The sequence below is a fragment of the Pholcus phalangioides genome, unplaced genomic scaffold, assembly GCF_987345545.1.
Source record: "Pholcus phalangioides strain wild (caught in Gottingen) unplaced genomic scaffold, Ppha-v1.0 ptg000009l_1, whole genome shotgun sequence".
Lineage (NCBI taxonomy): Eukaryota > Metazoa > Arthropoda > Arachnida > Araneae > Pholcidae > Pholcus > Pholcus phalangioides.
This window is the reverse complement of record NW_028301602.1, coordinates 2,291,223-2,560,265: the sequence shown is the minus strand read 5'-3', so window position 1 is coordinate 2,560,265 and position 269,043 is coordinate 2,291,223. Positions and strand designations below refer to the sequence as shown.

At 38.5% G+C, this 269,043-nt stretch overlaps 1 protein-coding gene across 2 annotated transcripts; it reads left to right on the top strand.

Annotated features, from left to right (window-relative positions):
• The first annotated feature begins 162,140 nt into the window (after positions 1 to 162,140).
• On the top strand, positions 162,141 to 249,777 carry LOC149081623 (uncharacterized). 2 transcript variants are annotated; one of them, XM_089237037.1, is made up of 11 exons: positions 162,141 to 162,325; positions 175,047 to 175,080; positions 177,079 to 177,155; positions 183,556 to 183,682; positions 187,532 to 187,591; positions 209,939 to 210,082; positions 225,910 to 226,020; positions 226,747 to 226,848; positions 235,973 to 236,135; positions 236,378 to 236,551; positions 249,381 to 249,776. In XM_089237037.1, exons 1-11 carry the CDS (start codon positions 162,246 to 162,248, stop codon positions 249,533 to 249,535), a joined length of 1,227 nt encoding a protein of 408 aa, XP_089093163.1. In that variant the 5' UTR covers positions 162,141 to 162,245; the 3' UTR covers positions 249,536 to 249,776. The 2 variants fall into 2 exon arrangements, with proteins under 2 accessions (XP_089093163.1, XP_089093164.1); XM_089237038.1 differs by lacking the exon at positions 226,747 to 226,848 and having other exon boundaries at positions 249,381 to 249,777.
• The last annotated feature ends 19,266 nt before the right edge of the window (positions 249,778 to 269,043 follow it).

The following is a 269,043-nucleotide window of genomic DNA, read 5'->3' as shown; positions in this document are numbered from 1 at the left end:
GCAGCTTAGAATATTTCATATCTTCGAAAAGGGGTGGTTGATGACGTAAGCAACCTTCAAACCCCCCCTCCCCCCTTTCATCAAAAGTCAGCAAATCCGAAACCCCCCCCCCCCGATGCTGACGTAATACTTGAATGACCCCACATCAATGGTCAATCACACATCAATCCCACATCAATCCATTCGTCAGGCATACTCATTTATTTGGAAGTCATCCGGACCAATGTTTCTCAACCGCCGGGCTTTAACATCAGTCAAACCGGGCCGTGAGTGATTCACTGTTTAATTTTTCTCCATTTCTTCGTGATTAGTCGTGTGCATGACCGGGCCTTCTCCTAATAAAAAAAGAATCAATCGGGGGGGGGGGGCGCTGTATTCCATTTGTTGAGAACCGCTGATCTAGATTATTCGTTATCGTTCATGAATAGAAAATGCATACTTATTGCGCTTTCAAACAGACAAACATGATTTTTTCAGATCTAGTTCCCGTCTCGCCAACCAGTAATGCTGAAACTCTCAAAAATATGGGGGGGGTCTCTTAGGCCATTTAGCCATTACCCTCAACAACTATGTGTTAGATTCACAATCCATAAATTCTGACACTTTAACCCAAGATTTTACGGATTTTTTTTTTCAAAACATCATTTGGTGGTGGTTTCCGTACAGAAATTTCAAAAGCAAATCATCATAATCTGAATTATTCTATTCGCTTGTATAAATAGATGAATATTATAATTTTGTAAATTACTTCAGATATTCATAATTAAATCACGGTAAGAGTCAGAGCTGCCCTTAGAGGCGTATGAAAAGGTGCGGTTGCCCTAAGCCCAGAGTTTATGTGAGGGCTTCGTACTCGTGGTGCTAAGAATGGGGGAATTTGAATTGTGAAATTAAATGGTTTTTGTGATAATAAAACAAGGTGTGAGAGGTGGGCTTCAATTATAAACATGTTCATGCAAATCTACATTCTACATAATATGAGGAATCAAAGAAAATTTTTTACAGTAAAGAGGCTTTTTTTTATGGTCTGATTCAGACGAGGGGGAATGGAGCTTTTTAATAAGCAGGAATTAATGGTCTCTTGAGACCTGGAGTCAAGGTCTTGATTGGTCGGTCGATATGCATTGTTGAAATTTTGGAGGCCTTCAAAATTAAGAAGCCTTGGGCAAATGCCCCATTTGTCCACGTGGAAATTGGAACTCGCCCCATTTATTTTTTCCCTCTAAGCTCACGTCTGGAGATGACAGACTTGGTATGGTTCCATTACAAGAAGGAACACCTAACCTCATGGCGATCACTAAAAGTTTTATTCGATATAGTGATATGGATACATAAAATATGATAAACAATTTTTTATACTCACATAACATTTATCAACACTTTACCTCAAATTTGTTGTTTAAGTAATCATAATTAATTTTTTTTTCTATCATATATACGAGTACATGTAAACAAATATGCATAAGAAAGTAATTATATAGCAATTTAAGAAATTGAATATTCCCAAAAAAATTGGCAGAAGTGGAAAAAATTTCACAAAATGATAAAAAACAATGCATTAAGAATATTATATTACGGAAGGAAAAAGGAAAATATTTCCAAAGCTATTGATCGTTTCTCTACTGAGAAAAAAAAAATCCTGTCCAAGAAGAAGTAACACATGGATCCGAAATACATTCTATTTGAAAAAGAAGAGGGAAAGGCTTTTATGATTATTTCATTGCAATCGTTCCAATTTTTTCTCCAACTTTTAAACGAAACAGAAAAAAAAAGATCAACTAAAAAAAAGCAGTTTTCTTTTTTCCCCTCGATTTTTATCCATTTCCTTTTTAGGTTCTTCAAAATCGTCATGTTCAAAATGTTTAAATTCAATTTTGATGGAGTCTTGAAAATACCTGCCCGTCTTTCTGATACATATCTCTTTCTTTTTTTTATTCCATCGAACACTTTGTAAGAAATGGAAATGATTTCAGAGACTCGAGAAAGTAAAAAAGCACGTATTTATGCTAGAGAGAGATATTTATAGCCATTTCTTTTTTGAGTGCTCCATACGAAATGATAATCTCATTTCTGTGATTGATTATGAATTTTTCAGGAATGAGAAACGTGATTCGATGCGCAGTATCTGTTGCTGTGATTTCTAAATTTGCATCATGAGTATGAAGTGCACAAAACCGATAGGTGTGTTCTGGATATTTATGCAGAAAATAATAAATACAAATCGTAATATATATAGATATGAGAGCTATTCCCTCGGTCTCGGATGTAATTTATCGGGTTTTTTTCCCGAGCTCCGAGTTCTGATACTAATGATGTTCACGTCCTATCAAGTTCTATATTTGTATTCGGCAGAATTCGTTTCGAATAATCAAACCAGCATTTTTTCTGATTTTTATGTATTTTCAAAATATATTTGAACTTCGGCCGTGGTTTCTAAATTGCATTTTTTCTTCGAATGGCATGAGTATATTCCCGTATATTACTGGCTTGTATAAATGAACCAGCTGGCAAATTGTCGATTAAATATTTTTAAACTATTTTCATTTCCTCTATCACAGCATGGTCACTTTATGCATTCGGATGAGTTGTATAAAAAATTCAGTTTCAAGCTGCTGCAGATTGAATTTATTGAATCATCTAACCACAAACTTGATTCACATACAGACCAGTTAATCTTAACATTAATGCGTAATTGCACTGCTACCATACAAACCACTTATAAAGGAATGTGTTGCATCATTCACCACATGTCTTCTTCAATATAATCTTTTCAAATTTATTGTTTCAGATCATACCGTGAAACTTCAGCCTCAAAGAACACCTATTGTGAATTTAGGAAGATCAAACTGTCCTTTAAAAAAACTGATCTTTTCCATCAACCGAGAGAAAACATGTATTATTGCATATTCTTATGCATATAAATCTTTATAAAAACTAAATCGGCTCTTTTATGAAATTACTAGTATAATAGAATCCATAGAGCATCACAAAATGCTTATTTTTCGACATGTAGATTAGTGACAGGTGCAATTTATATATTCGAATATATAGTAGGTAGATATCAATTATACACTATATTATAAAGCGATCGGTTATGTTATACCAAAAGATATATATATATATTAAAAAAACATTCTTCAGACTAGAGTTTTAACATTGAGTAATCGGAAACAATGATATCTTAATCGGAATTATGTGGGTTAGGATATTCTAAAATTAGTTACGAGCCCGTAAAAAGTGCAACGAAAAAATTCCCCAGCTCTTTAACTAAGCATTTTTGGAAGCTGGAACAGGCAGATGGATAACTTGAAGTTCAGGGGGGGGGGGGGTTATCGAAATACCTAGCGCCTCTTAAAAAAAGAAATATATATATTCATTTCTACGTTTCTGTAAATCTAGATTTGTTCATTTCATGAATCGCGCAGGAAGTCGCCATATTGGTTAACTTGGACACGGTTTGTATGTCCCTCAAGAAAAAAAGAGGAAGATATCACGTGTCCAAAAAAGCCTCATTGAAGAAAACCCGGGCAGCGCCGGGTATTATAGCTAGTACACTATATTATAAAGCGATCGGTTATGTTATACCAAAAGATATATATATATATATATATATATATTAGGAAACATTCTTCAGACTATAGTTTTAACATTGAGTAATCGGAAACAATGATATTTAATCGGAAGTCTTTTGAGAAAATGCTAATAAGTCTCCCATACTTTCTGTAACGCTAAAGGGTCATTATACTAAACAACGGCACAAAATGTATGTGAAGTCAGTGATATTGATAACATTTGATTCTACTACCGTATATCAGTTTGTCACCCGTTATATATGATTCATGACAAGAACTATTCATATTTTTCGTCAGTTGGAATTCCGCAGCTTTCTCTAAAATTTCAAGCCCCAAAACATTCAGTATTCATTTCAGAACAAAAGATAAATTTACAATCTTCTCAATTAAAAGAAAAATGTTTTCCATTTCGTTATTATTATTATTAGCGAAATTGTCCCGAATTATAATGAACTGTGTCATTTCATAAAAGGTAGTGATGGAAAACGTAAAAACCTAATGTAAGTCCGAGAGCATCTTCCTTCTTATTGAGTCCCCCTGAGTGATTGAATCCCCCCCCTTTGATAAATACTTTAATGAAATCCTTTTTAAAATATACATACTGTTATATTCGATTTCATTATTTTATTTTGAGTTTTTTTAATACTTGCATGACATTTTGACGGGATGACGTGACTTTTCCTCGGGCAATAAGAAAAAAAAAACCTTACAAAGAATGTTAAATTAGAAGAAAAAAAACAAGTAAATCGTTTCCATTTCTTTCCTCAAAAACATTCTGGTAATGGTTATCGATGATGGAGATTTTTTTTTTTTCAATAAAAGCTCATTCGGAATGCAGATGGATTCTCTCATAACGTAGATGAATGACTAAATATTGACTTAGCAGACGGAGAATTTTAACTTTTAGTCTGGAAAATATTTACATATAGAAATATAAGAAAGTTTCTATTTCTTCTGAGAAATATATTAAATATTTTTTTAGGAAAATATATTTTCAAAAATGTTAAGATTTTTATAAATTATTAAATAAAATTATATTAGAGTACTATTTCTTCGAGTTTAAAGTCAAAAACGTATCAGAAGAGATTATGATTAAATAAGAATCATTAAAAGAGAGATCATTCTATTCACTTTCTAATAAAATGTATGTTTTTTTTTATTATTATAACTATTAAATACTATACATATAATGTAAGGGCTTTACGTGCGTTAATGTGTGGTAAAAATTTGGTAAAGACCATAGAAACATGTTACCAACGATATGATGAAGAACTTAGAAATTGAAAAAATCAAATTCAAACGATACCCTTAATTTGGACATTCTATCTTAAGCATTTCAAAAACTACTCTCGTAAATTTCTCGGATGTTCTAATTTTTTGAAAAGGACGTGTATACATATTGGTGTATTGTTTTGAAGAAAGAATTATGTATTCGTGTTGTTTTTTTTCTGTGCATTTGTTTTGTTTTCTATATACACGGTTGTCTTGAAAAATATATTATATTAAATGTGCGATTACACAAAATGCCGTAGTCAATCCAGATATTTTATCGTCAAATTCATTTTCAGCACACCGAATTACATAAGAAATGACTAGTTTTGTTTCGAACGCAGGAACTTTGTCAAAATTTGTTGTTAGTGTTATTATTACCGTATATACAGGAAGTTCTGAGACTAATGAAGCAAACTTATGGAAGTGATAGAACACACCCAAATATGCAGTTTTTGGTCATAGATGAATGCAAATAAAAATACATGGCCACAACAGACAAAATGTTCAACGAGGTGGCTGAGGAAAAGATGCCCATAACAACTAGGGATCACATAAATTTCTAAAATACAGCAATCCAATTAAAAATGCTATAACTCAATAAAAACTGAAAACTATATATACGTCATAAAATACAATGCCCATAAAAATATCTATCGTTTTCATATTCTAAAAAGTATGAATAGCTTCCCGATTCATCCCAACATGTTTATCGCATTTCTTTTTAAACGTGTTAATTGTGCTAGAAATCACGACCCCTCAAGGGTAAGCTATTCCATTTATTAACAACACTATTGGAGAGAAATTCCATGCGACACCACCACAACCTTGAATTTCCCCCTTACCAATCGATACTGGTGTTCCCCTTGTAAAAGCAATCGATTGAAGACATATTCATGATCCATACTACCCATCCCGTTGAAAATTTTGAACACTTCGATCACATCCCCCTAACATTTCTCTCTCTCTCTCCCTCCACAACTCAAACCCCGTGCGCCAAAAAAGACAATACGAATCGTTAAGTAGCAATAACAAACACAGTAGAGGGAATAATTTGTGGCGGTGTCTCCAACAGGAGTCAGTTTTTAGATAGTCATATAAAAAAAAAGAAATCGGAGCAGGACAGATTGTGGGGTATGGTCCCCTGGTATATAGCCTTTTATATCATAAATGTCATTTTCATGCCATTTTGCATTTTAGGGAAAAGATGGATAGATTTTGAAACCACACACGTCAGGTTTCCCAATTTATTTCGAATTTTCGTGGACACATGCTGCAGCTTATCTATCAACGAAAATTTGGTAATTCGTTCTCTCCCTCTACTGTGACCCGACCACAAACATACATTTTATGGCAAAAAATGTCTTTTGGGTGCGTTTTTATATGTCTTAAAATTTGTTACGTTAGTTTTGAACTGTCATATCATTTGTTTACCAATAATCCTATAACAGAAATGTTTTGTGCACTTCATATAGCCGACTTTTTCTGTTACTGAAAAGAAAATATATTAAATTTTTAATGGGATTCCTACCGATGTGCACTTGAATTTGTTTTAAAGTCCACTAGAGACAAAAAAAAAAACAGTAATAATTATTTCAAATATTTTTTAACCGATTTAAATGAAGTTTACATTTTTTCCAGATCACTTTTTCTATATTATCGACATTTCAAATCAGTTTTTTGTGTCAAAACATATGAACATTCAGTTTGATGAAGAAACTTTCCACGTTTTGAAATTTGGGTTTTGTTTTGAAAAGGAATAAGGAATTCTCAAGGTGTATGAATTATGTTTTCAACATTTTGTAAATGAGGAGGAAAGAACTTTACATCCTTTCCCCTTGTTTCAAAAAAATTTATTACCAGCTTTAAAAGAAAGAACTGAAGTTTCAGGGAATGCGTGCTTCAAACACGCATGGTTCTGATTTCAGATGCGAATGGAATCTTTCTACGGATCCAATGGAATGAAAAATGTGCTGAATATCATCAAAGGGAACGCATCAAGAATGTTCTTCAATTTACGTCAATACTTTCAAGGAAGTTTTTTTTACCTCGTATCTGTGAATCGGAATTCTATGTTCATTTAAAATAGTAATAATAATAACAATTATTATTATTATTATTATTATTATTACTGTTATTCGGCAGTTATCGCAAAAAATTGATTTACCGATTAAGAAAATGAGAGTAGCCATAAAAATGAAATTAAACTACCATAATTTCCAAAAAATTTGTTCTATAATACAAGTACAAATTCAACGCCGCAACAGGCGAAATGCCCAATGAGGTGGCTGATAAAAAGATGCCCATAAAGATATGGATGTCATATGTTTCAAAAATACAGCAACCCAATTAAAAATGCAATTAACACAAATTATAAACAATATATACACATGATAAAATATTATACAATGCCCATAAAGAATACTCATGGTTGTCTTATTCTAAGAATGTATAGCTTCTCGATTTACCCCAACATGTTTATCGTATTTCTTTTTAAACGTGTCAATTGTGCTACAATTTACTAGCCTTGATTGTCCCTCACCAATCGATACTGGTGTCCCCTTGTAAAAGCAGTCCATTGGCGGTGTACTAAAAGTTCATGGTCCATCCTATCCATCCCATTGAATATTTTGAAGACTTCGATCATATCTCCTCGACACCTGCGTTCATCTTATGTAAACATATTCAAAAAATGAAGTCTCTCTTCATAACTCAAGCCCCGTGTGCCAATAAGGACACGCCGCGTAGCTCTTCTCTGCACCCCTTCAACCAAGTCTATGTCCCTCTGTAGGTATGGTCTCCGAAACCTTACAGCATACTCCAATCCAGGACGAACTAAGCGTCGAAAAAGCGGAAGAATGACTTTAGGAGAACGCGAAGAGACTTTTTTGAAAATGAGACCAAGCATTCTATTCGATTTTTTGACCACCGCTGAACAATGTTCAGAAAACCTAAGCCGCTCGTCAATGAGAATTCCCAAATCGGTGACCCTAGTTGCATCCGGGATAGTGACACCATTCAACTCGTAAGAGAACCGTGGGTTGTTCGAACCAAAATGAGCGACCATGCACTTATCAACGCTAAACGTAATGCTCCATTTATTTGCCGATGCTGCAATCCTGTTTAGACTGTTCTGGAGCGACTCCCTATCGCTTTGATTCCCGATTACCCCCATTAACTTCACATCATCTGCGAATTTGCTAGTAATCCCATCGATACCCTGATCGAGTTTATCGATAAAAACTGAAAAACGTATGGGGCCAAGGACACTTCCCTGAGGAACTCCACTTGTGACGTCTGTCCAACCAGAGAATTCCCCGTTCACCATAACTCGTTGCGACCTATCTCTTAACCACGACGCTATCAAATTCAGCAAGTTGCCCCCTATTCCAATCTCGTGTGAAGGATTCAAGAGTTTACCATGTTGGACCCGACCGAATGTCTTCTGGAAATCAAGGTAAATAACATCTACATTTTCGCTCTTACCCAAAGCCTTAGTCACGTGATCATAGAAGCAAAGGAGGTTAGTTACACATGACTTCCCCTTCCTGAACCCATGCTGATTATCCGACAATACATTATTCTCGTCTATCCAGTAATCTATCCTAATACAAGCCACAACCTTAAAAATTATCTATGAAAAAATATACAGGGGTGATTACTTAATTCCTCTTTGCTGCATTTTTATTGGTGAACCGTTGATCCTAGAGACATACTCTCAGTTAGAAAAATTATCTAAATAAAGTGTAGAACTCGGATACATCGTTCATGTTGCATGGGGTTGTATAGTTATTTAAATAAAAAACTTTTTTAACGGACACTCTGTCCTCAAAAACCTAATTAAAAAGAGGTTGCCCAGGGCGTCTCTGAGGCCAACAGAAAAACTTCCGCGTTTCTAAGTGCAATATTCGCTGAAATATTTGAATTCAAAAATCGGAGGAAGGGAAAGAACAGCTTAAATAAGGGAAAAAGCGTTGTTCGTTAGTTTATGCTGTTCTTTCCCATATTTTTTCGGATTTAAATTCAAATATCTCAGTGAATATTGAATTTGGAAACGTGGAAGTTTGTGTTACCCTCGGGAAAGACAGGGCAAGAACTTTCTCATTTGTTTTTTGGGGACAGCGTGTCCATATAAATGGTTAGTTTTTTTTTTTTCATTTCAACAACTATACAATTCCTTGCAACATGAATGATGTATCTGAGTTCTCCACGTTATTTAGAGATAATTTTTCTAATTGGAAGTATGCCTCTAAGACAGGATCTTAAGCCCGTTGTTTGAAGCACTCAGAGTGCTCGATGCTTGTGTCCAATTTCGTGCTCGCGAGCACTTGATCACCGTTTCAATTAAAAACACGTACAAATTTACATTCAATGATTAAAATCATCACAATTTTATGCAGACGTATGTGAAACTTGCATTAAGGGTGTTCTTTCTTTGATAATGGATGCAGGCAGTGCTCGAGTGCTCGCGTCTAGAAAAAGGTTGAAGACTTATGCTCTAAGACATAGGCGGAGATAGTTATGATTATCTGAAGGAGGCACACAGTAATGAAAGCTGAAAAGAATGATGACGGTGGTGACGATGATTCATATATACATATACCGGCTTCATCATTGATTCATTGACCCTGGGGGTGGCATTGCCTTCCATTTGCATTCCATGTGACACCCCCCCCCCGTATCTCTAGGATCATCTTCTAGGATCAACGGTTCTCCAGTAAAATGCGGCAAGAAGAATTAAGTAGTTACCCTGTGTATTAAGGGAACGATTTCTAAACTTTTGTCAATTAAATTGTCAATGAAAGAACTTAAACACTAACTCTGCTGAAGAAATCACAAATATTTCCATCTGATGTGAATGCTATGTATAACTGGAATGGTATTTCATAATTTTTACAAGTAGAAAATGTAATATCTGAACACATATTAATTTGGTGATTTAGTTGGTGTTTTTTTTTTTTTTATTTCATATATTACATAATTTTTTTTTTAATTAATACTTTTTAAGCATAAAATCTACCATGTTTATGCACTTTTCGTCAAATATGTGTGTGATGAAATATAACCTTGATTGTGGTGATATTTACGCATTTATTTGTTTACTTAAAAACCAAGACTTGATAATGATACAAAAATTTGAATTTTTTTAATACAAAAAAATTTTTACATTTGCATTTGAAAATGAATCAAAACAGCCATGCACAATAAAAACATAAATACATAAAATGGAAATTTTCGAATAAAAAATTCGATAGAAGGAAGACAATGAGAAACAACTAAATTCACTTTTTTTCACTCATTTTTATTCAAAATATATAATAAACTATGTTTTTTCTAGTTTGTCTCCATAAAAGAATTCAAAATTTTTAAGAATGAAATCGTATTTTTTTTCCAACTCATCTTTATACACCATCTCCGTAATATGGCAGTGTTATTCGTAATTAAGATGAGTAGTCTTCTCTGTTAGAAAAAAAAACCACGAAAAGACTTCACCAAGGATATTCATGTAAATGGTAAATTCTAAACAGAAAGTTTTAAAATCTCAAGAAAAATAAACATTTGAATTTAAAGAAATTTGGAGAAACAAAGGATATAACAAAACATAGCGCCATCATGGTAGCTATTATCATCGCCAAAACCCTCTTTCCCATCAGGCGTGATTTATATTCCGTCGGATATTATCCGAGCGGCTCTAAGGAATTTACTTTTCTTGGGATGTGTCGAGACAATCTCTTCCCGCAATGAGTTTTAGGAACACGAGCAGCACTCTAACGAGCCAAAAGTTGAAAAAAAAAAAAACTTCCGAAAACCAGGTCAAGAAAAACGCAAAACTACCAACAGCTGTGGAAAATGTAGCGGACCATCAGTAACTTTGTATGTGTATTTCCTTAATACAAAATATACTGCAACATCCACGGAAGCATCCATCGGGTTTTATTTTCATTGTGTAAAGGTATAATGCGATTCATAAAACGTATACCATGTTGCGTTAAGGCTGTTGATTTGCTGAAACCCTAGAATTTTCTGCGCAATATTTTATGAACAGAATTCTCGAAAGTTTTCTACGTTATCAACATTATCACGTTCAGTTTGCTTTCGAACACTGAAAAGCCAACTTTGCGATTTGCTTAATCTGTTCTCAGACAATTCTAACACAAGCATGTCAGTCATGTGCACAATTCCTCGAATATTTTGGAAGAAATAATAAAACCACAATATGTCCTTTGTATTTTTTTTCCCCCAGTTGAGAAATTTTCATGAAAGCCTGTTACTACCCAGGGCTATATGGTAAGGGCTGTCTCATCCCGTTAAAGTTACTCTTGCCTTCTTGGCTTGGTGAGCGTGGCCTCGGATCAGTTGCTTGACGTCATTGCTCTAATATTTTTTTAACTATGCGCGACCTTGAAATACCAGCCAATAACAATTAACCGATTCTGTCAGGGCGATGATGTCAGCTGGTACCGACTCGAGAGTTCCATGTGGAGAAACAGCCCTTTATACTACCCCCTTCCCTACCCCTACAAGGAGCACGGTGGTTCTCAACTGAAATTGTTTGTCGCAAATGGCCAGATTCGTTAAAATATATAGTGAGCAGCTTATATAACTATAACATTCAAACTATTAAAATGAAGTCAGTCACTGAAAGTTTTCAATTCTGTTTTGAAGTTAAATGACAGCACATATATATGAACACATAACATACGTGACACTTACATATATGTTATCTGTTAGATTCCCCAAAAACAATGTTCCGGCACGACCATCTCTTTTAAATTAAAAATATACAGTCGAATCCCGTTATAACAAAAGCCAAGAGACCGGAGGAATCACTTCGTTAAAACGAAATTTCGTTATAAAGGAATTCCAGGTTACCTAGCACTGTTCCTATGTAAACTTATTTGGGGAATTAGAAAAGTGTTCGTTAAAACGAGATTTTTGCTATAACGGTATTCGTTAAAACGAAATTTTTGCTATAACGGTATTCGTTAAAACGCGATTCGACTATAGTAATAGTTTTTTTTTTCTTTTACAGTACATGGTAGTTTTACCTTCTACATGTGGATCGGGGTCTTCAACGTATGGTCCGCGTGCCACATTGGACCCTCGGAGCTTCTTGTCGTGGCCCACGGATCATTTTCGGAAAGTAGTTGAAAACAACATTGAAAAATGATTAATTCTATAATTAATGAACGAAATAATTTGCGAGTTGATGAGAGAAATAATTCCTGAAATGAAAGAAATCCAGAATTACTGAAACAAATGATTTTAGAATTTTTGAAACAAATAATTTCAGAATTAGTGAAAAAATTGACATAAATCAATGAGAGAAATAGTTTCGAAATTTCTGATAGATATTATTTCATAATCCATAAAACAATAAATGCACAATAATTGAAAGAAATGATTTCAAGATACATTGAAAAGGAAGATGATTTCAGAATTACTGAAATAAGTAAAGAATCATTTAAAGTTATTTCATTTTCAAAAAAAGAGTTAATTAATTTAATCAGTAATTATGAAGAAAAATTTCAGAATTGGTGAAAAAGGTTATTTCAAAATTTATTAAAAATCGATAATTAATAAAAAATAATAACTTGAGAATAAGTAATGAGAAAAAGTATTCAGTTACTTTTTCTCTGTTTATCTAGGGGCCCCATATTGGCCCCCTTTCAATTAAGATGTGATTGAATTATTATATGAGTTGGTGGCCCGCAGACTTCGTGAGAAGTTTCAATTTGGCCCGCCGGGCCTGAAGGTTGAAGATCCCTGCTGTAGATCAGTTTCCCAACCTTTTTCGTCCAATCGCCCCCTTCTTCAGAAATTGTTTTCTCCCATCCCCCCCCCAACGTAATCTATCCCATAGGATCCTATGTTATACCCGTAGCTTCTACCGCCCCCCCCCCTGGAATTTTCCATCGCCCCCAAGGGGGTGTTAACGCCCACGTTGGGAATCACTGCTGTAGATAGAGATCATCTCTTTTTATTTCTGTTTCTTGAACGTAAAATGGTGGTTTCTATTCAGCACCGATATTTTAACCAAAAACACACCGTCAAAATTTACGCATATAATCTTCCAAAATTAGTATCAACAACATTTTATTCAACGTTGATTTTTATTCATTCTCTAAATAATAATTTATGAATTATTCAAAAGATCACATTTAAAAAATAATTCTTAATTTTCTATATTTTATTTTGAAGTCTTGCGAACTGAAAATGTGAAGGAAGAAAAACTTGCAACGAAAAATCAGTTTTGGTATAAAAAGAAAAACACTTCTTTGATGAAAATTGCAAATTGATAAGATTTAGAGATTTTTTGTTTCATATTTTGGAAAAGATTTTTCAAAAAGAAATGATTTATAAGTTTTTAATCTTTGATGTGAAATTCATAGTAGATTATTTTGTAGTACAAGTACCTTTAAAAAAATTGGAATTGTTTTTAGATGACGCTGATTTAATTGGTACGTTTTGCAAATATCCAAATACTTTAATACAGTTCGTGAATAAATATGGAGTAAATTTATCGGTGGCGTCTCATTCGCAGTAAATCGCAGTAAATGCGTGTGCGATGGCGTTTGCTGTAATTACAAACTCTCAGCCATTATCAACCAGAAGTAACGTAAAAATAATAATATTTCGCAATCATATTAATGCTTCGTATCTTGTGATCTGATTAGCCCTTTAATACATAGGAAAACTGCTGTATTTCAAAATTATTAAAAATGACCATCTAGTAAATAATTAGTTATTAGATGGTCATTTTTCTTAACCCATTAAGTGTTTTTTTTTTTAATTTTTTTTTAATTTATAACCACCAGAGTGGAAATCACTCTACCTTCTTGAAATTGCCACCCATTTCTAAGTTTACGGAAAATTCACTGCCAACAATTCATCGACGGAAAATTCACTGCCAACAATTCATCGACGGAAAACTCACGGACAACAGTTCGACGTGAAACAGTCAGCCAGTAAATGAGCGAGGAATGACCGGGTGAGTTAGTCAGTAAATGATAGTTACTGAGTGAATGGAAAAGTGGTTGGTATTGATGAGAGAGAGCAAACCAGAGAGTAATCGAGTTGCATAGTGAGCGATATTGTGAATTAGTGCCCTGGTGAGCAAATGAGTAACCCAGTTAGTGAGCGATAGAATGAGCTACCTAGAATTTATCAAAAAATAATTCTGGTGAAAATCAAAAAAAAAATTAAGAATTTAGGAAAGAAATAATAAGACGTAATTCCAAAATTTATGCAAAAACTTATTTCCAAAATTTATGAAAGAAATAATTCCAGAATTTATAAAAATATATATTACATTTCCATAAAATTATTTATCAAAAAAATTCCAGAATTTATCCAAAAATAATTCCAGAATTTATCCAAAAATAATTCCAGAATTTATCCAAAAATAATTCCAGAATTTATCCAAAAATAATTCCAGAATTTATCCAAAAATAATTCCAGAATTTATCCAAAAATAATTCCAGAATTTATCCAAAAATAATTCCAGAATTTATCCAAAAATAATTCCAGAATTTATCCAAAAATAATTCCAGAATTTATCCAAAAATAATTCCAGAATTTATCCAAAAATAATTCCAGAATTTATCCAAAAATAATTCCAGAATTTATCCAAAAATAATTCCAGAATTAATGAAAGAAATAATTTCAGAAAAAGCGAAAACTCCAATGATTTTGGGCCCCCCGCCCGTTTGATTAAAAGCTCTCAGCCCTCTTGGCCCAACTATGAAAACGTCATGGACCTGTTTCACTAATTTCAAAAACTCTCTAATCGTTTTGTTAATCAGAAATGTTTAATAAGAACTTTTAAATTAAAGATCGAAAGGCGGGTCGTGAAGTTGATCATGCTGCTTGATTTTGGAAAACGGCTAAAAAAAAGATTAAGGAAAACCCTATAAAAAACTACGAATTATTCTGTCTAACGATAAAATACTTGACGTATGTGCCAAATTCGGAATAAGAAAATGTAGACCTTGTGATTTGCGTCCTTATAATTTTATCTCATTCATTCATTCCAACTTTTTTGAGATCGTAAAGAAAGGACTAATTTTAATGAAAGGTCTTCAGTGGCTTCATGGGCATTTTGCCTGTTGTGGCGTTGTATTTGTATTTGTATTATAGAGAAAACTTTGATCAAGAAAAAATGAAGAGAAAAATGCCTTTTTTCAAAGCAAGATGAAGAGTAAAAAATATCACTCATTTTCCCATTCAAGACCACTCATTTTCCGTTCCATCTTTTTATTTACTTTTATTAACTTCTTGCCTTAAAAAACACATACAGTATTAAGATACTTTATTGTCTCCTGTGTCATTTGTTTCTTGTTATTTATATGCATTTAGGTTTTTTCCGTGATTTTCAGCGTGAATAGAAAAAAAAAAAAAACTTCCTTTTTTTCCTTTTTATGAAAAGATCATTTCCACGTCAATTTGAAATTCGGCTGTTTGGATTTATGTACTTATCTCAGGAGAAATAAATTTCCTATATTTCTGACGTACACAAAAAAGCATTAATGTCTTTTAGGTACTGTATATGGAATAAAATGTTATTTGGTGGGATCAGTTATATCCAATATAACTGAATGGATCCAATTTCATTAGGTGAAATTGGAATTCAACAACTTCAGTAAGACTATGGTTATTATATGCTAATACCTCCTAAAAAATTAATTAAATTATTTTTTTAATTGCTTTTTTATTAATTTGGGTTGCTATATCTTTGAAGTATACGACATCCATATATTGTTAGGGGAAACTTTTTGTCAGCCCAATTCGTTGGGCATTTTGTCTGTTGTGGTGTTGCATTTGTAATTAGAATTACGAAATATCTGTCTGCAAACATTGGATGTTTCACAAACAGTGTCAGGAAGAAATAAAAATTTGTGACGGTGGGTGTGATGTATACGAAGCGGAGAACATGGAACATTCCTTTATTCTACATTAATGCAGAACAACTATACGTTAACATGCGAAACTGACAATCCTCCGTCATGAAGGTTAAAATTGAACTCATCGAGAATGTCTTCGTCTCTCGATACAACTTAAATCTCGCGTGTCTCGTGAGTAAAAGTATTACTGTACATCCTTCTCAACAGCTTGCCTGTTACAAATTCTGTTAATTCTGAAATTATAGTAAAATATGGAAACATATCAGCATGTCGAGGGGAAACCTCATGTCATAGTAGCATCTCCGTACAATAATGATTAGGGAGAAAATAAAATAAATGAAGTTTTCGCACTACATCCAACCAAAAAAACTTAAATTTGTACCTCACTTTCTATTGTGCTGAAAAAAATGTATCCCTCTATATTTTGGATATAAATCCACCGAGATATCACTGATTAAAATTTTTTATTTTTCAATGATAAATTAATAGTTCTCAACTCTTAGAAAAGAAATGAAATGTGGCAAAAATCAAGAACTTCAATCATCGATGTCTCGACGAATCCATATCCAAAACATCGAGGAGTAAATTTCTTTCAGAAGAGGATTGACTTCTACTGGTTGAGATTCTTTTGAGGGGCATATAGAACTTATAACTTTTTCTCGATCGTAATTTTACACAAGTGATTCATCTCACAGATGAATTACCCTTGCTTTTCTTCATATTTTTCTTTAATTTTAGCAATAATCGTATAATTTTATCCCTTTTGGACACTCTTCGAGGAAACACCCGGTAAAGATAATTAAAATTAATTTTTGTACGTTATTAAATACAAGGTGCCTACGCTTGTCGTTATCCAATGGCTATTTCCTGAAACGTTCGTTTTAAAGACAACTTTCAATTAGAAACAAATGTTTCAAATTATGGAGACTCTCCAAAATGTACTGACTTTCTTGAGGCCGACAAAAATAATTCCGTGTTTCTAAGCGCAACATTCACTGAGATATTTTTGAATTTAAAAAATAGTATAAAAAGAGGAAAGAGTAGGATAAATGCAGGAAAAGAACATTGTTTGTCAGTTTATGCTGTTCTTTCTCCTATTTTTTCTGCTATTGAATTAAGATATCTTAGCGAATATTGCACTTAGAAACACGGAAACTTTCTTGTTGGCGTCAGGAGAGACAGAGCAACAAGTTTTTAATTGAAAGTTTGAGGACGGGAAGGGGGACATATAAAATTTAAATTTTGTAAAAATTCCTTTTTAATATTTTTATTACAATTCAACGATATTTAAGAGGATGGATGACGTCATTAGAAACATTTTTTTCTAACTGAAAGTTGTCTCTAAAACAAACGGTTCAGGTAATAGCCATTGGACAACGATAAGATTAAACACCCTGTATCTCACTTGCTTGTTACAATTTTTTATTGCGTTAAAATCTTTTTTTGAATATTTCTCGTATAATTTTTGGCGTGTTTTCTTCTTTTTGGAATTTTTTTTTAGGATTCTAACGTTTATATGAGAGATGTTAAATAACCAAAATCAGTTATATTTTCAAGTGACAAATATTTCGCTTGAAAGTGAAAAACTAAATTAATTTTTTTATAACTTTTGAGTATCGTCTATATTGACCTTTTTCTATCAAAATAGAGCAGGGGGCAAAAACTCAACAAGTTAAATAGGGCTATTTGAATAAGTTCGTATATGGACTGTCATCTGCAGGTCACAATTATAGTGAGAATTTTTGTGGCGTGTGATGTGGTCTCAGGTGCTATTGACTATAGAGGTTTTTCGAAGCTGACTCGGCTGAATTGCATCCCAAGAAACTGATCTTAGCAAAAAAAACATTTTTTCCTAAGGAATATTTCCAAACTAGAGCACTATTAGACCAATCACTTCCCCAAGAGTCATTAAAGTCGGACTCTAAATGTAATTATAAAATTTGATCTTTGTTTCCAATAGCATTGTTTGCTATCTCATCATAAATCTCTTACCTCGTTAGCTTCCTCATTGATATAATCTTAAAAAAACAAGATGTTTTCAATGTTTCAGATGTTTTCAAACAAATATTCTTCAAGGAGCAATAAATATGTTTTCTTTTACAAGAAATTAACTCCACTTATATTTAAAAAAAATTTATGTTGCCTCAAACCCATTTTAAAATCACCGCCATTTACGACACCAAGTCTCTTGAATGCCTCAGATTAAACTGAATAAATAATGACTCTTGAACTAGCCTTTTCTTGGAAAAATACTTCATACACATAAAATTAGAAGTTACTCATTTACATTACTTGGAAAAAATACAAAAAGAAATTTATTGGATTTTTTTTTCGTGACTACTGGAATTGGGGCTGCGGAAAGGAAATGAGAAGCTATTACTCCACACAAATTTGATTAATTGAGAACATTGAATTCCAGGCACGAAAAATTCCATTAGTACCTCACAAAAGATTCTCAAATTCCTTTGAACATAAATTAGAGGCTTCGAAAAAGGAGATTTTTTTTAGTTAAAAGGAGATTTGAAGGTGTTTGAATTTAAATGTACATTATAAAAAAGGAATTGATGAAGCCTTTTCTCAATCTGAAATATCTGAATAGAAACGTAAAATTGTTTGGTAATTCCCTATTTCTTCTCTTTTGAAACCTTCTTTTAATGATGGATTTTCAAAGCGATTCTCTCTTTTATCTTTCCTTATTTATGTGGATTTTCTCATTTCTTTTTCCTCAGTTTTAACAAGTTTGGAGGAAAAACAAATTATTTTTCTTCCTTCGAATGTTTCGACTCAAACACTTTATCTCAAGTATCAAAGAAATTTATTTCAAGTAGTTATTTGTCAGAGAAAAACTACTTTTCTTTTTCAGATTATACCAGTTTTTCTGATTAATAACTTGATAAGAAAGTCGTAAATTACTTCGGCTTGGTAATTTAATTATGCGTAAAAAATATTGAAAAGTATATTAAGGAGTTATTATATGGAAATTTTTCCAAGTTATTATACTTGTAGTATCTCAGACTAGATCATTATGCATCAGATACTAGATGTAGTATCTCATTTTTATGTTGATCGAGAGAAAGTTCTAAGTGCTTCACCTTTTTAGAATATGCAATGAACTCACACCTATTTATTGCCTTATGTTATGAAAAATCTCAATTTTAAGTTTATCATTAAATAAAATTACTAATTCACATTTATCAGTGATTTAAAAGATCTAAATTAGCGTTTACTTTGTTAATCTCTTCAACCTTTACTAAATTTTTTTATAAATTTATTTTTTTAACTTTATTAATCTCTTCTTAACTACGCAAAATAAAAAAAACTTTTCAGACATTTAGGTTTAGTATACTATAAAATGAATTCAATTCCATTAAATATCTCTGACTCCCGTTAAAATCAAAATATTATCGTTATGTTGTGAAGCTTTAAATATAATCTTATATATATATATATCCATGTCTATGTATCGTAGTTACGTGCTTGATTAATTACGATCGTTTCTGTTTATGTTTTGGAGATTGAAAAGTGGTTTTGCTTCCAAGGTGAATATAGTGAAAAGATTTTTCTTCAAAGTCATTCTCTCTCTCTCTCTCTCTTTCTCTCTCGAATGAAATTCAAGTCCATGTTTCTACATCGGATGTCATTATGATCGAATTTAAGAAAAGAAAATTATTTCTTGAGATGTTCATGTCAGTTTCAAACCCTCATGTCTATCCCAAACTGCTTCTTAAGTAAAAATAATAAAAATTATCTTTACTTATAAATGTTTCGACATCATACCTAAATATATTTTTGTTGTCCGCTTTTCTCTGATGTAGTATGATTTTCATTTCGAAATACATGTGTACCTAAGCAACTATTTTTGAGAAATATTATTTGCCCCGATCTTCTTCAAACTTCTGTGAATAGTGCTATCCATAAAACTACGAATAAAAGCTTAATCGAGTTTATAATCATTGGAAATAATTTCACAATTGATGCTGCTATTTCTATTTAACGATATTATTAATTAAACCCATCTACAAATACGTTATATAGCGATAAGTTAGTGTTCATTTTGGAGTTTAGATATTTTTATAAAATGACATTTTCAGACAACCCTATCGATTGACGGCGTATTAATAATTCATGGTCCATTCATCCATCCCATTGAAAATCTTGAATACTTCAATCATAGTCCCCGACACCTGCGTTCTTCCAATGTAAACACCTTCAGAAAATGAAGTCTCTCTTCATAACTCAAGACCCGTGCATAGCTCTTCTCTGCACCTTTTCAACCAAGTCTATGTCCCTCTGTAGGTATTGTCCCCAAATCCTTACAGCATACTCCAGACCAAGAAGAACTAAGACTCTGAAAAATGAAAGAATGACGTTAGGAGAACGCGAAGAGACCTTTTTGAAAATGAAACCAAGCATTCTACTCCAATTTTTTGACCACCGATGAGCAATGTTCAGAAAACCTAAGCCGCTCGTCAATGAGAATTCCCAAATCGGCGACCCTAGTTGCATCCGGGATAGTAACACCATTCAACTCGTAAGAGAAACGTGGGGTTCTTCGATTCAAAATGAGCGACAGTGCACTTGACAACGCTAAACGTCATGCTCAATTCATTTTCCAATGCACCAATCCTGTTTTAGTTGGTATGGAGCAACTCCCTAACACTTCGATTACTGACTAAACACATTAGCTTCACGTCATTTGCGAATTTGCTTGCTTCTTTTTTTTACCAACCTTACCTGTTGAAAATTTACAGAGGAAACAAATTTTACAGAAACAAACTTCAGGTTCACGTTCGGTTCACAACACATACACGAACATTCCGACATGTACCTATTCATTAGAGGTTCGCACATGGACGAGATGCATGTGCGGTTTAGTAGTAGAGATTTTATCGAATTTCAGAGAAATTTGTACGAACCGTTCTGTAATTTCTCATAAACATGTGATACGTGAACTCACACTTTCCAGTAAAGAGTGTTTTTAGGGGAGTGACAGATAATTAAATAGGATCAAATGTGTTATTGATCACACCGTGTCATAAAAAAGCTGCAAAGAATTGTGTAATTTTCATAAAATGATTTTCTTGTTTTGTGCCATATTTTTTAGTATTTTTCGTGAAAATAGCACGCATATTCACGTAGATGTGGAAATTTTTTATAAATATCTTAATTTCCTTCGCGTATATTTTTCTAAAAACATGCAGAATTTCCACCCACATCTCACGAACCTCTCAGAAAACTTGGCAACTTATATGGCACACACCATGGTGGAATTTGAAATGAAACAAAATATTCGATGAGATGTGAGAATTTAAAAAAAATGGTTTTGCACTTTTTTTTCAAGTACGCATGCTCATAAAGACGTTTTTTATCGCCGAAAGTTGCCCTGTGGTGGGAACAAATCAGGTAGGAGCGAATATTAGTGTCTCTGTCAGAGTACCGGGATTTACTATTATCCGCTGGGGGAAGGGGGGGGGGGGTTCAGATGTGGCAGTGATTCCAGTGCTGCCAAGGGGTAGTAGGGGTATAGGAATAGGATCCACCAATTCAATACAGACCTGAAGAACATTTGCTCCTCGCTTGGGGTCACGTTCTTGGAGCTTCCCGCATTTACCGATAGGTGGCTTCGTTCGGATGGGATCCATCTAAATAAGAGGGGGGGTCTGGGAGGTTTACGATAGTCTTAGGTCAGGTTTTTTACTCCCAGACCACGTAGTCGGGAATACGGGTTAGTTAATGATAATCACAACGGTACTGACGGGGAATTACCCACCTCTGACATGGATGGCTTCTCGATTGACACTAAATCACGGGGCAAATTAAAATGTGTGATAATAAGTGCCAGGAGCTTGGGTAATAAGAAAGATTTTTTGGAAGCTGTGATAGTTGTGGAGGGCTTGGGTCTTATAGCCATTACAGAATCTTGGGTAAACGATGGGGATGAATCTTTCTTACACATCTCACGATACGATACTTTTTTCAGAAATAGATCTGATAGGAAAGGGGGTGGAGTGTTAATATACGTGAAATCCTGTTTGAAGGCTAGAGAGTGTAACGTGCAGAGAAGTTATATTGAAACCATATGGGTTGAACTTGAGAACAAAAGACGTCATAAACTTATTGTTGGGGTTTGTTACAATCCACCGAATAGGGATCAAAACTACATCGCCAAATTGCATGATGAAATTTCCTACATGAGTAAGCGTAAGAGGGTTCTCATACTAGGGGATTTCAATTACCCAGGTATTGATTGGGAGAACCTTTCATCTGGAAATCAGTATGAAAGAGACTTTCTTAAGTTGGTGCTCGAAAATTTTTTTGTATCAGCATGTATCAGAAGCCACTATGGGTACTGCTATTTTGGATTTAGTTCTTACTAGTTCTGAGGATCTAGTTGAACATGTTTCGGTGGGGGAAGAGTTTTCTTCCAGTGATCATCGTATCGTCAGATTTCAATGTAACTTTTCCTCGGGTAAGGTTGATAACAAAAGACTGGTTCCTTGTTTTCGGAGAACTAACTTTGATGTTTTAAGAAGAAGGTTAGCAGAAGTTTTCAAAGACCGATTGGAATCAGTAGGGGAAGAATTTAGTACGAAGCTGTCCTCTGTTTTGCAAGACGTCATACCTTTGTTCGAAAAAAGCGTGTTTGTACATCGCACCCTCTATGGTTTACGGATAGCGTGCGGAACCTTTATCTTGAAAAGACAAGAGCATTCAGAGAGCATAAAAGTGGACGAGGTGACCTATCATTGTTTACTGATAAAAGAAGACTGTTGAAGAAAGCGATAAGGGATAGTAAAAAGGAAGTTGAATCTAGGTTGGCAGATAAAATTGGCTCTGACCCAAAATCATTTTTTCGATACGTCAATAATGGATGTAAGGGGACAGTTGGCCCCCTCTCGATAGGAGGCTCTAGGGTAGAGAGTAATGTAGGCATGTGTAGCGCTTTCAATGACTTTTTCGCGTCGGTTTTTAGTGGAGATAATGATATTCGATGTACGAATGTTGCATGGGGTAATAAAACCTTCAACGATATTCAAGTAGAAGACGTGGAGGTCTTAAATCTTCTAAGAAATGTATGTGCAAGCAAAGCACCAGGACCAGATGATATCTATCCCAGGGTCCTCAGGGAATGTGCTAATGAATTGTTGGGGCCAGTCGCACAGATATACAGGAGTAGTGTTGCTGAGGGTATCGTCGAAAGAGATTGGAAACTTGCTAACGTTGTTCCGATATTTAAGAAGGGTAGTAGAGAAACGGTGTCAAATTATCGGCCAGTGAGTTTGACGAGCTCCCTCTCGAAAATTTTGGAAATTATCATCAAAAGGCAGTTTGTGAAGTGGATAGACGAGAATAATGTATTGTCGGATACTCAGCATGGGTTCAGGAAGGGAAAGTCATGTGTAACTAACCTCCTTTGCTTCTATGATCACGTGACTAACGCTTTGGGTAAGAGCAAAAATGTCGACGTTGTTTTCCTTGATTTCCAGAAGGCATTCGATCGGGTCCAACATGGCAAACTCTTGAAGCGTTTACACGAGATTGGAATTGGGGGCAACTTGCTGAATTGGATAGAATCGTGGTTAAGAGATAGGTCGCAACGAGTTATGGTGAACGGGGAATTCTCTGGTTGGACAGACGTCACAAGTGGAGTTCCTCAGGGAAGTGTCCTTGGCCCCATACTTTTTTCACTTTTTATAGATAAACTCAATCACGGTATCGATGGGATTACTAGCAAATTCGCAGATGATGTGAAGCTAATGGGGGTAATCGGGAATGAAAGCGATAGGGAGTTGCTCCAGACAAACTTAAACAGGATTGCAGCATGGGCAAATGAATGGAGCATGACGTTTAGCGTTGATAAGTGCATGGTCGCTCATTTTGGTTCGAACAACCCACGGTTCTCTTACGAGTTGAATGGTGTCACTATCCCGGATGCAACTAGGGTCACCGATTTGGGAATTCTCATTGACGAGCGACTTAGGTTTTCTGAACATTGTTCAGCGGTGGTCAAAAAATCGAATAGAATGCTTGGTCTCATTTTCAAAAAGGTCTCTTCGCGTTCTCCTAAAGTCATTCTTTCGCTTTTCCGAGGCTTAGTTCGTCCTGGACTGGACTATGCTCTGGAGGTATGGTTTTACAGAGGGATATAGACTTGGTTGACGGGGTGCAGAGAAGAGCTACGCGTGTCCTTAGTGGCACACAGGGCTTGATTTATGAAGAGAGACTTCACTTTCTGAATATGTTTACATTAGATGAACGCAGGTGTCGAGGAGATATGATTGAAGTGTTCAAAATTTTCAATGGGATGGATAGGATGGACCATGAACAATGACACCAGTATCGATTGGTGAGGGACAATGCAAGGTTATGGTGTCGCAGGGAATTTTTCTCTAATAGGGTTGTTAATAAATGGAATAGCTTACCCCCGGAGGTAGTAAATTGTAACACAATTGACACGTTTAAAAAGAAATACGATAAACATGTTGGGGTAAATCGAGAAGCTATCCATTCTTAGAATAAGACAACCATAAGTATTCTTTATGGGCGTTGTATAATATTTTATCACGTGTATATATTGTTTATAATTTGTGTTAATTGCATTTTTAATTGGGTTGCTGTATTTTTGAAATATATGACAACCATATTCTTATGGGCGTTGTATAATATTTTATCACGTGTATATATTGTTTATAATTTGTGTTAATTGCATTTTTAATTGGGTTGCTGTATTTTTGAAATATATGACAACCATATTCTTATGGGCATCTTTTTATCAGTCACCTCGTTGGGCATTTTGCCTGTTGTGGGGTTGTATTTGTATTTGTATTTGTATAGAATATAAACTTCATTTTTTTCATAATTTGATCGTCAAATATATAGATCAACTTATAGGAATATTTCAGTCTCGGAAGTTGTCAAAATTCAGAAATATTTTGTGATAAGTTGTTAAATTAAATTTATGTTTTTATTAATATTAAGTTGATTTTCAGTGTGGAAGATGCTTAATATCTTACTGGCAATGTAGGAAAATCCCTTCGTATGTTTTGTTTTGTTAAGTTTTAGCACTTAATAAACTCAATTATACCTTATATAGTATTTCAGGACAATACGTGCAGTAAGTTTCTAGAATTTCGGATTCCTGAAAGAACACTTACTTCTGGCTATATAGTACATGAAAAAACCAGATCTTTGAGATTTAATTAAAAATGATTATTAGTTAGATGCTCCGTTCGCTATCAAATACTGAGCTTTGAAAATAAAAGAGAAATCAGCCATACTGTCTGTTTGCTTGCTGTTCAATTTTTCCTTTTAATTTCATCGCTCAAGTGAAACTTTCCTGTTCTCGTTTTTATTTTATTTTTTCCTATCGACCTTACTGGTTTCTTTTGGAAGGAGAAAAAACAATGAATTTTACGGTTGAAAAGATTTAATTTCACAAGAAACTCGTCAACCGAACCACAGGAAAACTCATAAAGACCAATCAACATCAAAATGAGGAAAGCGACCAAAATAAGACAAGTTGTTCTTTTCAAATTTTTACTTCTTTCTCTTTTTTTTTAATTTTCTTTTCTCTCGTTTGATTGATTTTAGTTTATCTGAATAGTTTGCGTCTAAGAAATCTCCCATTTCTTGGAATACCACGGGTGAATAATTTTCCCAATTTCCGAAAATTCTTCTCGTTTTTTTCTTTTCTAACGTCATTTTCTTTTGCAAGGGAATAAAAGTTCTTTTTTTTTTTCCTATCAAATATTTTTTTGTGCCTGTGTGTGAGAAGCATGCAAATCTCGTCTCGTTAAGATGTTTGCAATCGTTAAACAGGCAAAATAAAAAATTTTCAATTTGGTAAAAATTTCATTCCGAAAATAATTATTGAATAACGAAATTTATGATGAGTTTATGTTTCGGATAAAACATTTAATTAAAAGCATCAAACAAGGTAATTAGTTAGCAATTCAAAATTCCAGAATACCACGTGTCACGCGTTTAGATAAAACCAATAAAAACAATCGTAGAATGGCATCTGTGTGGCATGAAGCCTAATTTTTGATCATGTAAATTAGTGCATAAGCAAGGTATTGGGCGAATGCTTTAAGAAATATTATGCATGAACAGTTGATACCGATGTTTCAGTTATTGTGTACGGCAGACGTCTTCAACCGTTTTCTAGTCGCGAGTACTGCCGGCACACATCATGAAAAGAAAAGCACCTTTTCGGCAAATTTTACATACTGAATGCGCACAGATACACACGCGCGCGCGTGAAATCTGGATGATTTTAATCTTTTAATGCAATTTGCATAGTCCTTTTAATCGGGACGTTGATCAAGTGCTCGCGAGAACGAAATCAGACACGGGTATCGAATACTATGAATGCTACATGGAGCACCGTGTTGCTCGCGAGCATCAGGTTGAAGATGGCTGGTGTACGGGTGTGATAGTATAGTGCAGAGTGGACCTGAAAATAGATCAAGAGCCTGTCTGAAATTGATAGCAGGTTGCAAGTCGTAAAAGAAGCTTTTAAGAATTAAACGTCGTGATTCAGGTGCCTCGGTCAGCGGATTTTCCTAAAGTAATCTTCACGTTCACGTGCTACGATACTGTAATCGAATAACTACACACGTGCAGAAAGTATGCAATATAGGAACCACATGGCCCCCACAAGTGTGGGACTGACAGGGCTCCAGCTCTAAGGTCCGGGACAATTACCATCATTTTTTTGTTTCTAGCGCAAATTCACAATGAAAGAGCCCATGAAAAGTCCGGTTTGGGGTCCCACGAAAGATCATAGTCTAGTGACCCTGCTCGAGGGGGGGGGGCGCGCATGGTACCACCTAAAGTTTTGGTCTACATTTTATTTGACCCTTATCACTTGATAAAGTAAATAAAACATCTAGGAAATTATAAGCTGAAACTGCCTATATATCTGAGCTGAGATAAGCTTAATTCCATATCCCACTTGGAAAGTGCCTTTAAATTACTGTAACCAAGAGATTTTCTTCGATTAGACAAGTGAAAAACAAACAATAATGGATATAAATAAACAATCAAAATCACGAAAATTCTAATTACATTAGGATAATAGCAAGATTAATTTTCCAAAAGCAGTAATATGATCCCAAAAAATGGCATACCGAATGTTGAATGAAAAGTACAAGAAAGGAATGGAAGTGCTAAACTTCATTTTCAATCTGATATAATACATGAAAAAATATCAGCAAAATGGGTAAAATTCACCTGTGATAGTATCATTTTTCCTTAAAGTAATTATTAGAAGAAATATACGTCAACACACAAAATTATTAAAAATGTCAATTAGCAAAATTTTCTGTTTTCTTGAGCTTTAAATTCACCTAGTAATATTCAATGCGTATTTACCGTGTAACATTCGGATGAAAATTAGAAAAAATATTGGTTCGAAAATTCTTGACTTTTGTCAGTTTTTTACATGCCGAAGTAACAAAATCGAAAAATCCGAAAAGACGCAAAACAGTAGCGAAAAACAAGGGTTTCAATCATCAATATCTCGGCAGTTTCTTTAGTACAATTAGAAAAAACGAAAATTTTAGTAATTAGCACTTTTTTCGAGTGGAGGCTGTGTAAAAATATTTTTTCTTCTTTCGGACATTCTTCGTGGAACCGCCCGTATTTAATAGAAATTTGTTGTCCAAATTTTACTACTCCTTATATTTGATTAATTTTTTACATAGTTTCAAAATACTATTCAACAATTTTAACTACTTCTCAACGGCACATACATATTCAACACATACTGCACATACATTCAACTGCACATAACATATTCAAAAAATGAAGAGAGACTTCATTTTTTGAATATGTTTACATTGGATGAACGCAGGTGTCGAGGAGATATGATTGAAGTGTTCAAAATTTTCAATGGGATGGATAGGATGGACCATGAACAATGACACCAATATCGATTGGTGAGGGACCTTGTGTGGCGGAACTTTTAACGGGAAGATCAAAATAACTTATTTTTCAACTCAAGTCCAGCTGGTGCATACTCGAGGGAAATTGCAAAACACTCTTGTCTAGTTCTTCCATTCAAACAGCAATACTCTTAACATAAAAGAAAACTGTAAAATGAACAAAAACTTCACAAATAAAATAGACGCAATGAATCCAAATAACTCTTGATCCACAAAAACGGAAATTTCTTAATTATTTCACGGAGAGAACTGAATTATGTAACCTCGTGAATACGAGGATTATTTTATGAGCCCTTGTGTTTAAAAATCCCCGTCATTTCCACGGATGTTACTGTGTAGAATGTTATTGAATATGTAATTTTCTCACTTGTAACGAGCGTAGTTTATTGTCTAATTACACAATACATTAATGCAACGACTGTTAAATCAGATTGTTCTATTACAGAAAATGTATGGCTTCTGCTCCTATAATCCTAAAAAGTTACTAGAAATAAATGTTCGTTTTCGATTTTTTTTATTTTTTAAAGTTCATTAGAAAACGTAAAAACTACCACAGGGTACTCAGACTAATTACTATAAACGGCTCAGAAACAAAAGAAAAATGCAATATAACTGAGAAAGAAATGTTTGTGCCTTAGTTTGTCTTACTTTAATTGCATCGAAGTTTTGACCTAGTTTCCAATTGTTTTTTTTTTTTTGTTTCTTTTTTGTTTTAAAACTTGATTACAAGTCCAGCATCCTAAATAGTACGTGGTTTTGAGAATCTCTTACAAACAACTAAATCGTTTTCCATTTCTTCAAAGTTCCTATCTAAAAAATAAACATAAATAGTAACAATGTTTCTTTACGGAATCCTAAATGTCAACCAGCGATTTTCAAATACGCACTTTTCGAAAATAATTACGTAGAATTCATTTTGGATCTCTGATCTAGAAAAATAAGAATTTTAACGAAAAAGTGTTTGTTTTTCTATTAAATTTTAATTTTTATGTAGAAATAGGACACATTTAGTTAGAATTTTTCAAGTCCTGTTTAATTAAATCAAGGATAAATCTGTGATCATTGGCACTAAAAGAAAATTGTTTCTACTAAATCGAATAATCTATTATTTTCAACTGTTTTTTAATCACCGTAATTCTAAAATTGAGTGTAGCTTGCTTAAAATAATGAGAAAAAAAAACCTCATAAAATCAAACTTAAAACATGAAATATCAGCCCAAGCTTTTCGTAAATTTATGGATACATGAATCGAATAAATTTACACAAAGGGAAAAGTATAGTATTTTTATACATCAGTTAACTTTGAACGCGTTCACCACAGAAGGACGCTTTATATAGGAAAAAATATTCAAGTATGCAGATCTTAGATATTTTATTGATTTTTCAAGGGGCTGTATAGGTAATTTTTTTTTTAAATTATGTTTTCATAAGGTCACCTATGACCTACAATTTACATTAAGAAACTTTGCCTTGCATGTAATATGCCGAACATGAGAAATTCTGACAAAGATTGTTTGTTCGGGTTCGAAGACCGTCGTCCGTTTGAGTTAGTTCTCAACGTTTCCCTAACACTAGTGGTTGGCATCATCATCAGGGGAATTGATAAAGCTGGATCAAAAGTCATGTTTTATCAATTCTCCTGATGATGCCGACCACTGGTGTTGGGGGAAACGTTGAGAACTAACTGAAACGGACGACGGTCTTCGAACCCGAACAAAAACTTTTCATCAAATGATGGCCACCAAAACCTTATCAACTATGGGAAATTCTGTTTCTAAATGCAATATCCGTGTGAAATATCCCTCATGGCATTATTCAACATGCTTTAAAGGAGCGTCGCAGAAGTGAGAAGAATTTTATGCTTTGTTTTTACTGTATCCACGCACCCCATTTATAACTGTATGTTATACAGGGTGATTACTGAATTTCCCTTGCCGCATTTTACTGATGAAAAGTGGATTTCAGAGGCATACTTCTAAATAGAACAAGTATCCAAATAACGTGTAGAACTCAGATACGTCATCCATGTTGCAAACGGTTGCATATTTATTGAAATACAAAACTTAATTTCTTATGTGGACACCCAGTCCTCTAACTTCCAATCAAAAAGTAGTTGCCCTGTCTCTCTCGAGGCCACACAAAAATAACCACTTTTTTAAGTGCAATATTCAATGAGATATTTGAAGAAACGCTGTCCGTTAAATCATGCTCTTCTTTCCCAACTTTCCTCCGATTTTTGAATTCGAATATCTCGATGAATATTGCACTTGGAAACGTAGAATTGTCTTTTTTTTGTGGACTCGGGAGAGACAGGGCAACAACTTTTAATTGGAAGTTAGAGGACAGGGTGTCAGCACAAAAAGTTAATTTTATAACTAGCATTCTTCCGAGTCGGCTGGTGTCACTAGTCACTATCCCAGATGCAACTAGGGTAACCGATTTGGGAATTCTCACTGACGAGCGACTTAGGTTGTCTTTAAAAGTTTCGCAGAGGAAATATGGACGAGGTGCATGTGTGGTTTAGTAATAATGGCTTAGGTTTTCTGAACATTGTTCAGCGGTGGTCAAAAAATCGAATATAATGCTCGGTTTTATTCTCAAAAATGTGTCTTCGCGTTCTCCTAAAGTCATTCTTCCGCTTCGCCGAGGCTTAGTTCGTCCTGGACTGGAGTATGCTGTAAGGTTTTGGAGACCATACCTACAGAGGGACATAGACTTGGTTGAAGGGGTGCGGAGAAGAACTACGGGTGTCTTTGTTGGCACACGGGTTTGGAGTTATGCAAACACCAAACATGGCCCCCCGCTCTGTCCCTTGTGGGATATAAGCAGGTCACCTTACGGCTGGGCCATGCTGGAGGTCTTGAGTTATGAAGAGAGACGTCATTTTTTTCAATGCGTTCACATTGCAAAAACGCAAGTGTGTCGGGTGGATGCGATTGAAATGCTCAAAATTTTAAACGGGATTTATAGGGTGAACCATGAATTATGGGGCGCGGTAGCCCAGGTCGATAAGATACTCGCCTGAAGTACCAAAGGATATTTAGAGGTGTCGCGAGTTTGAAACCCGGTTCGTCCTTGTCAGAAAACTTTCCTGACACACAGGTACAATACAGTGACCGCAGAAGATGGAACGTTTTTTCTTTTCTTTTTTTCACTCATTGAATAAGGACGAAAAACTATCAGATAGTTGTTGGGGTGAGAGGAGAGAGACCCTAAACAGTATATTTGCACTTTACGGTCATGGCTTTCTTTATACAAATATAAACGTAAGAGCTACTAAAGTATTTCGTAGGTCAATTTTTTTCTCTTTCGAATTTATAAATTGTTTTTTGTGATTTATTATTGTTTTGGGAATAGCAATAAATGAAAAAAATATTTTTTATTCAATATATTGGACTCATATAATGACAAGCCCACACTCTTATAGCGCGATATGCACTTTCCAATGGGTACCCATTACTGACCACTCTTTAAATTCATGACCAAACTGCAGAGGTTTTTTATACGTGATAACTGGTTACTTATAATCTTTAAGAATTTTTACTTACATAATTTGAAAAGTTTAAAAAAAATTGGATATTAATTTATCGTGTTTTTCTTTGTAATTAATGCAAATTATGTTTCTGTTCCTTTGCTTATTTCGTCGGTTTCCAAAATTTGGCCCCCGACACATTTCGTCGGAAATGTCACCCCTGACAATTCGTCTGGACATTCCACCGCTGACATTTTAAACTGGGCATTTCGCTCGCCCTGACCGTGTGAATGACAAAATGGCCGGTGAATGACGAGTGCGTAATTCATCATACGAATGACCACACTCATTTGGTCACTAACTTGATCACTCACACGGTCCCTTCATTGGTCATTCATACGGTCACTTACTTGGTCTCTCATGCGGTCACTTACTTGGTCACTGATATAGTCACTTACATTGTCACTCATACGGATACGCACTTTATCACTCATAGTCACTAACTTGATAACTAATACGGCCACTCATACTGTCACTAACTTGATCACTAATACGGTCACTAACTTGATCACTAATACGGTCACTAACTTGATCACTAATACGGTCACTAACTTGATCACTAATACGGTCACTAACTTGATCACTAATACGGTCACTAACTTGATCACTAATACGGTCACTAACTTGATCACTAATACGGTCACTAACTTGATCACTAATACGGTCACTAACTTGATCACTAATACGGTCACTAACTTGATCACTAATACGGTCACTAACTTGATCACTAATACGGTGACGAGCTTTATCACTAATATGGTCAGTCATACAGTCACTCACATGATTATTCATATGGTCATTCACGCAACCATACAGTCACTCAACCTCACTCATATGGTCATTCACTCAGCCATACAGTCACTCAACCTCACTCATATGGTCATTCACTCAGCCATACAGTCACTCAAACTCACTTACTCACGTGGTCATTCACTCAACCATACATTTACTCAAACTCACTCATATGCTCATTCACTCAACCATACATTTACTCAAACTCACTCATATGCTCATTCACTCAACCATACATTTACTCAAACTCACTCATATGCTCATTCACTCAACCATACATTTACTCAAACTCACTCATATGCTCATTCACTCAACCATACATTTACTCAAACTCAATTACTTATATGGTCACTCACTCAGCCATACACCGACACGCAAACTCAATTACTTATATGGTCACTTACTTTGTCGTTCACTTGATCACTCATATAGACACTCGGTCACTTGATCACTCATATAGACACTCGGTCACTTATACAGTCACTCAGACACTCACTTGGTCACTCATACCGTCATTCAATCATTTACACGGTCACTCGCACACTCACTCATACCGTCATTCAATCATTTACACGGTCACTCACACACTCACTCATATAGACACTCAATCATTTACACGGTCACTCACACACTCATTCAATCATTTACACGGTCACTCACTCATACAGTCACTCACCCACTCATACGGTCACTGAATCCCTTATATGGTTATTCATACTGTCACTCACCAGATACTTCGTGACTCATACATTCAGTCACTCACTCGGTCACTCACAGACAAAAAGTCAGGAGCGAAATGCCCAGGATCAAATGTACAGGAGACGAAACTTACCAGGGGTGAAATATCGGGGACAAAACGTCGGAGGCGAAATTTACGGATCCCATTTCGTCGCCGTCAAGCTATTCATTCCGTAAAATGCAAATTTTTCAAACGTCACCGTAGTAATTGATCGCCCTGTACACGCGAAAGTATACAGATATTTTTGTCACAGCCCCGAAACAAACATCTGCTACAGGGGATTGTCATTGGATTTCCTACTAAAGCTTGGAATCGAAGAATTTTCGAGCAAGTAAAGCTTTATTCCTGGCTCGTTACTTGACGTTGAAAACGTTGCAAAAGGTGGGGGAAAAAAAGAACAGGCCGATGCATCTTTTTCGGTGGTCTTTGAAATTCCACACCCGTCTTCGAGTCATTCAACGGAGCATAAAGAGACCACCTCTTTTTTAGATTTATTTATTTTGTGAGTTTTCGTGAGAAAGAGACTCGATATCGATCGCCTGTCCGAAAAGAATTTTGACCGTCTTTCGATGGGAAAAGAAATAGTTCTTATAACCTCAGGGGGGGAATTCAATAAACTAACAAAAATATCGCATCCTCCCCCCCCCCCTCCGAAAACAGCCTTTCCAAAAAATAAGAAAAAAATTCACAAAAAAAAAATTTTTATTTTTTTATTTTCCAATTTTTCCTGGATTTATGCTTCTGAAGGATCGCGCCGTGGAATGTTTTCGTTAAAAGGCACTAAAAATCTTATTTTTACGATTTTTTTTTTACTCCCTCAAGAGGAAATGGGTTTCCTAAATTTCCATATCTTTTGTTAATGTGCCGCATGTTAGAAAAATATCTTGTTGAAAATTCGTTGCGTTTAACAGGAGAGTTTTCTGGTAAATTGATTTATTTAATGTTATTCAATTTTTTTTCGGTTGTCTTATAATTATTGCGTGAGTTGTGATTCATTTATTGTAATCAAAAATTTTTAACTACCGTAACTGATTGCTAATTCATTACTAACTAAAGCATCTCTTTTTGTGCAAAAAATATATATTGGTAATTTTCTTAAATTTTGCTGTGTTCATGTTTATCTATCTACCGTTCAAATCTCACTTAGCGATGAGCAGTTCATTTATCAACGTGACATATGTCGCGTATATATTTACTGTTCTTAGTGATTAAATTTTGGCGGTGATTTGCTTCGATTGTCTAACATGGAATCCTCAAACTATGCTCGTGCGAAGGTCACCTCAATAATTGCATCGATTTTATTTCAATACTTACAATAACATATCAAGCTTGCAATTTCGAAAGCTTTGTATGAATTCTTGAAGAACTTTTTTGATGTTTCATATCATGATATTCATTGTTTGAAAAATCGCAGTTTATTTACATTCACACACAAACACATATTATAATATAACATATACAAAACTTACGAAAACAAAAGCACAATACATATGAAGTAAAAACACAAAATACGAGTACATATTACCATTCACGCATTTACTTTAGGGCATATTATTATATGTAAACATGGGGATTTTGACAAGCGCTTACTAGAGATAGAAGGCCTCTGCACTGTTTGCCATAAACGTCATTCACACTACCTAGCAAGTTTGCCACATTTTGAAACACAGCATCCTATTTCGCTTCTTCTTATTTTGTCGTAGAATCTTTCTGATTGACTCACAAATACCGCATAGTGATTGAATGTGAGGCATAGAAATCTCCAATTCTGAGCCCGATCATTTCTTTTTCTCACAACAATGATACTGGCACGAGCAGTGAATTTTTTTCTGAATATTTCTGAGGGAAAATGGACTACTTACTGACGTCACAACCTGAGTGCGGAGACCTTCTATCTCTAGGAGGTGCTGTTTTGACACCATGCCAATAATTAGTGATATTCAGTCCTCATTGCATTCGTGAAAAAAAATTAATCAAAAAACCTCTTATTCTGATTTTTGTTGATTAGTAGTTTTTTTTAAATTTGCGTAAAGATTTTTTCTGATTTTATTTCATCATTCCATTTATTATATTCCTTAGGTGCTATGGATATAAACTGTTTTTGTATGGTTTTCTTTGGTTTAAATATGTCTCGTATTAAACTCCACGTTTTCTAGTTTGTCGCTGTTGACGTTCGGTAATTTCGGTGCAGTTACATTGATAACGTGAGCAGCCTCCTTCATGGTATTTATCCATTCTATTTTTCTGTTACTGTATTATTTGAAATGCATGAATTGCATTTTATTCAGGTTGAAAGAGTTTATTCTTTTTTTAACCAGTGTGAGATTACAATCATATCATTTTCAACTTACTCCTTGAGATTTAAATAACCATTATCTGAGAAGTAAAGTGCTGCATGTCGTTTACATAAATCAGAGAGAGTATTTTGCTTCAATCACCAATCTCTGTGAGACACCGCCTACTTGAAAGATCTAGTTTTATTTTTAAGTTTAATTTCATTGTCTCTGTTCGTCAAGTAACTTTTGAGCCAATTCGGAATTTTTCGTCTGAAACCTGCTTCATGAATTTTTTCCAGTAGTATTTATGATTTACACTGTCAAAAGCTTTACATAAATCCGAAAAAAAAAATCGTTTTTTTTTGTTTGGTTGTTGTTTTTACATTCTTATAAATATATTCAGATTGTAAAATTGACCATTTTGTAAAAAATTAATTTTTAGCTTTAGAGGTTGATTGATAGCAGTGGCACATCTAATAAATTTGTTTTCCCGACGTTCTCACTTGAAGTGGGTTCAGATAAAGTTTATGAGCATTTTTTTATATACACTTAAAAAGAATTAAATTTTCACTTCAGGATAATGCCGGTTGTTTAATCAGTGATAATATGAAAATATTTTGAAGGAAAACAAGATAACTATATCAAGCGTTGAGCGTTCAATTTTTTCTTCTAACTTCCGCGTTTTATTTATTTTCTTCAGTTCTGGAACTGAAACTACATGCGGCATAAAAGAAGCTGCAGTGTTTCTAAGAAAGCTTTTTTCCCGGCAATTTTTGTCTCTTTACGGATTTTTTATATGAAACTGAAGTACTTTGATAAAATTGATTTGTTTGAAACTTTGATTAGTAAAGTATCGATATTTATATTTTTGTGCAGAGTTATAAATATAATAATATTTTCATTTATAGAGTTCAATATAATTATTTTTATATTTTGTAGTCGTAAATGTGCAAGTTTTCACCCGATTTGATTTTCATGTGAGGAAAGCATAAAAATTTTACAGCCGGCCCGAATAAATAAGGTCGGAGCATACCAGCATATACTTTAATATCGGTATTATCAATTTTTGTTTGTTAATCTCACTATCGCACGCATTCATCAGTTGTGAAGCTTATTACGATATTGCTATTTATGCGTTCTTTCTAACTCGATTTCCACGCTGTATATTTTAAGATAATTAGATGTTACATGATTTATTTCTGAACGTATGTGCGTATATACGTACGAAATTGATGAATAAATGCGTAATTTATTCATTTTTTTCTCACTTTTTAACGAGAAACTGAGTATTTCTGAAACTTAGAGATTGTAAAGCGATATAAAGAACATTTAAATTTTAGGAACTGGAGAAATAAATGAAATCAAATTCAATTAGATTTGACTAAACAAATATAAGTTCTCTTTATTTGAAATCACTTTAATCTTCTGCTGTTTGTAGTTCACCCTGGAAAGTCTTTATATTCTCAACATCAACTTCGTATTCGAAGTATATCAGTCGTATTTGGAACCTGATATCTAAGCCCATCATAGAGAAAACAAGGCCAATGAATTCCGCCCTTTCCGTGTACCGAAATTAGGAATCTCCTTTTACAGGGCTTCGAATAATTCGTGTCTTCATTTATTCTTGTCGGCAAACCTACTTCTTTTATATCTCAACTTCCTTCGGCATCATGCAGGAACATTATGTTGTAAATATCAAACTATACTCACATTTATGACAAGAATGTCGCTCTCCACTTGTTAATACAAGATATACAGAAGACTGGATGTTGTAAAGATATTTATTATTTGAGATGTTAATTTTTTAAGGAAGGAAAAAACTAATCTCTGCCTCTACCGGGAGTCGAACCCGGGTCCCTCGATTGCCGGACGAGTGCTCTGTAGCTTAGTGTTCAGAGCACTCGTCCGGCAATCGAGGGACCCGGGTTCGACTCCCGGTAGAGGCAAAGATGAGTTTTTTCCTTCCTTAAAAAATTAACATCTCAAATAATAAATATCTTCACAACATCCAGTCTTCTGTATATCTTGTATACTCACATTCATGAACCTTTATCATGACTCGTGGTTAACAATGTATCAAAAAAGTAACGTGTATGACTGAGTTTGATCTCTATCTGAATACAATGAATATATTTATCCGTATAATTGAAAAGTCAAGTTATATGTCTGTAATTTGTAATGTGTGAATTCTCTACAAGATTGTACTTATTATAAAGAAACAAAAGTTTGGTCATATGATTATCTCGCTTATATCTCTCTTTTTTTTTCTTTTTTTGGAATTTTCAAGGTGTTTTTTGCATTTTGACACAAAAAATGCATTAGCAAAATAAATATCAGTAAATCTATATTTTTTTGAAATTTTTATTTTATTTTTTGTGAAGAATTAGTTCAAATATTTTCATCCAAGATGATGCAGGGTGTATTCATTTTTACATACAATTATTTCCGTAATTGTATTACTGAATTTTATGTAATAAATCACACTTTTCCCGGAGGCACTTTCTCCTGGAAGCGATCCTAAAAACCACCTGAAAGTTCAACTTCAAGTGCTGCCCTCTGATGGAAATCCCAAAAGTTCATATCCACCATATTTCTAACTCAAGACTTGCACAATCCTTTAAGTCAGGACGAAACTCCCTAAGGTTAAAAAAAAAACCAGGGTCTGAAACGGATATAGCGTAAAAGGTTAATTAAATACTAGATTACATTTAGTGCTAATGAAAAAAATATATATCAGAAATATTTGAACCTTAAAATTGTATTTATTATTATTATTATTAAGTGTATTATTATTAAATATATTATATAGTATTTATTATGAAGCAACATATCTTTCTCTGACATTATATTCCTTCATAATAAATGCAATTGCAGTTCATAAACAATTTAATCATGTTTATGAGCTACAAAATGTGTGTTCACAGCAATGTTGTACTTATTGCAAAGAAACAAACTATCAGGAACATGTAAGATTGTGTTTCTTGCACAGAAGCAAAAAAATGTAAGAGGCATACGTTTGTCACGCTTGTGTAGCACAAAAATGCTGATTCACTGCAAAATTGTATTCGATGCATGGAAAAAAATACCAAGAGTGAATGAATCGGAAAGTATTGTATTTATTATATACGAGCAAACAGAACACCATGAAGATATGAATATGGCACCGCCATGATATGCAAAATCTTTTCCCACTACAAGATTGTATTTGTCGCAAAGAAACGAAATGTAAATATCATATGAGCGTTCATGGTTCCCGGAGGGGAGTTGCAATCCCTTCCGAGACATTCTCTATAGGGTTAAGGTCTGGCTGGCCAATCCATCCGGCGAATATCCTCACTCTCTAGAAAATCGTCGAGCAGAAGAGCTCTATGTGACCTCGCGTTATCGTCCATTAAAATGAACTCAGGGTCAACTGCACCCCTGAAAATGCGAACATAGGACTCCAAGACCTCATCCCTATACCTCACACCAGTCACAGTGCCTCTTTCAAAGACATGAAGAGGTGTGTGGCCATCCAACATGATGCCTGCCCAGACCATTAAACCTCCTCCGCCATAATGGTCGATTTCGCGGACATTGGAGGGTAGGTAGCGGGTCCCTGGTTCTCTCCAAATGAACGTACGGCAAGAATCGGTGCTTAGGCCGAACCGGGACTCATCAGTGAAGAGAACGGTCGCCCATTGATCCAATTTCTATGCTCTCTGCACCATGATAAACGGATTCTCCTGTCCGTAGAAGTGAGCGGGACGCAAACAGCAGGTTTCTTGCAAACAACCCTCTCTCATGAAGTCTTTTGGAAACAGTCACCCTTGATACACGGGTTCCTGTGGCTGCTTACAAGTCACAATAGAGAGCTGAGAAGCTGTAGCACTCCTGTTACGCCTCGCTATAATCGACAGATGGTGATCTTCTCTGGCCGTCGTGGCTCTTGGATGGCTTTCTCTCGATGGATCCGGTATCCTGGAGCTGTTTCCATAAGTTACACACGACGCTGCGCGTTAAATTGAACTCTCTACAAATCTGGACTTGTGATTGGCCTGCTTCTAGCCTCCCCACAATTCACCACCTCATTCCATTATCTATACGTTGGTGGTTACTCGTTTTTACTGTTACAATTTGAAATTAACCGATTGCTACAAAATAACACCAATAAATTCGCCGAGGTGTGCTAGCGAACGAAATGCGTCTTAACTTACGCGCACTTATAAAGCCTGTTTCTCTACTGGCTCCGCCTACACACACGTGTACGCCTACGTATTTGACGTACAAGATTTGCATTTTTGTCTAGAAGCAGTGGTTTTACATTCAGTTCAGTTCTTTTCATGAAATTCGATAAAATATGCAAATTCTCTTAATTTATTTCACCAGTGTAGAAAGAGTCTCGCTCCTATATGAGGGGAGCGGCGGGATAGGACAAGGGCATGGTTCGAAAATATGGTCCGGAGGAAGCCCTGGGTTAACAAAGAAGCGAGATTCATTGTACTAAACCACGAGATCTTTTCTGTAAGTAAAAAAATTTGCAACTGTAGATCATACCTAAGAAATTTACGGTACGGTATAACATCCAATTTCAGTTGCAGAGATCAACGATAAAAATCGTATTTTCTCGCTCATGTCTACATGTCCTTATATAAAACGAATCATGTCCTATTGCATTCTGGGGGTATAAAAGGACAAACTCCTCCGAATCTCGTTTCAATAAGTGGATTCCAGGGTTTTTTTTTATTTACCGTCTTTTATCTCTTTTTTCTTAAATAGACGTGAAAGTAATCCAATGCTCTCCAAAAAAAATGTTCTTTTTTTTGTCTTCACTATACCATTACGTGTCAGCCAAGGCTTACAAAACGCGACACCAAGATTGCTACGTTCACTTTAATCCCGCCCCGGAGAAAAAAACCTCCTCACCCTGTCAAAATGTCAGGTAATGGTGAATTCGGAAACCCGATAGAAAAAAGAAAAACATTTAAAAAAAAAGAAATATGATGCAGTTTTTTCACGGAATCTGACACCACAAGCATTCATCCGTTTTAGTTCAATGCTGAATTAAAGCAAACATTGTTTTCTTTTACATATTTTTGTTATACAGTCAAACTTTGCTAAGGGGTCACTCTTGTGAGAAACAAAACATGGCTCCCGTAAGCGGAGTGACCCGATAAATGGAGTAAGCCAGGACCTTAACTATTTCTTCCCCCATTTATGCACTCATATTCATCAAAACTACCTTTCCGTAACTCAAATCAGTTCAATCTTGAATATTTATTAATTTAAGTTAATTACATTAATTAATAGTATTTACTTTAGTTTTCCCTTCCGTCCTTAGATAGTGGAGTTCAGCAAAAGCTCAATATAGGACAATTTTTACTGCAGTAGGTTTTCTATAGTTTTATGCTAAAAACCATTCCAGTAATAATAATAATAATAATTTTCGAGATCAACAAAATTTATCGAAAATAATAAAAAATAACATTTATTGCGCCTTTAAATGCTTGCCGGGCTGGTCTTAACGCATGCGACTACCTGAATATGTCCTGGAGGTCCGAGGTGCATGTACAGGCCTCGTAATAATGAGACCAAAATTGAAAAAAAAATCAATAGTTTAATTTTATAACAGCGTGGAAGTTTCTAAATTATTAGTCACTACTCGGCAACTACAGTTTCGACGGGTCTATTTCTTTTGATTTCTTATCAACTAGTACTGAACATAAAAAAATTACGTGAGAATCTCGCGCGATAATATAGAAGAACTTCTAGGTTTGGTATCACTGGACTCACGAATTTTCGAAAATTTGTAATTGTTATAAATATGCCAATGTAATATATATAATTTATGTCAAATTAAGTTTAAAAATGCATCAAAAACAGCTTGCAAGCATGATAAAATAACCCGACATCAATGCAAGTGAATAAAAAAGTTGGGTTTCGAAGAAAAAGGAAACGTTTCATTTTTTGTGATGAATTTCTTTTCCGTCACAGAAATTCACACTTATGTCACTTTCACTGCTATGTCGATAAAGAAGTTTCACTTCAAAAAAATATGCGAAATAAAATCATAAAATACAAAAAAGTTATCTGGGATTATTCAATAAAAATATTCCATGCAAAATTTATTCATATTATTCATTCTTCTATCTTACTTACCATTACATATCGCGAAATTCCTGAAAAGATACGGCACCCTTCTGCTAAGATCACAGTGGCACTTCACAAGTACTGCACATGGTAATTGATCAGTAGGACTCCTCTTTTTGGTGCACCAGAAAGCACATTTACACTTTACTGATACGGGGATGTTACGTCTTGTCTTTTTCTTCAGAAAAAAAAAAAAGGAAGGACGCCAACCTCTCAAAAAGTACATAATTCAGACTCTCCCTTCCCCATGCAACTATATCATATTATATATCCTACCAAAAAGAAAATATCAGGCATCTAAACTCTAAAAGTAGGTGTGGGTTTATCCATCACTTGAAAACTTAAAAAAAGATATATAGAAATGACTCATACTTTTTCTCGGTTTTATGATTTTAACAAATAAGAGTGTATGTAGCTGAAAAATTTATAAATTCTGTTCAGGTGATCGCGTGTTTTTGAAAATTTCTTTTTTTAGATCAAATGACAAAGACCACAACTTTTTTTCATCTTATAGTTAAAGTTTTTTCACATATAAGTCAATAAAAAAAATTTAAATAATTTTGTGCTGCCATCTAATGGCTTAGGTTGAATCTTAGAAACCATATTTTTTTCCAATTCAGCCACCCCTAAACCACCACTCGACTAAGGAAAAAAAATTAAGAGTTGGTTTTGCAGCGAAACCACCTCCCCGCAAAGGGTTAACTAGGGAGTGAAGACACATTATCAGGACTTTAATATCAGAAGAACGCCATAAAAGACAATCGGGGTTCCAAAAAAGCGATCCGGTAAGTGGATTGACGTGTTTTCCGAGTGACCAGCTTACAATGTCTGATTGTATTTTCAGCAGATAGCCTTAATAAACGTGCTCATCGATGACTATTCCAACCAACGTCTTCAAGTCTAATATCTGGACTGGAATTTTCCATCGCATGTTGTGAAAATTTCTCAATATTCTTCCGAGAGAATGAAAAAAAGAAAATTTTTCCGGTTAAAATGAAGATTTTATATCAAAAGGGGGAAGAGATGCGCTATCTTCTCTCTCTGAGAGCCGAAGTTCCTTCATCATCGGCCTTAATTAAAGATCTTGGTGCGTTAATTGCACCGCTAAGTTCGGCACAATTTCCTCTCGACCACCCATCCGAGCGGAAAATTGGAATTTGGATTTTTCTCTCTGGCATTTAATGAATTCGATGGAAGTTGTGAGGGTAAGAGACAATTTTGTGTCAAATGCACGTCGACGTCAAACCCTGTCTTCGTTCGAGAATTTCCTGCTCTTGATTCGATTTTTTTCCCTTCTATGTCTTTTTTTAAATAACTTATTTTATAATTATCACAGAATAGATTATTACTTTTTGTATAGAAAAAAATTCAATTTTTTTTCGATAAAAAAAATGAATGGAATCGCAATTTTTAATTTATGTCATGAATCGCGGCACTTTTTTTGTTTGAATTCTAAACTAATTGAAAATCAATAACTAAAAACCAAATTTTAATCAATTGGGCCGCCGTTTTTAATGGTGAGGTCTCATGGTATATAATCACATTCCATTGAATACTAATGGGAATATTATTTTTCATCAAAATATGGTTTCATTACGTTATCGGAAAATATCATTCAGTTAAAAATTCGATGGATATGAGAAGTGATCAAATGAAAGTGTGACGATAAAATCAGCGGTGTCTCAAAAATTCCCCAAATAGTTTAAGAATTCACAAAAATTGAGGGCAACGGTGTCAATGAAATTTGCCCCCTTTTCATAAAAAAAATTTATTTATGAAAAGGGGGAGGAAGTTCTGATAGTAGAAAAAAATCACTTCGAATTTTTATCGATAGAGGGCGCTACACGAAATGAAACCAGGATAGATAGGAACTATAAATCTCTTCCTTCAATCTCTTCCGTGCCCAAAACATTCGTAAAGCTTCAGCCGGTCATTCGTGGCTGAGGTAAAACAACTTCACCAATAGTGCTTTATCTATCAATGTCATAATGAAAGCCTTATATAAGCGTTGGTAACAGGAAAATTCAGGAACGAGCTGTTAATTATACACCCTCCATTTTATAGGTTTCTCGCTTGCATATTTCCAGGGATTTGCTTTTTTTTCAGTGCCCTTTATCGACAAAAATTTGAATTACTTTTTTTATCCACAGAAAGAAGAAAACCTCCCGTCGTGACAATAAATTTTTTTTGTAAATCGCATTCGAATACACCAATTACTTCAATTTTATGAATTTTTAAACTATTTACGAATTTATGGGACACCCTGTATATGTACCACGAAGGCTTTGAAAGTGCTTTATACCTATATCAAAGATCTTGTGTCGTGGAATTAACTGACCTTTCACAGTGTCCTCCACCTCTGAGTCCAAGACTAACTTTCTAGAAGCTTCATGAGGAGGGCGAGGCAGGCGTGTTATGCGTGGGCGTGTCCAGACTCGAGAAAGGTCGCTCCAATATTTCTAAAGTAAAATTTCTCGACAATACTACATGTCTGCTGAGACATGCGTGGTTGGGTATGAAAACGGTAGTAAAACCACAACACACACAACCCGCATTCAACGTTCCGGAGCGTTTATTCTTCATCACAAGTTGCCTTACGTTGAACATTGAAGGACCGGACACATCCCGCTTCCCATCTGAGAGAGATATCGACGCGTTCCCGGAGGATGGGGGGTGTATCCGAAAATTTATTAATTTGTGTTAAAAAAACAAACAATAATATTTCATACATGATATCGACAATAAATAATCTGGAATAGTTAATCAGTCCGTAATAGTGCAATGTTCTTATATAAATAATCGCACAATAATCTTAAATACGGAATTTAATTTATTATTTATATTTTATTTAGAACATACCAATCTAATTGATTTTCAGTATGAACAATCACGCCGGAATAAGGTATAAGTTGTCGTATATATGGCCGGTGCCTCCATTTCATTCACACCCGCCATAAGTGGATGAAACAGTTTACGCTTGTCTTCTTAGGCGTAAATTAGACTTTTTAATAGGTATCCACAGAGCAGATTTAACGGCGGGCGCACCGAGAGCGCGACCGGAGCCCCCACTTCTATGGGGTCCCGAAAAATCGAAACTTCACACTTTTTTTAATTTGAAGGGCCCAACATTTTTTTTTTTTTTTTTTTTTTTTTTTTTTTTTTTTTTTTTGCGCCCGGGGACTCGACCGACATCAATCCGCCACTTTGGGTATCCATACTAATATAAATACAACGCCACAACAGGCGAAATGCCAACGAGGTGGCTGAGAAAAAGATGCCCATAACAAATATGGATGTCATATATTTAAAAAATACAGAAACCCAATCAAAAACACAATCATGTGAGAGTTATGGCGTATTTTGAGGAGAAGTGCGGTCCATAATGGAAGTGAAAGTGACAGATATAAAAAACCGTTCAGGGGATAAGGGACGAAGAGCCGGACCCACTGTGGAGAACTCTTCCTTAAAACGCCTGTAAATGTTCATTCAAAAAATGCATCTCCACATTGTATTCAGTTCTTCAACACCGAACGAAAGCGGCGGATGCCTGAATTATTTTGTTTTCTTTAAACATCTTGTTAAAGATCTGTCTGTACTCCTGAATCCTGACTGCTACTACTTGACTGTATATGCTCCTCGTGAGCAGAAATTCCCTGGGAAATTCCTAGCGAATTGGTACATACCGGAATGTGTGTTCTGAGTGTACGTATAGTCCTAACATATTTATGTTGTCAGGGCTATAATACTTACGTGTAGTAGTGGTTTTGTTGCCATCTGACTTCCATATTTTGAAGTGAGAATGGCAGATGCCTGAATTTTTTTCCCCTTAACTTGAAGAAAACTTCAAGTTAAATAATTTTAACACAAAAATAAGGAATAAGTTCTGGGGCCGAGTGATTAATCGACTCATCGTGAATTTACTGTATTATATCGAATTCAATACGTACGTGATTAAGCTGATCATTTACACACAGTTTTTACACAATGTATTTAAAAAAAAACACGCTGTATTCATGCGTAAAAAAATTATGTTGCCACGAATATATTGCGTTCCATGACTTGGATAAGAATAACATCAGGAAAAAAAACATACGCATAAGGTGTGTAGGAAAAATGTTTTTCTTTTCTTGTGCTTCGCCAGCGACATAAACCTTAGACGGCAATTTCCGTTTTCTTTACGCACCTTTTAAGCCTGACACAATGAAGCGCTCACACGGTAGGTGAGAAGGTAAACAGCTGACACACAAAACACGACGTGTTCTCCCATCTCGGCCTTATCTATTCCTTTCTTCATCTTAGGGTCACTACACTGCCAGAATCCCAATGAGATACCCTATAGAAAAGCAGACACATACGTGGCCGAAGTATTCCGAAGGGAAAAAATACTGTATATATTTTTTGGAAATCTTTAGGTGTGAAGTGAGGCACATACGAGAAAGACCCTAACTCGTTTGTATCAAAGTGCTCTTTTCTTAACTTACTAGATTATTATTTTTTTCATGAATATAACGTTTTATGGTGACATGGTTACCATAAAACATACCACTTGAGTTGTTGTTAGAAAAAGATCGCCCATGCATCATTGAGTCATTCTTTCAACACGAGGGTTCTTGATCGTTTCAGGCAGCTACGCAAAATAAGCAACCACTATCATACGAAGTACGAAAGACTGGACAACCAAGTGGAGATCGAGATGTTGTTCGGAAAGAAAAATTCACATTCCTCCGTGGGGAATCGAACCACCGATCTCTCACTGTCCGGGCGAGTATTCTAAAAACAACACTCAACTAAAGTTCTTAGAGAACACTCGCCCGGACAGTGAGAGATTGTTGGTTCGATTCCCCACAGAGGAATGTGAATTTTTCTTTCCGAACAGCATCTCGATCTCCACTTGGTTATCCAAGCTTTCGTACTTCGTATGAACAACGGAGAGTGGCATCGTTTCTCTCTACACCCACTATCAATTTGCGACCCATGGATCTATTTCGAATTTGATAACGCTCATTAAATATTCCTAAATGACAAAATGTTAGGTTTCTAAAATTTGTGAAACCAGTCAGTGGGGTGTCTTGATAGGTTGGCCAACGGATCCTGAGCCCGTCGCTGTAGTGGTCGAGTGGTCATAGTGACAGACTCGTATCGCGAGAACACGCGCTCAAACTCAACCGTCCCTACAGTGGTGGTCGGCTGAAGTTGGTTTTCTGTGGTTCCACTTCGAGGGGCGAATGCGAGCCAATCTCCCCGTTAAAAGGTTTCGCCGCAGAGAGCAACAGGCCTACAACGACACACTCATTCAATCATCACACTTCAGTCATAGTTAGAAGAGGAAACAAACTTCACGTGAGGTTCGCTGCACGTGCACGCACATTCCAACATGTACCAATTCTTTAGAATTTCGTTCCGAATATAAAAATAAATATTAATTATTCACTGTTTGTGTTATGCCGAGTTTTTCGCTTTACGCCTACTACTATTACTACTACTTCTTAACTATGCATATCGTAAAAAACAGAATTTTTAACGAATCGGTACATGCCGGAATGTATGTGTACGCGTTCTCTACCTAACGTAAAGTTCGTTTTTTGTGTAACGCATGTTGTGTGTAGTTCAAATACAAATACAATGCCACAACAGGCAAAATGTCCAACCAGGTGGCTGAGAAAAAGATGCCCATAACAAATATGGATGTCATATAATACAAAAATATAGCAACTAAATAATTAACTAACAAATTCAAAAATATTGCAATTAAAAATGCAATTAACAAAAATTATAAACAATATATACACGTGATAAAATATTATACAATGTCCATAAAGAATACTTATGGTTGTCTTATTCCAAGTATGGATAGCTTCTCGATTTACCCCAACATATTTATCGTATTTCTTCTTAAACGTGTAAATTGCGTTACAATTTACTACCTCCGGGGGTAAGCTATTCCATTTATTAACATCCTCCATTCATTTGCCCATGTTCCAATACTGTTCAATTGGGTGTGAAGCAACTCCCTATCGTTTTGATTCCCGATTTACCCTATTAGCTTCACGTCATCTGCGAATTTTCTAGCAATACCATCGATACCCTGATCGAGTTTATCGACAAAAAGTGAAAAAAGCATGGGGCTAAGGACACTTCCTTGAGGAACTCCACTTGTGACGTCTGTCTAACCAGAGAATTCCCCGTTCGCCATAACACTCGTTGCGATCTATCTCTTAACCACGATTCTGTCCAATTCAGCAAGTTGCCCCCAATTCCAATCTCGTGTAAACGCTTCAAGTGTTTACCATGTTGGACCCGATCTGACATCGAATTTTTTTCGTTTTATAATGCCAGCTGTAAGTAAAATTTGAACATTGTCAATTCTACAAAAAATACTCTTTTCATCCACCATGTTGGGCAATTTGCTATCTGTGGTCATTGTGTTTGTATTTGTGAAGGCTATGATAAGTATTCAAGTGCAAACCTTAACTTTTTATTTCATTTGGTTGATTTGTTAATCATTTTCAAAATGTCTCCAGGACTGTTCGTCCTCCGAGTATTTCAAAAATCACTAACTCTTCTATCAAGAATTTTTGTCAACATAAATTTGAGTAATATTTACATAAAAATGTATGAGCATTCGGAGCAAAAAGGGTAAACATGTTCATGACAAGAGAGCATTTCAATTCGCTTCTCATCTTTTCCATACTGTTTGCACGAGTTCTTCGAATCCAAAAAAAAATCCCTTTTTTTCTATTATTATTTTATTTTGAAACATTTTCTTTTTTGGGGGCTGTGTAGGGGAGCTCCATTTTGAAATACGTGCGAAATCTGCTCGAGAGCAAGACGAATACGAAATCGTGCCACGTCTTATACCAGCCCAGAGGCTCTCTTTCTCCCACATACACACAAAATGTACGATCATCTGTCTTCGACTCACAAAATTTGCACTTCCACGTCTTGAAATTCAACCGGATATTCCATTGCTCTCTGCGTCTCTCTATACACACACACACTATTCCCTTACCTCTATCTACAAACAATAGTTCGAAGAACGTGCACTACATTCAAATTCTTTCCAACATTATAGTATTTCTTTTTCCCACTGATAATGGAGGAATAGGAGCAAAAAACATCTTTCTTTAGGGAGTGAAATAAAAACCAGAAATCGCATCATTTCGTATGAGAATGATGTTGCCCTTTCCCACGAAACAAGATATAGCCTGGGTTTTTATGTGACTTGAATTCGATTCATTGTAACATTATATTTCGTTGGTTACTAAAAAAAAATGAAACACAGACAAATCGTTTTAAAGTAATTTGATTTTTTTTTTGCTGTTTTTTAAGCGCCCATTGTATCACGATATGAATTTATCATTTCATGGAATATTCCGGAAATAAAATATTTTGCTTCGTTTTTATTTTAGAGTGAGTTACGACAGTGGTTGAAGGCTTTTTTAAACTTTTTATTTAAAAAATTCTGTATCGGAAAATCTGAATAATTAGTTTCGTGACAGGATCGTTACGTGTTTGCGTTTCTTTCTTTATGTGGGTCTCTTTTCACGTTTGGCGTTGATGAATTATTATTCAGCCCATCGCTCTAAATAAACGTTTTCGTCTTCAGTCCATGTTTTGCCATTTATATGGCCTTGAAACTTTAATCAAATGATTCCCGAAGGAGGTGTCGCGATGTTCTCGGGTGCCGTGAGAGCAGTCAAGGATGTCACGAGCTGCTGCAAGGATAAAATTATATATAATGGCTATAGAAATAGGGCTATATATTATGACCCTTTAGGGGTGTAAATGAAGAACCTCCAGATCGGAAAAGTAGCTCCGTTAGCTATTTCAATTATTTCTTTTTCACTTCCTTCCTCGAGCGTTCTGCGAACATTAGAATTTTAAATATTTAAGAAAATTAATGGTTTGATGATTAAAATCATCCAACCTGCACGAAATTTGAGTAAACATTGTAATTTTTGTCATAAAACTACGTATATGTTATCGAATTACTAATTTTTGTCTTGTTAAAAAAGCGATTCTATCCTTTTTAACAACTTCCAATGAATGCAAGCTAGTGAGTGGTGAAAGCACCGTTTTTAGCCATACTGGTGTATTAAAAGTATAATGATGTCATTAAATCTCTCTCATCTCTTTGCATGCGGGTGTCTCGTATTGAAAACTATTTTTTTCAATTTATTTAATTTTATTTAGCCACAGCCGACCAATGTAGTACAATAGCCTGTTTTAGCGTGATATTTTCGAATAGGCGACTGTGTGGTCGTGTGTGCATCGTGCTGGTCTCTCATCGTGAGGATCCAGGTTCGAATTCGGTTTCCTACGGTTTACCAACTTCATAAGGCGCAAATGGGAGCATGTCTCTCATTTGAAAACGTCCCTTCACAGAGAGGCAGACCTTCAACATGATACTTACATAATATCATAACATGAAAATTCAAGCACTCACCATCTTCACTTCAAAATATGGACGGCAAGAAAACGAAACAAGCACAACTCTAACATAAATACGTTGTGGCCATATATATACTCACTCGCACACAACTTGATCCGACATGTACCGATTCGTTAGAAATTCCGCCGAGGGAATGCGTACAAAATGCATGTGCGGTTAACTAGTAATACAATTAATACAATTTCAACATCCATATCTATTATGGGCATCTTTTTCTCAGCCACCTCATTGGGCATTTTGCCTGTTGTGCCATTGTATTTGTATTATAATACAATTGAAAGCCGACGTAGTTGAACCAAAAATTGCAAAACCACGGCTATACACGTTTCGGAACTATATGAAATTCCTTCATCAGTAACAGAAACAAAGAAGAAAAACTCCTTATTGTGGGAGTTACTCGCTGTTGTAGACGAAAGAGTCGAATTCAAAATGAACCGCCAACAAAAGAGTAGGGGAGGAGGATGGAAAAAGAAAATGGCGGAGCCAACCGCAAACGAGCGCATGATAGTGATGCTGATGGAAAAGAATAATTATTGTAGAAACTGTTGCGAGATTTTTGAGAAGGGTGGTGTGCTAGATAGGTCGTTGACCAACTGGTTTGTGTTTTTGTTGATGTGGAATGATTCGAAGAAATCAAAGTCAGACGGTGAGGGGCATTTTTGGATGATTTTGGCAGATGAGAAGTCAAATTTAGGTCAAAGGACCAGAAGTGTAGGGCTATGGATGAGCGGTTAAAGTCTTAGTTATGCTTAGTCTATAGTAGTCTCAAGTCAACTAGTAGTGTTTGTAAAACGTAGATACTGTGGTTATAATAATATTAGTAAAGATAAAGTAAAAATGAGCATCTGGAGTTTTTTTTTCGTTTTATACTTTTGAGATCAACTAGAAATCTAACGGAATAGTGGATTACTAATTTATATTTAATCCTCTATCACTAGTTTCGATGTACTGTACTTCTCTGCCAATCCGCCGCGACATTTATCTTTTAAAAATATAGTTTTGGAAGCTTGCGTTACTTGTGGTATCGATGCAGCCTATGGATTAATTTTTCTTACGAAAAATATTATTCACTCCCCGAAAAAAAAATTGGCTTTGAACATCATCGTACAATATCCAAATTTCAATTTCCTCTTTATCTACTGGCGGTACTTTAAAGTACCACGTCAGATAATTTGTTTTCAGTGAAAAACTAGATTTGTTATTTTTTTTATCTCTAATTAAAACTCAAAAATGACCTACTAAATAGTTCACATGATAATTATTTATTGTTAGCGTTATATTTCTGCTTCTTTATTACCATTTTCTGCTTATTCTCTACTATTTTCTAGTATTTCTTACATTTCTATTTTCTTCTTATTCTACTCATTCATAATCTGGTAGATAATAAAATCTGTTTAACCTGTTCAAAATCAATTCTAAGTACTCAAAAGGAACTTTCTGACAAGTTTGTGAAGTGAAAGTAAACAGTATATAAATTTTATTTTGGGCAATTTAGAAGTAGTGAAGTATTGGTTGATATCATGTGGGCACGTTCTGAATGTTGTTATTTAATATAATTTAATAGAATACATATTCCAGAGAGAGAGAATATATTTCAAGTTCCGTAAAGTGCATACAATAATAGTAATTTTAATTTAATAATTTTTCATTCATCATCGAAGTCGAGTTCATTATATTAACACATATCGGGCAAACAAACAGCTTTCTCTAAATGTGAAGATCTAGGAAGCGGGTGTCGTAAGTGAATTGTCTCCAGTAACCAACACCCCATCGAACAAAATGAAACTCTTTGGTCCTATTTCATGTGGACTTTTTTTTAACTCGTACTGCGGATAGCGGAATGAGAGACGTCAGCGAAAAACTCTGTGTGCCGAAACGGAAATGATTCGTAATAAGCCATCTCCCATCTCATCGAAAAATATCCATTAAAAGAGAACCAAACCATCATCGAAAACACTCATCGACTTCCACAATGGGAACCAAAACTCTTTTCTTCCCGATTCCAATTCCGAAAGGAAATGAAAGAATTATTTCTTTCGGTCATGAAAAATGAGTATAAAGAAGGAGGAAGAGCCACTTTAAAAGCGATTGATAGCTTCATCACGTTGCTCCGTCTGTTCTCTTCATATTGTGGTGATGGCTATGATCAATGGGCATTTCTTTTTAGCCGATGACTGTCAGACAAATCATATCATAAATGTCGATTGGTATTATATCGATATGTCTTTCTGTCTTTTCTTCCAGTATTATCAATGTTCGACTGAATAGCGGTCACTCCCAGTCTTTTTAAGAAGTACAAAAGGACTTGAGGCATTATTTTTTTTTATGTATAGCCACACCCTCACTATTTGATCTGGAATTGTTAGAATGCGATTTTCTTCTCTTTCATGGTGTACCTATGCTTAATTTATCGATTATGTCATGCATATGTCATTTATGCATAACATTCAGCATTGGAATCTATAATCGAGATAATGTACTCTTTACGAAGATAAAGATTTCATATTTCATGGATCACTTCAACGTAATGTTACAGTCTGTTTAGCTAGAAAAATTTTCATGCGTGCAAAACATTTATGTCCATCCAACGCTGATTTTGTCTTTATTTTGGTAAGATATTAAAATTAAGTATTCAAAAAATTTATAATAAATTTCTCAGGAAAAACTTCATTAAGTTTGATATTACCGAAAGGCTAGAATACCTTTTTGCTCGAAACTATAGAAGGCTAGAAATATTGACAACGTGACGAAGACAAATAACTACTTACAAAACGCCGACATATGTTTTGGTACTGATGGGTGCCGTTATCAAGTTGGAAAACAAAGACGTTCTGTTCCGAGACAAAAAGTGATCAGAATGTGGGAAGCGTCTGTGATGGTAAAATTTGTTTCCTTCACTTCAGTATTTTTATTCGCAGTTTTGACGTCATAGTTGTTAACTATGTTGTTAACATCTTAATCTTTCATTTCCGGAAACAGTACAAATAAACTTTATGACAAGACAACCAATGAATCTCTGTGTAATATAAGGTAGTCCCTGGAAATTATTCTCCCAGTCTTGAAGAAATTGCGATAGTAAGCGCTGCTTGAGGGCTCTGAATGATATGCAGTTCGAAGTGTTGGTCACGGGTCCCAACAACGCTGTTGCTTATTTCCAACTCTTTGCAACAAAGGGCCTGCTAATAAATGACGCAATGGAGAGATTGTAGTTTAAGATTAAATTTCTTCAAATTTTGCTGTTAAGTCTTGAACCAAAATTTAAATTTTTGTCAGAGAGCCATTGCTGACATACCACTCACTTTCTCACTGCTACGAGTCTGTTCATAGGAGGTTGATATTTTCCTCAAATGCATAATATGATACAGTTTGCTACGATGCCATAAGTATCTTCCCTTTTCGGGAATAGAAAAGATTTCTCTAAAAATTATTCAGTGATGTTCATATTAGTCAAAAAAACCAGTCATTCGAGCCTCGTCCACAAACACCTGAAATTTCGTCGATCGCTATTCAAAAGCGATGTACATTTGAGGATATTACTTCTGACTGGTCACGCAAATTATCAGCTATTCCTGTTATTCTTTCGACCTCAATGTGTCTCGATACAAAAATGTCATATATATATATATATATATATATATTATGAAAAGGCGAAAGATGAGAAGTTATTGAAAAATTGTAAAAAGGAAAAATATGGATCAATGAGGAGGTCGTTCTCAGGGGGGAACCCCCCCCCCCCATTGCTCCAAACTGCAAAAATGTTTCTAATGATGGTAATCCCCCGACATTTTCGCTATAAACAAGCTTTGGAGGTCAAACAGTGTGTGTGTGTGTGTATTTCCTGCAGCATTTATCATTCATCCCTCAACCCAGGAACAGTCGCTAAAAGCTTAGAATGTTTCGAGATTATGTAGCTGATTTCATATTTGTGGAGGTTCTCATTCTCGTTTTCTGAGATGAATTCTTCACACTTTTTAATAAAAAACTTTATCAGTTTGTTTTTTTTATTTAAAAAAACAGTACATTTTGAATCTTGTTTGGCTGTCACGGTCCACCAAGATCAGATGCCAATCCTTAGCTTTCGATGTAAACTATTGACGAGTAACCAGGATTGTGTGTTGTCTTGTCAATAAAATAACAGGACATTCCACTAAACGTCTCTTCATGCCTTAAATTATTTTCTTTACTTTCTAGATTTTTTTTATACTGTACAGAATTTCCTTGAATTTGAGGTTATTGATAATTCCATCAGACAGTTGACCTTAATCCTTGTTGAAACATTGATCTTTAATCGCTGTCTATCCAAAAGGTTACGTGATGGGTGCGGAGCGTGTTGCAAGCGAGCGGTGAAACTGAAAACGTGTTCCCGGCAGGTACACACCTGCTGAGATTTTAATCCCTGTTGTCAAATTCGTGAGAAAACTTGTCCATTATATCCTAAAGGTGTGTATGACAACACAAATATCAGCTAATTTTAGATTAGTTCACATTAAGGGATCGACCGAAAACTAGTACATGACGAAAATTCAGAATTTTTCAATCATTTGGAATTGCGAGCGGTCAGGGAGGATGTGTACTAACAATAATCCTGAACAAATCACTTTCGGAAAAATGTAAATATTGCGTCATTTATTATTTGTTTAATTTATCTAACTTACCGATTCCGATACCATCACATACTATAGTTTGAAGTGCAGTTTTGTTCCATTAACTAGATGTTTGTAAAAATATAAATCAATATGTCCCTCAGATTCTGTAATACTCTCTCAGAAACAATTCAAGAATAATCTGTTATAATCGGGAATCCATCTCCTGTGAAATCTTGATATCACGATTTTCTGCAGGCCAAGAAAAAAAAATATTGTCGTAGAGGGATTATAATTATATATATACCGAGAGGCAACATTATCAACACACGCCACCAAATTTACGATTTTGGTGGCATCTCTTTTTCACCGGCGTTAGTACCATTAGGCAGTGTTCGGTGTCCGTTTATAAAGTATTTTGTTTCCACACAAAATTAAAGTTGATTAGTTGATTAATAAAATTTAGTTTTTTATGTTTTTAAATGATTTATGGCCATAACAATTCTGTATATTAAAGTAGCAACATTTCATCGTTCTCATCAAATTTTCATAGCGACTTTCATCAACATTTTCGATGATCATGTCATACAAAGTGTCAATGTTATTAGACGTCACCTAGAAGAACGAAAACAAGCGGCGGAGTTCAAATTATATCTGAAACAATTTTGAACAAAATATAAAAATATATATGTATCGTTTTAGCGGCTCCAAAATCTCTTAAAAATATCGTTATAAAGGGATTCATCGTAGTAAAGCATATCGTTGTATGTATCGAGAGAAGATTATTACTTGTTTAGTAATAATATTAGATTATTATTACCAGGGCTAGGATTTTTATGCTCTAAAAACTTCTAAAAAAGCTGTATAAAATATGCATTCATGATCTTAAAAACTGTAAATATGTGCCCCCTATAAAACAAAAAATATGTCCTAAATTTTTTTTATCTCAAATAACATTAGTTTTAGCAAAATGATATGATAATGAGAAGTGCTGGTGTTGTCTGAACTACTTTGAACCATTACTTATTGTATGAACAGAAATTTTTCGTTCGTATTAACTAATCTCATCGAGCCAAAATTTCCCCCTTTTTTTTAGCATGTTTTTCTCTACAAATTAAGGATTAATTCTCAAATTAAGGAAAATATGCTCTATGACGTAAAAATAGCGAAATATGCAAAGACAGAAATCTGAGCCTTAATTATTACTAAAGAAGATTTGAAAAAAAATATCATTGTAGAAGGATTTATCGTTACATTGAATATCGTTGTAGTGAGGTTTCACTGCTATTACCGAGATTGGAATGTACGTTTCCATTTTATTTTCTCTGCGTCGCAACGAAATGATTGTTGCTGAACCATTTTGACGCAGAAGCTTTTTATTGCCATACTTTTTAATAGCACGTTGGTTCTATCTTCAAATGTCTTGTGTTTGGTGGTCCAGAAACTTTATTCTATTGAGGGTAATATTTCTTTCACTTTCAGAAATATAGAATGGATATACGTCGAGATATTTTCTAAAAGTTTCATACCAGTTTCTCAAACAAAAGCATCGCACTGCACATAAAGCAAACATCACAAAGAATATGTAGGTCACGCCATCGTGAAAATTCCTTATGAATAAATAAAATTTTTCGTTACATTAATGTTCGTAGCATTCATCGTTCGTAAGTATATGTTATACGACGAAAAACATATATTGTCTTTTGTAAAAGTGTTCGTATTTCTATATTACATAGCCAGAAACGTAATGTACAATAGCATGTATGCAATATGATATAAAAATATAGCAACAGACTATTTTGAAAACACGGAATAGAATTTCACAAAAAACAGGGGGGGGATGAGAAAACTTAGAATGCGCAATCTAAAAATAGAAACGCGTTCTGATGAAAAGGTGAAATAAACAAGTCAACTCTAGTCGAAGATAAGAATAAGAAAAAATATATATAAAAGATTTTTCTGTCTCAGCGGATCGTGGAAAAATTGAAGAAAACCAATAAAGTTTTCGGAAGTTTTGTCACATGTAATCTACCTACTCACGAACAGAACGTCACTGGATACAAAGAATAGTTCGCCTGGGAAAAAAAAATATAAGTTTTTTTTTCTTTTCTTACGTTTTCTTTTAAAAGAACTTCATAAGATGAAAATCCAATGTCATGAAGTTTCAATAAATTCTTTTCCTTGAATAAAAAGTATTTTACTTTATTTCCGATCTCTGGAGAAATTTTGTGCGTTTGAGTTTTCTTAGTTTCAAAGGGAAGCGGGAAAATTGCATACGTTTAATATCTAGAAATATTTTTCGTAATTTTTTTTCGTACGTAAAAATAAAAAAGGGATTCTTTTCTATAACACTTTTTATGTTAAATCTTTCGTATAAGATAAAGAAATTAATATGGAATCTCTATCTGAATTTTTATATCGTTTCGATTTGCAAGAACGAAAATATTTCAAAATAGAGGGTTGAAGTATTTTTTTTCTGATTTTAATAATGAATTTGAGTTTTTATACGAGTTTCAGACTGAACTTTTTCGCAAATTATTAAACAAAATATGTATATTTTGATGATTAAAATGAGGTTATAAATATGTTATCAAATTAACTGGAAAAGTTTTTAGCTTTATTTGATTCAGAAATGCACGAATAACTGATTTCATACTTAGCTTGTTCCTATTTTGATTATACTTGATACTTTGATGATATATTCTATTTGACTTCGTTCCTATTTTAATTTAATAAACGTAATGATATATCTTTATAACGAAATAATTGTTCTTCTTCAATAATATCAGTTCACCTGCAATAGTGATTCAGTAGGCAGATCTAGATACGATTTCATGATAATTAGGCTTTTAATATATAAGCCTAATTTCATGCAATTTATTTTCACCTACCCAGTGAAATCGATTTTTAAGCATTGCAACACTATTTATAGAATTTCACTCCAGTTCTCCATGTATATTGTTAATGAATTTAAGTTATATAAAGGACTGGAAGAGCAAATTTTGTTCGTTGCAAGTTACTAAGATTCAATTTTAATTTTTTCTGTCATATAAATTCTTCTTTTTATAAATTTATTTTTTTCGTCATATTTTGCCATGGATACAAGAAATAGTTCTTTTGGGGAAGAAGAACAGTTTCTCTTTTCTTACTTTTTCTTTTAAAAGAACTTCATAAGATGAAAATTGAAAGTCATGAAATTTCAATAAATTCTTTCCTTGGATAAAAGTATTTTATTTTGGATCTCTTGAAAAATTTTGTGTTTGAATTTTCTTAGTTTGAAAAAGCAGTGAGAAAGTTTCATACGTTTAATGTCTAGATTTTTTTTTTCTGAAATCATTTTCTTAAGTAAAAAGAAAAAAAAAATTCCTGTTATACGTTTTTGTTAAATCTTCCGTATTTTGAACAATTTTGTATAAGACGGAAAAATTAATATGAAATTTCTTCGTGACTCCTATATCGATTCGTTTAAGTAAAGTTTTATAAGAATGAAAATATTTCAAAACAAAGGATTGGAATATTTTTATTTTATTTGTTTTTTAATAGTGCATTTGAATTTTCTGAGTGAACATTGTTGCAAGTTAGAAACCAAAATACGTATAGTTTGATGATTGAAATGATCGTATAAATATGTTATTCACTAAGTATAACATTTAAGTTTTATTTATTCAAAAATACACGAATAACTGATTCCATGTGTAATTTGTTCATATTGCAATTAAAATTACCGGTATTCGAATTTTTTTTTTATGAGAATAATGATACATCTGAACAATGGCATACAAAATATTTTTTTTCCCACATAATATAAGCTTTTCGGCACAAATAGTGATTCAGTGGTTTACAAGATCTTCTTCCAGCTGAGTGCAAACAGGTAAGCTAAATGCCCATGTCTTCAAAGTTTCTGGCTTCAAAGTTATCCAAGTAATATCTTTACCTTTGAGACCGCGGCCAAAAAGGATGAATGTGATTTCAATATATCCGCATGTCATTCCGAATTCCATTTCAAAGGCGAGGCATGTATCGCATAAACTGATCTTCATTCAGAAAGTTCTTCATCACACTGAGACAGGCATTTCCTTCATTTCCGTTAAATAAAACAGATCATACCACGCATAGTTTTTTTTTTTTCACTTGGTGCAAAAAAAAGTAGAGAGTAACATTTGATACGAACATCTTCAATACGAAGTGGCCAATTTCCTTCGCGTTCGTAAAATTAAAGGACAGTAGATTTTCTTCGAATCTTTAAAGGTTGTTTTTCAACTTATACTCGTCACTGCATAAGAGGATACACGGAGAAGGCGAAGGGTGTGATCGCAACCCCCCCCCCCCCACGCGTTCATTGAGAAAATTCTATTATTGGCATAGGCAGGATGACGCATGTGGTCAGTCGTCCCTCTCCCCTTTACTATACACACACCCTCGGTGATTTCCCCCTCCCGTAAGAGTAGTATGTTTTCTTTTATATGAATCACTGCCTCGTATTCATTTCTCAAATTTCGCTAATTTATTTTTATTTGTATACCTAGAAACACAAGATTTAGACAGTTTAACTTAACGTTCTTAATTCTTATCAATCTTTTAAGTTCGTGTTTCAACGTTATAGATCGTTATAGATCTCACTGCATAAAATGATAGTTTGTATTCGCACTGCTCGCCTGTTCGATAAGTTTTTTAGATTTTTTTTTTTTTTTTTTTTTCGCTACAATGATACTCTCGTTGAAAAAAAGAAGTCTGATTCCACCATATTTCCTATTTTTTTCGTATTACTGGACTTCAATTTTCAAAACCAAAAAATAACAATAATAGCAATTCTGGCTTATAGATCACGAAATATTGAAAGATTACGAATTCCAATATGGCGGAAGACGCCATCTTTATTTAACAAAGCGAGTTGTTCAAATTTACCAAAGAGGTACACTATATTCCTCGACTCGTAACTTGAACAAACAATTTCGAAGATAAAATAAAAAATCTTAATAAAAACAAAACCAGGTTCGGCTCATGGCTGCCAGACGATACTTGCCTTTTCACTTACTGAAAATCGAAAGAAATTCTTCCTCATTAAAAAGATTTGGGTTTTTCGAAAGGAAGAGAAAGTCAATATTACGTTAGAAATCCAACATCCACCTGAAAATAATCGTAAAATACTCTCTTTGTGGTACAAACATTTCTCCTCTAAAATATTACACGAACTTTTTTTGAAGGAGCCGGTTCAGAACACGCATATATATATACTCAAGTGCAAAATAATAAAAATCGGAGAAGAAAATTGGTAAAAATAAAAATTGAAGTGAGTTGCATTGGCGCCTGTGAGCTCAGCGATATCTCATCGTCTTGCCGACATTGCGCCTCTGTTGCATTTCTTGTCTCTCTCTCTGTTCTCGCCGGACCCTCATGAAAGTAAAATGAGATTTGAAACTGCTTTCCTAAGCACAAAGCTTATTTAGAAAGAAATACAAAGAACTCCCTCTAGCTAAAAAGGGGAAAAAAAATAAAATTCGTGGGAACTGGGGACCATAATATCAAGAAAGAAAGGAACGTCTTCCCGATGCAACGTAAGAAATTGTACCGGCACATATATGACTCGTAAAACTGCTTATTGAATGGTTCGCGGTGTATATATGCGCACAGTCCGTATGAGAGCACGCATCTATCTCCCAGAGCTGAATCTCAGTTGGAGATGGGAGAAAAGATATATGCATGTAGATATACAGTTGTGTATATGGGACATAAAAGAAACCCGACTCGTAATATTTGAGGATAAACAAACTCCCATGTTGCTTCTATAATATATTTCTCTTTTGCAAAAAAAATGGTTTCTTTCTTCTTTTTTTTTAGCTATAAAATATGGGAAGGGTGATAATCAGCGTTTATTGTTTACAACGTTGATGTATGTATTTTCTCTCACTAAAATGCCAGATACTCTTTCAATATATGCTTGTTTCCTCTTCCTAATATCCACCGTTCTGATCTCAAATCGGTGGTTATAGAAAAATCTGAGACTCCCACAATATTTTTCAACAAAGATTCTTTAGATTCCTTGGACTTACGTTTTTACACGTGCGTATGATTTTATGCGAAGTTTTTTATGAAGTGAAATGTAATAGTTACCCACACACACACACACACACACACGTTTGATTATCACGATAATTATTTTTATAAAATTTTTACTGTCTTTTATATTTAAATGTTTCTGATATCCTACTTTCTTCGCCCGTTCTTCTTCAACTAGTACACTGTCGTGAATATTAAAAATTCAGATTGAATTGATAGAGGTTTGTTGCAAAGAATAATACAGTAAGACCTTTCTTTTGCGCTTCGTCCGTAAAAGAGGGGCGACCGTTTTTCCGGGGTTTAAAATGCATACTTTTATTATACAAGGAGAAATTATTATTTGGCCGTAAACGAGGAGTGACTAACCACATCTTAGAGGATGTCCGTTAAGAGGAGTTTTACTCTACCACGCTTATTGATTTCCAGAACCATAAGAAAAGTAACGAAAGGGAAGTTCATGTGTTGCAAGAAACGAAGCAAGACTTAAAAGGTTTCATGACCTTTAAAAAAAGTCACAAAGCCTTAAAAAATATGATCCAAGAAATATAGTTAAAAATATTTTACCTCTGATTTATTTCAAATTTGCTATGCGTATTTTTGATTGTATATGATTCAATGATACATGATCACAATTATTTATAAATAATAGTGCTTGTTTGTTTGAAAATTTTCGAACATTAAGAAAAATTTACGTATTATTCAATATTTACAGCATTCGTGACAAAATAGTATGACATGAATGTGTAATAGAATGAAAATTGATTCAAAGTAAGAAACATGTCCATTTCATGAAATGGGGTCAAAATATTGAAATTTCATTTCCTCAATTTTTATTTTTAATTAAATTTAAAATTGAAATTTTAGATCTCAACGGTTTGATGAACTGAATAAGTTTTACTTATTTTTCATCCAATTGTATTGAAATCATGCTATTTCATCATGTGCGTGCGTATTGATGTAATATTGAACAATACATTTCTTCCTAATGTTTCAAAAATTAAAAAAAAACAACAACAAAATACTGAAGAGAGAGAAAGAGAGAGATAAACAATTTTAATGATGTAGTATATACACATTTGAAAATACGTGTAGTCAACGTGAAATACATCAGTGGTTGAATAACATTTTTATGCATATTTGAACCGGATAATAGTTTTTGAGGCTTTTTGACCATGTTCAAAGGTACGAGACTCCTAAAGACATAGATACGACTACATAAAAATTAATTCAAAACAAAGCATATGCATTGAAAATATCTGTACTAAATTTGAAATAAGTCAATTATTATGATATTTGTACTAGACCATAGTTTCAGGACTTTTAACCATTTTTAAAGGTACATAAGATCCCCCTTAAAACATTTCCACGTTATAAATACTCCAAAAAATCTTCATCAAAAAGTATTTTTGTCAAAATTCATCATCATTGAAAAAAAAATAAAACACCGATTGATTATATAGGAAAGAAGTACAAAAGAGAAAGGCGGTCACTTCAATGTCACCTGGTGTTGGAGGTTTAAATTAACGTGGTGAATTAGACAAGACAAAACAACGCAAAACCAAACAAGACAAAAACAAACACTATTTAACCCAAAGGGATGATCCTTTAATCCTTTATTAAGTAGTCATAAAGAGTAACTTACAAGCTCCATGGCAATATCCAAGCATGCAAAAATAAGCAGTAATAACTAATAATGAATTTATAACACATAATTTTTTTCAAAAAACTACAGAAATGTTAACCCCCTCCCCATTGTTTATATACGATGATATCCAACCAACATTTATTTTCAAACAACATCTGAGAATTTTCTGAATGTACTTTGTATTATGAGAATAATGTTTGTTGACCTTATCAATCGATTACATTTTCTTGAATCAATTCAAGCTCAAGTTATATCTGTGAATTTGTAATTTATGTAAATATAAATATGATTTACCTTCTGTTTTTATCCCTCTCCTACTTATTCTTCAGAATTCGCATACCACAGTTAGAAGGCATAAATAATAAAACAATAGCGATGCACGTGGAAATGTTTGCTGAAGCTGATGTTGCGAGGCTCGTCACGTAGCCTCTGAACGGCTAAGAGCCGCTTTATAGGCGAGCATTTACAGCCTTTAAAAGATAGAAAACAAACTACGAACTACTAGTAATAGTAGTAGTAGTAGTTCCAAGGCGGTATAACTCGAATTTGGCTCGTTTTATTTTTTTTTAGCTTTACTACCCTTTTCAACGGTCGAAACGTCATTTCTTAACTTCCGCGGAGTTTCTCCCACTTTTTGAGCAGTTCTTTGTGATACTCCTGGCATTGTGTAGTGTTCTGAATACAAATTGCTCGAAGCATAAAAATGAGAACTATTCTTGTTCGTCGTTATATACATTGTACATGGTTTCTCGTTGTGAAGATTTTCTCGTTTCACTTGGATTTTCAGTTCAAGTTGAATCTTTTAGAAAAATCTTAAATTTTATCGCTCGTTAGAAGAATGAAAAGGCTTCTTTTAAATCTTCACTTAAATCGTCTGTATTGATCCCATGCTTTGAATTTTATTTGTTTATTTTCACTTTTTTCCCCCCACCGTTGAAAATTTTCATTTTTGAATTCTTAACTTTCATCCAAAGGAAATAATCTTTCATGCAAAAATCATTCGAGTGTCGCAACAATTTCTGTATTTAGAAAATGGATAAAGACTCTTTTTTCACACAAGCTTTTTACCATAAATAATAGACCAACTATAACAGACAGCAGGCTGTTAAACTTAAGGAAAAAAATAATCTCGCAAATTTCAGGAAGTCAAAAAAGGCCTACCACAAGGATATGTTCCAGGACCATTATTGTTTACAATTAGCATCAATGATTTTTGTAAATTGAAGCTAAATGGTAAGTTGATACCTTTCGATGACGATATTGTGCTACACATTGGAGATATTGATATGCAAAGTTAGCGAAGAAAGGTAACAGAGGACTTAATCGAAATCAATCTATGGCTATTTTGTTAAATATCAGCCATGGCTAATCAATTTATCAAATAACAACCCAGTGTAACTATCAGGAAATAATTATAGTATCTGAATATGATTATTTGGGCATAATAATACAAGAGGGTTTGAAATGGACGTTGCAGTGTGAGAAAGTAATTCAAAAAATAAAAATTGTTACAACCGTTTTGTCTGAGCTTCGCTATATTGTCGATAACAATTCCTTTCAAAGATGTATTTTATGCATGGAAATATATTCAATTGTGAATTATGGAATTTGCACTTGGGGGGGGGCATACGATTGCAACATACACAATATGCGATTTAATTTTCGGATGTATATGGTTGTGATTGTGCATATAAGTATAGATAGATACATGTTTATGTATGATGTTTAATGTGCTAACACTGATACTCATAATAAGTAATTTAATTATACAACCGTGATTATGACTCCCAAAATGAGAAATCTAACATTTTAACGTGTATCGTAATCGTAAATATATAAATAGAAATACAATATGACATGTCTAATCTTTACGAAAGCTGTTGTCTGAAACATATGATTATAACCCCCATTAGACCTGCTGGAAGGACTTACTAAGTCCCTTGGGGTCACAAAGTGTTTGTATTTATGTTTGTACCTATGTTAGTATTTGTATAGGGCTATATGCCTGTGTTTTGTGATTTGTTTGTTAAAAAAAAAATTAATAAATACTTCTAACAGAAATGTAATCGAATTTCATGTATATATATATATATATACACTTAGATAAAATTATATATAACATTATTAAATGACATTTGGCTGATGAAAGACCAAAATAGAAACTCAGCTAGACATATAAAAATAGATCATGTCCCCCCCATAAACAAATAAAACTAGTAAAAAAAAACTACTCCTGTACAGCTACAAAAATATTTAACTAATTGCATAGCATTAAGAACACAATTGATGTTACAAATTTCCCAAAAGACATTCTGTCAATTATAGAAACTTAAATTATGCAGATATAATACAGCGATTTATTTATCCTTAAATAACAAACAATTCACTAGTACAGAGATAATGTATGGTAATCGTAGAAAAGAAAAATGACTTCTTATAATATGCGTAGTTGTTATTCGCAGGCAAGCGCCGCAACTAGGGGGGAGCAGACGGGTCTCGTGCTCCGGGAGCTGGACCAGAGGGGGCGCAAATTTTATTCTCATACTTCAACATTACAAGGGGACGCCAAAATGCGCACTTGCCACGAGTGATCAAAAAGCAAATACATTTGCTTTTTTAAAAAATATCTTAATTTTATCAAAAAAATCAAAAATCTATACTGTACTGTGATCTGTCAAGATTTAGGCCTGAATATTGCGGATAGGATTAACGAGCGCAACACTATAACAACTAATTAAAACACCACAGCAACCAACGCTGTTGCATCAAATTGTGTATCTCATCTAGACCTGATGGAAGTATTGCAAAATCCTTACAGGTCACAAAATCGCTAATAGGGCTGTTAATAAATGGTTATAGTTTAAATAACTTTTATGGCTGTAATTATGGCTGTAAATAAAAATATGCATCCAAATATATTTGTCATGATATCTATAAGTATGTCTTACTTAAACTACATTTCGATTCATTGCGATTTCCAGCAATTCTTTATTACCCCTAATCGACAATTTTTAAGCAATAATTGGTGATCTTTCCTTCGTATAGCAATGCTTTTGGTGAAAATTGCCAATGTTCCGTATTTTGCCGAATTTAAGCTCCCGATTTCTTCTACTTTTCTGAATAAAATATGGTCACCCAAGTCATGATGAAATAAGTTCTATTGACATAAATTCGTTTTCATTTCCATTTGCAACAGCTTTTATTTCTCCGTCCTTCAGAGATTTTAGCAATGATTGGCAAAATCGTCGAAAATTGAATTTTTTTTAATACAATTTAAATCCTGTATTTAATATCACTATTTTCCCATGCTTTTCCTGTTGAGATATGGTTACCCTAAGAACGAGAATATTCATTACTGTACTTATATCAATTACAACATCATTTTCTCGGTCAGTTACAATGAAATTACCAAGTCCGCCAGTGGACCACTCATGGTCCACGGACCTGTAGATTGAGAAACGCTGCCGTAACATATATGTTTTATAGTTTTTGTAATTGCATTTTTAATTGGGTTTTTTTTTTGTTTTTTAACCGAGCACAACTCAGGTCTATCGCCATAGGCAATTTTCTACCAAGTGAGTTGTGCCGGAAGTGTAATTGTGTGTACCTAACAGTCTGAGTGCGTATCTAGTGTTGTGTATGATTTTTCAGTGCTGCCATCTATATCTCAGAAGTGAAGTGAGTGATGTGTCGTGACTGAATATTTGTACTGTTTGTAGGTCTGTTGCTCTCTGTGTGCGAGACTTTTCAACGGGGAGATCGGCTCGCATTTGCTCCTCGAAGTTGGGAACCACAGAAAACCAATTTTAATTGGGTTGCTGTATTTTAGAAATGTATGACAGCCATATTTGTTATGGCCACCTTTTTCCTCAGCCACCTCGTTGGCCATTTTGCCTGTTGTGGCCTTGTATTTGTATTTATTAAAATAAGTACATATATATTTCTCGACGGTGAATAATACTTCAAGTTTATCTTTTGTTTGGAATAGAGAACAAATCTTGTTGACCATTAAAACCGTCTCGTAAAACTCAATTCTCTCTATAAAATAAGTTAATGGACTTGAACTGAAAAGCTCCTCCCCCAAAAAATGAGCGTGTAATAAAAATGCCAGGACAGAAAACGTGAAATATATCAAAGTTGCCAAAAAAGTTTTTCCAATTTAGTCTGAAAAATGAAACAAAAATGTGTGGAGGAAGAAAGGGTAAAAAAGAAATAATAATACATATAAATCCATTAGTTATAATGAAAATCGAGCTCCACGATTTCCAGTCACGTCATCCACTTGTTCGTCTTCCGAAAATTGCGGCCGCTATTTCTCTGTGGAGAGATAGAAAGAGAAGCGAAAAAAAACACCATGCAGAATATTATTATTCTTTCTGGGATAGGAAATCTAGTTATCACCTCATCAACTTAATGAACTTAAACTCGCGAGGGAAAAACTGCCCAGGAATGAAGAGAGCAATTGAAAATGATCGGTCACGCTCGATTCCATGCAGACATTCACGAAACTTTCAAATCACTTTAATGGCATGATATGCATTCGCTCTTAAAAAAACGATAAAAAAAACCAGATAATAACCCCCATGAATTTCTATCATGCATTTATTTCGCCGAATTTATTCATTCCCTTCCTTCGAAGCTGTAATTTAAGCTATTACAAGATATGCGTATGCATATTCCAAAACGCGAACGTGTCGGTATCACTCAAAATACTTTCGAGTTGCCTTGGAATGGCCGATCTTATTATTTCAATAATAAGGACGGTGATTTAATTTTTTTTCATAGATGAAGTTCGATTATATTTTACGGCTTATTGTTATGTATATTTGACTCTGTATGCAATTACAAGGCCGCGGGTTTTGAACTGTTATTATGTGAATATAGGACCCCTCCCCCACATTCTGTAGCCAAGTACCCCGGCTACTATTTTTCCATCGGCTCTCATATGTTACATTCATTGCATGAAACAAATTACATTCATCCAGGACCCCTGGACTGGGTCCTACTCATCCGTTCCTATACGGGGCCGTCATTATATGTGTGAAACGAACCTCCTTTTAAATATTCTCTGCCTTTCTTTCTTTCAAACCGAGCACTAATCAGTTCTATCGCCATTAGCTATTTATTACCTAGTGAGTTGTGCCGGAAAGTGTGTGTACCTAACAGTCGGAGTGCGTATGTATTTGATTTTTCAGTGCTGCCCTCTATATTTCAGACGTGAAGTGATTGTAATTGCGGAATATTTTGTACTATTGTAGACCTGTTACTCTCTGTTACGAGACTTTTTAACGAGGAGATCATCTCGCATGCGCGCCTCGAAGTTTGGACGTCGCGATGAGAGTCCGTAACTATGACCACTCGACCACCACAGTGGCCTGTGGTCATGTCGTCGTTTCTGATCTATTCCCGCTTCAGGAAGGTTTCTGACACGGATGAATCCCTGGTATCTAACTCACGACCCCTCTAAACATCCTTTGGTACTTTAGGCGGGTATCTTATGGACATGGGCTACCGCGCCCACTGCCGATTCTAAGAAATGGCTGCGTCTGCATCATGGTGACCACTGAGTACATGCGATGGATTGATACGTCGTCTTTTATTATAAGTAGAGAATCGAGATAAAACTAATAGAAGGGAACTAGATCTTCTCACGCAGTAATTTAGGTCATGCCCGTGCGGTGATGAACGTCCATTTCGAAGTCTATCGGAGTAATAGTACTCCTCCGCGCTGAATGGCGATCGCACCATAAATCACAGAATCCCTCTTCGTTACCTTTTCTTATTTTCTCGGATCGTTTTTCCCTCCAAACATTCGTCTCTTATCTTTCTTTCCTCCTTCTTCTTTTTCTTATTGCTAATGTCTGTCCCTTGATAAAAAGCTTCTTTTATTCTTTTCTGAGTAATTGCCAGAATATCGAGACAAATATTTTGGCACAGAGGAAAACCGAATACTGTTGAGAACGTGAAGAACAAATGATGAATGAGATCAATATTTGAACAAAATTGTACATTAATTCAAATGCGCTGTAGTTTCTTTTTTTAAAACTGTATCTTTATAAAATCACTAGACAATAAACTCAAAACTTGACAATATTCATCACTTGCAGTTTGGAAGATGGATAAATACACTGAAAACTATAGAAACTGGAGAAACCATGAGACACCTATTCTTTGTCGCGAGAAACAACGTAAGCACTTTGGCCCCCAACGGGGGACGAGAGCATCTCCGGCAAAGGCAGAATTTCTTGATACGTCACAGATTACATATAGAGCATCGTAATCAAACTTGTGTAAATCGAAAAATAAAATGAATCAAGTGAAAGACAAAGAGAGCAACGGGCACCGGTAATAAACAATTATAGAGAGTTGTATAAAATCATACGTAGTATCGCAAAACGAGCGATCAGAAGTTTGATTGATCGAGGATTGTATGACAAATTGCGGAGCACAATATTCCGCTCGGACAGTTCAATCTACGCAGTCTAATTCCCTCTTGAGCGATGTTGAAGATCTTGAAAAAAAATTTGGGGGCTTCATTAGCTTACGAATTCATCCTGATCCTCGCTTGCAACCAGTGCCACCAGCGTGCCGTGGCGGGCCTACCTCTTTATTGGGGGCGCTGCACATACATTCCAACATGTACCAATTCTTTAGAAGATGTAAGAGATAGAAGTAAAATGAATGCATATAACACGCATAATCCCAAATATATTCTTATGCGGTTAGCAACACCATTTCAATACCATTCTGTATATTTCATTACTCTTTTTAGAACACCCCTAGGGATGCAAAATGGAAAAAAAATTACGTGTTGACTGATTATTCAGAAAAATACAAATGATGATGAAAATCATCGATTTTTCAATAATCGTTATCCAAAAAATATGATTCGTACCGATATTAAGTGTGACACACAGAAATGTGTCACGTAAAAATTGCGTTGCAAAAGTTTTTTTCTTTTTCGAAATGCGATCGAATTTTTTCCCCATTTCAATTGAGAAAAATACCATTAGCAACTGAAATACTTCGCGGATTGTTTATATTTTCGCCTCGTGCTATTAGCATGTTGCGCTTAGATTTGCTACGATGTCGTGTGCATACGACTCGAAAAACTACAAAAAATTTAATCAAGTGCAAAACAAACACTAATATAATGTTGTTACGGCTGGAATCAGCAGGTGAAGAACTGTAGAGAAACATGTCCTCTCCACTTATTCATACACGATTCCTCGAAAAACACTGGTTATATATTAAGATGATGACTGACTTCCTAAAATGAGCCATTAGTTGATTGCTGCCACCATTCTTGCAAGTAGCCATTCAACATGCATATACGCTCCAAGGAAGGAAAATTCTGTTTCCATAGCTTAGGGGTAGAGCACTCGTCCGGCAAACGAGAAACCGGTGTTCGAGTTCCCGTTTAAGTCGAGTTGAATTTTCTTCCTAACGTCATCATCTCTCTCCACATGTAAAAAGCCTTTCGAGGAACCTTGTATGAAGGGGAAAAACTATTTTCATTGAATCACTTTTTCAAGTTTCGAAAAATGTTAAAAAATAGCAATAACTTCTTTTTAATTTAGTTTTTAAATTAGTTTTCAAAAAAAAGCCAAAATCAAATATTAACCATAGCTGACAAGTAGAATTTGATAATAAGTGGATGTGTTGAAGAGAAATTCATTAATGAATAACTACTCTTTAGTTAATTGATAATTATGTTTTCAATTAACTAACTCAGTTGCAATTAATTGCGAAAAAAACTGAATTTTCTAACAGATAGAAAACGGATTATCCAAGGGATTGTGGGGGAGATAAGTCGTATTGCACTGGGGGTACGGTATTGAAAAAAGATTATGAATTAATATTTTAGAGGTTCCACGGAGGAATTTCTAGGAAGAGCATTTTCAGTTATAGTAACAATCATTGATTAACATATTTGCATCGGTGAGTGGAATAATCCGTAGATAGTGAGTGCTCCTGACCATCATAGATAGTGAGTGCTCTTGTGCTCCTGACCATCATATATAGTGAGTGCTCTTGTGCTCCTGACCATCGTAGATAGTGAGTGTTCCTAACCACCGAAGAATCCGTTTGTATAATAAGCATAAAACTGTGTTTTCTTATATATGGCGTGGTAACACGAGACAGTGCGTTTCAGAGATGCTGCAAATAAATTGCTGAAAATTTCCAAAAAAAAAGTTTTATAATTTTTTAATGGAAGTGAAATATAATCCAATTATAATCATTATCAAAAATCATGATTATGAGTCATGATGTTAGTCGTAGTCATTACCTAAGAGCCTTTCTTATTGTAATGGTCATATTTGTGATTCATAGATTCATATTCATAATCATGGTCATAGTCTTGATCAATACGATATTCATGAGTCATGGACAAGTTCCCTCTAATTTATATTTTGTTGCCTGAACAAATCTGTTTTTTTCTGCGAAGTTGGAAAAACATGGTAAAATGAAACGAAATACACTAATAGTAGAGTAACCTGTTTATTATAATTCTGTGTACGCAAGAACACTTGCACCCAGTACGAACACGCACGAAAAGAACTTGAAGGGAACATCAATCAAAGCCACAATCATATATCATAAATCATGATCGTAGTCATAGTCATTCATAACCATAGTAATAATTCATAGCCATTTACCCTTTAACCATCATGGCAGAAATCGCTGAATTTCCACCCCCACTTATAAAATATCATATTTTTTTATGAAGTAAGCTGTCTTCTTGTTCTCAACTGATGCAAACGAAGGGGGTAGGGAAAGAAAATGTGTTCCATCGAGAAATCAACTTTACAAAATAGTTTCGCTTGTCATTGCTTGAATAAAAAGCTTTAAAGGCGAGTTATCTCGTCAATGTCGGTTGAGAGGGTTAATAATGTGCGAACGTATATCTTGCTTAATTCTCTTCTCATTTTGAATGAAATTCATAATTTTAAATTTTTGCAAAGCTACTAAATATACTATTCATTTTAGTTTATAATCGTAAGAATTTTCTATCTTCGTTTCCCCCAACATTTGTAAAAATTTAAAAACTCTCCACTCACTCGGTTTCTCGGAGTTCATTTATCGATTAAATTTCAAAAATCCATTGAAGAAGCTCATTTTCCAACACACACGTGATGGGAATCAATAGGAACTCAAATATCACGTCTCCATAACAGGCTGCCTTTTCTGATACAAGGTAAAATAGAAAACGAATCATCGCTGCTTTTCAACTCTAATTATCAGAAATAAAAACGTTTTAGATCTTCTTTTTCCTCCGCATAAAGTTTCTTTGGCGCTCGTTAGTAATCGCTGCGGGGCGTATAAAAGAGATATTTGCGAAAAGCATCTCCGCGTATCAGCGTCGTTGAATGCGGTCTCTATTGTCTAAAGAAATGAAAAATAACCCGCAGCCAGTCCATTGAGCTTTTTAATTAATCTCCGCCAACTAATCTCTGGGAAAACATTCATTTAAGCGGAAACGATTCCGCTGCTGCAGGCAACAGAGAGATTCACTCTCTCGCATCATAGATAGTAAACAAAGGTATATATAAAATACTACATTAAACGTCTCCGGCAATTAAAAGCTTTCTCAAAAAATTGTATAAAACGTTTTAATTGATGAATTTATCATTCTGCTTTGGGTATGGATGCAGAGGTTTTTTTGTGTGGATTCTAATTTCCAGAAAAATAGGTTTTTATTATTACCTGATTCAAAACTCATCTGTCTAAACAAAGTACTTTGGTGCTTCTCATATAATTTGCAGCTATAAATACACAAATCAACGAGCCTAAGAAATCTTATCCCCAATAAGTAATTGCTAAAAAAGTTGGCTGGGGAAATGAAGTAAAATAATAAATTTCACAAAAGCATATCAAAATAAAAATGTCCATAATAAATATGGATGTCCATAGAACTTGAATAAAGCGAGGTTTTATTCAAGGCGCATCACACACCATATGCATCATAATAATTATTGAATATTTATATTAATGGAAGAAAGTAATAAGATGTCTTATAAATTGCACAATTTTGTTTTTTCTTTTTTGCAGACATATACTGTAAATCACACTCGAGTAGGACAATAACGTTTTATTGTATAGGTTGTAAAAATACAGGGTGATTATAAAAAAACTATCCCGACATATGGGCCCCTAACTATCATACCATTCACAGAAACTGAATGAAATTTTGGCATAAGGTATTTTGATGTATGCGCTCAAGAATGATATGGAAAACAAGTGTCACTCTAACAGTTACGGTTACAGTGAGAAAATTTCGAAAATATCAAATGGCAACACCAAGTTTTTTGTATTGGAATGTGATCTCCATTGTGAAAAGCCCTAAATAGCGTTCGAACGGCAACTGTAGCATGAAAATCACCGGCGGTAGATAGGCTAAAAGTGAGGACAACCAATAAGGACAGAGAAGCAGCATAAAATAAAGCATTTTATTGTGTTTCACAAATTTTCCACATGACCTCCTTCACACACGATGACACTTTGCATGCGGCAGATGGTGGATAGCACTGCAGCACGTACCATGGCAATAGGAATCTCTTGAATCGCAGTTCTGATGGCATCTTTCAAATCAGATGCAGTTTGCGGACGAAACTGATACACTTTGGATTTCAGATATCACCACAGGTGTGAGATCAGGAGACCTTGGTAGCCACGGAAACGGGAAATGACGGGAGATAACTCTGTTGACTTAAGACACGTTTGACTGAAGACCCTACATGTGGAGGAGCGCCATCTTGCATCCACACAACTTCAGATAGAGCATTTTGCCGTTGCAATGCGGGAATCGCGTAACGAGTTAACATGTCCAGATAGCCAGCACTCGTTACTGTACATGTTTGCAGATCACCGGCAGTAACCTCTTCAAAAAAGCCGAGGATGGACGTACTCGTTATACCACACCACACAGTCACTTTTTCCTCGTGTAATGGACGTGCAAGCACATCATGTGGATTGTTGTCTGCCCAGTGCACACAATTTTTCGAATTCACGTTACCAGTTAACGAGAAATGCGCCTCATCTGTCCACAGAATGCGTAAAGGCCAGCTGCTATCTTCATCGTACCGGATAAGGAATTGATTCGCAAAATCCAGCCGTAATTGATAGTTTCCCGCTTCCAACATCTGGACACGCTGGAATCGATTCGGAAACATGTTTAGAACAGAGCGAAGAATCTTGCGGACAGTTGAATTCGTCAGATTCAAAACACGTGAAACACCGCGTGCACTTGCGGGACGAACTGTGCTTATCGTCTGATGAACTTCTGCAACAGCTTCCACGGGAATGGAAGGTCGTCCAGACCGAGGTCGATCGCATGTGCAACCAGTTTCTTCAAATTTATGAATCAAGTCCCGTACAGCTTTGACAGTGCACGGGCCTCGCCGTAATCCATGGTTTCTGCGGTAAACACGCAATGTCTCTGCGGCATTTTGTCCATTCAGGTAATAAATATTTACGATTTCCCCACGTTCTTTCCCTGAAAGCGGCATCTTGTTCGGAATGGCAGAAAGCAACATACGTGGCTCGCATTTCGCGGTGCCTTTTCTTTCACCTAGCGTGACGACGTCAGTCATGACTGTGTCTTACGTAGAACACGAAATTTGCATTTCTTGGTTTCTTCTTCTCGTTTTGTGGAGGACTAATCAGGCTGGGATCTCAGCCGAAGAAACGGTGTGACGAATGAAACGAACATTAATGCTCTGGTGCACGGCAAAGTCCTTTTTACTTTTTCCTTGCCTAGTTCCGGTGATTTTCGTGCTACAGGTGCCATTCCAACGCTATTTAGTGTTTTTCAGTATGGAGATCGCATTCCAATACAAAAAACTTGGTGTTGCCATTTGATATTTTCGAAATTTTCTCACTGTAACCGTAACTGTTAGAGTGACACTGTTGCTTTCCATATCATTCTTGAGCGCATACCTCAAAATACCTTATGCCAAAACTTCATTCAGTTTCTGTGAATGGTATGATAGTTAGGGGCCCATATGTCGGGATAGTTTTTTTATAATCACCCCGTATATATTTCTTATATTTCATCACAAAAACCTATGCTTCTTTGAAGTGAATGAGAAAAGAAAAAAAAAACTATGGCTTTTTTACTAGAACTCTTCTAAGTGTTCGTTCTCTATTCGTTTCCATACTATTCTGGCTGTTATGCCGTGCTCCAGGCTTTTCAGAAGTAGACGTTTCGTCCAGTTCTGCGGTGACATCATCAGGTGGTGGCAAGCACGGAGACGAAACGACCTACTTGCAAGACCGAAATTTACTAACTAAATGCGAAGATGTAAACTCGTCGTTGTGACGTGTCGATATTTGTGTGGCGTGGCAGCTTCTGATTGGACGGGTGGGGAATTTGAATAAGGGATCGAATTGGAAATCGTTAGTTTCTTAACCGTCCAAGTCAAGACAGAGCCAAGCCAAGAAGAACCATGATCAAGACGGTTAAAAAACTAACGCTTTCGCATTCCTATCCCTCATTTGAATCTGAAGACACCGATCCCCCACCCATCTAATAATAAGTTGCTACGTCACACCAACATCGACACGTTACTTGTAAGGCGACTAGATAAGGACTCTTATTCTAGTGGCTATAGTTACTTGTTCCACGTCACAATGACGAATTTGATTCTCCCGTGTCTCCTGCCGAAGCGTCTGTAAATCACGGTCTTCCAAGGGAGTCGTTTCGTGTCCTTGTTTGCCGGCACCTGCACTTATGATGTCACCGCAGCAATGGACAAAACGTCTGCTTTTACAAAGCCTGGAACACGGCATTTTAGTAGTTTTATTGTTGGAAACTTTTGCTATAGAGATACACCGTTGATTGTAAGTTCAAGCTTCTGGTAAGTAATTTTTCCAAAATCCGTTCCAGTTAAATTCAGCAGGTTTCGATACTAAAATGTTTAATAAGGCTTTTAAGGATACGAACAAAGCAGATGATTTTCCACGGAAAAAATTTTAATGAGTGTCCATGATGGACGTGATGAAATATTCATCATCAATTTCATGATTTACTGAGGTAAATCATGAAATTCACTTTGAGTGACAAAAAAAAAGGCAATGAGTTTCGAAAATTTGCTTTATTTTTTTCGTTTTAGAAACATCTCTTGCACTGAATATGGTACCACACATTTTTTCTTCGATTAGTTTCAGAAAATATTTGTGAGCATTTCTTTAGGGACGTTCGCAATCTGAAAATATGCAAAATTTTCCAAACACATGCATGGTGTAGGGGACACCAGTATTGATTGGTGAGGGACAATGCAAGGTTATGGTGTCGCAGGGAATTTTTCTCTAATAGGGTTGTTAATAAATGGAATAGCTTACCCCCGGAGGTAGTAAATTGTAACACAATTGACACGTTTAAAAAAAAATACGATAAACATGTTTGAGTAAATCGAGAAGCTATTCATTCTTAGAATAAGACAACCATAAGTATTCTTTATGGGCAGTGTATAATATTTTATCATGTGTATATATTGTTTACAATTTTTTGTCAATTACATTTTAAATTGGGTTGCTGTTTTTTTTTTTGAAATATATGACAACCATATTTTTATGGGCATCTTTTTATCAGCCACCTCGTTGGGCATTTTGCCTGTTGTGGCGTTGTATTTGGTGCATATACATGTATTAAAGAATCAAAATATGAGACGTGTTGCGTTCAAAGTTCGTCAGGTTATAATCCATTAAAAAAAGTAGAGCCATTGTTTTAAAAGCTTTACTGAACTTTGATATTTCAATCTCTAGATTGGCTCTAAAAACTTTCTGATCTACAGAATAGCGGAAGGACACCGTCTCGTTGATGTCCACTCCGCTTTTGTTTATTTCACTCTGGGTGGGCCTCAAACCTACTTTCTCAGCACTATCAACAAGCGAATGAGGTGTATATTCCGGTGGACGAAAATCCTGAACTAAAGAAACTATTGACATAAAAGAGAAACTATAAAAGGCACGCCACGAGTATCAGATCATCAATCATAAAGAGAACGAGAGTATGACGCCTTTCCACGTCATAACGGAAAGAAAGAAAGGAATACATAAACTGAATAAAAAAAGAGGGTAGCATAGAATGCTTTTCCAATTGACTAGCTCTTCACCAAGTATAACATCATCATCGCAGTGTTGATACGCGAAAGCAAATCTATCAATATCTAGTCAGTGTACTTACGCGGAGACTTAAAAGCTTTTACACACGCGGAGACCTGTTTAATGGTGCGATGCCAACAAGAAAAGACTTTGTAAGACAACGGGAGTGTGATTCCGGCTCCCTAAACGCGTTGCCATTTTGCAACAACCAAAAAGAATACAAGGAAAAAAGAAACGAGACGGGATATTTTCCAGGAAATCACTTCATGAGAATCATCCATCTTCCGAGTTGAGCTGCTGCTGCCGCCTGTTACTTTTTATTTTCTTGGTTTTTTTTATTTTATTTTGCTCAATGTTTTCGAATCATGCTGGCTAAGACTTTTAAAAGATTGTTCCGATAATCTCTGTGACATGATGTTAGTTCACTGAGATCATGAGATTTCAAGAGGGTATAAAAACACCGATTTAAAGAAAGCCTTCGATTCTGTATTGTTTTACTCTTTCTACGGCACATCTTGATCAAGTAAGTGACTGAGAAAAGAGTATAAGTGTTTTCCTGTAATAAAAGCAATGACTCATTTGGTGTGAAAAGTAAATTTTTGGTATTTGAGGCAAATGCAAAGTCGCGACATATTCTATTTCTATCATATTAGTCTAGTTTTTATAATTGCATTTTCGACTGGAGTTTGCTGCATTTTAGACACATATGGCGTCCATATTTGTTATAGGCATCTTTTTCTCAGCCACCTCGTTGGCCATTTTGCCTGTTGTGGCCTTGTATTTGTATTCGTGTATTCACGTCTTTTTTATGCTTTCCTCAAAATGTTTCGTTACCATGAGCGGAGATACGGAGGGGGGGCGTGGGGGGGGGGGCATTGCCCCCAGCGTCAAAGGTGAAGTTGACTGATCTAATGTATATATGCATATATGAACTGACATCATCATCATCGTGCCCCCCCCCCCCAGAAATAATGACTATGCCACCCCCAGACTTCCAAGTCTATCTCCGCCTATGTTCGTTCCTCTGCTGGTAAATTCTACCGAGTACTGAAAAAAAACAGAATAATGTTATCAGCCAACAGATATAGCCTCTTCGAACATGTTTAACTTATAATCACATAGAGGAAAGCGATGCAGCTCGGCAGGGCATGGATTCTGGCTCTGAAGTGCATCGCACCTTCTCTGTTCCGTGAACACCAACGAACCAGCGAGACAACCAAGTGGATTGCTCGGTGCCTCTTCTCCAACCACATCTGACTAGTGAATGTTTCCCTGAGTGGGTAATGTAGTTCCGGGAGGAGCGATGGAATAGTCCAGAGGGGCTGTGGAAGCTACGAGAACAACATAGGATCCTATTTGTTGGCTTGTGTTGAGGAGCGGTGTAAAAAAAAGTATTGGAGAAGGGCTGAAAGAACAAAAGATTTGGGAGACTGTTTTACACCTTGGGGGTTTATAGAAATACAAAACTTTCTTCGTTCCTATTTTCTTTTTTGTGTTTCCCACTTTCTTTCAGGTAATTCTTAAACAAGAGTGCATGTGCCCGTTACTTGGAGAGGTTTCAGAGGAGGAGGTCTATGAGCTTGAATTCTAAAACAGTTAACCTATTGTTTTATTGTTATATACTGAATATTGTTCTACAAACAAATTTGTGCATTTGTGGCCTACATCATATTGACGAAGGGGATCCCTAGCTTGCGTCTTATTGAAAAAAAGGCGCCGTGGAACTTGGAAGGTCAAGAACCTCTAGTTTAGACGTACGGATAACATTCATGAGACATCAATCGGAATTCCCAACGACAAATCATAACGAAGTAGCACCTGACAAGCTGGAAAACCATAAGCACATTATTCAATCATTGGTTAGTCAGTGGTTGAAAAGTCTTGGACCTGTAGCTAAAAATAAATAATGAAATTGAGTAACCAGAGTTTTCTTGGCAGACGTACAAATGATAAAACTCATTGATACAATCCTGACCCACTGCGGAGGGTATACAGGACAATTAGTAAACCGGACGCTGCCATCCTACTCAGTACAGATTTGACTGGGTGAAACGGAAATAAATCCCGAGTCAAGAGCCAGGTTCGAGGGGTGGTGCCAATCCTCTTAATGTCCGTCTTGTGTTTTCTGCAAAAGCTACAGAGCTATAACCTTCGACCGCAGGGCGTAGCGCTACGCAACGGCAGCGCCAAGCTGAAACCCTTCCCTACAAACACAAGGGTGAAATACCCAACAGTAGGGTAAAACTAATCTCTCACAACGGTCAAATGATAAGACAGAATGGTTCTAGTTTATATCAAATGCTTGCAATAAAACTCGCTACGAGGAGAAAAAATTATGATCCCAAAAGATGGAGGCGACTGCAAACCGCAGGAAATGAAAAATGGGACGAAAACCATTAAAAAAAATGTTAAGAAATCAAAGTACGGGAATAACACGGAAGCCCCATTACGTCATGGCTATCAAAAGTACACGTCTATCTCTTTCACTGGATCCTAGAGGGCGCAAGCTAAACTAACTAATCTACACACAAGTTATGGCTTCGTGTACATTTTCGCCTGTAGATAGAGCAGCTAGATGTAGCTAGATGTATGTATTGCAAAAACTGCATTGTAGGATCTCAGAAAAAACCAAAGCTGCATTAATAGTAAACTTTCAAGTGGCTTTGGAAAAAACCAAGGATGGTTCAAGATTCAAGTGTCTAGTACGCCCGATGATATCTATTACTAGTTTTGGGAAACCGTTGAGAATATGATTTCATACCAACGTCGTCATTTATCCCTCCTCTAAAACCTCTCTTATAGCTCTTCTTTGTAAAAATGATTTCACAATCATCATCGTTTCACCATCTCTCGACATGTATAAGTAGCAGACCAGAACCTCCTAGAGATAGAAGGCCTCCGCACTCAGCTTGTGACGTCAATAAGCAGTCCATTTTCCCTCAGAATATTCAAGGGAAAAAAATTCCCTGCTCGTACCAGTATCATCGTTGTGAGAAAAATAAATGATGGGGTTCTGAATTAGCGATTTCTATGCCCCACATCCAATCACTACGCGGTATTTGTGAGCCAATCAGGAAGATTCTACGCCAAAATAAGAGAAAACGAAATAGGATGTTGTGTTTCAAAATGTGGCAAACTTGCTAGGTAGTCTGAATGACGTTTAGGGCAAACAGTGCAGAGGCCTTCCATCTCTAGGAGGTGATGAGCAGACACGATGAATAGGAAATCAAAAAATTGAGATTCAAAAGTTCAGTGGAAAAATGAGAATTTTTCTCTATAAGCTTGTGTGATATGATTTTAGAATTTCAATTATTTTACTGTGCTTGAATCGTGATTGAAGGTTTTCCTATTCGTTGATTTATTCCCCCCCCCCCCATAATAACGTATGTAAACCCAGTTACAATTTTTTTTCCCACGTGAAGACTTGTTGTAAAGAAAACAGCGGCGTTTCCAACGAATATGATTTTCCATCTTCCTCTCTGAGGCGTTTCTAGCTGTACATTTTCACTAGCCCAGAACATGGACTTCTCTAGAATATTAGCAACTTCTATGACTTGAGGGTGATGGTAATGTGCTGAGTAATCAGGTCTTGCTCGGCACATAAGAAATTTTGAAAATGATTTGTCAAACAAAAAATATTCCCGCAAACAAATGAACAACCAATTATAAATAAACCATAGAGATTTTTTTTAAGTTTGATGAAAGGAAAGAAGCCCGAATTTTGAGAGCTTCAACTAAAAAATGTCTTTTGGATCTTCTTTCGCAAAATTATGTATGACCTATAGGAAGCCGTGAAATTCTTACGAAAACATATTTACTCCGATCATTTTTGTAGTTTTTTTACCGGAAATTACTGATTATAAAGTAATGATAACATAGGTATCACATAACAGCTAACATAAAGTATATTTGAATAGGTTTCCCGAAATATTTGAGATTTACACGCATCACGGATACTCAAACATCCCAATATATTAAACGGCTTTAAATTTGGTAATCACATTTCTCCCGGTTGAACTAACTTCTGGATCCCTTTCCATTAAGCAGCAACGAAGGGAATTGAATTTATTCCCTCTGGTTACATGTTTGGTGAATTTCGTGCTTAATTGCAACGATTGTCGGACATTCCGTCTGAAGTATTACAATTGCAGCCGCTCTCGTTTAAATGGCTCGAAAACAATTGGAATCTTGGTGAGAGTGAATGAGCCCTGGAGTATTAAACTTACAGTCCGCAGAGGAACTATTAATTACAGTAAATTTCTGGAGAAAACCAATTAACCCTCTTCGTTTGAATCCAAAGGAGAATCGGATTTTCCTTTCATTTCATTATTCTAGACCTATATTGGGTATTGTGAATGTTCCCGTTTCCTTGAAGCGGTTGAATCCATGGCACATCCGCATTGACGGTGCACCAAGCGACACCAAGACGAAACTCAGTGAACTGATTATGTAAATTGAATCATCTCTTACGAGTCTAATAAATTGATAACTACCTAATCTAGAGCACTCTATCCCTTGATATTTACGCATAAATCGATTTGATTACATCTAAAAAAAATTAATTTATGAGTTAACATGTTTCTCTGTAACCATCAAATATTCTATAAATAATATTTTATACTCTTTTAAAGATCTTGAATTTTTGGGAATGTCCCCCCCCCCCCCATAAATTCCTGAACATTTCGGAGACCCATATCTTTTCTTTTTTCTGATTTCGGAACGTGGAAAAAAAATCCTCAAAAAGTTCTCCACCGAGATCAGGGGCTTACCCACAGCTCAAGAAACAATCACAAAAAAATACAAACATCCGACACTGATGCTTCTAAATTTGGAAGATAGCAGCACACACACACAGCTCACTGTATATATTTTTTTCAATTATACATGTGGGAATACGTATACAATAGACTCTCGCTAATTCGGCACATACCAGATCAGGGTGAGCCGGATCCGTCTACCTTTCTTAACACTTGTCTACAGGGTACATGGGTAACAGGGCGTATGGCGTTTTCGTAGATCCTAGAGGCATAGGTCCAGTTAGAAAAAGTATCAAAATAACGTGTAGTACTCAGATATTTTGATGCCTCTTTCTCATCCCAGTCCAGTTTTCTGAATACTTCTTCTAAAACAGCGGTAAAGAGTTTCCGCGAGATACTATAGTATCACCCTGCCCAACTCTTTTTTCCAAGTGTAATCTTTGCTTTTCCTTTATAAACGAATAATTGCAGTTGTTTTGAATTAGGAAGTCATATATTTTTTCTTAATGATATTGATATGTCTTGATTACCCCAATTACATCTAGTGCTTCAACAACAGCAGATGTGAAGACAGAGTCAAACACTTTCTGAAAATCTATGAAGGCCACACACAATGGTAATTCCAAAACCTTGTGTTTCTACGAGCTCCCTGACGGTTTGGATGTGATTCATTCTACTAAATTCACTTCGAAAACCTGCTTCTTCTTTTGGTTGAGCTGTGTCCAATGTGGATTCAAGACGACATTGTCAGCAGGTAATCCAGATTAACTAGAAGAAATGTTACCAGAACTGGCAAAGGTAAGTATTCAGGTGGGTTTGAAAATGAATGGGTCTAGGTCAATTTGTCGCGCCCAACTTGTCACAGGACAATTCGTCGCATTCAATTTGTCGCAGCGTCAATTCGTCGTGCTACAAACTCGTCGCGGTACAAATTTGTCGCAGACTCATTTCGTCACTGTATTGTCAATTCGTCGCGACAAATTTGAATTGCTTTAAAATTCAAATGTTTGTTGTGATCTTATAAATAGGGTAGTTGCTTTAGGCGTAAAAAATGAAACTAATTTTTTTTCTCATTAATTGGAAATGTTTCCCCTTCCCATCTGTTTTAATTTTTAACAAACGAAGGAAAGTATTCATTGAAGTCATCGAGGGACATTGGAACGTACACCAAGAGTAGATAATAAACTGGGATACAATAAATTTAATTTTTACCATATAAGCCGCATTTCTGTCGGGATTTCCATTTCTCGCTGTGAGGGGCGTTGGGGAGCTCACCCAAATAATAAATTGGGATCAAATAAATTTTGAAAATTTAGTTTCCATCGTATAGGCCGCGCTTTCCGCAGGGATTTCCATTTCTTGCAGCAAGGGACGCTGGGGGAGCAATGTGGTCCCCCAGCATGATTTCCGTAATTCACTATTAAATGTATCCATGCAGAGAATATATCTTTAAGGAATTTTCTATGACAAAGTTTTATGTGTAACAGCAGCGAAAAGTCTTATTTTCAAATTATTATTTTTGCAATGGAATGCAATGCACATTTCAAATCACTTTGTATTATCTCACCGAAATAATATTCAAACACTCCGACTATAGGCACCAGAAACTGTGGGCTGATGCCATTTGAGCCCGCCCCCCCCCCCAACTCCAATAACTCATTTCGCCTCCTGAGTACGGGTTTGAGTCCCTTATAACTTATAAACGGAATGAATGGCGATTTTCAGTTCCCCCCCCCCCCAATGTTTCCTTCATGTCGGCGCTTTTGACTGGCCAAGGATGCCGGAAGTTTTGGAACTTGTGGGTTCTTGTCTTGATCTTGAAGTAGGAAATTTTGATTTCTGAATCATTTCTTTGGGTGCTCATACCCATCCATAAAGTACCCTGGGCACCGATTTTTCATTGTTTTTTTTTTCAACTCTAAACTAACAACTCTCAAGTAAAAAGAATGAAATCAGAGTTTTAATCAGCCCATTGTATGTAACTTCATGTGCATGACACTGATACGGCTCCAGCCAACGATTAGTAAAAATTTCTTCTTGCAACACAAGTGAATTAACATTAACAGACAATATAGGATTATATTCAGAGGTATATTTCCTGGGTGGGGAGGGGGTATGCGGGCTTTATCCCAATATGACAAGTTCAAGGGGTAATCAAAATTGAGTACTAATTGGTGATCAAGAACATGAATTAGAAAGTGAGGAGGGAGGCAAGGTTTGAATAGCCCACAGGTGGGAAAACTATAAATCCGCCTCTGATTATAGCCTACATTTATTAGGTTAATTTTAATTTTAAAAACAATTCGTATCGTACATATAAACACTCCACAATATCTAAACTTTTATTTATTTTCAGTGCTTTGAGTATCATTTTATTTAAACACTTATATAACCTGAATATCGCAGTAAAAACCCGATGATGATTTATAGAATGGATGGAATGAATGGAATTACTGATGGTATTTTGAACTACCATAATTTTTTTCTTTTGTTTTAACGATACGTAAGAGAAGATTTCAATTTATTGCAATTTAAATTGAATTCAAACAATTTAATTTTAAGAAGCACTACATTATTTTTTGTCATCCGTATAATCTGTATCTCTACTTTAAGATACAACAAAAAACTCAAATAAAGAAAATTAATAATAGGTTAATTCATTCAATTGCATTAAAAGTTTTTCTAATTTCGGAACATGAATTATGGGAGAAAAACTTTTAAACACACATGTAAACCAACATATTTCCACGTTCGGTTTTGCAATATTCCATGTTTTTGCCAACAGAAAGATGTAGATCAAGCACACCAACCTTGTACCAAAAGCTCGAAGAGAGGGGGAGAAACTCTCGAGCCCATGGGACAGATAGAAATTTACAGTTAAAGATAGGATCACTGTAATTTGGGGAATATCATACAAACCGAAATTTTTCCACATGATATTGAAATTTTATCACAACAAAAATCAATTATTTAACACATTTCAAATTTTTATAACTGAATTTTCAAATATTATTAAACTTTTATATGCAGTTAAATTCTTAAATGTAATTGATATTGTAATTTTAATTTCGATGGCCTTTCCGCATTGACAAAAAATAATTATTTTCAGTTAACTGCGTATACACTTTTGTTCATGTTTCTTATTTCACGTATAAGACAAAAACCTACATACAAGCTCGCGTGGAACATGTACAGTGAAGAATCGACGGTTCGACGAATTGATTCTGCGCTGTAATATATAAATTGACGTCACGACGAATTGACACGGTGGCAAACTTGTACAGCTACGAATTGGAGCTGCGACGAATTAGAGCTGCGACAAATTTGTACCGTGACGAATTAGAGCTGCGACAAATTTGTACCGCGACGAATTGACACTGCGAAAAATTTGTACCGTGACGAATTGGCACTGCGACGAATTTGTACCGTGACGAATTAGAGCTGCGACAAATTTGTACCGCGACGAATTGATACTGCGACAAACTTGTACCGCGACGAATTGACACTGCGACAAACTTGTACCGCGACGAATTGACACTGCGACAAACTTGTACCGTGACGAATTGAGGCGCGACGAGTTGAGCGCGACAAGTTGAGTGCGACAAATTGACCGGCTACGAAAATGAATCTACATAACACCAAAGTTATGTTCAGCTCTTATGCTTTGAAGAAAAAGATCCTGCCCAACAATACAGAGATTGAGGAAGTAGAAAGCTATGTATATCAGGGACAAGAAATTACCATGGACAATGAAATTATTAGTGATCACTTCTTGTGTTGATTAATTTGTTGAGAACACTAGAGTCTTGGATGATATGCTTCTTATTAGATAGGATGTAGTTAGTCGATCTCACTTGTTGTTCTAGTTGGACTTCTCCAGGTCCACTTTCTTTGGGGATTTCTTCTTAAAGAACGAATTCATGATGCATAACTGTTCGCTCTCTGCAAATTCGACGAATCGGTTTTCTCTGTCGTTTCGTACACCGTAACCATGTGACTTCCAACTCAGAGCTTTCGCCATTTCTTCTCTCTCCAATTCTGGCATTGAGGTATTGGGTATCACTGTGAGATAGATGACTTTCTTCTCAGCCCGAGATATCAAGGGAAACAGTTATTTTCCGGATATTATGCTGAGGCGAACTCGGAAAGAAAAGTCATCTGAAGTAGAGGCTACTTTTTCTAAGAGAGGTTAACTTCTTTCCTGAAGTTAAGAGAGGCTACTAATGCCTCTACTTCAGCGCCTCACGCCACAGGGCGTGAAATAAGGAAGGCAGGGTCATGTCTCCAGTGGTGTAGATGGTAGCATGCTTCCCCGGTATGCAAGAGGGCCTGGGTTCGAGTCCCGGCGGAAACGTGATGACTTTTCTTTCCGAGTTCACCTCAGCATAATATCCGGAAAATAACTGTTTCCTTGTCACCCATTACTATTTTCATATGATGGTTTCCTTTACTATGCAGCTCGTCCAATTCTTCATAAGTCTTTTTCCTCAGAATAGCTTGTTGTTGGTGCATAGACTTGTATAGTCTGTATCTGCTTGATATTTGCATAACCAACTTTACAACTGTATCAGATGTACTATCTAACTCAACGATGTGATTTTTCCACTTTTTTTGAATGAGAAATCCTACTCCACTGTTTCTTCCATCATCTGTTCCTCTGTAGTAAAATACGTGTCCACTGGCAAGTTCGATTTTCTCCCCTTCCCTTTTCTTCTTACTTCACGAATGCCTAAGATGTCCCAGTTTATTCTTTCCAGTTCTTTTCTTCACACTCCTTTCTCTAATTATACGTATTTAATTACAATGGAATTTCAAATCTCTTCCAAATTGCTTGACTAAAGTTTAAGTGTTAAAGACTTCCTCGTGTTTGTGCGCATGTTTTTTTTTTAATTTAAAAGAGCGAAAACTATGGGGAGGGGGGTAGGTATTGTCCCCCCATAAACTCGTAAATAGCCTTAAATTGAAGGAATTCGTATATTTCAATGCAGTTTGCGGAAAATGTTTCCTCACGAAAGGGGATTTTTCTTGGAACAAGAAAAGCATTTACTTCAAATTTTTGTCGATAAAGGGCTAGGGAAACCAGTCCGGCATGAGTGATTGGAACCGAAACTTTTTCAATCTCTTCTGTGGCAGAAGCTTCAGCTGGTTCATGAAGCTGGCGACTCGTGGCAGAGGTAAAACAACTTCACCAATAGTGCTTTATACACTAATTAAATAATAATCCATCACAATGAAAACCTCATGTAAACGCCAGAACCAGGAAAATTCAGAAATGAGCTCTTAATCATTCACCCTCCACTTTATAGGACTCTGATTTGCTTTCGTGCAGAGTCGTATAATATCGACAAAAATTTGAACAAATTTTTTATACCAGGAAAAAAAATCCTCTTTCGTGAGAATGACCTTTATCGCACCACATTCAAGTATAAGAAATCCTTCAATTCTTATGAATTTTTAAACTACTTATAAATTTATGGTACAGCGGGTATTTTCACGTAAATGCATCATATTAGCTCGAACAAGGTGCTTTCGTGCTCACTTGACAACGTAAAATACCCGTTAAGGTACTGTATGTCCAACTTCAGAATTAAATTATAATATCAATTTTATTTATTTATTTATTTACAATAACCCCAGAAGGCATGAAATGCACTTATACTGGAAGAAAAAAAAAATAATAGTCAGTACGGGAAGCACTTCGCATACGGAGCCAGGTCGAAATCCCCAATAGTGGAAGCAAATCTTGCGTAGGAGGCACATACAAGTTCTGATGGAAGACTGTTCCATATTCTTGCCACACGGCATCTATATCCGTGGAAAAAGCAATCTCTTCTAGCCATTGGTATAGACAAACATCAACATTTTATGTTGATGATATACTCTAATACACTTTTGAAGAACACCACTCACTTGGGTTCCGGGTAACCACGGTTGTGGTCTCAGCATCTCGTAATGGAGTCAACTTCCTTTGGAATCGGTACTGCTTTACGGGATTCAAGACGAGTTCTTGTTTTCTCCCGTTTAGATAATCTTCAGCTTCCTGAGTAGATTCAATGTCTTCGATGATCTTATCCAAAACATCATCCCCACGTTGGGACTCTCGGAAAGTCTTTGAATTCTTCTCCACTACAATCAAGTTCAACAGCTCACACCGCTGGGCTCTTTTACGAATCGAGCGGAAGAGCTTTCAGCGTGGCTGCTGAAACAGATGCTGGCAATATGACCACGATTTTTTCACTGGTCTGATCCCCACTATCTGACCCAAACATCGTCAGGCAACGTATCCACGTTGACCGCAGTTATAGAAACCAATGCCTTCCTCGCAAGGTCGAGCGAGAAAATGATTCACGACACTTTTCGTAGCCTTCTCCAGTCTCCAGGGCCACCTCTACAGCGGTATACCCTGACATTACCACTCATGTTGATCTAGCGCTCGAGAAAAGGTCTTCCTTCTCTTGACTTGGAGCATCCATGGAATTCTTCTGAGAAGGAATAAAGTTCTCGCTGCTTGATGAAAGGTTACGAGCCTCCCCCTGGCTTGAATCATCGCTTGAACTCCGCCGGGAAGGAATCAAGTTCTCGTTGCTGGGAAGTGAAGTGAGTACCTTCATCTTCTCGAAGTCGGCACGATGATGACTCAGCAGGCAGTGCCAGGAGGGCACTGCTTTCAGATGCGCTTTCGACGAACGGATGTCGTTTCTTAGGAGCTTCAGAGAAGTACCACTTTCCTTGCTGAACATCTAGGACGATTCCAGCATTTCTGAGAAAGTCGTTACCGAGAAGGGTTCGGTTTTCTCTGGCCTGTGGTCGCACCATCATCTCGGTTGGAATCACTTTACCTTGGACGTTAATATCCACGGTCGTAGTTAGTACTTCGGATCTACGAGCATATCCATCGGCTAGTCTCATAACGATAGTCTTGCGGGAAAAGGGAAACCATGTTCTTGTAGGAGATGGTATGACCTCTCCCTAGCTACCGAATGTGTGGCACCCGTGTCAGCACACACTGCTCCCCGCCTGTGACATATCATACTTCGATAGCATTTGTTTACTGTCTCTCGGTGGAGAAACTGCAAAAGTCCAAGGCGTCGACACTAACTTCTGGGATATTCGTAGCAGGATTGCATATTCTACATTGGAACTTGACGACACCAGGTTCCCCGCAGTCGTAACATCTTAGGACAAGACTGCTTCTAGCATCTTCCGATTCCGTATTAGGATGGATTAATAAATTGTATAAGTTTAAAGCGTTGCCACTGCGTCCTGGTCTATCCGTTGCAGGACTATACGTTCGGCATCGGGACTTGGGAACACCAGGTTCCCCACAACCATAACATCTTAAGACAGGATGACGTCCTGCATCTTCCGATTCCGGATTCGCACATTGATTAGAATGAAATCTCTTCGTCGGACTGGGGACGTAGGGGGTTCATGTTTCTTGGACTGCAACTTCTTCCTCTCCCATTGGATCTCACTCTTTTTGTTTCGAAGGTTATCATACAAATACAAATACAACGCCACAACAGGCAAATTGCCCAACGAGGTGGCTGACTTAAGAACATCATGGATCCCCGAGCCATTTTTTGGAGGCCCCACCTACTACTGCTACACCACACATGCACCCCCCCTCCCCCGCGGAACCCCCCAACGAATCCGTACCTGCATGAATGTGCGTGTACGTGTAGTGCAACCTGACGTAAAGTTTGTTTCTGTGTAATGCTTCTTATGTGTAGTGCTGTCATCTGCCCCCAGTTTTTCTAACTATGAGTGAAGTATGACATGAATGTCGCTCTCCACTTGTTAATACAAGATATTTTTAACGGGGAGATCGGCTCGCATTTGCGCCTTGAAGTTGGGAACCACAGAGAACCAACTTCAGCCGACCACCACTGTGGGGTTCGAACCCGGATCCTCGCATCACGAGTCCGGCACTATAACCACTCGACCACCACAGCGGCATCATAAGCATCAAGCTTCTCTACGATATCTACAGGGGTAGTGCACTCACTCCAAACATCTAGAATATGTTCTTTAACTTCAAGTGGGAGCCTCTTCTTCATCTGATCCGAAATCATCAGATCTTTCGGCTCGTTAAAGTTTTCAATGTTCAGTTCGGACAGTCAGCCTTTGAAGTAACATTGGATTTCAAAGTGGTAGTCCTTCCAGATGCTTTTCTGTGAGTAGAGAAGAGCTGCCGGAACCTTTCCGCACTCAGCTTGAAACGGTGTAAGAGCACCTCCCGAACGTGGTTGTAATCATGGGACTTATCCTCAGGTTCTCCAGCAATGAGCTTAGTGACTTTATTAGGCAAAACTCCCAGCAGATACGCAACCCAGTTCACCACCTCCACTTTCAAGAATTTTAGCTGTCTTTTAAACAACTTTAGGAATAACGACATGTCATCTTCACTCGGATTGAAATTCGGGATCAACCTCTTCACGGCGAACTTGGGCTGATCGATGAGAGCGACGGATGACTCTTCTGCCGATTGTGAGAGTCGTTGAAACTCAAGCTGCAATCCTATCTTTTTAAGTTCGAAAGAAAGTTCTAGGGCGACTCATTCTCGTTTCTTTTCTTCTTCGATTGTAGAGCGATTTTCCTCTCTCTCTCTCTCTTTCTTCAGCTATTCTAGCTCGTTGCTCTTCTCCCTCTCTTTCTCCGATAACAGTAGCCAGCAGGGCTTTCACGAATTCTTCCTCATAACCGGAGGACTTTGTTATTATATGCTTTTCAGATCTACTACACGCGAATCATTCGGAACTTCCTCTCCTATTTCTAGAGCGAGTAGGATCAAATCACGTTTCTTACCTTTGGCCAGGTAGCCACTTCGATTCTAGGCGCTATCAGGAACCTCACAACCGAGATCGAATGTCCGCTTCGTATCACCTTGCGTTCGAGCCACGACGTTGGGCGCCAATTTTCTAAACGATGTCAGGTGGTGGTGCGTCTCTTTTCCGTGAGGTGGCGGAATATTCCTAGACACTTGATATTGGAGGGGTTTCCAATTAATGTACGAAACTGCGGAACTAGAAGATAATGACTTTATTTCAAAGCACACTCAAAACCTTCCAGGATGGAAGCCACATTCCAACTCACGCTCTCTTCTCTTGGAAGATAGATTTTCTCTTCTCGCCTTCTTTTAACAACGTATAAACAAACAAAAGCACATTGTGTGGTATAAGGCCACAAACCGTTAGTAAAAATATCCATACTGAAAAAATAGATTCGTTACAATATCAATTTTATGTTGATGATATACTCTAATACAATATTAGACTTGAAAAAAAAGTCATATATAGACCAATAAAACCATACTGATCTACGTAGCTGGATAAATTGTCCTTGAGTAACATTTATAGTGGTTTCAAAAATATTGATTGTTCAATAAATTCAAGAACTTGTGAATTTAGAGAAGAAATATGTGATGAAAGGAGTTGGAAAAAACAATCGCAGTTTCATTAAACATCTAATGAGAGAATAACCAGCTGCTGCGATACCGGAAGAAAAGTAAGTAGATATCTCCAGGTCAATGAATAACTTAGCAGAGGTCTCGATGCATTGATTAATAATATATTAAGTAAACATATTATTTGATAAATGGACCGCGAAAACGAAAACGATGAGATGACGATAATCGGGCGTTTGCCACCATCGAACAAACGCCAAAGAAAAGATCATCCGTCACGAATTAAAACACTAAATGATAAATTGAGCGCAAACTATATCTTAATGACATCTTTTTCGAGTTAGTCGAGAAAAGAATCCCCTAGGGGGGGTTTGAGATGATGGATTGGCTAATTAATGGCCGAACAAATAAGCACTTTAAAATCACGTCCGTAGTAATAGCACCTGCTCGCTCATAGCCGCTAATTACTTCCTTAATTGGGGGGTTTTCCTCGAATATCATTGGCCAATGATAATTTTTTTGGGCCTTCCCAAAGAAGGGACATTCACCCGAAAAAAAACCCATTTTATTTAGACATTTTGGAATTTGTTTCAAAACTATCCACATAAATATAGTTTAAATGTTGTTACACGAGAGAAAAACATTTCTTTTCCGTCAAACTATTGGAGTTTTTTAGAGGAGTAAAAACAGTTGTCAGACACACACTAAACATTTTTGAGATGCAAAAAACAAAAATTTCTCAAAAAATATTTGTGTAATGCATCTGCCAGAAATGCTATAATGTATTATGTTTTTGCATCTGCACCATTAACTCTGTCAAGATAACGGAAGAGAAACGATACGTTTGGAAAAAAAAAAAAGAGAGCAAATTTTGCATAAATAATTGCGTTTTTACGACTCGCATGATATACGTATTGAAAAGAAAAAATATAAAGATGCTATTTGTGATGGAAAAGTTGGCAACATTTCTCCGAAAAATCAAATCTGACGGGTATACATAGTGCGTAGACACAACATTCGGCAAGTAATAGCACAAAAAAATTCTCGGTTGAAATCTTCAGACAATTTGGCCTCGTTTACTCGTGTCTTTAAAAAAATGCGAATTTCAGTTCGCTTTAAGTTTTAAATCAAGGGTGCACAACTTTTCGGACAGAGCGATTCACTTCACTGGTTTTACAAACATGTCGCAGACCATTTATGTGATCTGTAAATCTGCTGCGGGTCGCTTAAGTCATCTGTACGTGTGTCGCAGCGATCTGTGAGCGTGACGCGAATCCCTTATGCGATCTGAAATGTGCCGAATGTCACTTAAGCGATCTGTGAGTATATCGTGGATAATTTGAGTGATCTGAGAATAAGCCGCGGGTTTCTTACGTGATCTGTTAATGAGCCGGGGGCACTTTGAGTAAACACGTATCATCTAGATAATTTTTTTTATAAAATTATATCTATAGGTGTGAAGTCACATACGACATATGATGACTCCGAGGTACGCATTTGGCCTCGGCACACAGTCATGGGTTGAGCATGTTTCCGTTAAACATTTTCCTAAATTATTCCGATACGAACTGTTTAGCACAGAAAAAAAATACACAAGTTAAAAATGCAAAATGCTGTATATATTACTAAAAAATTAACGCGTTGAAATATTTTTTGTACCTTGATGAATCAACATGAAGTAGCTGAGATATAATACATAATAATTTTTACATTTCACGCGGTTTGAAAATAATTCTCCATTTCTGGTTGGAATTCTAGAATTTTCTGTTTGTATTTCCTGGGGATGACGTCTGGATGGAAATGGTACATGACACGCTGCCTGTCATCGTAATCGTATAAATAATCGATGAAGCACAGAGGCACGAAGTCATCCTCGGTTAGATGTTTCAGGTGCTCGTCCAAACAGTCGATTTCTTCTTTGTGTAAAACACTCGAAAAATAGGCGAAAGGGATTTCTAAGAATTTTCCGGCCCCGATTTCATACCGCCATAGATTGGCTTGCGATTCGTTTATTTCTCCATCCCCGGATCCTGAAAATATAGTGACATTAGTTTGTATTTGAATTCCGGGAATGCGAAAAATTACCTAAATGCATTTCATTTGTAATCAAAGCCAAACGAAAATACCTTCTCCACCATCAATACTTTGCAATGATGTCTTTTCACAACATTTGACTTCGAAATTAGACTTCTTTGGACTGCTTTGAGACGCGTGTTGCCCAAGTTTCTGAAAGATAGGAAAATTTCAAACGGTTTACTGTACACACCAATTAGGCAGACTAGCACAGTCAAATTCGGTTATAGCAACAACGAAGATTCCACGAAATTTTGTCGTTATAATTGAAGCTGACGCTTTCAAGACCTATTTTTTTAACAAAAGATATATACGTATATATATATATATATATAATTATAGGCAATCGTATTCTTCGCATGAAGTTTTTATTTCATTATGATTAGAGGTTACCAACTTTATCGAGAAAAATTGGGATAATTAATACGGGATTTGCCGTATTACATCGCCGATTTGCCCAAATGTCGAAAAAATTATCACACACAAATAATATTTATAAGTAATCCTTGCGAGAAAAATAAATGCTGCAACAGGTCTGCTTAAACGTATTTCTCGTGGAAAAAAATGAAAACTTCGTAAATATGTAAGATGAATATTTACACATTCATTATAACAGTCATGCTAATTACGCGTACTTTCACTTCTGATTCTAGTAAAGATTGGGAATTAAAGCAAGCTTCGTTGAAGAAACGGGACATTTTTATGAGAAAAAGTCGGGAAGGTCAAAATACGGAAATGTTTTGTATAGTGGTCATGTCAAAATGACCAAGTCGGAGCATCAAACGTGTAACAAATATTTAGGTATAAACAAAACTACAGACACAAACATTCCCCGAGTCTGATCAGCTCCAATCTTAGGAATTTCTCGGGAAAACATCATTGAAACAGAAACAGAAGCGACGAAAAAATTGGACGTTATATCCGATGTGGTTGCTTTTCATCGACGTTATGAGCAAGATTTATTGACATTCTCTACGGGACTCGGTTCGGACCTCCAATTATTCACATTATAGCCAGGGTGTCGTTAAAATCTAAGGTTGTTATGAGCGAGTTTAACTGTTATAGCACTCGTTTTGTGATGTGACCAACTTCTTGACATTTGTTGTTATACGATAATACGTTTTTTTTTAGAACTATTATATTACTAGCTATAATACCCGGCGCTGCCCGGGTTTTCTTCAATGAGGCTTTTTTGGATCACGTGATATCTCCCTCTCTTTTTCTTGAGGGACATACAAACCGTGTCCAAGTTAACCAATATGGCGACCTGTGCGATTCATGAAATAAACAAATCTAGATTTACACAGAAACGTAGAAATGAATATATATTTTTCTTTTTTTTAAGGGGCGCTAGGTATTTCGATCCCCCCCCCCTTGAACTTCAAGTTATCCATCTGTTTGTTCCAGCTTCCAAAAATCCTTAGTTAAAGCTGTGGAATTTTTCCGATGCCCTTATCACGGGCTCATAACTAATTTTAAAATATCCTAACCCACATGAATTTATGCAAATAAATATCAAAAGAGACAATATGGAGACATTAATTTTCATACTTGAGAATGATATTGCTCGAATATCCAACTCAAAAGTATAGGTTTGGCTAATTACTTCGTATTTAATCTCCTGGGCTTCGTATATCTCTAAGCGAACTGAATATTTAAAAAATCGAGAATTCAATACAATTTTTAAAATTATTGATGGGGCGGAAAATCCCACTAATTTCCGCATTTCTACAGTAAAATCGACAATTTTAGCACTGATTTCTATGAGGATCACCCTTTTCCTGACTCTCAAAGCGATGCAGATGATGATTATGACGTCTATTCAAAAAGCCTCATTACTGAGAGTATATTGAAAATGTGGCAAACCATTATAAAGGCATAAACTATTATACATATACTAACAGGATTAAAGAAGTGACAAACCATTGTAAAGGCATATACACGTCTGAAACGCATTGCTAGGGAACCACGGTAACCAAAGTAAACGTTCGGAAAGTGATTGTTGAGGCCCAAAAACCATTGTTGCCGGACAGTTTTTTGCCCATTTGGGGCATTTGCCCTGGTCTGACGAAATTTTAAAGTAGCCTATCGTTCAAGTCGGGTCCCATTTGGTATATATGCAAAATTTGGTGACGATCGATCTAAAATTGTAGATTTGTATAGAGAACATACACACACACAGACACACAGACACACAGAAAATCAATTTTATATATATAGACTAGCTATAATACCCGGCGTTGCCCGGGTTTTCTTCAATGAGGCTTTTTTGGATCACGTGATATCTCCCTCTTTCTTTGAGGGACATGCAAACCGTGTTTAAGTAAACCAATATGGCGACGTCCTGCGCGACTCATAAAAGAAATAAATCTAAATTTAAAGAAACGTAGAAATGAATAGTCCCCCCCCCCCTTCTTTTTATGGGTGTAAGGTATTTCGATTCCCTCCCCCTGAACTTCAAGTTATCTATTTCTGCCTGTTTGAGCTTCCAAAAATGCTTAATTAAAGCTGTGGAATTTTTTCATTGCACTTTACGGGGCCCAAAACTAATTTTAAAAACATCCTAAACTATATGAATTTATGCAAATAAATATCAAAAGACAATACGGAGACATTAATTTTCATGCTTGAGAAGATATAAATAAAAAGTTGAAATCAATGTTATTACATGGATATCCAACTCAAAAGTAGATCCGGCAAATTATTCGTATTTTTAATTTTCTGGGCTTCGTATCTCCAAGTGAATTCAATATTTCAAAAATCGAGAATTCAATTTAATTTTTAAAATTATTGATGTGGCAGGAAACCCCCCCCCCCCACTAAATTTCCGTATTTATGCAGCAGTTAAATCGGCAATTTTAACAGTGATTTCTATGGGGATCACCCTTTTCCTGACCCTCAAAGCGATACTGATGATGATTATGACGTCTATTCAAAAAGCCTCATTACTGAGAGCATATTGAAAATGTGGCAAACCATTATAAAGGCATAAACTATCATACATATACTAACAGGATTAAAGAAGTGACAAACCGTTGTAAAGGCATATACACATCTGAAACGCATTGCTAGGGAACCACGGTAACCAAAGTAAACGTTCGGAAAGTGATTGTTGAGGCCCAAAAACCATTGTTGCCGGACAGTTTTTTGCCCATTTGGAGCATTTGCCCTGGTCTGACGAAATTTTAAAGTAGCCTATCGTTCAAGTCGGGTCCCATTTGGTATATATGCAAAATTTGGCGACGATCGGTCTAAAATTGTAGATTTGTATAGAGAACATACACACACACAGACACACAGACACACAGAAAATCAATTTTATATATATAAGATTAATTAATTAATTAATATAACATGAACAGGTGCGTGCAGATTTTGAGAGTTTCAGAGAGGCGAGTGTAGCGTTTGGTTGCTCAGGGGATGCACGCACAGATTTTTGTCTCAGCTACGGCGGATCAGTTGGAATAACAATGTATAGGCAACATTAAGTTGGTTTCTTTGTATAAATGATGTGTACAAAAGCTTTAGTTACAGGAAGTACACGTATACAGAGTCAAACTCGGTTATATAAACATCGAAGATTTGCCGTTATGACCGAGGTTGACGTTTTCAAGACCACATTTTTTGAGGAGAAATTTGATCAGATACTATCAAATGCTGTGCGTGGAGTTATTTTATTATTATTTGAATGACCATATTTGATGTATACAATTACGAAACATCAATTTGCGCAATAACTTTTGCGCATTTTCGATGAATTTGCCAAATATTGCATATAAATAAGTCTTGAAGCGAAATACAGAGCTACAGAAAGCTTGCAGCTATCTAAAATGTAAGTCGCGGGGAGGAAAAAGCAAATATGTGTGATAACATTTATTGTCATCATTATTGTACAGATAATTTTATTCAATAATGAAAATTATTTTCATTCCCCAATACTAATGACGATTATGAATTAAATTTTCGCTTCATTGAAATAACGGGAATGTCCGATACACGGGTCATGTCAGTAAGCAAATCTCAGCGGCGGAAAAGCAATAAATATTTTTTTAAACTTTATGCATCAATAGGTCAACAGAAGAACATTACCTCAATCTAATGTGTTCTAATTTTTCTAATAACTTTTCGAGAAAAACACCATAAAAACCGGAGGGAAAATGATGAAGAACATGTCGCGTTATGCCCAAGATTTTTGAATTTATAACGACGTTGTAACCAAGGTTCATTAACATTTGCAAAGAAAGACGTCCTCTCCACTTGTTAATGCAATATATACGAAAAACTGGCTGCATGAAGAGATATTGATGTTTAGGGAAGGAAAATCCATCTCTGCTTTCACGGGGACTTGAAACCCGGTCTCTCTCGTTTGCCGGACGAGTGTTCTACCACTTAGCTATGAAAGCAAACGGAATAGTCCTTCCCTGGATCGTACATACATGCTGAATGTGGGCTCTTTGAAAGGCTTCGTACGATGGTCGGCGGCAAAATTCTGCCAATAGTTCGCAAATGAAAACAAGTCCACCAGATGGCAACGTATGTAAAGAGAAAGACGTCCTCTCCACTTGTGAATACATCATATACGGAAAACTGGCTGTAATAGAAGACGGAAATTAATGACAATATATGTTGTCATTAATATTATTCTCTGTAAAAATCAGCCTGGATCATCAATTAACGACGTTAAAGCAGAAGTCTCTTTAAAACCGAGGTTGTTATAAACGAGTTCTGTGCAGAAAACCGTGGTGTGACAAAAATGATCAAATGATTATAAACGAGTTCAATTGTAATAAGGTTCATTGCTTCAGAATATGCTTTACATTCATAACACGAGATTGTCCAATCAAATGACGAGTTAATTCAGAATGTTTTGTGAAAAATGTCAGAAAAGTAATTATCGGACACATCAAAAATTTCGATGGATTTTAAAATGAATCGTGGAAAACTAGCAAATCGACGTACCTGGTAGCGGTTTGTGCCATTGTCAAACCGTCGGGCATTTTTCGGTACAAGGAAAATATTTCAGTTGGAATTCCCGCCGATATAATCTTATATATAAATGTGAAAGTATGTATGTATGTATGTATGCTCTTTATACAAATCCACAGTTTTAGACCGATCGTCGCCAGATTTTGCATATATACCAAACAGGACCGGGATTGAACCGTAGGCTACTTTAAAAGTTCGTCAGAGCTGGGCAAATGCCCGAAATGGACGAAAAACTGTGTGGCAACAATGGTTTTGGGGCCTCAACAATCACTTTCGGAATGTTTACTTTGGTTACCGTGGTTCCCAACAATGCGTTTCAGACGTGTATATATGCCTTTACAATGGGGTTTGTCACACCTTCAATTCTGTTATTATAACAGTTTATGCCTTTATAACGGTTTGTCACTTTTCCAATCCTCCCAGTAATTGAAGAAAATCCGGGAAGCGCCGGGTATTTCAGCTAGCCTATATACAGGGTGGCCTGTAAGTGATAATGCAGCCGTTATCTTATCAACCACCCATCGTATAGGTATAGTTTCAATTTAAAAAACTCTGGCACAAAGTTAACACTCTGGTACGAAGTTAAAAAGTTATCATTATCCACCAACATGTGAGTTCAACTGCAAAATGACTCAGCACTGCCATCATTTTCACATCAGTTGATCAAACTTGGGAATGGAAGAATTCCCGTAGACCCAAGCGCTTGACTGATTACGTTCCCAAATGAATCTTGCCAGTTGTTAAATTCAGTTCAAGAACTTGCAGACAAAGTCTTCCCAAACATTCAACAAAATCACCGAAACCATGAATGGCTTTGTGAGAGAACGATTCTGGCACCGAAAAATGACAGTGTGAACAAGATCAACGAAAAAATCCTAAAAATTATTCCGGGAGACTCCACATCTTACAAATCGGTTGACACTGTCACAGACACGGCGCAGACAGTTCTGCATCCTGCAGAATTTCTAAACTCTTTGTATATTCCGGGTGTGCCACCACACAACTTGACCCTCAAAGTCGGAGCACCTATAATGCTTTTAAGAAATTTGGAGACACCGATACTCTGCAATGGCAACAGACTCTGCGTGAAGAAATTGCACACTCACATCATTGAAGCAACGATTCTAACTGGATGTTCCGGAGGAGAAGACACGTTCACATTCTACGTATCCCAATTATCACTGAAGAAATGAAATTCACTTTCCAGCGATTACAGTTCCCGATTCATTTAACTTTTGTCATGACAATCAACAAAGCGCAAAGCCAGTTGTTAGCAGTGGCAGGTATCAACCTACTTGAGCCCTGTTTTTCACACGGACAGCTTTTCGTCGCCTGTTCGCGTGTCGGTAATCCTAAAAATTTGTGCATCTACACACCAGATGGACAAACAAAAATATTGTGTAGCCACAAGCAATTGTCTGAAGTTTTTAATTAAAATGTTTAAAAATGAAAGTAATTTTTTCTTACTTAATGCAGAAATATTTTGATTAAGAAATAATTAATAAGCTATACATATATAAATTTTTTTACGGGGCGGGCAACGCATCGCCGGGTATCAGCTAGTTATATTATAAGAGTACATGAAAACATCTGAAAACAAACAGCCATTTGTTTTCACTTCAGAATGTTTATCAAATGTGCATTTTCTGTAGGTGGCGCACGCGGGATCGACTTTTGGAGAGGGCGCAAAATACTTTGTGGGATGGGGAACCGCAAAACATTTTCTTTCCTAGAAATTTTGAGTTACTACCCTCCAAAAAGCGGTTTACGGAAAATTCACCGACAACAATTCACCGCCATGCAATTCACCGCTAGGAAAATTCACCGACCAACAATTCACCGCCATGCTATTCACCGCTAGGAAAATTCACCGACCAACAATTCACCGCCATGCAATTCACCACTAGGAAAATTCACCGACCAACAGTTCACCGCCATGCAATTCACCGCTAGGAAAATTCACCGACCAACAATTCACCGATATGCAATTCACCGACGACAGTTCGATGCGAGTCAGTTAGCGAGGGAATGAGCGATTGAGTTACTGAGTGAGTGAGTGACCCAGTGAGTGACTGAGTGACCGAGTGAGTAAGTGATTCAGTGAGCGAGTAAGTCAGTCCGTGAGTGAGTGAGCGAGCTGCTAAGTGAGTGAGTGATCTAGTGAGTGAGTGATCTATTGAATGAGTAAGTGCCATATCCTAAAGATATGGCGGAAAGTTTAAATAATGACTTTATGAGAAGAAATTCAGATGATACGGATTCGGGTTGCTGTATTTTTGAAATATATGACATCCATATTTATTGTGGGCATCTTTTTCTCAGCCACCTCGCTGGGCATTTTGCCTGTTGTGGCCTTGTATTTGTATAAATTACAAATTGCTGTTGCCCAATACAAGATAGTATATTCAACAAAATTCCATTAACTCTGTTTTACTCAGAACCTTCTAATGAAATGTTAAAAGGGATAATAACAGAATTAAAAGATAATAAAGTAAGTGGATACGCGATGAATTAACTTCCTAAAAATGCTTAAAATCATCTCCTGTTATCACTTTGATATTATAAAAAACATCGCTGATCATCAGTAACCAATGGGTTTTTTTTATGATGAACTAGCTGTTACCCGCGATTTCACTTGATGAACTTTCAGGAATCCCGCCTTAGTGCGTATCTAGTATATGTACTCTATATTTACTATATACGTACATATATACTTCCTATGCAACGGAAATTAGTGACGATTTTTTTATTACGGGAGTCGGTGACGTTTTTTGAGTGATGGAAATCTGTTACGTTTTTGTGTTACGGAAGTCGGTTACGATTTTGGGGTCAAGTTTTCATTTAACTCTTGCATATATCGGAACCCATTTGACACATCGGGACCAAGTAATGTGCATGTACCCAGAGTTTCCCACATCCTACATCAGGTCCCCTAAGCTGAAATAGATGGCGGGCCCCCAAACCAGCTTTTTCACGGGCCCCTCTGTGCTTAATTTATAGTGTGAAAATATCAAAAGGCGATAAGAAACGTTCCGGCCCCTGTCAGCCCTGCCCTCGTGGGGGTCATGCCGAGAGGTATGTATACGTAAAATATACATATGTCACCAGTGCTCCCAACATACAGGGTCGGGGTACCCGGAGGATTGCACATATACCTTCATGGGGAAGTTAAAAGGTTTCATTTCCAGGGGTCCTTGCGATAGTGGAAGCCCAAGGTATATCCAGTCTGGGACCCCATAAAATTTGCGAATTCAGTCAAGGGTAATTGCGTGGGGGGCTGAATTTTATTCGTTGGTAAAATGAATATTTGCAGTGGCCCTCACAGGGGGATGCCCGATTGGCTTCCGAGTCAGGGGTCTCGTTTCATTTTGGGGGCACTGGATGAATCTCATTCTTTTCTGTCGTTTAACATTGTAGAATTTTCAACAGCGGAAGCCCGAGATAAATCCAGTGTCTGGGTGCCCCACTAAATATCTGCATATTGGGTCCCCGTTACTGGATGTGGGCCCTGGATTTATTCGTTTTAAAATTGATAAAAATTAAAAATTTTCGTGGCCACTCACAGGGGGTATGTCCGACAAGCCTTCAGGTCGGGGCCCCATGGGAAAAGTTGACAGGTTTCATTTCGGGTGTCTCTGGATGAATCTCATTGATTTTTGTTGTTTAACATTGTAAAATTTGCAACACATCGGTAGCCCGAGATAAATCCAGTCAGGGCCCCCACTAAAATTCAACGAATTGGAGTTTGGGGAGCCCCATGGGGAAGTTTTCTGGGGTTACTTGATGAATCACATTTGTTTTTTTGTTGCTTTATTATTATCAAATTCGCTTCTTCTGTAAGCTGGTGCTTTCACGTGTCCCTTTCCATAGCACGCTGATGAAGTGAAACGAAATAAACAAGATATGTTATGAAGAGAAAAGGGGGGGGGGGGGGTTGGCCGCCAAAGGTGGTAGGGGGGCAGAGCCCCCTAGTACTGTATATAAAATACCATGTCCTGACTGATTCATCATCACCGAGCCAAAACCGCTGAAGCTGTAAATATCAAATTTTGTGAATAGTTTTTTTTCACGACGTAAAGACTCACTACTCACTAAGAAATGGTTTTTCCATATTCGACAACCTAAGGGCGTCATAAGAGGGGAGGGGGGGTCAACGTTGAAATCATGCCGAGCCGAAACAGCTGAAGCTATAAATATGACATTAGATCAATATTGTAATATAGACTCATTGAGAAGGGATTTTTCCAAATTCAACCCCCTAGGGGGGGGGGGGGGTTCAAAAGTTATATGGAGCAATCAGCACTGAGCCGAAGTCGCTTAAGCCATAAATATGAAATTTAGTTAGTATTATATTTTATAATGTACATACACACTAAGACAGGATTTCTGAAAGTTCATCACCCATGGGGGTTATGAGGTGAGAGTAATTTTGAGATTGCAAAATCCACGCGAGCGAAGCCGTGGATAACAACTGGTAATAAAATATAATGCTTACTAAATTTTATATTTATGTCTTCAGGGATTTCGGCTCAGTGATGATTACTCCATATTACCTTTGAACCCCCCCCCCCTCTTTATTAGGGGGGATTGAATTTTGACATTTGACTTACAGTCTTAGACTTAAAACGAACATTCGATTATGTTGATTTAAATATTCTAACAAATAAAAACACTTCTCAGCAGGCAAATGAGGTAATGTACTATATTGGTTTAAAACATATTACTACAATAGGAAACAAGCTGCCATAATAAATGGTAAAATCAGCACATTTGAAATATAATGAAAAGAGTCCCACAAGGATCGGCCCTTGGGTCATAATCATTTCTAGTTTATATTAATGATTTATGTAAAATTAAGTAGAACGGTAAAATAATTTCATTCGCAGATGACACAAGCCTATATGTTGAAGACGGGGGTGGATTTAGAGCTCGCTATTGGTAGGGGTGATTTTACAAATCTTTAAAAATCTAGTCTAAGCATCGGTGACCACATGTCCTGCATTTTGTCTCGTATTTTCCGTGACAGTTCGGTTTTTCTGTTTTTTCTTCACCATCCAGACTTTTTGAAAAATGCCACGGTTTTACTCGTTTATAGTCGAAGTTTTCTTGAATTTGTTGTTTAATTTTTTGTTGCAATATTACCGTATAGAAGTTCCGAAAATTTCATAAAATATCGCATTTCGTTTGAGGGGAAATCTAAGGAGAGCACCTACATCCAGCAGTGGATTGAAATTGGTTGTTGATGATGATGCCACACCTATTAAAACCAGTATTTTAAATACAGTTAAACTCGGTTATAACGACATCGAAGATTTCGCGGGATTTCGGCGTTATAACCGAGTCTGGCTGTATTGCTTTCACTTTTAGAACATTGTTCTAGAGCTCTTTTAGTTATTTTCTAACATTTACCGGTGATTATGTATGATCCCCACCTCATATTAGTTCACTACGACGCAGTTCGTTTTGTAGAGGCTATATAATTATGTCCTACTACTGATGCTGGAAAACAAATTAATGAAATGAAGTGAATATAAAGATAAGTTTAATTTTCTCAATCAGCAAAACTGGTAAAAGAAAGCCATAGCCTCATATTGTTTAAAATTATATGCGTGAGTTCAAAAATCGTATGAAATTATCTCGTTTTAAACATCCAATTCTTGGACATAAAACCTCTTGGGTGAGAAATAACATTTTCGAAAACTGAAACTCACGGAACCACAGCTTCAAAAAACGATATAAAAAATGACATTCTTTTTGGGCAATGTTAGAGGAGTATTTTAGAAGGATAATTTTCACACAGTTTTCATTACATACATATTTAATTGGTAATTTTCAATCAAAACCTACAATATTTAATTAGTAATATCTGACAAAATTTTCATTCAAAACATACAGTATTTATTTAACAATTTTCGACACGATTTTCTTCCTTACATATTTATAATTAAAGGGTTCTAGTCTACTAATCTAGAAAAACAGATAACACGCAAATGTAAGGAAAAACGGGAGAAAAATATTCATTTCTCACAAATATTGATATCATAATTAAAATGATACATTATGAGCTATACCTATATCTGCGCAGAGTCCCGGTATTTCTTTTTCCTAATCAATGTGATGGTTTTGTCCACTTACAATTTGCTCCATCCGAACTTCATTCAAACTCTGTTCTTTTTTTGAACTTCCAAATATCTGGGTGGTGAGCAGATAATTGCTGTTGGAACGCTCGATGCCATCCTTCTATAGAATTGTTGGTATTAGGGAAATCGTTACGCGTTCCTTGAAAGCAGTTCCAAATGTCAAAGCGCGGCTGACGACGACCACCACGACGAAGAGGACGCCCGATCCAAGTGTCTTCAAATCTACACTTCATCATAAATACGTTTTCGGAACAATCGGATTTTTTAATCATTTGTGACACTACTAGGTTAAAAACTAACTAACTAACCAATTCACTCACTCCCTCACTCACTTACTGACCATTCACTCACTCCCTCACTTACCAATTCACTCACTCCCTCACTCACTAACCAATTTACTCGCTCGCTCAATCACTGACTCGATCAACCACTTACTCACTCGGTCACTCAGTCACTACTGGGTCACTCACTCACCCGCTCAATCACTTACTCACTCGGTCACTCAGTCACTTACTTACTCGTCACTCAGTCACTCACTGGGTCACTCACTCACTCGGTCACTCAATCACTTACTTACTCTGTCACTCAGTCACTCACTGGGTCACTCACTCACCCGCTCAATCACTTTCTCACTCGGTCACTCAGTCATTACTGGGTCACTCACTCACCCGCTCAATCACTTACTCACTCTGTCACTCAGTCACTCACTGGGTCACTCACTCACCCGCTCAATCACTTTCTCACTCGGTCACTCAGTCACTCACTGGGTCACTCACTCGGTCACTCACTGGGTCACTCAATCACTTACTTACTCGGTCACTCAGTCACTCACTGGGTCACTCAATCACTTACTTACTCGGTCACTCAGTCACTCACTGGGTCACTCAGTCACTCACTGGGTCACTCAATCACTTACTCTGTCACTCACTCAATCACTTACTCGGTCACTCACTCAATCACTCGGTCACTCAATCACTTACTTACTCGGTCACTCAATCACTTACTTACTCGGTCACTCAGTCACTCACTCACTCGGTCACTCAATCACTGACTCGGTCACTGGATCAATCACTCGGCCACTCAATCACTTACTCACTCGGTCGCTCAATCACTTACTCACTCGGTCGCTCAATCACTGACTCAGTCACTCAATCACTGACTCGGTCACTCAGTCACTTACTTACTCTGTCACTCAGTCACTTACTTACTCTGTCACTCAGTCACTCACTGGGTCACTCACTCACTCGGTCACTCAATCACTTACTCACTCGGTCGCTCAATCACTGACTCAGTCACTCAATCACTGACTCAGTCACTCAATCACTGACTCAGTCACTCAATCACTGACTCACTCGGTCACTCAGTCACTCACTGGGTCACTCACTCACTCAGTAACTCAATCGCTCACTCCCTCGCATTGAACTGTTGTCGGTGAATTGCCAGTCGGTGAATTTTCCTAGTGGTGAATTGCATGGCGGTGAATTGTCGGTCGGTGAATTTTCCTAGCGGTGAATTGCATGGCGGTGAATTTTCCTAGCGGTGAATTGTTGGTCGGTGAATTTTCCGGCGGTGAATTGTTGTCGGTAAATTGCTGGCGGTGAATTTTGCGGACACGCCAAAAAGCATTTAAATTAACAGAAATTGGTTAGAACAACACATAAAAGGTATTTTCTTTCGATATTTCATTCTTTTGAAACCGAAAATCTCGTTTTAACGAACAATTCTCTAATCCTCCCAGATAAGTTTACATAGGAACAATTCAAAAACCTGGAATTCCTTTATAACCAGGTGATTTCTGCAGTCTTTTGAAGTTCGTTATAACGGGATTCCACTGTATTATCTAAGAAGATTCTTTTCATAAGGTAGTTGTTGATCCCCATCGTATTTTACGGGGATTAAATTTCCATAATTATCAGAAAACATAACCGTACATGCACTTACTACAAAATCCTCTGTGGAATTTCTAACCAATCGGTATATGCCGGAGCGTGTTGTGTGTGTAGTTTCTGCATGGGCCTAACGTATTTATATTGTTAGAGAGTTGTGCTTGCTTCATATTCTTGCTAGTGCCGCCATCTGTGCTTCATATTCTAAAGTAAAGATTGTAAATGCGTGAACTTTCATGTTATGTAAGTACCTTGTTGTGGGTCTGCTTGCTTTCTGCTGAGAGAGACTTTCTCAAATTCGGACCCGAAGTTGGAAAACCGCAGAAAGCCAACTTCAGCAGACCAGCAACGTGCATCGACGGTGTTCAAACATAGATCTTTACGATGATTACACATGACCACAGAACGGCTCAAATGTAGCCACGTGACAAAAGGGAAAAAAATGTTGTGCAGCATTTTTGGCGAGAATTTTAATCAATATTTTGTTTTCAACAGAAAAAAATCCGACTCGGGCAAGTCGAAGGGCGCAAATCGCATCCCACTACATCAATTTGTTGGATTTTTAACGATTTTTTCTTTTTTAACCATCCAAATTTATGAGACGGACAACCTGTATACACATTTACATTAATGAAGCAGCTCGAACACCTAACATATAAGACTCAATTTATTTAAATGTGCACATCAAAAGAGACTTGACACAATCACAGAGTCAGTTTGATATGCACACGCATCAACAACGTGGTGAAATAAAATTGTCAAATTCAATGCGATTCCGTAGATTTCGCTTCTTAATTATGAAACGACAAAAAAAAAAAAATCTATGTTTTGGAATAAGTTTTTCTTTTTCTCCCTAGAAATTCCGAGGTTTAAAGGGAATAATTATTCCGACGGAATTCACTTTTCCGAAGTTTTGCATATCATTAATATAAGCATTCCTCTGGAGAGAATTCCTCATTTATTTTTTGCTCTCTGTATGATTTCTTTTCAACGAGCGAATATTAGGCTGATTATTTCAATTTACAAACACTTCAAACAAGTTTGACAAGAATTTAACGAACTGTGCGAAACGTCAATTATTTTTAATTGAAAAGATTATCATTTATTATTATTTTTTCCGTACCATTGTATTCGATTCTTTTCCATTCGTGAGACATTTCGGAACAAACTTCAAACATTCCGATGTTTCCATGGAAACCTACGGTCGACTATTGAAATGGTAATCGGAAATCTCCAACGATTTTCTCTTGAAATTTGCGGATTTAATCAAATTAAATTATATAAAGGGAATCAACCAGATATATATTACATATATTATAATGTTCACAGGGCGTGTCTCAACACCAGGTTTTAAAACACCAGGGTGCACCAGACGACTCGGAGTCCCATGCAATGCAGGGTCAGAATGGCTTTCCTGACGCGTTAGATGGTGGTTCCAGGCGTTTTTGGTGCATTGACCTGCTCGATCTACCACATGCCTTGATTACTTTTTCCGTAGTTCAGAGACTGTAGGCATATCAAAACATTGGTGTATGACAACCCTGTTGACAGCACTGAGGAGTTTGTTGCCTACATTGCAGGGAAGTCCTGGGCATTCCGCGAATCTCTTCCAGAATGTTCGAAATTCAATGCGCTTGAGATGTGAGACCTGCATTACAGCTCTGTCAGACCAGACAAGATCCGGGCTCTGTCCCTTCCGGGATATGTGATATAACCCGTGTGGGTTGGACTGCATTACAGCTCATGAATGACACATTAATAATTACAACGCGTGTTCACTTATGTGGTGTCCATTCACTTCTGGTGTTTTCTGTGTACCGCATAGCATTTCCAACCGCGCATTGCTATGTGATTCCGGGTCATCTAGGCATACTTTACACCTCCTGGGAGTTCCGTTACTGGTGGTTCCAGTAAACCTGGTGCTGAGACATCCTGTATACACATGATGGCATGAATATAAATTCACGTAAATAACTGAAATCAATATTGAACTTACCAGTTGAGAATTGACATTGATATTGTCAAGGGAATTAGTTTCTTCCGCGATCGATGCTTCAGATAGACTTTGATCTCTTTCTTGCGATTCCAAATCATTTACGAGAAATATTCTACAAGAAAAAAAAAAGATCAGTAAAAATATTGATAATATTTACCCACGTATCGCGTCATATTTAATGGATCTTTTTTCAAATTTTATTAATATGTACATTAAATGCTAAACACAAAATAGTTTATTTAATGATCCCAAAATCGATGAAGGAGCCATAATTGTAGTGATTCTGTGCTCGTGTGATAAACTTCAGTGAAACACGGGGCTACTGAAGAGATGATAAAGGCGGACCCAAGCAATTGCTGTTCGTCAAAAAATACATCTGTACATGCAGAACTGAAATATGAAGGTACCAGACTGTAAAAAAAATGTATAGCAATTTCAGACCCGAGCATTCATTTTTTGGAATTTTCAAAATGCTCTTTTTTTTGCATTTTTGATACTCAAAAAATACATTTAAAACATTAAATATCAGCAAATCTTTATTTTTTAAAAATTATTGTTGTAAAGAAAATAATTCCTTATCGTTTAATTTTTTTCAGCTACGATAGTGCAGGCCATTTCCATATTCACACACGAAATTTTCCGGAATTTTATTGCTAAATTTTATATAATACATCGCAGTTTTCTCGGAGACACTTTCTCTTGGAAGCAATCCTAAAATTTCTCTGACAATTCAAATCTAAGTGCTGCCCTTTGATGAAAGCCCCCCTCCTCCCCCAAAGTTCATATTCACCATGTCTCTAACTTGAAGCACCCACAATCACTCAAGTCAGGGCTTAACTCCATGAAGCCAAAAGAAAACATTCTACAGTGGATTCGAACTCCAGTGGTGGTCGCCTGAAGTTGGTTTTCTGTAGTTCCCGTTGGTTTCCGTGATGGAGAAATCACGCCGAGGTGAAACCGCTGAAGCTTTAAATATGAAATTCGGTCAGTATTTTTTTAACAGAGAGCTATTGTAATATAGAGACTCACTGAGAAGAGATTTTGCAAAATTCAACCCCCCTGGGGGTTTCAAGGGATATTGAATAAACAATTAAAGCGCCCGATATAAAGCAATCATCACAGAGCCGAAATCGCTGAAACCATAATTATGAAATTTAGTGAATATAATATATTTTATAAAGTAGATACCACCACCAAAACCAGAACGTGGCTCCCACTCTGTCCCAAAAAGGGATATGTAAAGTAGATACCCGCTGAGAGACGGTATTTCTGAAAATCCATCCCCCAATGTGGGGGGGGGGGGGGGTCATGAGGAGTTAAAATGTTACATGGGAGTATAATCATCACCGAATAATTCTCAGATTGCCAAATCCACGCGAGCGAAGCCGCGGGTACCAGCTAGTTCCATATAAAAAATTGACGTTGTATCTTTTGAAGATTTGAGTAGTCAATTATTTACATAAATATGAAATAATTTTCGAGATAGAGAATTGTGCGAAAGCAGCTCCACTTGTAGAAAATCATTTTCCCACCTAATGAAAAATGCATAAATTTTTCGATATAAAATACAGAAAATATCGGAAGCGGAAACGGAAATCAGGATCCGAAGCCAAAATATACACAAAAACAGAAAGAGAAAATGTCTCAAATGTTCTTGAAAATTCATAAATACGCCCCCCCCCCCAGAATTTCATGATTTGGATTCTTGCCATACGCTTCTTTTTGAACGGCAGAAATAATCATAAATTAATAGGCCCTCGCGTTTTCTATGCATACGTAATAAGTTCGGAATAGATTCTATGTGAATTTTATACTCGAAGTCTCTCTGAGAATTTTTGTTTTCATGAAAGTGAATAAGAAATTGTATTTTTCTGGATCTAAAAACTTTTTGTTTCCAATATACAGGGTGTCCTGTAAGTGCTAATGTGACCTTTATCTCAGCAACCGCCTGTCGTAGAGGTACGATTCCAGTTTAAAAAATGCTCAAAATCGGTTCAAAAACCTCTCTGTACTAGTTTTAAGAGTGAGAATACGGTGTGTCATAAAATAAAATTAAAATTAAAATTTTAAAACGGTCTTGTCTTCTAATTTCTAATTAGAAATTTGTTGCTCCGCCTCCGACAGGGTTTGACACATGTTTTTGATTGCAATACTCACTGAGATATTTTAATTCTGGAGCAGAGTTCGGAAGTAACAGCAAAAAACTAACAGACGACGCTCTCATTTATGTCGTCCTTTTCCAACTTTTATCCGGTTTTTAAATTTGAATACCTCTGCAGTTAAAAACGTGGACTAAACGTGCAGTTAAAAGACAGGGCAACAACTTTGTAATTGAAAGTTAGAGGACAGAGGGACCGTTAAAATTTTTTTTTTTTTGTATTGTGACACACGGTGTTTTCACAATGAAAATTAATACAGAGTAATTTTTGGACACATTTTGAGCATTTTTTAAATTGAAACAATACCTCTACGACAAACGGTAGATGAGATAAAGGCCGTATTAGCACTATATGTCCTGTATTAGTATACAGGACACCCTCTATAGCGATTTTTCCTCACTGATTTCCAAGACCGACAGAAATCAAATTAATACTAGCTCAGCCGAACATCAGTGATCGGTGATTCTTAACCTTTTTTCCCCACCCTGCATCCCCCCCAATGCAATATGATTAACCTTCCTACACTCCCCTGGATAACGTGTTTCTTATTTCTCAGAAAATTCAGCTTTTTATAATTAATTATATTAAAACTATTCATTATTTAATTTTTATAAATTCTTTTACGCGTTATTAAATTAACCTTTTGGCTACGGTTGATTGGCAGTTTTGGCTTCTTTTTTAAATTAATTCAGAAAATTTTCACAAAATTTGAGATATAAAAAGATCTAATGAACTTGTTGTTCGCTTATTGAATCCAACCGAACAACGACATTGGATTGGTCGAAACTTGATTAAATGTTTTGACGCTCTTCCTAAGGCATGCTCACGATGGAATAAAATCCAAGTGCAACATGATAATACAAAGACGTAACTAGGATTTTTGTGCGGGGGGGGGGGGGAACCTGATTTTGCCCCCCCCCCCACACTAGTACTACTACTACTAAATCACACATATGCACGTCACCCATATTCCTCTGCGGAACTTCTAACGAATTGGTACATGTTGGAATATACGTGTAGGGTGTAGTGAACCTGAGGTAAAGTTTGTTTTTGTGTAATGTGTAGGGTTCGTTTTCAATGAATAATTGCCACACACAATCATAAGCACTCTCTGCCACTTTTATATATATTACTTGGTTTATTCATAATTTCTCACAATGACATATTACACGTCCTCCTCGCTTACAGCGAGCCTTTTACTACCTCCTGAGTCCACAGGAGCCACTCTCTAACTAACCGAAAACACACCAAGCTTCTTTTCTCTTCGTCGAGGGCCTTTCTCCCCCACCCACGCTTTCTACTCCCATCATGCTCCTTCCCAATGGGGGAAAACCTTACATTACCCCCTTCCTAAGCGTGAAATATGCATAACATATTTTGCAAGTCAATCTGATTACATGCATTGATACTGATAATAGAAACTAGGATATGATCAAATAACACGATACTGATAGCAATAAATATTTACATAATTTGCAATAAAACGCAAGTAAACATTAATGTTCATTATTTCAGTTCACACAATTCATTCTGTTCATAAACGTGATATCACGTCTGCGCTTACGTTGTCTGTCCCTGGCGTGTCCGCTTCCAGGTGTTGTGATGATGGTCGGACAGTATGAGTTTTTGTTCTGCCCCTACTGATGGAGTAATTGAAGCTCTGTCTGAGACTTCGTTCTTTCCTCTCAACTGGCAAGCCTCACATGCACACACAAAATTCCTTCGTATCCTTGACAATCCCCTCCCAATAAAATGAGTACTAGATTCTGTCATTTGTTTCCTAGCACTCTTGTACATGTCCCTCAAAAGAAGTTTTATGGGCCCTTCCCAAAAAAAAACCGTTTTTTCTTCTTTTGGTAAAACCAACCCCCCAACCCCTTTGTTGAAGGGCACAGCCCGCCGTATCCTCACTTACCCTTCGCTGCTGACTCCCATTCAGCAACCAGTGGGTCGCTTCTTCGAAATTCTTCTTGTGGGGTGAGGGTGTGCTCTGTTTATGTTTTTTCCTCTCATCCACTCCATCTCTCCCACCCTGCTTTGCCTGCATTTCGTTGTTCGTTATATGCTTCTTGTTCACAGCTGCGATCTTTTGGGCATTCACTTCCCCTTTGAGTAAGTTGATAATTTGTGGATGTAATATGGCCTCCTCACTTATGTGGGGTGTAATAGCGCACAAGATGGCTCTGTGGTGGACTACACTTGTTTTGTCCGTTACGGGAATGGCCAGATTGATGTGTCTCAAACCTGCCAAAATAGGCTTTCCGAATGCAGGTTTCAAATATGTCTTTGCTTTAGACTCTGTCTTGTGGCGAGGGACCAAATCTTCTCTTAAGACAGAAATTTGGCAACCTGAATCAATCAATGCATTCACAATTTTTCCCTCAATGCTAACTTTCATTCTCTGCAATGCTGTGATAGATTGGATATATCCGGAATCCTGTCTGATATCGTCACTGATACCGATTCCTGTTACTGAAAACGCTTCTGTATCTTGTGGTACGCTTTCCGTTTCTATCTGGTTGACTCTAGTATCCAAATTACCTGCTCTTCTATTACTCATGCTGACTCTGTTCTTATTTTCAGGACAGTTTCTTTTTACATGGAATCTTGACGAACAAATGAAACAACCTTCCTCTCGAAGTGGCTTCTGATCAGAATATTTCTTTCCATGGTCACGAAAATATCTATTCTGTTGGTTATCATAGCATCCCATGTCAGAAAAATTTTCTGAATGTGAACCGCTATTATTTGTCGCACTCGTGTAATTATCTACTTCTTTCGCGAGTTTGACTGCATCTAACCAACCGTCTGTTTCTTTCAACTGTATATAGGTTCTGATGTTTGGGGACAGGCTTTCTTTAATTTTATCAACGATGACCAATTGTTTCAAATCCTCAAATGTGCTAACTTCCCTCGACTTGAGGTATAAATCTACCGCTGTTTCCACCCTGACCGCATATTGACTACACGTTTCCTTCGTTTTCCTTTTCATTGTATCTAGATTCTTTTTATGTTCAATGGGAGTGATTTGAAATTCCTTCAAAATCATCTCTTTGATTCTGTTGTAATCATCAAAATCGGGTTCTGCCAGCCTCATACTTATGCATCCAGCCTTCCCCTTCAAAATGCATAGTATAATTTTCCCATGGTATTCCTCCGGGACCTCATACAACTTGAATATAGTCTCTGCTTGATGAAAGAAAAAAGGCCAATCCTCTATGTTTTCCGTCACCTCTGGCATTACACCTTTCATTAAATTCAAATACCCAATAAAATCATTATTGCAACGTGTTCCAGGTCTCTCATTATGTTTTATTCTCTCTACCTCTAATTCGTGGTTTCTTGCTTCTCGCTCTGTTCTTTCATCGATAATACTATTTAGTAATTCTTTCACAAATTCTGGTTCATAATGAGGGCTTTTCACAATTAGCTCTTTCAAATCCACAACCTTTGCGTCTTTGGGGACTTCCACCCGTAACTCGTCTGCTAAAACCAGCAGGTCCTCTTTTCGTCCCCTGGCAAAGACGGCCATTTTTAATTTTTTTTTTCTTTTTGAAATCAGTATCGAATGATATTGCGGTACGAAAATAGTTTGGTTTCGCCTAACAAACAAAAAAAAATGTGACCGCTCACCTCAGTATAGGCGAAAGTCTTGATGCTCGTTCGTTTCTGCCGATGGTCGAGCTTTCACATAAATACTCCGATGTCTTGAGACACTGGTGACCACCCAATGTGTGATCAGTCCTGATCCTTCTATTTTGTCAACCGCTTAACGATGATTTATTCCTGCGATCACCTTCGCACAAAATAGTCAGTTTCCATTCAGTATAGTTCTACTGACCGCACTGCTGACACCACTATGTAGGGTTCGTTTTCAATGAATAATTGCCACACACAATCATAAGCACTCTCTGCCACTTTTATATATATTACTTGGTTTATTCATAATTTCTCACAATGACATATTACACGTCCTCCTCGCTTACAGCGAGCCTTTTACTACCTCCTGAGTCCACAGGAGCCACTCTCTAACTAACCGAAAACACACCAAGCTTCTTTTCTCTTCGTCGAGGGCCTTTCTCCCCCACCCACGCTTTCTACTCCCATCATGCTCCTTCCCAATGGGGGAAAACCTTACATAATGCTTGTTACGTGTAGTGTGTGCTGCCATCTGCTATCGTTTTTTTTTTTCAACTATCAGTGAATCGTAGTGATTGAATAATTGTATCGTTGCTGGCCTGTTGCTCTCTGTGACGAGACATTTTAGCGGAGAGATCGGCTTTCGTTCGCGCCTCGATGTTGGGAACCACAGGAAACCAACTTCAGCCGGTTCAATTTTGACCCCTTCGATGATTTTATAACGGTAACTTTACTCTTTCGTGAAACTTACCGCCCAGGGTAACTCCCTTCCCCCTTCGTTCCCTACCCTTGTTCCGGTCCTATGCTAATAACACGAGGTACGAATGTAAACAAACCGTGAAATATTATGTACATTAATGATATTCAAGGATGACGTCACTCTCCGCTACCATACGAAGGATTTAAGAACTGGCTGTTGCGAAGATATATTTTGGAAAGACAGAAAACTCAGCTTTCCCTGCGAGGAATCGAACCCACGTCCTTTCACTTTCCGGGTGAACGCCCTAGACCACTAGACTACAGAGGCACCGAATCTCTCAATCTTTCCTTGGAGCTCGTGTACACTGAAAGGGACCGTACATGGACGGCCGGGCCAGACTCAGGCCAAGCTCACAACTGCTGACGCTGCCACCAGATGGCGACTTATGCAAGGACATCCTTGGACATGGTCTAGGACGTTCACCCGGAAAGTGAAAGGACATGGGTTCGATTCCCCACAGGGGCAGTTGAATTTTCTCTCTTTCCAAAATATATCTTCGCAACAGCCAGTTGTTAAATCCTTCGTATTAATGATATTTTTCGTCAATCGAAATGAAAAACAAATACAACCGAAAAAGAAACTTTTTGTGGCTTGATTCAAATTTTGTTAAACAATTGAAAAATTCAATTTTTCTCATAATCTCAATTTTCCTGAGCAATCAGTCAACATGTCATAATGTTTTTCCCATCTCGCCGCCCCCCCCCCAAATACGTTGTCGCTCCCCCAAGGATACGGGCTTCCCCAGCTAAGAACCACTGCATTAGACGAACTAATCGTTTGCATTAAAAGCCTATACAGGTTGATTATACTAAACCAAGTCCCCTTGCCGCATTTTACTGGCGAATCGATAATGCTAGAGGCATACTTCCAGTTAGCAAAATTATCCAAATAAACGTGTATATATAGAAATCACTTACGCCGTTCATGCTGAAAGGGGTTGTATAGTTCATAAAATGAAAGAAATTAGCGCTATACGGACACCCTGTACTCAAAAATCGGAGGGAAAATGGGAAAGAGCAGCAAAATCTCAGGGACAACGCCTCTTTCCCATTGTGAATGCTGTTCTTTCAAAACTTTTCCCCCGGTTTTTGAATTTTAATATCTCCGCGAATAGAAACATGGGATTATTTTTATTAGCCTCGGGAGAAACAGGGCAAGAATATTCTAATTGGGTTTTTGAGCACAGGGTGTCCGTATGAAAAGTTAATTTTTATATTTTGATAATTATACAACCCCTTGAAATATGAATGACGTATCTGAGGATTCAAAATGAAAAGAATTGTTTCCAAGTGTTTGATGTTGAAAAATTCTGAGTGTAACTCACTGATGTGTTGACGGTTGACTTTCGCTGTGCATAGACGGAGTGTACGATACAAAGTCGCCGATGTCAAATCCACTTGCACGCGGGAATTTCCGTCGCATACCACCAAAGAGGCTCTGGAAAGTATAGAATTCCGTATATGCATTCAAAAAACGGTTGGTACCGTAAATATGGTACCGCATTAATAACAAAGGTATTGTTATATAGGGTGGGCAAAAAGTAAAAGTCCGTAGAAACTTTCAAAATGAATAAAAATCGGAAAATAATCAAAATCAAAAACGGTTTGCAGGGTTAGCATCGCTAGATCACGGCATTTTTTTAAGACAGGAAAAAAACTAAAAAACAGCCGATAGGTAGCACTGTCCGACCTCGGTGGAAATATACAAATGAGACGGTTATAAGAACTTGCGCTGTTAATCCACATCCAGTTCACCGTTGTAAACTGTGGATGTGGACCTGCTCTGCCGTTGCTGGATTTGTGACTCGCCTGCAATGTGTTAATCCTTGTGGTGGTGGTCACGTGGAACAGATACTGCTGCAATGATAAACGATTTGGAGGCATTCTGTTCGTTATTTGCGCCTTTTCTTTGACTTGTGTACGTCAGTGCCACCTATCGGCTGGTTTTTGGGTTATTTTTTTCAAAATAATTTTCGTGCCCTAACGATGCTAACCAACCCTGCAAACCGTTTTTTATTTGGGTAATTTTTCCGGTTTTTATGAATTTTTAAAGTTTCTACGGGCTTTTTTCCCACCATGTAGAAACAGCCCATACTAGGAAGTTACAGTTACGCGTATATGACAGATATAAACACACTGTGACGCATATAAAAACAGGATATTTTTTTCTGCAGCAATATCGTGACCCTTAATCCGAATATAATTTTGGCAACAAAACGAATTTCTTTCGAATACTGCTAAGAACTGAATGAGGTTGAAGGATCGGATTCTAGTTATTGCCCAGGAAATGGCACATTTTCTGACATTTAAGAAATTTGCGATACTAGTCTAAACCAATGAAATTTTGGTTGGTAGTAATAATGACGAGCAATGTCCGCAGTGTGTGGTAAAAAATATACATCATCGATCTATAAAATTTAAATTATTTAATTTTCATCGAGGCATGATTATCGGGAATTTCATTCGCTCTGAAAATATCTATCATAAATTATTTTCCCTGATAGAGTGTTGAATTTGATTGCAAATTTTTTTGTTGTTAATATCAAAGTGAAGTGTGGACTGAAATTGATTATCATTACACACACACAAGAGCATACGAATTACAATAACACCAAATTTATTCACCTGTGTGTCGATATCCCCGTTCGTTTCAGCACACCAATTCCCGATGATGGAGCTCGTTGATGTAGGACCCGATGAGTAATCAATAGATGGACAGCGCGGATCTTCCAACTTAATTGGTGACATCACTGGAGAAACTGATACGTTCTTGTGTCGTAACTCATTCCCACTAGAAAATATATTCATTTGTATTTATCATAATTAATTGTAACTTTCACTCTTCAGAATAGCAAAGGATTAACGATAAAACATCGACCTTGTCTACATTTTAAGCGAGTCAATCCGATTCAAATATTCACGCTGAACAAATCTTGTGCCAAACTGGAATCATTCGATAAACATTATTGAAACGAATGTATACAGGATCCTATATAAAATAGAGGGTGGTCCAGAAATTTTGACTTCTTTTGAAAAAAAATATATTTAAAGAAAGCTATACAAGAAAACGCGGTTGAAGCATTCGAATGAAAAAGTTTCAATTTTTTTTTACTTACTACGGTATTTCTACATGAGCACCTTTAGGGACGTGGAGGATGTCAAGTCTATATAGCATATCTTGCCATGCTATTTGTGTCGTGGATGTTGATTACAAAGAATGGAAAGAAAAACAAAAGGGGGAGTTTTATAATTTAATAATTTTATTTCTGTTGGGGCTGTTGCCACTAAACTTTTTAATTGAATATATTTGTGTTTTTATTTTATTTTTATCTCTACTTGAATAAAGTAATTCTGGGTGGTCCAGAAGTCTCTTAACCTGTTTTGAAAAAAGTAATACGTATTTTAAAAAAAATGAAGGTCTTAAATGATAGAGAAAAGCTTTAAACATTTTCTAAAAAGCTTAAAAAATTTAAAAGAAAAAGTTTTTAAACTGTTTTCCTTTTATATATATATTTCCATCCGTTTTACTTCAATCCTTACTTCCATTATTTGTAAAATCCATGTTGCAAATAACATGGCAAGAAGTGCTATATAGACTTTTCATCCTAAACGTCACTGAAGGTGCGCATGTAGATATTTCGTTTTAAGTAAAAAAAATCAAGCTTTAAAATCTTTTCTTTCGAATGCTTTACGCCTGTTTGTCTCTATTTTCAATTTTTTTTTTTTTTCAAAGGGTCCCGGGACTACCACTATCAACCTTGTACCACATTTGAAAGTATGCACCACGTACATTTTCCGATCGCCATCTCCTCGATTTTTCGCCTCGAGTTGGTTATTCTCTCGATTCATCATCGAATTTCTACACGACTCCATTCCCGGCCGATTTTGTCGATCCTTCCACTTCTGCCAAAAGATATGGTTCCAAAGAAAAACAAGATTTTATTAGATCAAAAGCCTTGATGAGGTCATGAATGAGGGTAATAAGAAGAAACAACGATTATTTTTATTATTATAATTATTCTTTAGGAGCCGTTCAAGTACTATGTCATTATCGATGGGGGGGGGGGGGGGGCTTTCCGATTTGCTGACTTTTGCTGACAAGGGAGAGGGTGGGTTTGGATAGTCCTTACGTAATACTTGAACGGCCCCTTATTATTATTATTAAACAATTTTTACTTATTAGATTTCATTTTAATTTGAATACATAAAAAATAATATTGTTATATAAATGACAAATATGCATAATAATTACAAACTTTGAAATGTGTTTTATTTCAAGGGGGCGCACTATCTTTTCGGGAACGAGTCATTAACCTATTTCAAGTACGTATTAGTAACGAACATAAACTGCATCTTACCGTAAATGGGTCAAACTTGTACCAAAATAAGCGGTTCAATTTCTTTGAAAAAGGAAATACTTTATGAAATTGCGCGGAATTTAGATCGTTTTTTAATATTAGTTAATTCACATTAAGACGACAACTCACCGATGTTACTTGATTCGTCTCAAGAGACATCCTCTGGTCGAATTCAAATGACAATCTTCTTCTGTAGAAAGATTTTGTAACGGAAAAAGAATCACTGAAGGTATCTTGACAAACAAGATTAACGTCTAAAATCAACGACGGCGTCATACTTCGCCCATTTCGTGCACTTTAACGCTCTTAAACAAATTATTATTTTAAATTTGTGAGGATGCAATTAACAGATAATTTTCTTGAATATTCAAACCTTTAGGAGAGCACTGGCCATTTCATTGATGTGAAAACGGGCCACGGGCCACTTGATTGAATGATCTGCAACAGTGCCGTGGTTCACTAAAGTGTGTATATCTATGTATCTATATGTACCGTGATCTGGGAATGTACCATGGGCCACTTGAGTCATCTGTAAATGTGTCGCGTTACGTTTAAGTGATCTGAGACATACCCTAAGGTCATTTTAGTGATATGCAAATGGGATCTTCTTGAGTTTTGGGGAAATGTGCCTCGGGCCGCCGCAGGTCAATTAAGTGATCTGTAAATGTGCCGCGGGATGCTTAAGAGCTCTAGAACTAGAATCACTAAGCGTTCTGTAAGTATGTTGCCGTCACTTGAAGAAACCTTAGAATAATATGCCGCGGGACACTCAAGTGATGTGTAGTCCGATTGACACACACTCTTTGTGTTTGTCGGCCGAGGCAAGTACGCATTTTGGTGCCCCGCGTAATCTGGAAGGAGCACTTAGAGGGGTGCTCCCTCTGGTCCAGCAACATTTGACCCGTGTGTTGAGCGTGTATGATTGAGAAAATACACACAATTATAAAATTTCTCTATTTATACATTTGAGTGATTTTACATACAAGTATACATACGAGTGATTTTTATATTTCTTTAGTTATCATTTTAACACGTCAATACTCAAGAATCTTCCATCTCCTTCCTTTATCTTCTCTGTGTCATGTGAACTCGCCAAACAAATTTTTCTCTATATTTTCAGATTTGGAAGTTAGAAAGAAGAGAAAAAAAATCATTGAGATTGTGATGAAAATTTCTTTCCAAACACGGTCTGTGGTTGCAAACGCATGGAAGTTAATATGTGATTCTTCCAGATATCTCGAGACAAAATACATGGCCTATACGAGGGAAGTGATTAACAACTTAATTTTGTTTTCTTCAACGATATTTCTTATCCCATTTTGAAATGTTTGTTTTGGAACTTTGTGAAATGTTGACATAATGATTGATGTGCAAGAACAGTTATTTCCACTTCAATAAAAGTTAAATTCATTAATTTTATCATTTTTTCTAAAAATTCGGACTAATTGCCGCGTATATTATGTATGTGTGAAGACGCACCTCAATTTCTCGAGTTTCTTGGTCACAGACATACTTTGAATCAACACCTCGTTCAATTCTTCCCGAAGAAAAACTCGATAATCACCACACCGTCCCGCATCGTTCACTCGAATATCTTGGACGTGGGACCGACTTTTGTCGAAGGTTTCGCTCCGACTTTTTGAAGAACGACACCCACACATAGAGGACAGTACCGATGACCTGAGTTTGCAAGCTGCATATAAGTAAATAACACGTGAACACGAATTTAAAATGGAAAAATATCAAAACAATGTCGAAAGTAAACATTATGGTCATGCATATGACTGACGAACAAACTGTGTATTGAGAGAAAAATACCTTTCCTTATTCCAGATAAAGTTTTCTTGAATCTCGACCCAAGATCCTGTGAGTCGAACATTTTCTCTTCTTACGCAAAATAAAATTGCTTAGGAATCAATATAATGTAAAAAAGCCTCGTTTATTACCGTATTGCAAAATCGTATCCGATTCGCTTCTTTTTATTCACGATAGAAATGATCAAAATATGACCTGAGACTTTTAAACGGATGTAGAAATTTTCAAATACATCCCTTGCCATTGCTTTTCTATTCGGGAATTTCCTGGGAACTTAATTACAACGAGTCCAGTTTCCATGATATTGGATGAGTTCAACGACGGAGTACTTAGGTTGAATAAATGTTATAATTTTTAAGTCTTGCTGAAACGTTACAAAGACATCAGTCACATGGGTCGACGCAAACGCTTTGAGCGTTTTTATTTTCCATCAAAAGTTTAAACTATTTTCCAGGTATATTTTTGAAATTCTATCTTTGGTTTAGGAGGCAAAAACTTTTATTTCTACGTGACTTATGACACCATATACATCAGTGATTGATTTTCTATATAAAGAATTTCGAAGGGAGCGAAATAAATAACAGAGTGATATGGTGCAATGTGTAGTCAGTATGATGAATGCGATGAAACAAACTTGTCCCGTGGAATTCGTTTTAGGTGGCCCAAGGAAAATAGGGTATAAAAATAGTCCCCCCCCCCCGTTTTGCTCCGTTTCAGAAGCATGTCACATACATAACATCAATTCTTATTTAGTTTCTTCTGACTTACATCACGGAAAATTTGTAACCTGAACGTTTTTAGGATCTCTGCCAAGTTTCGAATGGTCAGATTTTGTGTTTTCTTTTTCCTGTCTTTATGATATCAACATCCATTGCAACAGGTCATTCATATTCAACATCATTTTTTTATACAGCAATTCTGAGGCTTGAAACTTCTCGGAACTATCGCAGTGTTGATTAACTTAAATAATCATGGACTTGATGCATTATTGTACAAGTTTTGAACTACACGCGTTTACCCTCATTTTGTTTTAAAAATATTTAATCAAGTGCCTTAAATACAATACTTGACTGTCTGTTTTGGACAACTTGTAAAAACATGCGAATCAGTGTTTCCCAAAGTGAGCCATATCGACCCCCGGGGGGGGGGGGGTGATATTAGGATATATAGGCAATATTCCGCCCCCGTGAACTATTCCAAGGTACAGTAGAAGCTATGGATTTGGTATAGAATCCTATGGGTTGGCTCTTGAGTTGAGGGGGGGGGGGGGAGGCAATGAGAACAAAAGTGTTTTAAAGAAAGGGGCGATGGAACAAAAAGTTTGGGAAACTATGACTTAACTATCTCTTTGCTCAACTCATGACCAGCCGGCAAAATGTGGCTCTGGGAGTCATCTGATGTGTCCCGTGACCTCAAACCTAATTTTTTTAAAAACAAACCAAGCACCACATTTCCGGACCACTTGCGTGAACTGCGGCACAGTTCCAGATCACTCGAGTGGCCATAGAATATTTGCAGATCACTTGAGTGACCCTCGGCTTATTTACACATCACCTGAGTACAACTATACTCAATAGGAGTCAGAGGAAATATGCTTAAATGGTTCAAGTCATTCTATAACAAAAGACAACAAGCAGTTGTGATTCAGAAAGAAATTAGTTCCTTTCGAGAGGTGAAGAAAGGAGTACCTCAAGGATTTGTACTGGGCCCAATACTATTTTTGATATATATATATATATATATATATATATAAATGATTTATGCAACCTGAAATTGAATGGAAAGTTGATAACCTTTGCCGATGACACAGTGCTTTACGTAGAAGATACAAATACATTAGATTTAATAAAAAAAGTAGAAGATGACATAACAAATATTAACATGTGGCTAATAAAACATAAACTATAACTTAACATTCAAAAAACAAAATACATCTATATGAAAACAAGAAACATGAATATCAATGAAAGCATACACCTAAAAATACATAATCATTGTCACTGCCAAGGTAATAGTGATTGCTATTGCCAAGAAATAGAAAAAGTTCACGAGTACAATTATCTGGGTATAGCAATACAACATGACCTTAAATGGAACTCGCACTGGGATATTTTAATAAAAAAAAATCAGAAAATATGCAATAATCATATATCAAATGAAAAACTTAATTGATGAAAAATTTTTGAAAGACTTATTTTATGCATGGATTTATTCAATCATTAATTATGCAATTTGTGTTTGGGGTGGAGCATACTATAAAAATATCCGGAAATTAAGTAGCATGTATGACAGAGTAAGATCTCAAATAATAACAAATAGTGCGAAAATACAGTGCCCCACTACATGTATATCTCTAAGGCAAAACTACATATATAGAATGATAAAATTTTCACAAGTAAATGAAAAATATCTAACAAAAAATCGAAATAGAACCGCAGGTAGATACAATAGAGTATATTAGGTACCGAAGCCTAATAAAACACTATATAAAAAGAGCTTTTCTTACATATTCCTAAAGTTATAAACTTATTTTATACTGAAAATCAAATTAGCAATAGAAAAAACATAAATCGCATAGTATTAGACTTTGTTAAAAATAATGATTATGAAATGATTTTAACAAATACGCTATAATCAGATACTATAAAAACAGTTTTGTGCACTGTGTACGAAAAGAGAAACAAATTGTAAAATGATGAACGGATGTATATGGTTGTTATTGTGCATATAAGTATAGATAAAGTATATGCATGGTGTTACATGTAATGTACTAACTGATATTTATAATACGTAATTTCATAATATAACCGAGATTATGACTCTCAAAATGAGAAATCTAACATCCTAACGTATACCGTATTCGTAAATACAACGTATAAAAATAAAAATACAATATAACATGTCTAATCTTTATAAAAGCTGTTGTCTGAAACATATGTGATTATAACCCCCTTTAGACCTGCTGGAAGGACTTTTGAGTCCCTTGGGGTCACAAAGTGTTTGTATTCATGTGCTTTTATGTTTGTACCTATGTGTATGTTTTTATTTCTATATATGTCTGTGTTTCTGTGATTTGTTTATTAAAAAAAAAACCGCATTTATATATCACTCGCGTGACCCGCCGTGTACAATTCCAGGGCATTTAAGCGGCCGGCGGAACATTTCCAGATCAATTAAGTTAACCGCGGCACTCTCACAGTTCACTCAAGTAGCCTGCGGTGCTGTTGAAGATCACTCAAGTGGCCCGTGACATCTTTTCAAACTAATGAAGTGGTCCGCACTCTCCTAAAGGTTGAGCACACTTGATTTAAACTAGATTACGAAAGGAACCAGACACATTTACAGGAATAGCGCCAGGGCCGCAACTAGGGGGGAGCAGACGGGTCTCGTGCCAAGAGCGTTAGACCCGTGGGGGGGGGGGCACAAATTTCATTCTGAAACCTCGCCTTCAACATCACAAGGGGGCGTCAAAATGCGCGCTTAGTTGCTGCCCTGGATAGTACTATATATATGTATATATATATAAAACACATGCACTTTTCAAAAATGTTTGGACGCATTATGCGTAGATATTTTAAATTATAAATTTGAAGGAATTTCAAGTGACTCGACGTTGGTTTGTTGTGATTACTTAACACTTCGCAATCAGACAACTAATAATACATGCAACCGTTGTTGATACACGGTTACCGTCTCATTATTAATGGAATTACTTTTGCTACTTCGTACTCGGAGATTCTTTCCATCGCGCAAAATATGTAGCGACACTCCTCTCAATACACTCTTAACGAACACAAAATACTACCGCTGGAACCAAATAAAATCGCACGACACGTATTTGTGTCGAGATATAAAGTGATAAAAAGCGGTATATACACACTACGGGGCAAATGAACGCGGACAAGAAAAGGCATCACTTCGTCGCTTGTAATTCGGTTAGTTACGAGTCTCTTGGTGCCAAATCAAATAGAGACGCCCCGTAAATAGATGATGCTTCGGCTCTCAACTGCGAATTCAGCTCCGGGCTATCGACGCAGTGCATAACTCAACCTGTATATGTGTGTGTGTCTCTCCTCTCTGTACTCAGCTCTTATTTTACTTTGCACGAAAGATTTCGATTAATATTTAACACGTGATTTTTAATGGAAAAGGAGCTGAAAAATTTATCCTAATCACAGAGTGGCCGAAATTACTGTAACGTGATCTCTGTTGAGAATTCATTCACTGGAATGGATTTGTATCATTTACATACAAGATTATTTTTAAAAAATCCACTTGGCATAAAATTTTGCACTGCTATTTGCCTCTTTCTCATTTGACTATCAAAGTGCTCTCCCGTCATCCACAGATAATGGGTGTAGTAGCCTGCTCGTGCTCAATCATCCTGTGATGATTTAAAACTCATCTTTTTAGGTGAAATAATTAAGATAACGTATAGACGGTGTACACATGTTCCTTTTGTTTTTCTCTTTAATTATTTCTCTATTCTCTGAAAGGTTTGTACTGTGTGGGGTGAGTGTAAATTCTTGGGGTAGTGGTATAAAGTGTCTGCTACCAGCCTTTAGTATCCCGGTAACATTGGGTTTGAACTTCACTATTTTTCTAACTTATTGTAATGAATTTGCAACGTCCGAGTTTGATTGCCATCTATGCTTCACAAAAGAGAACTGAAAAAAAGGATTTTTTTTTTTTTTTTTTTTGCTCTCGCAGTGAGAGAAGCATTTCTACGACTTTTTCTGTAGCCAAAGGATTAAGTTGCTAATATCGAACTTCTTGTACTTGCTAACTTGCTTGATCAACACCACCTATAAAAGAAGGTCTCCGCACGAAACTTGTGACGTCACTGAAGAAGGCCATTTCAGCTATTGCCATTGGATATAACAAGCCGACGCATTCGATGCGATATCTTTACATTTTTTTGCCGTATATCCAGCGGCTATAGGTGAAATGACCTTATTCAGTGACGTTACAAGCTTCTTGGGGAGGCCTTGCTCTATAAGATGGTGTTTGCTCGATTCGTATAAAGATGATAGGTAGATAAGGTAGGGAGTAGAAATAAATATTAGATGTACGATTTGGATATAGTTAAATGCAGTATATTTCACGGGATACTAATACCATGACAGCCGCTGCGCGGACGTGAAGTCATCGTGCTTGACTCGCGTTGCGAGGATCCTGGTTCGAAATCCAGTGGCGGCACATTGACGGTTCAAATTTGCTTATTGCGGTTTACAAACTTCAAGGCTCAAATACGAGTCATGTGCTTTCTTGTCCCCATCCTTTTCCTGTATCCATGAGACTGCGGAGAAAGAGACTGCGCATAGAGCAGGCAGACCTTGAACACGTTACTTGCGCAACAGGAAAATTCAAGTAGCTGTTATTTTCACTTCAAAGTACGGAAGGCAGATGGCATCACTACCACTTGAACACGAAACATGCATAATTCTGACGAACTCAGGGCCACACATACACTCAGAAACGCGTTCAGTTATGTACCAATTCGTTAGGAATTCCCCAGAGGAGTGTTTATACCAGTTTCATGCATGTTTGAGTTGTAGTAGTGTCATAACAATGATAATACGTTTGTGGCAGGAAGTTATGATGTATTTAAAATATCTTCAGAAACTAAGAAACATACCTCGTTATTAACTGAACTGTTAAAACATCAACGTTAAATTAAATTCGTGTTATATCTCATCAAATTCAATTCCCGATATAAAAACTTTCATTAATGATTTCAGCCAAATATTGAATGGCTAGTTGCGTCAGAGTATTTAAACGGGGGAAATAGTACATGTGCACTGTATCCAGTATTGTGTACGGTAAGTGTCTGAAGTTGTTGCCATCTAAACTAAAGGAAGAGAATTCGTAGTGAATGGCTTATGTCTGTCAAAGTTACATGGGATTTTTATGAATGGGATTCGCCCTCATCGAATTTGCAATTCAAGGTTGGAAACTATATCTAATGAATTTCAGTCGCTTACAATCGACGGGATTGAATGAATGAATATAAAGCCATTCAGAATCTATTTTAAGCTTAGGTCTTGGTCTACCCGCCCTATAAAGTCACATGCAATGACCGTGTTGCGTCAAAATGAAACTGAATGGAAATCAAATGACAGCTTTCTCCAGTGCTGGTTGGCGGTTGAAAGAAAGGCCATCTTTTGTTAGATCCACGTCTCGTCGCTATCATCATCTTCTTTGGAACAAATGATTTTCTGCTGTTTCCTGATGAGTCGATACCCCCCCCCCCCCCCAGCATCCAGTTTAATGATATTTCTCTGGACATTATTCTGGTGAGAAAGCGATGGAAAATAAGAAAAAAAAATCCCAAAGAGAAGAGCGAGAATAAGTTTAAGCATTCCGTTCACCTTCAGTGCGCAGTTGGAAGTCTCGGGGAGCAATTTGCATAAAGTTTGCGTTTGCTTTCTTCGGCTTTTCGCCGAAATCGATGTTTCTTTGGTGCTTTCCTCCTTTTCAGGAATGTTCCGGTCGCATATCATTAAGGAAACACAAATCCGTTAGTGCCATTTTGAGGTTGCGTGCGTGTGCGGATCCTTTCTTCCCTCAACGGCAGATGTGACGCGTCTCTTTATAGTGATTCAATGATTTATTAGTTCCCAGGCATTTTACCCCAAGAATCACGCACGCACCTACGTGCTTCCTTTACTTATTCTTATCATTATTTCATATTGGAACACGGATTGTCGAATATTTTAGGGGAAGGGCTTTCTCTTCATCAATAGCGAAAGCAGCTTTTACCAAGTTCTTAGATGGCGATAAAAGCCTTTGCCTATCTATCGCGTTGCTTTGTGAAGGTTTTCATATCAGACTGCTTTTGAACTGCACATTCACCTCGTTAACATTCCTCTGAGAAAACTTCTAACGACGGTACATGTGCCGGAAAACGTTGAACAGTAGACTATCGATAGTACGGCCCGTCCAGTAATCCGGTGGTTTAAGGGCTTTCTTTAAGTATAGAAGAGAAAAATATGTCAAAAACACATGTCTGCGGGCCGATGTTTATATTATTTATGGTATCCGACTACGTTTAAAACGTCTATATTTTGAAAGAGAATATAGATTTTTTTAATATTTTTTATGAAAACCTCGGTGATGCGTTTTTACATCAAGTAGTCTATGAATAGAAACTTTAAGCAAGTTTTACGAAGAAGGTTCGCTATTTTTGACAATTTACTTGAGTTTGAAACATGATTTCTGTAAATCTGTTCATTGTATCATTACGAAATTTTAATATGCTAATTTGTCATATATCGCTAAGAACCAAAGTCTGAAGTCTACCGCATAGATGTGTCTAATTACACTGTTTTATACCCGTCATGCTAAATAAAATGTCAAAACATTCACACGTACAAATACAAATACAAGGCCACAACAGGGGATGACAACTATGGATACGCTGCGAGAAGATGCCCATAATAACAAATAGGGATGTGATGTTTCTAAAAATACAGCTACCCCCCCCCCCCAATTAAAGTGCAATTATAAAAACGAAATACTATATATACATGATAAAATGTAAATATACTGCCCATAAAAAGTTAAAGTTGTCTCATCTAAGTCTGAATGGCTTCTCGATTATCCCAATATGTTTATCGTATTTTTAAATCGTACATCAACAGATTTGAGTGTAATTTATGAGCATACCGCGCAATTAATTCAATTTTAGTTCATAACCCCCACCATTATTATTTGAAGGTTTTGCGAAAATAACAGAACATTCCGTTCATAAAATCTTTTGCAATCGTGTTTCGAATATTACATAAATTGTGATTAATAGCTTAAAAATGACATTTTCATAGAAAATAGCATAAGTAGTCCAAAATTCCTTATCGGTTGCACCATTTTGAGACACACCTTTAATAACAGATTTTGACACAATCAAAGTTTGTTATCAAAGTTCACTTCAGTACCATTTTATACAGGGTGCATGGCATTTTCCTGGCGAACTCTTGATCCTAGAGGCATTCTTCCAATTAGAAAAAGTATCCAAATAGCGTGTGAACGTCTGATAAATCATTATTATTGCAAGCCGTTGTATAGTTATTAAAATGAAAATGTTAACTTTTATTCGGACACCCGGTTCCCAGAAAAATTAGAAAGTTGTTTGCCCTGTGTCTTCTGAAGACAACTAGAAAAATTCCACGTTTCTAAGTGCAATATTCACAGAGATATTCGAAATCGAGAAATGGAGGAAAGTTGGGGAAAAACAGCTTTAAATGCGGATAAAACGGTTTTCCCACATTCACTGCTGGTTTTTTCAAAAAAAAAGTGGAATTTTTTCTAATTGTCATCAGAAGACACAGGGCAAACAACTTTCTAATTTTTTTGGGAACCGGGTGTCCGAATAAAAAGTTAACATTTTCATTTTAATAACTATACAACCCCTTGCAACATGAATGACATATCTGAGTCGTCGTCATAATCACCATCAACAACAGCAACAACTATTTTCATTCCACTAATGGATGAAGGTCTCTCTAAATGTTTTCATTTTACTCTATCTGATGCTTTTATCATCTAGTTGACTACGGATTGTTTGACTCTAGTTGACTTGATAGTTGACTCTAGTTGTTTTCGGATCTCGTCGATTCATCTTGTTTAGAAGACGTCTTCTCTGACGTTTTACACTGCGGAGGTACCAACCCAGAATACTTGTGGTCCACATGTTGTCCTGTCTTCTGGCAATATGTCCAGCCCATTTCCATTTTAAACGTTTAATTCTTTCCATGATATCGTATACCTTTGTGTGGCTTCTTATCCAAGGGATTTGTTTTCTGCCTCTCCTTGTGATGTCTAAGCATCTTTCCATGTTCCTTTGTGTTGTCTGTGGCCTTTGTGTCGTCTTGTTTGTGAATGCCTATGTTTTATCTCTGTACGTCAGTGCAGGTAGCACAGACTGGTTAAACACTTTTCTTGCGAAACTTATCATAAATACAAAAACTGTCATCGATATGGTAAAGCTTCAAGAGCATTGATATAAATTCCAGTTAGAGCTGAAGAACCGATTTGATTTGCTATATAACACCACTGAGGATGATATAACACAACATCTTGTGTTACCATGATGAACAAAACTTTAACCACTACCATAAAAGAAATAGCAAAAGAAGTCGCTGGAGAAAAAGAAATCAAACCGGTGAAGAAAATAACAGACGAAACAAAGAAACTTATGAAAAACCGAAGAAAATTTCAGATTAAGGAGAATGACCCTAAATGAAAAGTGGAATATGCAGAACTTTGCAAGACAGTACGAAAGCGGATTACAGGAGATGTCAGGAAGTCTAATTGCGATATTGTAAAGAAAGCATTGGAAAATAATAGGAGCTTAAAATCAGTAGAACGAAAGCTGTGCGTTGGGCGAAAGGAAATTTTTGCACTAAAAAGGAAAGATGGAAATGAAATCATTAGTATTGTTGAGGAATTTTACAATACTCTATACAAACATGAAGAACAGGATCGGGACAGAGAAAAGAGAGAAATAAGAAAAGAAAATGGAGCAGAATTTGTACAAGTAGCAGCTGAAAGAAGAAGTCTACAAGGCTATATGAAAAAAGGGAAATGCCCTGGTGAAGATGGGATTTCAATAGACATTATTAACGAAGCAGGAGAAGAATTTGCCAGTATGCTAGCTGCTTTGTTCACAAATTGTCTCACAAAATCGGATGTGCCTGAAGATTGGATTGATGCAATGCTGGTTCGTCTTTACAAAAAGGTGAAGAAAGAGTATATCAAGAATTATTGACCAATCACTCTCCTATCAGTAATTTTTAAAATCCTCACCAAAGTGCTGACATATAGGCTTGAATCCAAATTAGACGAAGCGCAAACAAAAGAACAAACAGGATTTCGAAGTGGATTCAGTACAATGGATCACATCCAAACTATCAGGGAACTTATAGAGAGACACAGAGAATACAAATTACCATTGTGTATGGCCTTCATTGATTTTGAGAAAGCGTTTGACTCTGTCTTCACATCTGCTGTTGTTACAGCTCCAGATGTAATTGGCGTAGAAAAGACTTACATCAATATCATCAAGAAAATATATGACAAAGCAACTGCAACGATTCGTTTGGATAAAGAAAAAGCAAAGATTAAACTCGGAAAAGGAGTCAGACATTGTTATACTATCTCAACCAAAACTCTTTACCGCTGTTTTAGAAGAAGTATTCAGAAAACTGGATTAGGATGAGAAAGGAATTATATAAAATAAATTGAAAATTTCTCAACCATTTGCGTTTTGCAGACGGCATTGTTGTTATCAGCAGTAATCCAGACGAACTAGAAGAAATGATACAAGAATTGGCAAAGGCAAGTATTCAGGTGGGCTTGAAAATGAATCTGCAAAAGACTAAAGTTATGTTCAACCCCTTTGCGTTGAAGAGGACAATCTTGCTTAACAACACAGAGATAGAAGAAGTAGAAAGCTATGTATACCTGGGACAAGAAATTACCATGGACAACGGAATCATTAATGAAATAAACAGAAGACTCAGTATTGTATGGAGCACTTTTGGCAAAAACTGTGTAATTCTGAAGAGTCTCATGCCATTATGTATGAAAAGAAAAGTTTTAACCAGTGTGTGCTACCAGCACTGGCTTATAGAGCTAAAAAACATGGACACTCACAAGCAAGACGATACATAGGCTACAGACAACACAAAGTAGAATGGAAAAATGTATGCTAGGCATCACAAGGGAAGAGACAGAAAACGAATCACTTGCATAAGGAACCACACAAAGGTGTATGATATCATGGAAAGAATTAAACGTTTAAAATGGAAATGGGCTGAACATATTGCAAGAAAACGGGACAACAGATGGACCACAAGTATTCTAGATTGGTGCCCCCGTGGTGTTAAACGTCCGAGAAGGCGTTCCCACGCAAGATGGATCGACGAGATCAGGAAAGTGGCTGGAGTCAACTGGATGACTATCAGACAGAGCAGAATGGAAAAATTTAGAGGAGACCTTCATCCAGCAGTGGATTGGAAATGGATGATGATGATGACGACGACGACGACGATGATGATGATTATTATTATTATTATTATTATTGTTAAAAAGATCAAATTATTCTTAGCAATATAGCTCTTCGTAATGGAGGGATGGTGATCTTGATACTTGGTCGGTGATTCTTATCATATTCTATGTTCAGGTAAACGCTTATTCACATTCTTTCCAGCAAACCTTTTGCTTGAAAAAAGGTTGATGAAGACACATTCGTGAAGTTTGTTCACGAATGGCTTCAATATTTGATTGTATCTGCCTTGACTTGAAGGAACGACAGTCTAAAGATATTTGAGTGGTCCCCCTTGAAAGCTTCTCTGTTGGCACATTCGTGTGTTGGTGCTTGGTGTTGAGCTGTGAGAGCCAGCCAATAGTGCGTACCGGCCGCAGGCTCGACGGAATTTCCTAATGGTACAAATGTGTTATACAAATACAAATACAACGCCACAACAGGCAAATTGCCCAACGAGATGGCTGACCTAAGAACATCATGGATCCCCGAGCCATTTTTTGGAGGCCCGCGGAACCCCCCAACGAACCCCCAACGAATCGGTACATGCGGGAATGTGCGTGTACGTGTAGTGCAACCTGACGTAAAGTTTGTTTCTGTGTAATGCTTGTCATGTGCAGTGCTGCCATCTGCTACCACTTTTTTCTAACTATGAGTGAAGTGTTATGGTTGAATGATTTACCGTTGTAGGACTGTTGCTCTCTGTGGCGATACTTTTTAACGGGGAGATCGGCTCGCATTTGCGCCTTGAAGTTGGGAACCACAGAAAACCAACTTCAGCCGACCACCACTGTGGGGTTCGAACCCGGATCCTCGCATCACGAGTCCGGCACTATAACCACTCGACCACCACAGCGGTTAAACCATGGTGTTATTCCATGGAGATGTTCCACTCGATGATCCTTTCTCAAGGATAGAAATGAGTCACCATTCTCTGATAAAGAGGCAACAAAAAGCACCACTAAAGCCTTTCAAGTTAAGTCTAAAGATATTTGACGGACTCGCATTGCGAGAATCCGGGTTCAAACCCCCACCGTCGCGGCCGTAGTGGTCGGCTGCAGTTGGTTTTCTGCGGTTCCCAACTTCGAGGTTAAAAAGCCTCGCCGCAGAGTGCAACAGGCCTACAACGGTAGAATTATTTATTCATTACACTTCTTTCACTATGAGTTGCGAAAAAACTCATAGTTTAAAAAAATTGATTGCAGATAGCAGCACTACAAATAACAAGCATAAAATAGAAACAAACTTGACGGAAGGTCCACTGTACACGCATTCTAACATGTACCAATTCGTTAGAAGTTCCGCAGTGAAATGTGGACGAGATGCATGTCTATTTTAGTACAGTAGTAGTAGTCTAAAGATATTGGATGAAATGTGAACACTTTTCTTCCATCGATCGGGTAGAGGTAGTTGCAGATTTAGTCAAATCATGAGATGTCATTGGCAATACCCTCTCAAATAATCTAATAGATTCATCTACACAAATTGCTTTCAATAACTCCGCATGTTATCTTGTGAAGGTTTTAATTACTCAGTGTGCATGAGATAAACAATCAAGGGTCGGTCTCATAACATTCACCTATGCAGTATTGATTGCTGGTTCTTGGTTTGAAACTCAATAGCATCGCAGTTTGACAACTAATTCGAACCACGCGTGTTCGAATGCAACGCTAACAAGTTGGAATTCGTATCGACAATTCCGCGGCTGTTTACGTCACAGCTCGAAGCTGACGGCTGAGTATTTAGTAGACAACGGGAGCTGTAATTACACTTCATTAACTGCGATTTGCATAGGTGTTGCTGTAGCGAAGGGGTTGGGGTTACATAGAGGAGAGATTCATTTGATTGGGCGTTCGTTAGAGACCTATGCTCGCTCGGAGTAGTGTTAAACAAACTCGAGGAATAGTTAAAGCGGCACGCGCCGAACGCAATAAGGAAATTCACACAAAGCTTCGAGCTCATGAATAAATAATTATTATCCAGACACTCGGTTCTGTTCAATGTTAACTTCCCTGTAAAACTAACGTTTCAAAATCGACGCTCGTTTTCGCGTGCTAATGTCCAGTCTACGAATATACCACATAGCTCAACTTTACAGGGCGAAGTGTATTCAGATTTCAAGCTATCGAGTGTCTAGTGTCCGAAAACGCCTTTAGGATATTAAGTATCGGATACTGGTGAAATTTCGGATGAGTTAGTGGGTGTCGCGAGTTTGTAAATGCGTATTTACTCCTCCTCAATCACGAATTCTTGATGAAAGTGGATCACACTTCGATACAAATACAAATACAACGCCACAACAGGCAAAATGCCCAACGAGGTGGCTGATAAAAAGATGCCCATAAAAATATGGATGTCATATGTTTCAAAAATACAGCAACCCCATTAAAAATGCAATTAACACAAATTATAAACAATATATACACATGATAAAATATTATACAATGCCCATAAAGAATACTTATGGTTGTCTTATTCTAAGAATGGATAGCTTCTCGATTTACCCCAACATGTTTATCGTATTTCTTTTTAAACGTGTCAATTGTGTTACAATTTACTACCTCCGGGGGTAAGCTATTCCATTTATTAACAACCCTATTAGAGAAAAATTCCCTGCGACACCATAACCTTGCATTGTCCCTCACCAATCGATACTGGTGTCCCCTTGTAAAAGCACTCGATTGCCGGTGTACTAAAAGTTCATGGTCCATCCTATCCATCCCATTGAAAATTTTGAACACTTCGATCATATCTCCTCGACACCTGCGTTCATCCAATGTAAACATATTCAAAAAATGAAGTCTCTCTTCATAACTCAAGCCCTGTGTGCCAATAAGGACACGCGTAGCTCTTCTCTGCACCCCTTCAATCAAGTCTATGTCCCTCTGTAGGTATGGTCTCCAAAACCTTACAGCATACTCCAGTCCAGGACGAACTAAACCTCGAAAAAGCGGAAGAATGACTTTAGGAGAACGCGAAGAGACCTTTTTGAAAATGAGACCAAGCATTCTATTCGCTTTTTTGACAACCGCTGAACAATGTTCAGAAAACTTAAGTCGCTCGTCAATGAGAATTCCCAAATCGGTGACTCTAGTTGCATCCGGGATAGTGACACCATTCAACTCGTAAGATAACCATGGGTTGTTCGAACCAAAATGAGCGACCATGCACTTATCTACGCTAAACGTCATGCCCCATTCATTTGCCCATGCTGCAATCTTGTTTAAGTTGGTCTGGAGCAACTCCCTATCGCTTTCATTCCCGATTACCCCCATTAGCTTCACATCATCTGCGAATTTGCTAGTAATTCCATCGATACCCTGATCGAGTTTGTCGATAAAAAGTGAAAAAAGTATGGGCCAAGGACACTTCCCTGAGGAACTCCACTTGTGACGTCTGTCCAACCAGAGAATTCCCCGTTCACCATAACTCGTTGCGACCTATCTCTTAACCACGATTCTATCCAATTCAGCAAGTTGCCCCCTATTCCAATCTCCTAAACGCTTCAAGAGTTTGCCATGTTGGACCCGATCAAATGCCTTCTGGAAATCAAGGTAAATAACATCTACATTTTTGCTCTTACCCAAAGGCTTTGTTACGTGATCATAGAAGCAAAGGAGGTTAGTAACACATGACTTCCCCTTCCTGAACCCATGCTGATTATCGGACAATACATTATTCTCGTCTATCCACTTCACAAACTGCCTTTTCATGATAATTTCCAAAATGTTCAAGAGGGAGCTCGTCAAACTCACTGGACGATAATTGGACACCGCTTCTCTACTACCCTTCTTAAATATCGGAACAACATTAGCAAGTTTCCAATCCCTTAGGACGATACCCTCAGCAATAGTACTCCTGTATATCTGTGCGACTGGCCCCAACATCGATCCAGTTTGTTGAGCGCCAATTGATTCGATGGGTGTTTTCAATATTTCACATTAGTTTCTAAATAATTTCGCAGTTTTTGGTATTACAAACATATGTCATATAGATGACTAATGAGCCGCTGTGGTGGTCGAGTGGTCATAGTGACGGACTCGCATCGCGGGGACCCGAAACCGACCATGGCCCCCGCTCTGTCCCCATAGGGGATATAAGCTGGTCACCCAGAGGGTTTTGGCCATGGTGGAAGAGCGATGCAATATCCGGAGCACTAAGCACCCAAAGACCACCAGCGGATAAGAAGACAAAAAGTTGAGGTTACATGGGCAGGTGCATACGCACGTCGCCAGCAGGCCACGAAGGGGGCCCACAAATAACTATAGACACACATATATAAGATACATAAACATATATATACAAGCATATAAACACTCATATATATATATAATATATACAAGACAGGCGACATTGTCCATTGACAGCAACGGGAATCAGGGAACTTCATTGTCTATCAGAAGTCGCGCACAAAGACACCGTGAGACAATCCCAAAATATCGCATTTCATGCCAGAGGATCATAGTCTGAGTCTGATGAAGGGTTGTTATCAGCTTGTGAGGGAGCTGAAACATTCGTACTTTGGCACTGTTTCGTGACTGTTAATTTGTCTTCGTTTGAAATGACGTATCTAATAAGGCGCTTAATTCTTTCGATTCTGGAGTGTTTTCTCAGTAACTGTTTCTTCCAAGTGGTGTAATTCTGTGGCGTAGTAGAGCCAAAATGAAAGTCCTTGGTATACTCGCATGCCGTAGCATAGTGAAAGACGGTTCCCTCCCCTCCACATTTACACATGCTTGAAAACCTACTCTTATGAAAACGATGAAGATAGGAGGGGAAGGGGCCATGCTCTGAAAAAAATAAAATAGCCTCTCTAGACCAGCCATAACTAGAGCATTTAACTTGTGGGAGAACTTCATATATCTTACGACCTGTTTTCGTGTCATTTGACCATCGCGATTGCCATTTCTGTAACAGATCATTTTGCAACTTCTTCATCGCCCACGACTTTGGAAGAAGGATGGAGAAATCTGTTTCTGGTCTTTCGGTTGCTCTTTTGGCTAACCGATCAGCTGCTTCATTCCCAGTATTTTCACTATGCGCTTTGATCCACGAGATATAGATATGTCTATTTGGCAGTAACAGGTCTCTAATTTTCCGAGCCATCATGTGGCGTGATAGGGGGGTCTAGAACCGCATATAATGAAGAAAGTGAATCAGAAAGAATGTGTGTTTCTTTCTTGCTAGCGCTTGCCTGTTGCGTAGCTGTGAGCAGCGCAAACAGCTCCGCCTGAAATACCGTATTTAGATCATTGAGTTTATTGCTCCAGTTACTTATCTCCAAGTCATCCTGAAAGGTAACCGTGGCCGAAGCCACTCCATGCTCAGTCTTGGAGCCATCAGTGTATATCTTATATTCAGCCTGTGGGTGTATTTCTCCTTTTAGGTCAATGCGGCATTCCTCCACAGATTGTGAAGGATGCTGGGACCATCCTGTGATTTTCCTTTCCATCTGGACGTAGGAAAGTGTCTCGCCATTCCCCAGCGTAACAGGAGTTTTCAGACGGGTCAAGAGGCTAAATTTGGCTTCACATTCTACCAGGAGACTGAGTGGGGGCAATCCCAGTATGACTTGTAGTGATAGTGATAGGAACCGAGAGACACCCAGGCTCTGTCACACTCAGTGATATAAGCACATTGTCCCTGGGGACTCGGGTGCCTCCGGGGAAACCTAACCATTTATTGATCTTGAGAAAGACATATTACATACATGGGCAGGTGCCATTACGCACCTCGCCAGTAAACAAGTATAAAATTTGTAATCGAAAAATGGTGATTCATGTAAATAAATCACAATTGTAAATCACAGGTTATAAATCTCATAATAATCGTCATAATCGGGAATAGTTCTTGATAAAATTTGATCTGCTTCTCTTCAGGGATTTCCATTGGATCAGTAACTATCACATCAATGAAAGCTGTCAATCTACTGCTGCGTTGATCTAATCGCTGCACCGTGTGGTTTGATTTGGTCAAAAGACATTCGTCAGTAATTGCTGCCTGTATCCAGCTTTTCGATAAGCCAGCGTGGATCAAACTATTCTCGACTACTCAGGCTCCTCTTCTTCTTCCTCTTCTCTAAACAGATGTACGAGATCGCTGTCTGGGTGTAGTTGACGTCGTAGTCTAGTGGATCTCCTAACTGGCATAGGTGGCTCTCTATCTGGTTCTGGCTCCGGGACTGTAGTTCTGATATCCTCAGGGTGCTGCTCTAGAAAGCGGACCAGTTTACGTATTTTACTTTTCGAATCTTCCCGCTTCAGGATGCACTCAAGCCAAGGTATTCGCAGATGTTCAGCTGGCTCTCTGAAGTGGAAAGCCGTTGTCTTGGGGCATAGAGTTGCGTAGTGAAGAGGCGTGCCTATGGCCAAACATGAGCATTTATCACTGGGGATTGATTTGAACCTATGAAGGTTAGCCGGAAATGGACCATGGCCCGTTACGAACATAATCATCTCACGTGACCATTTATGGTTCCGAGGCATTACATGTCGCAGGATCCTATGAGTTGATCGACCGGGCTCTGCGTTGTCATCCCACCTCTGTTGCCATTTATTCATTAGATCCTTCCATAGGATTGCTTTGGCGTGTGATGCGGGAAGCAGCAGATCACCTGTAATGATTTCGCATTCGGTAGCTTCCTTCGCCGTGGTATCCGCCAATTCATTACCCCATTGGCCTATATGTGCTTTTACCCAAGAGAGGCTTATTCTGGTGTGATTGCTGAGAAGCTGTCTTATTGTCCTAGCCATTTCATGACTAGACTGAGGATTAGAGACCGCCAGTATGCTAGAGCGACTGTCAGATCTAATTAGGGCAGCTTTTCGATGTAAAGAAGCATCTAAGACTGCGTTGTAGATGGCGAAAAGCTCAGCCTGAAACACTGAGTTATCATCCTTTAGCTTGACCGACCATCGGGCTATTACTTGTTTACCTTTAGTCTTAACGTATGCTGCTCCAGTCCCTTTTTCCGACTTTGATCCATCCGTGTAGTATATAAGTGTGGATGACTGAAGCAGCTCACCTTCGTTTTCTGGTTCGTCAAAACGTATTTGGCTGTTCCGCAGCCCGACTGACGGGTGGGATGACCAACCCTTTATTTTTCGTTCATATGCCTGAGGATCCAATGTATTTTCCGTCGTTGAGACTGTCTTGCGGAGCTGGAGTAGGCGAGCCGACTTAGCTAGAAACTCCATTTTAAGGCTCAACGGAGGGAGGCCCAAGATAGTCTGGAGAGCATTTGTCGGGGTTGTACTATAAGCTCCTGAGGTGTACAACAGGTATCCTCTCTGAATTGAGTTCAGTCTGTTTGAAAGCTGTACCTGAGGCGATGCACACCAGATTGACGCACCGTAAGCCATAGTTCGCTCTGCCACCGTCAAATAGAGGATTCTGCGCATTTCTTGATTAATGCCCCACTTTGCTCCGGCCATAAGTCGCATCTTCTGCAGGGTAGCAGCAACTTTATCCTTCATTTTCTGGATATGGGACTCCCATTTGAGATCTTGGCTAATGGAAACTCCTAGATACTGCAATACCGTAGTTCTTTTTATTGTCTTTCCCATCATCCAAATCGATGGGGGGCGCTTCTTTGAGATCCAGAGAAATCTCGTTTTGCTCGCCGACAGGCAAAGGCTATGGGATAATAACCAATTTGTGATGGATTGGAGCGCCTTTTCCGCTAGCTCTGCAGTTCCTTTGATCGTCTGGTGAGACGCAATAACAAGTATATCATCGGCAAAGGCCTGGACACGGATATTGGCTGGCCACTCCATTTTCAACAGCTCGTCGAGAACTAGATTCCATAAAAGAGGACCCGAGCACGACCCTTGTGGTGCTCCCTTTTGCAGATATTTAGTAGTCGATCCCGCGTCAGTCACAATCGCAGCTTGTCGATCGTGAAGAATGTCGCACAAAATTGCCTTCAGCTGTGGAGGGACAGGCATTTCCACGATTCGGCGAAGGATAGATTCGTACCTTATGTTATCAAAGGCACTTTCAATGTCTAAAGATATGACGGCTACATCGTTTCCTTTGTCTCGCTGAGACTTAATTTCTACCATCATATCTTCCAAAGCCATCTCAGCTGATTTGCCTTGTCGGAACCCATACTGATGAATGTGCCACCAGTCAACCCTTTCCGTGTAATACATGATGCGCTGAACTATAATTCGCTCCAATATTTTACCAACAGAGGAGAGTAAAGATATTGGCCTATATGACCTCAAGTCATTGGGGTTACGGCCTCTTTTAAGAAATAAGAGGAGCTTTCCGATTTTAAAATGACTTGGGAAACATTCGATCGAGTAGCACTTGTTGAATAAGGTGTGTAGTAGATCTGGAAAGGATCTGTTGATTGCCTTGGTCATTCGATTATTCACTCTATCCAATCCAGGCGCCTTGTTATTGTCTAAATTGTCTATAATCCTTCTTATCTCTGATTTGGAAATTGGTCTATCACGATATCTAGGAGAGTCAGGATGTGCTGCTACCTTATGAGAATCTTGTGTGGATTGGGTTGAAGAGACTGGGACATCTGGATATATTGTTTGAAGTTGTCGGGTGGCCGCTTCTAGGATTGTCTCGTTACCTGTCTTCCCCATCATGACTTGGGGAAAAGATTTACTTTTCATTGTTGCTCGATAGTTGGTGCCGTAAACCGCCGTTGCATCTTCACATGACTTTTTCCAAGACGCAATCTTAGTTTTACGTACCATTTTTGTATACATCGCCCGGTGTTTACAAAACATCGCCCGCAACCTGGGTTTGTCCTCTTCTGATGCCTTCTGGAAACGCCTCTTCAAGGCTCTTGAATGTTTCCTTTCGATTTCTAACTCTCTGTTCCACCACTTCGACTGATTCTTTTTGTCATTGACTCTGTCATTGGTCTCGGCTGCAAGAAGTGTCCGGTCACTCGCCGTCGTCAGTACTTGGAACAAGGATTTCGTCGCTTTCTCCAGGTCTTGTGAAGTATAACACCTCTTAATATTAGCTATTTGGTCTGGAATGCAATTTTTAAGATATCCTGTAAAGTTTTGGAGCCTTCTTTGTGTGGTGCGATAGCTTCTTCTTGTCGTAGTCATGGTAGTCGTTTTTATGGACATATGGATATAAGAATGACTACTCTGTGTCGTCTCCTCCCCTACGTACCACTCTATATTTTGTGCCAGCACTGGAGAGTTGGTCAGGGTTAAGTCGGGCCATCCATAGCTTCCTGTGTGGCCATATGTGGGTGTCTTATTATCGGCGTTCAACAAAATTAAATCTTTCGCCAGAATGAGATCTAGTATCATTTGACCTCTTTCATTATTATCATCATAACCCCATAGACTATTATGGCCGTTCCAATCAGAAGATATAATGATTCTATGTTTTGAGTTCTTCGTGATCATTTCCTCCATTTCTTGTATGACCTCGTATAAGTTCTTGTAAGGGGACGAGTAAGAACTTATTAGGACAAGTTCTTCTCCATCCACATGTAATTGAATTGCCACTGAATTTTCCTTGGTTTCCAAAGAAGCCCCATGGATACAGGTATTCCTAATGACAATTGCAGCCTTACCGTTTTGCGATAACCACCGCGGCCAGCTTATCGGAAGACCCTTTAGCTCATAGCCATGCTCCGTGCGCCAAACCCATGGTTCTTGTATCATCATAATATCGATATTTTGACCATTTGCTGTTACTTCGAGTAAGTAGCTGGCCGCCTTGGCTCGATCAAGATTTATTTGAATGATATTGATGTCCATTAGAAGCATCAAAAGTGTTTCACTTGGTATTATAAGTCTTGTGAGAGACACTGTTTTTCACATTTAGCAACTCCGACTCCCGGCCACTAGGCCACGCCGGCCACACACTAACAGGTGTGAGGAGCATTTTAGGCCCATTACCTTATGATTGATGTCCATTGCCGTCTGATGTGCCATGTTCATCATCCAACAGTTGATACACCGCCGTGCCTTGCATCCCGTCTGCCCATATTCAGTGGAAATATATGGGTTGGAATGACGCCACTGGTTTTCTTGGCACCGCCAGTGCGCCTCTCTCTGAATGCGGCTGAATCCAGTCTGCACCGACCTACGATCCGGCATTACATTGGTAGACCCACAAAAATTATAATAACGGTATCGATGATTCTTTGATGGCTTTGTTTTTGCCATAGTCCTATTAGCATGGTGACTCTCACTTCGAAGTTTGGTGGATAATGACCTTCTACTACTGGTGAGAGTATCATTCAACCTAGTGAATGATTTGTCGTTGTACACTACTTTGTCGTTAAATGTTACTTGTTTGCGGCGCCATTCTTCTACGATAGAATATTCATCACCATGACTAGGGAACCAAGTTTTACTTTGTTCACTGCAAGGACTTGGGTTCTGTTCCTCCTCCTCGCTATACATTACTTTGTCACTAGATGTTGCTTGCTTGCGGCGCCATTCGTCCACGATAATGTATTGATCATGCAGTCCAGGGAACCAAAAGTTTGTTTGTTTATTGCTTGAACTTGAGTCCCACTGTTCCCGTTCGTGAGCCGTAGTTTCCAGAGGTTCGTGTGATTGGGGAAGAACAGTTTCTGCTCGCTGCTTTGGAGAGGTGCTCTGAGAATAATCATCGATGCCCATACCAGTGACCTCAGCAGTTGTACAAGCTGTTCTCACATTTCCGTCTCTCTGTAGGGAGCAATGAAAATATGTGTTATTTTTTGATGTCCCAGGTAGTACTGGCCAAGGCTCAGCTGTTACATTGTCATTCCGCACTGGCGGATCCTCGTCGCATTTCTCAGTACTGCTGTCCCGTATTTTCTTTGCATGACTGTCGTCTTTCCTCAGGACGACAGGTGTTTCTTTTCGCGGCCTGGAGTCATCTGTTATATACGGTACATCATTCGTCTTTCGGGAGGAAGAGTGATCATCTTGACATATGGTATTCAAGTCTAATATCACTCTCTTACCCAAGAGCACTATTGGATTCAGTGCTATTTGCTTATTACGAGTCGTCGGTGTAAGATGCTTTGGTGTTTCTGTCTGTGTGGTTAGTGACGAAGCTTTGTCCTCACAATTAACCGTAGTGGTAGCTGAAAAGTCGCTGGCACCGTCACTCACTTGCACTATCTCTGCTGTGACGTCCTCATTGGTTTTCTGCGGAAGGCTGGTATAACTCCTTGTTTTGTAATCATCTTTGGCGATTTCGCTCACAAGAGCAGACAAAAGTTTCTGTAACTTCTTCTGCACACCCAATGGCACACGGTTACCAATCTTGCCATTACCATTCTCTACCGACTTAACGATCGTGGACCAGAGATCTCCAGTGGCATCTATGAAAGAAACTAATTGGTCTTGCAGGGTTTTTTGTTCATTCTGCGGTATTCGTGGTCGATCTTTTCCATTCCTGTCCGTACGGAGGTCAGTAAGTGTCGTCCATATTTCCTTGGCAGCATCAAAGGCATAATTACCGTGTTGCGGTTCTTCCACAGAATGTGTAGCGGAATCATTTTTTTCTTCGATAGTGACTATCGCCTTCTTTTCTTGAAGGTTTGCTGCCATTTTCCTGATGTTTTCGCCCGTTGTGCTATTAATAGCTTTTTTCAGCAAACGAAATTTCATCCTGATCCCATTTATCTTCAGATGTGGAGAGTTCGAGTTCGTTAAGTGCGGAAAATTTAGGCTTAAGTAGTAGCCTTGAAAACAAGGCAATTCCGAGTATAAAAAGTATAATAATTCATTAAAATCTACGATTGAACATAAGTAAATAAATTTTTCCCATCATTTTTTTCCGCAGCGACCAATTGCGAATCAGTCTAGGTATCAACCAGGCTTGACTTTCAATTTAGGCTCTCGCCTCTCCGCGAAACACGTTGAAAGAAACATGGCGGCGTAAGAACTCATTATCATCACACAACGCATCGTTCACCAGCTAGCACCATAATAGTTTTCTTTGTACCCACTGGGGTTAGCTGGCCAAAATTGATGTCGTTCGAATCAGGGATTGAAGATCTACATCGATATTACATAATCTTAAATAAACAACACGACAAATATTTTGTATGACTTGTAGTGCATTTGTGGGCGTAGTTGAGTAGGCCTTAGAGATATATAGCAGATATCCCCTCTGAATTGAGTTAAGGCGCTTCTGTAGGGATACGGTAGCATTGGCTCCCCATATGGCGGCTCCATACACCAGAATACGTTGTGCGACCGTGATGTAAAGAGTCCTGCGCATCCTAGTGTTGATTCCCCAATTCCTGCCTGCTATGCAGTGAAGCCTCGTGAGTAGTTGATTGGATCTTGTGTTCAGCTCTGTGATATGGTCTTTCCAGTCCAATTTGTCGTTAAAATGGATACCTAGAATTTTAATTTTGCGGAGTCTCTTGATGAAGTTGTTTGACGAACGAATTTGTGGCGGACGTTTCCCTTTGGGGGAGACCCATAGGAAGTTTGTTTTGTTGGTGGCTAATTTAAGGCCGTTCTCAGTTAGCCAGTTGCTGATATCAGCCAGGACGCTGGAGGCGTTTTTACCAACTCCCTCCACCGTGGGGCCCGAGACCAATACGATAATGTCATCCGCATAGGCCTGGACCAGCACGTTATTTGGCCACTTGAGCTGGAAGATGTTGTTAAGTACCAGATTCCAATATAGTGGGCCAGAGCAGGACCCCTGTGGGCAACCTTGAGTTAATTGTTTCGACACTGCTCCACTGCCAGTAACTATTGAAACTGTACGGTTAGAAAGGATGTCTTCGGCTATTTTCTTTAGCTGGGAGGAAATTGGAGCCTCATTTAATCTGCTGCGGATAACTGGATATTTAACAGAGTCGAAAGCCCCTTGAACGTCAAGAGTTATGATTGAAATGTCGTGCTTTTTCTTTTTCTGTGTATTAATTTCATCGCGGGGACCCGAAACCGACCATGGCCCCCGCTCTGTCCCCATAGGGGATATAAGCTGGTCACCCAGAGGGTTTGGGCCATGGTGGAAGAGCGATGCAATATCCGGAGCACTAAGCACCCAAAGCATCGCGGGGACCCGGGTTCGAGCCCCACCGTCGCCACAGTGGTGGTCGGCTGAAGTTGGTTTTCTGTGGTTCTCAACTTCGAGGCGCAAATGCGAGCCGATCTCTACGTTAAAAAGTCTCGCCACAGAGAACAACAGTCCTACAAACAGTACAAATATTCAGTCACTACACATCACTCACTTCACTTCTGAGATAAGGATGGCAGCACTGAAAAATCATACACAACACTGGATACGCACTCAGACTGTTAGGTACACACACTTACACTTCCGGCACAACTCACTAGGTAGTAAATTGCCCATGGTGATAGACCTGAGTTGTGCTCGGCTTGAAAAAGAAAAAAAAAGATGACCAATGAACCACTGTTTCGATTGATTACATTAGCAGAATTTTTTTTATAATAAAAAGTTTAAACGCAATATGTACGAGTATGTGTAAGTTATTGGTTAAATGTGTGTGTGCGCGCGCGCGCGCGAGGTGTGTTCGAAAGTCACGTTACAATGGCTCTAGTACCCATCTTCTTACTTCAGTTTTTTCCACTGAAGAAGAGGCCACATTAGCTTCAAAACAGCTGCAGGGTCTTCTATCCTATATATTTTGTGTGTATATCAACGTTGTATGATGCATCTTCTATCTGCTCAAAAAAGGAGAATTTTCCTCTCTTACTTTTATAGCCTATACGCGGTAAATCTTTGTGTCCGCACGGACTACGAACATACTATGATCGGACTTCAGAACAAAAAATCAATTCTTGCTGTTTGACCGAAATCGTTCTCTCGTTTTTCATCAGAGTCAGCCTAAATCTGAGTACCATAATTTTCTGCCTATAATCCACTCCGCGAATTCCGCTAATCAGAGATTAAAAAAATCCCTTGTAATCCGTGGGTATTTAGTAGGCTTATAATCCACTTCTACACAATTCAGTAAATATAAAAATCATCTAAGACGAAAGTAGTGAATATTCCGTTTGATGAACGTAAAATGTGCGAGATAAAACATTACCTATTAATTTTTCAACTTTGGACGTAAATTACTGTTTATGTCAATCAACTGCTTCAACACGGGGATACCAGTATCGTTTAGTAAGGAACAATTCCAGGTTGTGGTTTCGCAGGGGTTTCCTTTAATAGGTTTATTAATAAGTCGAGTAGTTTACTTCAAGGGGGTCATGAATTCTAACACAATGGACACGTTTAAAAAGAAGTACGATAAACATGGGGGATAAATCAAGAAACTCTCCATACTTTGATAAGACAACTACAATTTTTTTTTATGGACAGTGTATTTATATGCATGTTATTAGTTGTTTTTTGTTTTTGATTTTTTCGTGATATATATATATATATATATATAATTATAATTCCCAAATCGGTGATAATAGTTACATCCGGGATAGTAACACCATCCAACTTATAAGAGAAACGTGAAATGTTCGGACCAAAATGAACGACCATGCACTTGTTAACGTTAAACGTCATGCTCCATTCATTTGCCCATGCTGAAATCCTGTTCAAGTTGCTCTGAAACAACTCTCTATTTCTTTGATTTCCTACTACCCACATTAGCTTCACGTCATCTGCGAATTCGCTAACAATCCCATCGATACCGTGGTGATCCAATTTACTGATAAGAAGTGAAAAAAGTATGCGTCCAAGGACAATTCCTTGAGGAACTCTACTTGTGACGGCTGTCCAATTAGAGAACCATAACTCGTTGTGGAAATCAGAAATAATCAAAATTCTATCCAATTCAGCAAGTTGCCCCCAATCCCAATGTCATGTAGAGAGAGACGCCTCAAGTGTTTTCCATGTTGGACCCGATCGAATGTCTTCTCGAAATCAAGGTAAACAACACCCGTATATTGAATATCATTTTATTTATTAAAAACCGACGCGAAAAAGTCATTGAAAGCACTACACATGCCTACATTGCTCTCTACCCTAGATCCTCCTATCGAGAGGGGGCCAACTGTCCCCTTACATCTATTATTGACGTATCTAAAAATAATTTTGGGTCAGAGCCAATGTTATCGGCCAACCTCGATTCAATTTCCTTTTTACTATCCCTTATCGCTTTCTTCAACGCCCTTCTTTTATCATTTAACAATGGCAGGTCACCTAGTCTACTTTTATACTCTTTAAATGATCTATGCTCTTTTCTTTTAAAGATAAAGGTTACGCACGCTATATCCGTGAACCATAGGGGCGCGATGTACAAATACGCTTTTTTCGAACAAAGGGTATGACGTCGTACAAAACCGAACAGCTTCGCACTAAATTCTTCCCATTGACTTACCACCCCGACTGATTCCAGCCGGTCTTTGAAAACTTCCGCTAACTTTTCTCTAAAAACATCAAACAAAATAAAACAAAATGTTCAGCAAAAAAAATCTGAAAATTAAATGGCATTTAATAAAATCTTTGAATGAGGTTAGCACAGTATCAGAATTAGTTTAACGAGTTATCTGGTCATCATGGTAACAAGGAAGATGATTTGCCAAATGACTACACATCACCATAGGCGTACGCAGAATTTTCTCGAGGGGGTGTCAGATTTTTTTCCTTATGGGGGAAGGGTTTACTTTTTTCCCTTGCAAAATAAAACTATAATGTTTGCTCGGGGGGGGGGGGGGTTAGAACCCCAAAAACTCCCTTTGCGTTCGTCAATGCACATCACAATGGAAGAATTTTGAAATAAAAATAATACATTATAAACAAAACATGGGGACAATCTTTGCAGATCTTGGTGTTTGTATTCTGATACTGATCTGCATGCCCTACTGATGAAATCTTAAGGAATAAGTGGAATTTAAAAAAGTATTGATCCTACTACTTATTCCTGTTAAGTTCTGCTAGAGACAGGATTTTAAATTACGGTTTCTGTCAAAAAATACAAGTGACTCGACGATTAGTGGTCGGACAACATTTACGAGAAGAATAGGAAAAAATTCAAAAAATTAGTTAAACAAGGTGCATAGCTAACTCCTCGAACCGAAAACTGCTGGCAAACCGTTGGTCCTAAAAGCATACTTCCAATAAGAAAAAGTATCCAAATAACGTGTGGGTTTCAAGTATGTCATTCATATTGCAAAGGGTTGTATATAGTTATTAAAATAAAATAATTAGATTTTTATACGGATACCCTGTGCTCAAAAAAATGAGAAATTTGTTGCCCTGGCGCTTTTGACTAACACGAAATGATTTTTCCTCTCATTTTATGCTGATTTCTCGCAATTTTCCCCCATTTTTATCAATTTGAATACCACAGCAAATATTGCACTTAGAAATACAAATACAATACAAAAACAACGCCACAACAGGCAAAATGCCCAACGAGGTGGCTGATAAAAAGATGCCCATAAAAATATGGATGTCATATATTTCAAAAATACAGCAACCCAATTGAAAATGCAATTAACGAAAATTGTAAACAATATATACACATGATAAAATATTATACAATGCCCATAAAGAATACTTATGATTGTCTTATTCTAAGTATGGATAGAGCTTCTCGATTTACCCCAACATGTTTATCGTATTTCTTTTTAAACGTGTCAATTATGTTACAATTTACTACCTCCGGGGGTAAGCTATTCCATTTATTAACAACCCTATTGGAGAAAAATTCCCTGCGACACCATAACCTTGGATTGTCCCTCACCAATCGATACTGGTGTCCCCTTGTAAAAGCAGTCGATTGGCGGTGTACTAAAAGTTCATGGTCCATCCTGTCCATGCCATTGAAAATTTTGAACACTTCGATCATATCTCCTCGACACCTGCGTTCATCCAATGTAAACATACTCAAAAAAACAAGTCTCTCTTCATAACTCAAGCCCCGTGTGCCAACAAGGACACGCGTAGCTGTTCTCTGCACCCCTTCAACCAATTATATGTCCCTCTGCTGGTATGGTCTCAAAAACCTTACAGCATACTCCAGTCCAGGACGAACTAAGCCTCGAAAAAGCGAAAGAATGACTTTAGGAGAACGCGAAGAGACCTTTTTGAAAATGAGACCAAGTATTCTATTCGATTTTTTGACCACCGCTGAACAATGTTGAGAAAACCTAAGCCGCTCATCAATGAGAATTCCCAAATCGGTGACCCTAGTTGCACCGGTGCCCTATCCGGGATAGTGACACCATTCAACTCGTAAGAGAACCGTGGGTTGTTCGAACCAAAATAAGCAACCATGCACTTATCAACGCTAAATGTCATGCTCCATTCATTTGCCCATGCTGCAATCCTGTTAAAGTTGGTCTTGAGCAACTCCCTATCGCTTTCATTCCCGATTACCCGCATTAGCTTCACATCATCTGCGAATTTGCTAGTAATCCCATCTATACCCTGATCGAGTTTATCGATAAAAAGTGGAAAAAGTATGGGGCCAAGGACACTTCCCTGAGGAACTCCACTTGTGACGTCTGTCCAACCAGAGAATTCCCCGTTCACCATAACTCGTTGCGATCTATCTCTTAACCACGATTCTATCCAATTCAGCAAGTTGCCCCCAATTCCAATCTCGTGTACACGCTTCAAGAGTTTGTCATGTTGGACCCGATCGAATGCCTTCTGGAATGCCTTCTGGGGGTAAACAACGTCGACGTTCTTGCTCTTACCCAAAGCCTTAGTCACGTGATCATAGAAGCAAAGGAGGTTAGTTACACATGACTTCCCCTTCCTGAACCCATGCTGATTATCCGACAATACATTATTCTCGTCTATCCACTTCACAAACTGCCTTTTGATGATAATTTCCAAAATTTTCGAGAGGAGCTCGTCAAACTCACTGACCGATAATTTGACACCGTTTCTCTACTACCCTTCTTAAATATCGGAACAACGTTAGCAAGTTTCTAATCTCTTGGGACGATACCCTCAGCAACACTACTCCTGTATATCTGTGCGAATGGCCCCAACAATTCATTAGCACATTCCCTGAGGACCCTGGGATAGATATCATCTGGTCCTGGTGATTTGCTTGCACATCCATTTCTTAGAAGATTTAGGACCTCCACGTCTTCTACTTGAATATCGTTGAGGTGTTTTATTACCCCATGCAACACCCATATATCGAATATCATTATCTCCATTAAAAACCGACGCGAAAAAGTCATTGAAAGCACTACACATGCCTACATTGCTCTCTACCCTAGAGCCTCCTATCGAGAGGGGGCCAACTGTCCCCTTACATCTATTATTGACGTATCGAAAAAATGATTTTGGGTCAGAGCCAATGTTATCTGCCAACCTAGATTCAACTTCCTTTTTACTATCCCTTATCGCTTTCTTCAACAGTCTTCTTTTATCAGTAAACAATGATAGGTCACCACGTCCACTTTTATACTCTCTGAATGCTATTTTCTTTTCAAGATAAAGGTTCCGCACGCTATCCGTGAACCATAGAGGGTGCGATGTACAAACACGCTTTTTTCGAACAAAGGGTATGACGTCGTGCAAAACAGAGGACAGCTTCGTACTAAATTCTTCCCATTGACTTACCACCCCTACTGATTCCAACCGGTCTTTGAAAACTTCCGCTACCTTCTTCTCAAAACATCAAAGTTAGTTCTCCGAAAACAAGGAACCAGTTTACCCGAGGAAAAGTTACAGTGAAATCTGACGATACGATGATCACTGGAAGAAAACTCTTCCCCCACCGAAACATGTTCAACTAGATCCTCAAAACTAGTAAGAACTAAATCCAAAATAGCAGTACCCCTAGTGGCTTCTGATACATGCTGATACAAAAAATTTTCGAGCACCAACTTAAGAAAGGCTCTTTCATACTGATTTCCAGATGAAAGGTTCTCGCAATCAATACCTGGGTAATTGAAATCCCCTAGTATGAGAACCCTCTTACGCTTACATATGTAGGAAATTTCATCATGCAATTTGGCGATGTAGTTTTGATCCCTATTCGGTGGATTGTAACAAACCCCAACAATAAATTTATGACGTCTTTTGTTCTCAAGTTCAACCCATATGGTTTCAATATCACTTCTCTGCACGTTACACTCTCTAGCCTTCAAACAGGATCTCACGTATATCAACACTCCACCCCCTTTCCTATCAGATCTATTTCTCAAAAAAGTATCGTATCGTGAGATGTGTAAGAAAGATTCATCCCCATCGTTTGCCCAAGATTCTGTAATGGCTATAAGATCCAAGCCCTCCACAACTATCATAGTTTCTAAAAAATCTTTCTTATTACCCAAGCTCCTGGCATTTATTAACACACATTTTAATTTGCCCCGTGATTTAGTGTCGATCGAGAAGCCATCCAAGTCAGAGGTGGGTAATTCCTCGTCAGTACTGTTGTGATTATCATTAACTAACCCGCATTCCCGACTACGTGGTCTGGGAGTAAAAAACCTGACCTAAGACTATCGTAAACCTCCCAGACCCTCCTCTTATTTAGATGGATCACATCCGAACGAAGCCACCTATTGGTAAATGCGGGAAGCACCAAGAACGTGACCCCAAGTGAGGAGCAAATGTCCTTCAGGCCTATATTGAATTGGTGGATCCTATTCCTATACCCCCTACTACCCCTTGGCAGCACTGGAATCACTGCCACATCTTAACCCCCCCCCCCTCCCTAGCGGATAATAGTAAATCCCGGTACTCTGACAGAGACTCACTAATATTCGCTCCTACCTGATTTGTTCCCACCCACAGAATCACCCGCAAGGGCAACTTTCGGCGATGAAAAACGTCTCGAACGTTGCCAATCTTCCCCCCAGGAAGACAACAGCGCTCGAAACCCCGAAAATCCCTACACACTCGGTTCCCAAGTTCCCTAACCATAGAATCGCCGATGATTAAACCCCTATCACTATCCCCCTCTACCTCATCCACGACCACCCATTCGCCCTCTAAACTGTCGTTGTTCATGGAGATTGCTTCTTCATCAACAGGTGGCTCGACGACCAGAGGCTCCGTTATAACCGGGCCCTCTAGCACCCTAACTTTTTCCCGTAAAGCATCGACCTCGAGTTCCAGCCTTTTTCCTATCCAAGCACCCTTTACAATTGAAACTATCAGCTACAATACCCCTAGACCAGGGAAACCTCCCGTCGCAAGCTCTACACAACACTAGTCGAGGTCGAGGCATACTAACACTATTGCTAAAGCTGGATAATAATAATTATTAAAAATAGGAAAATGAAAAACGTTTATAGGAAATTAAAATAATGTAAAATACATTACTATGCGAAATATACGTAAGAGATTGTACGAAAAAATTACGTACAATAGAATGTACGAAAAAATTATGAGAATGCTCAACACTAAATCACGAAGAATAAAATAAATATGTATATAAAGAATAGAACACACGGATTAGAAACGTGGAATTCCTTTTGTTTGCTTCGGGACAGACATAGTAACGATCTTGTATTTAGATGTTAGAGAACAGGGGCCGTATAAAAAGTTACATATTTTTTATTTTAAATAACTATACAACCCCGCCCAATATGAATGACATACCTGAAATCCACACGTTATTTGGATATTTTTTTTCTATTTAGAAGTATGCCCCCAAGATCAACGGTTCGCCAGTAATTTGCGGTTCGAGGAGTTATTTATGGACCCTGTCAAAGCTTTCTAGAGTAGTATCTAGGAGGCTTTGACCCTGTACATTCGATAAATATTCGATATAAAACAATATTCGTGACGACAATCACGATCAGATAAAGATCAAAAAGGCACAATATCTACCAATTCATAGTCAATAAGGCCAAAAAAAAATGAGGATAACGGGAAAAAGTTCTATTTTTAGAAATAAGGAATCGATACTGAAAGAAATAAAAAAACATCTATTTTTAGGAAAATTGATATCCACGGGGCCGATGTTTGCAGTAGCAAAGAGTTTTTTCCCTTCCGGTCGAGTTGATATTATTTATGGCATCCACCGCTCAATTTAATGCCTCTCACCAATTCCTTCTTCGTTGTTACTTCACTTTCCCCGGTTTTCTTCCTTTTCAAAATTTTCTTCTCACGAGAGATTGGCTTATTTAAAAGCTCTCTCTAGAATTTGCGAAAGAAAGTGCTTCAAAATTTTCCAATTGCGTTAATAGTTTCCTTTTCCTTCTTTCCCTTTTCTTATCTCGCTATGAGAAAAAAAAATGCGAATTTCACATTCGAATTCACGTTCCGATTGCAAAACCACAAATACCATCGTGTAAATAAATTCTTGGTTTTCTCGTCTGAAGAGATTTATTTCTCCAATAACAGGCAAAGAAATTAATCTAAAAATTACTTGGATTGGTTGAATATATTAGGGAATGTTGAGGTAAAAACTGTTTCTTTCGACCGGATACTTTTATCCAATCTCCTTTATGTAGATATGATTACAGTATATTTTATGTCACTCGTGACAATTGTCGATCCAGTTTCAATCCAATAGGATAAAGAAAAAAATATCGAATTCTATTTTTTTTTCAAATCTTTTCTTTCCTGACGAAATAAATTATGGTAAAAATGCATATTAATCCTTTGCCCAAAGTGTTGTCATTTGGAAAAGAAAATAGAGACGTTCATTTGGTCTCAGTAGAAGCACAATACATGTATCATATGTATCACATGTTAACGATGAAAAAAAAATTGGATTTCACTCCAACCGGACCGTCATACATCGAACTAGGGGTGAAGTACTAAAAAGGTTAAGGGTCTTAAGGCGGCATGGGTCTGGAATGGTCTTGCGAATTGGCTGACCAAAGCAAGAATCGTTTTTGAAAATCGGTTCTGGCCAAAGTTCCTGGCCAGTTCGCGAAGGGGCCGGTCACTTTGCGGCGAATTGGCCGCACTTCGTAATTATTGGGCGGTCGATAGTTACCGCCCTGTCTATAGGTATGTATCACATGTTGTTAGCGATGAAAAAGAAAATGGATGTCACGTCCCCCCCCCTCCGGATCGTTTCAAATTAGCACATCGAACTTTGGGTAATTAAAAGGTGAAGGGGTATCAAGGCGGCAGGGATCTCCGTCCACTACGTGAATTGACTGGCCAAAGCAAGAATCATTTTTGAAAACCGGACTTTGGCCAAAATTCCTGGCCCATTCGCGAAGTGGCAGGTCATTTTGCGGTGAATTGGCCGCACGTGGGGCATGGCCAGTAGCATAATACATACTTTTTATGTACCTGGCTTGTTCTCCGAAGGGTATATGGTCACATCGGTATTTGGCACCAATTGTTTTCCGAAAGTGTTAAGGAAGGTCTCGATGTTGCCGTTTTCTGTGTAGACTACAAAGGGCTGAATGTGATAAAATCATTCATAATATATACCCCCTATAGTGATGCATCTCTTCTACTGAATTAAATTAAGTTACTTATTAATTACAATTTGGTACGGTCCATGGATGGTACTAGGGAACTTCAGAAAGATGTCGGAGCTCTGAGTTTAGATGAGAAAAATTAATTTTATATTTCGTTTCTTTCTTTCAAACCGAGCACAACTCCGGTCTATCGCTATGGACAATTTAATACCGAGTGAGTTGCGCCGGGAGTGGGAGTGTGCATACCTAACAGTCTGAGTGCGTGTACAGGGTGAGTCAGAAAAGATGGGAAGAACTTTAAGAGAAAACAGTACACACCAATGCAAATTGTCATCAAAGAATGCATCATCTAACACGAAATGTTCGAAACGGCCGCTCCACAAACTTTAAAACGGCATTCCTGTTGAAATTTATCGGGAGAAGAACACCATGCATGTGCAAATGTAACCGGGGGAAAAAGAAGAAACCGTATGCAAATCTGCGCCGCACTGAATAAAAGGCACAGACGCCAGCCCTGTGAAGTTATTCCAGCGTGCAACCGTTCTAACAGTTGTAACGTACGGGATGTGGGTACTACCAGCTCTTAAACTTTCCCCATCTTTTCTGAATCACCCGTACATTCGTGTTGCCTCTGTGGTACTTCCGTTTGCAGCTCCGTAAATAAAATGCATGTCTGCTTTTCAGTATTACTAAAGTGCGCCATTATCCCGTACGTTACAACTGTTAACGGTCTGAACGGTTGCACGCTGCTGGAATAACTTCACAGGGTTGGAGTCCGCGCCTTTTATTCACTGTGACGTAGATTTGCATACGGTTTCTTCTTCTTTCTCAGGTTGCATTTGCATGCATGCATGCATGGTGGTCTTTTTCTCCCGATAAATTTCAAAGGAATGGTTTTAACGTTTACGGAGCGGCCGTTTCGGAACGCAGTAGAGCGTTTGCGTTTCATGTCAGACCATGTATTCTTTGATGACAATTATTTGTATTGATGTGTACTATGACCTCTTAAAGTTTTCCCCTTCTTTTCTGAATCACGCTGTATAGTGTTGCGTTTGATTTTTCAGTGGAACCTTTCAGAAGTGAAGTGAGTGTAATGATTGAATATTTTGTGCCATTGTAGGCCTGTTACTCTCTGTGGCGACACTTTTTAACGAGGAGATAAGCTCGCATTCGCGCATCGAAGGTTGGAACCACAGAAAACCAACTCTAGCCGAGCACTATTCTGGCGACGGTGGAGTTCGAACCCGATGTGGTCCGTCATTACGATCATTTTTATATTGTCAAAAATAGCCCATGACCCCTCCGCAGAGTGGGGTCCGGAAAGCACGAGAGTGTAAGAACCTCTGCTTTAGAGATTTAAATTTTTCACGCCGAGGAAATTTTCTCACGTCCAAGGAAAAAATTCAAAAAGGGTGACTTCAGGTGAATTTCTCCTGGGGCTCAATTAATTACATTCAATCAAATAGCGAGGAAGTGTAAATAGAACAATTAAAACGTTTGAAATAAACTCCTCACACCTGGTGAACGGCCATCTCTTGCAATCCAGACTCAAATCCATACCATGCAATGCCCAAAAGAAATCCAACGACCTGAGAAATTTGATACATCGGCAAATATTTTCTGCCAGTTTTGTGTTATTTGTGTTCAGACCCTACATATAATCAGAGATAATGATTCCGTAACACAAAGGAACCGATGACACAAAATCGTAATCTGATTTACTTGAATCGATCTTCGTAAACAGCAGCGAATACTCAATTTAATATAACCGTGGCTTCGGAATTGATTCCATAACTTGCGTCTGTCTCGCCGGTTCGAGAGTGCAGCCCACTGTTGTCAAAGTCCTAGAATTGTCTTGTTATCGCTGTCCCTCACAGGAAGTCATTAAAAATGATTAACAACCTCGAGTGACCTTGTCACTGACCCGAGCTATTATTAAAACTTTATCAGTGGAAGATATTTAAATGCTTGTTCGACTCTATTTCGAGGCTATGCCGGAAGCCAGTCCCCGACAGAAATTCACCCAGAGACGAAATTCCGTTAGAATTTATTGCTTCGCAATTATCAGGAGAAACATTTCGACCCAATCTACGTTTTCAAACTAAAATCCTGTTTTGAGTCACGATTTTCGTTTCTAAATTGACGAGATCAATATTTCCGATGCTTCGGGGGGAGTGTAGGGAAAGTGTTTGTATTGCCCCTCTCTCTCTCACGCGCCTAATTTTTATTTAAAAAAATAGGCGATTCATGCCGATATACATGGCCGTTTTGTCGTACTGCAGTCATTTTATTCAGACGCCGAAAAACAGGGATAACGAGTTCGACCCCAGCATACGCAGACCAGACCAGACCAGAATTAATGTTTCAACCGATTCCTAGCCCAGTAGAGCCAACTGTCGGCATAAAGACTAGCCAGGAAGGCCTATGACCCAGCATACACACCATCGTTGGTCGGGTGAAGTTGGTTTACTGCGGCTCCCACTTCAAAGAGCAAATGCGAGCTGAATCATTGAACTTAACTCTCGATTTGAAATTACAGATGGCAGCACTAACCTGATGAGCAACGCTAGATACGCACGCTGATACATACATGGGGTAGGTTACAGTAGGTTCTGGCCTTCCGGCGCAACTCACTCACCACTGAATCGGGGGGAAATTGATAGCAAATAGCAATGATAGCAATGATAGCAAAATTGATAGCGATGACCTTTTAGATCCGATTGTGTCAGGTTTAGAATTGGTTATTTTATACTACTACTGTGTGTGTGTGTGTACACATCGTTGTGGGTTTGCGTCGCAAAATCCCTACTTTCTATCTGCACCGCCTGAGTTCGCTGTAACTGATACTATCTCCCATTTTGAAAAGGCCTCAGAGAACAGCACACAAAAAAATTCAGACGTCCATTATTTTAGATTCGAAAGATGGAAGGCAACAATTCTAGAGCATAACATGCACGCCACAGATGTTATTGACACTCACCAACGTATAAACACTCTACGATTTCCGATATGCACCATTTAGAAGAGAATTTAGTTTCAGTCAACAGCAAGGCGGTTGCTCGAAAATATCAATTGAAGTAAAAATAGATGTTCAATTACACAGTGTTTGGGTTCCATCAAAGGCTTTTCTTGTATACGCTCGATTTATAAATATACTCCATTTCTTGTACACTCTACGGAGATTCTCATATCTTCTTCCAAAACAATCGCATCCGCTAAATAAATGCGGTTTAATACGGTTTCTATCTTAGGTTAGATTTTCGATCTACTGTATGATATAAAATCATAGACTCGAAATATGCCTGTTTCTATGCAACGGAAATTGGTTACGATTTCGGTTCAAGTTTTCATTCGATTCCTGAATATATCGGGAACTGTTTGACCCACCGGGACCAAGTTATGTGTTTGTACCGAGAGGTATGTATATATCACCAGTGCTCTCCCAACACACAGAGTTCGTGTACCCAGAGTGTGTGTGGGGCATTTAACAGTACCTTCACAGGGAGGTTGACAGTTTCATCTCGAGGAGCCCTTGACGAATCTCATTGTTTTCTTGTTGCTTTAACATTGAAAAATTTACAATATCAAATTTACAATTCACAAACCCGAGAGAAATTCAGTCTGGGGACTCGTTAAAAATTTCCTATTTGGGTCCCGGGTCCTTTGTTGGAGAGCCATGTATTTTATTCGTTGTTAAAATTGATATAAATGAAAATATTTCGTGGCCCTCATAGGAGACGGAGGTATGTCGAACAAAAGTCTACAGATCGGTCAATCCCCCCCCCCCCCACTATAGGGAAGTCGGCAGGTTTCTTTTCGAGAGGCGGTGAATCTCTTTGTTTTTTTTTTTACATTGTAAAATTTGCAACAGTGGATGCCCAAGATAGATACAGTCTGGGGGGCCCCCTAAAATTCTGCGAATTGGGTCCCGAGTCCTTTTCGTAGCCCTCATGAGTGGGAAGTGTGACAGGTGCCTAGCTTGAAGCCCCCCCCCCCCCCCACCCATGGAAAAGTTGGCAGGTTTCATCTCGGCGGCTTCTTGATGGATCTCATCGGATTTATTCTTGTTGCTTTAGCAGTAAAAAGTTTGCTATAGCAAAGCGGAAGCCCACTATAAATAAATTTACGGGACCCAAAAAAATTTGCATATTGGCTCCCCGCATCCTTGGTTGGGAGCCCTTGCATTTTAATCGCTAGTAAAATTGAATACAAATGAAATTTTTTCACGCCCCCCCCCCCGGGGGAAGGGGTAGTGCAACAGGGTTCTAGGCTGAGGATCCCTATAGGGGAATTGACTCATTTCGGGGTATCCTTGATGAATCTCATTGCTTTTTTGTTGCTTTAATATTGTAGAATTCGTCAGTAAGCTGGTGCTTTCATGTCACTTTTTATAGCGTTCTGACGAAGTGGGACGAAATAAGCAAGATATGGTGTGAAGAGACAGGGGGGGGGGGAGTTGGCCGCCGAAGGGGGCAGGGGGAGCTTTTCCCCCTTCTCCCAGTTGTTCATAAAGTCCCTTATTAAAAATAATCAATTTTCATTTCAATTACCGAATCGATTCCATTTTCCCGAAAACTTTTCTATTTCATCAATAGATGGCAGCATTAATCATACTTACGGTTCCGATGTCAAATTCAAAAGGGAATTCAAAAGCTTGATTTTTATTTTTCTTAAAAATTCTAAATATGAAAGAAGAAAAATAAATTATTTAAAAAAAATTAAACTCTACCAAGAGAGAGTAGATTTCAAAAATCTATAATTTATTTAATTTATTTTCGTTTATCGAAACTTCAAAGTCGATATTAAGTGTTAAAAATTGTGATTATGAAACGATAATGAATTGATACTTCGGAATGCTAATCAAAATTAATTTGTCTCAAATTTTATCTTTTAAAAATTTTATAGAATTCTTTCATATTTAGAATTTTTAATTCTAAAATGTTTTTAAAAGATGAAATTCCAGACAAATTAAATTTGATTAGCATTCCGAAGTATCAATTCATTATCGTTTCATAATCACAATTTTTAACACTTCTTAATATCGACTTCGATAAACGAAAATAAATTAAATAAATTATAGATTTTTGAAATCTACTCTCTCTTGGTAGAGTTTAATTTTTTTTTTTTTTTGGGGGGGAGTAACTGCTAGGGCAAAGCAAGTATCAAAGAGCTCCAAAGACGGGTGACTTGTAACAAAATTGCTCAAAAAATATTTATACTTTTTGGCCATCTTTTGAGAGGGTACAGAGCGCGAGTCCCCTATGTTCCCTATCTGTGAAAAACACAAGTCCCCGGTCCAGTGCCATCAGAAGGGTTTTAGACCTGTGAGTGATAGTGATAAGAACCGAGAGAGACTCAGGCTCTGACTGGCTTATGATATTACCATTGAAATTCTACTTTCACTTCATCCCAAAAACTAGAGCCGATCTGATAAAGCCAATGTCAGATTCGGAATCAGTGCCCCCAAAATCACCGAATTTTTCTTTTAGAGCAAAATCAGTATTGAGTAGTGTAATCAATAGAAAAAATCCGAAACCACGAAACCAAAAATTATTTTGAATAGGTCAATTCGTAAAATAATAAGTTTGATTAAGAGTTTCCGATTGAATCGTTGTTGTTATGTTTCACTGTTTTCACCACTCACACATTCATCAAGCTATAGTTTTTACATCCTTCATTGAAGCCTTTCACGCGTAACAGTTTCGATGAAAATTCAAAAATACCTAAAGAAAAATTGCCGTTTTATTGATCGACATGTAATTTGATTAAAAACGACAACGTACAATAACGATCGCTCAAAAAACACGTACGCACCTTCCCTCAAAAAAACTTGACTTGATGGTGAAGGTAAAGTTGCCGCATTTTGGCAAAGAAGTGTTGATTTGGCAAAAAAAAAAATTCAAACAGATGTGTCATTTCGCTAACACTTTACAAATCTGGTGATAAATTTACCAACATGGGGACGAAGCTAACACGTAATTTATACGTAATAACAAGGTTATGGGGCGTTCAAGTATTACGTCAGCAAAATTTTAGCCATTTTTCATCCCCATCCACCCTTGTCAGCCAAATTTCGTGCAGCACTGCCCCCCCCCCTACCACCTAGCGCATATTGGTGGGATCAAAAACGTACGCGGCGGGGGGGGGGGAAGCATGGGGGGCTCGTATGCCTCCCCCCCCCCAGACGAAAAAAATTATTTTTTTAATGCAAAAAATTTTTATTATATGTTATTATAATCAGTTTCTGCTAATTTCAATGCTATTCGAAGGGTAAGAACTCAAAATTTATCTTTCAGAAATTCATTGCGATCCACCCTTTAAGCCATATAATGGTAAACCCTTAACCCGCGGACCAAATGTGGCCCCGAAGGTTACCTGATGTGGTTTGCCCCCCTCAAACCTAATTTTGTAAAAATGAACTAAGCGGCGCTTTGAGAAATCGCTTAAATGGCCCGTGGCACAATTCCATAGCATTTAAGTGGCTCGTCGCACATTTTCAGATCACTGAAGTAGACCTCAAAGATCACTTTGACATTCAAAGATCATTCAAGTTACCCGCGGAACATTCGCAGATCACTTAAGTGATCCGTGGCATAATTACGGATCACTTGAGTGATATGTGGCACAGTTTTAGAGCACTTAAGCGGCTCCCAGTGCGGTTCTACATCATTCAAGTTACCCGCGGAGCATTCGCAGATTACTTAAGTGATCCGTGGCATAATTACGGATCACTTGAGTGATATGTGGCACAGTTCCAGAGCATTTAACGGCACGGGCACATTTCCAGAGCACTTAAGCGGCACGGACACATTTCCAGAGCACTTAAAAAATCCGTGAAACCTTTAGAGATCACTAAAGTGGCTCTGTAGGGGACTTATCAATATCTTTCGAAATCAATGTTAGTTCAGGTGCCTAATAACTATCGAAAGGTTTTTTTCCGTTTTTGGCGCACTGAATAAGATGTCATCAAGAATATTTCATATCTTCATAAAGGGTGGTTGATGACGTAAGCATCATGCTAACCCCCCCCCCCCTCTCCCCCTTGTCATCAAAAGTCAGCAAAGCGAAAACCCCTCTCCCCCCCCCCCCATCGATGCTGACGTAATACTTGAATGATCCCTATAATATCACACTACATGGAGAGAAAAAACGCCAATCCTGAAGGAAGAAGGTAGAACTTGGCTTCTAATGGGATTGAATATTGCAGTTCATTTTCAAGAAGTGACAACCCGCTGCTGGCGGAGAAATGTACTTTTGTTCATAGTTTGGCACATAACTGACCGTTAGAAAGATATGTCACAAAATTTCAAAACCTTCTAACTCACTTAATATTCGTCCGATCCAAACACAGAAAACACCTTCCAATATTAGTTTTTTTACGGGTAATCACGTTTGTAATTATTAGGCGGTCGATAGTTACCGCCCTGTCTATAGGTATGTATCACATGTTAGCGATGAAAAAGAAAATGGATGTCAGGCGCCCCCCCCCCACCTCCAGACCGTTTTAAATTAGCAGATCGAACTTTACGTAATTAAAAGGTGTAGGGGTATCAAGGCGACAGGGATCTCCGTCCACTACGTCAATTGACTGGCCAAAGGAAGAATCATCTTTGAGAATCGGACTTTAGCCAAAATTCCTGGCCCATTCGCGAAGTGGCCGGTCATTTTGCGGTGAATTGGCCGCACGTGGGGCATGGCCAGTAACATAAATATTTAGGACTTCATTTCCCACCAATGGCAATTTTTCCATGATTTTAGCAATAATTGGCAACATTGCCGTATTCGGCAAATGATGCCAAAAATTATCCCGATTTCCCGTAGTATTATTTTGAGGGAATATCGTCAGCTCTGGTATGCCAAACTTCGCTGCTGCGGGGGTCGAGTGGTCAAAGTGACGGACTCGCAACACGAGAACCCGAGTTCAAACCCCACCGGTGCCGTAGTGGTGGTCGGCTGAAGGTGGTTTTCCGTGGTTCCCAACTTGGAGGCACGAAAGCGAGCCGATCGCTGCGTTAAAAAGATTCTCCACAGAGAGCAACATGCTTGCAACGATTACAATTATTCAACCATTACACTTCACTTATAGTTAAAAAAAGTTGATGGCAAAGGTACCACATTACCCAGAAACAAAGTTCACATTATGTTCGCAAGAATTACACACGCATTTGCCAGCATGGCCCAGGTCATCTTCAGCCACCTGCTTATATCTCTTCATTCAGACAGAGCAGATTGCCATTTTCCGGTAATGGGGAGGAGACATGCCGAACCACATCCGACTCAACACGAGGCCAACAACTGGCCCCACTGGGGCGATTCTCATCGTTTTTTGTTTTTCACATTCCAAATTCACTATAAACAGACCTGGTCTTGGGGCCCTTCTCTAGGATGCGGGGGCCATTACCAACGAAGCTAGGGATCAGGTGACTTTATCCGTTCGACCTAGGGAAAATATATATTTCATTAAATTAAATATATTTCCCCCCGTTCATCCCCCAGTGCGTCAACCGGAATATGTCACGTGACCATGCCCATCGAGTCAGCCGTGCCTGAGGTTCGGACGTACGAAGTCAAGCGACCTCCAGTTTCGTTGGCCGTGGTCGAACCCACACGGCCGTGCCCGTGCCTTAGCTGCTTTAACCAAATGTCCGGAATTTATCTAAACAAAATTATGGTCACGGAGTCAATAAAAGTAAACAATACAGTACAAGAGTTATTATACGGGGCTTTCGGCTACTATGAACATCCCCTAAAGTAGAATAAAACCTTGAATAATAACGTCAAGTCAAGTCAACTTACTTGTATATAAGTCACGTCTGATGAGTTTCCTGCGCTTGAACCGTTTTTGTTTTTTCAACCGCCCTTCGGTCACTCGCAATAATATAGTTCCTGTATTTTGTTAGGAATCGCCTGGTTTGAACTCTCATCTCGATAGCAATGAGTGACTCCAGTGACGATTTGGAAGTCTGTGGCGGTATTGGTATCCCGGTCTATTTTGAAATCGGGGACATTGTGTGGTAATGTAGCTTTAAATCTCTAAGCTGACATTTTATTACAGTATTGGCATGTTTATTTTTAAATTCATTCGAATTTAAGTTTAAATTTTGTTTCGCAATAGAAATGTATATTTTTTCGTGTTTGTATATCTTGTTTAATGGGTCACGGGGCACCATTGAACATAGGAAAATTGGGCAAAAGGTAACATTTGTTTCAAATTCCATTAAAAAATCATAAATAACTTTTTTTTAATTTTTTTCAAAATATTCGTACATATCTTAAAGGGTTTCTATTCTTTACTGTACTTGCTTGAAGTTGTAAAAAATGATGCGGTGGGTTTTTTCTTAATTCGAAATAAAATGGAGAAATTTTGACAATTTTCAACTCATAGCATCGCTGTAGGCACAATTTCATCTTCATTTATGAATTTTTTAACAAAATAAATTGTAAGTAACATTTAACTACTCAAAAGAATGAAGCAGCCATTTGAAGGTTTTATCTGAAAGTATATTTAAAAATTCAATTTTTATGAACTTTAAATTTAATATATCGACACCATTCAGGTTCGTTGTTCTATGCCCCAAGGAAATGAGTACGTTTCTACCAATTTTCAGTCATTTGTAAATTAGTTCATGAGATCATTCATAAAATTGAAAAATCGTTCAAAGTTTGACAATTTGAGTATTTGTTTTTATACCCTTTTTGTCACTTTGAGTTTGTCCAGAGGTTCGCGACTTCGTGCATTTGAGACGAAATGAGGTGGGGCATCGATCACGATAATAAATTGCAATCAAATTTTGAAATATTAATTTCATTTTATAAGCCGCACTTCGGTCTTGCATTTCGCGCGTCGTGGGATGGTGATCAAGATAAATCGCGATCAAATTTTTGAATTTTAATTTTCCCCGTATAAGCCGCACTTTACTGTTTCTGTCGGAATATGCATTTCTCGCAGCGAGAGGAATTTTGGGCGCCCTTAAAAAAATGATCACTTATTCCCAAGAGATCGTTACCATCTGTCGGGAATTTGTTAGTTTTAAGACACATACATCCCTGCCCGAACCGGGATTAAAACCCGGACATGCAATCAAACCCTAACCACTCGGCTGCCAGGCAGCCAAAATTGCGACAAGTAAATTTTGAAATTTTAATCTCATCGTATTAGCCGCATTTTCTGTCGGGATTCGCATTTATCGCCGCGGATTGTGCCGATCAAGGTGATAATCAATCATTTAATTTCGCTTAGGGGGGCCAAACCCGTGCGAATGGTTGGCTCGAATACAAAACATAGGTCAACATCGTATCAGCAATACAGAACAGTTCAATTTAACAGGTTTAGTAATTTGATCATGTCATTGCAAAAAAAGTACAGATTTCGGATTTGAAGCTCGGAGAACTTGGTTATAGAGGATAGAAGATTTTGTCGGTTAGTGTTGGGTTTAAAACAGGAATTTAAATATGCAGCACGTTGTAAACTGAATAACGGACATTCCATAAGCATATGGAATAAATCGAAAATTTTATTTGACGCATTGCTACAATTAGGGCAGTTTTTGTCCGGATCAAGTATCACATATCCGTTAGAGGTGCGCAGGAATTTTCCCCCAGGCCGCATTTGGAAAATCGGTCGTTTCCATGAAAATAGAGCATTACAGCAGAGATAGTTTTCCATCGTCAAATTCCGGAAGAGTTGATTGTAATACGAATAATTTGTTGAACGATAAACTGAACATACATCGTCTTGGATAGTAATGTTTACATAGCTTGAGACCAGTGAGAAATGTTTCATAAGTGAGTCTGGTGCAATTTGGAGGTCCCAAATATATGAAAGTCCGAGTGTTTGGAGAAATTTTAGAATGCTGTAGGCCCAATTGCGGCAATTGTTTATAGGGGGGACGTCGAATTAGAGCGTTATAACAGATTTTAAGACTATTATTGGGCATGAGTAGTAACTTATACCAAAAAAAACGGTGTATTTAAGGATTGCTATCGATATCGGGCGTCTGGCCGATTCTAGTCTTGATATGTATCCGGGGCAATATCTGGAAGTTGCAAAAAGTTTGCGCAAAAAATTATTCTGCGCCTTTTCAATATCTAGAAAGTAATCTAGGGCCCAGATTGGAGAGGCGCAAGTCATGACGGAGCTCACCATGGAATCAAAGTTTGAAGACTGTGGGTATAGATGCATTACCGGATTTGCTCAAGATTTGGATAACTTTTCCGGTAGCAGTTTTGGCCTTAGCTATAGTGATTACTGTTTTTCCGAAATGTTCCGGTGGTGGAAAAAATTGTACCCAGATAGTTGTATTCGTTTACAATTTCTATATTCTGTCCCTTCCATGTGAAGCGATCGCCACTAGCTATTTTCCCGCCCTTTCTAAAGATCAGAATTTTTGTTTTATTAAGATTTACAAGTAGCTTATGTTTGTCGAAATATGTCGCGAGTCTATCGATTTTTTTCTGAAGAGATATAGTACTTTTTTCAGAACATTCAATATCATCCGCGTAAATGAGGCAATGCAATTGATTTGTGTGATCAATAGAAACACCAGTAGTAAATTCAGAGTTGGTGTCATCCACGTCTGCTAGGAATAAGGCGAAAATAAGTGGGGAACATGGATCTCCCTGTAACACTCCGTTAGTTATACTAATGTGATTTGTTAGTCCTTCTGTTCTTATCCTGGCTTTGGCGTTGCCAAAGAGATTGCGGGAAATTGTCAGAATTTTGGTACTTAATCCCAGTTCATGGAGTTTGCTCCATAGCAGAGAGCGGTCTACAGAATCGAATGCCTGGGACAGATCAATAAAACATGTATAGTTTTCCTTTTTTGCGGCGAGTGTGTAATTGTATAAGAGCGTTTAAGGTGAAGATGTGATCGAGGCATCCCCTTCCTTTCCTGAAAGCATTTTGGTTTTCTGGTAATATTTCTCTCCGGTCAGCCCATTGTTCCAATCTCTTGGCAAGAACTGAAAAGATCCGTTCCATTAGATTTAAAAGTGATACGGGTCTGTAATTAGCAGGGAAGTCCCTATCCCCTTTCTTGAAAATAGGTGCGATGATCACTTCGCTCCATACAGCCGGACACTCACCAGATGAGATCACATTGTTAAAGAGCAGAATTTTTTCCAAGATTATATCAGGAATTGATCAAAAATTCATTCAGTAGCCCATCACTGCCCGGTGATTTATTTGGTTTTAAGTTACGGATAAGATTCTTCAGTTCTATGTTAGATATATTCGCGTCTAGGGAAGGGTCATATTGGTAAAGGTTAGTGTATGTGAAATAGTTTCAAATGTTTCACGCGAGAAGATTGCCTTGAAATGATTGTACCATTGATCCGTGGTTATATTAGCTTATATTTTTAAATTTTCGGAAACTATTGATCGATGTCCACAATTCTTTGCCTTTGGCGAAGGATAATTTTTCTCGTAGATTTCGATAGGCTAATTTTTTGGAAAGTGATAAACTGCGATCAAATTTTGGAATTTAAATTTTCACCGTATAAGCCACACTTCGCTATTTTTCAATTTTATTTCCAAAATTAGTAATACAAAAAGTCAAATTTAAATTTTGGCCGTCTACAGGCGACTAATAGGCCTGTACAGAGCGACTCTTTAAAATAAAGACAAAATATCACCGTTATAATTTTAATTTTTTTTTATTCCCATAACATTCGCTGATACATTACTTTACATTGAGTAGATTCAGCAAATATAACTGACTTAAGCATTACTGTTTTATGAATAAGTGATATAGAGAGATCATTTTACGTTTCTTGTTCCGAAATTCTACAACAATCTGACATTCTTGACTGCACTTCATTATTTGTATTAAAAAAACGTCTTAAACAATATTTTCTCCATAAATGATATTTAAAGCTATTTTAATATGCAATATTTTTCCCTATTTCAATTGAGCTCTCAAAAAAACTTACCCCATCAAACTTCTGAATCGCACCTTCCGCTGTTGCCATTTGTTTCAATAATTATTTGCTTCATTTATAATTTTATTTATGTATAGAACAAATCGCTCATCCGAATTTAAATCAATGTAATATTTTGTGCCTGCGTATGTCATCATATTCATAAACGTCTTGCGTTTTTATTTTTTTTGATCAATTTTCAAACACTAATAATCTCAATGATCGTGTCCACCAGTATGGATCGACAACGATCCCTTGGATGGCTTTTCATTTTGCGCAATGTAAGTTTGTTGATGTGATTAATAGAATTGAATTGTGAACAGTAGCAATTTGATGAAAAATTTTAGGCAACTGCAGACACATTGATATGGTCATTTGCTTCTATATTTGAAAATATGCATCAAAATAGTCTGAAATAGTATTAGAAATTCAGTGGTTTTTTTTAATGATGCGAACATAGTTAAATTCTGTATTGCCAAAGGTAAAGCATTAAATAGTCTAGGAGCAAGGTAGTAAAAATGTTTGCGGAATTCCTTTTCTAAATGAGGGTAGCAATAAATTTCCTTTGGTCTTCTCAATGATATGGACTGTGCATGTTGATTTACTACGATATGTGGAATGATTCGGTAGATGGCGTTATGCCTTGGAGTGTACTCAAAATTCTAAGTTGAGATTTCAAAGCGAGCGCCGCAAATATATATATGTATACCATGATAAAATATTATACAATGCCCATAATGTATTATGGTTGTCTAATTCTAAGTATGGATAACTTCTTGATTCATCCCAACATGTTTATCGTATTTCTTTTTAAACGTGTCAATTGTTACCTTGCTCTCTGAGGTAGTGAATTCCATTCCATTTATTAACAACCCTATTAGAAATTCTCTGACACCATAACATGGAAGTGTCCCTCGCCAAACGGTAATACTAAACCAGACATGCACCTCGTCCGTATTTCTCTGCGGAACTTCTCACGAATTGGTGCATGTTGGAATGTGTATGTACAATGAACCTTCCGTGAAGTTTGTTTCTGTGTAATGCTTGTTATATGTAGTGCTTCAATCTAATCAATTTTTTAAACTGAGTTTTTCTAAACTCGTAGTGAGAAGTGTAATCAATGAATAATCGTAACGTTGCAGGCCTGTTGCTATGCCAAACTATAATAGTGACCCTCGTAAAAGCAGTTGATTGACGGCGAATTAACTCGTGGTCCATCCTAACCATACCGTTGAAAATTTTGAACACTTCGATCATACCTCCCCGGCATCTGCGTCCATCCACTGTAAACATATTCAAAAAATGAGGTACCTTTTATACTTCAAGCTCCCGTGTGCCAACGAGGACACGCGTAGCTCTTCTCTGCTCCTCTTCAACCACATCTGTATCCCTCCGTAGGTACGGTCTCCAAAAACTCACAGCATACTCTAGTCCAGGACGAACTAAGCCTTGGAAAAGCGGAAGCATGACTTTCGGAGAACATATATAGTATATTTTTCTCATTCTGCTTTCACCTTTTTAAGAATAGAATTTTTATATACGATAAAACGTAGTTTCAGCTATTTCCAGCGCAAGAAGTTTCCAGTTTAGGTTGCTATTAATAAATTTGTCGGGTTTGCATTTTTCACAGCGAGGGGAGTTGGGCGCTCTTAAAGATAAATTGCGATCAAATTTTGAAATTTCAATTTTCACCGTATAAACCGCATTTCGCTTTTTCTGCCGGGATCTGCATTTCTTGCAGGGGGAGGGTGCGTTAGGAAGCGGACAAGGTAATAGGTGTCGAAATTTTGTTATCGTAATTTAAGTCGTGCTTTGTTTGTTCTCTAGTACAAGAAATCCAGTCGAAATATTAAGTGCTCGATTACAATAATAAATCAAGTCAAAAAATTCATACCACAAGGATCTGTTCTAAAACTATTTAATTGATATCAATGATTTTTGTAAACTGAAGTTAAATGGAGAATTTATCTTTTGCCGGTTATGCAGTGCTATACGTTGAGGACGCTGAAATGGAATGTGTTGTATAAAAAGTAAAGGGCACTAAAATCAATTTATGGTCAGTCAAACGTAAACTGAAATTAAACATGCAAAAACTGGATACATTTGTTTTTAAAAACCAATACATAAGTGCTAACACATCTGCATTAAGATCCCTATCAACTGTCGAACCCAACATAACCGTCAAAAAATGGAGTCTGAATATTTTCGCATGATGATGCAAGATTTAAAATGTACGTGGGATATTGCGAGAAAATTTAAAAATGACTTTTTACAGCTTTTTATACATAACTTCGATATATTGTTAAGAAATTTCTCATTCTCTGCATGGATATTCAATAGTAAATTACGAAATTTGTGCTTAGGAGTGGCAATGATAGCAGCATAAATCAAACCCAACTGAACATGTGATAATATTTCATAATTATTGTGTGCGGCTAATTAAATAATTCTCTTATAAACAGTAGTAAATATATAAAATGTTAACCTGTATTTCCCCTTACCTCAGTACTTTGAGTGGAACCCAATAAGAGTCGTAACTTCCTGGAACAGTCTCTTGCAGAATTTCTTTTGTACTTGCGTTGTTTTCAGCAAAAATGCAATTAGTAGATAACTACTTAAACAAGGTTAAAAAGAGCTTTTCATATTCAGCTTTGTGAATGTTGCTGCCTGTGTCTTAACCAGGGACGCAACTAGATGCATGATCAACCGGGGCAAGCCAGCACCTCCTAGAGCAGTGTTCCTCAACCGCCGGGCTGCGAGATTCGCCTTTGTATCATTTTAATTGTTTATTTGCTAGTTTTCCTGAACACAATAACGCAATTACTTCAAAAACTTTTCATAAGCAATACATAATTCAAATCTGTTCACAAAATTCCTTACATCCGAATGTAAACAAATGAGATTTCCACTGCGACAAGCAGGAATAGTCGGGGGTGGGGCTTCAACTCAAATGGGAATCTTTCTCATTGCGATCCTCCTTCGCAAGACTATGCAAATGGGGTGCAGAATAGATAGGAATAGACAGGACCTATAAAGATGCCGCTGTTGACCATTCGTGAAAAATGCCCTTACAAATTTAATTACAACTATGAATGGGGAAATCTTCCCCTTTGGTGGCTGACATTTGCCATACAGATGACAATCAGCGAGGTGCACAGAAAATACTGTGTTCTGAACATAACGCTTAATCAGACATCGAAGCTGGTTCTCAGAATTGTGTGGTACTGTTTTCTTCGGGGGGGGGAAGGTAATTGGTGCTACGTGCAAGCTGTTTAGATTTTTTCCTGGCTTTTTTACTTTTTGGAGTATTCATTTTATTTATGAATAAGTACAAATTTAAATTTCATGAGTAAAAGACAAAGGACTTTGTTCAGTTTTTGAGTTAGAAAATCCCGTATCGAAAGTGAAACAAAAAAAAACCGATTTTCCAGAGTCAAGCCATCAGGACGGGCATAATGAGAAAAAATAGCTAGTGTCACTCAGAAAAAAAGTCGGCGTCCATCCGTAAATAGTGACGATTTTTTGAAACTTGGTTTCATTGTTTTAACACCGACCAATTACCAAGACCTCAATGTGTTATTTGTGCTACTGTTTTGGCAAACGAAGCCATCGCGTCTCATCCGACATCCCAGCACGAAACATCCCGATTTTGAGAACAAACCTATTGACTTCTTGCGCGAAAAAGGGCTCTTCAAGCAGAAAGTAATTATTTCTCGAACTTAAACGACTGACGATTCACTACTAATGACATCATATTTTATATCGTTACAAATAGCCAAATGCAAAAAACCGTATACTATTGGCGAAGAACTCATCAAGCCTTGTTCAATTACTGTTTGCCGAGAAGTGTTAAGCTAGTCTGCGGCAGATAGAATGAGACATTTCATTGTCAAATGATATCATAGAAAGGCGCATATCTGACATGGCACTAGACACCGAAATAAAACTCGTAGAAAAAATTATGTCAAAATTGTTTCCAATGCAGCTGGATGAATCCACTGATGTGCAAAATTTTGATTACGTTGATAATGACGTGAAGACATTTTGAGTGTTTCGGAATTAGCTGCAAACACAACCGGCAATAAAATTTTCAGTTTTGGATAATTTTATGAAAGATAAAGGACTGGATTGGAAAAATTGCGTTGGAGTTTACACTGACGGTGCTGCGAATCTAACGGGTACATTCGGGTTTAGTCGCTAGAATCAAGGAATTGGCGAGTGAAAATAACAATCAACGCAATGTTTCATTCACAGGCAAAACCTGGCTTCTAAAAAAATGATTCCTGAACTTAACGAAGTCCTGTTGCAATCTATTAAAATAGTTAATTTCATAAACAGTGCTTTGAATACTAGATTGGTGGGAGTATTGTGAGATGGGCACCGATCACAAATCTTTTTCATTCGGGAGTTCGTTGGCTGTCCCGAGGTAAAGTTCTGAAGAGGATATATGAACTTCAAAAGAGGAAGTTGAATTGTTCTTTATTGGTAAAAAAGTATGTACTACTTTCAAGATAAGTGGGTAGCCAGGTTGATATACCTCAGCGACATATTTTCTTCCATAAATGAGTTGAATTTGAAACTTCAAGGATCAAACAACCATGTTTCATTCTTGGAATAAGGTTGAATCATTTAAAAAGAAACTCAAACTACATTGTTTCTGAAATATTTTAAATTTTGTATGACTATACTCAAGTCCTGAAAAAATAATTGGCCGGGCCGCGATATTAAAAAGGTTGAGAACCACCGATCTAGAGATAGGCCTCTATACTGCTTTGCATAAACGTCATTCAGACCCTAGCAACTTCGCCACATTTTGAAACACTGCATCCTATTCAGTTTCTTATTTTGGCGTAGAATTTTCCCGATTGGTTCACCAATACCGCATAGTGATTGGATGAGTGTACGCTAACTTCGTGCCTACTTTTATTGGCTCTATCAACTGTGGTATTAAACTGAAAATTAAGGTCCTGAGTTAGTAGTTGCTTCTATAGACCGAAAAGATGAGTCAAAATAGAGGAACGACGAAACTTCAGATAGTGTTAAACCCATTCACCGCTGTGGGAAACAGGGCCGCAACTAGATACTTTGTCACTCGGGGCAAGCCGGAATTTTGGCACCCTCTTGCATGTAGAGGAAGCAGTTAAAGGGTGAATTCGGTGCCCCTTCTGGTTCAGTGGGGGCACCATACCCGCCTGCTCCCCCCTAGATGCGGCCCTGGTGAGAAAATTCAGACTAAATCTACCGACAAAAGTTCGACACTAGCGAGTGCGGCGACACTAATGAGTAAGCGGGTGAAAGAGTCCGTGAGTGAGCGAACAAGCTACCGAGTGAATTCTCGCTCGCTGTTTCCGAATTTACCCTTAAAACGGACTAACACTGGAATTAGAACTATCCATGAAGCCGAAGACCAAAAATTTTGAATCCGACAAATCGCAACGGCTTGATTCAGTGAAATTTCAGCGATTTAATTTCTTTGCAAAGGAAATTGGTAACGATTTTGGATCAAGTTTTAATTTAACTCTCAAATATATCTGGAACCGTTTGGCCCATCGGGACCAAGTTATGTGCATGTACCGCGATGCATGGCCCCACATCTAGCAGAAGGGTCCCTGGGCTGGGATAGGTGGCGGGCCCTTGTTAATTTATAGTGAAGAATCGTTCCGTGTCCTGTCCTTATGGGGGCCATGCCGAGAGGTGTCACTTGTCTAATATACATCACATGGTCGGGTACCCAGGGCGGTTCATTGCCCATATACCTTCATGGGAAGTTGTTTCATTTCCAGGGGCCCTTGATGGATCTCGCTGTTTTCTTGCTGCTTTAACATTGGATAAATCTTGGTCTTCAGCTATTACGAATTTTTCAGTCTGAGGCCCCACTAAAAGTGTGCGAATTTATTCCCGTATCCTTGATTGGGACCCTGAAGTTTATTTGTTGGTTAAATGAATATAAGTGAACTCGCATTTTTCGAGATGCAACAGTTAAAGGTACAAGTCTGGAGACCCTTATGTGCAAGTTTTCTAGGGGTAATTTTGGTGATTCGCGTTTGTTGCTTTATTGTAAAATTCAGCAAGCTGGTGCTTTCACACGTCACTTTTCATAGCTTGTTCATTTCGTCCCACTTCAGTGCTGTTAAAAGGGGGGTTGGCCGTCAGAGGGCCCCGAGACCTGTTAAATATATACAGGGGAGGTAGCAAAGATACCAGCCCGACGGCCCTGATGTCGGGAGGCATGAGAGCGATAATCACGCGAGCATAGCTTCGGGCCCAATGATCATGGTATTTGGCTATTTTTTCGAGAGCGAGTAGCATATAGAATTTGTGATAAAAATGAAGTCATAATGACGAACTCATCGGAATTATCTGGGTTCGAACCCCACTGCCTGAAGCTGGTTATTTGCGATTCCCAACTTCAAGGCACGAATGCGAGCTGATTTTCCCCGCGCAATCGTCTCACCGCAGAGCAACATGCTTATAACAGTAAAATCACTTTCATTACGTCACTCGCAATTTGAAATTTGAATTTTTAGTGCTGCCAATTTGAGACCGAATTTGAAAACTTATAGAAAAGCATAAGGAAGCGCAAAGGTTTGGGCAGAATAGAAAAAGCGAGAAATGTCAGGAAAGGCAATCTGAAATCCTTAGATTTTTGCTACGTCGGAAAATCGGTTTCCAAATTTTCTGATCGCAGTTTATTATCTCTAACTCTGACCCAAAGCCTCCCTCCCCACTGCGAGGATCTGGGTCAACATCTGAACAAAAAGGAACTAAGACTTACGGAAAAAGTATCTGAACAAACCTTTTTTGAGAGAACACTGTCTCGTTCTCAAAGTTCCTTTAAACTGGGACTTAAATGTTCCACTTGAATATTAAATTACTCTTCATATACAGTCGAATCCCGTTATAACAAACTCGGAGACCGGAGAAATCGCTTCGTTATTTATTCGTAAATTACTTATAACGGAATTTCGTTATAAAGGAATTTCAGGTTTTGCATTGTTCCTAAACATACTTATTTGAGGGATTAGAAAAGTATTCGTTAAAACGCGATTTTCGCTATGGTATTCGTTAAAACGGGATTCGACTGTATCGACTTCTGTTTCTCGTAGACGCAAAACAGGTACCAAAATGTTCGTGATCTGTACTATCAAAATTTTTTTTGGTCCTTCAATAGCTCTTTGCTCCCTTAATCATGGCTCTTGTTTTGATTTCACGCTTGAAATTTACCACCAAAGAAAAATGGTTGTGTAATGAATTGCGTAAATACTGCATTTAATACGCATATTTCGTTAGTGTACACACAAATACCCCTTTCACTCATTTCTAATTTCCTTTCGATCAATGTTTTAAACATTGTTTAATTCGTAAATATCTTGTCAAAAAATGTTTCTTGTTCCTCTTAAAATTTAGCCATTTAGTCTCTTAATGAGGGGTTAAAATTACTTATGTACTTAATAGAGCTCGGAAGTTCAGGCAAAACATGCCATAAATGCCTTTAGCCTATTTAAGCTTTTTGTAAAAATGCCATTTTTTGAACTTTCCAGCCATAAATGCCTTTAACACTGTTTTAAGTTTATCATTGAATTTTAAATTCCATAATCTGCAAAACTTACATATTTTGAGCATTGAGAACAAAATAACTGGTTTTTAAAAACAATTTCCAATTCAGTATAAAGTTTCATCAGAAGCTCCCTTTGCAAGCCCCCATTTAAAATCAAATGAGCAATCTGACGGAGCTTGGTGTTGCCATGTGCATTTGCTTTGCTTTGACCGGATGGTGTTAGACGTGAATGATGAACGCAGCTATATATGAGAGAAGCTGAGAAAAATTAGAAATTGTTTTCTCCATGCTTCATTGTCTCGTTAAGGCATTGATTGTATTCATAGCTGATCGACGACTGTTAGACATCAGTTGACGTTATGGCTCACAAGATTGGGTAGGAGTAGAGCTCTGTGGTTCATGTTGCTGTGATTTTATTTTACATCATAAGCCTAATCATGCGTAACTTCCGGGCTCTAGTAATCGATAAATTAACGCAGTAGACATGCTCAACACATCTATAGCAGGCCTCCGCGCCAAGCTCGTAACTTCACTGAAGTTATTTCACCTGTAGCCATTGGATATAGCACACATGCGATACCCTTTTTTCTGCGGTATATCCAATGATTCTAGCCCTTCGGAGGTCAAAGAAAACAGAATCGATTGCAAGACTCCAATCATATTGTCAATTGCGATTTTATTTTAGACGCGCAAAGGACGCTCATGACGATTATCAAGTCATCTATTCTCGATTTCTATTGATTTCAACCATCTGTCCGTTGACGGTGTTTACGATTTATCAATCCATTGACGTGCAAAAAATTGTCTGGCTTTCCCAGGAGTGGCTTCCCCTTTCGAGAACGCTCCGATGTCTGTATCGGATGGGGTAGCGGGACGCGTCTGGTAATAAAAGTAAAAAACGTAAAGTATATCCAATCATTTCCCCCCCCCCCCCAGACCTCCATCTCCACCTATGCGGCTAAGAGCAATATTGAACAAATCTCGGTTCGAAATAATTCCAAATAAGATGACAACGCATTAAACAATTACTTGTTTTACATTGATAAAACGACAAGAAACGGTGGAAGATTCTTTTACACTTGAGGCAAATCAAACCTAGAAGCAGTTTTTTGGCGATTTGATTTCTTTTACTATCATTGAAAAAATATATACTGCAAGCGTTCTGAATCATAACACTAAACCTGTGCTTGATATATTTCATTTTGTAGAATGTGCTAATCATTCACTGAAATCTCTAAATACATTTCTTCTATTCACAGGGTGGCAACTGACTTTGGACACTGGCCAGGAGAAGTAAGTTCATTAGATTCCTAATCGTGGTAAAAATATAAATATGGTACAACTGTTACCCGTGGCTTCACTCGCGTGAATTTCTTAATCTGAAAACTGCTTGGTGATGCCTTCCAAGAGGGTCAATAACGGATTCAAATGTTATTGGGTGTTGCACTTAAAGAAATCGTCTTGGCGAGTCTATTACAAAATATAATACTGACCGAATTTAATTATAGCTTTCAGCGGTGATTTCCTCAACTTTTAACACTCCCGTTCCCCTTGCAGTAGGAATTTTCAAAAATCCCTCGTTACCGAGTTTTCACATTAAATATCAAATTTGGCCAGTTTTATTTTCTATTGAGCGATATCGGCTCAATGATTGTGACATAACCTTTGAGCCCCCTCATGACTGCTTTAGGGGCCGAATTTTGAGAACCTTAGCGATTCTGTCATCAAATAAAACTGACCAAATTTCATAAATATTGCTCCAAAGCGGTTTCGGCTCGGCATGATTTCTCTGTATAACCTCTGAACCCCCATAAGGGGTCGAATTTCGGAAAATCCCTTCAGTGTCTGTCGTGAAATACTGACCAAATTTCTCAAATATAGCTTCAGCCGTATCGGCTCCGCGATGAATCTGAGGACGTGTTATTTGTCTATAGAGGCGATTGAGATGGAAATTTTTAAGGTTATATTACACCAATATAAGCAATTGTCATCAAAAAATGCATGGTCTAACATGATACACAAAGGGGACGTTCAAGTATTACGTCATCGATGGGGAGGGGTTTCCGATTTGCTGACTTTTGATGGGTGGGGGGGGGTTGGGTAATGCTTACGTCATCAACCACCCTTTATGAAAATGATTTTTGGATTGAAAGGATTCAGAGGGGGCAGAGCTGACGACGAAATTTTGCTGAAAAGGGGAGGGGTCAGTGTTTTGGTGACTTTTGGAGTCCAAAGGGAGGGGGTCCAAAATGGCTGAAAATTTGCTTACGTAATACTTGAACAGCCCCAAACGGGCTAGCGCGTTTCGACATGGCGTGTGTGCTTGTAGTTGGCTGATCTGACAATCTCCAAAATCTCGTCTTTCACACCTGTTCTGGCAGTCCTTAAATGACCATCAGACCGGGAAGCAAGGATCGTCCCCCTTTCGCACAGCTTCCGATGAAAGTGCGGAAATGTTTTCGGATTGTGCAATCACCTGTGTGGGGAATATTCGTGCGGCCTCAGTGCTACTTCCGTTTGCAGCTCTGTAAATGAAACGAATGTCTGGTTTTTCAGTGTAACGTACGCGATAATGGCTCACTTTAGTAATAACTGTTAGAGCGCTTGCACGCTGGAATAATTTCAGAGCTGGCGTCCGCCCCTTTTCATTGTGACGCAGATTTGCGTACGGTTTCTTCCCCAGGTTACGTTTGCATGCATGGTGGTCTTTTTCTCGTAAATCTCAACAGGAATGCCGTTTTAACGTTACCGGAGAAGCCGTTTCGAAACGTGCTAGCGCGTTTGTTTCATGTTAACCATTCGTTTTCTGATAATTATTCGCATTGGTGTGTACTGTCACTTTAGTTTTTCCCATCTTTTCTGAATCGACCTGTATAAGTACCCCATTCTTAAACATCTGGGAAAAAGATGTCCATGGCTTCACATGCTGCAGCATTCCCCAAGCTTAAATCTTTGGCATTCCCCATCGTATTCTTCATGGGACCACACTAAAGCAAATTACAGTATGAAAAAAAGATGGAAATAGTGTCTTGGAACCTGTGCTGTAGCCGTTTGCCCACCCTTGTGGGGAAATGTCCCTCTCCACAATAGGATAGAGCAATGGTGGAAACGAATTTTTTAATCTATCTTATGGGAAGTTTTGGATATATACAAATGTTTCGGATTAAGTGTTCACAGAATGACGCTCATCAACCAGTTAAATTCATAAACTAGTTATATATTCATAAAAGAATTTCATATATACCCTTGCATATATGTATACAGAAAAATATATATTTTAACTCTTTGCAGATAGTGGTTCCTCCAGAGGGTGAAGAGATTCCACGATCTGATTCACTTTACGTCCACATTATTGAGTTTAATATACAGTAAGCCTACTTTTTAAGTACTATAATATGCCGAATTAATTCTTTTGTATAAAATGAATTTGTTTCTAGGCCTGCGTTCTTCCCAAAGAGTTCTGCTCAACCTGATTGTTTTGCTTAGCGTCCTAGCTAGAATTTCAGTTATACTGAAAACGGGCGACTCGAGCCTACCGGCCGCCCCTAATGGCTACCTTACCAGGAGGCTGATAGGGCTTCGGTGAAGGGGACCTGGAGACATTTTATTTTCAGAGGAAAAGCCGCAAATTTAACGTGCAAGACCATACGTCCCGCTTTTGATGTATAAGTTGGTAATTTGGTAAAATTCTGGAACAAAAACATTAAGAATGCCAGAGAACTTAATCCCTGAAATAGCACTTATTTTTGAGACATCACTTTTCAGACAGAATTTTTTCAAAGTTTCTCTTACCCCAGGGGCCGGATAAAGGAAAATTTGGCTTTTCACTTGCTTTCACTTGCCTCACCCAGAATTTGATCCCCCAATAGTCATGGGCCCCCTCCTAGAGCAAGGCTTTTAGGCTGGGATCTTGTGGGCCCTCAGTCAGATTTCTCGGCCCCTTCTATAGTTAATTTATAGCCAAAAATTGAGAATTGTCCCGGGCTCTTGTAGGGGCCATGGGTGAGGGAACCAAAATGCACACGCCGTGGAGCACCACCCCCGTGTCAAAGGCGGAATTGACTAATTCAATGTATATATGAATTGACATCGTGCCCCCCTAGACTTCCAAGCTTATCTCTGCCTTATGACACATGATCCTTGTAATAGAGTACAGGGGCGGCGCTTGGCCATGCGGGGCACTGCTCAAGGAGTTAAATCCGACGTGAATGGGTAAAAAACGGTTTATTGACAAAAATCAAACTTGGCTCTGGAGGGGCGCAAAACTGGAAGGGAAAAATTATTTTGCTAGGAATTTTTTGATAAATGGTACGGGAGGGCATGACCTTCCAAGGGTAGGGTTGACATGGCTCCATATTGAGGCCCGGGACTAAATCTTTTTCCTCTATAAATTAACTAGGACGGGCCCCTATGGACAATCTAGCATGGCTCCACGAAAGGTTCCAGCCTAGGCTCCCTGATACAGGATGTATAGGCTATGGAGGGGGCAACAGGAGGCGCATAAACTTAGTCCCGCAGGGGTACAGATTGTCTCTAGTCTCCATATAGCTTACTTTGTTTCTGGTATTACGGTCAGAGGTCCTGTCTATTTTCTGTTTCCGTTATTGAGGTATGACTCAAAAGCGGGATGTCGTGAATTTTTACTGTTAAATTTTGGGGTCTGAGCTGCAGCCCTTTACAACCTGACGCCAGGGTGCGCCGCACGCCTTGCAGCCTCGCTTAAGCCGCTCCTGCTGCCAGATTAAGATGTGTGTATTGTAATAGTGAAAAATTGAATTTTTTGTGTTGGTATTCTAGCGATTAAAACTGATTCTTTCCTAAACTGCCCGTATGTAATGTCATGCTTTTCTTTCCCTCTTAATTGTTCGTCATGACATACGTAGTCTTTGCATGCATTTAATATAATTTTCCGTAATTTTTTTAAATACTGTTTTTGGCCAGCACCTAGAGATTGACGTTCACGGCAACCCGTGCGGAGGCCTTTCAGACTACCTAGCAAGTTTGCCAAACGGCATTCTATTTAGTTTCTTATTTTAGCTTAATCTTCCTGATTGACTCGAATACCGCATTGGATTGTGGGGCATAGAAATCGCTAACTCTGAGCCCGATCATTTCTTTTCCTCAACGATGATACTACTTCACCAAACACCAACTCTGGCCATATCGCTATATTGCAATTTACTGCCATTAGTGAGATAGGTTGGAAGTGAAGGCGCTGTCTATCGGTGGTCGCCTCGAGTTCGTTAGGAAAAATATCTTATTGACATCCTCCCTTGGGTTCGAACCCGGGACCCTGACTACCTTCACGATGGTAGACGAGCATCTTACCACCATGCCACTCGGGCACCAAACGATGATCTGGCACGAGCAGGGAACTCCCCTGAATATTCTGAGGGAAAATGGACTACTTGGGGGGGGGGGCATTCAAGTATTGCTTCAGCATCGATGGGAGGGGGATTTGCTGACTTTGGCGAGGGAGGGGTTTGGATAATGCTTACGTTTACAACCACCCTTTTATAAAAAATGAAATATTCTTAATGGCATCTTACTCGATGCGCCAAAAACGAGAAAAACCAATCGATAGTGTTTGTGGGCACTTGAACTAACATTTCTCCTATTGATAAGTGCTCTACAGAGCCACTTTTAGAGATCACTAAATGTTTCGCGGATACAACTGATCTGGAAATGTTCCACGGATCATTTGAGTGATCCGTAATTATACCGCAGATCACTTAAGTGGCCCCGACTGCTGTTCTACGTCACTTAAGTAATCTGGAACACTGTCGAGGGTCACTTAAGTGCTCTAAACCTGTGCCACATGTCACTATCTCTAAATGTGTCACGGATCCAAGTGATCCGTAGGCGCAAGGGCATAGCGAGGGGGGGGGACTTGGGGGGTCTGGTCCGACCCCCCCAAAATGTGAGAAAATGACCGAAAAAAGGGAAAAAGATAGCCAAATCCATTATTCTGTCACTTTGGTTCCCCCCCCCCCCGAACGAAATTCTGGCTACGCCCCTGCGTAGGCGTAGAGAGACTTGGAAGTGTATCTCCACCTACGGATACACTTCTTATCGCATAAAGCCACGATTTTACCATATGGCTTGGGTTGGTCGCAATGAATTTATTAAAGATAAACTTTGGGTTCATAGCTTTCAAATAGCATTGAAATTAAGATTGATTATAATCAACACAAAGGTATTTTCTTCCGAAATATTAATTAAAAATTTTTGCATTAAAAATAAATTTATTGATCGTCGGGCACTATCCCCTATGCCCCCCTCCCAGTGTCTGATTCCCACCAATATGCGTTAGGATTCAGGGGGCAGAGCTGATGACTCCTTCCCTTGTCAGCGAAACTTCAGTTTTGCTGACAAGGGAGTCAAAAATGGCTAAAAATTTCAAGTAATACTTGAATGACCCCTACTGACGTCAGACTGCGGAGGCCTATCTCTAGGTGCTATTCTGACACGTTAAACGTGCATGTATAATAGTAATAAACGTCATCTTTAAGTTCTCTCTTCCTTCGCCAGACTTTCCCCGTAGGCAAGTGGACTTTCTATACTGATATGCGTACTGTCTTCTATCCAATCGGCAAACTTTTTCCTTAATTTCTCGGCTCTTGGAGCAAGGTTTCTAGAATATATAGGACTTTCCTGTCCTCGATAGTGAGATTTTTGCGGACACCAGTAACCTCTCCACGGAACTCTTTCGACTGTCGTCCATCAACGGGACGATGCTCCGGTCATGTCCTTGGTGACTGTCGAACTGACAATAACGGGCCAAAACTACCAGACTTGAAATAACTTGATAGTTATTTTTTCTAGAGCGTTGGAATCGCAGTACTGTTACCTTGAATCCTCTATCTGTAATCGGATGTTCTCACTGGTGTCCGATGCTCAGGTGTCAAACTGATTTTTGCCCCCAAACATTTTACATTGCTTAATAATTGCGATACCATGTGATAACCTTGTCTTTATGAATCGTTTTAGTAAAACATTATCTCCTAAAAGGGGGTGTAATAAATTGTTACCTTTTTGATTTTTGTAGTAGTGTTTTTAAAAATATCATTCTATATTATTGGGCTCCTAGATTAAACAATTTACATTTTCATTAAAGATTTTTCTAACTGAAATGTTAGTGTCTCATTGTCATGTTAATAGTGGACATATCTCTATTCCAGGAAATGGTTAGATTTTTGGAGAACCTCTGGCTGAAAATGCACCCCCACACTGATCACGGCCTTCCCCCCCAACTTAACAAATGAATTAAAAGTAAATTTGTAACCTAAATCATATAATCATTTTAGTGTCCCTGTTCACACTTCCGCCAAGGTGTTTTGCCGATAGTACTTGAGCTGTGGAAGGATTGTATTGTAGTAGCCTACGTGGTGGTGGTTATCGTAATGACTTTGTAGTTAGCACTAAAAAAACCATTTCCAACATGTTTTCTGACAGTTTTATTTCGTGTGGATATTGACCTTTCCTTTTGAAGCCATAGCACAATTTGGAATAATTATATATTACACATGCCTACACCTAACGTATTTTCTTTTAACGTATAATCTGCAGATTATGAGCAATCTGAATTTCTAAATGCTGATCATGCTGTCTGACAATGAATTTTTTACAAGAAATAAAATAGTTTACAAGTGTTTATTACCTAAACATAACAGTAAAATATCTTGGCTACCGTTGCAAAGTAATATGCCCATATATATTGTATGTGTACCTTATATATTAATGCTTCATAAGATTCTTATTTTTGCTTGCTGCTTATGGGTCTCCCCATATTTCATACCACAGGACAAGGTTCAAGCTATATAAAAAAAAAATTCCTTTAGAAAAATTAAGCTTTCCCCCATTTTAAGCAAAACGCTACAATTCTAATGTCTTGTTTTACCTCCTGTACGCACTTTTACAAAAGTGACTACTTTCGCATTTCACGAAAAATGTGACCGTAACTTAAACCCTGCTGCAGGACCTCTAAGTTTGGGTTTTTGTCGGGGGCCCCCCTACAGTAAATTTATAGCATGCAAGAAACGACTGTTTTGATTGACTACTTGTAGTTGACTGTAACAGTGTTCTTTATAGTGACGGACTCGCGATGCGAGGATCCGGGTTCGAACCCCACAGTGGTGGTCGGCTGAAGTTGGTTTTCTGTGATTCCCAACTTCAAGGCGCAAATGCGAGCCGATCTCCCCGTTAAGTCTCGTCACAGAGAGCAACAGTCCTACAACGATAAATCATTCAATCATAACACTTCACTCAGAAAAAAAAAACTGGTGGCAGATGGCAGCACTACACATAAACATTACACAGAAACAAACTTTACGTCAGGTTGCACTACACGCACATTCCCGCATGTACCGATTCGTTGGGGGGTTCCGTGGGGGTGCATTTGGGGTGTAGCAGTAGTAGGTAGGGACTCCAAAAAATGGCTCGGGGATACATGATGTTCTTAAGTCAGCCACCTCGTTGGGCAATTTTCCTGTTGTGGCGTTGTATTTGTATAAGTGTTTTCTACTATCTTATTACTCAATTACCCTTATTACTCTATCACCGTCATTACTCTATCACCGTCATTACTCTATCACCGTCATTACTCTATCACCGTCATTACTCTATCACCGTCATTACTCTATCACCGTCATTACTCTATCACCGTCATTACTCTATCACCGTCATTACTCTATCACCGTCATTACTCTATCACCGTCATTACTCTATCACCGTCATTACTCTATCACCGTCATTACTCTATCACCGTCATTACTCTATCACCGTCATTACTCTATCACCGTCATTACTCTATCACCGTCATTACTCTATCACCGTCATTACTCTATCACCGTCATTACTCTATCACCGTCATTACTCTATCACCGTCATTACTCTATCACCGTCATTACTCTATCACCGTCATTACTCTATCACCGTCATTACTCTATCACCGTCATTACTCTATCACCGTCATTACTCTATCACCGTCATTACTCTATCACCGTCATTACTCTATCACCGTCATTACTCTATCACCGTCATTACTCTATCACCGTCATTACTCTATCACCGTCATTACTCTATCACCGTCATTACTCTATCACCGTCATTACTCTATCACCGTCATTACTCTATCACCGTCATTACTCTATCACCGTCATTACTCTATCACCGTCATTACTCTATCACCGTCATTACTCTATCACCGTCATTACTCTATCACCGTCATTACTCTATCACCGTCATTACTCTATCACCGTCATTACTCTATCACCGTCATTACTCTATCACCGTCATTACTCTATCACCGTCATTACTCTATCACCGTCATTACTCTATCAGAAGTGTACAGCTCATAATCAGAATGGTGCCCAATATTTCGAGGAAAGCACGAACATCGAACTCATTAGCAAAATTATTAAATTCAGTTGGAATTCTTCTTACATTTAGTTTCTTCCATACAGCTATATAACTGATTTCTATTTAGAGAAAGTGCAAACATGATACTAATGCTATCTTCAACATGAAAGATTGTTTTTCCCTGAAATATGTTGCCTAGGACTCCTCTCCGGTTCTAGCAGTGCTCCTGTTGTGATAAAACTCCAAATACTAATTCTAAGTTACTCTTTTCTCAGCTTTGTTTTTTTTTTGCAAGTCATATTGAAACTAACATTGTAAATTTATTAGAAATGTGTTTTTATTGCATTTCGTATTTCCTTCCAGATAGCATCTTGTAAGCCTTTCTTTTTTTCTCCTCCCATCAAATAGCTCCTGGTTTCCACGAGGTAACGTTAGGCGATATGAAGACTTCAGGGATTCATATTACCAGGGTATGCAGGAACATTTATCGTCTGCTGTCAAAACTGCAAATCATAAATGTAGTGTCAGAAAAAGTGTAAGTTCATTGTGGCAGTTTCTTTATAGAGGGTTTGTTTAAATGATCAAATTTTAATTTACATATTAAAATTATTACATGTGATAGGCCTATAAAAAATTTTTCAGAAATCTTCAAGTTCATTTCACTGTTTTCACTGCCAATAGTTTGTTTTTCAACTGTTAGTGGTTCTGATTGATGCATTCAACTCAAATACAAATACAACGCCACAACTGGTGTTTTTAGCAATGGTGGTTTGTAAACAGTGAACTCAAAGAATGCATCAGTTGCTGCTTTTACTACGGACAATGTAATACTGCAAAATATGTACGGAAGGAACTTGATTACAGATCAGATGTTTGTCATGTTGCAAAACGTTCAGACATCAAATACTTACAGCTGAAGGGGGAAAAACAACTTTTAATTAGTAATACATGAAAATAAAGAACCATTCTGAGTAACATTGTTGAAACTATAGAATTTGCAGTTTCTGTTAACCCTGTATATGTATCGAGAAAATATAGCATCTTGAGTTGCGCTGTATGTATGACGTTTTTACCAGAGATAAGTGCATGAGTATATAATAAAAATGCTACTAAAAAATATCCAAAATTTCTCTAAACATTGTTATAAATTGAAAGGCAAATTTTTTTATTGTATCGAGAATCGGATGCGAATTTAATATTTCATCAAAAATTGCCAATAGAATTTTTTTCAATAAACTATTCTTTGAATGGTTAGGAAATCTATAGGACAAAATATAAACTGCTATTGAGCTACTTTTTTCAACATTAAGCTTAAGCGGCAGTTAAATCACTAAAACCCCATTGAAAGTGCCATATTTTTAAGTAGGGTTCCCGATTTTCAGCAGGTGCAAACTAAGGGGTCTAGGGAAGAGGGTTTTCTATTGAGGAAATTATTTTTACAGAATTATCTGGGCTTGTCAATGTTAAAAAGCTCTTATGGAGACGATATAGTCATTGCCGTTTAGTTAATAGATGTTAGTAAATTCGTTATTTTTTCCATTAAGTCAATTTCTGTTGAATTTCAAAATTTTTAGACGTTCCCTGTGGGACATCTTTTTTCTAAAGGCAGTGTGATTTACACCTATCAAATTTCGTAACAAATTAGAATTTCGCTCCCCTCCCCCGATACTCCCGAGAACTTAACTGACTTTATTGGATGGCATCAGTAATCTAAGCTGGGATAAGTGGAATGGTTAAATCCAGAATTCTCTGAAGTTTGATCCCATGTATGAGATTTGTACATCAATATTTTCCTGAGTTTGCTGAATCGTAATTCATGCAACACCTTGTAGGACCTTTGTCATGAATTTCAACATTCGAAAATTCCCCCGGTATTATTATGAAAGTGTTTTCTCCCATGTTCCTGATCAACTTTTAAGGGGAAAATTTCTCTACCTCCCAAAATGGGATTAGAATTCCTTCACTTGTTTAATGAAGTGCATAACTGCCTGCTAGTCAAACTGGGGTATTGAAGACTGTGTATCTGCTACATAAGGATGTGGCATCTTGGGTGGGAAAAACATTTAGCACTGATTTTCTTGAGAAAAAAAATCATGTTTGGTTCCTAAGAAATGGGGCTGGCATCTAAATTTTCGATTTGTCAAGCCCTGCTGAAGTGCTTCTGTTAGTTTATCAGTCAAATAAAACGATGCTTCAAATCTTAATTGCTGAGGGATTCTAACTTCCTTCAAGCTCCAGGATCCCCACAATGGTCCAGACTCTTTGTCTAGTGGACTGGACAAGCAAGGTATTTTAAAAAATTACATGCGGTTTGAAAACTTCCTGCAATTAAGTGTTTTTGACATCAACAGTTGCAAAGACAATTCTGGATACAAATTTGAAACTGTGTATAAATACGGTATCAACCTAGTGTAGTCAACCTGGGTAATCAATTTTTCTTTTTATTCAATACCTTTATTTGTCTGATTGAAAAAATAGGTTGTCGTTGGCAGAGGCTTTGCTGAAATTTTCAGTTACAATTGGCTCATGGTGCTAGTTCGTATTGTATTTTACAAATTAAGTTTTTTATTTAGCTATTTTTGCGCACATTGTGAAAATAGAAATATTTAAAGTATTTTATAATTGAAGAGCTTATTTTCAGAAGGGAAACATTTACTTTTTTCCGAAATACTTTTTAGTGATTTTTGAATCTTAGAAATAATCTCAATCGAATTATGCAGCAGGGTTTATTGCAATGGAAAATTGTTAATGTAAAATTAGTCGTTTCTACCAAAAGAATATATTCACCTTGTTGATTCGCTTCGATATTTTTTGGCATAACGTCTTGATAAGTCGTCCAAAACTTCCTGTCAAGGAGTGTTAATTAATAGATGGTAAAATACAAGTTCCATCAACGTTAATCATAAGTGTTAGTGGAGGTGTCCACTAACAGGAGTGTAGGTTATGGAAGATTCCACTAGAATGATCGCGTTTCTTATATGAATGACGAGAGAACAGTAAGAGAATTCTTGGGTATTTAACGTTCTGGAATCTACAGGTGACGTAGAAATGTCCTTTTTTTTATACTTGAATAGCTTTCATTTTAATCAAAAATCGCATTTCCACCAATTGGTCTTCAAAATAGATCAATTTCAAATGCAGACGACTACTCCCCTTTTTAATGTCAATCAAAAACCAATATTCAGATATTCTTTTACGATTTTTACATGTTACCTATTTGGCTATTTTTAATTTTGTGAAGCAAATGATTTCCTCCAGGTATTCCTACTGTAAATTTGGCGAAAGTGGAAATTTTCTATTTTGAAAATGAGCTCAATTACAGTAAATTTTCTAAATATTTTAATTCGCTTGTTCTTGGAGGGGTGTGGCGTATACACATGCTAATAAGATGGCATGCAGATGGCGCTACAAGTGCAATAATTGATCGGGAAAGTCGCTGATAAAAGAGCAGTATTTTTGTTCGCTTGCTTACAATTCACTTAATGTCCGATGTAAATAGTTTTGTTCGTATAAGTTTGATTAAATCATTTAATAACCTGGCATGGAGTTCTGATTTAGAGTTAGCGCCTCACTATAGGAAACCCAAGATACCTCCCCCCCCCCGTTTCATTGGATGTATCAATCATTTGATTTTCCAGAGTCTCTAGTTTCAGTGTGAAGGAATCCTTGTCATCTACTGTATCGGAAGCATTGGCAAGCACCCCATCAAGCTCTGCTGGAGAAACTAATAGAAAAAGAATCATCGCCGGTATGCTTGGTCTTTAAGTTCCTTCAGGGCAGGCAACCCAACAGATACTGACATGAAAATTCAAGCATTTTATCTTTAGTTCATGCTGCCAGCTGTCTCATTTTCTGAACACAAAACAAGTGCAACTCCCTAACCTAAATACATTAGGGCCACACGCATACTCGAAGCACTCGTTCCGACATGTGCCGATTCGTTAGAAATTCCATTGTACAAGGTGAATGTACGATGTGTTTGGTCAATTACCTTTTTAGATAGGCTTGAAGATTGGACTGAAGTTGTTTTTTGTTTGTTTTCCAAATTATTCAACATTCATTCTGTATTAATTTATTTGTCAGTAACTTTGCTTTAATTGTGTTCAAGTGATTTTGAGATGGATATAAATTCATTTTACTCGAGTGACTGTTATTCTGTTGATGTTGAGCACAGAAATTTAACTTTCAAAGCGGCTGTTTTGTTAGAGAAAGCGCCTAAACAGTATTACCTACGAGTTTTATTTTCAATATTTTTGGCCAAAATATTTAAGCTGAGCTACTAGTTAGCCGATGTAGTCATTCTAATCTGTCATTCTTTTGTTTTAGAATTCATTGTAAGTAATGTAGTTCATTATTACATCTCGCAAATATTTTTAATTTACAGGTCAAATCTTCTGCGAAAAAAGGCTGCTCATCAGCTTCAATTCTACTTGAAGATGCTAAGGTGAATATTTTTCCAACCCTCTACTTTTGTTCGTTCTTCAAGCGTAATGTAAATTTTGACATTATGAATACAATGAATCACGAGAAATCAATACAGAAATATCCTGAAGATCAGCAATTCCTAGCAGTCAATACTAAAGTTTTATGTTAACATGAAAGTCTGCAGTTTCCTCCAATCAGGATTTAGGGTCTTCTTGGTGACCCCACCGCATGTTTTATCAATGATCTTGAGGCAGTACATGATGCGGAAATGTTTTTCCGAAACTCTAACCAAACAGAACTTATTCCCTTAATCTTCCATGCATTCGGTGTGCTATTGTTCCACAGTATGTGTATGGGCGCTGCTGTGGTCAGTGACGGACTCTCCTTGTGAGGATCCTTGTTCAAATCCTATCCCTTGCCAGTGGTGGTTGACTGAATTTGTTTTTCTGTGGTTATCAATTTCAAGGCGTGAATACGAAGCGATCTCCATTACAAAAATGCATCAGACCTACAATCATAACTTCACTCAGTTAAGAAAATTGGTTGCAGATGGCAGCACTACACTTCAAGCATTGCACAAAAGAACTTTGCGTTAACTTATTCCAGAGGAATATGTACTAGGTGTATGTATGGCCGAAAACCACTTCGGTGTGATTAAAATTTTTCCTCGTTTTGCGAAACACTTACAGCGAAACGTTGGTTCTCAGGTTTGCATATTCTCTGCCGCTGTGGTGGTCGAGTTGTCATAGTAACGGACTCTCATCACAAGCGGGGTTCAAACCTCACCATTGCTGCAGTAGTCGTCTGAAGTTGGTTTTCTATGGTTCCAACTTCATGGCGTGAATGTGAGGCGATATCCCCGCTAAGTCTAGCCGCAGAGATCAACAGGCCCTACCACGTTACAATTACTCATTAAACTTCGGTAGTTACGAGTTGAGAAAAAACTGTTTAAAAAATTGATTGCAGATGGCAGCACTATATATAACGAACTTCACGGAAGGCTCTTTATACAGTTGAATGCCGTTTTAACGAATACCGTTATAGCGAAAATCTCGTTATAACGAACCCTTTTCTAATCTCCCAGATAAGTTTACATAGGGACATTTTAAATAACCAGGAATTTATAACGAAATTTCGTTATAACGAAGGGATTTCTGCGGTCTCTTGGAGTTCGTTATAGCGGGATTCGACTGTACATGCATTCCAACATATACCAATTTGTTAGAAGTTCCGCAGAGGAATATGGAGGTGAATGTCTGGTTTAGTAGTAATAGTACGTTTCTCTGCGAGTACTTGAATTTGTAATACTGAAGAGCCAAAAAAACTGGTACACCTGCCTAATATCGTGCAGGGCGCCCGCAGAATTGCCGCAACACGACGTGGCATGGACTCGACTGTCTGAAGTAGTGCTGGAGGTAATTGACACCAAGAATCCTGCAGGGCTGTCCATAAATCCGTAGGAGTAAGGGGGGGGCTGGAGATCTCTTCTGAACAGCTCGTTGCAAGGCATCCCAGATATGTTCAATAATGTCTGGGGATTTTGGTGGCCAGCGGAAGTGTCTAAAGTCAGAAGTGTTCCTGGAGCCACTTAACGACACCCCCACACGTCCAGAATTGCTACATTGTCCTGAAATTGTCCAAGTCCATCACAATGGAGAATGGACATGAATGGGTGCAGGTGATCAGACAGGATGCTTACATACCTGTCACTTGTCAGATTATTAATCGATCATTAAAGTTCAGGGCTTTTGAGGGGACAATATGCAATGAAAAACAATTAGTGATAATTTTTGTAATCCACAATAATTACATCGATTCAATGTATAGAAATGATCATTCTCGGAAGGTCTCGAGAAAGACATTAACCTGCTTTTTTTTTCTTCCGATTCTATTGTTTAATGTTCAAAGAAAAGCGTAAGGTATATTTCACACGAGTGACCATTGTACGTGATAGCCTGGGTGTCTCTCGGTTCCTATCACTCTTTCACACTCCGTGATATAAGCATTGTCCTTGGGGCCTCCAGGGAAACCTAACCATTTATTGATCTTGAGAAATATATTACATACATGGGGGCAGGTGCCATTACGCACCTCGCCAGTAAACAAGTATAAAATTTGTAATCTAAAAAATAGTGATTCATGTAAATAAATCACAATTGTAAACTGACTGTCCTTTCACTTTCGTGTTTTTGCTCAAGTTGGAATTTTTCACTCCTGAGGCCACGATATCAGTTTGTGCTCTTTTATCACAAGGGAAGTGATCCAGCGAATTGGCTGTAGTTTCGTTGTTTTATTTGTTTGAAGCCTCAGCTCGTCTTGTTTTACTCTGTTGAAGCTTAAGAATAGGTTTTTGTTCATATTCACTATAGCTGATGCTGGTTTGGTACCCTAGACCGGGGGTTATATTCACCCTTCCACTTTGACCACTCGTCCCACATTTCAGATGAGAATGGTGTATGCCAAAATTCACTCGACCCATGACCAAGTACAGTGAGTAGTACTTTTTCCTCTTGTTCTGTATTGTTATCAATAGTCAAACCTCGTTAGTGCGTCACCCAGTTAACACGTCACTCTGCTTACCGGATCACTTTTTGGAAGTCCCCATTATCTTCAGGCAGGAAATGGCACAGCTATGACTTGCTCCATTTAATGAGTCACTCCGCATATCAAATCATATTTTTGCTTTCCCAAGAATCTCATGAACGAGGTTTGACTGTACTTATCGTTAACGACAATTTCATCCAGGGTAGTGAGATTTTGTCACCCACTTAAATTCCGATTTTATAACAGTATTTTTGTTCACTGATATTTGCCGCCCCACTAAAGTTTGACGCCCGGGGCAGTTGCCTCCCCCCAGTTCTGCCTCGATTTCATTTTTTTACTAGTTTCTTGTTTTGCCAGTTTCTTGCATTTCGTGAATTTTAATGTGAATACTTAAACGAGAAATCAGTGATTGTGTACTAGTTGTCAAGATTAAAAAACCGTGGGTATTTGTGAAATACAAATTGCATAGCAGTGAAATATGGTCGCCTAGGTCGATAAGATACTCGTGAACTGTGCCACAAGACGCTCAGATGTCGTGTTCAATACCCTCTTTTGTCCTTCATAGGGCTTTTTCTGATAAAAGGAACTATTGCGAAAGCAGCGCCATGATAATCAAACAGCACATTGCTATTGAAAGTGTGCACACCAAACGTTTGTCGTTCAAACCCCTCTCGGTGAGAAACAAAAGCCGTTCGGGATCGGATGTGAACTGTAACTGTAATTAGTTTATTGAAAATGAGAAAAATGAATGGAGAAAAGATTAGGATAACGAAAAACGTGCTCATTTAAAGCTATGTGCATAACTAGGATGACGATATGAAAAAACAAACGGACATTTCCATTGATCCATAGCTCATGTTAAAATAACGAATTCACGATTTAAAAATTTCAAAGTGAGTTTTTTAGAAAGCTTGACAAATTAACATTTTTATTAAAATGATGAAATAACTGATTATGAAATAATTCTGCCCCGTAAAATATGGATCATATGGTCACACTATGTGTAACTCAAATATATTTTGACACTTATCTACTGCAAGTGAGGATTCTTGTTTCGCAGAGTGAATTCGTCCTTTTAGGACACCATGTACATTGAAGAAATATTCAAAATTTGTTAAGGGTTGTGCGGAATAGCCTCGTTACCATCAGGGTTTCCGCGCGAGCTTTCACGTTGGAAAACCCTGTCCTATAGAGCCACTTTAATGATCTCTAAATGTTTCACGGATCCTTCAAGTGCTCTGGAACTATGCCACGCATCACTCCAGTGATTCTTAATTATGCCACGGATCACTTGAGTAATCTGGGAATGTTCCGCGGGTAACTTGAGAGATATGTAGAACCGCACTGGGACCCCTTAAGTGCCTAAAACTGCCATGTCACTCAACGATCTCTAAACTCTAAATGTGCCACAGATCGTTTAAGTGTTCTGTAACTGTCGCGGGTTCCTTAGGTGATCTTTGAAAGTGATCTTTGAGACCTACCTCAGTGATCTGAAAATGTGCCACAGGTTATTTAAGCGATTTGTAAATATGCCTCTTCATTTTTACAAAACTAGGTTTGGGGGGGGGGGGCAAGCCACATCAGGTAAACTTCAGGGCCACATTTGGTCCGCGAGTCAAGGGTTTACCATATATGGCTTGAACGGTGGGTCGCAATGAAATTCTGAAAGATAAATTTTGAGTTCTTACCTTTCAAATAGCATTGAAATTACCAGAAATCGATTATAACATAAAGGTATTTTCTTTCGAAATTTTAATTTTTTTAGATATTTTTTGCATTAAAAATGATTTTTTCGTCTGGGAAGGAAGGCGCACGAGACCCCTATGCCCCTCCCACGTATGTTTCTGATCCCCAATATGCGTTAGGGGGCAGTGATGACGAAATTTTGCTGAGGGGTCAAAAATGGCTAAAATTTTGCTAACGTAATACTTGAACGGCCCCTTTTTCGAGGGATGATAAAAGCAAATCTGAAGATTTTAGATTACATATACGGGGGCGTGGGGCATTGCCCCCCCCCCTAGCATCAAAGGTGGAATCGACTGATCTAATGTGTATATGTGAATTGACATCATCGTGCCCCCCAGCAATAATGGCCTTGCCCCCCCCCCAGACTTCCATGTCTATCTCCGCCTATGCATTTTTCTAGTTTTGCTCTGGGAAATCGGGATTGATCGAGCAGCTTTCGCTGGAAATTCTGTAGCAATGTTTCAACCCGGGAGAAACTTTTTTTTTTTTTGAAATTGTAAAATTTGAGTATACAAACACAAGCTATGTGATAAAAATTGTTTGTTCGGGTTCGAAGACCGTCGTCCGTTTGAGTTAGTTCTCAACGTTTCCCCAACACTAGTGGTTGAAGGGGAAGGTTCTTGTTCTTCTGAGAGCTCCACTCAATTCCAAGCGGCGAACAGGCCCCCACCCGCCCAAGAATTCATCGACGGGAAGCCGAGCAGCGAACAGCCGGCATCAACCCGAACTCCAGGCCGCGTGCACTCGGTCACTGTGCGGGCTGACCGTCACTGGCGGAACGTAGCCGATAACATCAAAGAAAAATGCCGACACCAAGTGAAGGTGAAATTAGTGCCCGGCGACTACAAAATTTACTTTCACGATACGGAAGACTTTGACCTTTGAAGACCGGACACACCCCGCTTCCCATCTCAGAGATATCGAAGCGTTCCCGAAGGGTGGGTGTATCCGGAAAGTTTTATTATAAAAACAAAACATTGTCGCCTCATACGAAGGCAACCAAAAAAATATATATATATATATGAAGACGATCGTCAATCTAAAATCATATAACAGGTGATTAAACTCTAAACATAAAACGGGGATGAATCTTTCTTACACATCTCCGGATACGATACTTTTTGAGAAATAGATCTGATAGGAAAGGGGGTGGAGTGTTGATATACGTGAAATCCTGTTTGAAGGCTAGAGAGGGTAACGCGCAGAGAAGTGATATTGAAGCCATATGGGTTGAACTTGAGAACAAAAGACGTCATAAGCTTATTGTTGGGGTTTGTTACAATCCACCGAATAGGGATCAAAACTACATCGCCAAAATGCACGATGAAATTTCCTACATGTGTAAGCGAAAGAGGGTTCTCATACTAGGGGATTTCAATTACCCGGGTATTGATTGGGAGAACCTTTCATATGGAAATCAGTATGAGACTTTCTTAAGTTGGTGCTCGAAAATTTTTTGTATCAACATGTATCAGAAGCCACTAGGGGTACTGCTATTTTGGATTTAGTTCTTACTAGTTCTGAGGATCTAGTTGAACATGTTTCGGTGGGGGAAGAGTTTTCTTCCAGTGTTCATCGTATCGTCAGATTTCACTAACTTTTCCTCGGGTAAGGTTGATAACAAAAGACTGGTTCCTTGTTTTCGGAGAACTTTGATGTTTTGCGAAGGTTAGCGGAAGTTTTCAAAGACCGGTTGGAATCAGTAGGGGTGGTAAGTCAATGGGAAGAATTTAGTACGAAGCTGTCCTCTGTTTTGCACGACGTCATGCCCTTTGTTCGAAAAAAGCGTGTTTGTACATCACACCCTCTATGGTTCACGGATAGCGTGCGGAACCTTTATCTTGAAAAGAAAAGAGCATTCAGGGAGTATAAAAGTGGACGAGGTGACCTATCATTGTTTACTGATAAAAGAAGACTGTTGAAGAAAGCGATAAGGGATAGTAAAAAGCAAGTTGAATCTAGGTTGGCAGATAACATTGGCTCTGACCCAAAATCATTTTTTCGATACGTCAATAATGGATGTAAGGGGACAGTTGGCCCCCTCTCGATAGGAGGCTCAAAAGTAGAGAGCAATGTAGGCATGTGTAGTGCTTTCAATGACTCTTTCGCGTCGGTTTTTAATGGAGATAATGATATTCGATATACGGGTGTTGCATGGGGTAATAAAACGCTCAACGATATTCAAGTGGAAGACGTGGAGGTCCTAAATCTTCTAAGAAATGTATGTGCAAGCAAAGCACCAGGACCAGATGATATCTATCCCAGGGTTCTCAGGGAAGGTGCTAATGAATTGTTGGGGCCAGTCGCACAGATATACAGGAGTAGTGTTGCTGAGGGTATCGTCCCGAGAGATTGGAAACTGGCTAACGTTGTTCCGATATTTAAGAAGGGTAGTAGAGAAGTGGTGTCTAATTATCGTCCAGTGAGTTTGACGAGCTCCCTCTCGAAAATTTTGGAAATTATCATCAAAAGGCAGTTTGTGAAGTGGATAGACGAGAATAATGTATTGTCGAATAATCAGCATGGGTTCAGGAAGGGGGAAGTCATGTGTAACTAACCTCTTTTGCTTCTATGATTATGTGACTAAGGCTTTGGGTAAGAGCAAAAATGTCGACGTTGTTTACCTTGATTTCCAGAAGGCATTCGATCGGGTCCAACATGGCAAACTCTTGAAGCGTTTACACGAGATTGGAATAGGGGGCAACTTGCTGAATTGGATAGAATCGTGGTTAAGAGATAGGTCGCAACGAGTTATGGTGAACGGGGAATTCTCTGGTTGGACAGACGTCACAAGTGGAGTTCCTCAGGGAAGTGTCCTTGGCCCCCATACTTTTTCACTTTTTATCGACAAACTCGATCAGGGTATCGATGGAATTACTAGCAAATTCGCAGATGATGTGAAGCTAATGGGGGTAATCGGAAATGAAAGCGATAGGGAGTTGCTCCAGACCAACTTAAGCAAGATTGCAGCATGGGCAAATGAATGGAGCATGACGTTTAGCGTAGATAAGTGCATGGTCGCTCATTTTGGTTCGAACAACCCACGGTTCTCTTACGAGTTGAATGGTGTCACTATCCCGGATGCAACTAGTCACCGATTTGGGAATTCTCATTGACGAGCGACTTAGGTTTTCTGAACATTGTTCAGCGGTTGTCAAAAAATCGAATACAATGCTTGGTCTCATTTTCAAAAAGGTCTCTTCGCGTTCTCCTAAAGTCATTCTTCCGCTTTTTCGAGGCTTAGTTCGTCCTGGACTGGAGTATGCTGTAAGGTTTTGGAGACCATACCTACAGAGGGACATAGACTTGGTTGAAGGGGTGCAGAGAAGAGCTACGCGTGTCCTTATTGGCACACAGGGCTTGAGTTATGAAGAAAGACTTCATTTTTTGAATATGTTTACATTGGATGAACGCAGGTGTCGAGGAGATATGATCGAAGTGTTCAAAATTTTCAATGGGATGGATAGGATGGACCATGAACTTTTACTACACCGCCAATCGACTGCTTTTACAAGGGGACACCAGTATCGATTGGTGAGGGACAATGCAAGGTTATGGTGTCGCAGGGAATTTTTCTCCAATAGGGTTGTTAATAAATGGAATAGCTTACCCCCGGAGGTAGTAAATTGTAACACAATTGACACGTTTAAAAAGAAATACGATAAACATGTTGGGGTAAATCGAGAAGCTATCCATTCTTAGAATAAGACAACCATAAGTATTCTTTATGGGCATTGTATAATATTTTATCATGTGTATATATTGTTTGTAATTTGTGTTAATTGCATTTTTAATTGGGTTGCTGTATTTTTGAAACATATGACAACCATATTTTTATGGGCATCTTTTTATCAGCCACCTCGTTGGGCATTTTGCCTGTTGTGGCGTTGTATTTGTATAAAACGCCAATCGACAATCGAAATTATAAAGAAGATTATGCGATGATAGCCCTCCCATAAGAATCTTGCCATCGTCAGTTAATCGAATGATTGTCAATAATCTAAATCTAATGATTGTCAATAATAAATATAAAATTTCGAATCGCAGAGTAAATCAGCTAATCACAGCCATCCATTGTCCAACTCCCACATATCAGTTCGATTGTCGGTATCGGTCTTCAGTAGTGAATCGGTCTAGTATCGGCCCGCCGTCGTCTAGGCCGCAAGTTGTAAATAATCGCCTGGCTGCCGCTCTCTCGCGAGGGCGGGTGCGTGACGTCAGTAACTCCTGAGTCTTGGCCGCAAATCGTACTGTCTCAACTGACTGCTGCACTCCCTTGATGGCACATACGTCGGGTCGGTGCCTCCTCTCGGTTCACGTGCCCCTCTGGTTTTGTCGTGCATATGGTGAACGTTCTGCTCCAGAAACCTGACAAGACCTATGAGGCGGTGAAAGTTCGTAGGACTACGAAGGGTCCTTATCTTCCAGGCTAAGGTATAAGACTCTGGCATCTTACCAAAGTGGAACTGAGCCGTCATTGGACACTGCGTTGCATAGTGCCAGAGAGATCCAGAAGCTCCACAATTACAAGCAGAGTGAGTTGAGCGCTTAAACCGTTCGAAATAAACCGGAAATGGACCGTGCTCTGTTACCACTATTATCTTTTCTCTGGGCCAAACATAATGGTGCCAACGGACCCGTCGTTGGACTTTATAGGCGTCTTTGGCCGCATTAGAATTCCAACTACATTGCCACGTCTTCAACAGATCCTCACGCAATAAGCGTTGAGCAAAGCTCCTTGGCCATGGGTGTTCACCTGGAGTTTGAAGATTAGCGGCTTCCTTAGCAAGTTGGTCAGCTTGCTCGTTGCCAGCTACTCCAGAGTGCGCTTTCACCCAGGCCAACCGTATTCTTGGATTCCCACACAGGATGCGACGAATCTCTGACGTTGTAATACGGTGAACGTGGATTTTTTATGGCCCACAGACTAGATGCACTGTCTGAAAATATGAGCACTGGGTGCTGTTCGGATTGCGCCCATTGAACTGCATGCAAAATTGCATATACCTCAGCCTGGAAGACGCTGGTCTCAGTAGCAAGCCTTCTCATCCAAGATACTTCACGAGTCATCCTGCCGCAAAACCACGAATGCACTACCGGTTCCTTCTGGAGTCTTTGAACCATCCGTAAAAACTAATAAGGTAATCGGGCGCTATCGCAAGATTACTATTGGACAGTATTGTCTGGTTTACTATGTCCATACTTGGGTGCTGTGGCCAGGTCTTGAGCATCTTTTCGAAGTCTGCAACTCGCAGTCGTCTAGCTGCTACCACAATATCCTCGTCGAGGTGAAGCAGTCGTGTTTTGCGCGCCTCGTAATCAAGAAAACTACTGAGAGGTGGATTCCCAGTTGCTACATATAATTCTGCGTTGGCCGTGGTGACGTATGCCCCTGAAACATAAAGCAGAAATGGTCTCTGGGCGATATCCAGAGCTCTTCTTTGCCTCTGCGTGGGATCCAGATACCAAGAAGCGCATCCATAAGATAATTGCTGCTGCACCACCGACTTGTAGAGCATATTCCGGAAATTCTGTCGGAGGCCCCACCGTGGTCCGGCAACTCTTCGCAGCAATTGCAGAGTCTCATGAACTTTGTCAATCTGTTTCATCAAGTGTGGCATAAAGTTAAGCCGGCTATCTATATGTACTCCTAGATACTTTATTTGCTTCGAAGGCCAAATGCGGATATTGTTGATTATAATGCGCGGTTTATTTTTCTTAGGATGGGGCCAAAGAAACTTCGTCTTCTCGGCCTCCATCTCAAGATGATTCTCATTAAGCCATCTAGTCAGTTGGTTGAACGCAAGCTGAGATTCAGTAGTGATGTCGTCGTGATTAGCACCAGAAATCACAAAAACCAGATCGTCCGCAAAAGCTTGAATATGGATGTGCTGTCCCCAATCAAGCTTAAGCAGAGTGTCCAGGACCAAAGACCACAGGAGTGGACCGCTGCAAGAACCTTGTGGACATCCTTTCCGCTGGGCTTTGATTGCAACGCCGCCATCGGTGGTCATTGTAATATGTCTACCTTGTAGCATGTTCTCCGTTGTACGCACCAGGTTCTCGGAGAGGCATTCTTCGGAGCTGATTGATAATGACTTCGTGTCGCAAGGAGTCAAAAGCTCCACGTATGTCCACAGACTATTGCGGTCAACTGGCCCAGGACATGCTTCTGTCGAATAATTCGAAGGAGTTCAGTGATAGCTTTTTCTGCTGATCCGCCAGCTTTGAATCCAAACTGAAGAGGACTCATCCAATTGACCTTCTCTAAGTGAAATACGATTCTCTGCACCAGTACTTTCTCATAAACCTTCCCTATAGTAGGCAGCAGGCATATCGGGCGATATGACCTTAGAGAATCCGGGTCCCTATCTTTTTCAAGAGCAGAAGCAGTTTACCTATTTTGAAATGATGTGGGAACACCGACATCTCTAGTAGTTTGTTGAAGATAGATGTAATCTCTGTGGCGTATCTCTTGAAGAGTGACTTCAATATAGGGATACTTATGTTGTCAAATCCAGGAGCCTTGCGGTTGTTTAATTTCTCCACGATGTGCAGCACTTCAGATGTCGAGATTGGGAGGTCGCCACTCAAAGTATTACTGGATCGTGGTACCAAGATTATATCGTCTGTGGGGTCCGGGAAGATAGTGTTAAGCTGGAGTTCAGCCGCTTCCAAGATTGTAGCGTTTGAACCACTTTGACGCATAGTAATTTGCGGCGAGATTCGACGACACTTGAAGACCGAACGATACGCTGGTCCAAAAGGGCGATTCTGCTCGGCACAAAAGTTCGCCCAACACGTATCCCTTGTCTTTTTCACCAGCCGCGTATACTTCGCCTTGGCTTTTTTATGAGATTCTCGCTGCACCTTTGGTATTCTCCGGTGCCTTCAAAAACTTGCGTTCCAAAGCTCTTACTTTTCTCCTCTCGATAGCCAGCTCTTGCGTCCACCAACTTATGTGGGACATTTTCTTCTGTGTGAAGCCCAGGCTGTCGGCGCATGATGACTGAAGTTGGAACATAAATTTGTCTACCGCAGCATTCACATCGACCTCGGTTGCGACGTGGCTGATTCGATGATGCAACTCAGACAATCGGCTTAACTACTGACATAAGCTTGTGTAACCACCTTGTCGTCGTTCTGTACCTTGTCTGAGTGTTATGGTAACAATAAGCAGCTCTCAAGAACATGTGAATGTATTTGTGGGAGCTGAAAGAGTCATCGCCTCCCACTGACCAGGTAACCTCCTCCATAATTGAAGCGGATGTAGTGAATGTTAAATCGGGCCAACCCCGTGCTCCTTTTAATTCGTACGTGGGAGCTGTACGACTGGAGTTGAATAAAAACATGTTGCAACCTCCTAGAAATTCCTGTAGTGATCTTCCTCTGGAATCTGTATCCTTATACCCCCAGAGCGAAGAGTGACAGTTCAGATCCGTACAGAATATTTTCCCTATCCCTGGTGACATATTAAACACTTCCTCCATCTCCTTAAGCGTATCTTCCACATCCTCATACGGGGAGACGTAGGCACTCACGAGAACCAGCTCCTTATGCAGCAGACTTAATTGTACAGCTACAAGATGTCGGCCAATTCTGAAGGTTGCTGGATGAATGCATATGGAAGGAACTATAATAGCGCTTTTCCCGTCGAGGGATTGCCATCTGGACCATTCCTGGGGCCAACCACACATGACACCGCGATGAAGCCAGGGCTCCTGAATAAGCAGAATATCCACTGCATTCTTCTTCGAGAACGTCACCAAGTTCCGGGTACATTCTTTTGATCGGTCCATATTTATTTGGAGGAGCCTCAGGGAATTGTGATCACAACTGCTGCTGGGTACCCCGTCATTCATTCTTGATGTCTTAGATGACGTTGGTTGTCGACTAAATGGTCATTCGTACACATCTTGCTACGATTGTATTTACTTTACTGTGATTCGTATTACGTTGAATTCCTTAAGCCATAGATATGAGGCTGCAGTTTTATCGAAGTTGATCTGAAGCAGCCGTGTCTATCTCATTTGCTGAGAGATATGGTATTCATCGCTAGTATATTTCTTCACACTGAAATGTTTTTTCCGGTATTGCGCAAGCCTATAGTGAGGAGATAGCTGGGGCATGCCCTGCTTCTTGATAGATGGTTTGTGCTGAAACAATAGTGATAAGCTACATTGACGAGCGCGCAATCCACACACCGAGCAGGTTCATTTCTATCGCCGTCGTCCGACCTGCTGTAAGTAGAATTTTGTGGTCGATTGGTCTTATTATAATGATCAAGCTGCCAGAATCTGCGGTGTTTTCCATTCAGCATGTTGTAATTATAGCTATCTGTCTGATGATTGCGTCTCCAGTTCAGCCCTTTACTAGGCATTGGCCAATGACCATGTTTTCGTTGTCTCCAGTGTCGTATAGCATATTCATGCTGACGGTATGTATGGCAATGTGGCCGTGACTGCCCACGCCTTGCACCATCAATATAGGCATAATGCTCGGATAACGCATGGTGGTTGAATGTATGACATTTTTGCTGATATGGTTCGCTGTTCCTCTGCATATCGCGTCTCAAGGCCTTATTACGGGTTACGTATGCAGCATGCCCGATAGCTCTGGTGTCGCTAGGACAGATCTTCGTCTCTTGATCATAAACTTCACAACGGTCCGCCCAAGACAAAAAGTCAGTAGACTGACCTTCATTTGCATTGCCAAGTGTCTTAGATACTGTCTGCGTAAAGGACTCGGATTGGGACGTACTCTTGTCCTTGAGTTTGTTGTTAATCGTCCGCTTTTTTAAGGTGACTCGTTGTTTGAGCCACTGGGTGCTGGTTTTTCCGCTTCTGGTGACGTCAGACCATAGTCGCTTCTCGGTAGGGTTCATAGTGAATTCTGATGTATTCAAATCATCTCTCGGCTTCTCTTTTTCGATCATAGAGTGGGCATAATAGGGGCCAATCGTCTTTTTCAGTACTTTTATCAGCTGAGCATCCCTTAATAGTACTAGCTTTTCTCGCCTTGGCCAGTCTTTGCGGCTTCGGAGGTGTCCATGGCATCAATGTTTTATCGGTCCAACTATCCTCCACATAAAAAGTTGAATGAGGCAACTGCGTGTGCCTCACTGCTGTTGGACTTGGACGGACATTCTTACTATATTCGAACCCTTGTGTGTTGCTGTTCCTTTCGTCCATATGAGTTGTGATAATGGTTGGCACAGCTGGGGGGCTCTGAGGCTCTCTATCCCTCTTAGACTCTTCTCTACTAGTCTCATTAGTATTACTTTCAAACACGCACGGAAGACTACGGGTCAACCCTCAAAGTTCTGGAACAAAGTGATACGGAGATCACCAAGTAATCTTCGCCAGATACCCAAGCCCTCAGCGTAGTTATACAAAGGGTTAGATTCAACACTCCCTGTTGAAGATCTGAAAGACTAAGTCCGAACTAAAGTATTTATTCCCATTAACGTCTCGCAACTACGTTCCCAAAGGAAAAGGACAAGAGGTAGAATATTGCCTCTATGGAGAATAGACCTGCCTGGAAATGAGGATTCGAAGCGAATATTCGAAGTAACGGAGCTCCTACTAATCGATATATCGATTGAGAAATTTCGGAAAAATCCAAACAGACTATCGATTAACCTGGGGACAGAGGCGACGGGTGCGAGAGCCTCCAAAAATGAGGTTTGTGCGGGCCCACATGATAAACTGTACGGCAACGTAAAAGGAGTGGATACTCCAACCTGCAATAACTGCGGGAAAAATCACACAAGTCTCTTCCGCGGTTGTGAAGTATATAAAGAGCTTAAAAATTATGGGACAAACGGGACATTCCACCACCAACGCAAAATATCCCAGAGAAAGCCCAAACAATCAAGCCAGCGACTTTCAGAAAATCCAGAAGAAACTACACAAATACAACTTTCTCCCGAACAGCGTCTGGAAGAAATACCATGACAGAAAAATATCAATATCGCTGGGAGAAATGAAGACCAGCAAAAACGCGATTGGCCGAAATCCTTCTACGGACTTGGCTACGGAACCAGAGCAGCAGAGTGAAGCAGCTGCAAATCACAAGTCCAGCTCTACGGACTTTAGTGCTGACATCACCGAGCAGCGACACAGCTCGGGAAAAAAGCACGTTGGAACCGAAGTGCAGGCCCGGAAGGCCGACGTCCTCCCAAGGCAAAGGCCGACACCGGAACATCCCGTAAGAGGCCGACCCGGCAAGCGTCCAGCCCGCGAGTACGGTTGCCAGGACGTCCGACACACAGCCGCGCGAATTAGCGGAATCTGGAACGGACTGACTTTAATGCTAGCGCAGAGCAAGCTGCCGAAATGTATGAAATGGCGAAAACATACATGAAAACCATCATGCAAAAAAGCTCGAGAAAAGATAAGAGCTTTACTCCAGGCATTTCAAAAAGAAGCCGGGACTATCCTAGCACGATAGAAGCTAGAGATTAACTTGCCAGTAGAAGCGAGTTTTCCAAATGGAACATTAAAACTCCGTAACCAAATATATTAACAAGTAAAATTACTAATAAGCTCGTCCAGACATGTTGAAAGCGAAGTTCCTGAATTTGTCTAAATTTACCCGACTCTACCTAATTACACGCACTTTACAAATACACATACATTTGCTCTCTTGCCTTTCACTTCACAACGGCCATAAGCGGGCCTGAAATGAGGGCAGCTAGTGTTTAAGAAAACAGGCACTGTCAGAAATTCCCATCGTTATCGTTACTCAATTTCACCCGCAAAAGGGCCAGACAATCTTCGAAAAAATTTTATTCTGGTTCCACTCAATTTCGAAGTTTCTTTTCTATTATAGCTGTTTTTGTGCTTGTATATTTCAATAGCCTCTCTAGATTCGTGGGAAGAAGTGGTGAACGTTAGCTATTACCAGTGTTTTGCTAAACTGTACTGTGGTTGTCGTAAAGCGCATGCTCTGCCACCGCCGACTTTACTGTTTGGCCCATTCTGCAACATCGTTCGTGCTCTTTTATTCTCGTGGCCGCAGATCTTTTTGTGGTTCCAATATATACCTGACCACAGGTGCACGGTATTCGGTAGATCCCCGGTGTTATATACAAATACAACGCCACAACAGGCAAAATGCCCAACGAGGTGGCTGATAAAAAGATGCCCATAAAAATATGGTTGTCATATGTTTCAAAAATACAGCAACCCAATTAAAAATGCAATTAACACAAATTACAAACAATATATACACATGATAAAATATTATACAATGCCCATAAAGAATACTTATGGTTGTCTTATTCTAAGAATGGATAGCTTCTCGATTTACCCCAACATGTTTATCGTATTTCTTTTTAAACGTGTCAATTGTGTTACAATTTACTACCTCCGGGGGTAAGCTATTCCATTTATTAACAACCCTATTGGAGAAAAATTCCCTGCGACACCATAACCTTGCATTGTCCCTCACCAATCGATACTGGTGTCCCCTTGTAAAAGCAGTCGATTGGCGGTGTACTAAAAGTTCATGGTCCATCCTATCCATCCCATTGAAAATTTTGAACACTTCGATCATATCTCCTCGACACCTGCGTTCATCCAATGTAAACATATTCAAAAAATGAAGTCTCGCTTCATAACTCAAGCCCTGTGTGCCAATAAGGACACGCGTAGCTCTTCTCTGCACCCCTTCAACCAAGTCTATGTCCCTCTGTAGGTATGGTCTCCAAAACCTTACAGCATACTCCAGTCCAGGACGAACTAAGCCTCGAAAAAGCGGAAGAATGACTTTAGGAGAACGCGAAGAGACCTTTTTGAAAATGAGACCAAGCATTGTATTCGCTTTTTTGACAACCGCTGAACAATGTTCAGAAAACCTAAGTCGCTCGTCAATGAGAATTCCCAAATCGGTGACTCTAGTTGCATCCGGGATAGTGACACCATTCAACTCGTAAGAGAACCGTGGGTTGTTCGAACCAAAATGAGCGACCATGCACTTATCAACGCTAAACGTCATGCTCCATTCATTTGCCCATGCTGCAATCTTGTTTAAGTTGGTCTGGAGCAACTCCCTATCGCTTTCATTTCCGATTACCCCCATTAGCTTCACATCATCTGCGAATTTGCTAGTAATTCCATCGATACCCTGATCGAGTTTGTCGATAAAAAGTGAAAAAGTATGGGGCCAAGGACACTTCCCTGAGGAACTCCACTTGTGACGTCTGTCCAACCAGAGAATTCCCCGTTCACCATAACTCGTTGCGACCTATCTCTTAACCACGATTCTATCCAATTCAGCAAGTTGCCCCCTATTCCAATCTCGTGTAAACGCTTCAAGAGTTTGCCATGTTGGACCCGATCGAATGCCTTCTGGAAATCAAGGTAAACAACGTCGACATTTTTGCTCTTACCCAAAGCCTTAGTCACGTAATCATAGAAGCAAAGGAGGTTAGTTACACATGACTTCCCCTTCCTGAACCCATGCTGATTATCCGACAATACATTATTCTCGTCTATCCACTTCACAAACTGCCTTTTGATAATTTCCAAAATTTTCGAGAGGGAGCTCGTCAAACTCACTGGACGATAATTAGACGCCACTTCTCTACTACCCTTCTTAAATATCGGAACAACGTTAGCCAGTTTCCAATCTCTCGGGACGATACCCTCAGCAACACTACTCCTGTATATCTGTGCGACTGGCCCCAACAATTCATTAGCACCTTCCCTGAGAACCCTGGGATAGATATCATCTGGTCCTGGTGCTTTGCTTGCACATACATTTCTTAGAAGATTTAGGACCTCCACGTCTTCCACTTGAATATCGTTGAGCGTTTTATTACCCCATGCAACACCCGTATATCGAATATCATTATCTCCATTAAAAACCGACGCGAAAGAGTCATTGAAAGCACTACACATGCCTACATTGCTCTCTACTTTTGAGCCTCCTATCGAGAGGGGGCCAACTGTCCCCTTACATCCATTATTGACGTATCGAAAAAATGATTTTGGGTCAGAGCCAATGTTATCTGCCAACCTAGATTCAACTTGCTTTTTACTATCCCTTATCGCTTTCTTCAAGTCTTCTTTTATCAGTAAACAATGATAGGTCACCTCGTCCACTTTTATACTCCCTGAATGCTCTTTTCTTTTCAAGATAAAGGTTCCGCACGCTATCCGTGAACCATAGAGGGTGTGATGTACAAACACGCTTTTTTCGAACAAAGGGTATGACGTCGTGCAAAACAGAGGACAGCTTCGTACTAAATTCTTCCCATTGACTTACCACCCCTACTGATTCCAACCGGTCTTTGAAAACTTCCGCTAACCTTCGCAAAACATCAAAGTTCTCCGAAAACAAGGAACCAGTCTTTTGTTATCAACCTTACCCGAGGAAAAGTTAGTGAAATCTGACGATACGATGAACACTGGAAGAAAACTCTTCCCCCACCGAAACATGTTCAACTAGATCCTCAGAACTAGTAAGAACTAAATCCAAAATAGCAGTACCCCTAGTGGCTTCTGATACATGTTGATACAAAAAATTTTCGAGCACCAACTTAAGAAAGTCTCTTTCATACTGATTTCCATATGAAAGGTTCTCCCAATCAATACCCGGGTAATTGAAATCCCCTAGTATGAGAACCCTCTTTCGCTTACACATGTAGGAAATTTCATCATGCATTTTGGCGATGTAGTTTTGATCCCTATTCGGTGGATTGTAACAAACCCCAACAATAAGCTTATGACGTCTTTTGTTCTCAAGTTCAACCCATATGGTTTCAATATCACTTCTCTGCACGTTACTCTCTAGCCTTCAAACATGATTTCACGTATATCAACACTCCACCCCCTTTCCTATCGGATCTATTTCTCAAAAAAGTATCGTATCCGGAGATGTGTAAGAAAGATTCATCCCCATCGTTTGCCCAAGATTCTGTAATGGCTATAAGATCCAAGTCCTCCACAACTATCATAGTTTCTAAAAAATCTTTCTTGTTACCCAAGCTCCTGGCATTTATTAACACATTTTAATGTGCCCGGTGGTTTGTTGTCAATCGAGAAGCCATCCAAGTCAGAGGTGGGTAATTCCCCGTCAGTACTGTTGTGATTATCATTAACTAACCCGCATTCCCGACTACGTGGTCTGGGAGTAAAAAACCTGACCTAAGACTATCGTAAACCTCCCAGACCCCTCTCTTATTTAGATGGATCCCATCCGAACGAAGCCACCTATCGGTAAATGCGGGAAGCTCCAAGAACGTGACCCCAAGTGAGGAGCAAATGTCCTTCAGGCCTATATTGAATTGGTGGATCCTACTCCTATATCCCCTACTACCCCTTGGCAGCACTGGAATCACTGCCACATCTGAACCCCCCTCCCTAGCGGATAATAGTAAATCCCGGTATTCTGACAGACTCACTAATATTCGCTCCTGATTTGTTCCCACCCACAGAATCACCCGCAAGGGCAACTTTCGGCGATGAAAAACGTCTCGAACGTTGCCAATCTTCCCCCCAGGAAGACAACAGCGCTCGAAACCCCGAAGATCCCTACAAACTCGGTTCCCAAGTTCCCTAACCATAGAATCGCCGATGATTAAACCCCTATCACTATCCCCCTCTACCTCATCCACGACCACCCATTCGCCCTCTAAAATGTCGTTGTTCGTGGAGATTGCTTCTTCATCAACAGGTGGCTCGACGACCAGAGGGTCCGTTATAACCGGACCCTCTAGCACCCTAACTTTTTCCCGTAAAGCTTCGACCTAGTGTTCCAGCCTTTTTCTATCCAAGCACCCTTTACAATTGAAACTATCAGCTACTATACCCCTAGACCAGGGAAACCTCCCGTCGCAAGCTCTACACACTAGTCGAGGTCGAGGCATACTAACACTATTGCTAAAGCTAGATAATAATAATACTTAACAATAGGAAAATGAGAAACGTTAACTGGAAATTAAAATAATGTAAAATACATTACTATGCAAAATATACGTAAGAGACTATACGAAAAAATTACGTAAAGTAGAATGCTCAGCACTAAATCACGAAGAATAAAATAAATATGTATATAAAGAATACAACACCCTCTAAAAAAAGTATTAAGCTACGAAGTACAATTTATACTTATTAGAATTAGCTATCTCAAAACACTAACACTACAACAATAGGCCCAAATGGAAGGAAAACAAAGTTATTGAGAGTACCCGGGAAAAAGTATACACTGTTTGCTAACACTAACGTCCAAAAACCTACAACTTATATCAAAGAAGCGAGCGAACCTGGCGAAAAAACAACGGAAATGGAATGCGAACGAGAAAAATAAAAATAAGTCGATCGAAAATACACAACGAAAATTTAAAATAAATGAGAGCAATATAAAAAAAAAAACCAGTTATCTCACAATCCAACGTGCGCTAAAAAAAAAAAGAAAATCACCGCAGAATATGACCCAAAAATAAACACGCTAAGTAAAACTCACGAGAACGAAGAAAAACACAAAGACACAAAATGGCGCACTGGCGTGACGGATAATCCTACGGTAATCCCCCGGCAACGGTTTCGGATAAAACTTCTATTGGTCGGTGAGCGGAGCGCGATAACAGCACGTCCGTTCCCAACGACGGCGAAGACGATTATTGATAGGGGGTTGATAGAGGGTAACTGGTCTTTTGCTGATCGCAGCATTTCGCATATTCTGGTTGGTTTGGACATGGTCTTTATATGATGTTTTTTCATGACCTTGCTGATTCTTGCCGTCACTCGGGATAAAAGGCAGCACAGCTTTTCCAATTGATTGTGACTTCTCATTTTCCGTTGGCGATTCCTTGATGCAGCTTAAGGCTTTTTTGATGTCTTTTGTGTACCCATTAGAGCGGAAAACTGATTTTAAGTGCTCAATCTCTTTACCTAGATCTTTTCCTTCACATAGTCTTCTTGCCCTCTCGATCAAGGTTTTCGGTACGCCTCGTTTTTGGTGATTGGAGAGCTTACCAACATATCTGTTGGTGTGAGTAGGCTTGCGATAGACGCTGTGGCCTAAACGTTGACCTTGACGGCTGACCAGAACGTCCAAGAACGGGAGCTGTCCTTTCTCTATTTCCATAGTGAACTCGATGATCTATGAATTCCGTTGAGATGGTCCAAGAATCGGTGAAGATTTTCTTCACCATGCCCCCAAACAACGAATGTATCGTCAACGTAGCGGAGCCAAATTGTTGGTTTGAGAGGCGCTGTTACTGCCTGCTCCTCGAATTTTTCCATAAAGTTGGCAACTACCGGGCTCAAGGGGCTTCCCATAGCTACTCCATCCGTAGATGCTCATAGATGTTGTTCCAGGTGAAATAGGTTGTAGTAAGGCAAAGCTGGAAAAGGCCTATATCTTTTTGGATATCCATTCTTAGAATAAGACAACCATAAGTATTCTTTATGGGCATCGTATAATATTTTATCATGTGTATATATTGTTTGTAATTTGTGTTAATTGCATTTTTAATTGGGTTGCTGTATTTTTGAAACATATGACAACCATATTTTTATGGGCATCTTTTTATCAGCCACCTCGTTGGGCATTTTGCCTGTTGTGGCGTTGTATTTGTATATAACACCGGGATCTACCGAATACCGTGCACCTGTGGTCAGGTATATATTGGAACCACAAAAAGATCTGCGGCCACGAGAATAAAAGAGCACGAACGATGTTGCAGAATGGGCCAAACAGTAAAGTCGGCGGTGGCAGAGCATGCGCTTTACGACAACCACAGTACAGTTTAGCAAAACACTGGTAATAGCTAATGTTCACCACTTCTTCCCACGAATCTAGAGGCTATTGAAATATACAAGCACAAAAACAGCTTTAATAGAAGAGAAGAAACTTTGAAATTGAGTGGACGCCAAGATAGCGGGATTTCTGGCAGTACCTGTCGGTTTGACGACATTAGCTGCCCTCATAACAGGCCCGCAGGGGGGGGGGGGGCAATGTGAAGATGAGAGGCAAGAGCAAATGTGTTTTTGTGAAAAATGCCTGTAAGTTGGTCAGAAATAGGGAGCACTGTCTAAGTGGGGAGCCCACTGTTAATTAAAATATTTCATTTAATTAACCAGGAATTTTCAAGCTCAACATGTCTGGACGAAATTGTTAGTTATATTACTTGTTAATATTTTGGGCAGGAAAAGTGATCTGCTTCGTGTCGTCGGCTACTCTTCGTCATGGTCGCACTTGATTCGTTGGTTGCGTGCCTGTTTTTGGTTGTCTGAAAATAGTCACATGATACAAAATACAATTTATTAATAAAATATTAGTTTTTAGGGGAAGAAAAAGTGTTAGTATTTTTAAAAAGCAAGGAAAATATAGGGAGAATATTTTTATTTTCAGAGCCATTTCTGATAATTATCAGAAATGCCTCATATTTTTTTTTGGATTTTGTAGGAAATGTTCTTGAATAGAAGGGTAAAGGAAATGGAGAAAAAGATATATAAAAATTTGCCGAAATTTAATTTCGGCTAGTAATTTTTAATTTAATAAAATTTAATAATTCGGCTAAAATTCTTGGAGCTCTCGCTTATCTTTCCGAGAAGTAGCTTTCATGAGACTCCGGAAACTTGACTTTGATCCAGTTTATCTATTCTTCTGATGATGCCAACCACTAGTGTTGGGGAAACGTTGAGAACTCAAACGGACGACGGTCTTCGAACCCGAAAAAACCAATTTTTATCAAATGATGGCCGCGAAAACCTTACTTTTCATGCATATAGCTTGTAAATAGTTATTTGCGAGTTAGCAGGTTTTCATGTATGCAATTCTACCTCCAGTTTTCTCTGCCTCGCTCACATCCAAAACATTTGAGAACATTGATTTATCTACATAACTTACAAATCCTTGAAAGCGTTATACAATTTTCACTGTAGTCAAGGTGTGGTCAAACATTCAAAATACATCAGTTTCTTTAACGATACGAAATGAAGTAGCTTTTAGATTTGTCTACATTTTATGTAGATGTGGTTATTAATCTATACTATGAGGATTTTGTGATCGGAAATTTGGTCAAAACAGTTTGAATTGTTTCTTTTCAATTTTTCTCTAACAGATTATAAACTTTGAAGAGCCTAGATATATAAAAAAAACCCGCAAGGTTGGCATCCTAGGACTTGGTACCATTGGAGGTGAGATAACAAAGTTACTTCTTGGCCATCGACAAGGTGTAATTCTGTGGAACAGAACAGAAAGGAAAGTATGTTCACATTTGTGTCCTTGGCAATTTTATCTTTCATAATTCGATTGAATATTATATAACCAACTGTAAATCGCAGTCGATCCCCCCAAAATTTACCGTCTAATTACATTCCCGATTTAATTTTTTATTCTCCTAACGATTAATTCATCAGCGGACAACTTTCATTTCCACTTAAATTTAATATTGTTTTATATTTTATACAAACATTTTAAGCTTGATTCTCGCAGTATTAGTTCAAAGTTATTAGCGCTCAAAGTTCAAAACGGAACGGCTTTGTATGTTCAGTCCAAGCGTTTGGAGCATCTCCCAGCGATGAGTCCAGCATGTAACCTACGTTAATAAGTCCACGTCACGTTCCAAAGTTTCTCAGCGAGTTTGCTTCATAGGAGAAAAGGCGTCACCTCGGGCTTTCAGATGAAGGTATTCAGCACAGGCCGCGAGATGGCGACCAGGAGAAGCGGGACAACAAGTGCCGAAGCACGCTACTGGATCATTGGTATATGGCAAAGCTGCATTAACTTACAAGCGGCGTTGGTACATGGCGATGGAAGCGATGCGACTAGAGCGAACTGCGTTGAAATGGTGATCGTAACCAGCACACTACTGGTATATAAGGAAAATACTTCTGATCATTCACTATCACAGTGGTGAATCGGCAGCACTGGAATATAAACTTTTTGACAATCTTATTTTCATACTTTTTGAAATGAAGTTGCGAAACTGACGTGCAATCTGGCAACATTGAAGACCTGGCCGGAGTGTACAACATTGGGCCTGTTGTAAATAGAATTTCATGATAATGACTAAGGCTAAGCGCAATTGAGAATCGTGCAGTATTCGCCACACGACGCAGGGCTGTCCCAGAGCTGCTCTCCGCATCTGGGGCTGATACTGGAGATACCAATTAATACCACTCAATTATTCAACCGTAGTCCTCAGGTCGGAGTAAAAGATTATTTACAGCTTTAACAAATAATGTATATGAGCATATTATACTTATAAATCAGTACATATGTTTTATGCTACTCCTTGAGCGAGAGGAATGGAGAAAGCAATAGGTCAAGACTTACCCCAGGCTTTCGTCATGTTCCGTTCCTTCCACTTTTACCCCAAAACCGGACAACCACCTCTCATCAAGACCAGTTCGTTCTTTCAACCACCTTCTCGTTCAAATTCCTATTTCCCTCTCATTGGTTCCGTCTCCTAAACGTCACACCCCCCTCCCCTTTGGGTCCCAGACTAGAATCCCTTACTGGAATCCCGCTGCTGCCCTGATGTCTACATACCAATGATAAATCCATCTGCCACTCCTCAAGGTACCACTGCCCAAAGGGCAGGGTCAATTCTGAGAATCTGCAAAAGGCGTTGGAGGTAACACCTGTGCATATAGGTGCCTCACCTATTTCTATACACGATATCTGAATAAAAGTCCAACCCAGTTCCCAGACTGTCTGGCGTCGTAAATAAAATTATATTCTAAAAGTCTTCATTAAAATTCAACTACAAATTAATGTAACAAGTTAGTGAGTAGCTTGTTGCATTCCTCCCCCCCCCCCTTAGAAAAGAACCTGCAGAGAAACAAGCAGGTTCGGGGAAAAAACGCGGCCGTCTCTATCCTTGTCCAAACCAAAACTAGGCGAAGTCCTACAATAGGTCAACCCAATCTCTTTTTACAAAGAATCGGTTGACCACTCCTCCCTTGGACTTACGGTAAGTAGTAAATGCCAATCAAAGAAGAGGTATTTCCGTATGTGCTTTCTCCCTTCCCCTCTTTGTTACAGAGCAATGAACCACAGCACCTTGTAGATGCTTATCACCACAAAATTATACATGCCTATCAAAGAACATTTCGAACACCAATTAACATATTCAACCATAAAAGAAACACTCTGAACAAGAAATTACTTGATACCTAATTAACCTATCTATGCAAAGATAGAATGTATCTAGCTATAAAATCAATCTGCGTCAGTGAAAAACGTTCTGCTGAAATCAATATTACATCCGAACATTAAAATAAAAATTTTAACTTTGTTCTTCAAATATCGCAGTCACTAATATCACGAGTTTTCAAAGAGAAAATAATTATATAATTCTAATGAGATAATAAAATATGTCGATAGTTATTCACAAAGCTGAAAAAAAACACAACCAAATAGCACTCTAATTCTTATAGATGCATCAAGAAATATCCAAATTGTATCGAAAATTTCTCTACAATCGATCAGTTCATCTTCACCTGAGTTTTACCAACGATAATAGACAGCATCACTTGCTGTCTACGATGACACTACGATCACACCACTCGCGATCCACAACTATGCATCTGTTGATGCGCTGATGAGATGAATCCACTCCTAAGACAGCTTTCCAACCGCAGTACGAAAACTATAGCAGGATTGTTTTTCACGCACGTAACTAAATGTCTATGTAATTTCACATAAGTAGAATTAGTCTAGTGAATGTAGAGAAAGCTACTCTACTTAGTGTGGCGGGACCTCCCAACGTTTCAGTTGGCAGTCAATCGGCTACCGTCTAGGTAGAGGCAAGTGTTTGAAATTCGGTAAAATGTATAACAGGCACAAGAACCGCTAAGCTACGTGGTAGTTCTTTCCCTCAATAACATACAGCTTATTGGGTTCCTGAATTTTACCAGTCCCTGGTTGCGTCGAGGTATGTGGCACTTTCTGACATCGGATCGTTATACGTCGAGTCGAGCGGTAAACTTTATGAGCACAACATTGAGCCAGTACCTTTTTCGGAGCTGTGAAGACGATTAGTGCAGAGATGTGAAACAATGATAGTTCAGGTGATCTCATCGTAAACGAGTTTGTCTTTGAATTCGGCATGGAGAATTCTACATTCAGACATGAAGGCTCACTTTGAATCAGCGAAATGAACAAAGGGTAAAAAAATCTTGCAACTAATTGCCATCACCACTCTCAGCTCATTACAATATTTTTTTAGAGAATATTTTGATATGCACACCAAAATTGTTGAGGACAAAAACAAAATTCACATGAAAAGTTAAATGAGCTTGTATTCAAAAACTGTTGCACTAGAAATACGATCAATTGCGGTCTAACCTTGTTTTCTCGGTTCCATTTATGTTTAGTGGTTGTCTCATCCATGAGAGAAACCATTCTGACCATCCCTGGTCAGAATCTGGGCTCAAGGTCCCTTGAATGAAATTGGGAGACGAATGAGCATAACTACTTGAAGCAAGGCCAGCTGTCTCGTTATATTTGGATGTCCCTGTGGTACGCATTGTTCTAATCTGAACCGCCGTTTTTACTCGCCCTGCTTCATCTTAGATTATACGTATGAGTAGAGCTTGGCGGGAGAGGAGTTACTGGACGTGTTTGATTAGGGGAAGTTGTGGGTATAATGGGAGATATCGGATCCTCATCTTCTGAAACAGTTTCAAGATCAAATTGTCTAACTTCAGGCTGTAGGTATTCAAAAGGCAGGGATGAAAGTAGCTGTAGTTGGTCATCACCAGTGTCTTCTAGGATATTACTATCGGAATCATCCCCTTCATTTGGAACTGTTATTGCCCTCAAACGGTATTGATTCTTGTGGTACAGGATCCTTTATAACTATATTTTCCATGTTTCTCCCCCGTCCAAAAATTCCCTTGCTAGGTTAACTTTTGTTAATCTATCAACGTGAATTAGCTGAGTATCCCGAGGATTATTGACATTTTTTACACTGAATAGAACTGGGTACCGTTGCTCCTCCGCCCGATAGGGTCCCTTTGATTTCCTGGTGAAATGTCGCGATTCCCTTCTTGTATGTTCGGAAAATATACATAAACTAAATCTCCCACCTTTGTTTTTATCTGTTGCCACCCGAGAACGATAATACTCTTGTTTCTCTACCGCCAGCTGCTTGTTTTTCGTACTATCTCGTGCGCTCGGCGCATTCTAGGTAAAATCTGCTCAGCGTAGTTGTCAAACGCAAAATAATTTAACCTAGTCTTGTAGTATATCAGGGTAGATTGGCATGTCTCGCATAAATAATAGAAAAAACGGTGTCCAATGTGCTCGAATGAATAGAACTTCTATAGGACACTAAAACGTGTGGAAGCCATTGATCCCATTCTGATGTTTCGTTTACCATACATGATAACGTGTGAACTATGGTAGCATGACTTCTTTCATTTTTGCCATTCGTGCTTGGGTGATAAGACGTCGTACTTAACACTAGAACCGCGGCACTTTCGGTATACCTAGAACCGCGGACTGGGTCAAATTGACCCAGACTGGAAAAAAGTGTTTCATAGCGAAAACGGGAATTTATTTTCGATTCCTGGGGTTCCCCCTACTCTTATTCAATGTTTAATTGCATATTCATAATGGAAAATTGTATTTGTTTATGAATATAAAATGAGCTTCGAAATTAGCTAAAAAATGATGTAATTCAGTAAAAATATGACTTAGTAAACATTTACTCTATTGAGTCCAAAAACATTTTTCAGTTATCCCATAATATGACAAAGATGTAAAATAAGTACGTCAAATTAAGTATGAGAAAGTCTATAATATGATACTGTCTAATAAGAGTACTGATTTCTTACTGATAAGTGAAATTTGATTATCGAGCAATTTTTTTCACTATTCTTGCACATTCATCGCATGTTGAAGTTGTACAACCCATGCAAAAATTAAGTTTTGTTTCCACATTTGTTACCTGACATCTGACTCGTTTATTTTTATTTATTACTCATTATTTTGCTCGCTCACGAACAGTTACATGATCAAGAGCACATGAACGTTTCCTTTTGCGCAAGGGCAACGCGTATGATGAACGCAGCTCTTCAATAAGATTTTAGACGAACTGCTTTCGAAAAATAGTTCTGGTTCTCTGTACTGCTCTACAAAATACAGGAATTTTTTAGTGAGATCCAAGGTGTTGTAGAAAACGTCTATAATGCCCCGAATATTTTTCTGGGCATTTGATCGCTACAACAACGATCGTTGCACTTTTGAATTGTAGTGTGAAATAGTTTGTGGGGAAGCTTTTTGGGACTACTGCCAATATCGACTGCCAGATGAAGCGTGCTGAATAATGAAAAGCTTAGATCGTTCTTTCCTTGATAAATTGTCATTGTGGCATCATTGTTCCATATAACTGTTTAACTATCTTTATTGCGTCAGATAATATTGCTCTTCGATTTCGTCTCACCGTCTCTACTAAGCTCGTATTTTTTGGCTTTTAGCATTTGAGCCAACTTCAGTGTACTGAAAAAAAGTCAGTTGAAGCGTTTCTGCCCTTGCTCTCAAATGGCTTGATCAGTTGCATCACTGTGCTCTGAGATTCGTTGGACGCTGACACTTCCCAAGATTTGGAAATAAATTCAAAACTTATTTGGTGCAGTCCAGAATTTTATTTTTCTGTGGCATCGTTTGTCTCCAGAAATTTCAACTACTCGTTTTTTCCAGAGTTAAACTTTTACACTCCCAAAATCTTGAGTCCCGTCAGAATTCCAGGTATTCAAGTTTACAAAGGAAAAAAATTAGCTCTACTTGTGTCTCCCATTCCACCATTGAAGAAAAATCTGCTCTGACAATGAATTGGCGTTGACCTTGAAAGACCTTTATTCTTCACTATCTCCATTTAGAAATACTTTTTAGAAAGGGTAACCACTTCCAAGAAAATTCTACACCCCTTTTTTCGTATAGAATAGTACGTTGGGTCAAAATGACCCAAACCGCGGTTCTAGGTATAAGTGCTTATAACTCAAGCACGAAATATGAAGATAAACAAATTTCGTGACTGATATGAATAATTCACGAAAATTTTATTAACACCTGCTAATAAGTTTTCGAGATAAATGAAAACTAAGTTTGATTTGGGTCAAATTGACCCACTCCGCGGTTCTAGTGTTAATTGCCGAATGTTTAATTTATCTAACATTTCCTTGAATACAGATGCGTGCAAATTTGCACCTCTATCACTTGGAACGTAATCGGGCTTACCGTATCTACAAACGATTTCCGAATCAAAGGTGTCTGCTAACGTTTGAGACCTCGTGTTTGGTAATGCCACCGCTTCTATAAATCGAGAAAAATTGTCCATAACAAATATATATTTATTTTCCCCTTTCTGTAGTAGGAAATGGTCCCATGATGTCTACTGATAAAAGTTGGAAAGGGTAGTCGGGCTGCTTCAAAGACAAAAGGTATTTCAATGGTTTGTGGTCTGATTCCACAGTGAAGTGTCTGCCTATAAGGTATGAGCGGAAATAATTGATACCCTCCACGATTGCTAATAGCTCTAATTCAATAGCCGGGTAATTTTTCTCTGGAGGTTTCAGTTTTCTTGACATAAATGCTATTGGTCTAGGACCTTCATGTATTTGATATAAATATGCAGAAATGGCTATTTTAGAAGCATCACATCCGAGATAAGTGTTCATCAAATTTTGGATATGCTAAAACGGGAGGACTGATTAGAGCAGCTTTTAAATGTTGGAAGGCATTCTGCTCAACTTCAGTCCATCGGAAGTTAACTCCTTTCGTAGTTGAATCTGTTAACGGCTTAGCATTCAACGCGTAATATGGGATATGACTTGTAAAAAATCCGCACATGCCGAGGAATCTCCTAACTTCTTTGACTGTTTCAGGGGCTGGGAAATCAACAATGGCTTTCACATTATCGTCATGTGGTCGAATGCCGTGATCCAATAATATGGCCCAAATACTTTATTTCGGCACGAAAGAACTCTCATTTCTGAGGTGCTAACCGTAAATTATATTTGCGCAACATTTCAAAAACCTTGTGAAGTTTATGTAAGTGTTCTTCAGCAGTTTTTGACGCTATAAGCACATCGTCGATAAAACCAATATTTTATCATGAAGTTCGGAAATGAATGCATCAGCCATTCGCTGAAACGCAGAAGGGGCAGTTTTTAATCCCATCAGCAGTGTTAAATTGGGAAAACCCCCTCGTTCCAAAACGCTAACTTCGGTCTATCTTCTGGTGCAACTTCTAGTTGATAATATGAAGACGTTAGGTCTGAACTACTAAAAAATTTGTGCACCATCGAGTTGTGCTAATGTATTGAAGTAATGGTAGAGCATAACTGTCATTTTCAATTGCCATGTTTGTGCGTCGCAAATCCACACATCCTATATCCACCTTGTTTTTTCACCATCAAAGTCGGAGCTGGGCAAGAGCTTACGCATTTCGATATAATATCTACCTCTAACATATCATTTATTTGACGTTTTAGTTCCCCTCTGAGGGCATAAGGTGTACGGTATTTCGGTGACGCCTGAATAGGTTGACCATTCCAAGGAATTTTGTGGGTTGCTAAAGATGTGCGACCCAACTCCGTAATGTCTCGGGCAAAAATATCACTATTGCTTAAGAAATGAACGCTAAGCTCCTCAGGCACATCGCCTAAATTAATCTTTTCCAGATAAGGGGGGGGGGTAAATTTTTTTGTCAAGGGCACTGGTTCTTCCAAACAATTTGAGGACAAAAGCTCGAGCAGTTCCTAATTTCATACTTTTATTTAAGTGACTGGTTACCTCGGACATGTTAATTTCTAATATCTTAACTTTTCCTTGGTCATCTACTGTGCCTACCGAATGAGCAATTCTAATATCACTATTGTTTGTCAAGGGGTGTGATGAGAATTTCACTACCGACTGGGAACTCTGCAGTGGCTACTGAAATGACCTTTTGTGCACGAGTAGGAACTCGCAATTTCTTTGTCAACGTTAATGTTTTGACAATTTCTTCCCGATCCAACAATGTAGCTATAACATTTTTATTACATAGTATACCTTTCTCAGAATCTAACAAATCTTCCATTTTTTTAAAAAATCGTAACCTAAAATTGCTTCGTACTCGTTACTTAAACTATTTTCAATGTCATACCTTTTGATTAACGCAAGTTATTCAAACTGATCGGTACAATATAACATGCCTTTATAATTTTCCCTGTAACACCTTATTTGAATATCATTATCTATCTTTACGCCTTCTTTACCCTTAAGTAATTTATTCATGAGACTACTTGTAATCAGAGAAATAGAGGAACCAGTCACATAATGCTGAAAACGTTTCATCGTAAGCATTTACTTTTATAATAGGAAGGGGAAAAACCTGTACATTGGAAGACGTTGCGTGACACGTCGGGACCGAACGGCGAGCTACTGGATTTTCCACTTGATTGTCAGTTGTTTGTCGGAGGTCCCTGCTGGTTTCGTTCAAAATTTTGGTTCACGGGATTTCCTTGAAAAACTTCACCTCCATGGAAATTTTGCCCGGTCGTGTTTGGTGAAAAATAATTTGCTCCGGAGAAATTGTTGGTATTTAACTGCTGGGTGCGTTGGTGTCCGGCTCTCGGACAAAATCTTAGTCCCCCACAGATATAGCACGCAATGGCTAGTACCTGATTGCCATTGAATCTGATTCAAATCTCTTCTGTATCTATTGTCTCGAGAAGGACGTGCGAAAGGCGAGACAGACATTAAAGCTTTTACCTGTGCAAGTTCCTCAGTTAATTTCTCAATCAACTCCCCCCTGTCTCTGAGACTGGTGGAGAACTGTGGCTAATAATTCCTCGATAATTTTAGAATTTAAGGTTTCTACATTTTGTGCACTCGATGCATTCACCTCACAATGTGATTTAGACAAAACTTTATTTCCCTCAATTAGTGCAGTACGCATTGCCGCCTTATCAAAATCTGCTGAGTTTTGATTCATAACCGGCAGCTGTATAGTTGGGGTCAGCCCCGCGAGAAATTGGGACAGCCGTGTTCTATCAGCCAATTTTTCTGCTGCTGCATTGGATTCACCATCGCTCTGTAAGAGACCAAAAACTGCCCTGCGTATTCTAAAAGCATTCTCTCGTCGCCCCTTTTTTCTGCTGACAAAACGTAAATTCTCTTAATATATGAACTAGAGGGAGTTCCTGTTCATGAAATTCTAAAAATGCTTTCTTGAATGTCGAAAAATTTTGCTCTACCCTTAATTCTGGATTATTTGCCAGAAATTCAGCAGCTTTTCCGCGTAATTTAGATTTCAGCACAATTTTCTCTTCGAATTCCAACCCGCTAAATCAGCTATTTCTAACTGCCAAATGAAATAGGACGCCGGAAAATCTGCCTCAGACCCACTAAACATTGGAAGTAATGATATATAACCAGGAGTTGTACTCGATTGCGAACGTGAACCATTACTAAGTTCGTTCATTGCCATGTCAAATATAAATACAATATGTAAATATAAAAACAAATAATTCAAAAATTTACTTCACTGTGTATTAAAATATTTGAACGAATGAATTTTCGCGAAACCTCAATGAATATATGTCATGGCAAGGTCAGCGGCACCATTTATGTCCCAGAGCTGCTCTCCGCATCTGCAGCTGATACTAGAGATACCAATTAATACAAATACAACGCCACAACAGGCAAAATGCCCAACGAGGTGGCTGATAAAAAGATGCCCATAAAAATATAAATACAGCAACCCCATTAAAAATGCAATTAACACAAATTATAAACAATATATACACATGATAAAATATTATACAACGCCCATAAGGAATAATTATGGTTGTCTTATTCTAAGTATGGATAGCTTCTCGATTTACCCCAACATGTTTATCGTATTTCTTTTTAAACGTGTCAATTGTGTTACAATTTACTACCTCCGGGGGTAAGCTATTCCATTTATTAACAACCCTATTGGAGAAAAATTCCCTGCGACACCATAACCTTGCATTGTCCCTCACCAATCGATACTGGTGTCCCCTTGTAAAAGCAGTCGATTGGCGGTGTACTAAAAGTTCATGGTCCATCCTATCCATCCCATTGAAAATTTTGAACACTTCGATCATATCTCCTCTACACCTGCGTTCATCCAATGTAAACATATTCAAAAAATGAAGTCTCGCTTCATAACTCAAGCCCTGTGTGCCAATAAGGACACGCGTAGCTCTTCTCTGCACCCCTTCAACCAAGTCTATGTCCCTCTGTAGGTATGGTCTCTAAAACCTTACAGCATACTCCAGTGCAGGACGAACTAAGCCTCGAGAAAGCGGAAGAATGACTTTAGGAGAACGCGAAGAGACCTTTTTGAAAATGAGACCAAGCATTGTATTCGCTTTTTTGACAACCGCTGAACAATGTTCAGAAAACCTAAGTCGCTCGTCAATGAGAATTCCCAAATCGGTGACTCTAGTTGCATCCGGGATAGTGACACCATTCAACTCGTAAGAGAACCGTGGGTTGTTCGAAAAAAAATGAGCGACCATGCACTTATCTACGCTAAACGTCATGCTCCATCGATTTGCCCATGCTGCAATCTTGTTTAAGTTGGTCTGGAGCAACTCCCTATCGCTTTCATTTCCGATTACCCCCATTAGCTTCACATCATCTGCGAATTTGCTAGTAATTCCATCGATACCCTGATCGAGTTTGTCGATAAAAAGTGAAAAAGTATGGGGCCAAGGACACTTCCCTGAGGAACTCCACTTGTGACGTCTGTCCAACCAGAGAATTCCCCGTTCACCATAACTCGTTGCGACCTATCTCTTAACCACGATTCTATCCAATTCAGCAAGTTGCCCCCTATTCCAATCTCGTGTAAACGCTTCAAGAGTTTGCCATGTTGGACCCGATCGAATGCCTTCTGGAAATCAAGGTAAACAACGTCGACATTTTTGCTCTTACCCAAAGCCTTAGTCACGTAATCATAGAAGCAAAAGAGGTTAAATACAAATACAACGCCACAACAGGCAAATTGCCCAACGAGGTGGCTGACTTAACATCATGGATCCCCGACCCTTTTTTTTTTGGAGGCCCTACCTACTACTGCTACACCACACATGCACCCCCCCCCCGCGGAACCCCCCAACGAACCCCCAACGAATCGGTACATGCGGGAATGTGCTTGTACGTGTAGTGCAACCTGACGTAAAGTTTGTTTCTGTGTAATGCTTGTTATGTGTAGTACTGTCATCATGAGTGAAGTGTTATGGTTGAATGATTTACCGTTGTAGGACTGTTGCTCTCTGTGGCGAGACTTTTTAACGGGGAGATCGGCTCGCATTTGCGCCTTGAAGTTGCGAACCACAGAAAACCAACTTCAGCCGACCACCACTGTGGGGTTCGAACCCGGATCCTCGCATCACGAGTCCGGCACTATAACCACTCGACCACCACAGCGGCACATGACTTCCCCCTTCCTGAACCCATGCTGATTATTCGACAATACATTATTCTCGTCTATCCACTTCACAAACTGCCTTTTGATGATAATTTCCAAAATTTTCGAGAGGGAGCTCGTCAAACTCACTGGACGATAATTAGACGCCACTTCTCTACTACCCTTCTTAAATATCGGAACAACGTTAGCCAGTTTCCAATCTCTCGGGACGATACCCTCAGCAACACTACTCCTGCATATCTGTGCGACTGGCCCCAACAATTCATTAGCACCTTCCCCGAGAACCCTGGGATAGATATCTCCTGGTGCTTTGCTTGCACATACATTTCTTAGAAGATTTAGGACCTCCACGTCTTCTACTTGAATATCGTTGAGGGTTTTATTACCCCATGCAACACCCGTATATCGAATATCATTATCTCCATTAAAAACTGACGCGAAAAAGTCATTGAAAGCACTACACATGCCTACATTGCTCTCTACCTCCTATCGAGAGGGGGACAACTGCCCCCTTACATCCATTATTGACGTATCGAAAAATGATTTTGGGTCAGAGCCAATGTTATCTGCCAACCTAGATTCAACTTCCTTTTTACTATCCCTTATCGCTTTCTTCAACAGTCTTTTATCAGTAAAAAAAATGATAGGTCATCTCGTCCACTTTTATACTCTGAATGCTCTTTTTTCAAGATAAAGGTTCCGCACGCTATCCGTGAACCATAGAGGGTGTGATGTACAAACACGCTTTTTTCGAACAATGTTTTGCACGACGTCATACCCTGAGGACAGCTTCGTACTAAATTCTTCCCATTGACTTACCACCCCTACTGATTCCAACCGGTCTTTGAAAACTTCCGCTAACCTTCGCAAAACATCAAAGTTCTCCGAAAACAAGAAACCAGTCTTGTTATCAACCTTACCCGAGGAAAAGTTAGTGAAATCTGACGATACGATGATCACTGGAAGAAAACTCTTCACCCACCGAAACATGTTCAACTAGATCCTCAGAACTAGTAAGAACTAAATCCAAAATAGCAGTATCCCTAGTGGCTTCTGATACATGCTGATACAAAAAATCTTCGAGCACCAACTTAAGAAAGTCTCTTTCATACTGATTTCCATATGAAAGGTTCTCCCAATCAATACCCGGGTAATTGAAATCCCCTAGTATGAGAGCCCTCTTTCGCTTACACATGTAGGAAATTTCATCATGCATTTTGGCAATGTAGTTTTGATCCCTATTCGGTGGATTGTAACAAACCCCAACAATAAGTTTATGACGTCTTTTGTTCTCAAGTTCAACCCATATGGTTTCAATATCACTTCTCTGCACGTTACTCTCTAGCCTTCAAACAGGATTTCACGTATATCAATACTCCACCCCCTTTCCTATCAGATCTATTTCTCAAAAAAGTATCGTATCCTGAGATGTGTAAGAAAGATTCATCCCCATCGTTTGCCCAAGATTCTGTAATGGCTATAAGATCCAAGTCCTCCACAACTATCATAGTTTCTAAAAAATCTTTCTTGTTACCCAAGCTCCTGGCATTTATTAACACACATTTTAATTTGCCCGGTGGTTTGTTGTCAATCGAGAAGCCATCCAAGTCAGAGGTGGGTAATTTCAAGTCAGTACTGTTGTGATTATCATTAACTAACCCGCATTCCCGACTACGTGGTCTGGGAGTAAAAAAACCTGACCTAAGACTATCGTAAACCTCCCAGACCCCTCTTATTTAGATGGATCCCATCCGAACGAAGCCACCTATCGGTAAATGCGGGAAGCTCCAAGAACGTGACCCCAAGTGAGGAGCCAATGTCCTTCAGGCCTATATTGAATTGGTGGATCCTACTCCTATATCCCCTACTACCCCTTGGCAGCACTGGAATCACTGCCACATCTGAACCCCCCCTCCCTAGCGGATAATAGTAAATCCCGGTATTCTGACACTCACTAATATTCGCTCTACCTGATTTGTTCCCACCCACAGAATCACCCGCAAGGGCAACTTTCGGCGATGAAAAACGTCTCGAACGTTGCCAATCTTCCCCCCAGAAAGACAACAGCCCGAAAATCCCTACACACTCGGCTCCCAAGTTCCCTAACCATAGAATCGCCGATGATTGAACCCCTATCACTATCCCCCTCTACCTCATCCACGACCACCCATTCGCCCTCTAAAATGTCGTTGTTCGTGGAGATTGCTTCTTCATCAACAGATGGCTCGACGACCAGAGGCTCCGTTATAACCGGGCCCTCTAGCACCCTAACTTTTTCCCGTAAAGCTTCGACCTAGAGTTCCAGCCTTTTCCTATACAAGCACCCTTTACAATTGAAACTATCAGCTACTATACCCCTAGACCAGGGAAACCTCCCGTCACAAGCTCTACACTAGTCGAGGTCGAGGCATACTAACACTATTGCTAAAGCTAGATAATAATTACTAAAAATAGGAAAATGAGAAACGTTAACTGGAAATTAAAATAATGTAAAATACATTACTATGCAAAATATACGTAAGAGATTATACGAAAAAATTACGTAAAGTAGAATGCTCAGCACTAAATCACGAAGAATAAAATATGTATATAAATAATACAACACCACCCTCTAAAAAAAAGTATTAAGCTACGAAGTACAATTTATACTTATTAGAATTAGCTAACTATCTCAAAACACTAACACTACAACAATAGGCCCAAATGGAAGGAAAACAAAGTTATTGAGAGTACCCGGGAAAAAGTATACACTGTAATACCACTCAATTATTCAACCCTAGTCCTCGGGTCGGAGTAAAAGATTATTTACGGCTTTAACAAATGTATATGAGGATGTTATAAAATTACATACTTATAAATCGGTACATGTTTTATGCTGCTACTCCTTGAGCGAGAGGAATGGAGAAAGCAATAGGTCAAGACTTACCCCAGGCTTTCGACATGTTCCGTTCCTTCCACTTTTACCCCAAAACCGGACAACCACCTCTCATCAAGACCAGTTCGTTCTTTCAACCACCTTCTCGTCCAAATTCCTATTTCCCTCTCATTGGTTCCGTCTCCTAAACGTCACACCCCCCTCCCCTTTGGGTCCCAGACTAGAATCCCTTACTGGAATCCCGCTGCTGCCCTGATGTCTACATACCAATGATAAATCCATCTGCCACTCCTTCTCAAGGTACCACTGCCCAAAGGGCAGGGTCAATTCTGAGAATCTGCAAAAGGCGTTGGAGGTAACACCTGTGCATATAGGTGCCTCACCTATTTCTATACACGATATCTGAATAAAAGTCCAACCCAGTTCCCAGACTGTCTGGCGTCGTAAATAAAATAATATTATAAAAGTCTTCATTAAAATTTAACTACAAATTAATGTAACAAGTTAGTGAGTAGCTTGTTACAGGGCGGCATTCCATTTTGCAGCCAACGGCAATCGGAAGGACAGCGCAAATTGAGACACCGGGCTACACTAAGCTAATCGCGTGCACTCGTTGCCGCTGCAGCTGAGCAGCAGAATTTAGTGTTTCGCGTGCACGATTCTTCCTATTCGGTAGAGGTTTTTAAAACAGTTATTTTGATGGAGTTCATACTCTTATGAAAAATGTTTATTATATCAATGTGTTATTTATATAAAGAAATAATTGATAATACTGTGTTTAATTCCTAAATTTTTTTTTTTTGAATTTTCATTAAACATTGTCCTTTCCAAGGTTTTCACTTTTCATTAACTCTAATGAATCGCATAATGAATGAGAATTTCATTTCGGTATTTTCATCGATACACCGAATTTTTACCGATTTTGTGAGTTTCCAAATTTGTCATTCTGAATTTTTATTAATCCCTAGAGGAAAAATCCACTTTTTTAATATCCTATGAAATAATTTCCATTTAATATGTGAATTTGGTTTTAATTCTGAATATTCATTATATTCAGAACTTCATTGTTTTGTTTTACACCGACGTACTTGAGCATCGAGATAGAAGAGACCACTCAATGAGGTACGCGACGTGAACAATGAATTTCTGAATTTCACATTTCTATCATTTGAGTTCAAATTTCTCAAATTTCTAAAGCTCTAGACCCAAGTGTCATACCTGAACATTTCCAGAATGGAGATTGGCGTCTCAAAAGTACCTCATGTTGCTTAAAGAAAGATGTTACGGCCGTGCTTGTTTTGCTTGACTCGGTGGGGGCACAATCATGCCCCCAGATAAATGTGTATATAATTTACAAATGGCTAGTCTTACTAACTTATTGCACTGGTAATCTTATGTTTGATAGATCTCGCTCATTGCAAAGAGCGTTTAAAGATTAGGTTAATCTTCAATAATTTTATTTTGTACTTGTCTGAAAACATGACTGTGTTCATTGGACAGTCCGGGCCGGAACTGGGCTAAGACGGCGATTTTCTTGCGTGGCCGTCTTGGACGGAGCATCTACCACTTTCATTTCCGTGAAGACAGATGGCAACAGTTTAAATGTAATACATGTTAATTAAGATGGGACAAAAATTTCCCTCTGTTATGGAACAAACGGAAGTGTTATGAAGCTTCATAAGTGGGAAAGCTGTTTAACTAAGTGTGTATATAGTCTAAGCCGACAAAGAAAACAATGCAATGCTAAATTATTTTTCAGTGTGAAAATTATGTTGAGGCTGGAGCGGAACTGGGAGAATCGCCGAGGGAAGTGTTTGAAAACTCTGATGTAACATTTGTGTGTGTTGATTCAGCAGAAGCAGTGGAAAATGTAAGTTCAAAATTCAGTTTTGTTCATTTAAAAATATACCCCAGGGCTTGACTAATTCAAAGCATTTAAGTGTAAAATTCCCCTCCTTCCAACTTGCTTCAATTTTTTTTTTAACAGAAATTGAATTTTCTGGATGTTATGCTGAAACTAGTATTTGGAAAGAAGTGACGTCTCCTCCAGGAATCGAACTCTGATCCCCTTGCATACCACACAAGTGCGCTAACCAATACACTACTTTCAATTCCTTATAACACGTATTGGTAGCATGAAACGCTGAGGAGACGGCTGCCTCCTTTCATTACAGCAATTTTCGCCCCAGTTGGCGTTTTGGTATGAAGAGATGTATTTTTTTCAACACAAGTTTTTATAGCGAGAATACTTTCGGTATATTTCGGGCCGAAAAATACTCTTCATACAAAAACACCAACTGGGGCCAAAATTGCTGTAATAAAACGAGGCTATGTCTCCACTCAGCACCTCATGCTACCAATGCGTGTTATAGGGAATTGAATCTCCCGTGTATTGGTTAGTACACTTGTCCGGTATGCAAGGGGACCCGGGTTTGATTCCCGAAGGAGACAAATCCCTACTTTCCAAATATGTTTCGGCATAAACTATTTCGTGCCGAAATGTACTGCATGTTATCTTTAGTACAGTGGGTATTTCATAGAAATGTTGAATTGATTTTATTCAAAGTGTTCACAATTTTATCTTATTGCTACGCAGCTTATTGCCATGACAGATGGTCTCGTTTTTACTGATGACAAAACATTTGATGTAGTGGTGATGACAGTGATGAAACCAGAATCATCTATTGCTATAGCAAATGTAAGTCTCGTCTTATGGCTGTGATCAAGTAGTATAGACTGGTGAAATTGAATGAAATGTATGTAGTTAATTTTCTACGTAAGTGATCCAACAGACCAGACACGACCCAGGCTCTGTCCCTCCCGGGATATAAGCCCTTTTACCCGTGTGCGTGTAAAACTGTCACGTCACTATTCCCAAGAGATCTTTACGATCTGTCCAGGGAATTTGTTAGTGTTAGCAGACATCCAATGCCAGAACCGGGATTCGAACCCAAACGCAGTCAGAAGCTAGCTCCCTAACCACTAGACTGCCTGCTATTTATCTTCATACAATCTTCTCCCCAAGAGAAGTGTTCAGAAAAAGGGATTGGGATGAGAAAGGAACTTGAATAGATGGAGAATTTCTCAATTTAAGTTTTGCCGATAAGTATTAGCAGTAATCCAGACGAATTAGCAAAAGTGATAAAAGAACTGGCGGAAGCAAGTATTCTAATGGGTTGGAAAATGAATCTGCAAAAGTTATGTTCAACTCCTTTGCTTTGAAGATTATCCTGCTCGACAACAAAGTAGAAAGCTATGCTTACCTGGGACAAATTACCATGGACAACAGAATGGAAATGAACAGAATTGGGATATGGAGTACTTTTGGTATGAACTGCGATTCTGAAGAGCCACGTGGCGCTATGCCTGAAAAAGAATTGTTTAATCAGTATGCGTTACCAGCACTGACTTATGGAACTGAAGCATGCACAAAAGCGAGGCTATACAAACGCAAAGGAGCATGGAAACATGTATTTTAGGCATCTCGGGGAGACTGAAAACTAATCACTTGGTTAAGCCCCAAAGATGTATCTTGGAAGGAATTAAACGTTTAAAATGGAAATGGTCTGGGCATATATCGCAAGAAGACTCGCAACAGATGGACCGCAAGTATTCTGGATTGGCGCCAGGGTAGTAAGAATTTTGCTGCCCCCACAACCTTAAAATTTGATAATTTTGTAACTGTTCTCTTAAAAATTCCGCCCGGGGCAATTGCCCTCTAGTTCCGGCCCTGATTGGTACCCCCGTGGTATTAAATATCCGAGGCGTCGTCCCCACGAAGGATTTATCGAGATCCGAAAAGTGGCTGGAGTCAAGCATGATAATTTAGTAATCTTAGTTTTGTCAAATAGAAAAATTTAAAAGCTTCATCCAGCAGTGGATTGGAAATGGATATCTTTCGAAGAGAAATTTTCAAATGGGTCCAGAGCCATCGGTTGATCTATTATCAGCACAGATAGCTGCACAATACAGCAGAATAAACATCTGGCCCGTGCGGCTACACTGAGAAAATACTTAGTTCTGAAATACATTTATTTTTGATCACAATATATTTGGGGTGGAAACCACATTACCAGATCACTGAATAGTTAGCGCATGATTGGTTCGAGAACCAAGTTTGAAAATGGTTGAATATTTTTAAAATCTGCTTTAAGCAGCAGGTCTTCATGTTCAGCCGTATTAATAAAAAAAAATCTTTTACTTTTAGTGAAATGAAATCTTTCGGTTGAGCTTTTACTCAGGCTGAAGCGATTAACCAAAATCATCATTTACTTACAAGAACAAATACTTCAGAAATGAGTCTGCTACTGACGAGATTCATCCATCAAATAAAAGGCTTTTCTGTGTTTTCATTTTGCTGAGTTGAACGTGAGAAAAGTGAAATTGAGCATGAAAACCCACATCTTATTTTTAGTTTCATTTGAAGAAATTTGTGAATGGAGTGGCTTACAAATTGCTTTTAAGATGGAAAAAGTAAAATTCAAAGGTGAGGTGCCTTTCATCGATCGCAAAAAACGGAAATGTTTGCGGTATTTCGCTGATCCTGGTTTATCAAAATGGAATTGGTGAACTTGAAGTGCCACAACCTACAGTATCGCTAACTGCACATGGTGTTATAGACTATAATGGCTCCGGCTGATTCTACCCCGCCGCTGTGGTGATAGTGGACTCGGATCGCGAGGATCCGGGTTCAGCCGACCAGCACTGTGGTGACGGTGGTGTTCGAAGTTGGTTTCCTGTGGTTCCCAACTTCGAGGCACAAATGAGAGCCTAAGTCTCGCCACAGAGCAACAGGCCTACAACGATAAATCACTCAATCATTACTTCACTTATAGTTAGAAAAACTGGTGGCAGATGGCGGCACTACACATAACAAGCATTACAAACTTCACGCAAAGCTTCACTACACATGCACGCACATTCCAACAAGTAACAATTCGTTAGAAGTTCCGCAGAGGAATATGGATGAAATGATGTGGCGTTGTATTTGTATTTTAACCATAACAGGCAAATTTCCCAACGAGGTGGCTGACTTAAGAACATCATGGATCTCCGAGCCATTTTTTTGGAGGCCCGACCTACTACTGCTACACCACACATGCACCCCGCCCACACCCCCTCCCGCGGAACCCCCAACGAATCTACATGAAGGAATGTGCGTGTACGTATAGTGAAAAACCTGACGAAGTTTTTCTCTGTAATGCTTGTTATGTGTAGTGCTGCCATCTGCCACCAGTTTTTGTAACTATGAGTGAAGTGTTATGATTTATCGTTGTAAGACTGTTGCTCTGTGGCGACTTTTTAACGGAGATCGGCTCGCATTTGCGCCTTGAAGTTGGGAACCACAGAAAACCAACTTCAGCCGATCACCACTGTGGGGTTCGAACCCGGATCCTCGCATCGCGAGTCCGTCACTATAACCACTCGACCACCACAGCGGCAGAAGTGGTGATTCTACCCCAATGGGCTGACAGGGCTCCGGCCCGGGAGTCGGGGACCCGTGGAAAGATCTTTGATTTTTTTTTTCTTTCAGATATGTCCCATAGGAAAATAGACAGGACTCTTTAATATCAATTTGTACTCGTATGGACGGATATCTTTAACTACGTACCTGAGATCTCATTGAAATTTTTTTTACTATACACATGTACAAGTAAACGAAGGAAAAAAATCCCGGAAACGAAGAAAAGAACATTGTACAGCCCCCACCCCCCCTGGCTCATGGCAGTTGTTCTCCTAGGAAGGAAAAGACATTGTGATGCTCATGGCTACTGAGACGTCAACACCAGCATTTTGTTACCTCAGGGCTATAGCCACTAGAATAATCCTAATCTAGTCGTCGAGCGCGTGTAGGGACCTACAGGGCTACCGCACGACCCCTGCTGTTTCAGTTCGTAGGCCATAATGTCTCGATAGAATGAAAATTGGAGTAAACAGACGTCGTATTCCGCAGTGAAAATACCCTCTTGGTGCCGATAAAGCACCCCCCCCCCCACGGCCGTCTCAAGAGCATCATGGGCTCCCGGGCCAAATGATTTCTCCGAGGCCCAACCAGGCAAATTTTCGAAAATAGCAACCAGATCCCTTTTCTCTTGAGGCCCCCGGGGCGTGCCCGGGTGGGCCCATGCCTTAAGACGGCACTGCCCCTCCCCCAACAACTTGGAACAGGGGCCCGTAGGCTGCGCTCTTCAGCGGACCCCTTCTATAGAGAACTAATAGTGTGGAAAAAGGCAAATGACAATGGTCCAGGCCCCATGACTGAAGCTCCGCCAGCCCCATTCTCGTGGGCGGGTTACGATACTGAGACAGTTTTGCTGCAAGCTTTTGTATACAGTGGATCCCGCATTACTTTTTCCTCCTTGGGTCCTGTGACTCTCTGGTGCCAACTCTTGTTACTGATACTCATCGAGATTTCTCGTTTAAAGCGTTTTCCCGCAAAAAGTATTGTACGGAATGGCTGTAATGACGTGTACTGAATCACGATTTCGCTCACGGTCGCTCTAGTAACCCTCTCCCAGTCCGAACAAATCAAGGTTTTTCCTTGCTTCTGAAAAAAGCTGCATTCCGCATCGGCCTTTTTTATTCGCTGTACTGTCTTGAGGACACATCTCCCCTCAACTTCTATTCACAGACGATATTGTTGAACAGGAATATTTACGGTTCGCGTCTGCAAAAAATAGTTGTTCGAAATCTTTTAGTAAAATAGTTGAACGAGTTTGCGTACATAAAGGAGTAATTTTTTTCCCACGTGGATGAATCCTACTGTTCTAGCCCAAAAGAACGGTAAGCAAAGCTAAAAATTTGAATTTTTGTTAACTCTTAATGCTCAAAATAAAAATTTAACTATAATAAATCTGTCAGAAGAGTTTGGCCCTGCATAGAGGCCAGTTGAGATGTTTGACTTGTGTTTCATAAAGTTTAAAAACGATTATTTTTAATAGGCATATCTACAAATTAGAGTAACCTCGTTCATACGTCACTTAGTTATGACTCATGTTTATACGACGTTTGACTTGGGTAGCAATTGGTAACAATACACTTTAAACAACAGTACAACAAATAAATTTTAAACAACAGTACAACAAATAAATTTTAAACAACAGTACAACAAATAAATTTTAAACAACAGTACAACAAATAAATTTTAAACAACAGTACAACAAATAAATTTTAAACAACAGTACAACAAATAAATTTTAAACAACAGTACAACAAATAAATTTTAAACAACAGTACAACAAATAAATTTTAAACAACAGTACAACAAATAAATTTTAAACAACAGTACAACAAATAAATTTTAAACAACAGTACAACAAATAAATTTTAAACAACAGTACAACAAATAAATTTTAAACAACAGTACAACAAATAAATTTTAAACAACAGTACAACAAATAAATTTTAAACAACAGTACAACAAATAAATTTTAAACAACAGTACAACAAATAAATTTTAAACAACAGTACAACAAATAAATTTTAAACAACAGTACAACAAATAAATTTTAAACAACAGTACAACAAATAAATTTTAAACAACAGTACAACAAATAAATTTTAAACAACAGTACAACAAATAAATTTTAAACAACAGTACAACAAATAAATTTTAAACAACAGTACAACAAATAAATTTTAATTTTAAAATATTTCATTTATTTAACGTAAAACCTCAATTATTCGACGTTTTCACTTCGACTAAAACTCGGAAACTTTTAAAAATCCATCAAATGCGCACAAAATTTTTGTATGCAGTGAAAAAGCGTTGCTGTAACAGTTCTAGCATATTGTCATCGCAAAAGACATAAATTTTAGGGTGATTGCTGACGTATACGAAAATTGCCAGTGAGATGGCTGACCATTTAGAGTGGACATTTAGGTGATTTGTTTGCCTCTTTTTGAGAATACGCAGATGGGGAGTCTCGAAGAAATGGGTTTAAATTGTTTTGACGGTCACATGACCTTTCAGAATTTTTTCTCTCCGTGTTTTCAACGTTATCCCGAGAGGGTGAGAAAGTCTACTGTAAGCATTTGGGGGGGGGGGGTACAGGTCTGCCGAAAATAGGTGCACATGCACAGCAAGTTCTTTCGATCATTTCCTGTAGAACTTTTTTTCGATGTGGTGCTTTGCTTGCTGACAGGGCCGTCTTAAGAGCATCATGGGCCTCCGGACCAATTGATTTTTCTGAGGTCCAACCTAGAGAATTCTCAAGTTTCAATTACTTCCCATTTTTGTGAGGCCCCCTCCCTCTTCTCTTGAGACCTCCGGGCCGTGCTCGGGTGGGTCCATGCGTTCAGACGGCACTGCTTGCTGACTGTCAAATTCGTCGTTCGTAATGTCGGAAAAACAAAACGCTCTATAACAGAATTTTGGAAGAATTCAAGAATTTTAAATTGATAACGAAAGTTCATCTTGCAAACAGGCCCGTCATTTAGGGGCTGTTGGCTTGGGCCCCTGGCTTTTGAAAATACACTAAAGATGGTGTATACAGATGTGTGTGTGTGTCCCCTAGAAAAAGTTGAAATAACGGCCCTGCTTGCAAACCAGTTGAATATGTTCGTTTCAACTTTTTGAAACGATTATAAAGTAGAGAAACAACCAAAGAGCAAGCTCCTGATTGAAAATCATCTACTGCCAAAAAAAAGTCCAAGATGGGGAAATTTTTGCAAGTTGAAGATTTTGCTTCAATTTTGTACTCCCCAAAGGTAATGTTGTGCCAAATTTTATTTCTTTAAATGATTTGAAATGTGATTTAATTTCCTCAAGTATGAAATATTTTTTTAGAACAGAATTGAAATGCAATTAAAGACATGAAATTTTATAATATTTTATATGTATGGGGGGGATAATTTTTAAAAAGGCTGTTATATTCACTTCGACTTATACATAAAACGTTTTGACTCGGCCTCTTGAACGTCGTATAAACGACTGTAACAGAACTCTAAAGTTGCTCAGTTGAATAGATGAAGTGAACATAAATATTTGAATTATTTCAGTTCTCTCACAATTTTTCAGGCCGGTGCTTCAACCAAGGCCAATGAAAAGTTTTCAGTACTATTATTTTAACTCTTTAATTCACTAAATTCTTTTTGCACGCCTGTAGTGAATCGCCTGGCATAACGAAATAGCTTCGTTTTATTAAAAAAATCATTGCATGGAATAACTTCACGTTAGAGCAGGGCGTCTCAAACTTTCCACCTGAGGCGCTCTTTCCCCCTATTCAATGCTTATCTGCGAGCTCCACCGGCTCTCCAGGGCAGTTTAACAAAGAATATTTTCGAAAACCTCACACCATGACAAAGGTTGGAGGCGCACAGTTTGAGAACCCGTGCGTTATAGGAATAATCTTTGATGTTCTAAATTGAAGTTAAACGTTTGGATAGAAATTGTTTTCCGTAAAACGTTTCAAACTGGTTCGTCATGTGTAGAGATTCTAGTTTCATTTGGTGTAGTACGAGTATACTTGCTTCCATGGTGAACAACCAAACTATAGAGATGCGGTGGATATCTTATCCGAGAGAAACTAAGAATAAATTTGATACTGTGCATATATATATATACAATTGATTTTCTGTGTGAATGTTCTCTATACAAATCCACAATTTTAGATCGATCGTCGCCAAAATTTGGATATATATACCAAACACGGCCCGGATTGAACGATAGTCTACTTCAAAAGTTCGTCAGAGAAGGGCAGATATCCGAAATGGACGAAAAATCGTCGGGCAACTATGGTTTCTGGGCCTCAACAATCACTTTCGGAATGTTTACTTTGATTACCGTGGTTCCCTAGTAATGCGTTTTACACGTGCCTTTACAATGGCTTGTCACTTCTTTTAATCCTGCCAGTATTATACATTTATTCCTTTGTAATGGTTTGTCACTTTTCCAATCCTCCCAATAAATGAAAACACTGGCAGCGCCGGGTATTGTAGCTAGTATTATGCATGATAAAACTGCAGTGAAATCTCGGTATAACGATATTCTGCGGACGAAGAAAAATACATACCATAATAAAGGTATCGTTAATCGAGAGACTTTGACATTGAACACTAGCCATCAGGGCCGCAACTAAACTACATCAGCTGAGGTAAGCACATATTTTGACATCCCCCCCCCCTGTAATTTTGAAGAGGCTATAAAAGATGAATTTTGCGCACTCTTCTGGTCCTGGGCAAGATACCTGCTTGCCCCCCCCCCCCCAGTTGCGGTCCTGCCGACCATGGATCACGATCACTATTGGCGTATGCAAAGGGGGTTTAGGGTTCTAACCCCCAGAGCCGAGATTATAGGGAAAATTATTGCAGGTAAAAACGCAACCCCACCCTCGTGAAAATGGCAATACGCCTATGGCAATCACAAGTTTCTACGGGGGAAACCATATCGCCTAACCAATTCGTTCTTTTAACTGGCCCATAGGGAAGCTCTATTGTATTGCGTAAAATTATATACAAATCACAATCGTATCTCAATGATAATTATCTCGCACACAATTATATTTAGTTTAAATCGACAGTGAAACCTCGATATAACAATATTCTATGGACCAAAAAAAATATTGTGGTAGAGGGATTAAAGAGGTAGCATTATCCTCACGTGTGATCAGATTTATGCTATTGTCATTTTTTCTATATCGGCATTGTTAATATCGGAAAATACGCTTTTATGTATTTATTCGTTACAAAAAATTGATTAGTTTATTTTTAAAATTCACTTAGATGTATATTGTCCCTGTACAGAAGCTTACCGCATAGTGCTTTTGTGTGTCGTACACATAGTGCAGCAATACAAACAACGTTAGCTTTCGGTGATCACTTGGTGCAAAATATTGTCATCAGACTTCAAAAGAACGAGAACAAGTGGCGAAGTTAAAATTAAATTCAAAACTATTTTGAACAAAATATAAATATTGTAGCGATTTCAAAATTCTCCTAAAAAATATCGGGTTATAGGCGCGTTTTTCATAGCACATGGTGTCGTTGTACTGAGAGTTTAACATTAAGCCAGGCAATTCCAAACAAGATTTGAAAAAAATATCATTGTAGATGCATTTATTATCTATTTGTAGCGATGTTTTGCTGCATATACAAATGTCGTATCGTAAGATTTTCTCATGGAGGGCCCCCATTCAACATTTTTCTTCCCGAAAGGGTTTCTTTTTACTGAAAAAATACACCATCTTTTCTCAAGGGAGGTGCACAAAATTTTTCGGGGGCCCGCGAAAAATCCTGGCCTGGGGGCCCGGCCAATGGTGTACTCTAACCAAAAAGCTAACACCTGTGGGATACAGCTATATTTTTAATTTTTGGTACATGGGATTTGACTAGTATATTCGGATATGCTCGAAGTTCATCGATAAATTTCAGCTTACTATTGTTGCTATTTTGGGATTCCTTATCACTCGATTTTTAAAAACTGAGGGGAAATTGAACTCCCTGATACTTTACCCTAATTCTCGGTCTGATTGTGTACGTTAACAGCACAGTCAAAGATTCAGTGAAGATCCCTTGCAGGGGAGGGAGTTAAAAAGCAAAACATCTGATTTCCAGGGATCCGCGTGATTTGCTCCTGTTCAGTTTACTAATAGATGAGGCTTTACTTGCAATTAAAAGAATCATTAATACAGAATCATAATCATTTACTTTTTATTAATGCAGCCCCATGTTCGCAGTTAAAAAAAACTATTAAAGGAAATCTTTCTTTTTAATTGTTATATGAAAATTGCTGTTGAACATCTGGTAAAAATATATAAATCATTTCTTAATGTTTTTATCTGCATTTATTTTTCCTCATGTAATTTGTGTGTGGACTTTCACAGAAACTTATAAGCAGAGGAATCCGATATCTAGAAGCTCCGGCAATCAGATTGTATGAGGGTAAATATCCACCTAGGCTAACTTTTCTTACTGCTGGCGACGAAGGCATTTTGGATGAATATGGATCAGTTTTCAATATAATTGCGAGGAATTGTGTTTTTCTGGGTAAGTTAAAATATAATGCATTGAAGCCCTCTTTAGACATTATTGATCGTATAGAATGAGTTGTAATTTTTCACGAGGTAGTGAGAATATCTAAATTTCTCTTCAGTCTACAGGTAAACATTGGGGGCATAAGATTGATTAATGCATGCGCATCTTCGTTTTCGCAATTCTTCGAAATTGTGTATTTTTTTTTAAGTCTTCTGAGTTGAAAGTGGTTTATATAAAATTTGTCTTGTCTTAAGGTTCAACTGGAATGGCTTCTAAAACTGCATTGGTTTTGTGGTCTGCCATGGGTGGAATAGTTGCTGGCGTGGCAGAAATTATACGTATTTCTGAAATCGATCGCATTTCACAAGAGTTCTTGAAAGTGTTTGGTATTTCGCCACTTAACTGCGATTTAGTTTCTAAGAGAAAAGGCAAGTATCAAACAATTTATAACTTCATTATGCTGAATTAACATATACCTGCAGTTTGTTTTAGTCTGCCGCTGTGGTGGTCGAGTGGTCATAGTGACGGACTCGCATCGCGGGGACCAGGGTTCGAGCCCCGCCGTCGGCTGAAGTTGGTTTTCTGTGGTTCCTAACTTCGAGGCGCAAATGCGAGCTAATCTCCCCGTTAAAGTCTCGCCACAGAGAGCAAGTCCTACAAACAGTACAAATATTCAGTCACTACACATCACTCCACTTCTGAGATATAGATGGCAGCTTTCAGAAATCATGCACAACACTAGTTCGTTTCAGGTTAACTTTGCAGTGAAGAAGCTACGAGGGAACCGCATCACACGTTGCTATGACAACGAAAGCCTTTCAACCAATGTATCGATGCGCAGTCGCGGTAAGGTATAGCTGATTCTCGCCAATCTCACTGAGAAAAATCTTTTTTACGCATAATGGTGATCATTTTTTTTTTTCTATTTTAAAATTCTTAAACGAATAAAGATCGATTTAGAACACTATTTTTTCAGTATTCATTTTCAATCATTCAAAAAATTGAAATATTCTGCATAAATGATCATCGTAAGCCTCCGATATATGGGAACTATATTTTGCGGCGAAGGAATACTCTCTGCCTTTCTCTGCACTGCAAAGTTAACCTGAAACGGACTATAGATACGCACTCAGACTGTTAGGTACACGCACTTACACTTCCGGCACAACTCACTAGGTAGTAAATTGCCTATGGCAATAGACCTGAGTTGTGCTCGGTTTGAAGAAAAAAAGTTGTCTGAAAGCAGGACTAGACGGATCACACACAGAAGCCAGGTCAATGGCGACTAAAATTGCTGGTGCCTAAAATTCTCTTGTATGGATATAATTATTTGAGGGCAACACAAATTTTCAGGCATTACACCAAAATGTGTGAACCAATATATTAGGCTGACAGGAATTCCCACCCGAGAAGCCTTTCTCTGGAATTAATATTTCCCGAGAAATCGGAAAAAATGCTTTTGCATCACAGTAATACTTACAATGCAATATAAAAATGTAAAAATTCAATGTGTGAAATCCTTGGAAAATTGCCTAGCATTGCTTTGGAAAGGAGATTCATGGGGGAGGGGGGCAAAGTATCTTTCCTCTTCTATTTTATGACCCTGTTTTAGAAACTACAGATGAGCACAAGTGATACCTAAAAAGCGGCATTCTGTCAAGTAGAAAGTTTCATAGGTATTCTCCTAGAAAGCACATAGCAAGCATGTCTTTTCGTGATTGCTTGGATTAATTTTACTTTCCCATCAGGACAATACACGGCTGAACAAGGATCCCCAAACAACCCTCCAACTTTTTTGGAGATTTGGATATTTTCATTTACTATTCTTAAATACCAATATTTTCCCTTGCATTTATTGCCATAATTATATTGTCATGTGATCTTCGTCAGAAGATCAAAATGGTTCTTGAACCTTATTTTGTAACACCAAGAAGGGAAACCAAACCTATATCAATTGATAACTGAAGAAATTAACATCGTCACTTGTCTAAATTAAAATTCTAGCTGCTCAACATATTTTGATTTGAGTGAAGCAAGCACCAAAGTGATTTGTTTAATTTTTTTCTGATCAAAGTGGTCGTCAGCCTAATGAAAGCCTGTTTTATAGTACGTTGACAAATCTATGAAATTGATTTTCTGTGTGTATGTTCTCTATACAAATCTACAATTTTAGATTGATCGTCACCAAATTTTGCATGTATATCAAATGGGACACGACTTGCACGATAGGCTACACTTTAAAATTTCGTCAGAGCAGGGCAAATGCCCCCCAAATGGGCAAAAAATTGTCTGGTAACAATGGTTATGGGGTCTCAACAATCACTTTCCGAACGTTTACTTTGGTTAAGGTGGTTCCCTAGCAATGCGTTTCAGACGTGTATGTGTATGTATGTATATATGTATGTGTATATATGTGTGTATATATATGCCTTTATAATGGTTTGTCACTTTTTCAATCCTCCCAGTAATACTTTTGAATAGATACCATAATCAACACTTTGAGGGTCAGGCAAAGGATGACCCCACAGAAATCGGTGTTAAAATTGCCAATTTTACTGTAGAAATGCGGAAATTTGACTTTGTCATAACATCAATAATTTAAAAACTGTGTAGAATTCTCGATTTTTGGAAAAAATTCGCTTAGAGATATACGAAGCTCAGTAGATTAAATATGAAGTAATTAGCCGGACCATTCACATGCAATAACATCGATTTCAACTATTTAATTTTCATGCTTGAGAAGATATAATCTTTCCTTATTCATTCTCGTCTTCGCCGTCGTTGGGAACGGACGTGTTTTTATCGCGCTCCGCTCACCGACCAATAGAAGTTTTATCCGAAACCGTTGCCGGGATTACCGAAGGCGTATCCGTTACGTCAGTGCGCAATTTTCTCTTTGTTTGACTTGGCGTGGTTATTTTTGGGTCATATTCTGCGGTGTTTTTTTTTAGAGCACGTTGGATTGCGAGATAAGCTGTTTTATTATATTGCTCATTTTTTTAAATTTTCGTTGTGTATTTTCGATCGACTTAAATTTATTTTTCTCATTCGCATTTCATTTTCATTGTTTTTTCTCCAGGTTTGTTTTTTCTCGCTTCTTTGATATAAATTCGTAGGTTTTTGGACGTTAGTGTTAGCAAATAGTGTATACTTTTTCCCGGGTACTCTCAATAACTTTGTTTTCCTTCCATTTGGGCCTATTGTTGTAGTGTTAGTGTTTTGAGATAGTTAGCTAATTCTAATAAGTATAAATTGTACTTCGTAGCTTAATACTTTTTTTTAGAGGGTGGTGTTGTATTATTTATATACATATTTATTTTATTCTTCGTGATTTAGTGCTGAGCATTCTACTTTACGTCATTTTTTCGTATAATCTCTTAAATACTTATATTTTGCATAGTAATGTAACATTATTTTAATTTCCAGTTAACGTTTCTCATTTTCCTATTTTTAGTAATTATTATCTAGCTTTACCAATAGTGTTACTATGCCTCGACTAGTGTTGTGTAGAGTTTACCCCTAGACCAGGGAACCTCCCGTCGCATAGTAGCTGATAGTTTCAATTGTAAAGAGTGCTTGGATGGAACTCGAGGTCGAAGCTTTACGGGAAAACGTTAGGGTGCTAGAGGGCCCGGTTATAACGGAGCCTCTGGTCGTCGAGCCACCTGTTGATGAAGCAATCTCCACGAACAACGACATTTTAGAGGGCGAATGGGTGGTCGTGGATGAGGTAGAGGGGGGATAGTGATAGGGGTTTAATCATCGGCTATTCTATGGTTAGGGAACTTGGGAACAGAGTGTGTAGAGATTTTCGGGGTTTCGAGCGCTGTCGTCTTCCTGGGGGAAGATTGCCAACGTTCGAGACGTTTTTCATCACCAAAAGTTGCCCTTGCGGGTGATTCTGTGGGTGGGAACAAATCAGGTAGAGCGAATATTAGTGAGTGTCAGAATACCGGGATTTACTATTATCCGCTAGGGAGGGGGGGTTCAGATGTGGCAGTGATTCCAGTGCTGCCAAGGGGTAGTAGGGATGTAGGAGTAGGATCCACCAATTCAATATAGACCTGAAGGACATTTGCTCCTCTCTTGGGGTCACGTTCTTGGAACTTCCCGCATTTACCGATAGGTGACTTCGTTCGGATGGGATCCATCTAAATAAGAGGGAGGTTTACGAGAGTCTTAGGTCAGGTTTTTTACTCCCAGACCACGTAGTCGGGAATGCGGGTTAGTTAATGATAATCACAACAGTACTGACGGGGAATTACCCACCTCTGACTTCGATAGCTTCTCGATTGACACTAAACCACCGGGCAAATTAAAATGTGTGTTAAATGCCAGGAGCTTGGGTAATAAAGACTTTTTTTAGAAACTATGATAGTTGTGGAGGACTGTAATCTTATAGCCATTACAGAATCCTGGGCAAACGATGGGATGAATCTTTCGTACACATCTCACGATACGATACTTTTTTGAGAAATAGATCTGATAGGAAAGGAGGTGGAGTGTTGATATACGTGAGATCCTATTTGAAGGCTAGAGAGTGTAACGTGCAGAGAAGTGATATTGAAGCCATATGGGTTGAACTTGAGAACAAAAGACGTCATAAGCTTATTGTTGGTTTGTTACAATCCACCGAATAGGAATCCAAACTACATCGCCAAAATGCATGATGAAATTTCCTACATGTGTAAGCGAAAGAGGGTTCTCATACTAGGGGATTTCAATTACCCAGGTATTGAGTGGGAGGACCTTTCATCTGCAAATCGGTATGAAATACTTTTTGAAGTTGGTACTCGAAAATTTTTTGTATCGGAAGCCACTAGGGGTACTGCTATCTTGGATTTAGTTCTTACTAGTTCTGAGGATGTAGTTGAACGTGTTTCGGTGGGGGAAGTTTCTTCCAGTGATCATCGTATCGTCAGATTTCACTAACGTTTCCTCGGGTAAGGTTGATAACAAAAGACTGGTTCCTTGTTTTCGGAGAACTTTGATATTTTGAGAAGGTGGTTAGCGGAAGTTTTCAAAGACCGGTTGGAATCAGTAGGGGTGGTAAGCCAATGGGGGAATTTACTACGAAGCTGTCCTGTTTTGCACGACGTCATACCCTTTGTTCGTAAAAAGCGTGTTTGTACATCGCACCCTCTATGGTTCACGGATAGCGTGCGGAACCTTTATCTTGAAAAAAGAGCATTCAGAGTATAAAAGTGGACGAGATGACCTATCATTTTTTTTACTGATAAAAGACTGTTGAAGAAAGCGATAAGGGATAGTAAAAAGGAAGTTGAATCTAGGTTGGCAGATAACATTGGCTCTGACCCAAAATCATTTTTCGATACGTCAATAATGGATGTAAGGGGCCAGTTGGCCCCCTCTCGATAGGAGGCTCTAGACTAGAGCAATGTAGGCATGTGTAATGCTTTCAATGACCTTTTCGCGTCGGTTTTTAATGGAGATAATGATATACGGGTGTTGCATGGGGGTAATAAGACCCTCAACGATATTAAAGTAGACGTGGAGGTCCTAAATCGTCTAAGAAATGTATGTGCAAGCAAAGCACCAGGACCAGATATCTATCCCAGGGTCATCAGGGAATTTGCTAATGGATTGTTTGGGCCAGTCGCACAGATATACAGGAGTAGTGTTGCTGAGGGTATCGTCCAAAGGGATTGGAAACTGGCTAACGTTGTTCCGATATTTAAGAAGGGTAGTAGAGAAGTGGCGTCTAATTATCGTCCAGTGAGTTTGACGAGCTCCCTCTCGAAAATTTTGGAAATTATCATCAAAAGGCAGTTTGTGAAGTGGATAGACGAGAATAATGTATTGTCGAATAATCAGCATGGGTTCAGGAAGGGGAAGTCATGTGTAACTAACCTCCTTTGCTTCTATGATCACGTGACTAAGGCTTTGGGTAAGAGCAAAAATGTCGACGTTGTTTACCTTGATTTCCAGAAGGCATTTGATCGGGTCCAACATGGCAAACTCTTGAAGCGTTTAGGAGATTGGAATAGGGGGCAACTTGCTGAATTGGATAGAATCGCGGTTAAGAGATAGGTCGCCACGAGTTATGGTGAACTGGGAATTCTCTGGTTGGACAGACGTCACAAATGGACTTCCTCAAGGAAGTGTCCTTGGCCCCATACTACTTTCACTTATCGACAAACTCGATCAGGGTATCGATGAGATTACTAGCAAATTCGCACATGATGTGAAGCTAATAGGGGTAATCGGGAATGAAAGCGATAGGGAGTTGCTCAAGACATACTTAAACAGGATTGCAGCATGGTAAATGAATGGGACATGACGTGTAGCATTGATAAGTGCATGGTCGCTCATTTTGGTTCGAACAACCCACGGTTCTCTTACGAGTTGAATGGTGTCACTATCCCGGATGCAACTAGGGTCACCGATTTGGGAATTCTCATTGACGAGCGACTTAGGTTTTCTGAACATTGTTCAGCGGTGGTCAAAAAAGCGAATACAATGCTTGGTCTCATTTTCAAAAAGGTCTCTTCGCGTTCTCCTAAAGTCATTCTTCCGCTTTTTTGAGGCTTAGTTCGTCCTGGACTGGAGTATGCTGTAATGTTTTGGAAACCATACCTACAGAGGGACATAGACTTGGTTGAAGGGGTGCAGAGAAGAGCTACGCGTGTCCTTATTGGCACACAGGGCTTGAGTTATGAAGAGACTTCATTTCTTGAATGTTTACATTGGATGAACGCAGGTGTCGAGGAGATATGATCGAAGTGTTCAAAATTTTCAATGGGATGGATAGGATGGAGCATGATCTTTTAGCACAGCGCCAATCGACTGCTTTTACAAGGGGACACCAGTATCGACTGGTGAGGGACAATGCAAGGCTATGGTGTCGCAGGGAATTTTTCTCTAATAGGGTTAATAAATGGAATAGCTCACCCCTGGAGGTAGTAAATTGTAACACAATTGACACGTTTAAAAAGAAATACGATAAACATGTTGGGGTAAATCGAGAAGCTATCCATTCTTAGAATAAGACAGCCATAAGTATTCTTTATGGGCGACGATAATATGTATAATATGTTGTATAATATTTTATCATGTGTATATATTGTTTATAATTTGTGTTAATTGCATTTTTAATTGGGTTGCTGTATTTTTGAAATATGACAACCATATTCTTATGGGCATCTTTTTATCAGCCACCTCGTTGGGCATTTTGTCTGTGACGTTGTATTTGTCTTTTGATATTCAACTGCTTAAATTCATGTGAGTTAGGATATTTTAATGAGCCCGTAAAAAAAGTGCATCGAAAAAATTCCACAACTTTAAGCATTTTTGAAAGCTAAAGCAGGCAGATGGATAACTTGAAGTTCAGGGGGATCAAAATACTTAGCGCCCCTTAAGGGATAAAAATGTATCCATTTCTACGTTTCTTCCAATATAGATTTATTTCATGAGTCGCGCAGGAAGTTGCTAATTGGTTAACTTTTACACGGTTTGCATGTCCCTCAAAGATATCGCGTGATCCAAAAAGCCTCATTAAAGAAAACCCAGGCAGCGCCGGGTATTATAGCTAGCGGTAAACCCCTGTACAAGAGCAATGCACTTCTAACTGAAATTCTATCAGCTAATCAATTAAGGTATTTATGCTGATGGTAGTTCTTTATGACCTTTATACATCTCTGAATGCACTGGGAAGAAAACACACAACTCGTTTTTTAACTTATTTACAATAAAGTGGCGGGCGGACAGGTTGGCCGCTGACTGCAGAGGTGGCCGCGAAATGAAGGTAATTTTTATATTGTCTATGGAGCCTATTGCCTAGGGTCAATATGCCCCAGAAAAATATTTTGGACTGTTTTCCTCGCAGGGAAATTTTTTCGCTCCTAAAATGTGTGGCGGGGACCCAAATTGTTTAATTTGTCAAGCCCAATCTGTTACAATACAATGGCATCAGTCAGATGATTTACTTCTAATTTCGCTTTTATGAAAAACTCTGTATGAAATCCAATGTCCATGGAGCCAATTGTTCAGTTCCAAGTGGAGATTTAAAGAAAAGTATCTGGCCAGGATAATATGTACCTTGCATATAAAGTACTCAATATACCTTGTGTGAGCTGAGTAATTTTGTTCAAATATTTGATTCCTATGTTATGAAATCGGATTACATACGGGTCAGTTATTGAAGAAAACATTAAACCTGAGTTTTACAGATGTTCCTTAAAACAAGGGCTTATAACCTGTCTGCCAAATGCAGCCTGCAAAGTGGATTACATCTGACATACCAAAGCAGGGTCGTCCTAACAGCAGGCCCAGCGAAGCACAGGGACCCATAGAAGTAGAAAACAATTATTGTTAATCACCATTCAAGGGTTTTTGAAGTTTAACATGATGAAATAGTGCATAATGCTAGAAAAAATTCAAGAAATGAACGCAACCAATTGCGGACTTTGATTTAAATCGTTAATGATTCAATGATTGATCATTCCCAGAATAAAGTACAGTATCGCCTGCGAATGAGATTATTTTGGCATTGAGTTCAAGGTTACAGAAATCATTAATATAAATAGTAAAAAGTTCCACAAGGAACTACTTAGGAACCGTAATTCCTCGGCATGTTCACTAGACTAATATGCTTATCACACTTAACAGATGGCATTTTGCAGGGTTTTAGCGATTTCCACTATAGCTGTTATCGCTTAAAGGGTTACTACTACTCTGCAGAAGGTATTTCTGAATGCACCCTTGTATACATCAGTTTGTGATCACAGTAGCCAACTCGCATATCTATCTATTCAGCAGATTAAAAGCTTGTGCAACATTCAAGTTCTTGTGATTCACTGTTACAATTTCTCTGGAAAACGCTATAAAAAAATGTTCAACTTGATGCCACCGTTTGTATACATCGTGAGCAAAAAGTCTGGAAACTTTATTTTTCCAGTTATGAATTTTTAAACTGTTTACAGGGTTAGCATCTTTGCTGTACCGATTTTTTTGCAGAAATGTCCTGAGTTTTCAAATATTTTCAATGAAGTCAACTTGACTTTTTATTCTTCAAATCAACGATTAAAATTATCTTTCCAGCTTAGAAATTACATCACGATAATGAGGCTTTTGGAATAGACATCATCAGCATTCTCAAAGGGAACCCCCCCCCCGAGCCAAGATTATAGTGTTATTTTACAGGAAAAAAGGTAAAACCCCCTCGGAAGGTAAAAAAAATCTCAATTCCCCCTCGAGAAAATTCTGCGTACGCCTATGATCATCAGTATCACTTGGAGGGATAAGCACAGCATGCTTTTCCCATGGAAATCAATGTTAAAATTGCCGAATTTACCGTAGAAATGTGGAAATTTAGTAGGGTTTTCCGCCTCATCAATAATTTTAAAAGTTGAACTGAATTCTCGATTTTCGAAAAATTGAGTTCGCTTAGAAATATGAAGCACAGAAAATTAAATATAAAATAATTAGCCGGACCTACTTTTGAGTTAGATATTCATGCAATAACATTGATTTATATCTTCTCAAGCACAAAAATGAGAATTAATACTTCTGTATTTTATAATATCCAATATCATCAATCTATATAGTTTAGGATGTTTTGAAGTTAATTATGGGCCCATAAATTACACTGAAGAAATTCCGCAGCTTTAATCAAGCATTTTTTGAAGCAAAAGCAGGCAAATCCATAACTTGAGCTTCAAGAAAATTTTCGAAATATCTAGCACCCATCAAAAAGAAAAAAAAACAAATTCATTTCTGTTTCTTTAATTTTGATTTATGTCTTTCATGAGTTGCGCAGGAAGTCGCCATATTGGTTACCATGTATGTCTCTCCAGAAAAAGGGAAATATCACGTGATTCAAAAAGCCTCATTAAGAGACTAAAAACAAGAATATTCATCTCACACATTTGTCATGTTTTTTTTAATTCATTGCAATTTGAAGTGGCACTTTATTTCTCGCGATTGGCGAATTTTCAGAGATTTTAGCACGAGTTAACGACTTCGCTTACTTTTGGCATCATTTAGCGATAATTGACATTGTCCCGCACTTTCCCGTATTTCGAATCCCAATTTCACGTATTTTTCTCGAGCAAAAATGATATCGCATAGTCCGCATTTGCAAGTTCCATTTATCAATGATGAAATATTAACAGTAGAAAGACGGAACGGGGGGTCTTTTTGACCCTGTACGCTGTTTAAGCTTACATATCTCTGCTAAGAATAAACCGAACCACCTGGAATTTCTGGACTTTTCCTGAATTAGCATGTTCTTATTGTATACCAAAGCTTCCTTGCGTTACCTTTTTAACAACGAAGCTACGAGCGGATATACCTAGAAAGACCGAAGGGGGTCATAGTGACCCTTAATTATATTCTAGCACATTATGCGGTAAATACTACCTCAAGATCGTCGTCACAATTGATTTCTAAGTAGGTTATAATCCTTCTGAAAGTCTTTTTTGCAATTGACCTTGTGTGTGACCTTTCTTTTCCTCTCATTCTTATCTGCAAGTGTCGTCAGCAGGTGTCATTTTTGGTTTTTGTCAAGCATTCTTGCCATATTATCCGTTAAATTGTTTATTCTGGGACGTAGGAAATTTGAGTGCATGTGATCTTTTCAAACAGTTTAGAACATAGTTTCAAAAACTTTTTGTTCCATCGCCCCCTTCAGATAAATTTTTCCCTCATCACCCCCACAACTCAAGCGAACCCATAGGATCCTATGTTATACCCGTGGCTTCTATCGCCTCCTTGGCCCTTTCTATCGCCCACCAGGAGGCGATATTGCCCACTTTGGGAAACATTGGTTTAGAATGACAAGAAAACGTATATTTACTGAAGAAATACTCCAGGAGATGCAAAGATTACATGAGAGAAACTCTGGAAGCAGTTATGATGAAAGTGCAGAAGAGCATAGACCTACCCTATGTCGAACTGTAGTGAAGAAAGTAGCGGTTCTGATGAAGATTTAAATCAATATAAAATTATATCTCGGGCGCGGTAGCCCAGGTCGATAAAGTACCAAAGGATGTTTAGAGGTGTCGCGAGTTTGATACCCGGTTCGTCTTTGTCAGAACTTTCCTGGCACAGGGGTACAACAGACACGGCGACTTGACCGCATGAAGTCCCTCATTGAGGAGTTAGTGCACCAACCTCTCGATGAGCTTAGAAACAAGCTTGCCGTTCGGAATCGGCAATAAATTGTAGGTCCCGGTCTAAGTAGCTCTCGTGTGCAGAAAATGACCGCGGTGTGACTCATTATAACTCGTTGAAGCCACAGAAACGATCTAAGAAACTGTAGCAGATGGGAGCATATGGAAAATCATAGAACCTTCCTCAACTTTAGGATGTCGAGGATCGCAAAATATATTGAGAGAAAATCAAGGCCCCACATTTTATGCGCTCAAAAAACATAAATGAAAGTGTTCTGGGTTCGTGACGCCTTATTTTCTGCGACAAAATGATTCGACATATACAGAAGCTGAAGCCCATCGTCGTCTAAATAAAACTTCTTGGTCAGTTTCTTTGCTTGAACTGGATGCAACGATATCCATTATGTATGCAAGAGGTGCAAAAAACTTCCTACTGAATTCATTGTGGTCGTCGAGATTTGGAGTCGTCCTATTTTTTCCCCAAACAATGAAAATATATCGTTTCAAAGAAATTTTGAAATTCATGCGATTCGATCTGACCAATTTTCTCTTGCATGTTCACTATGGATTTCATTCATAGAATACAGTGCGACTTGCTACAAAACAGGGCCCAATCTAACTGTGGACGAACAACTTCTACCCTCAAAAGCAAGATGTCCATTTGCACAGTATATCCCAAGTAAGCCAGACAAATTTGGGATAAAATTCTGGCTTCTTGCCTGCGTTGATTCCAAATATATTCTTAATGGACAGAAAATCAGTTTCGATTACACTGGGACAGATAACGCCAGACCAGCAAATCAACTTGTCTATGAACATGTAATTCGATTAGTCAAACCTTATCTAGGAGTACGTCGAAACAAAACAACAGATGATTATTTTACATCACTGAGATTATGTGCATTTTTGAAAAGGACAGGCTTGGTTGGGACCCTTCAAAACTGGACTATTCAAAACTGAACTGATATCACGCTGACATCTTATCGGAGAAAAAAAAAAAATTAAAAATGTCTAGTTCCGAGTTCACTTCATACTAATGTAACTATCAACGAAAACGTGAAAAAGACCCCCGAAACAGTTGCCTACAATAACGAAATTAAATATGGAGTCGACATCGTGGATCAAATCGTGCGATTATACACCAATAAGAATGGAAGTCGTCGCTGACTAATGCATGTTTTCGGAAAAAATTACGAACCTCAACAGATCCTTTTTCACGAGAGCGAAAGGGAAACGTTTCCGGGAAAAAAAGAAAATTCTGTGAAATTTTAATTTTATGTAATATTTTATACCGCCCCTAAAGAGATTTGTTGGAAGATATTTCATACTTTGCCTGGATTGTGTTTAGGCATTCTATAGAATGCCTAGGCAAAGTATAGAATAAAACCGGTATTTCATACTTTGCCTGAAACGACCAGGCATTCTATAGAATGCCTGGATTTCATACTTTGCCGGTAACATATATATCAAATTTGTAATAGTCGAACTGGTCGACTTGTCAATGGACAATACTTTTACATTTTTTTGTATAAAGCAAAAAACAAATATATAAAAGTGAGGGGCTGATTGACCAACCAGCACCTCACTTAGCGAAGTCACACAACTCTGATTGTATTATAAGTGAGTTTTCATATTGAAACCATCTAACTTAATAGAGGGCGGAGCACTTGCTAGTGTCCTGCTCAAGACTTTATCAATTTCTACTCAATACGTTTCATCGATTCTGACGAGTAAGAATGGGGACAGCGCAGAAGATAGTGATAACTAAGATATTAATTTGCTTCAAATTAATTGACCAATCTGCGCAGAGTGGATTCCTGGCTTAGACCTTCAGAAGCAACTGTATGCCCTTAGGGGCGGGACAGGTACACCTGAGTATATGCCTCTCGTAATCGGACATCCTGCTCATTAGTTCCTCTTCACTGTTACAATTCCTGAAGACTGCACACGAAATTACTGGATAGACTTGTCAGAAAATATTGTCCAACCATATCAATTTGTCATTGATAGGGGTGGTTATGGATTAATGTCCAGTTGCTATATAGGTATCGCAGTAAATGATTCTAGACATATTTTTTGGTGTGTATATATTTCTAATTTTTGATTTCTGTTGTGCTTGTTACAGTAACGGCGCTGGACAGATTCGCCTCTATGTTCCCACTGAGAAAAATGACCGTAGTTATGAGAAATGCATTGAGCTTGTCGAACGATTATAACCACAACATGCCAGTGATTGAAAGAGCTGCAGATATATTTGCTGATGCATCAAACCTGGGATAGCAGGATACGTCGGCTGTTTGTCTGCTCGACATCGAAGAAACCCAATTAATTATAACTATTTCAGCTTATTTTTCTGTTTTCCAATTTTTTGCCTTTTCGTTGTAAAGGATATGATGCCGATATTGGCAAATTCTTTTTAGTCTTGTATGCCATTAAAAGCATAATTGATATTAGTTTTTTTTTTAGAAGCATGGTCATTAGGGTGGAACGAAAGTTTTTCATTTTTTTTTTTGGAAATTGATCTTGCCTTAGTATTCAAAAGATGCCTTTCTAGGTTTTAAGAAGTTATACCAAAATCTAGGAAAATATTGACATATTGAGGTTCCTCACAGACCCTAAAAATCGAGCAGACTTTTCTAAGTACACATTATACACTATCTACCAATAAGTATTTGGACACCACACAGTATTCAAAATCAATAGTTGGTAGAGCCTCCACGAGAGGAAATTACAGCGTGAACCCTCCGGGGCATACTTTCCACAAGTCCTTGTGTGACGGCTAGTGGTATTTTCTTCCACTCGGCTTGAAGAAGACATGTCAGTTCCTTCACCGATTTTGGTCGGGTAGGGCACCCCTTAATTCGGCGATCCAACTCGTCCCAGAGGTTCTCGATAGGGTTCAGGTCTGGGCAGTCCATTCGATGAACCCCAGTGGCACCATACCAAGCCCTAATTAACCTCGCAGTATGACAGCTGGCATTGTCGTCCTGGAAGTAACAGGGGTCCACCCCGTAAAACTGCCACAACGTAGGAAGCACATGGTCATCCAAAATAGTGCAGTAGGCATCGGCGTTGAGCTTACCATGAATGGGGACGAAGGATCCCAGTCCATACCAAGAGAAACACCCCCAGACCATAATTCCACCTCCGCTGAACTTGACTGTTGGCACAATGCATTCTGGCGGAGACGTTCTCCAGGCAGACACCAGACCCTGCCATCCGAACGGTAGAGGGTGAACCTTGATTCGTCGCTCCAAAGAACCAGTTTCCACTGATCTACGGTCCAATTTCGATGTGCTTTGCACCACATTAACCGAGCAACGCGGTTGGACTTTGTGCTCAAAGGCTTATGGGCAGCAGCACGACCATGAAAACCAATCAGATGTGCTTCCTTACGGATGGTATTCATTGAAACAATACTCCCGGATGCCTGTTGAAACTCCTCGCGGATGAGGGCCATCGGTTGGGTGTGGTTCTTCCGAATTTCTCTGGACAGCACCTGTCGGTCTCTATCTCCCAGTTTCGTTGGTCTGCCCTCTCGGGGCAAATTCCGACAATCACAGCTCACTTTCCACTTCCGAATCATATAGGCCACTGTCGATTTTGGGTACTTCAGCTCGCAAGATATGTCCCTTAAGGATCGGTCATTTTTGTGATACCCGATAATTATACCTTTCTCGAAATCAGAGCTCCGAACTGCGCGGCATCTTGCATGCGACTAATGCCGATGTTTCCTACAAGATACGTCACTCCCTCCGCCGGTATATATCTCAGGACCGCAGATATCGTCATTTGCATAGGTGTCCAAATACTTATTGGTTGATAGTATATGTTATAACTCACAAGCTTATTTGCAGCTGTCATGGCAGTTGAAAAGAATTTTTCAAGCACTCCGAATATAGTGATTGGAAGAGGGAGATGAAAATAAACCTTTTTTGGGGAGGGGGGAAGAGAAACTATAACCATGTTGCAAATTTAAAAAACAGTTTGACGTTATAGGCGTCAGGAGAATGCCTCTATTCCTTCCTCTGTTATCACTTATTACATTTCACGTTTTTGCAAAATAGTTCGCTTTTTTTTCAAACGATGGAAGAGTACTTGATTTTATTCTGGCTTGAATGCCTTCACGACTCTCGGTTGTTGATACAGCAAGAGATGCTTCAATTACGAGTCGTACGCACCGTTCAACTGCTTGGGTGTGACACGGAAAATTCTGTATAGTTGGAAAAGCAGGTTCAGATCATTTTTGTGGGTCCACTTCCTGATTATAATATGTGGTTGTCACTCGCACTTGATCCTATGAAATTGGTTCCGAATAATGCTTAGCAGAAAAGTTTATTTTCGGAACATGGAATGTACGAATTTCTACTTATAATCCTTCATTTCTAATTTTAATATTGAAATTATTGGTCTATTGTCATATTTGGCTTATCTTTCGTCAATAACCCAACATCTTCCAGCACAGCATTCGCAATAATTGCAGCTGATCGATCAGACACACTAGTTCTATCACAAGTAAGAGAAACATTTGGTAATTTAGTTCTCATTTGTGAGGATGATGGTAGAACTTCAAAAGCAAATGAAGTACTTGCTTCGGCACCGATTGATGGACCAGCCTCAGTACTGGCAGATAGAAATGGTAACTTCAACGGTAAACTGTGTTTTGGCTCACATAGATCACTTTCCTCAAAATCGTTGGATATAGATGGGTTTTCAGTGGTTGATTAACTAGTTTCCGCCGTTTCTTCTTGAGATGACTTCAAACGGGATAACATTGTTCATTGCTTTTCAATTTCTTAGTTGTTAGGACATCTACTCGACCAATGGCCATCTTGCGTGTACTTCTTTGATCTTGCAAGAAATCTCGCTCTAAATTTGGGATTTCTCAACTTGTTACACTTGGTCTTCAAAATCACATTTGCATGCCGCAATGTCGAAAAATTTCCGTGCTTCCCACTGAAAGGATTTAACGTTCAACTTGAAAGTTTGTGAATCTTTCCTTCATATTGTAAATACAAGAATCTTCAGAAAAATAAGTCCTTGAAAATATTGCATATCCGTTAGTGAGAAACCGTAGGAATTGAAGTTTTCCAAATATTTTCGGTCTTTGGCACAATAATTTCAAGAATGTCTGCAATAGCTGGATCTTTTCTTGATTGTTGAGCCTTTATACTGCGTTGAGTCAGCAAATAACAAAGCTTAACATCGCCATAGGTGAGAGACCCGAGAATGTCACAACAATAAAAGCTTCTGGTCATTGACTGCTATACACCCTCTCAGTTAAGGGGTAAGATTACAGATGAATACTAAAAACATCGGGGTCACTGAACGAATCGCGAGTTCAGGGAATAGGAAGGTCTATAAGCGGTGTCATGCTGGAGAATTCCACACGTGCTCAAAACTTCAGGGGCGATGAGGAACCTCAAGAAGTTTGAATTTTGGGGGAAAAATTAGGAATGGCATTTCTTCACATAAAGGCATATTTTAAACTCTATTACGATGGCAATTTCGAAATTTTTTCGTTCCACATTAATGGTCAAGTTTCGGCCACTATTACACCAATGCAGTGATGCCCAGACTCGTGTGTATCAGTAATTTAAGCTCAATTTTTGCACTGCCGTAATGTTAAAATGAAGCGGCCAAGTTTTAAAAATGTAATTATGCGCCCTTTCACTAGATGATTATAACCTTCCACACCCCAGGCCACACATATTGCTATCACTCGTGGGCCAGAGTGGCCATATCACCTGTATTTCCTGTAAATTTGACCTTTTCACCTTTTTATGAAAATAGCCCAACAGTCAAAATACCAAGATATACAGATATACAAAAGGTCTCGCAGCGTGTTTCATACTTGAAATAAGGCAGTTTATTATTTATTGAGGCAATTGGTCCCACTCGTTCAGCAACGCTGTTTTCATTTCCCCGGAGGCGTAATTCCATACTGTACACAGGATTTTTTAACATGGGATGCGCCTCATTGGCTAAGATCACTATATCGTCACACCCGATCTTGACTTCGGAACTCGATGTAATATGATGACATATTACATCGATGACATATTTATTGGCGCGTTTTTCCGGCGACTGTTGGTTGGCGCCAATATACTGCATGGCAACGTTTAATAGTACATATATCTAATTTTAGCTGCAGTCGGTGTAATGGTTAGAGTACGGGGTTTGTGAGTTGAAGGTTGTGGGTTCGAATATCAATGTAAACCCACTCGAATTCTTTTAATAGTTTTACCCGCGGTCTGTTTTTGGAATATCTTGTTTCAACTTACAAGTTTTGCCATATTTCCGGTTGTGGTGACAACATAGTTGATAATTTCAGTCCGGGGCCCCCCCTGTAACGGCCGGAGGAGCGAAGCGACGTCCGAGCCCGAACAAAGTTCGGCCTACTGGAGCATTTATTAATAAAGTAGTCGGAAGCATGTTTTTTTGAGTCGTTATATTATATTGTATATCATTATGATAATTATATTATGTTGCTATAAAATTTTATATTTATTATATACAAACCTGTGCAAGGCCAGTAGGCTCTAACTCCACAGGTGCACTATTCAAACAATCAATAAAATTGGAAAGAGACGGCAGGGAACATCAGTACACATTCATACGCACGAATATATACAAAGAGAAAAATGCATAAAAGATGACACCAATAAAAAAAAAAAAAAATCCCCGAACACAATAAAATAAACATGTTTACACAATAAAATTCAATATATAAATCAGAATAAAATACATGTGTGTATATATATATATTTAAAAAAAACACAATCTTTGGAATATTATATCGTGATCTTTAATGAATCCTGGTGTTTGGCGATAAGTTGCCAAACGTAACAGCCATAGCTCCGAATCGGTAATGTTCGGAGTTAGAATTTCCCTCGATCTTAAATTACGTCATTGTGATCTTCGCCAATGAGCGTATCCCAGGTTAAAACCTGTGTACATAATGGAATTATGCTTCCCGGAGGGAGTTGCAATTGCTCTCCCCAGAGCGTCCCAGACATGCTCTATAGGGTTAAGGTCTGGAGATCTGGCTGGCCAATCCATTCGGCGAATATCCTCACTCTCTAGAAAACCGTCGTGCAGAAGAACTCTATGTGGCCTCGCGTTATCGTCCATTAAAATGAACTCTGGCCAACTGCAACCCTGAAAAGGCGAACATGGGCCTCCAAGACCTTGTGGCGCTACTTGTCTTGAACAATTTTTATATTTTTATTATATTTTTTATGCCACTTACTAGCTAGGCATTATCTAGTGTGTTCTTGTATTGGAGTTCAGTCTGGCTCCAACTGTCGACCGAACATGTCCTAAAAGTCTCTCTCTTCTATTAAATAACTAAAAAAAGAAAGGAGTCATGACTGTATGTTTCCGAAATAACCAGACACATCCACCAGCACTAGCATTACCACAGAATTGGTGACCCACGTAAAGCAGATTGACAGCCACGAACTCGAAAGCAGACGAAAACAAGTACTCTTTCTCGCTTCGTAATATGTTACTTGCTGCCTTTCTTCTTTTTTTCCCTGTGTGTGGTGCGTTTGCTGACTGACTGATTGAGGGGGCATCTCCTCAGTTCTCTTCCTGGATTGTGCTGAACTTTTTTTTGGATATGCCGAACGCTACCGAAGAAACAGGTATGTCTTCTGAATTAGAACTTTCGCGTGTTTCTTTTCGCGCGCCTTCGATTTGGAAATCCGATGTCGATCTTTGGTTTCTTCAGATTGAATCGAACTTTAAAATTGCCGGAATTACTGACCCTAAAACGCAATTTCACTGTGTTGTGACAGCTCTCGATGTTGAAGTGTTAGCGATTTGATCAGAGCTCCTGTTACAGACGATTCTTACAACCAGTTAAAAACACGCATTTGTCAACAGTTTTCACTGTCGGAAACTTCCCGCTTACGAGTTCTACTCCAAGAGCTCACTCTTGGGGATAAGCGACCTTCTCAGTTGTTTCATGAGATGCATACATTAGCTGGCAAGAAAATTTCAGATGAAGTGCTTAAAACCCTTTGGTTACAACGTTTGCCTATCCATACACAGCAGATACTTTCTGTTAGTAAGGATACATTGCCGGATTTAGCAGAAATGGCAGATAAAATTACCGAAGTCACTGGGCACACACCGACTATTTCTGAGGTCAGCCGTAATGAAACCATCAGCTTGCAGTCACTTCAAAGTCAAATTTCGACTTTGACCGTTGCTGTTGACCGCTTATCCCGCTATAGAGAGAAAAATTTTAACAAAAAGGGAAGAGTTCGTTCAAATTCTCTGTCTAGAGAGAGGTCTAGTGGTGATGGTACACGCAAACCTTATTGTTGGTACCATTTCAAATTCGGTCGAAAAGCATCAAAATGCATTAAACCCTGTGATTGGTCGGAAAACTAACTGGCCCATCTGTTTTGGCGACAGCAGGTGATGGCCGGCGTTTAGTTCGTCTTTTTGTTCATGATCGAAAATCCGGTACTGGTTTTTTAGTGGACACAGGCGCTAGCATTTCGGTTTTCCCACGAGATACACAGGTACATAAAACAGCAGATACAAACTTTTCGCTATACGCAGCTAATGATACTAAAATTTCTACGTATGGTTGCAAATCTTTATCAGTGGATTTAGGGTTACGCAGACTATTTAGATGGTCCTTCGTTATAGCTGATGTTAATCGCCCGATATTAGGTGCTGATTTCTTAGAACATTATGGTCTATTAGTTGACGTAAAAAAAAGTCTCGTTTGATTGACAGTTTGACTTCACTTTCAATCAAATGTAGCAATGCCAGTTGCCCTACATTAGGCTTAAAGACCATTAGTGGAGATTCGCCCTACTTGAAAATTTTATCTAAATTTCCTAATCTAACGAATCCTTCTATGCTTGGGGCTACTTCTAAAAAACACTGCGTTACACATTGCATTACTACTAAAGGTTCTCCTGTATTTACCAAAGCCCGCAGACTTTCTCCAGAGAAACTTGCTATTGCAAAGCGCGAAGTTCAAACGCTAATGGATCAGGGCATACTGAGACCTTCAAAAAGTCCATGGGCAAGCCCGATACACATTGTTCCTAAACGTAATGGAGAATACCGTTTATGTGGGGATTACAGAAAACTTAATTCTATAACGTATCCAGACAGATATCCTATACCACATGTTCATGATTTCAGTTACGGTCTGCAGGGAAAAAACATTTTTTCTAAATTGGACTTGGTTAAGGCTTATCATCAGATACCTTTAGATCCCGAGTCTGTTGAAAAAACTACCATTATTACCCCATTCGGACTTTATGAGTATTTATATATGTGTTTTGGATTGTCTAATGCGGCACAATCATTTCAACGGTTCATAGATATTGTCTTAAGAGACTTGAACTGTTATGCATATTTAGATGACGTACTAGTTGCATCAGCAACAGAAGAAGAACATCTCAAAGATCTAGAATTGGTTTCTGAACGTTTAAACAGTTTTGGTATAATTCTTAATCCTGATAAATGCATATTTGGGAAATCTGAGATAGAGTTCTTAGGATTTTTGGTTAACAGCAACGGCATTTCTCCTTTGCCAGAAAAAGTCGACATTCTTCGTAATTATCCGCAACCAAAAACGGTTGATGAACTTCGAAGATTTCTAGCAATTCTCAACTTTTACCACCGTTTCTTAAAAAACGCAGCATCTGACCAGGCTCCCTTACACGATTTGTGCAAAGGAAAGAAGAAAAAAGATAAATCTCTCATCGCCTGGTCGGGGGAAACTATTGCTGCTTTCGAAACGTGTAAACATGCTATTACCAATGCCACGCTTTTGGCTCATCCGAAACATGATGCTCATCTTTCGTTGACAGTCGACGCATCAGATTTCGCTCTCGGAGCTGTTTTACAACAAACTTCCGATGGTGTCGTCGAACCACTCTCATTTTTTTCTCGAAAGTTAACGACAACTGAAAAGAACTATAGTACTTATGATCGCGAGTTGCTTGCGGTTTATAGTTCTATTAAACATTTCAGACACATGTTAGAAGGCAGACCATTTACGATCTACAGTGATCATAGGCCTCTAACTTATGTTTTTCACAAAGTTAATGATAACAACTCTCCCAGACAACGACGTCATTTAGAGTATATATCACAATTTTCTACGGACATTCGTTACATTCAGGGTGAGCGAAATGTTGTAGCGGATGCTTTTTCCAGATTATCCGAAATTAATTCACCTGACTCGATTGATTACGCAGCTATTGCTACTTCACAGAGTACAGACGCTGAATTAACAGCCCTCCGACAACCAGGTAGGGTGCTCGATATAAAACCAATCAAATTCGGTCCTCAGGGTACAGAACTTTTTTGTGATTTATCCACTGGAATTATCCGTCCCTACGTACCAGAAAAACACCGATATCACGTGTTTACGGTCCTTCATAACCTCGCCCATCCAGGCGTTAAATCAACTGTAGACCTTATTCGTCAACGATTTGTGTGGAGTTCAATACGCAAGGATGTCACACGATGGACCAGGGCGTGCATCGAGTGTCAACGCTCAAAAGTGCATCGCCACACTCGATCTTCCATCGGTGCATACCCTTTGTCCCAATGCAGATTCTCACACATTAACATCGACATTGTTGGTCCTCTTCCTCCTTCTCGGGGTTTTACCTACTGCCTTACCTGTGTGGATCGATACACCAGGTGGGTAGAGGCTTTCCCGATGGAAAGCCGAAACTGTTGTAGAGACATTCTACTCTGGTTGGATTAGCAGATTCGGAGTTCCGGAATCGGTTACCACCGATCAAGGGAGACAATTCGAAAGTGATTTGTTTCGCGCATTCGTTCGTTTTCTTGGAACTCAGAAAACACGCACGACAGCGTATCATCCGTCCTCCAATGGCATCGTTGAAAGATTCCACCGGCAGCTCAAAGGTGCCATACGCTGCCATGCCACGGAACGTTGGACTGAAGTGTTACCTACCATACTTCTGTCCATCCGAGCCAGCATCAAACCGGACATCAACACTTCTGCTGCCGAGATGGTTTACGGATCACCATTGCGCCTACCTGGTGAATTCTTCCGTAGTTCCGACCCTCAGCCAACACAGCCGGAATTTCTACGTGCTCTACGAGATCATATAAACACTTTACGTCCGATCCAAACTTCAAGGCATGGAACTCACAACGTTTTCGTTCATAAAGAACTTGCTGTTTCTTCCCATGTGTTCGTGCGGCTGGACACTGTACGAAAGCCCCTTCAACAACCATATTTGGGGCCATATGAAGTGATTGAACGATCTCCAAAAGTATATACAGTGAACATGAAAGGCAAACTAACGAAAATCTCAATAGACAGATTGAAACCAGCATTTTTGCTTGATTGCACTTTTAATGAGCAATCACCGTTCACTGAACCGAAACAGCCTTATGTAACTCGATCAGGGCGTACGGTTCGTATAAGAATTCCTTGATATTATTCTTATTTGCATATTTTTTCAAATGAATAACATTATTTTTTTTTTTTTGCAACATTTTTTGAGAATTAATATTATGTTTTGCAAAAAATTTTCATTTTTCTTATATGTATATTATATATGTCTATTATCTATTCTAGTAATCGTTTTTGCACATACGTACATTTACTAATTTTTGATCATTTGTAATTTATTTTTTTTGCTCGACTATTAATTTGTGCATAAGGTATTTTCGTATTGCGTATTTTTTGAATTTTTCGAACAAAATTTTGTTTTTTGCACATGTCAATGCCATATTAGTTGCCGTAACTATATTATCATATTTTGTACATTGTGCCATATGCCGTCCTTCAGACTCGTGGGGGAGTACTGTGGCGCTACTTGTCTTGAACAATTTTTATATTTTTATTATATTTTTTATGCCACTTACTAGCTAGGCATTATCTAGTGTGTTCTTGTATTGGAGTTCAGTCTGGCTCCAACTGTCGACCGAACATGTCCTAAAAGTCTCTCTCTCTTCTATTAAATAACTAAAAAAAGAAAGGAGTCATGACTGTATGTTTCCGAAATAACAACCAGACACATCCACCAGCACTAGCATCACCATAACCTCATCCCTATACCTCACAGCAGTCACAGTGCCTCTTTCAAAGACATGCCTGCCCAGACTATTAAACCTCCTCCATAATGGTCGATTTCGCGGACATTGGACCTACGTAGCGGGTCCCTGGTTCTCTCCATATGAACGCACGGCGAGAATCGGTATTTAGGCTGAACCTGGACTCTACAGTGAAGAGAACGGTCGCCCATTGATCCATACTCCAATCTCTGCACCATGATAACCGGATTCTCCTGTCAGAAGTGAGCGGGACGCAAACAGCAGGTCTTCTTGCAAACAACCCTCTCTCATGAAGTCTTTTGGAAAGTCACTCTTGATACATGGTTCCTGTGGCTGCAGACAAGTCATGAGAAGCTGTAGCACTCCTGTTTCGCCTCGCTATAATCGACAAATGGTGATCTCTGGCCGTCGTGGCTCTTGGACGACCTTGCCCAGACTTTCTCTCGATGGATCCAGTATCCTGGAACTGTTTCCTTAAGTTACACACGACGCTGGGCGTTAAATTGAACTCTACAAATCTGGACTTGTGATTGGCCTGCTTCTAGCCTCCCCACAATTCGCCACCTCATTCCATCATCTAAACGTTGGTGGTTACTCATTTTTACTGTTACGATTTGAAATTAACCGATAGCTGCAAAATAACACCAAGAAATTCGCCGAGGTGTGCTAGCGAACGAAATGCGTCTTAACTCACGCGCGTTTATAAAGCCTGTTTCTCTACTGGCTCCGCCTACACACACGTGTACGCTTACGTATTTGACGTACAAGATTTGCATTTTTGTCTAGAAGCAGTGGTTTTCATGAATTTCGATAAAATATGCAAATTCTCTTATTTCATCAGTGTATACAAACCCCCCTTAAAATATGAATGCTATATTTGTGTGAGAGGTCTACACGTTATTTGGATGTTTTCTAGTTAGAAGTATGCCTCTAGAACAAGTCTTCAACCTTTTCCTAATCGCGAGCACCCTTACAGCAAGTGACATACAAATGCATGAAATCGGGATTTCAATCCTTGAATGCAATATGCACAAGGTGTGTACGTGAAATTAAGTTTTTGCGAGCACGAAATCGGACAGATGGTTCACAGGGAGCAACGGTTTGCAAGTAATTTATAGTTCGAGGAGTTATTCATGGATCCTGTATATTCGATATAAAACTATTCGCGACAAGTCACGATCAGATAAAGATTGAATTGGTAGATATTTCTTTTTAATGAGGCCAAAAAATAGTATTTTTATAAATAAGGAATCGAAATGCTCTGAAATATTTTGTTTCTAAAATAACTTGATATAAATAGGAAAATTGATATTATTTATAGCATCCACCGCTCAATTTAATGCTTCTCACCAATTCCTTCGATGTTACTTCACTTCCCCGGTTTTCCTCCTTTTTTAATCTCACGAGATTTTATTTAAAAGCGCTCTAGAATTTTGAATGCTTTAAAATTTTCCAATTGCATTAATGGTTTCCTCCTTTCCAGTTTCTTATTTCGTTTTTCAGATTTTTTTGTCGAATGAATAAAAGTGCGAATTTCGCATTCGAATAGTTTCCGATTGCAAAACCACAACTACCATCGTGTAAATAAGTTCTTAGTTTTATCGTCTGAAAAAGATTTATTTCTCCAATGACGGAAAGAAATTAATCTAAATTATTTGGATTGGTTGAATGTATATTGAATTTTTTTTTGAGGTGAACTGTTTCTTTCGACTGATACTTTATGTAGATACGATTACAGTATATTTTATGCCATTTGCGGCAATTGTCGATTGAGTTTCTATCCGAGAGAATAAAGAAAACGTTCTATATTTTCTCAAATCTTTTTTCCTGACTAAATATGCATTTTACCAGAATTTAATACTTTCCCTATTGTTGAAGTGTCATTTGGAAAATAGACGTTCATTCGGTCTCAATAAGAGCACGACATACTGCCAAAGCCCGAAATTGATCACTTCCTGAAGTGGTTAATTTCGTCATGAATTGATCCGACCACTGCTCAAGTTTCGGGCTTTGACCAACCATTTCGCGAAGTGGCCGGACATCCCTGGCCAAAGTTTGATAACGAAAGGTACAATTCGGGATCATCGCCAACTTGACGTATTTTTTCGTGATAAGTATATCCACGTTAGCTATGGTAACCCATCAAACCGCAGTCACCATGCAATAATTTTTTTCCAAAAAATTTGAAAGAACAAGTTTTTTCCCCCTCTCGAATTTCTTTTGTTTCTCTCGTCACAGCTAATCCAATACAGCCACTACACATAGTCATGAGGGGCCCGTTCTTCAAATTCTGCCGCCTGAGGAAAATAATATTTACTCTCCCTTAAAATACGAATTTCTGAAAAGAGTTTGCTTTCTTCACCTCGATATAGTGGTTCCCAAAATGTTGGCTTGGGGGTGTAACTGATTTCGTCAATATCCTAGATAAAAAAATGTCCCTGATGAGAATAAAAATATCGAATCATTTTTTAATAACTCGTCTTTTTGAAGTGGGAGGGTGATTCCACATTGGGCGCACCTCTTACATTTTTCTAATTATATATCTATATACAGAGTGATTATAAAAAAACTATCCCGACACATGGGCCATACCATTCACTGAAACTGAATGAAATTTCGGCATAAGGTATTTTGATGTATGCGCTCAAGAATGATATGGAAAACAACAGTGTCACTCTAACAGTTACGGTTACAGTGAGAAAATATCAAATGGCAACACCAAGTTTTTTGTATTGGAATGTGATCTCCTTTGTGAAAAACCCTAAATAGCGTTCGAACGGCAACTGTAGCATGAAAATCACCGGCGGTAGATAGGCTAAAAGTGAGGACAACCAATAAGGACAGAGAAGCAGCTTAAAATAAAGCATTTTATTGTGTTTCACAAATTTTCCACATGACCTTGTGGAGGACTAATCAGGCTGGGATCTCAGCCGAAGAAACGGTGTGACGAATGAAACGAACATTAATGCTCTGGTGCACGGCAAAGTACTTTTTACTTTTTCCTTGCCTAGCTCCGGGGATTTTCGTGCTACAGGTGCCATTCCAACGCTATTTAGTGTTTTTCAGTATGGAGATCGCATTCCAATACAAAAAACTTGGTGGTGCCATTTGATATTTTCTCACTGTAACCGTAACTGTTAGAGTGACACTGTTGTTCCATATCATTCTTGAGCGCATACCTCAAAATACCTTATGCCAAAATTTCATTCAGTTTCTGTGAATGGTATGATAGTTAGGGGCCCATATGTCGGGATAGTTTTTTCATAATCACCCCGTATATAACGCATTAAAGTTCTACATAAAATTTGAATAAAATTTTTCAAATTCCTTTTAACAAAATCAAGTATGTGTTTTTGATCATTTTTATGAGAAAGCCCGAAAATTAATATATTTATTCTGAATCCAAAGACAAAATTTATTGAAAAAAATCATTTTCCTCATGTCCTAGTTTTTAAAATCGTGATTCTCCGCATTATGTTGCCTATACACGTGTGTAGCATAAAGATAAGTTTTTCCCTACCTTTAAATATAAAAAGGTTTCAAAACTAAATATATTCCAGCGGAGTAACAGCCCTGAGTTCATACGTTGTGACCATAGCCGTAATACGCAGGAGAGAACATTTAAATACATTTTTTTCATATTCCTTGTATTTTCTCGTATACATTCTTGATTTAAATATACATAGATACTTTGCCCCCATCAGATGAAACCCGTTCACTCTGATATTGCTGAATGCCATGGTTTTAATATCGTCATCAATCAACAAATTCCTGTCACCCCCACTTCCAACCTGCTTAGATCTTTACATAACTCAGTAGTTTTCATATCCCTTTATATTTTCTCTAACGTTGAACACGTGACTAATCCCCTAAAAAACCCACTGTTTTAAGTCGATCATTATTTAACGATAGAAATATCAATAAATTCACGTCTAATCGGGAAATCTATGGTGTTTAAAATAGCATCCCTTATTATATTCTATTAATTACCATCAGGCTTTTTATTGCAATATTCCCGCTATATAAGTGTTTAAATAAAATGATACTCAAAAGCACTGAAAATAAACAAAAGTTTAGATATTGTGGAGTGTTTATATGCACCGATATGAATTTTTTTAAATTATATAATTATCCTAATAAATGTAGGCTATATTCAGAGGCGGGTTTAGTTTTCCCACCTGTGGGCTATTCAAACCTTGCCTCCCTTCTCACTTTCTAATTCATGTTCTTGATCACCAATTACTCAATTTTGATTACGCCTTGAATTTGTCATATTGGGATAAAGCCCGCATACCCCCTCCCCACCCAGGAAATATACCTCTGAATATAATCCTTTATTGTCTGTTAATGTTAATTCACTTGTGATGCAAGAAGAAATTTTTACTAATCGTTGACTGGAGTTGAATGAGTGTCATGCACATGAAGTTACATACAATGTGCTAATTAAAAGTCTGATTTCATTCTTTTTACTTGAGAGTTGTTACTTTAGAGATAAAAAACAATCAAAAATAAATTGACATTTGCTGTGCTTGCCCACGGTACTTTATGGAATGGGTATGAGCACCCAGAGAAATTATTCAGAAATCAAAATTTCCTACATGAAGATCAAGACAAGAACCCACAAGTTCCAAACATTTCCGGCACCCTTGGCCAGTCATAAGCGCCGACATGAAGGAAACATTGAAGGAGGGGGGCTGAAAATCTCCATTCATTCGGTATATAAGGGACTCAAACCCGTACTCAGGAGGCGGAATGGTGTATTGCATTGTATATGCATAAGTTAGTGGAGTGGAGGAGGGGTTCATATGGCATCAGCCCCCAGGTTCCGGCGCCTGTGGTCGTAGTGTTTGAACATTATTTCGGTGGAATAATAAAGTGATTTGAGATGTACATCGCATGCATTTCCAATTTAAAAATAAGACTTCGCAGTTGTTATACATAAAACTTAGATATATTGTCGATAAAAATTCCTCAGATATATTCTCTGCATGGATACATTTAATAGTGAATTACGTAAATTGTGCTGGGAGGGGGGACACATGATCGAAATTTATTATCTCCTTGTGCGCTCCCGACGCCCCTCGCTGCAAGAAATGGAAAGCCCGACAAAACGTGGGAAGAGCAGCCTATACGGTGGAAACTAAATTTTCAAAATTTATTTGAGCCCAATTTATTATCTTGGTGAGATAATAATGCCAACAACGCCCATCACTGCCAAAAATGAAAATTCCGACAGAAATGCGGCTTATATGGTGAAAATTAAATTGAATGGCAATTTATTATCTTGGTGTACGTTCCAATGCCTCTTGATGACTTCAATTAATACTTTCCTTCATTTGTGTTAAAAATTAAAATAGATATGGGAAGGGGGAACATTTCCAAATAAATGAGAAAAAAAATTAGTTCCATTTTTTACACCTAAAGCAACTACCCTATTTATAAGATCACAACAAACATTTGAATTTTAAAGCAATTCAAATTTTTCGTAACGAATTGTTTCCGCAGCTAAATGACTCCACTGCAACTTTGTACAACGACGAAATGAGTCTGCGACAAATTTGTATCGCGACGAGTTTGTAGCACGATGAATTGACCTAGACCCAGAGGGACATAGATTTATTTGAAGGGGTGCAGAGAAGAGCTACGCGTGTCCATATTGGCACACGGGGATTGAGTTATGCAAACACAAAACATGGCCCCCGCTCTGCCCCTTGTAGGATATAAGCAGGCTACCTAGAGGCTCGCTCTGAAGATTACCTAGCAGCTAGGCAATGCTGGGAAAACTCTCTTGATACCCGGGCCTGGCAGGCATCCCCGGCCCATGAGCCACAGAACCCAACCCTGCCGAGTCCCCCATTGCCTCCGACTCACAACAATCCCAAAGCCCTCGGAAACCCACGCCGGTCGCCAAGGAGCCTTTGGCGGATCGCCCAACGAAGATCACTGTACGCTGTCCCCGACCCATCAGCCGATCTGAGACACCAACTCCTCTCATCTTGCCCTCTGTTGGAAGGGTTTTTGCCTAGGCCCGAATCTGAAATCATGTAATGTATATTTATGCAACTGCTATCAATTCCTGTACTTGTGCAAATGTGTAGGTGAAATAAATTTGAATTTGAACATGGGGGGGGGGGGAAGGCGTGCCCTCCCCAAGAATATCAAAAATGAAACATATTTTCAAATATTCTAGTAAAACAGCGAAAGAAAATCTTTATCAATTTCTGTTTGAAATGCTTCTGAAGGTAGGTTAGCAATTCAAAATTTCTCTGGGAGAGATTCCTTGTGCTTCCCCAAACCTAATGTGTCCCTCTAAAAGCCGATCTTGTGTACGAATGCTCGTTACTATGGTAGGGTGCAGGGTATTGGAATGTGGTAGGGTTTTTCATGGTGCAACCTGGTAACGCAAATTCTACCACAAGTTTTTATACCGCTTAATCAGTTTGACGCAGCATAACCTTGATGGTCCGCACCAATAAAAAACAATCTCAATCCAATCTGAAGGTTCATATGCAGGGGCGGCTCGAGCTTACCTGCCGCTTTAATGGCGACTCTGACAGGAGGCTTAGAAGCACACCATTATTTACCGTGCAAAATATTTATAACCATACGTCCCGTTTTTGAAGTATAGTTTTTCTGTTGCTTTTTTTTTTTGTTCCAGAATTATTTTAGTATTCATAATATTGCCAGATAACTTAATCCTTGAAACATCATTTATTTTTGTGAGGCATCATCACTTACCCTGTAAAGATGATGTTATTTTTAGTAAGAAATTTTATTCAAAGGTGTTTCTGGTACTCCAGGGACGAGAAGTGAGAAGCCGAAATTTTCCTTTACTTTCATTTGACTATTCTGGAAGAAATTCTGGGTGAGGGAACCAAAATGCACGCTTGCCTCTTGTGAAAAAACAAACTTGTGGCAAACTTTGAAAACGGCGAAACTACAGGGCCGTTGCTTGGCCATGCGACCAATTGCAGCCGCACCGAGCACCTCTCAAGATGAATGCTAAATCTGAGGTTAATTGGTAGAAAAAAGTTCCATTGGCAGAAAAAAATCAAAGAAAATGTTTTCTGTGTGTTCTGGAGGGCCGCAAATTCCAAGATGAAAGGACGATTTTTTTTTTGGTTAGGAATTGTTTAGATAAGTCGTGAGGGAAGTGCATGACCCCCAAGTGGAGGGCTGACAGGGCTCCAGCTTGATTTCCCAGGACCAAATCCTCATAATTTTTCTTTTTTTCTGCAGAAGGGACTCCATGGAAAATCTGGTTTTGGATCCCGTGGAAGATTCCAACCTAGAGGCCCTGACGCAGGATGTAGGGCTATGGGGGGAATAGGTAGGAGGATATGTACCCGTGCAGACAAAATAAGTCTTGCACGGGTACAGATTTTGTCTCGAGCAGCCCAGACAGCTTACGTTCTTGTTTCTGGTATTACAGTCAGACGCCCTGTCTATTTTCTCAACGTTTCCTTTGTCGAGGTATAACTCAAAAGCGTGATATCATGTGAATTTTTACCGCGTTAAATTTTGGGGTCTTAACTAAAGTCTACTTTGCCGCCTCTTATAACCTGCCGTCCGTGTGCGCCACACCCCTTGCACCTTCGCTTAAGTCGTTCCGTTCATATGTACCCTTGAATGAATGATAGCACATATCATAGCAAATCCATCTGAAATATGTTTTTGGTGAAGTGATGTTGTGCTCTCTCTGAAAACACCCTCTACCGCCTTTGCTATTGCGATTCGACCCACTCACTCTATGACCAAAAATGCTTGTTTAGATGTTTCATATCACCTCTTAAAGTTTGTCCCATGACTTTAGAATCACCCTGCATTACATGTGAGAAACATTAATGAAGTACAACCCCCTGCCGCTAACCAACATATAAAACTGTTGCAGTTCTTCGATCAGTATCAACGGCCGGATTTTGATTAATATGCTGCCTGACAAAAAACAATATATGATATTAGTTAACATTTTAAAAGCAAAAGTATTAGTTAAATTGTTAAGTTTGCTTCAAAATTTTAACATTTCTTATTTTTACACTGTAAATTAATGTTAGTAAAACACGCGAAGTGTCGACGTCCTAAGATTTCGTTGATTAAAATCAAAAACTTCGTGAAAGCCAAGAACAGCTGACTGACGGACTGAGGTAGATACATTTTCTCAGGGCGTACCGAGTCTTTAAGACTCCCTCAAGCTTCCCAGTTTGATGCTGCTCCGTACGAGCTGGATGAAGAAGTTAAGAAACTGTTTGTATGTGATAGTTGAGTGTGTGAGTGTAAGTGTATAAGAGGCGTGTCAATAAAAGATAATAAAATTTACAGCCCATACCCAATAATAGCTACATTTTGCAAGTTTTACTAATGTTAATTTACCACACACAAGTAACAACTGTTAAAATTTCGTACCAAACTTGATAATTCCATTCATATTATTGCTTATTAAATGTCAACTAATAATATGGCGTTGTTTTTTTTTATTCGGCACGTTAATCAAAATTCAGTCGCTAATTTCAATGGAATCGTAATTTTGCAGTTTTATTGATAGGTGACGGCAGGGGTTCGACTTCATCAATGTCTTTCTCCCACGTAAGGTGATACTGTACTCTGTATAACTGTTTTCGATATTTTCTACGAGGCATAATTTTGCTGATGGAATTTTATTTTACCCGCTTATTGATTACGGAAAAAAGTGCTTAAAAAAGGCACCATTTTCTTCATGGTGAAAAAGAAACACAGAATCTGCACTTTTAAACTTTACTGAATATGTATACAAAAATATTGATTTATCTTGAAAGACTATAAGCATTTTCTTAGATATCCGGAAAACATTTGACAGTGTCGATCACAGAGTCCTGCTCTCAAAATTACATTCTTGTGGTATGAGAGGCAACAGTTTTGACTCTCCGATCGTATCTTACTAACAGAACTCAATGAGTAAAATGCAACGCTCATTTCAGTAATTCTATGAATACTATCAGTAGAGTTCCTCAAGGATATATACACTGAAGAGCCAAAAAAACTGGTTAACCTGCCTAATATCGCCCCGCGAGCACGCAGAAGAGCCGCAACACGACGTGGCATGGACTCGACTAATGTTTGAAGTAGTGCTGGAGGTAATTGACACCATCAATCCTGCAGGGCTGTCCATAAATCCGTAGGAGTAAGAAGGGATGGAGATCTCTTCTGAACAGCACGTTGCAAGGCATCCCAGATATGTTCAATAATGTTCATGTCTGGGGATTTTGGTGGCCAGCGGAAGTGTCTAAAGTCACAAGAGTGTTCCTGGAGTCACTTTGTAGCAATTCTGGACGTGTGGGGTGTCACATTGTCCGGCTGAAATTGTCCAAGTCCGTCGGAATGCACAATGGGCATGAATGGGTGCAGGTGATCAGACAGGATGCTTACGTACCTGTCAGAGTCGTATGTAGACGTATCAGGGGTCCCATATCACGCCAACTGCACACGCCCCATACCATCACAGAGCCTCCACCAGCTTGAACAGTCTCCTGTTGACATGTAGGGTCCATGGACTCATGAGGTTGCCTCCATACCCGTACACGTCCATCAGCTCTAAGCAATTGGAACCGAGACTCGTCAGACCAGGCAACGTGTTTCCAGTCCTTAATAGTCCAATGTCGGTGTTGTCGGGCCCAGGCGAGGCGTAAAGCTTTGTGTCATGCAGTCATCAAGGGTACACGAGTGGGCCTTCG

Bases quoted from the DNA above. Each gene is read 5' to 3' on its own strand.
- LOC149081623 (XM_089237037.1), top strand. From the start codon at position 162,246: ATGAGTGACTCCAGTGACGATTTGGAAGTCTGTGGCGGTATTGGTATC. The intron at 162,326-175,046 runs GTAATGTAGCTT...TTCTATTCACAG, and splicing joins GAAATCGGGGACATTGTGTG to GGTGGCAACTGACTTTGGAC. The intron at 175,081-177,078 runs GTAAGTTCATTA...AACTCTTTGCAG, and splicing joins TTGGACACTGGCCAGGAGAA to ATAGTGGTTCCTCCAGAGGG.